Source organism: Tenrec ecaudatus, chromosome 3 (genome assembly GCF_050624435.1).
Source record: "Tenrec ecaudatus isolate mTenEca1 chromosome 3, mTenEca1.hap1, whole genome shotgun sequence".
Taxonomy (NCBI): Eukaryota; Metazoa; Chordata; class Mammalia; order Afrosoricida; family Tenrecidae; genus Tenrec; species Tenrec ecaudatus.
The window spans coordinates 183,062,471-183,350,828 of NC_134532.1; the positions used below are offsets into that span (position 1 = coordinate 183,062,471).

The following is a 288,358-nucleotide window of genomic DNA, read 5'->3' on the forward strand; positions in this document are numbered from 1 at the left end:
ATAGTGACCCTATACAGCAGGATAGAACTGCCCCCCTGGGTTTCCTCTGTCATCACACAGCCTTCTCCCCTGCCTTTCCCTTTCTCTGCATCAGTGTGTCTCAAATCTCCTTCTCCTTTCCTTTGTATTATAAAGTCATTTGCTATTAGATTTGTGGATTAAATTAAATCCACTAAATTGAGGATATTGATCACTAGACCATTAACTCAATTATGTCTGCGAAATGAGGCCACATTCTGAGGTTCCAAGTGGCCAATGTTTTGCATGTCATGATTCAATCTACAATAGCCCCCCTTTAGGGAGAAATCACTAGAATGGGGAGAGGGAAAGGAGAGAGGGCAAGAGCAAGTCTGCCTCCCAGGTCACCAAGTGAGGGGGGTGGAGAGGTGGAGGGCAGATCTAGAAGGCATCCAGAGACATCCATTGCAGGGGGCTCAACCTGTCACATTGGAAACTCGGGAGGTTTCAGGCACAGGTTTGTATTCTCAACTAGCCTGGACTGAATTTGGTGTAATCAGGCTACCGTTGACTCAGAAATCCCAAGGCAGAATCTAATATGATTGTTTCAGTGAAACCTTATTGCATTGTGACATTATGCTTCATAATTCTCATTCTGGTTCTCCTTCCGGAACACTCATGTGAAGAGCCTTCTTTTGTTACTCACCAGGTGGGTTTGGAGCCAGGGCTGTGAGGCAAATATTCCACTACGCACTGCACATGTCACAATGCAGTCAGCGGAGATACCAGATTACGGCTCCGTTCATTTCCGGACATGGTGTCAAGTAACATGATAAAGAGAGGGGGGCTCATCATCTACTTACTACCTGCAAGCACCTTGTCTTCACTCCGATGACATGATGATCATGTAAAAGGCGTGATGCACGTAACTCAATTATATTTGCAAAGAGACCTTAGTCTAAACAAGGGCAAATTCTGAGGTTCTAAGCAGACATATATTGATAGAATGAATAAATCTCAATTATTACACTTCTGCACTAGAATTCAACCATGTAATGGTAGAACCAAAAGAAGCTTTCATCAACCCGTCCATTTTTATTTGACAAAGTTGGAAAAGCAGCCACACCTCTGCTGTAAGTATTTTTAGGGACACACATTGTGATGGGCCCTTCCACAGTGGTTTATGACATCTCATAAGGTATAGTTTGAATAAATGGTTTTTCAATAGTTTTCTATCTATTCTAATTCATGTAATGCTTTTTAAAAATGGCGTGTGGATAATATTTTAATAGTTTCTTTTTTTTAACCATTCAGGTCATCCCTTTAAATTGTTCTGGACAATTTAGATGGAGCAATTTAGACAGATACTCCCAGTTTTATGCTGGTAACGAGTGACTTTTGGCTCTCAGTGAAGATGTACAACCGGGAAGCAGTAGGAATGACGGCTGCCTGATGAAGATGAGCTGAGGAACTTCCACTTGACCTTTGAGAGGAAGAGAATGACACTTTCCAGGAAGCTACTGTGAGCAATGCCAACAAAGCAATGCAGGAAATGAGGAGACCCCTGGAAATAAGAGGGGAAGTCTTCCTCTCCTTATTCAGCAAAGTAGAATTGACCCATGGTTTTAATTTTGAGAAACCAAAACATGGTCAAGGTCGACAATCCTTTCTCTTATGGCCACACGTCACGGCTTCTGATTTTCCTGTACGAATGGATTGTCCATGTAGCAAATGACTTAAGGAGGCCTAAGTTGTTTCTTTATACATTTGTTCAAATCGATAAATTTGGCCTCTTGTTGGCTTTGGTGTTTAGAGAATTCAAAGATACCAAAATAAAATGCTTGAATATTGCAATCTCCTGGCAAAATGTTTCCTGTTTCTTTTGGGTTACTGTTAAAGCCATCGTTGGTGGCCACAGTAATTATAATAACTAGAGTTATTCATTGCAATTAAAGGCACAGACCGATAAGAGTTCAGTGCATAACACTAACAAATATGAAAATACCTTCCTTGAGTAAAGTGGACATCCTTATCTTGGCATTATTATGTGATTAATGAAAAGTTCTGATCTGTGTGGTTTAAAATCAGGAGTGGTGACATCCAAGAAACTGGATTATGTGAAAAGGAATGTGGCTTCAGGATTGGGGGAAGACTCATTAACATTCAGTGATATGCAAATGATATCCTTGCTTGCTGTGAAAGAACAGGACTTGCAGCACTTATTCCTGAGGATCAAAGACTACAGCCTGCAGTATGGATTACATCTCTACATGAAGAAAACGAAAGTCTTCACAACTAGACTAGTAAGCAACATCATGAAAAAAAGAGTGAGGCTGTCAAGGATTTCACTTTACTTGGATTCACCATCAATTCCCATGGAAGTAGCAGTCAAGAAATTAAAATTCTATATTGCATTGGGCAAACCTACTGCAAAAGGCCTCATCAAAGAGTGAAAAACAAAAGATGGCACCTTGAAGACTAAGGCGCCTCCAGCTCAATGCATGATATTTCCAATTGCCTCACATATATATGTGAAAGCTAGACGATGAGTAAGGAAGACTGGAGAAGAACCAATACATTTGAATTATGGTGCAGGTGCAGAATATTGACGATACCACGGACTGCCAGAAGAACAAATTTGTCCTGGAAGAAGCACAGCCAGATGCCCCTTGGAAGCAAACGTGGTGAGGCTTTGTCTCAGGTACTGTTATCAGACGGGACTGGCCTTTGATGAAGGACATTATGCTTGTTGAAGTGGGGTGGGCAGTGAAAAAGATGGAAGCCCTTCCATGAGATACATTGAGAGTGGCTGCCCCAGTGTGCTAAATATAGCAACATCACCTTTGTGAGGATGATGCAGGACCAGGCAGTGTTTCCTTCTGTTGTTCACAGGGTCACTATGGGTCAGGGCTGGACCAGGACCCCACAATAACAACCCCAAAACAGACTCACTGCCATTGAGTCAATACCGACTCAAAGTGACCTTATCGGACCCCGTGGGTTTCTGAGGCGATGAATCTTTTTTTTTTCCCTTGTTCTATAGGCTGTTTTAATAAAATTTGTGTTTTTTCCGTATTGCCATTTTAAAAACTTGACATTTATGTGTAGGCAGCAGAAAATACAAGTACATAGAAATGCTCCCATTCCCTTGAAACCTGGCACTTTAGCGATTGGGATCGGTGCTGTGAGTCTGTAGACTCAGACTGCCCCAACTTTCTCCCGCACAATGCCCGGTGCCTTCAGACCTTTGGCTTAGCAGCGGAGTACTCCTGCCACTGCACCACCAGCCTGAGAGTCATTGGTGCCAGTTCTTTGGAATTTCATGTTTATTGATTGGATGTTGTTGATATAGTGCTTTATTACTTAAAAAATCATTTTATTAGGAGCTCATACAACGCATCACAATCCATACATACATCAATTGTGTAAAGCACATCTGTACATTAATTGCCCTCATCATTCTCAAAACATTTGCTCTCCACTAAAGCCCTTGGTATCAGTCTTCATTTTTTCCCCTCCCTCCCCACTTCTCCCTCCCTCATGAGCCCTTGATAATTAATAAATTATTATTTTGTCATATCTTGCCCTGTCCGATGTCTCCCTTCACCCACTTTTCTGTTGTCCGGCCCCCAGGGAGGAGGTCACATATAGATCCTTGTAATTGGTTCCCTCTTTCCAACCCACTCTTCCTCTACCCTCCCAGTATCGCCACTCTCACCCCTGGTCCTGAAGGGATCATCTGCCCTGGATTCCCTGTGCCTCCAGCTCCTATCTGCACCAGTGTACAACCTCTAGTCTACCAGACTTTCAAGGTAGAATTCAGATCATGGCGCATCAGCCTGTGGGATCACGAGGGGTCAAAGGGATCAGGTATGAGGCTATGAATCTTTACAGGAGTTGAATGTCTCATCTTTCTCTTGAACAATAACCACAGTGCCTAAATTATTGATCTTAATGTGCTGCATTTCTATTTTTCACCACTTCCAATACTATTTGATTCATAGTTTGTGCATTCCATATTCCAATGATTATTGGATATCGGTGGCTGTTTCATATTCAGTGTGTAACACCATGAAGGTCCTGAGAGCTTGAATCCACCCATCTGGTTAAGGTAGACTCTGCCTTGAGAAGGCAGTTCTTTCAAGGGCCTCCCGCACCCCCCCCCCCACTCCTGGGGGCTCATCTTTTGACACTGTTGCGTTCATCAGATTTTTCACAACGAGATCACCAGCTGCTCCTTCTTATCACTTAGTCGGGGAAACCCCACTGAAACAGTCCACCAAGGAATACCCTGGTGGTATTTGAAATGCCAGTGGTGTCAATGTCAACGTCACAGCAACACGGAAGCCACTGCAGTATATCAAACTGACACTCGGTGTGTGTGTGTGTGTGTGTGTGTGTGTGTGTGTGTGTGTGTGTGAATGTGTATGTGTGTTGGGGCCTGCATTGGAAGTATCAAAATGTAAACTCACTGGGTTCAAAATATAAATAACTAGGCGCCATCAGGGCATATTTGATGGCTTGGCAAGCAGATGAAGCTGGAGATCGAATGGAGAAGAACACGGGCGAACCGGTGCAGCGGAATGAGGGCGTTGTTGAAGAATAAGGAGAGGGCCGCGGACTGCTAGAAAAACGAACACATCTGTTTGGGAAGAACTGTGGCCAGGATGCTCCCTACAAGTGCCGGTGATAAAGCACCATCCCACGTACTTTGGACATGTCATCTGGAGTGACCAGTCCCCGGAAAAGGACATCAGTTTGGTGGAGGTTCAGGGAAATGTTTTGGATTGGGGCTGCAGACAGTGGACTCTGGCAGGACAACTGTGAGGGCGGTGAGGAGGGGCAGGGAGTTGGTTGGTTGCACGTAGAGCCGCTGTGGGTCTCAACCGACTTGATGGCACTGAACAAAAAGGAGCTGTTTCCTTTCTTTCCTTTTTAAAAATCATTTTACTGGGAGCTCTTACAGCTCTCATAACATTCCCTGCATCAATTGTGTCAAGCTTATGTGTACATATGTTGCCATCATCATTTTCTAAACATTTACCATACTTTTTATTTGAGCTCTTGGTATCAGCTCCTCTTTCTTCCCCTCATCTGCCCCCACTACAACCATTGTCCCGCTTCACCCCAGTTTCTGTTGTTCATCCCCCTGGGAGGGTGGGCGTCGGTATGCATCCATCATTACAATTGGTTCCTCTCCCTCCTCCCCTTACCTCCCCTTCTGGTATCACTACTCCCATTTCTGTGCCTGAGGGGTTTATTTGACCTGGATTTCAAGTGTTGTGATCTCTTATCCATACCAGCATACATGCTCCGGTCTAGCCAGAACTGAAAGGCAGGACTGGGGTCATGATAGTGGGGGGTGAGGAAGCCTCAAAGAACCAGATGACTATTGTGTGTTTCATCAGTGCTATATTGCGCCCTTCCTTGTGACCCTTCTGTGAGGAGATGTCCCATTGTCTACAAATGGATTTGGGGTCTCTGCTCCAAACCCCCTCATTCTCAACAATCTTTCTGTTTGTTTTGGGTTTCTGGTGCCTGTTACCTGGTTCCATGATCGCACAGGCTGGTGTGGTTTTTCCATGTGGGTTTGTTTCTTCTCTGCTAGATGACTGCTTGTTTAACATCAAGCCTTTAAGACCCCAGACACTATATATTTTGATAGCTGGGCACCATTAGCTTTCTTCACCACATGTGCTTGTGCATCTATTTTATCTTCAGTGATCATGTTCGGAGGGTGAGCATTACAGAATGCCAGGTTAATAGAACAAAGTGTTCTTGCCTTGAGAGATGGCTTGATCAGAGGCCCAAAGTCCGTCCACTTCCTCGATGTATAGTTATATAGGTCAATCCCTCTATTTTTATGAATATATTCACCTGAGTGCACACCTATGTTTATACATTTATCCATAGCTCTGTTTTCTAGATCTTTCCTCTGTTTCCTTTTCACTTCCTTCTGAAGGGGCCATTCTCTAAAGAAGAATCAGTTCTCACTCAAACACTGCACAAGATTATCACAGACAGCCATTCAGGGGTCACCCTCTGATAGAGTCACATGGTACACTTCACACGGAGCCCTGGGGCCTAGTGGTTACATGTAGGGATGCTAAGTGCAGGGTCAGCAGCACCTTGGGAGAAGGATGGGGCTTTCTACTGCTGTACAGAGCTGCAGTCTCTGAAACTCACAGAGGCAGTTCTACCCCATCCTACAGGTTTGCTCTGGACTTGATGGCAGTGAGAGGGTCAGAGCACTCCCTACTGACGCCACTGCATGCAGGACACACCTGGCGTGTGTGTGTGTGTGTGTGTGTGTGTGCTTGGAGTTGTCTGCGCTAGTGTGACAGTCCTAAAACAATAGGAGAGCGTTACCCTCCACGTCTTGCCATCCCTAGCTGTATTCCGCTTTGCTCCTCTAATGTGATGTTTTTGTCCTCCCCAGGCCCCAGCAGGCCACGACCAGACCTCTGACACACAAGCCATCAGGGTCCCTGCACGCCTGTGCCTTGCCCAGAATGGTCCTATGTTCTTCCTGTCCCCTCCTCCACCTCTGGGACCCCCCTCCCCAGTGCTCCAGCACCCTAGGCCCAAGATGCCAGACATTCTGTGTCCCCTCTCAGAAGCTGGGGCAGCAAAGATTAAGGCCTACTAGGGGGAGGGCCTGCTTACTGGGCTGTCTCCTTCCAGCTTCCTGGAGTCCCTGACCCTGAGCAGGTCAGTGAGTGTCCCAGGAGGAGAGAACTACTCCCCAGGCTCTGTGCCCTGCTTGGTCCTCTCACCCCCAGACAGCCGCCTGTCCTCCCAAGCACTGCTGAGCACAGCATGTGGTCACCCTGGGACCAGACGTCCCGTTTTGGGCAGGACAGTCCCGATTTTGAACAATTTTTTCCGCGACCCTCGGCGTTTTAAAAAAGTCCCGACTTTTGGAAAGAATGCTCAACAAGCTAGGATACACGGTTTTCGGCTGCCATGTGGCTATTTCGCCAGGAGATGAGTTTAACATTTACCAATGTTAAAATCTGGTCACCTACATGCGTGTGAGAATGTGAGTGTCTGACTGCATGTGTGCGGGTGTATGAGCGTTTAAACGTGTAAGGATGTGTCTCTGTGTATAAGTGCGCATGTGCACACATTTAAACAGACATCCCCTGGCTCAAGGCTCACCGGGCAGCCAGAGAAGCAGCAGAAGCACCAATGGACAACGTACAGCCAGACTTCCTGGAGCCCTTCTGCCCCATCCTGACTGCAGAGGACAGGAAGGGTGGAGGGGATCCTGGGGGGCCTCCTCCCTTGTGACATCCGTCTCCCCTCTGGTCAGCCCACTTCTGTTCCCCACGGACAATGGTTCTCACCAGACCTGGGCTGGAAAGGAGGGCAGGACAAGTGGAAGGGGCCAGGTGGCCACACCCTTCCGCTGGAGGGAGGGGATATAGCCCCATCACTGGCTGGCGGGCAAATCCGTCCCTAAACTTGTCCCTTAGCGTGGAGGTGCTGGAGGGTGGGGGGGAGCCTGGGTGAAGACCCCACATGAGTGGCCACCCTGGGGAGAAGCCTGTCCCCTAGAGAGAAGTCCAGGACGTCCCAGGGACTTGCCCTTTCAGAAGCGCAGGAGGGGGCATTGGGGACTTGTTCTTCACCCGCTCCGCCCCTCCCCCTCCAAACGGCTCCTTCTCTGAGGGGAGGCACACAGGCCGGTGGTCTCTCTCCGCCACTCTGCGACCTGGCCGCAGCCGGTCCCTGCAGGTCCCACAGGGAAGACTGGGATCTCTGGAGGGCAAGGGGCAAGGGTCGCTGTGTGTTGGGGGGGAGGTGGGAGGCTGTCCCCAGGCCCAGAGCCCTGCCTGCCCTCATGTGCGGATCCCAAACCGCAGCCGAGGTCTCTGGCCTCAGGTTGCTGGTGACCCTGCTGTGCTGGGGGTGCTGTGAGTGGCCAGGGTGGGGTGTGAGTGTGGGTGGGGTGGGGGCGGGACAGGGGGAGGGTGTGGCTAGGGCAAGGGGGTGAGAACCTCTAGGGAATGAGGGGAGCACCCCCCCTCCCGGGAAGACCCCCCCACCGGTCTGTGGGCCAGAGGCCTTTACAGTGAGAGGAGGGAGGGACCCTCAGGGGGCTGGGAGCACTGCCTACACCTGGCCTGCTCTTCACTCTGCAGCCCTGGGCCTGGCCTGCAAGGATTGTTTGTACTTCCTGGGGGAACCAGTGGACTGCAAGACTAAAGGCTGCCTCGTGGAGGCTCACAGCTGCATTTCCTTTGCCATCAGTGGGATTATCAATGGTGAGCTGGCCTGGGCCCAGAGTCCCTAAGCATAGAGAGGGGGCTAGGGGGCAGGTGTACCAGGGCCCTGTCCCCCACCCCCTCACGGCCTGGTGACAGCCCTGGGGACAGAGCTTAGGGACGCTGGTGTGACACCCTACCCCCACCCCACTCCTGTGCTGCTTCGGTGCCCCCAGACCGCCTGGGGAGGACTCCTGAGGCCTGGAGAGAAGGCTGTCTGTGGGCGGGAGGGACCTCTGCAGGGCTGAGCAGCTGCCCTCCTCTCACCACAGGGAAGAACGCCACGTACTTGGGCAAGGGCTGTGAGCTGACCTGCGCCAAGTTCCTGCAGGAAATCCAGAGGCATGTGGTCGTGGGGTCTGTGCTCACGATCGAAAAGGACGATCATGCGTTGGGCTTGAAGGTCCACCATGTGGACACCCACTGCTGTAACAAGAGCCTGTGTAATGGGGTGCCCCGCCCTCGGGCCCTGCCCGGGGGGCTTTGGCTCAGCTTGGGGCCTGCCCTCCTCCAGGCCCTGCCATGACTTCTTACCGCTGTGCTTCCAGTTCCCAACTCCCAGGGCCTTCCTGACATGGGCGGGGGCAGGTGGTGGCGATCCCGGCTCTCCTGGGCACCCACCGCTGTACTCCAGCCGTAGCCGCCACCTGCCTCGGCCCCACTTGTTCCTGTCCCTCCCTTTATTAAATGTTTCCCCAAAGGACTTGGTTGTTCTCTTTTATGTTATTTCCACCAGAGGCTTGGCCCAAGTACTGCCCTTCCAACAGGCTCTACCAGGTAAGGTCAGTCCTCACCAAGGCGTTCACAGCCTCATGGGGCCCAGCAGACTAGAGTGGGCCTCCGGGGAAGGGGCCCGGTGGCAGCCCCAGCCGTGGACTTAGTCCCCGTTTCCCTGGGTCTCTTAATGCAGTCCTGAAGGTATATACATGGCCGCCCCACCTCTCCCCCAATCCCTGAAACATGGCCCCACCGCCAGTCAAGGGTCTGGTACCATTTTGAGTGCTGGAAACTTGGTCCCTCCTCTTTTGTCACCCTTTCCCAGGGTTCCCAAGGGCCCCAGTGACTCATAGACACAGTCACTTACCACGTGCCCTTGTTAAGCGCAGTGCAATTGGTCCTGACTCAGAGGGACCCCGTAGACAGAACACTGCTGAGCCCTGCGCCATCCTCCCAATCGTTGCTGCGTTTGAGCCCATTGTCACTTATGTCAGTCCATCACATAGCGACTCTTCCTCATTGGGCTACCCTCTGCTTTACAAAGCATGCTGGCCTTCGCCAGGGACTGGTCCCTCTGGCTAAGATGCCCAAAGAACATGAGACGGAGTGTCGACACCCTTGCTCTAAGAAGCATTCTGGCTACACGTCTTCCCAGACAGACCTGTCTGCTTTCCTGACAAGCCATGGGTACGCGACGACGATATCATCATCTTCTTCGCCAACGCTACCATCCAAGCACAACGAGTCTCCTCCAGTCCGCCTTTGTCCTTGTCCGGGTCCCACAGGCACATGAGCTGATGAGACATCGTCACTGGTCAGGCGCACCTTAGCCCTCAAAGGAACATCTTTGCTTTTCAACATTTTAAATAGGTCTTTGCAGCAGATTTGTCCAAGGCGGCTTCCATGGGCAGGGATGGTGGATCCAAGTACATGAAACCTTGACCTCTTTAGTCTCTCTGTTTATCCTGAGGCTACTTGTTGGCGTCATTGTGAAGAATCTTGCTTTCTTTCTATTCAGGGGGCATCCATAGGAGGCTGGAGTCTTGGCTCTGCATGATGAAGGCCTCTTAGCTTTCAGCAGCCACAGTTGTGTCATCCACAGGCCATGGCTCTGGGTATCCAAGAGTCATCTTGGAAGCAGGAAGGAGAAACCCTAGGACCATTGAGAAAGATGAGCCTGGGGAGGAGAGAGCAAGACCCCTGCCTGAGGGACAGAGCCATCAGAGTCTCATGAGATCACGAGACCGGCTGGAGGAGCCATGCTGAGACCAGAAGGTACAGCAGAGGCCAAGCGTGAAGCACAGCAGTGGGTGAGCTTCCAGGCCCAGGGAGGCAGAGGCCAGGGGACCAGGTGCCTGGGAGGGCCAGAGACAGACATGCCTGCCAGCAAGGTTGAGAAGAGGCTTTGCAGACAAAAGCACCAAATCCGTACCATTCTGTAACCTGTTAGCTTCCCTAATGCTACCCCCCCAAAAAATATTGTGAGTACTGTCTATGAGTTCAGCGTGGGCACTGCATTCAATTATCGAACTAGCAGAGAAGTCAGGGACTGAAGGTTGGTGTCAGAGCAGATAAAGAAAGGTGGAAGGTGGAGGTAGACCTGACCTGTACCTTGTACAAAACGGCCTCGGGCTGGTGTGGAGATGGATTCTCCTCCTGGCGCCGGAGGAGTCCGACATGGCTCTGCCCGGAGTCCATTACCCACTGCTGTTGAGTTAATCCAACTCACAGCGACTCTAGAGGATGGAGTTGAGCTACGCTGTAGTTTCTGAGACTAAATCTCGATGGGTGGCAGGCATGTCAAAGGTCCAAAAAGGAAATTAGCATAGAGCTTCAGCCTTGTAGGATATTGATATGTACAAGCGAGGTCGCTGCCATGAGTCGGAACCAACCTGATGGCATCTAACAATGATGGCAAGCTGGCTTCACAGAGACATGCTTTTGTTGTCACTTCAGAGGTATTTTTGTTAAAAACAATAATTTCTGCTGAAACACCACACGGAAAGGTGGCGATCATTTGCGTCACCCCCCGTGGCAGTGTTATGCTGTCTCCCTGCCACTGACTTCTGCGACTTGAAGGAAAAGACAGGAGAAGAGCAGGCCATTTGGGGGGAAGGAATGTAGCACAAAATTGCCCAGACGAGCTCCTTCTTCTCCGAGGGTGAGCGCTATCCCCAGAGATAAAGATGACATCGCATTGCGACTGACTGGAAAGAAAACACTTTGTGGAGCATCAGCATGTTTTCATCTGTGAGTGACCGCAGGCCCAAGTCCAAAGGAGTGAAATGACCAGAAGAATTACTGTCCTTCCTGACAGGACATTCTTCAGAGAGTGTTTTCAGGGCTGGTTAATGCAAGGACTCGAACCATCAGGGGCCGGGCTCTTTCCCCTACCGCTCTGTCATTTTCAGCTTGCTGGCGCTTGTCTTCTGGCTTTACCCCTCCTGGATCCAAGATGTGATGGTAATGCATGATGGTGCCATAGCAGCAGCAATCCCCACATCCCTACCTCACACCGTCTTTACTTGCCTTCTTTTATTTTTCAGTACAATAATTCATACACATTTTATTTTGTGCCATTAATTGCAATTTCCATAATGTGATATTGCTTATCCCAACCTGTATTTCCTGTTTCTGTTCCTTCTTTTCTTAACTTTTTGTCTGGGTAAATGCTGGCCCTCTGATCTCAAGTGGTTGGTTTTTCTAAGGTGTGTGCCCTTCACTACTGTTATTGTCCCCAGAACAGATAAACCCCTCAGGACCAATAATGACAGTAGTGATACCAGGAGGGGAAGGAGAAGGTGGGAGAACAAAGTGGGGAACCAATCACAAGGATCTGCATATAACTCCCTCCCGGGGGGCTAGACAACAGAAAAGTGGATGAAGGGAGACATTGGTTAGTGTAAGACATGACAAAATAATAATTTATAAACTATCAAGGTTTCATGAGAGATGGAGGGAGGGGGAAAATGAGGAGCTGATACCAAGGGCTCAAGTAGAAACAAAATGTTTTGAAAATGCTGATGGCAACAAATGTACAAATGTTCTTGACACAATGGATGGATGTTGAGTTGTATGAGCCCGCAATAAAATGATTAAAAAAATAAAAAAGAATTGAAGACACTTGGAAACTGTGTGGAACATCAGTCTCCACCAGACCCCGAGAGCAGGAGAACTAGCTGGTATCCAAATACCACTGCCAACTGTTCTGAAAGGGATCCCATTAGAAGGAAGGTCCTGGATAGAGCACGAGAAAAAAACTGTGGAATAAAACTTTAAAACATCAACAACATCAAAAAAGACACCGTCTTTCCTTAAGAGTTATGAAGGCTTTTCTAGAACCCCTCCACCCCAAGAGGGTTCTCAGCATCTTAGACTGGGTCACAAAACCCACCTTCAGCCAACCAATGGATGAAGACTGAGACCATTGCGACAAGTTCGGACCAATCAGGAAGGGGACATCTGTGGCTTAGTGGTAGAATTCACACCTCTGTGTAGGAGGAGGGGATCCAATTCCTTGCTGCTGCTGCACCTCATGTATAACCACCAACCATCTGTCAGGGGAGGCTTATGTACCTACCACCAGGAGGTTAACCCAAAAGAACTAGTCGACCTTCCACCAGATCAAGAATTAGCCTATAAACAACAACCAATGGCGCTGAAGGAAGATGTTCAAGTGTCTTCGAAGGCATTCGCCAAAAGGCTCCGGGGATTGTTGGAATGCCCATTGAAATGTTTCAACAAGCCGGTGATGCACCGGCAGCGCTCATCCATGCCAAGAAATTGGGAAGACAGGCAGTGGACAACTGACTGAAAGGGTCCATATGTTGTCCTGGAGAAGACTGTAGCACGAACCATGGACTGAGACAAGGGCAAACCCATCTGTCTTGGAGAAATATGGCCAGAGTGTTCCCTGGCAGCAAGGATGGCAAGACTTTGTCTCACATACGTTGGACATGTCGTCGGGAGCGACCTGTCCAGGGGAAGGACGACATGCGTGGTAAAGTGGAGGGGCAACAAAAAGAGGAGGGCCTTCAATGAGATGGATCGACACCGGGGCTGCACCAATGGTCTTGGGCATGGGAGCCGTTGTGCGGATGGCGCAGGACCGTGCGGCGTTCTGTTATGCGTGGGGTCATTACGGGTCGGAACAGACCTGGTGGCACCTAACAACAGCAACATGAGGCTAACGAGGTCGCAGCGGAGTTTCCAGATGAAGGCAAGCTAGCAAGGCCTGCCATTCTGCTTACAAGCTCAGTCAGTGGACCCCTAAGGAGCACCACAGCCCTAAGGCTGTCAGGAGCTATCTAATCCGTTCGGCGTCATCGTAACTCCACACATGGCACACTGAAACGCTGCCCGTTCTCGCCATTGCTCTTGGGTTTGAGCTCATTGTTGCAGCCACTGTGTCAATCCGTCTTGTCGAGGACAGACACGATGTCCTTTTCCAGGGCCTGGGTGTGGGGCCTCTGGGTCCACTGTGCATGGGCCCATGGGGGCAGGGGTGGAGGGTCGGGGCTCAACTCCCCAGCATCAGAAAACAGCGACTCAGTAGGGGAAAGACGTTGACCATCAGCTCCAAGGTGGAGTGGTAAAAACATGGAAGAAGGAGCAGATAGCTGTGGATGCCTCTGGGAATGGGTCGCCTCCACTTGCAAGAAGACGTCCAGAAGGAGAAGCTGCTTCACGACCAAACTCGGACTTGCTTCCCCCCACCCCCCACCTGCAATACCATCTCAAGGCAAGCGAACTTTGTGGCACAAACACACCTTGATGCCCAGCTTTTCTTGACAGGTGTCACATCGAGGTGTGGGGCCAATGCAGCCACAGGGCCATTCTGTCCCCCCACAGTTCATCTATTTCTAGATGGACTTTGAGCTGAGTGTGGGTACCCTGGTGTCAGGCACAGCATTTGTAGTGACCAGTTGGCTGGTGCCAATATGCTGCCATGAGGGCTTATTTTGTGTATCAGCTTGGCTACACTATGAACCAGGTATCCAGCCGTGGGCTGTCACGCCAGTGTTGAGTCATGGTGACTGTATGCAGGTCATTGCACTCTGAGACAGGTTGCTCGGCTCTTCTTCTCAGGTGAAGCTCACCCCACCAATCTGTCACTTAGTAGCTGAGTTTGTGCCAGCCAAGGACTCCCGAGGCTAAACTATCCTACCCAGGTATGCAAACACTAATCTCATCTAGGTGTTACTGTGAAGGTGTTTTGTAGACCTGGCTATAATCTAAAGCAGTGGTTCTCAACCTTCCTAATGCTGCGACCCTTTAATACAGTCCCTCATGTTTTGGTGAGCCCCTGACCAGAAAATTATTTTCATTGCTACTTCATAACTGTCATTTTGCTACTGTTATGAATCGTCATGTAAATATCTGATATGCAGGATGTATTTTTATTGTTACAAATTGAACATAAAGTATAGTGATTAATCACAAAACAGTATGCAAATATATATTGTGAAATATTTATTTATTTATTAAAACATTTTATTAGGGGCTCATACAACTCTTATTACAATCCATACATATACATACATCAATTGTAAAAAGCACATCTGTACATTCTTTGTCCTAATCATTTTCAAAGCATTTGCTTTCCACTTAAGCCCTTTGCATCAGGTCCTCTTTTTTGACCTCCCTTGCCGCTGCCCCCTCCCTCATGAGCCCTTGATAATTTATAAATTATTTTGTCATATCTTGCCCTATCCAGCGTCTCCCTTCACCCCTTTTCTTTATCCATCCCCAAGGGAGGAGGTCACATGTAGATCCTTGTAATCGGTTCCCCCTTTCCAACCCACTTACCCTCTACTCTCCCAGTATCGCCCCTCACACCCCTGGTCCTGAAGGTATCTTCCACCCTGGATTCCCTGTACCTCCAGCTCTTATATGCACCAATGTACAACCTCTGCTCTATCCATATTTGCAAGGTAGAATTCGGATCATGGTAGTTGGGAGGAGGAAGCATTTAGGAACTGGGGGAAAGCTGTATTCTTTATCGGTGCTACATCACACCCTCACTGACTCATCTCTCCTAGACCCCTCTGTGAGTGGATCTCCAGTGACCGACAAATGGGCTTTGGGTCTCTACTCTGCACTCCCCCCTTCATTCACTGTGGTAGGTTTTTAAAAATTTTTTATGATGATGCCTTATACCTGATCCCTTTGACACCTCGTGATCGCACAGAATGGTGTGCTTCTTTCATGTGGGCTTTGTTGCTTCTGAACTAAATGGCCGCTTGTTTACCTTCAAGCCTTTAAGACTCCAGACGCTATCTCTTTTGATAGCCAGGCACCACCAGCTTTCTTCGCCACATTTGCTTATGTACCTGTTTGTCCTCGGCAATTGTATCATGGAGGTGTGCAGCCAATATGATTTTTTGTTCTTTGATGCCTGATAACTGATCCCTTCGGAACCATGTGATCACATAGGTTGGGGTGTTCTTCCATGTGGGCTTTGTTGCTTCTGAGCTAGATGGCTGCTTGTTTCTCTTCAAGCCTTTAAGACCCTAGATGCTATCTCTTTTGATAGTCGGGCACCATCAGCTTTCTTCACCACATTTACTTGTTCACCTGCTTTGGCTTCACCAGTTGTGTCGGGAGGGTGAGCATCATAGAATGCCAATTTAATAGAAGAAAGTATTCATGCATTGAGGGAGTGCTTGAGTAGAGGCCTAAGGTCCTTCCACCACCTTCATAATAAACCTATAAATATAGACACATAGATCTATTTCCCCATCCTCATATATATATATTTGCATGTACATGTCTTTGTCTAGACCTCTATAAATGCCCTTTGCCTCCTAGCTCTTTCCTCTATTTCCCTTGACTTTCCTCCTTCCCCACCACATGCTCCGTCCCCACCTGGGTTACAGCTATACCTCTTGTTTACGTTACCTTACCCTTGATCATTCCCTACCAGGCCTGCCACTCCCCCACTCACCACCAATTTGGATCCCATGTTGTTCCCTTGTCCCTGTGTTTGTTAACACCACTTCCTTACCCCTTACTTCCCCCTATCCCAAGTCCCCCCGGAACTGTCAGTCCCATTGTTTTTCCTCCAGATAGTTCATCCAGCCTGTCTTTAAATATTTATTTTGAATGACAAATAAATGAAATTTTTTCTTGAAGCATGGTATAGCATGGGTCACAGTCTTCACATTCTTCATAGTCTTCATATGCGGGTGTATCTGCATGTGGACGGACCCACCTGGAGACGCATAGAGGAGCCGTGCCTCAATTTCTAGGACCACCGGAAATATGTGTTTTCCGATGGTCTTAGACTACCTCTGTGAAAGGATCGCTCGACCCACCCCAAAGGAATCGTGACCCACAGGTTGAGAACCGCTGATATAAAAAAACCTATTATAAATTGATATATGTATATGTATGGATTGTGATAAGAGTTGTATGAGTCCCTAATAAAATGTAAAAAAAGAAAAGGGAAAAGGAAGAAAAGAAAATGATTAGGGCAAAGAATGTATACATGTGCTTTATACAATTGATGTATGTATATGTATGGACTGTGATGAGAGTTGTATGAGCCCCTAATAAAATGTTTAAAACAAAACAAAACCAAAAAAAGAAACCTGGTGGTGCTGTGGGTTAAGCATTGGGCTGCTCACCATCAGGGATGTGGTTCAATCCATCAGCTGGGCTGAGGGGGAAAGCTGCCTCCTCTGATCAAGATGTCAAGGTTAAAGCCCTGTAGAGAGTTGCTATGAGCAGGGAGTTGCTTTCTTGGAAGGTTGGCAAGATTTCATCTTACATACTTCAGACATGTTGTTAGGAGAGACCAGGCCGTGGAGAAGGACACCGTGCTTGGTAAAATAGCAGGGCAGCAGAAAAGAGGAAGACCTTCGCCCAGATGGGCTGATACGGTGGGATCACACATAAGAGTAGTGGGGAGGAAGGCACAGGACTGAGCCATGTCTGTTCTGTTGTGCAGGGGCTGCTAGGAGCCTGAGCTTACTCTATGGCACCAAACAACTACAGGGAGCTGGAATGGGCTCGATGGCAGTGGGTGTGATTTGGTGTGAGGATCTGGAATGGGCTTGGTGGCGGTGGGTTTGATTTGGTGTGAGGAGTTGGAGTGGGCTCGATGCCAGTGGGTCGTGTCTTTGGCTGACACCCACATCTTGAGTTGAAGTCAAGATCTCCCGGAGTCCTGTAGGTGGGACTGATTCAGTCAACTGAGACCCTTGCCAGCAGAAGGCATCCCCAGTTCCTGCCCAAGAGTTTCCAGATGGCCAGCTGGCCCTGCACACTTTGTGTTTGTACAGCCACACACACACATATGACTATTCCTGGAAATAACTCTCTTTTGTGTGTGTGTGTGTATGTGTGTGTGTGTACCCTTATACATCCTATTGGTTCTGTTTCTCTGGATTGATGGCTGTCACATCTATTAGGACCTTGACTGGTAACGCCATGTTTCCACAAACCCACTTGGATTCCCTCAGAGTGCATTAGCTCTCCTCTGTTGAATGACATCTTTGTGGGACTGTAAATCCAGGTTTCTTGTCTATCAGCCACAGGGGGAGGGGTAGGACATACGCACAGGAAGAGACATGGGACCCAAGCTGTGCCCCCTTGAACTTTTATCTCAGGACCTTGACTTAGGGGTGCAGTGGCGACCCAAGGCCCCTGCTGAGTTCTGAGTTGATTCCATAAGCCTCCAGTGAGATCTTTGAAAAAAGATTCTTTTTTCCTTTTTGAGCTTCCAGAACTGGCTTCCGTTGCTTGCTGACTAAAGCAGCTAACATCTCTTTTATTTCATGAAGCCGTCAGCTACCTGAGCTGGAAAACATCGTACAGACCATATCGCTCATTGCTCTCATGTGACAGCTGAGACGCTGACGACCCCAGAGGCTGCGTTTCACTCCAGGTCTCACCACAGGGCCCATTGGTGGCAGGACTGGGAATACGGAAAGGCATGTACGGTCTCATTGTCCAGCGTATTGCAGGCTGCCTTCAGGGTGTTGATTTTAATGACTCCTGAGTATAAGCCACAACCTGCCCTCTCCTTTTTCTGAAACTACAGTGCTTTTGAGAAGATAACAGTAAGAACAGCCACAAATACCCCTCCCCACCAAAAACCCAAACCCCACTACCACCACAACAAACCCTCCACCGCTGTCAATTGATGCTGACTTCCAGCGACTCTGTAGGAGAGTTCAGCTGCCCCACAAGGCTGTGTTCTCTCTCTCTCTCTCTCTCTCTCTCTCTCTCTCTCTCTCTCTCTCTCTCTCTCTCTCTCTCTCTCTCTCTCTCTCTCTCTCTCTCTCTCTCTCTCTCTCTCTCTCTCTCTCTCTCTCTCTCTCTCTCTCTCTCTCTCTCTCTCTCTCTCTCTCTCTCTCTCTCTCTCTCTCTCTCTCTCTCTCTCTCTCTCTCTCTCTCTCTCTCTCTCTCTCTCTCTCTCTCTCTCTCTCTCTCTCTCTTCTCTCTCTCTCTCTCTCTCTCTCTCTCTCTCTCTCTCTCTCTCTCTCTCTCTCTCTCTCTCTTTATCCTCGAGGTGCCAGAGGGTTCAAAACACTTTAACTACCAGGACTCCACTGTTTTAAAAACTCAAAATTCCATATCATGTTTCTGGGACTGTTAACTCTTTAGGGGAGTAGAAAGTCCCATCTTTCTCCCAAAGAGTGGTTGGTGGTTTCGAACCACTGACCTCAGGGACCGCAGCCCAACACATAACCACTATGGCTCCATGGCTGCTGTTTACCTGTGATAGCCCTAAGAAACTGCTAGCCTCAATTCACAGAGGAGAGAACGGAGCCTGCCAAGAAGGCATTCACTAGCCACAGTTGACGATGTAGGAGACCCTTCCATGTGAGCACAGTAAGCATTCTACCACACACTCACATCGCCATTCTTTATGCAGAGTGAAAAAGTCAATAGAAAGTAAGGGATTAAAATACTTTGGGGGATCTGTTTTGTCCGAGCTGTCTAAATAACAGATTGATACTAGAAAGAATTCTCTGGGGCTCCCTCCTTGTTCCTTTCACGACATCAGTGTGAGTGGAAATGAGCTGTTTCCATGTTGTGTTTGAGAGCCAGACCTCTCCTCAGAGACAGAAACCATAGAGCATCGGTTCTCAACCTGTGGGTCGCGACCCCTTTGGAGGTTGAATGACCTTTTTCACAGGGGTCACATATTTCCGATGGTCTTAGGAACTGAGACACCGCTCCTCTATCCTTCTCCCAGTGGGTCCGCCCACATGCAAATATGCTCAGCATGAGTACCTGGCATGATGACAACATTGCACCAACCCCATCACATACACCCCGTACAAATACAGGTCTATGTGACAAGGTTGGCACCATAATGTACTTATGCGAACCAGTCACACACGTGTAGAGAGCAGCTGCTTTGTTGAAAGCAGCAGTATTGGAGGCAAAAAGACATGGATTATAATTACTGGGTAAATGTAAAATCATGTACTGTAAAATCATCAACTACTATATATATATATATATATATATATACCATGAGAACTTAATCTGGATGCCGGTCAGATATTCTGCTGTGGTTACGTTCACTTTGTAACAATGAAAATACATCCTAACATCAGATATTTACATTACAATTCATAACAGTAGCAAAATTACAGTTATGAATTAGCAACTAAAATAATTTTATGGTTGTGTGTGTGTGGGTTACCACAACATGAGGAACTGTATTAAAGGGACGAGGCATTAGGAAGGTTGAGAACCGCTGTCATAGAGGCTGGAATGTAGACAATCTCTGCTGATTGGGGAGGGTTGGCTGGAGTTGGAGACTGGGGGTGGGCTGGGGAGGAGACAATAAGAATGGTGTTGCTAAGGGTGTGCAACAGAACAGCAAGGGGAACAGAGCAACGAAGTCCCCAGGGAATACCAAAAGTAGACTTTGGGGCCAGGGCTTGGCGTCCCACTAGACTGGACTGGAAAACACTCCTAAAGGCCAACAAACTTGAACTAATTACAAGCCTTTCTTTCTTGTTTATGTTTTTGTTTCATTTTTTTGTCATTGGTTTGTTGTTTTATATTCTTTTGTTGCTTGGTTTTTCTCTGTCTTGTTTTTGTGCATGTTATTATCTCCGCAGGTCTGTCTCAATAAGAGAGGCTGAATGAACAATCTGGAGGAGACAACAATGGGGCCAACAGTTCCGGGGGACATGGGAAAGGGGAAGGTGGGGGGAAAGGAAGTGATGTTAGCAAACCCAGGGACAAACGAATAACAAGTGATCCAAATCGGTGGTGAGGAGGGTGTAGGAGACCCGGTAGGGTGTGACCAAGGGCAATGTAACCCAGTGGAATTACTGAAATCCAAATGAAGGGTGAACATGATAGTGAGACAAGAGGAAAGTCAAAGGAAATAGAGGAAAGAGCTAGGAGGCAAAGGGCACAGATAGAGGTCTAAATAAAGGCATGTACATATATAAACATTTATATATGAGGATATGGAAATAGATCTAAGTGCATATATTTATAGGTTTAATATTAATGTAGCAGATGGACATTGGGCCTCCACTCAAGTACTCCCTCAATGCAAGAATACTTTGTTCTATTAAACTAGCATTCCATGATGCTCACCTTCCCAACACAATTGCTGAAGACACAGTGGGTGCATAAGCAGATGTGGTGAAGAAAGTTGAGGGAGCCTGGCTATCAAAAGATATAGTCTCTGGGGTCTTAAGCTTGGAGGTAAACAAGCGGCCATTTAGCTCAGAAGAAACAAAACCCACATGGAAGAAGCACACCAGCCTGCATGATCACGAGGTGCCGAAAGGATCAGTTATCAGGCATCAAAGAACAAAAAATCTATCATTGTGTGCTCACCTCCCTAATATGATCACTGAAGAAAAATGGGTACATATGCAAATGTGAAGAAAGGTGATGGTGCCTGGCTATCAAAAGAGATAGCGTCTGGGGTCTTAAAGGCTTGAAGGTAAACAAGTGGCCATCTAGCTCAGAAGCAACAAAGCCCACATGGAAGAAGCACACCAGCCTATGCGATCATGAAGTGTTGAAGGGATCAGGGATCAAAGAACAAAAAATCATATCATTGTGAATGAGGGGTAGTGTGGAGTGGAGACCCAAAGCCCATCTGTAGGCAATTGGACATCCCCTTACAGAAGGGTCACGAGGAGGAGAGAAGCCAGTCAGTGCAGTGTAGCAATGATGAAACATACAACTTTCCTCTAGTTCCTAAATGCTTCCTCCCCCACCACTATCATGATCCCATTCTACCTTACAAATCTGGCTAGACCAGAGGATGTACACTGGGACAGATAGGAACTGGAAACACAGGGAATCCAGAGCAGATGATCCCTTCAGGACCAGTGGTGAGAGTGGCGATACCGAGAGGGTAGGGTGGAAAGGGGAAACCGATTACAAGGATCTACATATAACCTCTTTCCTGGGGGACGGACAACAGAAAAGTGGGTGAAGGGAGATGTCGGACATATAAGATATGACAAAATAATAATTTATAAATTATCAAGGGTTCATGAGGGAGGGGGTAGTAGGGAGGGTGGGAGAAAAATGAGGAGCTGATGCCAAGGGCTTAAGTGGGGAGCAAATGGGTTCTACTGTGCCCCAAGCCAGCCAGGCCCTGAGACCTCTAGTTTTCTTCCTGATAAATGCACTTCATCACAACAGGGAAGCCCTCTGGGGCCTCCCCCACTATTTCAACACCCCCCAAAACCCACACCCAACCAGCTGTCATCCCATTGATTCCAACTCATCGCGACCCCATGTGTGACCTACTGCATCGGGTTTTCTAGGCTATCCTCTTTACCAGAGCAGATCGCCAGGGCTGAGTGAGCTTGAACTGCCAACCCTTCGGTGGTGGTTGTGAGAGGCCTTGGGTTCTTACGCACGGTGAACCTGTGGACAACAGAACCAAATACTGCTTCGTCCTGCACCATCCTTGCAACTGTTGTCATGTGGAAGCCCGTTGTTGGAACTGCTGCGTCCATCCACCGCCTGTCTTCTTTTTTTGCTGACCCTCATGGTGTCCTTGTCTGGGAACTGGTCTCTCCTGATAACATGTCCAACGTATGTGCAATGGAGTCTCGCATTCTCCTTTCTAAGGAGCATTCTGTCTGTATCTCCTCCTAGATAGAATGGCTTGTTCTTCTGGCAGTAGCTGATGGCAAACCACCTGTCCCACCAACGGTCCCCTCTCTGAGCACCCACCAAAGAAACACACAAACAAACAAAGCAGGCAGCCAAATTGATCCATCTTATCGTGTCCCCTAGGACTGCCCCACAGGGCTTGAAAGGCTGCCAATCTTCATGGGAGGAGGGAGCTTCCCCTTCCTCCTGTATAGCAGCTGGTGACTTTGAACCAACCATCCAGCCAGTAACCACTATGCCCCCAGGGAGCTTTCTGAGCACCTAGTTTACCAGAATGTTTTTGAAGCCCTGGGTGGGCACCATTTTGGTTATCAGTGGCTGAGGTGAAGGTCTTTTGTCGTTCTACCCATTTGTTAATCTGACAGCTACCATCTGTTGGGCTCAGTTGGCGAGCAGAGACAGGTACCCCAAACAATGCAAGCCGGGCAGGACTAGCCTGGGCCTTAACTCCGAAGGACTGTTTTCTTTTCATCCCTTTCTGAAGTCCCAGTACCAGACCAGGTCTGATTTAAAGAGAGCATAAAAATTACCCAGTGGGCGTCTGTGGACTAAGTGAATGGACTGCTGTGTAGCCCAGCTACAGTGATCCACTCACTGCTGCCACGTGGATCCTGGCTCCTAGCGACTCTATCAGACAGGGTCGAACAGCCTCTGTGGGTCTCTGAGACTGTGGGTGACTCTCTGTGGGAGTAGAAGGCCCCGTCTTTCTCCTGGAACCCAGCTGAGGACACCTAAGTCAAGAGAGGAGACAGGAGTGCGGACTACTTCTTGGAGGAAGTGTCAGAAACCGAAGCTTGAAGGACAAGCTGGCGGGGTAGAGGGAGTTGTATAAAGATGCTTGTACAGTAGAGTAAAGAAACTCAAACCCGGGCCCACTGCCACCCAGTTGCTCGGACTCACATTGATCCTATGGGCTTCTGAGCCTGTCAATCTTGATAGAAGCAGATAACCCCATCTTTCTCCCACAGACGACTGGTGGGTTTGAACCACTGACCTTACAGTTAGCAGCCCAATGCTTTGATGTACAGAAAAGAGGTTCCCTAATCCAAGTCTCATGTGTTCCTCTAGCACCATGCTTGCACATGAATGCGTGTACACACACATACACACACACACACACACGAGCTGACCAGCCATGAAGACGGAGTTATGCATTCTTTGCAAATCACGATGATGATGTATTCTCTAGCCCAAGGGCATTGAGGTCATTAATGTGAGGTGGAAATTGAGCACGCTGGTGTTCCGTGAGAGAAAATGACAATGCTATGATCGATGGTGGTAGTTTTCACGTTGTGTCATTTGAACCTGTAACGACTTAGGGAATTAAGGACTAAGCAGTTAGGCCTTACGTGCTACTGTACAGTGAAAAGAATGATTTATTCTCCAGCGCTTCTTGGAATCCAGGGGAGGTGGAATGCACCGCTGGGGTGGTTGCTAGCCAGTGCTCCAGAACCAGGCTTCCCTGCCCAGCCCGGACCAGACGATCCTCTTACCTCCAGCACCTGGAGAGTTCCCACGCACAGGAGCAAATGAAAGGACATCAGAAGGAAGGTTCATTCATGGTTCAGCAAACACACTTGCCAAGAAATTCCACCTGCCCCAGCCCCCACCCCGCAAACATTTGGACATTGACTAAGGAAGAGCAAAGAAGAAATGATGTGTTTGAATTCTGGTGCTGACGAAGAATATTGACGTTACCACGGCCTTTGGTGGCAAGGATGGAGAGACTGCCTCTCATGGACTTGGGGCATGTTATCGGGAAAGAACAGTCCCTGGAGAAGGACGCCATGCTTGGTAAAGTTCAGGGACAGGGGAAAAAGAGGAAGGCCGTTGGCAAGACGGATTGTGACACGGTGGCTGCAACAATGGGCTCAGCATAAGAACAATGGCAAGGACAGCGCAGGACAGGGCAGCGTCTCATTCTGTTGTGCATAGTGTGGCTATGAGTCAGAACAGACGTGCTGGCTCCTGACAGCAATAATATCTGTCCTAGAATCCCTGTTCTTGTGTTATCAGAGAGACTGTTGAGCCACTGCAGGATATACAGAATGCCCTCCACTCTCTCCAGATGGATGTCTACATCAACTTAAAACACACAGGCCTCTGAGTGGCACCAGTGGTTTGTGTTCGGCCACTAGCTGGAAGGTTGTTGGTTTGAATCCACGCAGCAGTGCCGCGGAAGAAAGACCTGGCAAGCCACATCGGTATTAGAAATGCCATGGGATCCAATTCCACTAGGACACTTGGGAATTATCAGGAGTTGGAATTATTATCAGTGGCAACTGGTTGGGGTTTTGGATTTGGGTTTGTTAGAACGATTCTACTAAAGTCATATTGAAAAAAAAAATCCAGCCCATGAAGAGTTTTATTAAAGCACACTTACATTTGCCTGCCTTACTGATTTTAGGAGTGCCTCGTTCTATGGCTCCACCGGTACTATTGAGTCCTTCAATTCATAAAGGTTCCTCGTGGTACTAATCAATACATAGCAGCTGCTACAGGAGTTTCACCGCTACTGCTTACAAGTGTGGGGGCAGGGTGCCAAGGGTGCCTGCTAGGAGCTAAGTGGACTTGACCGCTGAGGCCTGTGGGAGGAATTGGTGAAGGTGCCTGAAAAGGTGCGACCCAGCTGGTCGTAGGCTCTGGGCATTTTCTTTGATGCTAATCTGAGCCAAAGAGGGTGATGGGCATGATGATCCCAATCCCCATCCCCGGGCGCTAATGGACTGTTGAGGAATCGAGTTTTCTCTGTTAGGTGAATGAGACTATTTCACTGTAGGCTATTGCCTGAGGCGGATCACCTTTGAGCCATGCAAAGGGCAGACTGGACCCAAAACAAGTGCCCACAGGGGAAAGATAGAGCCCGCGTGGGGATTGGCAGAGGAGCGCTGGGGCTAGAAGCTGAGAGTGTCGGGTCTGCCCTCCGGGTCACGAGAGCAAGCGCCTTCCACGCGTGCCAGTCTCCTCCATTTGAACGTCTAACTTCCTCAACAGGAGCCCCATAGGGCTGCTAACCCCGAGGCCAGCAGTTCGAAGCTACCAACCCCTCCTCAGGAGAACGATGAGACTCTGTACTCTGATAAAGAGTTACCGTTTCAGAAACCCAAACCCTGTCCTGTAGGGCTGCCTTGTGTCTGAATCGACGTGATGACAGCGAGTCAGCGAGCCTCCGAGGCTGTGAGAAAATCCCTCTCTCCTCTTTAAAGTCAGCCGCTGGTGGTATTCGTGCTGACACAGCACTACGGAAGCAGCGCAGAAGTTTGACCTTGTTCTTTAATGTGGAACATCAGCACTTCTGTGCCATGGCTGAACGCAGCTGCTAAGGCTGGCACTTCAAACCCTACCCAGTGGTTCAGCGGAAGAAAGAGCTGGCTGTCGGCTTCCATAAAGATGGAAAGCCAGGAAAGCCCCTCGGGGCAGTTCTACTCCATCGCAATGAGTCAGAGGAGACTCTGTAGCACCATTACCTCCACCACCAACACCAGCAACCATCACCACCTCATGATGACGTTGTGATCCTGAGTGAGTTGGAAAGTGCATGAGATGGGGCGGTGGCTGAGAGTGGAGGGAGACAGGGCAAAGGATGGAGTGAGAGATGAAGAAGGAGTGAGTAGGTGCTGGAACTTGGAAAGCAGGTGGGTATTGAGGGTGAGGGCAAGCAACTTTGCCTGGGGTAGCAGCCAGATTTCCGGCAGAGCTAACACTGTGCATCCAATGATGACATGAATGTAGAAGCTGGGAAGGACAGCGAGTCCAATTTCGGAAGGACATCTCCATACTGACGGGGCCCATGGTAGCGCTGGAGTTCAGACGTGAAGTCTTGGCTGCACGTGGCGATGTAGACAACATAAACACACTGAGGTGCGTTGCTGCAGAAGCTGTGGGTATGCAGGGAGGCTTTGTCTGCTCAAACGGAATGATATCATTTCAGATTAAAAAACAAACAAAGGCACAACGAGAGCTCCCTTTTACTTGCTAGTCCTTGGGTGATAGAAAAGGTAAATGCACTTGGTTGCTAACTGAAAAGGGTGGAGAGTTGAGTCTACCCGAGGCATCTACTGGCCAAGCTACTTCCATGGAAAAACTGGGTGGAGGGCAGCACTGCTCCAGCACATGTGAGGTACTGGAGGCAGAACAAACTCGTCAGAAACCAGCTGGGTAGTGGTAGAGTGCACAATAGGTACAGCAACTGTCTGTGGGTGGACTGGATGGATAAATGGGTCGGTGGGTGGTTAAATAAATATATGAAGAATACGAACCCACCCACTGCTATCCCTGTAATGGGATCCTATAGTGACCCTAGGAGACCTGATGGTAAGTGGTGGCCTGCTAACCACAAGGGTTGAAGGTTCAAACGCACTAGCCTCTCCAAGGGAGAAAGAGGAGGCCATCTACTCTGTTCAGGACTCACAGCCTCAGAAACCTTATACAGCAGGGTCACTATGAGTTGGAATCAATTCAATAACAGTGTCCTCAGGGTCTTAAAAATTGTGATTCTGTAGGAAAGAGCAGAGCTGTTCCTTAGGGTTCCCAAGATGATAAATCTTTATGGGAGCAGACAACTTCATCTTTCTGCCACAGATGGGGTGGTGGGATTGAACTACTGGCCTTGTGGTTATCCAGTTTATGCTTACCCCACAGTGTCACCAGGACTCCCTCATGAATTCAGGACTCCCTCATGAACGTTGTTAGGTGCTCTTGACTCGGTTCTGGTTCATAAGGCTCCTAGGTACAACAGAATGCAACACTGCCCGGTCCCATGTCATCCTCACAACTCGTTGCAGCCACTGTGTCAGTCTATCTTCTTGCTGGTCTTCCTCATGTTCATTGACCTTCCATTTCACCAAGGATGATGTCCTTTTCCAGGGACTGGTCTCTCGTGATAACATGTCCAAAGTTTGTGAGATAAAGTCTCATCACCCTTGCTTTTCCGGAACATTCTGGCTGCACTTCTCCCAGACAGATTTGTTTGTTCTGGCAGTCCATGGTACTTCCCATAGTTTTTGCTGACCCCATAACTCATGCTCATCAATTAATGATGCACCCTGTTTACCTTGGGTGACTCTACTCATATTTGAAAACAAGCGACAACAACATTCAGGACACCACAGTATGACAAACTGACAGACAAGTGATGGACTGAATAGCATACATTCATGAAAATCAATGGATAGTCTCCTCTTTTACTTTATCTAGTGATTTGTTCTAATTTCAGTGCTGACATAAAAATATGACTACTTATCCTGGATGGAATTGTATTCCCTCATAATATGTATCAACTCGGTTGGGCTATGATTCTCAGTGCTTTGGCAGATATGCAATGATTTGGCAAATCTGTCGTGATGTAATCATCCTCCACGGTGTGATCTGATGTGAGCAGTCAGTCATTTGTAAGAGGAGTAGGACGGGGTGCAGCACCTTTCCTCAGGTCACAGCCTGGTCCACTGCAAGGAGGGTGTTCCTGGGATGTAGCTTGCATCGCCTTTTTTGGGCGATAGATGAAACGGGAATGAAGTGAACAGAGAGGGCGTAACCTCAGTAGCATAGAACCCAGAGCAGAGGAGGCGTGTCTTTTGGTCTTCGGGTCCCTGTGCTAAGACCTTCCTAAAACCAGGAAGATTTAGGCCAAGGCACGAATAGGTCACCAGAGAACACCAAGTCTAACCACAGATATTGAGAAACAAGGGCCTTCCCTCAGAGCTGACACAGCGAAAACCTTCTCCTAGCACCGATGATCTGAATGAACTTCAAGTCTCCTAGACTGGGAGAGAATACATTTCTGTTTGTGAAAGCCATTCACTTGTGATCATTTTTTATTAGAGCAATACTAGATAATGAAGACATGACCCCTAGCAGAGCTGATGAACTGCTGCCTTTGTAGCAAACCCAATGGAGAAGACCAGCCGGCGACAGACCGGGAGCCATCCAGCAAGCACACGTGTCATTTTGCACAGGACTTCCCTTGAGGAAATGCGAATCTTCACGCTGCAGTTCTTGCCAGAGCCAGTGTGTTTAAAAAGCAGAGAAGTGTGGACCACCAGGCTTTGGGTGGCCATACTCGTATGCTAAGCCAAGAGTCATCTTGTGCTCCCAAAGGCTGCCAAGCAGGTCGATTTGCCCGCCCCATCACACCACCATCACACCATTGACCAGGACAGATGGGAGACAAGCTGATCACCCTCTGCTTGGATGGTCTTCACCTTCTCAGGGAAAATTAAGGCACTCCTGATCCTGAATTACTGAGGAAATGCTGAAAGACACACTCCAGACCTCATACTGCCAAATGCTTTTGATAACTGACTTAGGGGCCCTACTGGCCTGGGCGATGCTGCGTACATAATAAACCTGCTCTGTTCGGGACAGTCAATCACATTCCTCGTCGGCTGTCGCTTTCCAGTGCCTCCTACTGATGGCCCTCCTTTGAGTGGAACTGAGCGCAGAGCAGATGCCACCACTCACACAGCCCTGCGGCATCATCTGGGCCATCAATTTCACCATCAATTTGGAGACAGAGAGGCAGAAATTGCCAGTGCAGACATTCACATCCCCCCCCCACCCACCGCCACCCAGCCTCCCACACTACATTCATCGCAACGAGCAGATTGCAAACTGCTTTTTGCAAATATGATGTGCGTTTGGTCTTTGGACGGGTAGCTCTAAACTGCTCGTTCATCTGTGTGGCGTTTCCCTCCACATGTTTCTGAACTTGCCTCCAGCGTCAAGGCCGATCCCAGGGCTGTTCCGGTTTAGGAGGAAAATTAGTGCCACTGTAAGGCTGAGACAGCTGGAGGTCCCTTTTATTCACCACGCCCCTGCCCCCTACCCCCCGCGCCCTGCCAACGAGACAGCAATAAACCTATCTGAACAAATCTTCCTGTTTGAATCGCCATCTCCACCAGCTGTGTGTCTGGGACACTTGGTTTGGGGTTTTTCTAAAGAAAGCGAAGAACAGTTGGAGTCACCAAAATGTCTAGGGACTTGATGACGGAGAAATGCAAATCATTTCGACGCTCCCAATTCTGGCTCTTCTATTGAAAATCTATCTATCTATCTATCTATCATCTTTTTTGAAGCGCAAACTCTGAAGACTTGCCTCTGCTCTGCTTCACAGGTGAGGAACCCAGGGACTGGCCCAATATACAGATGAGGACATTGAACACAGCCCCAAGGCACACCCAACCTCTGCTGTCTTTTTTCCTTTCAACTTTGTATTTGGATTAGCTGGGGAATTGCATGTCAGATCATTACTTTTGCATTTCAACAACTTAAATAGCTCATCAACCCTCCCCATAGCCTGTCCTGTGTCCTCGGCCCATCTTCCTCTTGTAGGATATCACCTTCCCCTTCAGGTGAAGGTGAACACCTGTCTACCTTCTAGTCTATTACTTCCCCTCTCACCCTGGGTAATTCAAAATTTAATTCTTGTTGGCATAAAAACCTTGATCTTGATTTTATTTTTTAACCATCAAAATTCACTGCCACGGAATGGATTCCAATTCATAGGGATCCTCTGGGACAGTCTCAAGCTGCCCCTGTGGACTTCCAAGACTAGAACTCATTACAAGAGCAGGAAGCCTCATCTTTCTCCCACAGAGGGCCTGAGGGTTTCAAATAGCTGACCTTGTGGTTGGCAGCGCAACTTGTAACCCATGACACCACCAGGGCTCCTTTTTATTAATGGTAGTCCCATACACTATTAATCCTTATGTGACCGGCGCACCTCACTCAGCCTCCTTCACTCCAAGTCCACCCATGTCATGAGGAACTTCACAGTTACATCCTTCTCTACCAGAGCCCAGCCCTCCATCCCTTGTGTGCATGTACCAAAGATTATCTATCTGTTCTCTCCTTTTGACCATACACTGGAAAGCATCTGGCAGGGCCATTCCCTTGACCCACCTGAGCAGAAGCAATGGTCATTTGCTTCCTGTTTCAAATATTTGAAGTTCAGTTGCATATGCCATCTGTGAATAAGTTTTCATTATAAAATTCAGATGTTACCAAATAACACAGAGTTTCCATACCATGTCAGAGTCTGATGTTCTCGTGGCCTACCACACTTTCTTCCATCGCTCATCACAAACAGCGCTGAGATGTTTCTGTTTGTCCTTCCTTACAGCTCTGCTCCATGGTGTGTGTGTGTGTGTATGTGTCTCCACTTGACATGAGTGAGCAGTTAAAACTGTCAGTTGGGCCTGATATGGTGTCCAGGGTTTTATGTTTGTTTGTTTTTGTTAATCTTTTCTTCATATTGGGGTTTAGCTTTGATGCATTTTGTCATTTGGGATTGCCCTCTTGAATTTTTGCTCTATGATTTTCTGTTCTTTGGTATATGAAATCCAGGATTGATAGATCGGTAGAGACAGCAAGTAGAATAGGGTTCTTGGTGGGTAAGAGGGGGGTAAAGGGATGACGAAATCAAGGAGTTGAAGAAGAGGATGTTTGGAAACATTGTGGTAGCAATTGAACAATGCTGCTTGATGGGACTGAACTATGGAAGGATATCTGTATTACCTCCCAATACAAAAAGGTTTGGGGGTGAAAAAAGAAAAATAAATCCACAGCATGTTAGTGATTCTAAGGCTTTAAACTTGGAAGCTTCAGCAGTTCCGTGTAGCTAGGTGCCGGAAGCTAGGCCAACTGGTATTTTCAATACCAGCAGGGTTACATCTCCCATGATGGAGAGGTATCATGAGGACTTCCAGACGAAATCAGACTAGGAAGAAAGGCCTGGAGATCTGCTCCTGAAAATTAGCCCATAAAAACCTCCACATTGTCTGAGACTTTGACTTGCTTACTGCAGGCACGTTGTTAGGAGAGACGGCTCAATGGAGAAGGACCTTATTCGATCATGTGGGGAATCACAGAAGATGAGGTAAACCCTCAAGGAGATGGGTGCACAGTGGACTCACACACACCAACCATCGTGAAGAGGAGGCGGGACCAGGCATTGCTTCCTTCTGTCACTCATTTGGTCAGCGGGAGTGAGAGCTCATTCCATAGCAACTAACAAGCCCTGCATCGATATGGATACTTTTCACTACAGACCATCCTGCCTGATGAGAAGGTTTCCCACACTTCTTCTAGGGAGCGTTCTTCCGAGTAGAGAATAGGTGCGTTCCATTCATTTGAATGGGGAAAAGTGTATGCGCATTTCTAAGTCCCCAAATCACACCTGTGATAGGTAGGTTTATTGGCCAACAGGAACATGTGAGATTAATAAGGTTGAAGGTTGATTGTAGGGCAACGAGATAAATAGCTGAGTCAGCCCCGCCTGTCGCTCTCTTGCTCTCCGGTGATCAGACCAGTGTGCAGCTGCCTTTACTAGTTCCCTGCCTCAACTTGTGAGCTACACTACCTGTGGGACACCCAACCCGTGGACCATGTTGCTGGAGCTTGAGGCTCTTTGGAGACCTGCTTCACCACACTGCTGGTGTGTGTGTATATATATCACTTGAGCTGGGGATTGTCCCATCTCGTCATCTGGCTGACTGTTGGTGACTCATCCTGCTGTTTGCTGCCTGTGGCCAGATTGCCTGCATTGCCCTGAGGAAAACTCAGCTGTCTGCTTCCTTGACCTTGAACCCAGAGGCCTCGTGAGTTCAAGGATTTCCAGTATATTAACTGTTTCATGGAAGTGAGTTGAACTGAGCCCTCTGTACTCCTGTGTGGACTAATTAGCTGTTATATTCTTTTGTTATCTATCTATCTATCTATCTATCTATCTATCTATCTATATCTATCATCATAAGGGTCTTGGTTTTGTTTCTCTAGAGAACCCTGTCTAACACAATTGGTTCTAGAGAAACAAGACCATAAATATGGGCTTTTCAAATTGGCTCTTCAGCCTGATTAGGCTCAACAGCACTGATTGTGCTCTCTCTACCCCTAAAAGGCATGGATAAGTCTGCCACTCTTACTAGAGGGGGTGGTGTCAATCCATGGTGTGAAGTACCAAAGCTGATATCCACCGTATCACCACCAGTAGATGAAGTGCTGGTTAGAGAGAGGCTCCTGGGAGAGCATGTGTTTGATATTTTCCAGCAGTTTTTTTCAGGATGAGAAGTATAGGGAAGCTGGCTGGCTGATCCTCCTTACAATAGAAAATGTGACCAAGGAGAGGGATACTCTCAACCTCAGAAGCATGTCTCAAGGGTTGAGTAACAGACCTAAATGCTTCTGCATGTGCTACAAAGGAGAGTCTTCTTTTCTAGTAATAAAGCTGACATTGCCAAAATCCAAATCCAGAGTCTCATCATATGAGTAAGCTGCTCTAGAGGCAATCGATCTACCCCTCCCAGCTGAGGGGATTAATCCACTATCACTAAAACAACCCACACCTGAGCAGATTAACCAACCTGTTCAAGCTGAAATGCCAGGTAGGGCTGCATCTGTAGCATTGCCGGGGGAGATGCCTTACAAGATATTGCTGAGAGCCCCCAGACACCAACCTCACCACCCATTATTTCCTCTAGACCCTTAACTAGAACTGAATCTCAGAGAGTTCCTAAAGGTGAGATTCAGATGAAGATTCAGGAAGAAGTGTGCTATACTAAAAAATCTGCTCAAGTTTCTAATACATCCAAGCCTGGGGAATATCCCTGGGAATGGTTACTGAGGGCGTGGGATCCTGGTACAAAGAATGCAACATTAGACCAGTCTGAGTTTCTTGATAGGGGGCCCCTAAGCACCGATTCTTCTTTCAATATCTCAGCAAGAGAGGTTCAGAGAGGATCTAATTGCCTATTTGGTTGGTTCACTGAAGCATGGGCTGCCAGATGGCCTAGATTAGAACAACTTGAGGGACCTGACCTACCTTGGTACACTGTAGATCAATGGTTCTCAACCTTCCACATGCCGCGACTCTTTAATACAGTCCCTCATGGTGTGGTGCCCCCAACCATAAAATTATTTTTGTTGCTACTTCAGAACTATAATTTTGCTACTGTTATGAATCATCATGTAAATATCTGATATCCAGGATGTATTTTCTTTTAAAAAATCATTTTATTAGGGGTCCATACAACTCTTATCACCATACATACATCAATTGTGTAAAGCATATTTGTACATTCATTGCCCTCATCATTCTCAAAACATTTGCTCTCCACTTAAGCCCCTGGCTTCAGCTCCTCATTCCCCCCTCCCCCCTGCTCCCTTCTCTCTCATGAACCCTTGATAATTTATAAATTATAATTTTGTCAAATCTTGCACTGTCCAGTGTCTCCCTTTACCCACTTTTCTGTTGTCCGTCCCCCAGGGAGGATTTCACATGTAGATCCTTATAATCGGTTCCCCCTTTCCAACCCACCCTCCCAGTAACGCCACTCACACCACTGGTCCTGAAGGGATCATCCATCCTGGATTCCCTGTATTTCCGGTTCCTATCTGTACCAGTGTCCATTCTCTGGTCTAGCCAGATTTGTAAAGTAGAATTGGGATCATGATGTGGGGAGAGGGGAAGCATTTAGGAACTAGAGGAAAGTTGTATGTTTCATCATTGCTACGCTGTACTCTGATTGGCTCATCTCCTCCCCGAGACCCTTCAGTAAGGGGATGTCCAATTGCCTACAGATGGGCTTTGGGTCTCCGCTCTGCACTCCCCGTCATTCACAATGATATGATTTTTTGTTCTTTGATTCCTGATACCTGATCCCTTTGACACCTTATGATCGCACAGGCTGGTGTGCTTCTTGCATGTGGGCTTTGTTGCTTTTGAGCTAGATGGCTGCTTGTTTACCTTCAAGCCTTTAAAACCCCAGACACTATATCTTTTGCTAGCTGGGCACCATCAGCTTTCTTCACCACATTTGTTTATGTACCCATTTGTTTTCAGCGATCGTATCAGGGAGGTGAGCTCACAATGATATGATTTTTTTTCATGTTTGATAACTTATCCCTTTAGCACCTCGTGATCACACAGGCTGGTGTGCTTCTTCTATGTGGGCTTGGTGCTTCTGAGCTGGATGGCCGCTTGTTTACCTTCAAGCCTTTAAGACCCCAGTCAGTATCTCTTCTGATAGCCGGGCACAGGATGTATTTTCATTGTTACAAATTGATCATAATTTAGCATAGTGATTAATCACAAAAATAATATGTAATTTTATATTGTGAAATATTTATTTCTAATCACAAATAATGAGATTATGGCTTGAAGCATGCTGTAGCATGGGTAACAGTCTTCATGCTGGCTACTTGTATGTGGGCATATCTGCATGTGTGCGGACTTGCCTGGAGACAGAGTGGTGTCTTGGTTCCTAAGATCATCGGAAATATGTGTTTTCTGATGGTCCTAGGTAACCCCTGTGAAAGGGTCATTTGACACCCAAAGGGGTCGTGACCCACAGGTTGAGAACCGCTGCAAAGGCATCCAAAAGCTTAGGGAAATTGGTATATTGGAATGGATTTATCAGAATAATCCCATAGACCCAAAAAGGGAGTGCGCCGAGGACATACCTTTCACCACAACCATCAGGAACAAGTTTGTGAAGTGGCCCCAGCATCTCTGAAAACTCCTGTGATTGCTATTTTATGTACATGAGGGTATTAGCAGTGGGGACTGCCCGCAGCGTCATAAAGTTGGATGTACACAGTAACACTCCATCATTAAATGAAAGTGGTATACACGAGATCGGGCTAGAGCAGGCCCTGAAGGTCCAGGTAATCTGCATGAAGAAGTGGCCCAAATGCTCACAGTCTCCACTCATGTCACTGTCCCTTCCTTTTCCCAGTCTGCACCTACGGCCTCCTGGGGAGTTCCTTATGATAATTTAACTGACGAACAGAAAGGTCATGCTTGCTTTACAGATGGCTTTGCATGATATGCAGGTGCCACTTGTAAGTGGACAGCAGCAGCACTACAGCCCCTTCTGGGATCTCTCTAAAGGACAGTGGTGAAGGGAAATCCTCACAATGGGCAGGACTTCAAGCAGTGCACCTGGCCAGTTTGTCTGGAAGGAGAAATGACTAAATGTGAGACTCTATACTATTCATGGGCTGTGGTTAATGACTTGGCTGGATAGTCAGGGAATTGGAAGGAACATGATTGGAAAATTGGTGACAAGGAGGTGTGGGGAAGAGGTATGTGGATAGACCTCTCTGAATGGGTCAAGAAAGTAAATATAATTGTGTCTCATGTGAACACTCACCAGCCACCCCTGTCATCGCCCAATGGGCACATGAACAAAGTGGACATGGTGGCAGGGATGGAGGTTATGCATGGGCACAGCAACATGGACTTCCACTCACCAAGGCTGTCTTGGCCACTGACAGTGCTGAGTGTCCCATTTGTCAGCAGCAAAAACCGACATTAAGTCCAAGATATGGGACCATTCCTCGGGGAGATCAAACAGCAACCTGGTGGCAGGTCGATTACATAGGACCACTTCCATCATGGAGGGGACAGTGTTTTGTTCTTACTGGAATAGCTACCTACTCTGGATATGGATCTGCCTTCCCTGCACGTGATGCTTCTGCCAAAACTACTATTCGTGGACTTACAGAATGCCTCGTCCACCAGCTTGGCATCCCACATAGCACTGCTTCAGATCAAGGAACTCATTTCACAGCAAATGCAGTGTGGCAATGGGCCCATTCCCATGGAATCCACTGATTGTATCATGCTCCTCATCATCCTGAAGCTGCTGGCTTGATAGAAAGATCAGATGGCTTTCTAAAGACACAATTTAAGCGCCAGCCAGCTAGATGGCAACAACTTGTGGGGTCGAGGCAATGTTCTCCAGAACTAGGAGAGCCTGTAGGCCATCTCTTAGTACTGCCATGCCCTGTGATTAAAGTAAATGATAAACTACAGCAACCCAAACCTGACAGGGTGTCTAAGTCTGGGTCACCCCACCAGGCAAACAACCACGGCCATCTGAGGTGATGTCTGAGGGCAAGAGTAATACAGACTGGGTAGTAGAATGTAGTTCTACCTCTCAGTTATGACCACATGATCAATTGCAAAAGAGAGGTTTTGATTGTCAGTTTATCTCCTTTATATGTGTTTATTAAATATCTTCCCTTTGTTCGTGTATGAATGTACTAGATACAATTAGATTCAGTGTGTTTTCATTTATATGTTTGATGTTAGGTGTAAGTGTGATTTCAGTAATGTCTAGAAATTAGATATGGCTAAAGAATTACATACAGGTGCCAAGTTGGCAAGAGGTAGACTCTAATAGGTAGACTTATTGTGCTAACCTGGCCAATAGGAACATGTTGGATTATTAAGGTTGAAGTTTGATTAGAGGGCAAAGAGATAAATGGCTCGGCAAACTCTGCCTCTCTCTTGCTCTCCGGTGATCAGACCAGTGTGCAGATGTCTTAGCAAGTTCTCTACCTCAACTTGCAAGCTACACTACCTGTGGGACACCCAGCCCATGGACTGTGTTGCTAGAGTTTGAGGTTCCTTGGAGACCTGCTTCGCCTCACTGCTGGTAAATACATCGCTTGAGCTCGGACTGTCGCATCCTGTCATCTGGCTGACTGTTGGTGACCCACCCTGCTGTTTGCTGCCTGTGGCTGGACTGCCTGCATTACTCTAAGGAAAACTCAGCTGTCTGCTTCCTTGGCCTTGGACCCAGCAGCCCTCGTGAGTTGATGGACATCCAGTATATTAACTATTTCGTGGAAGTGAGTTAAACTGAGCCCTCTGTACTGCCGTGTGGACTAATTAGCTATTGTAGTCCTTTGTGCTGTATATATCTATCCATATATATATATATATATAAAATCATAAGTGTCATGGTTTTGTTTCTCTAGAGAACCCTGTCTAACACAACACCCATTTATGTTACTCCAGGAATACGATTAAAATGGACACACTTACTTGCATAGATAACATTTCATCACTAGCCGCTTTCTCGTGGGTAATTAAGCTAGTACCTGGCTATACCCATGCTCTCATTCACCCTCTGCTGGTTGTGCCCTTAAGGCTTTGAAGTGTCTCTTGAGTCAATGTGTCATTGCTGATCCGCTGTGACATGCCAAGCACCACTTGGGTCCTGAGGGAAACTGATAAAACTCCCTGCTCTCAGGGAACATACATGGAACCCTGGTGGTACAACAGTTAAGCACTCCGAGGATAACTGAACATGCATTGGTTCAAACACACTCAGCCACTCCATGGGCAAAGAGACCTAGTAACCTGCTCTGGAAGGATTGAAAAACCCATAGCCATCGAGTCAATGCTGACTCATCCGACTTCATCTTTCTCCCACAGGAGCAGAGAGCCTCACTTTTCTCCAGCAGAATGGCCAGGGGGTTAGAACTGCTGACAGGGTGGTTAGGAGCCGAGCGACTAACTCAGAGACCTGCCTATGGTGCAGGTCTACCCTGTCACCTGGGTTGTTATCTGACACCTAACCCAACAACATGGAACTTAGATGATAACCCACTTTCTTCAAGTCTATTCTGATTCATAGCAACCTTATATGGGGTTTCTAAGGCTTTGTAAATGTCCATGGATGCAGATCACCTCATCTTTCCCCCTTGTTGCTGCTGGTGAGTTTGAACCACCAACCGTGTGGCTAGCAGTCTAATGCTTATCTGAAAGCTCTCCCAGAGCTTCCATAGACAGATTGTGTCATTATTAGATTGCTGTTGAGTTGTTTCAGAATCATGGCAGCCATGTACACCAGAACAAATACTGCCTAGTCCTGTGTCAGTCTCACAATTGTTATGGGGCTTTTGACAGATAGTAGACAAGTACAATATAAAGGATGTTAATGGTGCTTTGTACTAAGGGAGGAAAAAAAGGAAAAGGATTAAGATTTGACCTCAAAAGACTTCACTGAGGAGGTGTTTCTGAATAAAGACTCAAGGTCGGATGACCTAAAGAGCCTGGTAAGCACGAATTATTGGTGTATTAGCAAGTAACATAAGTAAGTCCCTGCTTGCCTTACTTATTGGGCTTTGGACACTGTAAGGATAGAGAGGAGGGAGGGAGGAAGGGAGGGGCTGCAAAGCTCTTGGGTGAAAGCATCTCCCAGCTCTCTAGTATGCGCTCCAGGACCAAAAGGGTTCTTTCAGGCTGAGAAATGGCCCCTCCTCTCCTGTCCTGCCCTTTATTCCTTGGTTTCTTGTCTTTTATCACACCTCCCAGAAGCGGAATTTCCCCCTCAAATAGGGTGCCCGGCAATCAAAAGATACAGCATCCAGGATCTGAAAGGCTTAAAGTTAAACAAGCAGCCATCTAGCAGAGATGCAACAAGCCTATGTGGAAGAAACACACCAGCCTGTGTGATCATGAGGTGTTGTTGGGACTGGGTACCAGGCATCAGAAGACCACAAACAAACAAACAAACAAACAAACAAACCATATTGTTGAGAATGAGGAGGGTGGTCAGAGCTAGACCCAAAGGCCATCTGTAGACAATGGGACATTCTTTCACAGAGGGATCACAGGGAAGGGATGAGTCAATCAGGGCACAGTAAAGCACTGAGGAAACACACAACACTCCTCTGGTTCCTGGAGGCTTCCTTACCCCCCACTATCATGACCCCAGTGCTGCCTTTCTCTGCGGGCTAGAACATGTGCACAGGTACAGCTAAGAGACAAGGGCCCACTTCACACGGAATCCAGGAACAGGAATGGGAGTAGCGATAGGAGCAGGGCCGGGGGCATGTGAGTAGAAGAATGGAGGAAGGGGGAGCTGATCACGATGATCAACACATTACCACCACCCCCCTTCCAGGGGGATGAGCAACAGAAACCGCGGGGGAAGGGAGACAGAGGTCAGTGTAAGGTATGAAAACAATAACAATTTATAATTTATCAAGGGGTCACGAGGGTGGGGGTGGGATGGAGGGGGAAAAAGAGGAGCTGATACCAAGGGCTCAATAGAAAGTAAATGTCTAGAAAACAATGATTGCAACCTAGGTACAAATATGCTCGATACAACTGACGTATGGATTGTTATAAGAGCTGTAAGAGCCCCCAATGAAATGATCTTTAAATTTTAAAATGTTTAAAAAGAGAACAGCCTAGAGCTTTCCCGAACAAGTGTCAAATGGCATCTTTAGTTTCCAGTGGGAAACGGACCACCCAACACAGAAGGTTGTAGCGCCAGGGAGCCCGGAGCGTATATGCTCCCTGCTTCCCCCTGGGACCCAGGAACAGACACGAGGATGTTTGTGGAGCAATTTGTCTCTGCCTCAGGCCACATGATCATCGAGAGGAGAGCCCAGGCATTAGATGGAAGAGAACTCAGCACCAGGGAAAATGAGCTCCCTCCCTCTTCAGAACTGGGCATCTACTTGTCTAGAGGAACTGGGGGGCATAGTGGTTAGGAGTCCGGCTGCCAACCATAAGGTCAGCAGTTCAAAATCACCAGCCGCCCTAAGGGAGAAAGTTGAGGCTTTCTATTCCTATGGAATTTTCCAGTCTTGGAAGCCCACAGGGGTAGTTGGGTCACTGATGTCAATGAGTTTGTTCTTGTCTGTGGTTTCTGTCAAGAGTTTTACATACCACCTGGTTATAAATCCTGGCTCTTCTAATGGTTACTTGGTGCTGTGCAGTGAAAACTTAATATGGTTCTTCCAACCATAGGCTTTGTAACTCCCTCTAAGTGACTTTTTCCTGGTGGGTCTGAGTTAAGATAAGAGGTGGTGGGAGGATGCTGGTAGGAGGATGTGATTCAGTTGTAATTGTTAGCAGGGCTAATTGTGATGGTAAAAATATGAACCTCTAATGTGGTGATTGGTCACTTTTGCCATCCTGCTGGGGATGAATCCTGGTGGTACTGTTGGATAAGCACTGAACTGCTAACTGCAAGGCTGGTGGTTCAAGCCCACCAGCTGCTCCAGGTGAAAAAGATGAGACCGTCTGCTTCTATAAAGATGTTCAGCCTCAGGAGTCCTATAGACTGTCACTTTGAGTCTGAATTGACTCCCTGGCATGGGGCTTGGTTTTGGACTTGTCTGGCTATCTAACGAACCATCTCAGAAGCAGGAAAGGGGGGACTCTGACTACCATCAAGAAAGCAGAAGCAGGAGTAGCTCATGTCATTTGGAGCCTGCACATTGGCCCTCCCTGGTCCAGGCACCAAGCAGCAGCAGAGGAGTCGCAGCGGCAGCAGAGCCAGTGACACTAGGACTCCCAAGCCCACCGAGTGGGTAAAGCTGAGTGCCTTCGGACAGGAGGCTTGCTTGGAGTGGGATGTCTCCAGCCACTTCATTAGGAGACCTAGGCTTGCTTACCCACTGAGCTAGAGGCCAGGGGCGTTGGCCTGAGGCTTGTAGTGGAGTGGAGTGCCCTTTAGGCATTTATTGGCAGCACTAAAGGAGTGATGCAATAATGCCTGGACGTTATTCAGGGAAGGGGACAAGAGGCCTGTCTTCGGGCACAGCTGAGAAGAGGCTGTCCTGACTGGAAGAACTGTATCCGGAGTACTTCTGAGTGTGAATTACAACCTGTTCACTTCCCTAATAAACCCCACACTTGCAAGTATAGTTTGTGAGCTCTGAGTGACCATTGTCATGAATTTTCAAACTCAGAAGAGACTTAGAGTGTGCTGTCAAAAACTCACTGCCATCCAACTGACCAGACTCCCAGGGACCCGAGAGGGCAGTGTCCAAGGTTTCCAAGAGTCGAACTCTTTCTGGGAGTAAAAAACTTGGTCTTTCAACCAAGGATTGGCTGGTGGTTTCAAACTGCTGGCCTTGTAGTTGTCAAGCCATGTCCTACCCACTATGCCACTAGGACCCCTCCTCCGAGGGAACGATGGTATTGAAATGGCTCAGGACAGTTGGAGGGTGGAGGCCTGTCTGAACTCAGCCTCATGGGCATTAACCTAGGGGTGAAGACAGAGTCTCCTTTTCCCTGGTGATGTCCCAGGACCTCAGCCATTTCTTCTGCACTCCCGCCTTTGTTGGGTATACCCTTGGACAACTTCCTCGGGCGTCATCTCTGAGTTTCCTTTGTTCTGTAAAAGGGGTAAGAAAGTTGACATTAGGGATTACATCAGCGCATGGGGGCGAACATGTCCTACGACATGCCTTGCACAGAGGACATGGAAAATAGAAACCCAAAGCTAATGCACGGAGTCAATTCCCACTTGACCTGTACAAGGTTTCTGAGGCTGCCAATGCTTCTGGGAGCAGAAAGGCTCGACTTTCTCCTGCAGAGCTGCTGGTGGGTTTGAACCACTGACCTGCCGGCCAGCAGGCCAATGCTTATCTGCCAGTCCCACCAGGACTCCGCATATAGTTGTTGTTAGGGACTGCCACCAAGTCAGTTTTGACTCACAATGTCCCCACGTACGACACAATGACACACTGCCTGGTCCTGTGCCCCCCCATCCCCCATTGTGCTGTGAACACTGTGCGGCAGCCACTGTGCATCCATCTCGTCGAGGGTCCTCCTTGTTTCAGCTGCCCAGATGCGTGGCCAAGCAGGACGTCCTCCTCCAGGGTCTGATGTCTTCTGACAACAGGTGCAAAGTCTGTGAGACGAAGGACTCCACACAGCGATAAAGAAACGGGCCACCGCCACCGTCCCCACTGCCGTCCCCTATTTTGTGGGCTTTATGGATGCAGCTAAGGACGTCTAGAGGGCAAATGGTTGCCAGTGACTCCACGGGAGGAAGACTTAGCAATCCCCCCCTGAAAAAATCACAGCCGAGCAACACGGCTCTGGGAAAATCTACTCCATCACACGGGGTCCCTCTGGGTTGAAAATGTAGCCACCGGGGAGCAACAGCATCATGCAAAACAGCCATCAATCTCTCACAGTGTGTGGGACAGACAGCTGAACGGCTGTCTTTCCAGACAGGGGCATTCTAAGTGCGTGTGTACCAGCAAGGTGTGTGTGTGTGTGTGTGTGTGTGTGTGTGTGACACAGATTCTCAGGAAGAGGGGTGATCGATTCCTAGGGCTTGGGATCCTCAGGCCCCAGAGGAAGGGGAGGAGGAGATGGAGCTGTTTAGTCAGGGCATCAAAGGCACCTGCCAGACAGGAGGTTGTGCAGGGGCCTGGGCTGGCTGCTTCTGTCCCTGCCTGAGAGGTAATGAAGAGGCCCTGGTTGAAAATGGTCGAGGCATCCACTAAGCCCACGGGACAATGTGCGGCGTCTCTTGATACCCAGTTTATTCTCAGTTGCCTGGAAACAAGTCAAGGCTGACGACCAAATCTTTCTACAAATCTCCTAGCTTAAAAGAGCTCAGCAGCTCTTCCGGGGATGCTATGTAGAGGCATTCACAGTGGTTCAGCATGAAGAACCGGTGTAGACCGTCCCACAAAACAACCTCTAACAACACCAGGCTGGTCTGTCCCCCTGGTCATGGAAATGTTTACCTTTACAGGACAAAGAAAGCTGGGAATGCGCCCAAATCTGCATGTGGCGTGGGTCCAGGTGGACTTCGAGGAGTCCGTGCTGGGACATTCATGAGGTTGTTCCAAACCAAAAGACATGCCAGCCGGGCTTATGGGGGGTTCATGTGTGCTCAACGTGTCCGGGACAGGATCAAGCATGCTTTCCTTGTGGCGGAGCAGAACATCGTTGTGAACGTATGGAACGCACAAACACAGAGCCAGAAAGCTACATAAATACAAACGAAGCATTTTTGAATACTAAACAAATCAAATGACTTGTTCTGAAAAACCAACCAACCAACCACAAAACAAACCCCAAAAAACTCAGCACATACCCTGAGTGTTCAGAACGCTCTGAAAGCATCACATGGTTGTGTCCCGTTTGGTTGTGGGTGGAAGGCGTGTGTCAAAAACTGGCGTGCTGGCGCCGGGCAGACTGGGTCTGAATTCTGGCCCTACCCTGGCTGTCAATTGTTGGCCGAGTGAAGGCAAGCCGTGTAATGAGTCTGGGACTCAGTGTGCTCGTTTGTGCAGCAGGGGATGGAAGAGAATCTGCCTCAGAATGAACTCCAACTCCACAGCGGTGAGAGGGTTTGGGGTTGAAAACCCAGCAGTAGCTACGCCCCAAGGTGGTTACGGAAATGAGCGAGGGCTGTGGGTCTCACGCCCTTTGGCAGGAGTCAGTGCAGTGTGAAGTCTCCCTGAACCTTGGGGATACCATTGTTTCAAGCGAAGCAAGTCGAAGGCAGCCGATGGGAATAGAAAGGAGAAAAAAATATATATATATGGAAAAGAGAGGCAGGGCGTTAAAAGCTGCTCTTGGAAAAGCTTCACGATTGTCCCAAAAGAAACCCCAGCAAACATCCTGAGCTGTCAAGGTTTCCTCCATCTGGCCGGCAGCTCGGTGGGCTTTCCCACCAAGTGTGATGCTCTAAGCCTCGTGGTGACATTCAGGGCAGGGAGACGGCCCCCACCCCGACTCGCCGGGCGCTGCACTCCGTGGAGGCGCGGAAGAACCACACGAGCTCTTCCTTCGCCACGGAGAGCTCCTTGGAGACTCAAAGATGAGACAGGCCTGTCACCGGAATCCGCAGTGGCCACGGGCAGCCTGGCAGACTCCAATTGCCTTGTGGCTGACGGCTCACGCAGAGACGTCTGCTCTGATCCAGATGGAGGTAAACCGGGCCTAAATCCTACGGGAACGCTTCCTTCTTCCATCATTAGCCCCTATGCCCAGGATCGACGTAATGGCCCCCACCGTGGGCTCAGCCCCATAGCAGGGACTGGGGTGGGGTGGGGTGGCGTGGCCGTGGCATGCGTAGGACTGGACAGTGTTTTGTTCTGTTGTGTGTGGGGGTGGCTATGGGTCTGAAACGAGTCAATGGTACCCAGGCTAGGAATAACCCAAGACACCGGAAACAGCAGAGACTCCACAAATACGTTTACACTGTTTAGGGAGCATCATGGTGCATCTGAACTGCAGCGCTGGAGAGGAATGTCCCACGCCTCACAGACAGCTAAACAGACAACTCAATCTGTCTCAGAAGAAGCAAGGCCACAGTGATCTGTAGAGGCAAGGGGGGCAAGATTTTGTCATATATTTTGGACATGTTGTCAGGAGAGGCCAGGCCTGGTGAAGAGTATCAAGCCTGGAAAAGTGGAGGGACAGTGGCACAGAGGCAGGCGCTCAGGGAGCTGGAGGCACCGAGCGGCTGCATCAGTGGGCTTGAGCACAGGAACCACCGTAAAGACAGCGCAGGGCCAGGCAGGGTTTGGTTCTGTTGCGCATGAAGTCATTTTGGGTCAGAACCGACTCCATGGCACCTAACACAACCACCAAGTATTTGAGATGTAAGAACTTAAATGTTAAGAACAAAAAAACCTTGTTTATAAATGTAAAATGCCCAAATGGTAGAACACTGAGCCTTAACCAAACTCACTACCATCAAGTCAATTCAGACTCACAGTGACCCTGTAGCACAGGGTAAAACTGCCCCAATGAGTGACTGACATTGCCCCTCTATACCAGAGGAGTGGCTGGTAGTTTTGAACCATTGACTTTGTGATTTGCAGAATGTGGCAGTTATATAAACTCCTGTCAACTTGAGGAAAGAGGTGGAGTCTAGCCTGCCAATCAGGTCACAGGGTGGCGACCTCATTTAGAGGTGCGACAGAGATAAACAGCTCACTGGAGGCCAGAACTAGTGTCTCTGCATTCTCCTTCCTGCTGTTGAGATGCTTCCACTGCCACTGGATCCACAGGACCTTCTACCCACTGGCCCGTGATCTTCCTGCATTAGGCATCATTGCATGTGCTGTGTGAGCCTAAAGAGAAATTTATGGACTAGTATCGGACATATGGGCTGATATCAGACTTTATGGACTTGATCTGGACTGGGCTGGGATATTTTCTCAATATACAATTGTTCTTTTATATAAAGCTCTTTCTTATACCCAAGTGTCTTTGGATTTGCTTCTTTAGTCCACCCAGACTCACACACAGCCTGACACGTAACCCACACCACCACAGAGTCTCCAAGGGTGGACCGGCTTAGATTATGTCCGTGGCTCAGAAAGATAAGCAACCAGAGTGGCCTGTCCTCAGACCTGTTTAATAGCAGTGTCATACGGCACTGAAGAGGCGGGCATATGAGACAAGCACATCAACCCAAGACACCCAGGCAAACAAGGGGTTACACCATGTGTTCCCCTCCCGCCCCCCACCTTCACCCCACTGCAGACAAGATGACTAGCTGCGCTGAATCCATTCCTGCAGTGTTTTTTATTCTAATCCCCCACAAAACCCGAGCAAAATTGCAGCTCTCCATGGAGAAGGACATTTTCAATAGGATGGCCTTTCACAAACATCCATTTAAGAAACCAACGTGAAGCCTGAGCCAGAAGCTGGGCGAGCCACCCCCACCGACCAGAGCGATCCAAGGGCGGATCTTACGGAATGTGAAAAGGTCGCTCGGCTCCAGGGAAAATTCGCTTTTGTAAAGTGCAGGATCATTTCATGGCACGCATGTCAGCTCTTCAGCACACTCGCCGAAATTACACACACACACACACACACACACACACACACACACTGCTGATATCAGAACGTGTCATATCAGGTTTTGCTGGCTTATTTTCCTGAGATGGTAGGTAGGGCCTTGCCCTCTGGGGTGGCTGCGATCTGATTCCGTGTGCTTGGTTTCTAACACAAGGCCAACGTGACCAGCCTGTGTGGCCAACATGGCATCGTAAGGGCACAGGGCTGCTGGTTTGTACAGGAAGGAGAAAATATGCATGTTGAGGTCTAGGCCTCTACCCGCTACACTTTCCTTTAGCTAGCCTGCCCGTGCTAGAGCATCTCCCATCCTGAAGCCCATGGTCCTCTAGTTGGCACTGATGAGGCGGTGTGATAGTTACATAATCTGTTGTCAATTTGAGACTTAAGAGTGAAGGGGTGGAGTTGAGCCTGTCCATCAGGTCGCAACATGATGACCTCATCTGGAGCCACAAGGAGATAAATAGTTCGCTGGAGGCCAGACACTCACTCACTCCTTGTGAGACATTCCTGCCGAGACACATGGAACTATGCTAGAGCCCTGAGCTGGAGGAGCCATGCGCGAGTCTGAAGAGGAATTTATAGACTAGTATGGGAAATACAGGCTAATATCGGACGTATGGACTTGATCTGGACTGGGCTGAGATGTTTTCTCAATATTCTATTGCTCTTGTATATAAAGTTCTTTCTTATACACTTATCAGTGTCCATGAATTGGTTTCTCTAGTGCACCTGGACTAACACAGGCAGCTACAGTATCCAGTGTATTTCTGCTCAGGCCTCCGCTCTTCACTGTCCATCCCGGCCAAGTGTGCTGAGCAGCTGGTGTGAGACCCGGAGCCCCAGAGACGCCATCTGTTCTTGTTGGGAGAGAATCTCCGCGCTCCCCATCAGAGACTCCATTCAGTCGGCTGGCATCCAAACCAAAGAGCAATTTTTCTTGAATGCATTTTTATTCTGAATTGGAAATAGCCTTTTGATTTAATAAGACACAGGCTGTGTTCATTATTTAGACCAGACCTTATTTTTCACTTGAGGGAAGCAGGGCGGGGTGGGCTAGCCGCCCCAAGATGGATACGCTTATTCAATGTGATTGCATAGAGTGAAATGAACCCAATTTCTGAGCTCCCCAGGCCAGCCCGTGAAGTCATTCATTCAGGAGCCCCATCGACATTCACCCAGATCCGGATCTGTGCTCAGTCGGGTCTACAAGCAGATCAACGGCGCAGTGATTTCAGAGCGATGGTGAAGAACAGTGTCGTGTAAGACCCGGGAAGGTGTGTGTCAGGATTGTATGCTCTCACCGTGCGTATTCAGCATGTATGCCGAGCACATCGGCAGAGAAGCTGCCTGAGATGCAGAACGTGGCATCAGGGTTGGAGGAGGGCTTGCTAACCACCTGTGGAAGGCAGGTGACACAGGCTGGCTGGCTGAAAGTGAGGACTTGAAGATCAAGGACTGCAGCCTTCAGGATGGATGGCAACTCAGTGTACAGAAAACAAATCCTCACAGCTGGACCACTGGGTAACATGACACTTGGAGAAAGACTGAAGATGTCAAGGGCTATGTCTTGCTTGGCTCCACAATCAATGCAGTCAAGAGATCAAAGGAGGCTTTCTACTGGGTGAATCTGCTGCGCAAGAAGACCTCTTTAGAGTGTTGGAAAAAAAGAATGTTACTTGAGGACTAAGGTGTGGCTGACCCAAACTCAGGTATTTTCAGTGGCCTCCTATGCATGGGGAAGTTGGACACTGAATAGGGAAGACAAGAGCAGATTTGTTGCGTTTGGATGGAGGTGCTGTCAGAGTCCTGGAAGTACCATGGACGGCCAAAAGGACAAACTTCTCCTGTAAGAAGTACAGCCAGAATGTTCCTTAGACGCAAAGATGGAGAGACTTTGAACATGTTATCAGGGAAGACCAGGCCCCTGGAAAACGACATCGTGCTTGGTAAAGTGCAGGGTCAGGGTAAAAAAAGAGGCCCTCGGTAAGATGGATTGATGGTGGCTGTAACTATGGGCTCAAACACAACAATTTTGAGGGTGACCCAGGATCGGGTGGCGTTTTGTTCCATTTCAAGGGACTGACCTGATGAGACCTAGCAACAGTAATTGTTCTAGCTATGTCTCCACCAGCCTACCTTGAGAGTCTCTCATTCAAGAGGTTAAAGGTTATGTCAAAAATGCCAGGCACATTTTTAGAATAAGTATCTTTTAAAAAATGTCTTCCAGATGATTTCACTTTAAAACAAAAAACTGCAATGTAGCAAATGAGTGAAGTTATTAAGTCTGGAAGTCCAATCAAGCTCTGTTGAAAATCATCTCTGTCTCTAACTGCAGGTGCATCTGGTGCTAAGAACTGGGATGCGAAGAAAGTGGAACGCTAAGCCCTGCCCTGTGCTCTAAACCAGGGTCCTCAAACTTTTTAAACAGGGAGGCAGTTCACTGCTCTCAGACCCGTTGGAGGGCTGGACTATAGTTTAAAAAAAAAACTATGAATAAATTCCTATGCACACTGCACATATCTTATTTTGAAGTAAAAAAAACAAACGGGGCAAAAACACCCGGCGGGCCGGATAAATGTCCTCGGCGGGCCGCATGTGGCCGTGGGCGTAGTTTGAGGACACCTGCTCTAAACCTAAGAGCTTGGCCTGTGCGGTGGTGAGGTAAGGGCGGCAGCAACCAATCCTCCTCCTGGCTCGAGGGCAGAAGCATTTCAGGGCATCAAAAGACAAGGAAGGACAAAGCACATCTTTAATGGAATTCCTCGGAAAATTTCCCTACCCACCTCTCTCCAGATTGTAAATGCACTGTTCGCTTGTTTTCGATCGAGCTGTTTCAGGACAGACACATTTGACAAAGGACACGAGAGGAAGACACCAGAGGGCCTTCAAACACCCTCCTTTGCTGGTATGGAACAAGGGCAGTCTGCTCCACCAGGCAGCCAAGTGTGAGGAAGAGATTCCCCACCGGGCAAAGCTACAGACATTGTCCCGGTGCCTGCAGGGCGGGCGAGGGCGCTGGGGGCTAGAAACAGCACACGCAACTCCCACTTGGCGTGAACTGTGGTGCTGGGAGCGCAAGCAGCAGGGACAATGGCCCTCCTGGCCCCAGGCTCCTGGGCAGCCTGCCCTGGATCAATGCGCCACTTAGCCCACACACTGGCTGTTTTTCTGTCCCGGCGGAGCAGTGATAACCGTTGCCACTGGCAGGCGATTTGTGTGTAGTAATGGGACTCTCGGGGTCAGCAGTGCCTGTGAGTTGATTTTTGAATCCAGCCCTAGGATTCTGCGGTGTGGAAGCAGCTGACACGTCTCTCTGTGTACTCACAAGTGTTGCCATTCTGAGCTCATGTGTTCACGCCCCTGGCAGGTCAAAATGACCCTCCTTTATGTCTGTCAGTGTGCAGGCAGTTTCCCCCTTTCTATAAATTGGGATGAAGAGACAATTCAAGGAATACAGGAGACACAATCAAGTGAGGGACGCAGCCCCGCTTTCCCCCACCGCTGCTATCCAGTCAATTCTGACGCACGGGGACCCTAGAGGGCAGAGGAGAATCACCCCTGTGAGTTTCCGAGACGGTAACTCTACTGGAGTAGAGAGCCTCCGCTTTCTCCTAGGGATCAGTTGGTGGGTTTGAACCTCTGACCTTTCGGTTAGCAGCCCAATGTGTAACCCACAATGCCCACCAGGGCTCCTTAAAGTGAAAGGTAAGACTACTCAAAACCACTCATTTACCTTGGTTCAGATTTTTCCAGGTTTAGAAAACTGATTGCTTTGGGGGTGAGGGGGATCATTGAAGGATTACTCGTGTCCCCTTTTTCAGAATGGCTGGCTCTACTAGAGTGAGCTCGCGTTCCTCTGTTGTGAGCACACAGTAGGTGTTCAGTAACTGCTCTCTGGGAGAACACGCGACTACGCAGAGTCCATGACTACAAAGTCTCTGTTCTCCTTTTGCCTCTAGAATAGGTGGCATCTCCAAGTCGTGGTGTGGTGTCTTTGAACTGACATCTAGGTAACAAACTAAGCTCAGTACAAGAACTGATCTGCAAGAGTAAGAATGGGAAATGTAAAGATTAGAAGGAGAAAAAAAATCCAAGATCTGACCAGGGAATTCTCAACATGCCAAGCTTACTGTGCTAGAAATAGGGAAATTAACATTTGCCCGTGGATTTCAGATGAAAGAAAAAGACTCCATACAAGCCACGTATGTTTAAATTAACATCAAGAAATACAATTACAGGTGAAAACCGTGTACATTAAGAGGCACGACAACGCTCTTTCCACCTGCTTTCAATACCATTGTGCAAAACTGCCTGTAGTGTCTTCAGATGGGCCTCTGGCCTGAAGCTCCCCAAAGCTCCCCTCTCAAATGACGGTCATGGACGTGGCTGGGGCCTCCATTTCCTTTAGCCAGGTGGCGTCAGGTGCGGTCACGGTTGTGGCTTCAAACAACTGGCCTGGATATGGGAGACCTGCAGGATGGGCAGCAGCAGCTGGAAGGCGTCCTGGATGTACGTGGTGCTGTTTGAACCCTGCAGAGAGAAGCACGTGGTTGAGCGGATCAATCTCGACAGCCCTTCACAAGTCATCGTGTTCTTGTTTCCCAAACCCCACCATGGCTTCTATGCTCCTGGCCAGGTGTGCGCTTAAAGCACGTGCCCTGGGGTGGAACGCTCGTGACCAGGCGGGGAATGTCCGGTTCGCTGGCCATGTAAGGTCTGAAAAATCAGTGCCAGTGAACATCACACACGTCACCAAAAGAGAAGCGGTTCCAGCCATCACATTAAAGGCGAGTTAAATAAATTTAACATAATAATGACAAGAATTTTAAAAATGTAAATTTAAAAGCAAAAATGAAATCATAAAGACGAGTTATTGAAATGAAAACGAGTTACTGAAATTGAAAACGGTGGCCTGTGTGAGGTCATAAATATCCAAATGGCCCTTGGTAGAACGAAGGGTCCCCGGCCCTGATCTACACACAGGGACAGAAGAATGCACTCCAGATGTAGCAAGTCCTTCCGATGGATGTTTCGGGTCCATGGCTCTCTTTACACCTGTGGCCGGAGATGCCCCGTATCAACCCCACTGCTTTGATGTGACACACAGGCAAAGTGTAATGGAGGCTCTAGTTCATTCTGACTCACATACCAATGAAAACCAGTCTTAGGGGGAGCGGGGAGGGAGGGGAAAAAGAGGACTTGATGCAAAGGGCTTAACTGGAGAGCAAATGCTTTGAAAATGATGAGGGTAAAGAATGTACAGATGTGCTTTATACAGTTGATGTATGTATGGATTGTGATAAGAGTTGTATGAGTCCCTAGTAAAATGTTTAAAAAAACCCATAATGCATCTGATAGTTGGGATAGACAGAAAGAAGAAAATATCGAGTCTTTTACACTCAAACTATTCAACGCATAGGACAATAAAATATGAATGATACCAGTTTAAAAAAAAACCAGAAAAGAAAACCAGTCTCCATCAGGCCCATGGGGGCAGCAGTGGTTCACTGGGAGAATTCCAGTTTCCACGTGGGAGAGCCAGATTCCATTTCCAGCGCCTGCACCTCACGTACAGCCCCCACTAGCTGTCAGTGGAGGCGCGTGTTACCCCGATACTGAGCAGGTTTCAGCAGAGCTTCCGGACACACCTGGACTAGGAGGGAAGGCCTGGCGATCGAATGCTGAAAACCACCCTATGAATGACAAGGATCTGACCTGAAACCCATCTTGGAGATGATGGGGGTCTGGGCAGTGTTTTGTCCCATTGTCCTTGGGGATGTCGAGTTGGGGATGGATGCAAAGGAAGCTAACAACAGCAGCAACCACAACAACACATTAAAGCTAACTGGAGAAGTGATTGGGAAGTAATCCCTGGCAAATCCTTGAACACTGTCGGCCTCCTTGTGCCCTTGGTTGGGATAGCTGATATTACGACTTGTGTTCTGGGGTGATTTAACAGGCAGTGTTAGAGAGGCCATGGAACGTGTACGGTTAATGAAACATGCAGAAACTTCCATCAGAGAAGGGAATACACATTTGACTTCACATTCTTCCTGACATTTGCTAATGCCCCCTGGAGGGGGTCGGGGGAAGGCTGGGGAGAGATTTTCTTGCACGCATTCTGTCTTACTGCCGCTGTGCCCGTCCTCCCGGAGCCTGGCCCGAGAGGAGCGCCGTGTCACTCGTGGCTTGCTCCAGTCCCCTACAGGGCTATGCCCTGAGCAGTAAGTAACACTCCGAGACACCATCTGGTTATTTCTGTATCTTGATTATTTTCCTTAACAGGGAGGCGTGATCCCAAAGTCATGACTAATGAATACATAGATTTGGGGAAATTAAAAACAACAACAATCAGTTCATAGCGACCCCATGTGTGTCCGAGTAGAACTGTGTTCCCACAGGGGTTTCAATAGCTGACTTTTCAGATATAGATCACCAGGTCTTGCTTCCGAGGTGCCTTGGGGAAGATTCAAACTTCTAACCATTCAGCTTAACTCTTTGCACTACCAAGGAGTCCCAAACCAAACCGGTTGCCACTGCGTCCATTCCGACTCGGAGTGGCCTCATTGTGCCAGAGTAGAGCCATGCTGCCACAGGGTTTGTGAAGGCGATGACTCATCAGGAGATCACCAGGCCTTTCTTCAAAGGCACCCATGGGTACATTTGGCCCAACCTCGTGGTTACTAGCCAGGTGCTTAACCATTTGGGGCACAGGTAGCCCTCCAGATTTGAAGCTGTCGAATGTCTAGTTTTTGCAATTCACAGCTACTTTAGACAAGGGAGGAGCCCGAGTGGCATGGTGTGACGTGTTGGGCTGTGATCTGCAAGGTCGGCAGTTCAAAACTACCAGTGCACCATGGGAGAAAGACAGGTAGGGCTTGCCACTCCTATAAAGGGTTGCAGTCTCAGCCACACACAGGGCCAGTTGTACCCTGTCCAACAGGGTTTCTCTGCGTTGTCATTGGCTTGGTGGCAGTGAGGTTCTTGTTTGTTTGTTTGTTTGTTTAGACAAGTTGAACTTGGCTGGTCAACATCTCGTGGCTGCAGCCTTGGGCTGACTGTGGTGCCCGTTTCTCATGGTTGGGCCCTCAATGGAAGCTTTTCCTCCACCTCCCACCCCAAGAACAACTCGTGCCTCTGGCTCGAGGCTGGGAGCTCCGGGCTCTCCTCTCCTGCCATGCATCGCCTCTGCGGCCTGAGGAGTTTCACCCCCCATGCAACTGGAGCTACAGCCAGGGCACGTGTGGTCAGATGGTGCCTCTCTCTCGTCACTTAGCAAGGTGCAGCAGTTACATAATCTGTTGTCATTTTGAGACCTAAGAGTGAAGGGGTGAAGTTTAGCCTGTCAATCAGGTTGCCGCTTGGTGACCTCATCTGGAGGCACTAAGAAAATGAATAGCTCACTGCAGGTGGGACACAAGCTCACGCCCTGTGAGACATTTCTGCAGACAAGACACATGGAGTTATGCTAGAGCCCTGGTGCTGCAGAAGCCACGTGGAGACCCCTGCCAACGCTGAGATACTTACCCTGCCACTGGATCCACAAGACTTTCCACCCCACTGCCTGTGATCCTCCTGCATTTGGTGTCATTGCATGTGTTTTGTGAGTCTGAAGAAGACTTTACAGATTGGTATCAGACATATAGGCTATCAGACTTATGGACTTGAGCTGGACAGGGCTGGGATGTTTTCTCAATATTCAGTTGCTCTTGTATCTAAAGCTCTTTCTTATACACACGAGTCTCCCTGGATTTGTTTCTCTAGTCCACCCGGAGTCGCACACAAGGGAAGGCTAGTTGTCCTCATTTTTGCTGGTCGAATGGCTACAATGGGCTCAAACCTAACAACCCTCTGAGGATGGTGCAGACCTGGCAGTTGCACACAGAAGTTTGTTTGAGTCGGACCGACTCGGAGGCGCCTAACACGGGCTATGTTGTGGCTGTAGTTAGATGCAGTTGAGTCTGAACCTCCTAGCAATTACTTTGACAGGGGAGAGCTGCCCCATGGGGCTTTCTAAGCGGCAACCTTTATAGAAGCAGATTGCCCACTCTTTCTCCCGAGGAGCCGCTGGGTGGATTTGAACCGCCAACCTTTGGGTTAGCAGCTGAGGGTGCAAGCATTGCACCACCAGGGGACCTTGACAGGTGCTTCCAGAAAATAAAAGCCACACCCACTGCCATCCAGCCATTCGGGCTCATAGAACGCCCAAAGGACACCCTAGAACTGCTTCCTGGCTTGCGGGGGCTGTGACTCTCTCTGGGAGGAGACGGTCTCACTCTAATCTCAGGGTGACACGGCTGACCTGACAGTCAGCAGCCCGACATACAACCACCACGCCACCGGGACTCCTCTGTGGTTGTGGTTTGCTGTGATTAGGTGCCACCGAGCCAGTTCCGATTCACAGCGACCCTCGGGACCACAGGAGGAAGCGCCACCCGGTGCTGCGCCATCCTTGAGACGGTTCATATGGCTGAGCCCACTGTGCCAACCCATCTAGCAGAGGACCTCCTTCTACTTCTTCAGGTCTGGTGTCCTTCTCCAGGGACCGGTCTTTCCTGATCACACGTCCAAAGTCTGGGCGGCACTCACTGCCAAGAGCCAATTCTGATGCATGGTGACCCTATAGAAAAGGGAAGAGGGGCCCCTGGAGATGTCCGGAGACTGTTTAACTCTTGATGGGAGTAGAAAGCCCCTTCTTTCTTCCGTGGAGAGGCTGGTGGCTTTGAACTGCTGACCTTGCAGTTAGCAGCCCAACATACAACCCACTACACCACTGAAGTTGATTGTCAATAGAGCGGAGTGGCATGTTCCCCAAACAAACCACTGCTGAGCAATAAATAACCCCTTGGCCCAGCCGCTACACATAGTGTTAAATTGGGCGCCAGAGTCGGCAGCGAAAATCTGTCTCTGCCCGAGAAGACGGCGACAGAAATAACGAGCAAGCTTCGCGTTTCGCTTTATAATTAGTGCTGGAAAGTGAGGTACTGTTGCTTCACCGGAGGGTTTGCAGCTGCACAAACCCGCTCGCTGATAAGACTGGGCTGCCTGGGAGCGGCGACGAGGGGAGGACGTAACTCTGGCAGTTGCCGTGGCCGAGGCGCACTTACCTCTAACAGCACGCTATTGATCATGGGGTTAAGGACCTCCGCCTTCTGGGTGCTCTGTGGAATCAAAAATGGGAAATCGATAGATTAAGTGCTGCTGAGTCACGGGTTGCCATGTGGACCGCGAGAGGCTTGCGCCATGCGGGAGGAACACGGCTCCGCACAGGACACCACGCTTCCATTGTGGTGCTTCAGGCACACGGTCACATCTGCTTTCCACAGAATCCTCCCATTTCGGCTGGAGAAAGTCAGCCCCAGTAGAAGCCCCGGTTGAAAGAGGGTAACAGGAATCAGAATGGCCGAGCAGCCGGTTTAAGGGAAGACAACTGGGAATGGGGGCCAGCCTTGGAAAGCTTCCCGGACAACAGCTGTTCTGCTGTCAGCGGTATCAAAGGGTGGGCTCCTGTCTTGATTTACAGTTTGGGGGTTTTGTCCATTGGAGGGCGTTTTCGCTAACGTCGTTCACTTCGTTTTTGTTTTGAAATATGACAATAAATATCATCTCTCCTGATAGTTCAACTTGTCACATGCGAGACCAGTCCCTCAGCTGCCTAACCTGAGGCCCCGGTCCTGCTTTGGAATCTTTTTTCTCTTAAATGCAAATATGGATTCTTGGTGATAAGACGTCAAGTATAGTAGTCAACATGACATTCTATAGATCTGAAGTTGCAAAACAAACAAACAAACCCCCAAACACAGATGTATGTAAAAATACTTGGGACCTGGTATGAAGGAAGGGCTCAAAAAGTAGGGGCGGAATGAGGAGCCCTGGCAGCCTATGCAATGGTTCCAGCCTGGGGGTTGAGCGACCCTCTCACAGGGGTTGCCCGAGTCGTAACAGTAGCAAAGTCACAGGGATGAAGTAGCAACAAAAGTAATTTTATGGCTGGGGGGTGGGGTGGTGACCACCACATGAGGAACTGTATCAAAGGGTGGTGGCATTAGGAAGGTTGAGAACCACTGGCGGAATGGTTACCCATTTGGTTGCTTACTGCAAGATCAGCAGTTCGAAACCCCCAGCCGCTCCTGGGCAGGGAGCTCGGTTCGCTTGCTCCTGAGTGACAGCTCTGCTATGATCACAGCAAACCTGGGAGCGCTGGGACTCGGCCCGGCACAGCCTCTCGCTGCTTTTTCATCGCATGTCTTCCTGGGAAACAGTGGCAGTTCCTTTCCTCTGATAGGCGTCCGCCTCACCAGGGTTCCGGAGTCTATAGGCTTTATTTCTTGCTGTCGGCCTATCCATCAACAGTCTTCACTATCTAAAATGTCCAATCTGCTCTCAGCCCATCAGTCATGAAAAAGACCGAAGGGAAAAAAAAAAACCCAAACAAACGGAGAGCGATCATAACAGACTGCTTTCCCTTCCTGGGCCTGGAAGAACTGAAGGTAAATGCACGTATATAAATCAAACATTTCTTCACAGAGCAGTCTGCTCTCGGGGACTCAGCTCTCGTCGAGGGTGGAGCAGGGGCTTGGGGCAACAACCACAACGGAGACTTGGGAAGCAGACTCTTTAAAAACCCAGGCAGCTCAGTACGTGACCAGAAAGAAAATCCATTCTGGTATTTGCTTTTATGTTTATTTGATTATCAATAAGCCTCTAAAATATAATCAAATGAGGGTCATAAAATGACATTGGTTTTCGGAATCAATGAGATGTGCACGCGATTCAAATGGCCTCTGGAGAGCAAGCTGCAGTCGTTAGCGTCCAGTGATGAATAATGGCCGTTGTACAGAGCTGACTGATGCAAACCATCCATCACCGCCCAGGCTCCAGGGCATTGTGGTGAGATGGCATTTCCTAATAAGCTCTATTCGAGGCTTAGATTTTTCTTTCTCCAGACAACAGCTCGCCTGATTCCAGTGGGTTTGAACTGCTGTGGTTGTGGTTGACAGGTCAGCACGTACCCTACAGAGACTGGGAGCTAATGCTCAGAGGCTGGTTGGCTTGCTGGTAATGAACTAGGCTGCGGTCAACCCTGTCCAGGGAGTCACTATGAATCAGCCTCGATTAGTCCATGGCACTGAGTTGTTTTGTTTTTAGTGAATTTGGGTCATTTAGAGATGAGTAGGAGACAGCCATCTCTTGGGGTGACAGCCAGGTTGACAGTCATGTCCTACTTCATTGAGAGCAACCCTAGGCCCTGGGGAGAGGTGCACTCTGGCAGCCAGGTCTCTATCTTGTGTGGGTGTGTGACCCCACTGAGGAGCCACGCATGCTTTCTTACCCAGGGACCTAGACCTCTCAGTGTGTGTGTGTGTGTGTGAGAGAGAGAGAGGGGGGGGGGACCTAGGGTCTGGGACAGAAGCAGTGGAGTCACACTGGTGGCAGCACTTGAGAGAGGGTTCTTGAACCCAGGGGCTGGGGCCCCAAACTGCTCTCATTCCTGCCTTCTGAGGCCTATGAGGTCAGCGTGCTCTGCCTTCCTCTCCTTTCTCTCCTAAAGTCCCTTCTGTCTCAATCATTCAGCACTTGTTTGTTACTTGCAGTCAAACTCAAACGAAAAATACCACCTAACTAAAACTGGCAGCATGGTGATGCACTGGACTAACGGCAAGGTCAGCAGCTCAAAACCACCAGCAGCTCCACAGGAGAAAGACGAGGCCCTTGGAAACCCACAGGGGGCGCTCCACCCTGCCTGACAGGATCACTCCGACTGGGTCTAGACTCGATGGCATTGAGTTTGGCTTTGGTAATTACAACAAGAAATGCATGCTGCCTTTTCATGGAAAAAGATGCCAACCTTTGCACCCCAGGACTTGAAAGAAAAGTACATAGATTCAAAGGAATAGTTTCCATGTGTCTTCTCTTTGGCCCACCCAGAGGGGGGTGATGGAATGTGACTGATGTTGACAGAAAAATAACCAGAAGCCACACTTCCAAATGAATGCTGAACCTTTCAAAGTTGCTAGCCTGTGAAAAGAAACACTTATGCCAATTGGCAGAGTGTTCTCTGTTGGTTAACACTGAGGTGTGACAATAAGCAAAGAAACTTGTTATCTTGTGTGGCTTTAAAAAAGGGCACTCAGGACCATGGCAATTGAGAATATTCAAAATTAATTATTCTTAAACAGATAATTAAATTATATCTCACAGATATTAAAAAATAGAAGGAATCTGTACTTGGCCCTTAAAAAGAAAACAAATAAGAAAAATGAGGCCCAGAGAGGCTTGAAAACTCACTCAATGTCTGGTGTCTCTAAGAGTCTGGGGCAGATCTCAACCTAAGGGAGCGGTCAGCAGCCTGTCATCAGAGAGGGTACCCTTCTGGCCTCTTGTTAGTAAACATCACGGTCAAGCTTCTGCCTTATAAAGCTATGAAAGGAGGTGTTGCTTCCCTTTCTATGAAAGGAGGGGTTCTTTCCTCACACCATCTCAAAGACCTTGTGGTAGTTACATAATCTGGTGTCAACTTGCGGAGGGGTGGAGTCTAACCTGTTAATCAGGTCGCAGCTTGATGATCTCATTGGAGGTGCTAAGGAGATAAATAGCTCATTGGAGGCGGGACACATACTCACTCCCTGCGAGACATTCCTGTTGACAAGACACATGGAGCTACACTGATGGAGCCAGAGCCCTGGAGCTGGAGGAGCCATGTGGAGACCCATGCCAGTGCTGAGATGCTTCCACTGCCACTGGATCCACAAGACTTTCCACCCATTGGCCTGTGAGCTTCCTACATTCAGGGTCATTGAGTAATGTACAAGTGTAATGTACAATTACTTTTTGATATAAAACTCTTACATACATGAGTGTCTATGAATTTGTTTCTCTAGTCAACCCAGACCTCAAATTAAAAAAAAAACAACAACCCAACTCACTGCCATTGAGTTGATTGTGACTCACAGCAACCCTGTAGGACAGAGCAAAATTGCCCCTTTTGGTTTCCAAGACTTTACATCTCTACAGGAGCAAACAGCCTCATCTTTCCATCTCCCTTGGAGCAGCTGGTGGGGTTGAACCGCTGACCTTGTGGTTAGCCACTCAATGCATTACCCAGCATGCCACCAGAGCTCATTCCTCAAAGGCCTATATCACCTAAAACGAGGGGGGAAAAGAATCAGTAGTCTTACCCCAATAGTGGTTAAAGAATCTGTAAACTTCTTTGATAAAGAGGCCACTTCATTGCACATGGCGGTAGTTAATCTGAAATCGGAAACAAAAACAGGTAGTTGGGAGTTTTCAGCAAAGTAAAATAAGTTAACTGGCATGGTAAATACTGATCTCGAATAGGATCCTTAAAAGAATGGTACTGGGGTTGGAAGATGTTCTACAGGCATGTGTAATGGACCATTTTCAATCATCCTTCATGATTCGCCATCACAGCTGGGTAGTGTTCTGGTTCTTCCCGCAGGCTTCTACGGCCTTGGTCTCTTGTGTTGGAATCAAGAGTGTAAGGAGGGTAAATACGAGGTTTGAGCTCACTTGTGTAGGTGAATGAACTCTCTTCTCCAACTCTGCCATTAAAAACTAAAATAAATAAAGTAACCAAAACAGCGAACGTTCCTCGAGGCACTACAATAAGTATATGGCAGCGTCTTGTCTCAAATCTATCTTCAAATAATCCCAACTATGTGAACTCTTTTTCTTCTTCTTGCTAACATAGCATGTATTAAGACAGTCCTGATTTCTTAAGATGCCCAGAGTGAAAGAAGTGGCTGACTTGAAATCTGAATCTTTTAGTGTGTGTGTGTGTGTGTGTATGTGTGTGTGTGTGTGTCTGCTTGTGCTCACAGGAGCATGCACATACCAGGAGACTGAGAAAAGTTGGTGGGAAAAATGGAGTAAATGAGATTTTTCCAGCAAAGTTTTTGAAGTCCATATGTTTTAATATATAATATATACTATACAGCATATATTATATATGTATGTGTGTCTATATATGTGTGGGTGTGTATATAAGTAAAGTCAGAAGGAAAGTCCCACTTACTTGATCAGAACTTTCGCTTGGTATTGAGCTGGCTTTTCCTCTTCTTGTCCATGAAGAATTAACTCAGCTACTTTATGAAGCTGCTCGATGCAGCGTGCCGTTACTTCTGCCAGACTCTGGATGCAAAGCATGTACACGTCCTGAAACGAATAAGCACCAGGAGGAAAAGGGCCTGCTGAGGAGACGCTTTAAAAATGACAACAAGAACCCTGTCATTAAACAAATGAGATCATTCTTGAAACAAAACAATAAATGTGACATAAAACTTTACTCGAAGATTATCGGAATATCTAAGGTGTTCTCAGTGGAAGTGGAGCCACGAATGGAAGGCCTAGCAGGGAGGGAGGGCCCCAGGGAGGTCAGAAGCCCCATGCGCAGCTGCCTCTCCCAGAACTCGGAGTGGTGCTGGTGCTGACAAATGCAAGCGGGAAAGATGCTGAACAAGCAGGCCTCGATGGGAAGGCTTCCTTAGACTGGTCTAATTTATTTATTAAAAGGTCATTTTAGTGGGGCTCTTATAACTCTTATGAAAAGCCATACATCGATTGTATCAGGAATATTTGTACATATGTTGCCATCATTCTTTTCTAGACATTTACTTTCTAATTGAGCCCTTGGTATCTTCTCTTTTTTCCCTCCCTCCCTCTCCCCCACCCTCGTGACCCCTTGATAAATTATAAATTATGATTATTTTCATATCTCACACTGACCACTGTCTCCCTCCCCCCATGGTTTCTGTTGTGCTTCCCCCTGGAGGGGGGTGTGTGGTTATGCGTCGATCATTATGATCAGGTCTCCCTTCCTTTCCTCCTTGCCACCCCCCCTTCCCCCTACCCTTCTGGAATCACTAGTCCCATTCCTGTTCCTGGATTCTGTGTGTCGTGAGCTCTTTTATCTCTACCTGTGTACCTGCTCCGGTCTAGTCTGAAGTGAGAAGCAGCACTGGGGGCCTGAAGGAGCCAGAGGAAGCCTCAAGGAGCCAGAGGTGTATTGTGGATTTCACCAGTGCTCTGCTGCACCCTGGTTGATCCCTTCCCTGTGATCCCTGGTTGATCCCTTCCCTGTGATCCCTCTGTGATCCCTTCCCTGTGATCCCTCTGAGGGGGGATGTCCATTGTCTACAGAAGGGCTTTGGGTCTCTGCTCCGACCCCCCTCATTCTCAACTGTATGTTTTTTCAAGAGTGCTCTAATTTAAAAGGGGACCCTGTGTCACATGAAAATTCGATGCACGAGGAAGTTATTGCAAACCCCCTTTCTGAACAGAGGCAGGACACACGTGTATAAAGCACGTATAAAACCACGAGACGACAGAATGAAAGCGCGGCAATGAGAAAAGGTGTTTTTTAAAAGCTTCAATTATCTTATTAGTTATAAGGCTTAACGACGTTTTATATTAGCCAATTTGCATAGAAGGTGGAATTTTATCCTAAAGATAAATCAACTATGTTCTTAAACATCCTTTCCCCCCTTCTCCTTTCAATCGTCATGGTAAAGCTGAGGAGCGAGCTAGCGTCCACGCTAGTCTACGGACTGTCTTGATGGCGGCACTTTGCTGCTTGCTGCATCCTCACGTCTACTTCTAAGGGGCACAATGAAGTAAAAATGAAAGCGAAATGGCCTCTGTTCACGGAAGATTACCCTGCTGGCAACAGGGACAGTCCCAGTGCCCAGTCGGGGGCCATCTACCATTAATTTACCTCTACGCCCTTCCTCTTCCTTTCTCCCTTCACGTCCGCGTCAGGGTTCTCCGCCTTCTCCTCCTCTTCCTCTCTGCTTTCTTCCTCTGGCTCTTGGGCCACATCGACCAACACCACACTTTGATCTTCTTCCACCCAGTCGTGCGCTTTCTTCATGGCCTGCAAACCCCACCCAATCAGAGCAATGCATTCATCGGGAAAACATGGAGATGAAGCGACTTCAAAGGACCGAGCGGGTTATTCTAGGGTTGCTAACCACAGGTTGGCAGTTCAAACCCACCAGCGGCTCCTTGGGAGGCACACAGGGCTTTCCAACTCCTGTTCGGAGGTATCGTCTTGGCAACTCACAGGGCAGTTCTACTCTGTCCTAGAGGGGTGCCATGAGTTGCCATCGACTCGGTGACTGAGTTTGGAGCTTTCTGGGGAGGTCGTGGGTTATGTGTTGGGCTGGTGGATCACACCTGCCAGCTGCTCCTTGGGAGAGAGATGAAGCTTTCTGCTCCCGTAAAGATATTGCGACGTGGAAACCCACAGGGGCAGTTCTACTCTGCCCTACAGGGTTACTCTGAACCAGGATGAACCCCATGGCAGTGAAGGAAGATTTCAACTCCAAGACTAGGACTAAACTGCTCCAAATCTGCCAAGGTGGTTCTCTGTACGCGTCCCACGTGGTGGAGTCAATTTCTCAACATCCGCACATGAAAAGCCCTGTGAGGACCCAAGGGGGTGCAAATCTGGTCCTCAACTACTAACTTAAAAGGTTGGTGGTTCAAACCCACCCCACGGTGCCACGGAAGCAAGGCCTGATGATCTGCTTCCATAATGACAAACCCAACCCAACTCACTGCCATCAAGTTGTTGCTGACTCACAGGGACCCTAGAGGGAACGGGAAAACTGCCCCAGGGGGTTGCAGAGACTGTAAGTCTTTACAGGAGAAGAAAGCTCTGCCTTTCTCCCTCAGAGCCATTGCTGGTTTCGAACTGCTGACCTTCTGGTTAGCAGCCCAATGTGCAACCACTGTGCCGCCAGGGCTCCTCCAGAAAGGCAGTAACCAAGAAGACCCTATGAACTTGTGCTACTCTGTAACGCATGGGGGCTCCAAGCATCAGAATCAACTCGATGAAAATCAAAGAAGAAAGAAAGGGGCATGAAATATAAAGAGTATGGAGGAAGCACCACAGGGCCTGAGGATTTTTTAAAAACGTATTAAAGCAAGATTCTGTTAAGAATAAAAGTGACGGCCACATTGGTAGAAAGATCTATCATGTATTTTTTTCATGTTTCATGACCAACCATAAAAGAATAAGAGTGGCTTTTTTTAATGTCGTCTAGAAATTTAGCCTCAGCCATTGTTAAAGCAAATTTCCTCATCTGCCACGTCTCATGAAGCTCTTAATGTTTCACGGACCACGGGAGGCATCTTGCTGGGCGGATGAAGGATGGCGTGCTGTTCTCGGATTCAAGGCAAGTCTTCTGTCTCCAAGCCCAGGAGGGAGAAGCCGCTGGGAAGAGGCCGGCCTGCTCTGGGACCAGTTCATTTCACAGGCGTCCAGAAGCCCAGCCAAAACAACCTTAAAAAGTGTGGCTCTTTGTACTAGGGGAAGCCTGTCCCCACGTCCCCCTGTTAGTCCCTGAATTGAAACAGTGCAGACTCGCCCATGACAGCTGAGGCTCTTTGCTTAAAGCGGGACGGCGTCTGAGTAGACGCTCCCCTCCTCACTTACTTGAAAGCTCAGACATCAAGCCTCAAGAGGTCCAGAGTGCGACTGGCGAATGAACAGGTAGAGGAGAAAACCCAACAAACTCCCCACCGATGCCCACAGGGAGGCCCTAGAGGGGCCCGCGTTCAGAGACAAGGGTTTAGCCTCACTCGGTAAATACAGCAGCAAGCACCTCGCAGACCCTCCAAGCGGTAGCAGGCCCGGCCTGAGATGGATGAGGCAATTTCCCTCCGTGTTCACTGTCACCGACCTGCCAGAATTGGTGACCCCACACGGGGATAAAGACATCACTCATCTCTCCCCCTCATGACCCGGAGCTGCCATCTCCTCGCCCACCTGGGTGAGTGCGGGGCCCGTGTAATCGAACCCAAACCATGTAGGAAAAACAAGACACTTTTAAGCAATTGGGGCGAAGTGTTCTCGTTGAAGCCACTCTCCAGCAAGACCCCGTGCTACTGGCCAGGCAGACGGCAGCCATCACTAGAGAAACCCAGGCTGAGAGGCTGCAGCATTTCCAGAGCGCTGTACCAGCGTCTCAGGGGCCCGGAGACACTCGGTTTCCCTGGCTGGCATGCCGCTTCTCCTCTGGAATTCTGCCATGCCATTTAAAACAAGGCACATGTCAACGCTAGACAGGACTTCCAGGGCTGTAAACCTTTACAGGCGCAGAAAGCCCCGCCTTTCTCCCTCTGAGCAGCAGATTTGAACCCCCAACCTTGAGGGTGGCAGCTCAATGCTTACTGGACAGGGCCTCCATCATTTTAAAGGGGGTAAAAGATTGGAAAGGTTTTTGGGTTACCCTGACTCCCCTTTTCCTCTCCCTCATCCTGAATACAATAACCCCTGGTCCAATTCGGGAGAGAGATGGGGCTTTCTACTCCCGTCAAGAGTGACAGTCTCAGAAACGCAAGGCGCAGTTCTAGTCTCTCTTACACAGTCATTGTGGGTTGGCACTGACTCGATGGCGGTGAGTGTGGTGTTTTGTTGGGGCTTTTTGGCCAATAATGGGCTCAATGACAGTGGAGTTTGCCTTTTTTTTTTTGGTCCGGAGAAGGCAACGGATTTGTTCAAGGTCACAATGTAATCAGTTAGTAAATGTGGCAACTAAAATGCAGACCTCATGACACAACCTTCTCCCTGACCACAGCCTGTTAGGCCGCTTCACCTCTTGCTTGCTAACCCAAACTCCCGTGGTTACAACTGGGGTTCTGGGGGTTTTCATGTCAAATGGATCTCTGGGCTTCTCGGGCTGTAAAAAAAAAAACAATTAACAGAAGACAGCATAACCTTGGAATGAGACGGTCCTAACCTTATTGAGCTTGTCAGGCGTGGCGGCGACATGGATTTCAAAGAGAAGGTCTGTGAGCATGCGAGCAAATTCTTCTCCCCTTTCTTCTAAGCCTGGAAACAGAGAGAGACAGAGCGTGAGGCCCGGTTCACACTCCCGCCCTGCAGCAGGTGGCCCTGGGTTGATAGGCAAGGATGTTGCACCAACTCCGGCAACCAGTTGTCTGCTGGGTGAGGGGCTGTGGATGCCTGGCTGCTCTCACGAAGCCCCTGCCTAAAGGCGGCCTGGGAGCAGGGAGCTCCTCGTCTTGCTCATAGCGGAAGGTGGTCACTGCCGTTTTGTTGAATTTATGGTTTAGAGGAGAGGCTGGTCAAGTTTGGAAACTCACAACGATTTAAAAATGATTCATGAGTTGGAAATACATTTTCACAAACAAATGAAATAGCCATTATCCCAAGAATGTACTTTAAAGTTTTTCTTTAAATCATTTTATTGGGGGCTCTTACAACTCTTAGCACAATCCATGCATAAGTCCATCGTGTCAAGCACATTTGTACATAGGTTGCCATCATCATTCTCAAAACATTTTCTTTCTACTTGAGCCCTTGGTATCAGCTCCTCATTCCCCCCCCCCCCCATGAACCTTTGATCATTTATCTTTTTTTTTTCATGTCTTACACCGACTGCTGTCTCCTTTCATCCACTTCTCTGTTGTCCATCCCCCTGGGAGGGGGTCATATGGAGATCAATCTTATTCAGAGCCACATGTGTACATCCAAAGAGCCACAGTTTGCCGACCCTGGATTACATGGCTTACCACCCACTTTCCAAAAAAGAAAGAAATTACTCAGCTCCCCCGGACAATGCAAACCTTTTGTGCTACAGCCCCCAATCCAAGATAAAGCGCAGTAACTGCTCCTGCAGACCCCTCCACCACCTCATCATCCAGGAGCCCTGGGGGCGTAGTGGTTAGGCGTTGAGTGGCAAACCGCAAGGTCACTGGTTCAAAACCACGGGCTGCTCTGCAGGAAAATGATGAGACTTTCTACTCCTGCAGAGTTTCAGTCTCAGAGAGCCACAGGGACAGTTCGACCCTGGGGATGGCAGTGAGTTGGCTTTGGGACTCCATCCTACGAGCACCCCGGGGGGCAGGATTGCGCACCTTGATTGGAGGAGTGCTGTGCTGGGCACTGCAACTTGAATGATGCCAGGACGCCCTCTTCTCGCCCCAGGGCCGAGTACACCCGGAATTTCCCCGGCTGTTTTACTCTACCTGATGTAATGGACCTGCTATCTCTGCGGGGTTTCTCAGGGTTTCCGAGGATACCACGCTGAGTGATCTGTCTTCCTCCGACGGGAGCTACTCAGGAGAGCCCGTCTTTGCTTTGCTTGTTGCTGAATTGACGGCAGTGGACACAGTCCTTGGGACATAAAATCCCATTACAATCAAGTCGTTTTGGACTCATGATCCTACCGAATAGGGTAGAACTGCCCCGTCGGGTTTCCAAGGACACTTCCAATGTTTCTGAGAATAAGATGCTGAGTTTACTGTTTGGGGAGAATGGAGGGGCTGCCAATCCAGCTTGCTGATGTGATCTGAAAATGGTCAGCTTCCAGAGGGCAGTTGAATCTGCGCTCTAGGGTTGCTTATTGCAAATCAGAATTGACGCTCTCAGCAAGGCAGGCCTTGGCCGCTGCACAAGTAGATTAGCCACATCTCTCTCCTGCAGGGCAGTTGGTGGGGTTGAACTACAGAATTTGCAGTTAGCAGTCCCACGCTTACTTACAGGGAGTGCCACCTGGAACCTAGCAGGTGAAATGAATATTCATTGAGTAACAAAATTGATATCATGAATGGGTAAGCGAGAGATCTTGGAAAGCTATTATCTCATTTTCCCCCATTAATATTTAAAAGACAGTGCTATTTTAAAAGTTTCTGATAAAAAGCGCTCAGGAACTGAATTCCACAGTGGATTTATAGCTTGGGAGGGAAAGGCGTTCTTTTTTGAGGGAAGCAGCCCTGGCTAAGTCTCTGGCTGGTGCATACCTTCCTGGGAGGCTAAGCCACCTGAGAAACGATGATGTAGCACCTGTTGGGCGTGTTCTCTGTTGCATGGACCACATGGTTAACCATCAGTGTGTGAAGAGAGCCAGAGTCACTTGTGGATCTTTGTTTAAAAAAGAAAACACTTGGCTTTGATATCAGTTTATGGTCCTGAAGAATTCCTTTGTCCCTGGGGAGTGCAAATAGTGAAGGAGGTTCGAGTCTTTCCAGAGGGGTCTTGGAAAAAGGCCTGGGATTTACTTCTGAAAAAGCCATCCCGAAAGCCTCTGGGCCCAGCGCTTGCCTGGCATACATGGGGGCTCCGAGGATGCAGAGACCCCGGCAACTGGTGACTGTCGAGTTCACTGGTCTCCCGAAGGACACGGAGGCATGAGTGAAGAGAAAGTGGAGCATGTAAAGTGGGGAGGGTGACGGGGAGCTATAACACAAGGACCTCTTTCTTTATTTTATATTTACAAAGGAAAGGATGTAGGGGGTTGGGGACTTGAAATAGGTGGGTAGCTAGGAAGGTGACCCCTGAGTCCAGAGCTGGAGGGCACAGGGGACCTGGAGTCAAGTTTTCTAGACAGTGGCACCGCGAGTATGTGCACAGCCAGCGAGGGAGTGTCTGGCTGGCCCAGGGAACAGCAAGGGGTCTTCTGGGCTGGAGCCCTGGGAGTGGGTGTGAACCCTGAGAGAAGAGAATGGGAGGGGAGAATAAGAGACGAGGGGGGGTGGGGGGAGACAAAAAGGGGGAGGCACAGGGAAAAAGGAGGAGCAGAGAAAAAGAGGGAAATGAGGGAAGGAGAGAGCGAAAGAGGAGGGAGAGAAAGAGGAGGAAGGGAGGGAGATGGATGAGAGAGGGAGAGAGAGAAAGGACAGTCTTTGCTTACAATGGAGTGGTTGCAAAAGCAAATTGTTTAACTCTAAGGAGGAAAGTGCCGTGTCTGGGGCATGCCGGCACCTAGCCATTCTTCCGAGACTTCCCAGAGGAGCTGCGTCCAGAGCAGAGCCGTCCCTGGTACCTAGTACCTCCAGCTGTAGCAGAAAGGGACTTCAAAGAACAGAAGCTTACTTTCTCACTGAGAAAGGGGCAATGAGATTGGAGGCCTGGCTGTCGGCTCTCTGTCCACTAGGTGAGACAATCCTTGCTCCAGCTTTCCTCAGTTCCCTGGTGACCTGGTGACACCGCATCGACCGCCCCCTCTCCCATCTGTGCTTGCTTGCTCATCTTTGTGTCTCATCTTGTAAACAATCAAAGGTTCGAGACAACATGCTACACTGATCAACCTAACAGAGACAACTCTGTCCCTCACTGAGATTACATCCACAGGGATTAGGATTCCAACCCATGTGAACCCAACCTCCATGGCCAGCGAGTGGAATGGATGCCAACTCACAGGGACCCACAGGACAGAGAGGGCTGCTCCGTACGGTTTCAGAGGCTGCAAATCCATACAGCTTCATCTTTCTCCAGCAGAGCGTCTGGGGGGTTTGAACTATAGACCTGGCTGTTTCCAGGCCAACCCCTAGCCCACCATGCCACCAGGGCTCCTGTCATACATCTGGGTTAGGGAGGGGTCTTCAAAAAGTTCATGGGAGAAAATGGAATTAAAAGAGAATAGGAGGTCTCTCTGAACTTTCTGAAGCCCCCCTCATGTTTTGGAGGGGCATGTAATTTCTAATGAGAAGGTATGAATATCTCTCTCTCTCTCTCTCTCACACACACACACACACACACACACACACACACACACACACACCCCACCCCCACCCCACCCTGTGAAGAATCTCTGTGAGCAAAACACACAACGGGAGCTTTCAAGAATGAGAAGATACGAATCTCTCTCTCTCTTTCTCACTCACACACACATACACACACACACACAACCCACAATAATGAGAAGGTATGAATCAATCACACACACACACACACACACAGAGACATGGAGAGAAAGAGAAGTAGATAAATAGAGGGTAAAATGGTGCAACAAAAATACCTATGACGACAACTTCTGGTCTGTATGGACAGCCAGACAGAGATTCACCAAGGTAAAACATCAGAAAGGAGACAGCAGTCAGGTAAGACATGGGGAAAAATTAATAAATTATTAAGGTTTCACGAGGGAGGGGGGGTAACAATGAGGGGCTGATACCAAGGGCCCAAGTAGAAGGAAAATGTTTTGAAAATGATGGTGGCAACATATGTACAAACATGCTTGACACAATGGATGAATATATGGATTGTGATAAGAGCTATATAAGATCCCCAATAAAAAGATTAAAAAAATAAAAGAAAAATAGAAAGGAATCTTTTAAACTCTCTTCACAACAATGGTAAGCCACATTAAGGACCCATAACAGAATGCGAAAATTATAAGCCACTAGGAAAACAAACATGCAAATCACTAGGTAACCTTATTTTAAACATCGAGGAGTCTGATATTAAGTTTATCACAAATGACAGTTTATTACATTTTTCTGAGACTACCAAATACATTATTTAGATGTTAGTGGGCTTTTAGGAGCGTAAGTGCTTACAAGTAAAAGAAATGGACGAGAATGCCGTTTTCTTCCAGGATTTTTGCTTTGGGGTCGTCTCCTTAGCCCGCAATAAAGAACCCTTCCTGTAGGACCACTTGGGCATTAATCCTTCCACCTCGCTGGAGCTGTAGCACTGGACCATAGCTCACCGTCTTCAATGTCGACCTGCCTGTTCCTCTCGGCCACTTCTGCATTTAGTGCCTGGATGATCCTCATTCAACCATGTTAATTACAGCGAGCAGTTGTTGGGGACCATTCATGGACTTGGTTCCAACTAATCATGACCCCGACGCACAGCAGCATGAAACACTGCCCTGAACCATCCTACGAGCCGGGCTACGTTTGAGCTCGTGGTGGAAGCTGCTGTGCCCATTCATCTCTTCGAAGAGTCTTCCACTCGTGCTCTGATGAGGTGTTATCCAGTCCTTCCAGAAAACACGAGACAAAGTCTTGCCTTCTTCGCTTCCCAGATGCATTCGGGTGGTGCTTCTTCGAACACAGATTTGCTTCTTCCTTTGACAGCCCGTGGTATATTCAATATTCTCCACTGTCACCACAATCCAACAGCATCCTCTTCCTTATTTATTGCCCAGGTTTTGCATGCTGTGGTAGCTATATAATTGTCAATTTGAATATTAAGTATGTAGAGGTAGAGTCTAAGCTGTTAATCAAGATATGGCCAATGGGATCTCTGTGTGTGGGCATGGCCTTACCCTAAGGATTCTGGGAATTGCTGAAATTTCCTCCTTGGAGGTGGGAGACGCTCTGCTCATACCATGGGAGACATAGCAGCTGACAAGACACATGGACCCACCCTGATGCAGCCCTGGGTGCTGGAGAAGCCTTGCAGAGACCCTGCCAGCGCTGAGATGTTTCCAATGCCACTGGATCCAAAGACTGTCTACCCACTCGCCCGTGATCTTCTACGTGTTTTGTGAGTCTGAAGAGGTCTTTATAGACTGGTATTGGACATATGGGCTAAAATCGGACTTATGGACTTGATCTGGACTGGGCTGAGATGTTTTCTCAATATTCAATTGTCCTTGAATATAAAACTATTTTTATACACACATGAATCTCCCTGGATTTGTTTCTCTAGTCCACCCGGACTAACACACATGCAGAGAAAGTGACTGACAACACCGTGGTGTGGGTCACACACATCTTAGTCCTCAAAGAGACACCTGTGCTTTGCTGTACTTTACAAAAGTCTTCTGAGGCAGATTTGCCCAAAGCCATAGGTCCTTTGATTTCTTTCTCTCTCTTATTTTTTTTGCATATCAGAAATGCAGTTTTATTTTTATTTGAAAACTTAAAACCCTGGATGAATGATTTTAGTTTGTAAATTTGATTTTGTTCTTTATACAGAATGGAACGATGTCCCTCATGAATCTTCCACGGGGAGGGTTTTGCGAGCCTGAGGGAAGACGTGGTTTGCACCCATGGGTGTCTCCTCTGTGGGCGAGAGTGGGAGCCAGCGGTGGTGTGTCCTACACAGGAATCAGGACAAGTGACATCGTGGAGTGAAAGAGTGGCCAAGGGTGCACTCTCCGTAGTCAGATTCAAGAAGCAGACACGACCCATAGTCTGCAGAGCAGACCCAGGCAGTCACTTCAGTGAGGACCTGCAGGTGACACCGGGGTGACAGGTTGGGGAGGCCGTCAGGCAGCGAGCACCACGTGAGAACGCGAGGGAGAGCTATGGACGGAGAGGCTGGCACGAGGGATTTTCGCTAGAGCAAATTATCTTCATGTCAACGCCATCATGAGTGTCAGCACACGGAGAGCATGCCAGACCAGATTGTGTGCGGCACGCTACGGGTTCGGGAGAACTTCTTCACTGGCACGTATGAATCATGAATCGTCATGGAAAGTTGGCGTGGTTTATTTTCCCTCCTTCTTGCCATAGTTCAGGCCTGTCTTATTTTGGATGGAGTACAGCATGTATCTACAACTGCATCCTGTAAAAACACGTGAAGACAACGCTCATTCGCTGCCAGACGACGCCCGCGACCTTGTCTACAAACCGCTCCAGCCCTTGTGTCTTTCCTCCTTAAAACGGTCATCAGAGAGCCCAGCATCTCCTCCCAAAGGAAGCGGACGTCAGTGTGCTTTTCCAGGGAGTGGGGCACTCCAACCCTGCCTCCTCTCTCCACTTCGCAGCCATTGGGCCACTGTATCTTCTTCAGCTTGAGAACAGGAAGACTTGTCTTCTCCAACTGCCTCTGTCCCAGTGCTGGGATCCCTACGCAGCCCCACACAAACCTCGCAAAAGTGAGGCCCTGGCCCACTATGTGGCCCGCAGGGCACTGCCGGGCTCCAGGCCTGGGCCATGTGACCGCCTGGGGGGAGCCGTTTCTGGATCGGTGGAGGGTGATTCCGGTGGGTGAGAGGGGGCTTTCAGGGGAGCTGTCCTTTGCTTTCTTGTCTGCTGCTTCCAAGAGGGTCGATTGCAGATCCCATTTTATCATGATGTTGGTTAGTGATCCCATTGTTAGGATTCCGGTTTTCTTTATGTTGCTCTATAATTCAAACTGAAGACTGCCACCTGCATCAGTAAGTCCTTTAAGGCCCCTTCCATTTCAGCGAGCAAAGTTATGTCATCTGCATATTGCCCATGGGTTCTAATGCAGTGGTTCTCAACCTGTGGGTTGGGACCCCATTGAGGGGTTGAAGGACCCTTTCACAGGGGTCACCCGATTCATAACAATGCAAAATGACAGTGATGAAGTAGCAGCTAAAATAATCTTATGGTTGGGGGGGTCACCATAACATGAGGGACTGTGTTAAAGGGTCGAGGCAGCAGGAAGGTTGAGAACCACTGCTCGAAGGGGTCTTCCTCCAGTCTGATGGCTGCATTTTTCTTCACAAAGACCAGCTTTTCAGATTATTTGCTCAGAATGCAGATTGAAAGGCTACAACGCTGACACATACCTTTCCTGATTTTAAATCCCTTGTACGGCTTGGATGACCATCCCTTGGTCTACGTACAGGTTTTTCAGAAGCCCGATATAGTATTCTGGTACTCCCAATCTGATACCCATGTATGTTATGCTGGCTTCTCTGAAGAGGTCAACAACAGCAACATTCATATCTACAACAGGAGAAATTTATATGAAGAAAATGGTTTCACATAGTTGTAGAAGCAGACAAGTCCAGCCTAGATCTAAGACAGAGAGTCAGATGTTAAGTTGGAGGCTTTTCCTGACTTGTGTAGCTTCAGAGGATGATGAACCCGAGCTTGGCAGGAACACCACAGGCTGATGGTTCCAGAGGCATATGAAGCCAAGGTCAACAGGTAAGGCTTGTGACTGCAGAGGTGAATAAATCAAGTCATCACGTAAGAAGGCAGGTCAGAATGCAGGCTGCTAATGGCTCCCAGGATCAGCAGGTAATATGGCAGGATGTTGCCTCAAGTCCAAAGAACCAGTGGTTGTGGTAGTTACATAATCTATTGTCAGCTCGAGACTTTCGAGTAAAGGGGTGGAGTTTGGCCTATGAATCAGGTCGCAGCTTGATGACCTCATTTGGAGGTGCTAAGGAGATAAACAGCTGGTTGGAGGCAGGATACACGCTCAGCTCAGTCCCTGCGAGGCATTCTTGTTGACATGCCACATGGGGATAGGCTGATGGCAGACAGTGCCTCGGAGGTGGCGAAGCCACATGGAGACCCCTGCCAGCACTGAGAAGCTTACAACGCCACTGGCTCCACAAGACTTTTCACTCACTGGCCTGTGATCCTCCTGCATTCAGCGTCATTGCATGTGTTTCCTGAGTCTGAAGAGGACCTTATAGATTGGTATCGGACATATGGGCTAATATCGGATGTACGGACTTGATCTGGACTGGGCTGGGGTGTTTTTCTTAATGTACACTTACTCTATATAAAGCTTTCTTACACACGAGTGTCTATGAATTTGTCTCTCTCGTCTACCCAGACTAACACAGTGGTCGACAAATCAGATGGAAGACTCAGACACTGCAATAAACCTCGCCAGCGTTCCCACAGGAAGTAGGCTTATGCAGGAAGTAGGAAGTAAGTCACTCCCAAGAGAAAACTCCCCTCCAATCGCATCAGGGATGTGACCCTGTAAGGGGGCTGTGCGCCACCCTAGTCTTGTAAGTGCATGGCTGCGCATCATTTCTTCCTTTCACTTCAGTACTGTGCATTCACAGCAAGTTTCTGAGTCTCTTCTGTCATCCATTTGGATTTTTTTTTCTTTTTCGTTTTCTTAATGACCTTTGCTTTCTTCATGGATGATGTTCTTGACGCCATCCCACAACTCATCTGGTCTTCAATCATTAGTACTCAATGTGCCAGATCTATTGCTGAGAGACCTCTAAAATCAGGTGACTCAAGGCCCTACTTTGGCACTTGCAGACTTGTTTTAAGTTTTTTTTTTCACCTTTAACTTGGACTTGCACAAGACCAACTGTCGGTTTTGCGAGTGGCTTTATTTTGACCAGTGACACTTCTCCGTTTTTTCTTCTCCCAGACACCGTTTGACTTCCGTGTAGTATATCGGGTGAGGTCCACGTGTACAGTCACTATCGATGTCATTTCCAATGAAGAGGTCCTTGATAGCGCTGAATTGTGTCATATGGTCCCAGCAGTGTTTCTATCCACCAAAGCCCTAGGTTTCGACTAGTGATCCTTCTTCGTTTCCAACTTTTGCATTCTATCCCATGCATCTTGATCACAAGCATATTCACTATCAGATGGCAGTGGCTGGTAAAAGTCTTGATTTCTTCACCTATGACACGAGTGTCTGTTGCACATAGACACTATGAGTGAAAGTTGTATTAACTATTTTTTATAGGCATAAAGGTATCATCCTCGCACTGACATCATTGTACTTCAGGATAGTTCTTGAAATATTCATTTTGGCCATGAATGTGACGTCATTCCTCTTCAATTTATTATTCCCAGCATAGTAGACCATGTGACCATGAGATTCAAAATGACCAAACCAGGCCAATGCCTAGGATACCGACCTTCAAGCATCCCACTTGATTTTTGACAACTTCCCATTTTCCTAGAGTCATGCTTTGCACATCCTATGTTCGGATTAACGATGGGTGTTCCCAGTGAAGTCTTCTCATTTTGAGTCATGCCACATCAGTACATGAATGTCCCCAAAGCTTTACTCTAACCCACAGGTCCCCAAACTTAGTGTGCCTACCACACCCTTGTCAGAAAAAAAAAATCACTCAGCGTCGGAAGGGATTCGAGGGCAACTAACAATCGGCCAGGCAGCTTAGACTTGGCTTAGAAGAATCCTAAAACCCCACTTGTTGCCACTGAGTCCATGTGACTCAAAGCGACCCTGATGTGCCAAAGAGGAACTGCCGCAAAGGATTTGTTGGCTGCAATCTTGAAAGCATTTCCGGGCCTTTCTTCTGAGGCACTGCTGGGCGGTCTGATGTGCTAACCTTTGGAACTTAGCACAGAACTTAAAGTCCTGAGCAGCATGCTTTGTAACAGGTAGCTTTGTCTCTCTTACATGATAACACCCTGGTATACTCCACAATATATTCGTTTTCCCAACGAGTATCTCCAGATTACTAAGCGCTTGTAATTCCCACCACTCATCTGTCCGTCTGTCGCTCTCTGGGGGCTTACATGTTGCTGCCTGGGAGCTATGCCACTGCGGTTCAAATACCCTTCCGACTCATAGTGACCCAGTGTAAACAGCAGGGAACAGTGCTTGCGCCTGCACCACCCCCACAATTGAGGACGGTGCAGGCCCAGCTGGTGTTTCTTTCTGTTGGACAAAGGGTGGCGACGAGTCAGGACTGACCTGATGGTCCCTCACAATAATAGCTCTGCCCTCAGGGGTCACTATGAGTCGAGTTGGCAGCCGCTTCAATGGCAGTGGGCTAACCCAACTCGGGAACACATCACACAAGCAACATTTTCTATCTAGCCTGATGAAATCAAGCTCCCTAAGAAATTGCACTTGTCCCTGATGCAATATTGCTTTAACTTGCACTGGCAATGACGTCTCTTTGATGTTGGGGGGATCTGGAGTTTTTCTGAATGATATCCCCAACAGGACCAGTCCAACATTGGAGATGGCACAAATTGAGGAGAAGCCATTTGACTCTTTCGGGGATGGCTCCTCTCACAGAGAGACATCTCTCTCAGTTCCTCTTGGGGCCACTCTGCTCATGGCACAGCACCAGCTGCTTCTGTTTTAGTTTCTTCCTTTAAACACAAAGACAAGCCTATGACCTTTGTGACCCTGAAAAAACACAAATGCTCAAAATCATCATTCTCTCAATATCTCTATGATGTGCACCTTTTTCCGATTCAGTATCCTGCGATTGATTCTTCTATTTGGAGGCAAAGACATAGAGCTCATCAATCTGAAGGCACAGATGGGCAGCAGAGGGGCAAAAGAGGGAATGCGGTGCCTAAGTGACAGCTACAAATGCTTTCAGTCATTTTGATTTGAGCATAGAGGCTGACGTTTTTGAGTCCTTGTGCTCAGGGTTTGATTAAACATGTCTGGGAAGTGTTTTATGATCAAACATTACAAATGCATTAACATGATAACCCTGCCTAGTGGGCAATAACAAGTCCAGTAATAAGTAAGAGCTATAGTACATTGCACATTTACTACATCATACATTTCAGGCATCGTGCTAACACTTTGAACAATGGTAACTTTTTTGGGGAAGCAGTTCTGTGTGCTAGGCCCTGTAATGAATATTTTTGCATACATAAACTAATTTGATCTTTACAACAGCTCTTGGAAATACACACTATTGTTTCCACCTCACAGATGAAGGTGCTAATTAAAGATAGGGTGCCGTTCTAATGACCCTATCATAAGGTGATTCTTCCCCCGCCCCCCGAATAATAAATTCTGATGTAAGTTGAACACCTCTTTTTCGGAGTGTCCATTATTATTGTCTTTTATTAGTCTTTTTTTTAACCAAGCCCATCTCTCTATGTCTCCAGGGGTTGGAAACATTACGAACAAACATCTGCCATCCATCATCTGAGAGTGGGAACCTCAGCCAATTCTGCAAATCCACGGTGTACAAGGAGGCAGTGAAACAAAAGAAAACAAGAAAACCAACAGATGGTCTCAGGTGAGCTTCCTCAGGGAATACCTGGCTTGAACTAGCCCAAGACCAAACAGCAATCACGTGTGGAAAGAGGTCAACCTTGTCCACGGCAGGGCAAGCTCTCCACATGATGCGTCTGAAATGCCCGCGGTTGTAGGTGTGGTTTTGACAGCAGTAAGGACTCGCTTTGTGTGTCCACACTGTTGTTGGTAGGGGCCGAGAGCTGGTTTCGATGCGCGCTGAGCCCACGTGAAAGAGCAGGACCGCCCCATAGCGTTTGCTAGCCTGGCAGCAAATCGCCAAGCCTTTCTCCCTCAGATCCACTGGACAGGTTCGAACCACCAACCTTTTGGATCGTAGTTGAAAGATTAAGGGTTGGGCTGCCAGGGTGGTAAATGTTTTACGATATCCTGCTCCCACACGAACACTGTCAAGGACTCCGAAGCATCCCCACCATTGATAACAGTATCTCCTTCTCAAGGCAGGCAGGCAGGCAGGCTTCTCACCAATAGGTTCTAGTCTCCGCAGAGTGGAGTCATCGCAGGGATGCGCGATTCGTGAGGAGGTGCCCATGGGCCACTTTCGTGACTGCCAGGCTGATGCATCGCTGCCTGGTGCACTGTGGGAAACACGAGGCTCCTCTGTCTGAGCAGGGTGCTTGAGGTACAGAGTTAGGGCTCTGGGGGTGTAGGGGTTATGCGCCGGGTTGCTAATGATATGGTCAGCAGTTAGAAACCACTAGCAGCTCCATGGGAGAAAGATGGAGCTGTCTACTCCCATAAAGAGTAACCGTATCCGAAGCCCACAGGGGCGGTTCCACACTGTCCTGTAGGGCGACTATGGGGTGGCATCAATTCACGGCAGGGAGTAGGATACGATGGGGGCCACCATGGCTCAGCGGTAGAATTCTCACGTTGCAGAAGGGAAACTTCGGTTTGATTCCCAACCCAGGCTCGTCACCCACAGCCATCGCCCCTCTGCCAGACTTCTAAGTAGCCATGATGCTGAACCGTGCTCCGCGGGGCACCCAAGCTAAGAGGCACTTGGCGGAAGGGGCCTGGCGCTAGAGTTCCTAACCCGTCAACGAAAACCCTCCGGTCTCGCCAAGCCATTCTGTATTCAGGGTGGCTTTTTCACGGTGTATGGCGTTCCCTCGAGTCAGCAGCCAGCTTGGTGGCCGACCACACCAACCATAAGGCACAGAAACACACTGTCACTCTTACACAAGGAACTCGGGTGGGGCCACAGTGAAACGCTTGATTAGCCAAAATGTAACCTGCTCCAACCCGGCCGCTCCCCTGTAGCATGCCGCGGCCACCTGCTTCTGTAAAGAACCCCGCGGGGGAGTTCTACTCTGTCTGTAGGGTGGCTCGAGCTGGGATGGACGCAGTGACACAGCAAGAGCAGCAGCAACCTTGACCCCTCTGCACGGAAAGGAATGAGAAAAATACCAGAGGAAATCCGCTCACAGAGTTGTTCAGCCACATTCAATCACCTTTCACAACTTCCACGTGCAGAGGACAATGAGCACTGGGCTGCAGCCTGTTCTTTGTTCCTTCTACCCCAAGCAGGTGTTCTTTGTTCCTCTACGCCTGGGAACCAGCGCCATCAAGGGGCCAAGACAGGCAGGCCCGCCCAGGGACAGAACTGTGGCCCCATGTGACCAGCGCCTCGCACAAGCACCCAGGCCTGGGGTCACCTGGAAGCCTGGAGAGGGGCAGGCGAATGAAGCCCCCCACCTCACGGATTGGGCTGTGTCCCTGAGCCGCAGTCTCATCGGGTGTATGCCAACAGCCTATCGGGCAATGCCACGTGTTTTCCTTTACCTTGTTCAGGAGCCTCTTCGTTCTCTAATTCTTTGGCTGCAAAGATGTCTTTAATGAAAATCAGGTCACTTTTCAAGGTTTCCAGCTTCTCTCCGTCAAGTGATTCTAAAAACGACCGAACCTGAAAGCAGAAAGAGGCCAGCAAAGCTGTCATCTTTTCTTCTCATCAGGGATGCTGCCGCCCAGCTGCCCCTGCAGTCCTGGGACCAGAGTGAGTGACTCGTGGTGGGGAAGTGGTAGTGGCCTCAAAGGCTGATTTCGAACCCACCCACTGCCGTCGAGTCAGGGACCCGCAAACTCAACTCAACCCAAACCAAACCCAATGCCATCAGGTAGATTTCAGTTCATTTCAATCCTCCAGGTCTGGGGAGAATGGCCCGTGTGGGTTTCTGAGGGTATAAATCTTTATGGGAGCAGAAACCCTCATCTGGCTGGTGGATCTGAACTGCTGACCTTGCAGTTAACAGCTCGACTTGTCTCCTCTATTTGATCTCCAAGACTGTGCATCTTTGTCAGAGCAGACAGCCTGGCCTTGGATAGTGACCTCACTACCTCTTAACTGTGCAATGCTGGGCAAGTTACCTGGGTCTCGGGTTTCTTAGTTTAAAATGAGATTCACACCTGAGAGAGTGAATCTTGAAGAAGGGCAAAGTCAACTGATCATGGCCATGGCCATGGCAGCCAATGTCAGTGGAGGGCATGAGTGGGTCATTGAATCGAGGAAGATGCTGCCCTTCCCCCTCATCCCACTGTCTCTGCTCATGACCTTCAGGCCGAGCCGCCCTCTCTCTCAGTCTGAAGATGGATTCGAGTTTCCAATATGGTCAAAGGGCACAGAGAACCACAAGGAAATGTCAAACGTGACTTTGTGTGGGACAATGTGTTTTTTATTTTCCATTGAATACGATGCTTAATGAGACCGTACCCACAGAAGGGGGATGTTTTGATTTCTCTGCGTCTTCTGGAGTGTCCTGGGTGGAGCAAACGGTTAATGTGCTCAGATGCTGATGGAAAAATGATCATCTGGGGTCTTAAAGGCTTGAAGATACACAAGTGGTCATCTAGCTGAGAAGCAACAAAGCCCACATGGAAGCAGCACACCAGCCTGTGTGATCATGAGGTGTCGATGGGATCAGGCATCAGGCATCAATGACCCAGAACAAAATATCATATCGATATGAATGAGGGGTATGCGGAATGGAGACCCAAAGACCATCTGTAGACAATTGGACATGTGAACTCACAGAAGGGTCACAAGGAAGAGATAAGCCAGTAAGGTGCAGTGTAGCATTGATGAAACATACATCTTTCCTATAGTTCTTAATGCTTCTCCCCCAACTATCATGACCCCAATTCTACCTTACAAATCCAGCTAGACCAGAGGATGTACACTGGTAAGAGCTGGAAACACAGGGAATCCAGGACAGATAAACCCCTCAGGACCAATAATGAGAGCAGGGATACCAGGAGGAGGAGGAGAAGGTAGCGGGGAGAAAGGCAGAACCGATCACAATGATTGACATAGAACCCCCTCCCAGGGAGACGACAACAGAGAAGTGGGTGAAGGGAGACAGTGGTTGGTGTAAGACATGAAAAAAAAAAGATAAATTATCAAGGGTTCATGAGGGAGGGAGGGAGGGGGAAATGAGCAGATACCAAGGGCTCAAGTAGAAAGAAAATGATGGCAACATATGTACAAATGTGCTTGCCACAATGGATGGATTGTGATAAGAGCTGTAAGAGCCCCTGATAAAATAACATTAAAAACAAACAAAGTTTGTCTGATGATGGACTTCTGAAGGTCAGTTGCTGCAAAGCCCCGGAGCGCAGCTCCCCTCGGACACGCACGGGGTCTCCGGGAGTTGGAATTGACTGGGGGCAACTAGATTGGGCTGCCCATCAGCACGGGCTTCTTCCCCAAACTTCACTCTTTACAGTAGGGTCAATGAGGTGAGCAGAAGAGTTGCATGCTGAGAGTGTGGCTGGGGCATGGCTGTGGGGATGACGGTGTCCTCACATGGCCCCGTGTGGTGGGAGGCACAGCTGGAGTTAGGGACCTGAGTGAGAATGGGAACCTGGTAAGCGTAGTGGTTATGGGTTAGGCTGTGACCTGCAAGGTCAGTAGTTCAAAACCACCAGCCACTCCACAGGAGAAAGACGGGGATTTGCATTTAACAGTTAGTCTCAGAAAGTCCCAGGTGCAGTTCTACTCCGTCCTATGGGGTCACTGTGAGTCAGCACTGCCTCTGAGGCAGTTGAGTTTGGTTTAGTTTTTTACACCAAGAGGTGGGGTCTCGGTGGCTCTCACTGGGCTGGGCCCTCGAAGGCAGAGGAGGGATAAAAGCTTTGGCAAAGGACCGAAAGGAAAAAATATGGAGCATCAGGCTGTAGGACATTGGAGATCTTAGCCTAACAAGAAGCAGGCTCTAGAACTGAGATCAGTGAGTGGCGTGATATTCAGTTCCTCCCATGTTTAAGAGCACAGTCATGAACATGCTGTTTGAAATGACTGATGCAGGTATACCTGGCTTTCGCTTTCATTGGACAGAATTTCTAAGGCTTCCAGGTGTGACAAGCCTTGATATTCATCAAACAGCATCCCGTAGTGGACCGTCCTCTCCACCGTGAGCTGCTGGGCCAGTCTCTGCTTCTCTTTCTCTTTGGCTTCCCTCAACATCTGCAGAAACAGACAACGTATACATGATGAACATATTCTACAATGCTTTCCAGGCCATTTCTTGCATAAGATATACAGGGAGATGGGGAAGTGTGCCTGGATGGATAAGGGTAAGGTTTTAGTTACCCTGGAATTTGCAAACAATGTTTTTAAAAACTGATGTTATATTAATAACCCACCTGAAGTTTTATATAACATCCATGCCACTTTCATGTAATATTTCACCTGGAACTTCATTTGCTTATTAAGTACAGAAGGAGCCCTGGTGGCACAGTGGATCATGCACTGAACTCCTAACCACAAGGTCAGAGGTTCGAACCCACCAGCTGCTCTGTAAGAGGAAAATGAGGCCTTTGGCTCCTGTAAAGATTTACAGCTTTGGAAACCTAAAAGGGGAGTTTTACCCTGTCCTCCAGAGTCTCTATAAATCAAAATCAACTCGATAGCAGTAATTTCCTATTACATACCAAGAAGCCTGGTGGTACAGTAAATTAAGCATCTGGCTGCCAACCAAAAGGCCTGCAGTTCAAGCTAACCAGCAGCTGTGCAGGAGAAAGAGGAAGCCATCTGCTTCCGTACGAACGACAGCCTCAGAAACCCTAGAGAGCGGCTCGACTCTGACCCATCAGGGTTGCTAGGGGTTGGAACTGACTTGATGCATTCTTGGGTTTGGTTGTGGATTTCTCAAGTATCAGAAAAAAAGAAACAGAGCAAAATTGACATGCACAGAAACAAGGTTGGAAAGAAACATACCAGGAGCTGAAGAGTACTTTCTTCGGTGGGTGGGATTCATTACCTTAATTCCCACTTTTTCTATGTCTAAGGTTGATGTACATCAGGCGTGCTTAATCTAGTGTGATGGGATTGATGACAACTTCTTCACCAAGGCAGGCTTCAAAGAGGCAGGAAGCTGGCCTGATTAGGTCAGAGATACATTATTCATAGAAGTGTGTGTGGGGGTGGTGGTTATAAAATGCCTTCAATAAAATTAATAAAACATAAACTCGTAAGGTATTCACCAGCAGAGAGTTAATATAAATAAGAACGTTAGCTCAGATTCTTAGACTGCTCTTGAGAAGTCTAACAGTGAATCAAATTCCTGTCCATGTTGATAATTTTCCTACAATTATTTTTTTTGCTGATGGAGTAAAGAGACAATGAAATAAGTGCAAGCTCATAAGTCCTTTCCAATGTTCTGCACTTGCTGTCTTTTATTTTAAGCCTCATTGATTTGACTCCTATGATAGGAGGGTTTATTGTGTCAACCTGGCCAATAAGAACATGTGGGATTAATAAGGTCCCAGTTTGACTGGAGGGCAAAGAGATAAATGGCTCAGCAAGGCCCTCCTCTCTCTCTCGCTTGCTCTCTGGTGATCAGACCAGTGTAGGGCTGCCTGAACTTACGACCTACATTACCTTTGGGACACCCAACCTGTGGACTGTGTGGCTAAAGCTTGAGGTTCCTTCAAGACCTGCTTCGCCACACTGCTGGTATGTACATCGCTTGAGCTGGGGAGTGTTACACCTGTCATCTGGTTGACTGTTGGTGACCAGGCTTGCTGTTTACTGCCTGTGGCCGGACTACCCACATTGCCCTTTGGAAGTCTCAGCTGTCTGCTTCCTTGACCTTGGACCCAGCAGCCTTGGTGACTTGAAGGACTTCCTGTATATTAACTGTTTCATGGAAGTGAGTTGAACTGAGCCCTCCGTACTGCTGTATGGACTAATTAGCTGATATATTCCTTCATGATGTATATATCTATCCATATGTATATGTATATATATCTATCCATATGTGTATATGTGTATATATATATATATATATAACCATAAGTGTCCTGGCTTTGTTTCTCTAGAGAACCCTGTCTAACACAATCCCTCATCCAGTTTACTGGGAGTTGAGTTTGTAGGGTTCTTTTATATCTGTGGGAAGCACCAGGAATTCACTGTCCACCACAAGGAAGATCACCAAGGAGAGATGCTGCTTTTCATCCTTAGCCAATAAAACGGTCAGTCTCTTCCTCATCTTGGGTTCTGGATTGCCGAGAGCTCTCCAGCCACAGAGAGAATGAGCTCTCCTGTCTATATTAAGTTAGGACAGGTTCTGAACTCAAAAGTTTCCATAACAACTCAAGGAAACGATCACTGAGCATTCTTTTACCCCCCACTACCCCCCATGACCTCAGAGACTGTGTGGTGGTGAAACAGAGTAACAGAGTGAGCCAAAGGGCGTTCTTTCTCTACAGGACTTCCATCTCCTTATGGGAGCCTTGCAGAACAGCAGGATGAAAGGGGAGATACAGGGAGAATGTCACTCAGGTGACTTGTGTTCACCCCGACACATGGTGTGAAATTAAAGTTACCCAAAGAAGAATTGGCGGATGAAGGACACTGCCTCGTCCTTTGTCCCCCCTGAGGGGGAAGGACAATTATTCTCAGGAGGAGAAAAGCAGACAAGTTGCCCCGTCTGCAAGACTTCTTGTCAGAGGGGAAGCTGGGAGTCTTACGTTCAAGGCATCGGAGGACTTGGGGACCACCCAGTGCCCACAGTGCCCAGAAGAAGTACAGGCAGAATGCTCCTTAGAAGCAAGGATGGTGAGACTTCATCGTCCGTACTTTGGACATGTTATTAGAAGAGACCAGTCCCTGGAGAAGGACAATAAGTTTGCTAAAGTTCCCAAAAACCTCGAACTCACTGCCATTGAGTGAGTGCCAACTCGTAGTGACCCTATAAGCAGGGTAGAATAGCCTCTATCTATCTACAGAGTAGAACTTCCCCATCTCTCTCCCGAGGAGCAGCTGGGGGTTCCAAACTTTGGACCCTGTGGTTCGCAGCCCAGCGCTTAACCATTATGCCACCATAATGCTTAACCATTACGCGTAACCATTATGCCACAGTCGAGGGGCAACAAAAAGGAGAAAGGCCCTCAACAAGGTGGGCTGACACAGGGCTGCAGCAATGGGCTCAGACATAACAACAATGGTGAGGAAGGCTGCAGCCTGTGGCTTGGCGTCTCATACACAGGGCCGCTATGAGCTGGAACCGACTCCGGGCACCCGCCAACCACTTCATCCACAGCAACCCCTGTGTGCCACACAAATCAGACTTTGAAGTTCGTCCTCAAAAAGATTTGGAAGAAAAGCAACAAAAACCTCAGCATGTGCTTGAAAGGAAAGATTGGACTCCGACCTGAGACAAAGAGACAGTTCTCTCCATGAGGGTCTTTGTCCGCTTGAAGCCGGGGTCGTTTTCGGCCAGCACGTTCATCGTCTTCTTGCCAATAAATTCCAGAGCATCAAGACCCCCGGTCAGGACGCTCTTACCCTGCGGATGAGAGCCTCGCGTGAGATCAGATCATTATGTCTGGCAGTTTCCTGACAGTCAGAAACTCCCAGGTCACACACTCTCCAATATGAAAATCAATATCAAGCCACAGTTTTTGCGTGTGTGACATCATGAGATTTATCACCCGTTGAATCAGATTCTGGTTTTCTGGGGAAATCTATGTTATAGACTTTGTAGGACATATGAGGTTATTAAAAACTGGTGCTCAGAGGGAGGGAAAAAACCCCGCTTACATTAGGGATTAATTGTACTTTGCGGGTGTGAATAGATATGTATCTAAGACGTAAATTAATAGGTGACCCAATTCCTGTTTTCCTTTGAAAATGTCTTAGCCCAAGTATAACAGAATTATCTGGAGCGGCCTATTAAAATGTCAAATACTCCTGCGGATTGTGGGAATTCTTTAATCTCAGACCTTGGAGTAGAAGACCCTCGGGCTGTTTCCGATGTTCCTGCATATTTTCCAGAAACTAGAGAGAGACGCCTGTAATTGGTGTATTGATGAAATAAGACAGGTTGGTTTCCCTGGACTGCAGGCTTGAGAAAACGTGTTGTACAGTTATCCCTGTAAACCCCATTGTCTTCCTTAAAAAACAAGATTAAAACAATCAAAATGGACTCACACAAACACAGCTGCTTACATGCAACTCTATGATAGCAATTCCAATATGCGTCTCTCTGCATCTCCCCCTCTCTTTACTCGGATAAAATTTCCATTACGTTTAAATTGGAGTACACACTGCAGAAGCCCGGACGGCACAGCAGCTACACGCTCCATCGGTAACAGAAAGGTGGGTGGCTTGACCGCACAAGTTGCTCAACAGAAGAAAGGGGTGGCAGTCTGCTTCCCGAAAGTCATTGTTCTTCGGGGGCTGCTGAGGGGGCTCTGACTCATAGAAACCCTGTGCCTGGTCCTGTGCCATCCCCACGAAAGCTTATCTCTGCAGCTATGGTGGCAATCCATCTTGTTGAAAGGCTTCCTCTTTATTTTGTGCTGGGCTGATAACCTTGAGGTCAGCAGTTTGAAACCAGCAACCACTCTCCGGGAGAAAGAAGAGGCTTTTTACTCCCATAAAGCCTTGGAAACCCACCCGGGCAGTTCCACCCCGCCATGGCAGTGAGTTTTGGTTTTAACAGGGTTGTGACAGTGTTGGAAATCCTCTAGGGAAGTTCTGCTCTGTCCTGTAAGGTCACTATGTGTCAGAACCGGCTCGATGGCAATGAAATGTATACCTTTCACGATCGTGATGAGAAGCAGTAAAGAAACAATATTAAATCTCACTGAAGCCATAAGCTTGATTAGTGAGTCCCTGCCTTCTTATACATTTAGGTTGTTTTAAGTGGAGAAAATCAGTAACTGGGCCATACACAGACTTTTAGGACGTAGGTCCTTTGGAAGGATGGTGGGATGTCAGGAATCCACACTTTTGCGTGATCTGATTAAGTTTCCCTTAAGGCATTATGAGGCATTAATTAGTTCAGTAGGGAATAACATGGGTGAAGAAGACACATGGGGGCTTGCAGGTAGGGCAGACCGGTGGTGGAGTCCAGCGTTGAGGGCAGAGGGGCCATCAGAGTTGGAGACACACAGGAAGGCATGTGAGCATGGAAAAAGGCAACACCAGGGCCTGTGTTGTATGTAGTTCGGAGAAGTAGGTCTTGGTTTCTTCTGTCAGAGATGCTGGACGCGTTCCCTCCAACCCCCAACCTGACAAACGCCCTCATGGTGTCACGGACTTGCATTGTAACAACTCTAGAGGTCCTCAAGTAGCAAACTCACTCACCGCCGTCGAGTCAATGCCAAGTCCTAGGACACAGGACAGGTCAGCGTAGAACTGCCCCGGGGAGTTCCTGAGACTGTAACTCTATGGGAGCAGAAAGCCTCATCTTTCTAGTAGCAAAGAGAGGGCCAAAATCATTGTCTATATTTCTGACATGCTCTGACCCCCAAAGTATGGGCGAGGCGCCCTCAGGTGTGCGGCCCAAGGCCCCTGTTCACCCTGTGTTGCATGAGAGGTGCCTGCTGTCTCTGCATGACAGAATCTTGTGCCCGCTTGCTGACCCGTGTGGGCTCCTGATACACACGTGCTAGTCAGCATTTCACAAAGGGAACAAATGGGACATGAGTTGTCTTCCTGGAGAGACTCATTACTTGGCTCTGCAGAGATGAGTTGCACAATTGACGAATGCGGTGGATAAAATGTTGAACAACCCAGGCATCCATCAAAGGAGGTGCGAGGAACACGAGAGAAAAGACAGTAACGAAGAGGCTCGGTTGAAACTCAACCACGTCAAGTGGCTGCAAGCATATGATCGAGAACCAGTGGTACTGAAGGCACAAGTCCAAGCTGCACGATGGGCACCATCAAAAGCCAGAGTCCAGGAATGGGGGGAATGCCACGTGAAATCCTTCAACAAGCTGATAAAACATTCTCCCCCCAAAAGGGGACCCAACAGAATATGGCAATGATTGGGCAGTATCATGAACATCACGTGCAAGGACAATTTGACTGAATACGACTTAGAAAACAGTTGCATCAGAACTTAGACAAAGGGCTGTCAAAAAACCCAAGCCAGATTCCGAAGAGGGTACGAGCTGAAATCAACTGGATTGTTTTTTGTGTGCTGTGGCTGATGAGAACAAACCAGCTCTCTTCCCGAGGCAGGCAGGGACCGGAAAGGAGAAATCTATGGAGTGATGGGAGGAGTGGGGGAGGGAGCACAGGCCGGGGAGAACATTGATCTTCCCCTCCCGTGTGCACTTCCATACCATCCCTAGGCTGTAGTCCTTCTGACTCCCAGTGGGCACGTTTCATCCAAATAATGTTGAGCGTTTTTCAAATTCAGGGTTAGGAGACACAGCTCATGGAAGCTGAGAGAGAGCCCTCCCTGCCCCCCAGCCCGAGGCAGCCCTGCAGTTGTTGGGAAGGACACTGTGCAATCAGGCTGGGAAGTGTTCCTTTTCAAAAGGTGCCTTCTTTCCCACCTAAAATGTGCCGCGTTTTGCCCTTCCTCTTTTGGTTTCAAGGTCAGACCTGCTCTGTCGTGGAAAGCATAATAAAACCATAATCCTAAATTATGAGCAAGGCATCTTGGCGCTGGCTCTGACGGATCTAGGTCTCCAGTAAGTAGACGTCGGGAGGGGAGGCCCTGCAGGTGCACTCACTGTGTTTTGCACGGCGCTGGTGATGGCTGACAGCATGCCCCGAGACCCCGACGATGGAGAGGTGGGCGGACTGTCCATGGGGCTCTGGTCGGTGACAGCGCCAGCTACTAAACAGGGGAAAATCCTTTTAGCATTAATTTTGCTGCTCTGAACGCGAGACCCTTCCAACTGCACATGTCATGTCACCAAGCCCAAGTACAAGAAACCACCCCCCAAAAAACATATCGCTCACTTGGAGAGGCTTCATTTTCAGTCTCAGGCTGGCCCCCGTCTGCTGATCCGGAATGGGCTCCGTGAATCCGGAGGGTGGCCCCTGCTTTTTCCTTGACTGCCGTCAACCCCTGGCCTGTCAGGAAATACACGCAGGGCTCCTGGATACGGCAAAAGCAACCCCATCGCTGACCTTACAAAGCTTTGACAAAAGTTACCTGTGGACATACTGCCATCATGGTGGCCTAGTGGTTACGAGTTGGGGTGCTAACCACCAGGTCAACAGTTCAAAACCACCAGCCGCTCCAAGGAAGATGAGGCTTTCTACTCCTGTAAAAAGCTGAAGTCTCAGAAACCCCCAGGAGCAGTTCTACTCCACCAGTTCTACCCTGCCATGCGTCAGCGTTGACTCGGTGACAGTCTTTTTGATGCACATTCAGTTATATGTGTACCTCCTAGTGGTAAGAAAAGCAGTCACAAACAGCCTAAGCATTGGGAAGAGACTGTATTTGAAGGGGTCAGCCCTGCTACTGCCTAGCTGAGTGGACTTGGGGAAGTTACCTTGAGGCTCAGTTTCCTCCTGAGTATCTATACCTCATTGTTGAGAGGAAAAAATGCGATCAATGGGGGTTAGTTAAGTGTTTTCAAAACAAACCCCAAACTATAGGGCAGGGCAGAACTGCCCCTGTGGACTTGTGAGGCTGACTCCTTACGGGAGTAGAAAGCTTGGTTTTTCTCCCGCGGGGTAGCTGGTGGTTTCGACTGTGCAGCCCATGACCACCCGGCAGCCTGGGCTCGCCACACACCTGCTGCCATTGAGCCCACTTGAACCATTGGAGACGTACAACTTTTTCCTTTTATACCTTTGACTGTGAATTAGCTGAAGGCTTTTGGAGCAAATCATGATTTAACACCCAAAAGTTCATGCATGTTGTGATTCACCTCACCCACTGCGATCTCCACAATGTGCCCTCACTTATGCCACTTCCTGTGTTTCTTGCTGCCATGTGTCCATCTGGCCTCGCCCTCTGAAGTTTGTCCCTGTAGGACAAACGTTGCCCTTTTGATCTTAAATGGTGGATTGTTCTAGCACAGAGGCGGCTCCAGGCCATCGTCTTGGGGCTCGAGCCAGACTCTCTACAACCAGGAAGCCTGGTCACTTTTACGATTTTGTGTTTTATTCACTATTTTTCTCCCACTCTATCTAGGACCTTCTGACACGATCCTTTTCAGAGCAGTTGGTAGTGGTAGTTGGGCACCATCTAGGTCTTCTGGTCTCAGGGTTGGGGAGACAGGTATGGAAGCAGCCCAACAGTCCACGGGTCTCACGATTTCCACGCGTCCCTGGGTTTTCATCACTCTTCTCTCCTCTGGACGAGGAGAAACCAACAGTTGCAGCTGAGACGGCTGCTCGTGAGCTGTAAGACGCCAGCTGCCGCTCACCGAAGAAGGCTGCAGCACGCTGTCTTTGTGAACTAAGTTATGCCAGTTGACTGGTGTTGCCCCAAGACTACATGGTCCTTGTCCCCAGGCCCAATGACCCTTTCCTTCCAAGGTGTTTGATTGTGACTAAGAAGTTTTCACAACGTTGCCCGCTTGTAGGCTCCACGGCAGCAAAAGTAAATACACATCTAGGAATATCCTGAACCACTCACAGGTGGATATGCTTGTGGGCATGCCCTCCCTCTCCCTCTCCCGCCGGCTCATGCTGTGTGTCTATCCAGGCATCTTCTCATGGATCCTCACGCTGGCAGGGGTGTGTATACCGCAGCACTGGCCTCTGTCGCCTTTCACGCTCACACACCTCCCGGCCTCCATCGTGCCTTTCCTGCCCTCCCTCGTATGGGCGTATCACCTTCCCCGCCACCCACATGAACATTCGCCTACCCTCTAACCCAGTGGTTCTCAACCTGTGGGTCGTAACCCCTGTGGGGGTGTCAAATGACCTTTTCACAGGGGTTGCTTAAGACCATTGGAAAATACATATTTTGGATGGTCTTAGCAACTGAGACACCGCCCCTCTGTTGGTCTCTAGGCAGGTCACCTCACAGGCAGATATGCTGATCTGGTGAGAAAGAAGCTATCTTAACCTTTGCACTGTCCGTTGACTTTGGCTTTTTATGCATACTGTCATAAAATGTAGCAATGTATTTTACTGTTGGTATATTAACTCTGTTACCCATGCTACACCATACTTCAAGACAAAATTTCACTTATTTGTATTTAGAAATAAATATTTCACAATATAGTTACTTATTTCTTATAACTATGTTTTAGTTATGTTCAATTTGTAACAATGAAACTACATCCTGCATATCAGATATTTACATGACGATTCATAACAGTAGCAAAATTACAGTTAGGAAGTAGCAATGAAAATAATGTTATGGTTGGGGGTCACCACAACATAAGGAACTGTATGAAAGGGTCGCAACATGAGGAAGGTTGAGAACCACTGTTGTAATCCATGACTTCCCCTCCCTCTGTCCCTTCCCCTCCCACCCCTGGCAGCCATCAAAGAACGTTTCTTTTTGTGGGAAAAACCTATTGTTAACTTTCTGTGATAGCGGTCTCATATAATATTTGTCCTGCAGGGCTCTACTAACTTCACTTGGCACAATATCCTCCAGATTCATCAGGTTGTGAGATGTTGCACAGGTCTGTCGTTACTCTCTAGTAGCCTATTCCACTGTGTGTGTGTGTGTGTGTGTGTGTGTGTGTGTGTGTGTGTGTGTATACCAGAGTTCCGTTATCCACGCTCCCACAGCTGCGCTGGTCGGCCGTTCCCATCAGTGTGCTGCAATCAGCAGGCTGTGCACATCCTGCATCTATGCGCACCGTGGCTCTCATTTCTCTAGGATGTATACCAAGTAGAGGATCGCTGGGTCATGGAGTGCGGCCTGGGAAAGCTGTACATGAGAAAACAGCCTCATCTTTCTCCCACAGAGGAGCTGGTGGGTTTGAACCACTGGAAGTCCAGCCAAAGCCCAAACCAAGCTCACTGTCATCAAGCCAGCACTGACTCACAGCGACCCTATGGGGCAGGGTAGAATAGCCCCTGTGAGTTTCCGAGGCTGCAACTCTTCATGGGAGTGGAAAGCCATGTCTTTCTCTTGAGGAGCGACTGGTGGTTTCGAACTGCTGACCTTGAGATTAGCAGCCCAAGTCCATACTGATGCTTATTATTCCTTTCTGTTTCACAGTCTTGTTACCAACCCAGGATTCAAAACCCACAATTTCATATTTGAGTACTGCACCTGAGCTAGATGCTCTTTATGCTCTGTAAGAATCACAAGGCAGGTATGTCACACCCATTTTTAAATTCCTTTCAGGTCTAGCAAATTATAGGCACTCAATATTTGTGAAACAGGGGTCAAGTGCACCTTTCCAAGGGACAGTCCTTTAGCATGGAACGTTTGAGAGTTCAGGGTGCAGAGTAACTGAGCCCCAAATCAAAAGGCAACCTGTAGGCAAACCTCCAAACACACCTCAGCTAGGAACGCTGGTGGCGTTGTGGGCTATACATCAGGCTGCGAGGGGCAAAGGGAGAAGTTCAAAACCTCCAGCCGCTCTCTGTGAGAAAGAGGAGGCTTTCTACTCCCAGAATGAGCTGCAGTCTGGGAAATCTACCTGGTCCTGTGGGGTCGCTGTGAGTCGGGAGGAACTTTATGGCCATGATTGCTGTTGCATTGAGCTCGAAGAGCCTAGTGGTCTTAAGTCACACCAGCAACCGCGACCCAACTGATGTGGAGCCTATTTAGACGCACGGAGACCCAGTTGGGCGGCCGCGGAGGACCGTGCTCCTTTGGGTTCCACTGGAAGGCTTTTCTTTGATGAGCAGCCGAGCACGTGACCACAGGCACCACCAGATTTCTGCAGGAGGGACCGACCACACGCAAACGGCAACCGTATGGGGCAGGATGCCACCTGGCCAGGGGCGGCTGGTTTCTCGATGGCCCCACAGCCCAGGACAGGCGCACTGACTATGTGGTCCAGATCCGACCTTCCCACGCACACTGGAAAAAGAAAATCAACGTTGGCTTGATGGGGAAGAGTCCTGTTACATTTTATTCTCGAGAGATCCCCACCCCTGCCTTCAAAAACCCTCCCACCTGCCCCCCTCACAACACCCCCGCAAGAAGACAAAGCTTTGCTCAGCGTTTCCAAACCAGAGGAAGGCACTATTAGCCCGTCACTCACAAATCACCGCCCCGTGAGTCCTTGCCTGTGAACTCAGCACAGCGCCCTCTTGGCTTTCCATCTCCGTGAGAAAGGAGAGGCCTGTGAACTCAGCATAGCGCGCCCCCTCGGCTCTCCCTGAGAAAGGAGCGCTTTCCCTAGGGACTGGGGAAACCCCACCATGCTAGAACCAGAGGCAGCGGCAATGGTGAGTCACAGGGAGAGGGCCCCAAGTCACAGCAGAATCCGAGAGCTAAATAGACCCTTGTCTTCCAAGGCATTGCTACAATTACCACACGTCCACCTCCCCAGTGAGAGCATGATGGGGATGAATCACGCACGCAGATAATAGTGTTTTATCGGCTTCCTCCTTATTCATAGCCCCCTGGGTGGTGCGAGCTAAGACATCTCTGCTACTAACTGGATCGGAAGGAAGGCCTGCTGACCTATTTCTGAAAGGTCATTGATAACCTCACGGAGTACAGCTCTACTCTGAACACATGGGGTCGCTATGAGTCAGAATTGACTCCTGGTTACTGTTTTTCCCCATTCCTATTTATAATCATTTTTCTAAAAACTAGGCTTGTTGGCATACATATACTTCACTTATTATACAATTTAATCATCCAATCATAAGATTTGTGCAGTCATCATGACAATCAATTTCAGAATTTTTTTTTAATAAGAAGATTTAGTATGGCTTAAATAAGACAAAGACACACCATCCGGATAAGGGAGGCCCATAGCAGGAGGTCCAAATGACGTCCAAGAATTTGTGGTCAGGCCACTAGTTATCTAAGGAGGGGACAAAGAAACCTGTCCCCAAATCACTATTAATAGAGATCAATATATCACTGTTACAGATGGAACAATAGAAGTGGGGAAAAGGACCATGACTGGACACGTAGATTATGTTAGACTGAAGAATTTATAATAGTTCTGGGCCTTCCAATCACGGTAGTCGGGCACAACTGATAGGGCCTCTTGAATCTTACTATAGAACCAGAGTCCTGATATTTAGCAAACACACATGGTATTAACTACAGCCAATGGAAATGGCTTGTCATACGCTACGTAGAAAACCAGAAATGTGCATCTAAAAGGGTGTCCCTAGTCATTACGTTAAGCCTTACCTTGTAATTTTTTGCTTTTCATTTTGACACCTCTTTGGCTTAGCCATAGAAGGATGTATGGTTTTTATCCATTGTCGTCAAAATACTCTGTAATGCAGGGAGTACCGTTATCTCCACTCATATAGGAGCCCGGCCGTGGCTCCCTGACTTCCAAGGCAATCTCACTTAGTTGAGTCGCATCTGAACAGTTTTGAGTGTTGGCTCTGGTAGCACGGTGGTTACTCAATGGGCTGCCACCCGCAAGGTTGGCGGTGCAAAACCACCAGGCGCTCCTCAGGAGAGAGACACAGGCTTTCTACTCCCCTAACAGTTAGTCTTGGAAACTCACAGGGGCAGTTCTGCCCTGTCCTGTAGGGTCGCTTTGCGTCGGCACCGACTGGATGGGAGTATGGTTTTGTTTTGTTTGGGTGCTATGCCCACGCTAGAGTGCTGTGTGGGGCGGCTCAACACACGTAGCAATGCATGTTTTGTGAATGAGAGTTGGCGTGTCAAACGCATCCTCTGGAAAACAGTGTAATAGTTGTAAGATCTGTTTTCTAAGGTTGATACTATGGGCTATCTTTGTGGATTGCCTGATGTTTAGGGACTTTTTTCCCCTCTCAAAATAAACAAGTCCTAGAAGAGCTGTAAGAGCCCTCAGTAAAATGATTTTTTTTAAAGTAAAAACAAAGGAAAATAAAGCCCAAGTCCTTATTAAACCAGGAATTCGGAGGGAAAAAAACGGTTTTTAGAAATTAAATAAATAAAACAAAGTTATAAACAGATCATTATACACAATTAAATTCATTATTGAGCCTTTAAAGTAAAATCAAGGTAAGCATTTCGCTGCTACAACTCAGACTTGGATTCTTTCTACTGGCGGCAGAAGAGGCTATCCACATGTCAGACTGCTGACGCAAGACTGAGGGTTCAAGCCCACCAGCTGCTCCTGGGACGGGGTGGGGAAAAGAGCTTTTCTTCCCCCATCAAGATGTCCAGGCTCAGAACGCCACCGCAGCAGAGCTACACCGTCCCATAGCATCGCTGTGAGTCAGTGCCCAGTTGAGGGCACTCAGTTGTTCAGTACGATGTTCTCAAGAATTCCAAACACTTCAATGAACACTTAGGGCATTTCAGGAAAAGATTTCAGCTGTGGGATATAACCATCTAACTCACTGACACCCCGAGTTCCTATTCCTTGCCATCTTTTTTGTTAGCCATGTATATTTTCTCAAAAGGAAGACATGAACAAGGAAATCTCAAGCCAAAAGTTTCACCTCAAACTCTGGAAAGCTGAAAACCCAGGACTACATGAGTCTGGCCAATCTGTCCTGCAGGGCCGCGGTGAGTCGGCACTGAGTCGACGGCAGTGGGTAAGACACAGATCCAGAAAGGCTGGGAGGTCCCACTTGCTCCATGCTCTCCACAGAAAGCCATGGCTCTCATCTCTTCCTCCATGATCTGTCCTTCCTTGAGTGACCCCAGGGTCATGATCCCCTCCTCCACCTTTGCCATCCGTGGCTGAGTAAGCCTTTTCTGATTCTTTGCTTAGAGAGCAGTCTCTCCCTCTCGCTGAACAAGAATAACCGTCTGTATGCATAGGCTGTCTCTAGAAAAATCACTATTTCTAGAGGGAAATACTATTCTCTTTGTGCAAATGAACAGCTGGTTGGGGTTTGGGATCTGTCTGCTTACGGACATAATGAAAGGCTGTTCTCAATGCATTTTCTGATTAGTATTTCCTTATTTTTTTTGCTTTGAAGAACACCCCCTGAACTTTATTTTTCCTAGTGCGAGCACGCCTTTACTGCATTCTTTTAAGCTATAAGGTTATGATTTTTCATAGCGATGGTTTAGACCAGACTGCACCAGATTTGGATGAGTTCCATCTAAAACTTTACTTAGTGTGACATCTAGTGTCCAGAAGGTGGAAGTCAAACTAGGGAGACACTGCAGCCTTTGCCAGGAGTTAGAATCAACTTGAAGGCTGTGTGTGTGTGTGTGTGTGTGTGTGTGTTATTTTTTAACTGCCTAGTTCTGCTAATAACTTCGATGGCAATTATTATCATATCAGCAGCAGAAAACAGTGACCACTGTGAATGCTACCATTGGATGAGCTCCTTTATGTGCCATCAGGAACCCAAGGTGTCCTCCAGGAAATAAAGCCCCTCTAACCCCCAAGGCTCTGAGGATGGACTATTCTTTGGCCCTGAGCAGTTGCAGGAAAAACCAAGATAAATCGCTACTCTCATTATTGGTCCTGAGGGGGTTATCTGTCCTGGATTCCCTGTGTTTCCAGCTCTTATCTGTACCAGGGTACATCCTCTGGTCTAGCTGGATTTGTAAGGTACAATGGGGATCAGGATAGTGGAGGGGGGAGGGAGCATTAACGAACTAGAGGAAAGTTGCATGTTTCACTGTTGCTACCCTGCCCCGATTGGCTCATCTCCTCCCTGCGATCCTTCGGTAAGGGGGTGTCCAGTTGCCTACAGATGGGCTTTGGGTTTCTACTCTGCACTCCCCCTCATTCACAATGATATGATTTTTTGTTCTTTGATGCCTGATACCTCATCCTATCTACACCTCGTGATCACACAGGACCAGAATAGCAATCCAGGAGGGGAAGGGGAAGGTGGGGGAGAAAGAGGGAACTGATCGCATTGATCTACATATAACCCCCTCCCTAGGTGACAAACAACAGAAAAGTGGGTGAAGGGAGACATTGGTCAGTGTAAGATATGACAAAATAATAATAATTTATAAATTTTCAAGGGTTCGTGAGGGAGGGAGAAGAAAAATGAGAAAGCTGATACCAAGGGCTCAAGTAGAAAGAAAAAGTTTTGAGAATGATGATGGTAACAAATGTACAAATGTGCTTGACACAATGGATGGATGGATGGATTTTGATAAGAGCTATATGCACCCCCAATAAAACGATTAACACCCCCCCTAAAAAAACAAACCAAGATAAAACCAAAAGACCAAATTCCCTGCCCTCAGGCCAATCCCAGTGACTGGAAGGAAAGATGACTTTCTTGAGACATTTTATTGCAGTTTGAGTGAAAGTTTACAGAGCACAGTTGGGTTTCTGCTCAACCATTTCCTGACGTTGATTACAACTCCCCATCAAGCACTGCTCCCCTGTGTTTATCACCATTTCTGTTTGTCTTTCTTTCCTACACCCGCCTGTGTCTGAGCTTCATCCGTGGGCCAACGCCTCCCTCCCGGCCTCCCCTGGGTGACTGCTCCGGAGGGCATCCTCCCTGCTGGTGGCTCCACTCTTCTCCACTGGACCCTAAGTCTGGTCTTTTAAAAAAATGACTGAGTTTCACTCCCTTAGGAAAGCGTTATTTTTCTCCCCGAAGAAAGGATTATTATTATATGTGTTGGTTGGTAACCAAGCGGTTAGCTGTTCTAAACCAGCAGCAGTTCTGCGGGCAAAAGACGGGCTTTCTACTCCCATAAAGAGTTACCATCTCAGAAACCTGCAGGGGCAGCTCTGTCCTATCCCACAAAGTCACTGCGAGTTAGAACTGACTCCATTGAAGTGAGTTTGGAGTTGGCTTTCACATTTGAGAAAACAAGAGAGCTGGCAGGGGGCAACCCTTTGCCCAAGGTCATACCACCAGTAAGCAGCCAAGGCAAGAGGTGACCCAAGTCCTGGCTCTAGAACCCACACACTTAATCGCTATGTTACACTTAGAAAAACCTTCCATGTGATTATGCTACAGTGATCTTGGAAATCGGAACCAGCTCTCTAACCTTATCCTTCCCGAAGTGCCCTGGGCAAAGGAGCCCTGGTGGGGTGCCAGTCAGGCATTGGACTGCGACCACAAGGTCAATGCAAACCCACCAGCAGTTCCTTGGGGACAACGAGCAGGCTATCTGCTCCCAAGAAGATGTACAAGACTTGGGAACACTATCATTGGGTCACTGTGAGTGACAACGGTTTGGTTTTATTGTGTTTGGAGCATTGGGTATTAGCATCACTTGGAAGTTTTTAGACCACCCTATGCTGAGATCCCAACACACTTCATGGTGCTTAGACTTTTCTTCTCAAGGTCACCCTGAGACCAGCTCCCCCCTGGCCCCCACCTCAATACAATACCACAATCACTGGACAGTGGGAAGTATCCTCGGTACTCGTGTATAAGCCAAGTTTTCCAGCATATTTTAAATGCAGTTTTTGTGGTAAAATTAGGTGCCTGGGCTGGTATTTGGGTTGGCTTATACTCAAGTATATACGGTAGATGAGACAAAGGCCTGACCCTGAACTTGGAGGGCACCCTGGAAGACACATGCCAAGTCCCAAGTTCCCTGCTGGTTAGGCTGAGCTAGCACACCACAACTGCCCTCCTCTCACAATTGCCCCTGTACGGCCTCCCCCCGCCCCTTCCCTCTTTCACAAGCTTGTCTCTGAGAAGCCTGGCAGAACACCTCCAGCATACAAAACCCTGCCTCCTTCCCCCGCTCGGGCACCTGGCCCAGGACACGGCTCTGCCTCATTCGTGTGCATGGCTGTATAGCATCGAGCTGCACGGAGGCTTCACTCTATTTGTTTTCTAGGGACGGACCCAAGGTTCCAAGTTTTTCCTATCTGTGTGGTGAGCTCTCTCATCTCCCTCAGGATATTTGCTCAAATATTACCTTCTCACCACCCTCTTGAAAACTTTACTCTGCTCTCCTGACTGTGTCACCGCCGCTCCGTGAGTTTTTAATTTTGGACAGACGCATCCCTCTGACACTCCGTACAGTGCTCTGGTTCTTCATGTGCGTTGTTCATTACCTGGCTCTTCCACTACCACGCCGGCTCGGACAGGGCAGGGACCCTTCTCTCTTTTGCTCACCGCTCTACTGGGAGAACCTGGAAGCGGGCCTGGCATACTGTATCTAGGATTTACTGAGCAAACTTTATATCGACAGCTTTGTTCGCGGATCTTAACGACCTTTTGTACAGGATGGAGGGGACTGTTGGGTTGGAAGGTACGTGCATTTGAATGTTAGACTGGCGGGTGTTACGCTGGCCCCAACCCACAGTGAGAGAAAGAGAGAAACACTGCCCCGTCTTGCACTGTCATCAGGATCATCCGTGGACTCACACCCATTGTTAGCGTCCTTGGGTTCTCATTGGCCCATTTTTGGAACCCGATCACCAGGGCTTCTTCTTAGTCTGCCTTAGGCGTGCAGTGCAGGGTTCTCAGAAATAATGGGTGTCCCTGCTGATCTTTTCAGTCCTGGTGGCTCGGCTGCCAGCATCACAGCCACCAAAGTCTGGCATTGACAGATGGGAGCAGAACACTTTCACAGATATTGCTACTCATTCTTGGAAAGGCTGTGCCAATTGACACCTTCCTGGTGGCAGAGTGGTGACATGCTGGGCTGCTTACTGCCAGGTCAGCAGTTCGAAAGCCCTAGCTGCTCCTCTGGAGAAAGATGGGGCTTTCTACTCCCTTATAAGAGTCACAGTCTTGGAAACTCACAGGAGCAGTTCTACCCCATCCTGCTGAGTCAATATTAACTCAATGGTGGTGAGTAGGTGATTTTCAAGGTGCCCTGGTGGTGCCAGCCTCAAGGTTGGTAGTTCAAATCCACCAGCTGCTTCCAGGGAGAAAGATGAGGCCGTCTTCTCCTGTAACGATTAACAGCCTTGGAAATTCACAGAGCCATTTCTACTATGTCCTATGGAGTCGCTACGAGTTGGGATTGACTCAATAGCGTGAGTTTAGGGGAATTGTAGAGAATGAGAATAATTCTCAGGGGTTGGCTGCACCCCAGACTTTCCTATCACTGGACTCAAGATATTATAAAGAACAATGAGCATCCGGTGTTTAAAAAAACACACTGTAACTAGCAAGCAAGCAAACGAAAAGCAAGGAAGGAGTCGTATAAGAGTCTAACTTGAAGGAATCTGGTTTGCAGAAGGCTATGGATGACAGTGGGAGGCCAAGATATATTTGTGAGGTTTACACAGGAAATAAGACTGGGAACTGGTTACCAATCAGAGGTACATTGGAAAGATGACTATAGATCAAAATGACCATCCTGACTTGAATGGTTAAAACCTTGTCAGTTTATCCCTCCTCTGATGTACGGTAGGCCTGATCTGGTTTTCAACATTTTCTATATTTTATTTTGTGTTTTGTTTGTTCATATTGGGGCTTATTTCAGATGTGTTCTGTCTTCGGGGTGACCCTCCTGAAATTGTGTTGTATGTTTTTCAGATTATGTAACCCAGGATTTATGTACCTATAAGGAAGGACAAGCGGAACATAGGTTTCTTTGGGGTACAGTGGTAGGAGGGGGGGTGGTAAAAGGGAGCTGATGTCAAGGAACTCAACAAGGAAAAGAATGTTGTAAACTGATTGTGGGAGCAACTGTACAATAATGTTTGGTGTGATTTCCATGGAATGCCATTTCTATATTAAAACCCAATTAAATGGCTTTGATAAGAAAAAGGAAAGAAAACCACACAGTAATGATGATCTGTTCATTGCACCGCAGCAAAAAGCAAAGGGTCCATCAAAGTTCCTCACAGAAAGATGCTTGCTCTCCTTAGTGGTGGGTGCTGCCAATCTGCAATCAGACACTCACTTGCTTTTAGGGCTCCAGGTTGACCAGAAGTGTTGCCAAACTGAGCGTGTTTGCTGCGCAGTGAAGGGAAACTCGTGACTCTCTGTGCCTTCTTCAGGGCTTGTACGGGATTGTGGACAAGCTCAATGCATTAATCCTATTATCTTCTGTACCGACGATCCTTGGGGATTCTCACATCACCAGCAATGCCACCTTCAGAAGGAAAGCCCTGTGCGGTTGGTGGTGCTTTCGCAGCGTGGAGCTCTCCATGAAGTGCCGTTTCTGGCCAGCTTGCCATTCTCTGTAATGAACTGTCATGATTTCTGACAGTGCTGGTGGGGGTTTCTGGAAAACGTGGGGAAGGACGAGCAGCTTGGGGGGCAAAGGGAAAGAGGTGATATGGTGATTCAGAAGCGGTGGACACCTACACACAGCAGACCAGGTGTAACATGTGCTCCATCGCTCTTGCGGAAGGGGCGGACGCTCGTAAACTGTCGGTGGGAGGATTTCAAATATGCACTTGGATCTCTGGGAGAAAGCTAGAAGTAAACGACCCCTTCTACATGGAGCTTCTACTGCAATGCGCTTGTGTATTGTTGGCCTTCGGCTTGACTCTTGGGGCTATTGCTCTTGGCTAAGCAATACACTTCAGGGATATTCCAGAGCTAGAAGAGGCTTGTGGCAAATCACTCTGAAATTATCAAGAAAACCTAGTTTTACTGTTGTTAAACGAGTTCCTTTCCCACTCTGATTGCTGCCTGGGTCGTCAGTAGTAACGGTGTGCCTGGCACTGTGTGAGCTCATCCGGAGGCACGGGTGGCAGGAGATCAAGCCATCTCAGAGCATGATGACAGGCAACTGTGGGTGAACCCAATGTCAGACTGATGGCCTCACCAGAAATGAGCTGTTTGCAGAGAAGTGGTTGGGCTCACACAAGCACTGAAAATGCTGCCTTTTCTCATTGCTCCTTGGTCTTAGGGTTGTAGAGCAAAAGGCAACAATTTAAAAATATGGTGCAGCCAATCAAATTTCTATATTTTCCTTCTGAGCCCCATGGTTATAAATATCTTTCCTTTTCTGTCACTAATAGAATATGGACTCATCATAATCGGAGAATTCGGAAGAACCTTAAATTTATCTAGTTTTATCACTGACTTTTTTCCCCTTCAAATAAGAAAGCTCAGTCTCAGAGAAGCCAAGTCTTCTGTGTAGCTATGTAGAGACTGTACTGGTGAATGCCCTAGTGGCACTGTGACTTAAGCGCTGGACTGCCAACTGCAAGATTGGAGGTTCAAAACCATCAGCTGCTCTGCAGAGGAAATATGAGGCTGTCTGCTCCCAAAGAGATTTACAGTCACAGAAATCCTATAGAGAATCACTGAGTCAGAATGTAGGAGCCCTGGTGGTGTAGTGGCTACGCACTGGGCTGCTAACCACAAAGTCAGCAGTGTGAAAGCATCAGCCACCTCCTGGGGAGAAGGGAGAGGCTTTCTACTCCTGTAAAGAGTTACAGTCTCAGACACCCCCAGGGCAGTTCTAGTGTGCCCTACAGAGTCACTATGAATCAGCATTGGCTCATTGGCCGTCAGTGTGCTGTTTGGATCATGAGACAGAATCGACGGATGGCATTGCGTTTGGGTTTTTCATGAGGGTTGAACGTTCCCCCTGCCTAAAGAAAATCATTCAAGCCTATCCAGAACCTCAGAATAAGACCTTACTACGAAACAGAGTCTTTACAGATATAATTAAAGGAGACCACATTGAGTGATAAAACTCAAAAAGACCACTATACTTGAGTAGATTCTGACTCATAATGGCTCAATGGAACCCCAAAAGGACAGAAGAGAACTGCCTCTTGGGGTTCCTGAGGCTGTAAACCAGTATTGGAGCAGACAGCCTCAGCTTTCTCTAGGGGATCAGCTGGTGAGTTCGAACTGATGACCTTATGGTTAGCAGCCCATCCTGTAAACCACGACACCACCCTACAGGTACCCTCATGGATTACAATGCTCCCTAAACCTAGTAACTGACGTCTGTATAAGAAGAGAAGACACAGAGGAGGGGAACAGGTGAAGACAGACGCAGAGTGGCGTGGTGCGGCTATAAACCAAGGTATAAATGCCACAAGTGGCTGGGGACCAGGAGAAACTAGCAGCAGCAAGGAAGGATTCTTCTCTAGGCTCTTCAGAAGACGCTTGACCCTGCTGACCTGCTGACGTCAGCCTGCTAACCCCACAACTCTGAGCGAAGAGAATTTCGCCATTTCAAGCTCTCCGAGTGTGCAAAGTTGTCAGAGCAGCTCCGGGGATCCGACACGGAGCTGGTTTCGGGTGATCACGGCATAGCAGCAGGGCCAGGGTTCAGGTCGTGGCTCTCCTGCTACAGCGCGCCTTCCCGGAGCGCCACTCACTGTTGTGGAGTGGATTCTGATTCACAGCAGCAATCCTGTGGGACAGGGTTTTGAGATTAACTCTTTACAGGAGAAGAAAGCCTCATCTTTCTCCCTCCGATGGCTGGTGGTTTCAAACTACTGACCTTGTGGTTAACAGCCCATCTCATACCCACGATGCCACCAGGGCTCACCCAACAAATCAATTCTCTGGTCAGTCCCCCGCCACCCATAAGCTGTCCTAACGACAGTGACTGCAGGTTCCCAACGAGCTGATGGAGCCCTGGCTTCTATGTCCAGCTCTGAGTTCCCTGATGGGCTCTGTGTTTCGCTCTCCTGCTGGCAACTGGAATTGCCTGTGGGGGTGAGGTTTCCCAATGGGAATCAATCAGTTGAATGGAGGTTATTTTCTTCCTTGACTCTCCACAGGCAATCTATAAACCTTCAAGAGCTGTCCGCTGCTGTGAGCGCTCTGTTTTCCAAACCGTTTCTTTGCCCTCTGACAAAATCTTCAGGCTGAGACCACGACTCTCTATTACGGAGGTTGTGCCTACTCTGCCTCTCTCTCGTGGCTAATGGGACATGGTGTCAGAGGCTCAAGCCAACCATCACAAGGTAAAAAAGAACCAACACAAGAAAAAACTGCCCTGGTGTTGATCCCAACTCCTAGCGGCCCTATGAGAGACAGGAGAACTGCTCCCTAGGATTTCGGAGGCTGTCCATCTATCCTGGAGCAGACAGCCTCACTTTTCTCCCTTGGGAGAGGTTAGGGGGTTTGAACCACATGACCGTTATAGGTGGAAATGTTCACTGGGCTAACACGTGCCCTTTGCAAATATTCTGAAGAATTTCTCCGAATCCTTGATGTTCTTCTGCTTCCAGTCGTGCAGTAGGTCACTCCTCCACCACGCCCTGTTACAGTTTCTCCCTCCGTGGGGGCGGGCGACTAGTTCCAAATGGTGCATTGCTACTAGCAGACACACAGCGTCCTTGGCCTTGTTCGCTGGTGCTTCTGCTACTGAAGCAGGGAGGGGTTGACAGTGAGGTCCGCTGTCCCCTTTTCCTGGGTTCCAGAATAAATACATATGAAGCAAACCAAGCCTGAGCCCTGTGAGCTGATCCAAGAGAAGTGCTATCTAGTTGTTTGCCATTAAGGGTTTATGGTCGCTCGTGGGAGAGCCACAAGGCTAAACTTGGACATGATCACTAGGAACTGACGGCAGCTTTTCAACCAACCACAAGGAAATGAGCACATCCTTCCTACAACTGCACAGAACTAGCAGTGCCTGAAGGATTCTGCCAGGATTCAAAGATCCTGCCTACATGACCCTAGAAGCTGACCTTGAATCTCCGATGAGCAAGCGGCCGTGGTTTTAGCCTGGTGAGACCCTGAACAGGCTTCCAGCTAACCAGCACCCGGACTCCTGATCCATGGAAACAGAGAGAATAGCGCATGCTGGTTGAAGGCACTGTGTGTGTGGAAGGGCCCCTGGGTGGGGCCAAAAGTTAACAGGCCCCTCTGCTCACGGGAAGGTTGGACATTTGCATGCATCCAGAGGAGACCCAGTGACGTGGTGGTGGGTGACGCGCTGGGTGGCTAACTAACCATCACAGCAGCAGTTCGAACCCACCGGCTACTCCAAGAGAGAAAGATGAGGCTGTCTGTTCCTATAAGGATTTATAGCTTCAGAAACCCCAGGGGTTCTACCCTGTGCTGTCAGGTCACTGGGTTGGAATGGACTTGGGGATGGTGGGTTTTGGTTTAGAGGTATCTTGAAAGAAAGACCTGGCAGTCTACTTCCCAAACATTAGCCAATGAAAACCTCAAGGAGCAAGGTGTCTAACTCAGACACCTTTGGGGTTTCCATGCAATTTTGTAGTGACTTGAAATACAGTAATACAAACCACTGCCAGAGGGTCTATGACCTTGGTTCTCAAGGGACCATGTGCAAAGGTCCTACAATCTCAGAGACCACACCTACAGGGACCAGAGTTGGACAAGGGCTAAAGGTGACAGGTACCAAGATCATGGTGATCTGTGGGGGGTAGGGGGATACCTATAGGCATATCTGGATCTACAGAGCCGCACGAAAACCACTAATGAAATTGTGGAATGGTTGCATACTCATGAGACACAGTGTTGATAATCTTCCTGGTGCCTCAGACACAGAGCAAGGTCAAGGGCAACAATAAACAAGCACCTGGTGCAGGTTAGAGACCCGGTTTCTGATCAAGCCAAGCACTGAATGCCTTTGTGGCAGGTTCCATCATTTCATGTCAACTTGAAGATACATAACGGTGTAGGGTGGTGAGCAACCTGTCTATCAGGTAATGTCTAGCAGTAATGTCTCGCAGGGAGTGAGCTGTGTCTTGCCTCCAGTGAGCTCTTTGTCTCCTTAGCACCAACTAAGGTCATCAAGCTGCGACCTGGTTGACAGGCTAAACTCCACTCCTTCACTCATAATAGTCTCAAATTGACAACAGATTATGTAACTACCACATGGATGCCACTGGATTTGTTTCTCTAGTCAACCCAGTCTAACACACCTATCCCCCTGGGGTGTGATTTGCCCCTGAAAACACATCTGCTTGTCAGGAGTAAAGTCAGCGTCATCCAGTGGTTATGTGTGACCCGGGGAATAAAACCCAAAGGCCTCAGTGTGCAGCCGAGCCCCAGAACCAGTTTGCACTGAGCTGCCCCCGAGCAATGTCAGATTACAGGCAGGATGTTTGTCAAGCAAGCTGGGAGATGGAACATCCTGTCAGGGCCCCAAAAGGCCCAAAGTCAAATGATCAAGTGTAAGCTACTCGCTGATGAGAAACGAGAGCGAACACACCAACAGGGGTGAGTAGTCACGCACAGGTGGGCTTTCTGCAGGAGCAGCTTCTATAGAAGGAACGCAGAAGGCACAAGGAGAACACTCCCAGGTCCAAAAACGCTCCAGTGAGTTCTGTGTTTACTGTGAAAAGAACTTACCATGAAAGTTTAATAAGAAAGCCAATCCTCTGTCCATGATAGACCCGCTGGATCTAGTACAAACTGAAGCGGGCGCTTGTTGCATGCCACTGTAACTGGAAAAGGGGCATCACGCTCAGTAGAGGGCCCGAGAAGCAGGGGAAGAAGCTCCAGGTGGATCGGCATGGTGGCTGCCACATTTGTGAGGATGGCACAGGACAGGGCAGTGTTTCGTTCTGCTGTACATAGACAGGGTGACCTAACAAGCCCCTAACAATGGCGTTACTGGAAGCACCCAGAACATCTGCCCGTGTTGACACAATTATGGCAAGCACATCATTTGCTTTTCCACAACCTATGCCAGTTTTGAAGTGCTTTAGACGGCAGAGGGTTAGTTTTTTATTTTTTTTATTTTTTTTAGGAAGCAAGCCAGATCTCAAGTGCTGAAGTAGTACTATAGAGTGTAGGTATTTCCCAATGGTCAGAGAGAGACATAGGCCTTGGTGTGAGGTCGCCTGGGCTCAGGTCCCGGCTCCCTTATGGTCAGAGGTGTAATTTAGGGCCTGTTCTGCATGCCGCCCTCTGTGAAAAATGGGGATCATAAGTATAGACTACACTGACCCAAAAGGAGCCCTGGTAGCAGAGTGGTTAGAAGTTGGCCTGCTAACTGCACGGTCAGCAGTTTGAAACCACAGGCTGCTCTGCAGAAGGAAAGGTCTTTTTATTCTCGTAAAGAGTTACAATCTTCTCAGAAACTCACAGGGAAGTTCCACCCTGTTCTACAGGGGTCACTATGAGTCAGCATCGACTCAGTGACTGTGAGTATGGTTTGGTTATACTGGCCCAAGGGGATAGTGGTAGCCCAGTGGTTGTGGGTTACGTATTGAGCTGTTAATGGCAAGATCAGCAGTTCAAAACCACCAGCTGCTCCATGGGTGGAAGATGAGGCTTTCTACTCCCACCAAGAGTTACCATCTCTGAAACCTACAGGGGCAGTTCTTCCCTGTCTTATGGGAACACCAGGAGTTGCAATCAACTCCACGGCAGTGAGTTTGGTTTGGGTTTGGCACCTCCTGCCCAGCCAGCACCCTGTCCGTCTGCCAGTGAGGTATGAGTCTTGCTGTGATGCTGGGCAGGGTTCAGCAGTGCTCCCAGATGGAGAGGGACAGTGGGAAAGGCCTGGGGACAGTCTATGATGACACCACGGATTGGCCTGGTCTGACCCAGTGTTTCCAAAGTGGGCGGTACCACCCCCTGGGGGCACTGGAATGATCCAGGGGGTCTGCAAAAGCAGATGCCTCCATTTTACCCTGCATTATGGGCTATCGTACAGACGGTTTTCATTGACAGGAAAGCACTGATTAAATTTTTTTCTGAAAGGGGTCAGTTGGTCAACTAAATTTGGGAGCCTATGGTCTGATCTGTAAGGGATCATGCGAGTGAGGCTGGTTCTGGACCAGGCAGCTTTTGTTCGGCTGTTCTTGATGTCACCAAATGTCAGGGCTAACTCAATGGTCCTTAACAACGCAGCACACTTACTCAATACAGTCCTTGGGCGGTACAGAGAGGTCACGCACTTGGCTGCTCGCTTTAAAAAGATTCAAATCCAGCCAGAGGTGCCTGGCAGAAAGGCCTGGTGATCTACTCCCAGAAACAGTCCCTGGAAACCCTGAGGGATGCACTGGGCAGTCTTCACGTTGGAAGGGACTCCGTGGCAACGGATGGTGCTGGTGATGGACGTAGATCTACAGCCAGCAGATCTCCTGTGGAGCAGCTGGTGGGTTCAAACTGCCGAATGAGCAGCTGAGCGCTTCCTCACCGTGCCGGCAGGGCTCCTTAATGCTTAATGAGGTGGCAGTGAGTCTGGCCCTACCCACAGGGGCCCTCTGCACACAGAATGAAACCCTGTGCAGTCCCGTGGCACCCTCATGCCTGAGCCCGCTGTGGAAGCCGCGTGTCACTCCATCTTGTTGAGGGCCTTCTTCTTGTTCGTTGCCCCTGTACTTTACCCAGCATGCTGTCCTTCTCCACGCAGGGCTGGTCTCTCCTGACAACGTGTCCAAAGGACCTAAGGCGAGGTCTCACCATCCTGGCCTCTAAGGAGCACTCTGGCTGTCCTTCTTCCAAGGCATTTGTTTGTCCTTTTGGCCGTCCGTGGCACTTTCCATGCTCTTCTCTCCAGCACCACAACTCAAAAGCATCGATTACTCTTCACTATTTCCTAGTCAATGTCTAACGTTCACATACATATGAAGCAACTGAAAATACTCTGGCTTGGGTCAGGCTCGCCTTAGTCCTCAAAGTAATGCGTCGTAAACCAAAAACCAAACTCACTGCCATTGAGTCAATTCTGACTCACAATAATCCCTCCTACAGGACAGGGTAGAACTGCCCCTGTGAGTTTCTGAGACTGTAATTCTTGATGGAAATAGGACGCTTCCTCTGTCTCCTGTGGAGCAGCAGGTGGTTTTGAACTGTTGACCTTTCTGTTAGCAGCCCAGTAAGTAACCATTATGCCACCAGGGCTCTTTTTGGTAAGGGCCCAATAATTGGAAAAAATATGGAGGCTGAGGCCTGGACAGGAACACAACCGGGCAGGAATGCCCCTGACTTAGCATTCCACCCAGAGCACTTGTTTGCCATTTAAAGGTATCAGATGCATTTTTGGCCACAGGAAATGGAATATGCATGAAGTTAGTGTCAGGGTATAAATGGTTTTGAGGACTTTACATAAATTCAAGCAGCCCTGGTGGTGCAGTGGTTAAGTGCTTGGATGCCAATCAGAAGGTGAGCAGTTCAAGCCTTTAGCTGCTACGTGAGGGAGATGTGGTCATCTGTTGGCATGAAGCCTCTGAAACCCTATGGCCACATCTACTCTGCCCACAGGGCTGTGATGAGGCTCCTAGGTGTTAATCTGGTTAATGTTGGCATCTGCATACGTGGTACACTAGGCATACCTGGTCCCTTCCATCAGCCATAGAGAAAATCTAGTTTCCCAGCCTGGGTGGTAGAAGCGGTTATGTTAGGAACTCAAATCCACTAGCCTGTCAGAGGGAGAAAGACGAAGCAAGCTTTCTACTCCCCTAAATATTTACAGCCTCAGAAAGCCACAGGGGCAGTTTTATTCTGTCCTACTGAGTCACTAAGAGTCAGAATTGACTCTCTGGCAGCCAGCATGGTTTTAGAACCTGCACTCAGCAAAGAGGTCAACAATGATTGGACCACTCTCTGGCTCCTACCAGAGCCCTCCTGAGAAGATTGATAGTCGATATTTGTTGTTAGCCATCACTGAGTGGGCCCTTGAATCACGGCGACCCCATGCACAGGCTACCTGCTCTTGGGCCATCCCAACAGTCGGTGGCAGATGAGACCACAGAGACCCGTAGGTTGATTTACTAACACACAAGGTTGATTTACTAACACACATAGGTTGATTTACTAACACACAGCCTTGATTGACAGTCAGAGGGTGACCACTCATGAGAAGCACTGGTCGGCTCAACGCTCACTCTCACGCATGGAGGGTGAGAATTCTACCATGCCTGGAGTAGACTGAATGAGGGGAACGCAATTTTCCCATGCTTCCAGGGAGTCCAAGCTCTACCAAGGGGAACAGCTGGCCCTTTGTTGGCTGTCCTATTCCCCCAGGTTTGGGGAATAGCAATGAGTTGGACCACTTTGTGGTCCATCACAGGATCTTTGGGGCCATGAGATACGGATGAGACCTTGTGAAGACTTGAGTTAGAGTACCTGAAAGCCAACTTACCTGTCACTGCTTTCTCCCTTCTCCCTACTCCCTTCTACAGAATGAAGTACATTGGCTAACTTATCTTTGGTATTTGGGTGTTATGTCCTCATCTTTCAAAAAGAAGAGGTGTAAGAAATGGTTACAGAAAGAACATTTTGACAAAACTACACTGATGAACACATTGTCAACTGTACTGTCTCAGAATGGTTAAGAGTGGCAGTAAATTTATCTAAAATTTTAATATCAGTGAAAAAATTATCACAATAATCAAAGCGTTATCCATGAATGAGAACTAGATCATCCTCTAGTGGCAGGCAAGAAGCTCAGCATGAAGCTCTGTGCTCAATTCCAATACTTGTGCTAGACTTGGCCTTCTGACCAGCATCTTCTTATTTTACTTCCTTTCACTGCTCGGTTGATAAAATGCCTTTCATTGAAATCTTCTAGAATCCTGTTAGTGAGCATAGGTGAGTTGCACATTAAAAAAAAATCTAGTGGGATGATAAACGCATCATTAGCAATACACTCTAAAAGCCTAAATCATATATTTTAAGAGGCAGGATAATATTTTGGTTGAAGTCCTAACTTCTTTCTTTTAAACCAGTTACCCTTGGGTCAGTCGACTCATGGGAACCCCATGTGTGTCAGCGCAGACCTGTGCTCCGTGGGGTTACCCATGACTGACTCTCCTGAAGCAGACTGCTCACACTTTCTTCTGAGGCATCTCTGGGTGGATTCAATCCGGCAACCTTGCGGTAAGTAGACCAGTGGTAACCATTGGCACCACCCGGGGCCTTGAAACAAAACTACTTGGTTTCAATTCCAAACCAGCCCCTGCTGACTTCGGGCTAGGTCATCAAGCTCTGTGACTCAGCTACCTCACTTAAACATTAAGAAATGACTCCTTCCTTTACAGCAGTGGTTCTCAACCTTCCTAATGCCGAGACCCTTTAATACAGTTCCTCATGTGGTGGTGACCCCCAAACATAAAATTGTTTTTATTGCTACTTCATCACTGTAATTTTGCTACTGTTATGAATCATCATGTAAATATCTGATATGCAGGATATATTTTCATTGTTACAAATTGAACATAATTAAAGCATAGTGATTAATCACAAAAACAGTATGTAATTGTAGATTGTAAAATATTTATTTCTAATGACAAATCAATGACATTTTGTCTTGAAGCATGGTATAGCATAGGTAACAGTCTTAATATAACAACAATAAACTACATTGCTACATGTTGCCACAGTATGCATAAAAATAAGCCAAAGGTCAGTGAGAAGGCTGAGATAGCTTCTTTCTCACCAGCTCAGCATATCTGCATGTGGGTGGACCTGCCTGGAGACAGATAGAGGGGCGGCGTCTCGTTGCTAAGACCATCAGAAGTATGTGTTTTCCCATGGTCTCAGACGACCCCTGTGAAAGGGTCGTTTGACCCCCAAAGGGCTCTGCTGCTTCGAAGGGTTATTCTTTCAATCAGGACCTCCCATCGTCATTCGAGGCACTGAAAAGGGGTTTGCCCTTATGACCTCATCAGTTAATATTCACCTCTGTTAGTACAATGGAATATCCTACTAGGGTTCTGGACCTTATCAATTTATAAATAAAACGATGAATGCTTACCTACTGTGGCAGATGCCGACGAGAGCAGAGATTTGCCCCAGGTCCCCCATCCTGCCCACCTTCCTCCACTCAGAGAGGACTCCGCAGCCTGCGCAAGAAACGGGAGTCACAAGGTCAGCCTCAAGGTTCATCCTTGAATGGGAAAGCACCCCGTGTTTGCAAAGAAAGGATTTAAAAAGAGAAAAAGGCCCGACTAAAGTTTCATCAGCATTACAGTTTATTACGGCCATAAAGGAGCCAACTACCCTTCCCTTCACTGCGAACTGCACTTTGGAACCTAACTACTCAGGGGTGGCTTGGGTTGAAGTGACTACAGGAGATTTCAATCAATCGAGCCCCTTCTCTCGCCGTCTGGGAGTGGCGTACAAAAACACCATGACGGGGCTGTGCGGAGGAGAAGAAATCCTGGTTTGATGGTGGTGGGGTGTGGGCGGTGTGTGTACTAGAGGGAGAATTCACAACGCCTTCATAGCCACGTTCTGGGACAGAGGAGACCTCCCCGTAGTTTCCTGGATTGTAATCTTTACAGGATCAGGTTGTTTCATGGAGCTACCGGTGGATTTGAACCATGGTTCGCTGCGGAGTGTTAACCTTTGTGTCCACGGGCTCCCGACCATAGGTTAGGCTGCAGGAATGTTTGAGAAAGTTCCCGATAACCTCTACCCAAGTGATTGAGTTTTCATAGGCCAACAAATGTGCTCTTCAAGGGAGTGTGAACTTTCAAACCTCAGCTGGGGCCAGGGGAGCTTTGGCAGAGGTAGGCGAGGTGTCTGGGAAAGCATCCATTCACTTGGAGACAGGAAATCGCAGCAGGAAGTCTTACGAAGTTAGCAGTTTTCTGAGGGCCCCTGTACTTACAATGACTCCTGTTAGTATGTGGCCCACAGGTCAGACAGTTCCCGGGCTCAGATCACTTATGTTCTTTTGCCTAGGAATTTGGAAGCAGACCTCCAAGATTCTGGTTCCATTTGGGCCGGTTGTTAAATAGATGCCCCAAACTCGGGCAATGTGGAGTGGCCATATTCTCCCCACCCTGCAGGCTAATCATGGAAGGAGACGGGCTGAGAGCAGCTGCTTGGATTCCTGACAGCATCTCAACCCTTGTTGCGGTCCTGCCTACCACGGAGTTCCCCGACATTCCCACACAGCCTCGCATCTACTTTTGGACTGCTTTGTTCACGGGATGGATCCCCAGAGCCTGCCAGGCTGTCCCGCATAGAATAAGTACTCTGTGAAAGTTACTATGATTATTAAAATGACTGAGCTTCCCTTCTTTTCTTAGGCGTGCCTTCGTTGCTGTTAGTTACAACCAGCGAGTCCTGCATGGATGACTGGACCACCGCTTCCCTTTACTAGCTGGGAACAGCACACTCCAGAAAACAAGGCAAGAACACACCAGGGCGTGGCTACTTCGAGAATTGCAGCTCTTGAGAGGGAGAGAGAGAGACTGGGCGAGACAGAGAGAGAGAGAGAGAGAGAGAGAGAGAGAGAGAGAGAGAGAGAGAGAGAGAGAGAGAGAGAGAGAGAGAGAGAGAGAGAAGTTGTTGGGGAGAAAGTGAAAGACCCCCACTGTGGGCTGTAGCTGCTCTCACACTGGACCCACCAGGCTGGCCCACCAGTCACCAACAACAACTCTCACCCACCATCTCCCACCCTTGCAGATGCGGATGAGGTTCAACAGATAAGCTTTTACTTTCAGGATAAAAGATACCATTATGGCTGGGGCCAGCTCTTCCCCCTACCTCCTACTTGCCTTGAGTATAGGCCTGGAGCCTGACACTAAGCAGCCGTGTTTCTGAACCAGTGTGACCATCTGCCTGCTCCACCCTTTTTGGTAAGTAAAAAAAAGGAAATTAACATGGTGTTTTATAAGTTATTGTATCTGTCACTAAGTAAACATCAGCTGCCCCCCATCAGTGCCGTCTACTGGTTCAGGCCAAAGGTTTCCGGACTCAACTACTTGTGTTTCACCGCCGACTCTGTCGTGCGGCGTGACCAGTGTCTCAAGCTCTTTGGAAGCCTTCATTTGCGCATTACAAAATACCAGGGCTGTTAGGAAGCTTGGAAAATAATTCACATGAAGCTGTGAGCAGAGTGTCTGGCACAGGATAAGCACACCATAAATATCAGCTAGTAATAATGAAAAAAGTACTTTTTTTCAGACTAAGAAGCAAAAAAAAAAAAAAAGCTTTGAAAGTTGGCTGACATTTCTGTCTTGAAACACTGTTAAAATGAATGGACCTACTCAGGGCTGCGTGCTTTCGTTGTCTGGCGTTTGCTTGGATTTATGAACTTCAGCAATGGCGGCCAGTGGCCATTTTACACCTGCAGGAAGGCAGATGTAGCTCAGTAATTACCACCAGTCTTGCAGGGCACAAATCACTACCTATGTGATTAGGTAAAGGTTCAGACACTTAGAGGTGACAGCTTCTGACTCAAATTTGCCATGCTTAATATGCCCTGACAGCTGGTAATTGAATAGCAAATGGAAACAAATGTTAAATGAGTCTAGAACTTCTTTGCGATGTAATCAATGACTACTTCAATGGCCTTATGAATAAAGTTCCTTTGACATTGAGATGTGCCTTCTTGATCAGCTACAAAGCATATTTGTCACCAATGACAAATGCTGACGGGACTAAAAATACACAAATGTCACATAAATACCACATTAGCTGAATGTTAAATATGTATTATAAATCTGCTTCTTCATGAACAGGGTCTCTGCGTTAAGCGGTTTTAATGTCACACATTTAGAGATTGTAGAGTTGGCAGCATGGGCCTACTCAGATCTTCAATTATGAAAACTTAAAAAACCAAGCTTGCTGGCTGTCAAGTCCATCTGATGCAGAGAGAGCCCACATGGCAAAGTGGACCTGCCCCAGAGGGTCTCCTAGGCGGAAATCTCCAGGGGAGTACACTGCCACCTCTTTCTCCCAGGGAGCAGTTGGTGCGTTCAAACTACCAGTTGGCCACACTGCACGGCCAGGGCTCCCTTCTATCACTAAAGGCAATCATCCTAAAGCTTCTCCCCCACCACCTTCCTGTGAAATCCTCACACCTTAACAGTAATTCCACAGCAGAAAACAAGCCATCAGTTCAGAACTCTATGAACGTCCTGCCCACCCAGGGACTCTCAGAAAGAAGGACCCCGCATGGTAACAGCCGATCAGACTCTGACGTGATTAAAATGGATTTCCAAACTCCTCTGGAGAGCATTCATTTAAACAACTGTAACCACTGTGTGGTCCTAAAAATATGGAAGAACGCTGGATTCAATCAGGTTCGACAAGCTTTAAAATTAAAGAGAAAAAGATTTTAGAAAATATACATATCTTAGGCTACTGTCAAATTTAAAGATATCATCATATAGAAAAACAAACGCCACCAAAACATTTCTAAATCTTAGAATTCCACAGAACACACGGTACTAAACACTTCGATGGAAGATAATGTACCTATCGTGAGATAAAAGATCAACCTACTTGGCTTAGTCCTTGAATTGATGGGGAATCAATTATTTGCATAACTTGCATTCAGGGATGTGAAACATGTGAGCTCTGAGACCCAATCCTTCTTGCTTTTCATACGGGAGACCTGGCTCTGATTCCCAACCTGGGTGTGATTCCCAAGCAAAGCAAAGCTTCAACTGCTGTTACTACCTATGGGTCTGTGGAGACCTGCTTGTTGCTATGATGCTATGTTTCAGCGGAGCGTCCAGATTAGGGTGGAGTAGGAAGAAAGGACTATGATCGCTTCCAAAACCCTGTCAGCGAAAACCCTTTGGGTCGCAGCAGAACCCTGTCTGAGGAGCAGACAGTTTTGTTATGCGGTGCACTGCACCATAACTCCATGAGCTGGAGCCAACAAGGACAAGAGCAACTCATGACACAGGGACTCAAGAGGGGGACTTAGTATGACAACTGGGAGGATGCTAATTGCTTTGAGTGCCTGGAGCTCTGGTGTCCATGCTCTGTCAAATTATCTGGGTGAATATGACATCAATTATCTTCTGGTATGGCTCTTTCCTCTGGGGTGTGCACCATCCAACTCTGGGAAGACTGGACATTAAGCAGAGAATGGCTTACAGCAGCAAAGTCATGCAATTATGATCCCTCATCCCTCCGACACCACAGCAAGACTTCAGGAGTCACCGTCCCAGGAAACCAGCCTCGCCAAGGGCATCAGTGGCTTCCCTTGTGCAAAGCCCCTGGACTCACGGCAGTCCTCTTGTCGCTTGACCTCTCAGTGGCATCTAACGTCCAACAGTTTCGCATCCTTAAAGCACGCTATTCCTAGGACCTCTGTGCCCTCTCCGAGTTTTCCTGCTTCTTTAGCCTCATCAAGGGTCTCTGGTGACACAGTGGGCCATACATTTGCTTGCTCACCACCAAGCCGCAGCTCGGACCCCGAGTCCCCCTTCTGGAGGCTTTCTGCTCCCATCAAGATTTACCAGAAAGAAAAGCCACAGGGACAGTTCTACTCTGCCCTGTAGGGTCACTATGAGGTAGAACTGACTCGATGGCAATACACAGTTAGCATCATAATTTCACTTACTAATGTTAGAATGCGTCTTCACACCTACTGCCATGTTATGTGTCCTCCTTAGGTGAAGTCAAATCCAAATGTTGCCAATAAAATGCACATACGTTGGGGGTGGTCAGCTGGCATTCTATCTAGTCACAGTTCAGAGGCAGGTATTTCTACCATCTGTTTGTATCTCCACCCACGCCTGACGCTTTGCAATTAGTGTTCTGAGGGCGCAGAGAGAGGTTTTAATTGGTAAACATAGCGGGCTGTTAGTAAGCATTGTGAATGTCTGAAAAGGTTCTCGATGGTGAAATTAAAGGTGGTCAAAATTTGTTGTCAAACTACTATACTCTTTCTACTATGACATGCACAGAGTATCAGAAAGGATCTTATCCTGTCCTAAATAAAGAGGATGCTAAGTTGGAATTAGGAACTAGGCTGTCATAGTGGTTATGAGTTAAGCTACTAACCACAAGGTCAGCAGTTCAAAACCACCAGCCAGACTGCAAGAGAAAGAGGATGCTTTCTACTCCCATTAAGAGTTGTTGTTAGAAAAATCATGTCATTGCTAATGAGGGGGGAGTATGGAGTGGAGACCCAAATCCCATCTGTAGGCAATGGGACATCCCCCTTCAGAAGGGTCATGGGGAGGAGATGAGCCAGTCAGGGTGCAGTATAGCACTGATAAAACATACAATTTTCCTCTAGTTCTTTAATGCTTCCTCCAGACCCCTCAATATCATGACCTCAATTCTACCTAACAAATATGGGTACACCAGAGGATGTGCACTGGTATATATCAGAGCTGGAAACACAGGGAATCCAGGACAAATAAACTTCTCAGGACCAATAATGAGTAGCGATACCAGGAGGGGAAGGGGAAGGTGGGGGAGAATGGGGAACCGATCACAATGATCTACCTAGAACCCTCTCCCTGGGGGGGGGCATACAACAGAAAGTGGGTGAAGGGAGACATCGGACAGTGTAAGACATGAGAAAAAAAAAGATAAATCATCAGTGGTTCATGAGGGAGGGAGGGAGGGCGGGAGAGGGAGGGGAAAATGAGGTGCTGATACCAAGAGCTCAAGTAGAAAGAAAGTGTTTTGAGAATGATGAGGGCAACAAAGGTACAAATGTGCTTGACACCATGGAAGGATGTGTGGATTGTGATAAGAGTTGTACGAGCCCCCAATAAAATGATCTGGGAAAAAAAAGTTGTTGTTAGGTGCCATTAAGTCAGTTCTGGCCCATAGCACAACACAACGAAGCACTGCCCGGTCCTGCCCATCCTCACAAATCGTTCCTGTGCCTGAGCCCACTGTTACAGCCACTGTGTCCGTCCATCTCCCCGAGGGCCTTCTTTTTCACCGCTCCTCCACTTTACCAAACGCGACGTCCTTCTCCTGACAATGTGTCCAAAGTGCAGAAGAAGTCTCACATCCCTGCCTCTAGGGAGCGCTCTGGGCTGTCTTCCTCCAATATAGATGTCAGCCGTGCCCCACCAGCAAACGGAGACCTCAGCGACTCCGCTCTCCCAGGTTTTACCGGACTCGAGCCACCACCATGGTAGACTCCCGCCAAGAAACCCTCTCAGTCACACTTGGAATGCTCTCAGACTTGAGGGGGCCACCTGCTGGCTGTTATCTTGGACAATGTTCTGTTCCCTTTGTTCAGGCTTTCAGTCTTTGAAAATGCTTCCAGAGCTCTGCATAAGGTGCTCGGCGGCTTCTTCCTCCGAGGCAGGGAGTTCCCGAGTAATTGTCATGCATCCCGATCTCACGCTTGATCTAGATTGGACTGAAAAAGCTGGGAAAACTCAATTTCTTCATCGCTGGCTTTCGCGGTTTGTGTGTAGAGCTGAAGCAGCAGATGTATTAGCTGGGCCTCTTTGCGGGGTATAGATAGCCTCCTACCACTGACACCACGGTAATCGGGACTGGATCTTGACAGGTTCTTTCAGATGACGAATGTGTCACCACCGCTCTGGAATTTGTCACTACAGGCATAATAAACCAGATAACGGTTTGACTCAAAATGGCCCATCCCAGTCCGTTCCAGTTTGCCAACGCCTCAGATATTGCTCTTTATGTGTTCTATTTCATTTTGGCTGACTTCCAATTTTCCTAGATTCACACTTTGGTGTGTTCAATGTGCAGATCAGTAATGGGTACCTGCAGCTGTTTCTTCTCATGTTGCGACATACGCCATCAGCAAATGACAGTCCTGAAAGCCTGGCCCGCGCGTGTCACTCAGAAGGTGGCAGCTCTGTCTTCCCCAGCCATGTTTTGAGTGCCTGTCCCCCGAGGGTTCACTTTCCAGCACTGTCTCTGACTAAAGGTTGTCAGTGGTGAATCCATCAGGACTGGACCGCCTGTTTCTTCTTTCTTGCCTTTCGTGGACTGGAAGCTCTGCTGACACCTGGTCACCATGGATGACCCTGCAGGTTTTGGAAACCCCAGTGGCATACATAGCTTGCAGCATGCCAGCAACACAACGCCATCACACACCAACAAATGGGCAGGTCCGGGAAGGCGTAGAAGGGGGAAGTACACAGAACTGGAGGGAACACTCGACAGTGGGCAGGAGGAAGAAAATCTGCCCCCAGTGTGAACTGCCTGCTGTCCCTTCCTCTTTGGCTCCCCGGAGAGTCATTTTATGTCGCATAAATAGTCTACTCTTCCCTTTCTGATGGAGCCAGGTGGCACAGCGGTAATGGAGTTGGGCGGTGCTATCTGCAAGACCAGCACTTTGAAACCACCAGCCACTCTGCAGGAGAAAGACAAGACTTTCTACTCCTATGAAGAGGCAGAGCTGGGAATTCACCGGGGCAGTTGGACCTTATCCTGTAGGGTTGTTATGAGTCAGCATCAACTCATTGACAGTGCATGTAGAGCTGTTCTGTGGGGAAGGACAAGAATCAACAAGTGACAGTCTACATTTTCCATTGAGAAAAGTTTTCGTGATGATTCAGTGAGCATTTGGGGATTTCCCCTTCTCCGTAATTGGCTTTATCGATGTTGGACACCGTTGTCTTGTCAGCTGCCATCCAGTGGCCTCTGACTCATGGCGACCCATCTACAGCAGAACATAACACTGGCTAGTCCTGTGCTGTCTTCATGCCCACTGTCTTTGCTGTTATCCATCTCACTGGGGTTTCCCTTACTTTGACTGGCCCTCCACTTTACCAAACACGTCAGGAGAACCCAGCTTAGACGGTCGTATTGCTGTGACCCAGGCTACTAATCAGGGGATGGAAGCCTGTCTTATCCCCCAGAGAGAATAGGGTAAAAAGATGGGGGGGGGAGGGGGAGAGGGGGAGGAGGAGGAGGAGGAGGAGGAGGAGGGGGAGGAGTGGGAGGAAGAGTGGGAGCGGATTCTGCTTGTGGCTCCAGAAGGGTATGCGAGGATAAAACCGCAATCTGAATGTCTGTCTGCCATCTGCTTCACTAACGATGACCCAAACCCACCGCTGACACGTCGATTCTGACTCACGGGGACCCTAGTGGACGGAGCAGAGCTGACCTATAGGGTTTCTTAGGCTGTAAGCCTTTGCACAAGCAGACTGCCATATCCTTCTCCTATGGAATGGCTGGTGGGTTCAAACTGTCTACCTTTCCATTAGCAACATGGCACTTCACCACCACATCAGTCTTAGAAAGCCTGGCCGGAGGGGGTGGGGGGGGTGGGCGGCAGTTCTACTCTGTTCTGTAGGGTTTCTAGAGTAGGAATCAACTAGGCAGCAACAAGTTCGGTTTTGATGCTACTACATGTGGACGTTAAACAGAAAAAAGGAAGACGGGAAGAGCATTAATGCCTTTGATCTATCGTGCTGGGGAAGAACAATGGCTACGCTGGGCAGTGCCAGAAGGGCAGACAGACGAGCCGTAGAAGACAGACAGCCGGCATGTTCTTTAGGACTCCATGACTTCAACTTGCTTACTTTGGACACATCACCAGGAAAGTCCCATCCTTAGCAAGGACAGCATGGTTGGGAAAGTAGTCGTCGTCGTTAGGTACCATCAAGCTGGTTCCGACTCATAACGACCCTCTACACAACAGAACACAACACCTCTAGTCCTGCGCCATCCTCACAACTGTATGTTTCAGCCCCTCGTGACAGCCGCCAGGTCAGTCCATCTCATCAAGGGTCTTGCTCATAAAGCACAGGGTCCCCAAATAGGAGGGAAACCGTCAGTGGCATGGATTGACACCTGAGCTGCAACAATGTGTGCAAACATGGCAAAGCTCCTGAAGAAGGCACAACTGAGTCAAGTTTCCCCGTGTCACCCCTAAGGTCATGAGCTGGAGCTGACTTGATGGCCACTCACAACAAAAACAGGATTACGAACAATAAGAACACAAGGACACAAATGTCACTGTCCTAAGTAAGTGCTCTCGTCTGTGTCTTCTCTCACCCCCACACACATTTTTGTGCTGACGGGGATGAGGATATACTATATTTTGAGCCAGTAAGCCCCATCGGCAAGACTTTAGCACAAAGCTCTGCATGTGGTACCTATAGGTAAGAATTCAGGATGAAGTGGATGGAAGGAACCGCTCCTACCAGAAGATTCTGTTCCTTCAGGGGAATTTCGGATCCAGGTTCTGCCTCAAGGCTGACAGAGTCGACGCACTCGGCAAGTGTGTCTTCAGTCACTTCTCCGTGGAAGGGGCACTCTCCGGGCTGCTCAGGGTGACTGGTGTCAGCTGTCTCTGCACTCTCCACAGCTGCATGTTCACACACATCTGCTCTGGGGTCAGCTGGCGTTGGCTCCTTCAAAATCGTAGCTGACTCACAGTGCCCTTCAGCATCAGCGGGTAAGGAATCATTGCTGGGCGTCTCTGTAATTTCGGCTTGGCCTCCAGGGGCTAAGGTGTCACTGCCATGATCAGACATTTTAATATCTGTGCAACACAAGGAGAAACACACACGTTAGGTTTTCATTTGAATTGCTAAACTGTAATCCCAAATGATAAATAATTAGATTAAGCGGAGGGGGAACTGTGAGGACTAAGGTGTGGCCCAGCTAAGCCAAGGCATTTTCAATCACCTCACATGCAAGTGAGAGTTGGACACTGAGTGAGGAAGAATGGATGCATTTGACTTAGGGTGCTGGTGAAGAATGCTGAAAGCACCACATCTGTCTTGGAAGAAGTAAGCACAGCCAGAATGCTCCGTAGAAGCAAGGCTAGTGAGACTTTGGTCAGGTTGTGAGGCAAGAGCTGCCCTGGAGAAGGACCACGCTTGGTAAGGTGGAGGGACAGTGAAAAAGAGGAAGGCCCTCAGCAAGACGGGCTGACACCGGGGCTGCAACAATGGGCTCAGACACAACAACCGTGCGATGGTGCAGGGCCGGGCAGTGCTTCATTCTGCTGTACCCAGGATCACTAGGATTTGGGAGGGACTCAATGCTACGTAACAGCAGCAGGGGTAAACGTTCTTCTGTAAATAAAACACTTAGAACAACAATGGCGTCGAATCCCCGGTGACTGTGAATGTTTACCTCAGACAGCAAGAGCGATATGGCAACGTGGATGCAGTGAAGGGTTTTGAGATAAGAGGAAATTTGGGATAATCCAGATGGGCCCTAATTGTAATCACAGGTGTCTTTATGCGAGGAAGGTAGAGGGAGATTTGATGATGACGAGAGAAGGGTAATATGATAGTATATGCAGAGATTGAGTAATGTGAAAATAATGGGGCTACAAGCCCAGGAAGACAGGTAGCTATTAGGAGGTGAGAACAAGCAAAGCATTCTTCCCTTAAATTCTGTAGAAGGAGCCAGGGCCGTCAACACCTTGACTTGAGCCCAGCCAAACCCATGGCCATCGAGTTGTTTCAGACTCGTAGTGGTCCTGTACAGGGTTTCTGAGTCTCTAACTCTTTTCATGGAGCAGACGGCCTCAGCTTTCTCACCTGGAGTGGCAAGCAGGTTTGGACCACTGACCTTGCAGTTAACTAATGCACAGCATGGTGAAACTAATTTTGGACTCTGACTTTCAGAACTGTCAAGAGAATAAATTTAGGTGTTTCAAGTTTCCAGCTTTGTGGCAATTTGTTATAAGAGCAATAGGAAATAAAGACAAACATATAGTCCTAGCTTTAAAGTTTTGTGGATTGCTTACTGGACATGATTAAACAAAACACACACACACAACACCTCACTGCCATTGAGTACATTTTGACTCATAGTGATCCTATAGGACAGAGTAGAATGGTCCTGTGGGTTTCCGAGACTATAAATCTTTAAGAGAATAGAAAGCCTCAGCTTTCTCAATAGTCAAGAAGGGATGTGTGCAAGGGAGTTGAGAACATTGTCGATGCAATTACCTGCTCTCACTTTATTAATTATATTTTCAGCATTACGATAAGTCTCCGGGTGGTCTAAGAGGTTACACCCCGGCTACTGGGTGGAAGGATGGAGATTTGAAAGGTCACAGCCTTGGAAAACTCAGGGAGTTCTACTCTGCACACACTGGGTCACCGTGAGTTGAAACGGATTTGATGGAAGCTAACAAGAAAACTAGCATGAGTCTAAGCATAGGAGGGACTTGAGAGCTAACAACAACAAAACCAGTTTAGCTTAGCGATGGTGTCAGAGTCCCACAAAGATAGACAGACAGACATGTGCCATGCTGGATCAACAGCAATCCCTTGGTGAAGGCCTGGCTCTGGCTGAGCAATAGGAGAGATAAGAAAACACAAGAATAAAATGAAAGTAAAATAAATTAGCTATGTCGCCATTTCCAAGTAACCTTCAGGACAGTATACTTTTCTTGAAACCTTCAAGTTACTGATAGCATCCAGAACATTGTTGCTCAACCTGACCTTCTGTGAAGGCAAGGAAGCTCTATCTCTGCACTGCCCAATGTAGCAGCCACTAGCCAATGTGGCGATTTAGCTCCGGAAATGTGGCGAGTGTAATGGAGGAGCTGAATTTCATTTTGTGTTTTATTTTAAATAACTTAAATTTTTACATAGCTACCCGTGGCAAAAGGCTCCTTTCTAAATGGGTTAGTTCAAGAAAATTAGGTTGATTAGGCTAAAATGAAGATACAGTGTTTTCAGTGTACACTAAGTCAAGTTTCAGACAAATCAGTGGGTACTTTCGTTTACCAACTGGTCAAATCCCAGGTTGCTCCTAAAACCACAGTACATGAAGTCATTTATCATTCTGGCCACATGGGGCCAAGCTGGGAACTCACGTGTCTCATGCTAACCACTGGTCCATTCAGAAAGTTCTTCTCCAACGCTATTTTTCTTTGCTCATATTAGTCTCATCCTGGGTAAATCCCATTCCTGCATCAGGTTCATACATGACTTCTCTCAAACATAGACTTCGAATCCATCAGAGAAGCTGGATTATATGAAGTGTGGCACCAGGTTTGGAGGAAGGCTTATTAACAACCTGCGGTATGCAGATGAGACAACCTGGCTTGCTGAAAGTGAGGAGGACGTGAAGCACTTGCTGGTGAAGCCAGAGGATTATAACGTGCAGTATGGGTTACAAGTCAATGTAAGCAAGACCAAAATCCTCACAACTGAACCAATATAACATCATGATAAATGGAGAAAGGGTGAAGTTGTCAAGGATCTTGTCTTGCTTGGATCCACAAGCAATGCTATGGAAGCAGCAGTCAAGAGCTCAAAAGACATACTGAATTAGGTAAATATGCTGCCCGAGACCTCTATTTAGAGTAATGAAGATCATGGATGTTTTGTTGCGGACTAAGATGAGCCTGACCCAAGCCATGATAGTCTCCACTGCAACATATGCATGTGAAAGTTGGACACTGAAGAACGTAGAGGGAAGAATGGATGCATTTGAATTGTGGTTGCTGGAGATGATTGAAAGTACCGTGACTGCTGAAAGGACAAAACCCATTCTGTCTCAGAAGATATAAGGCCAGAGTGCTCCTTAGATGCATGGATGGCAAGATTTTGTTTCACATAATTTGGACATGTTGTCAGGAGACCAGTCCCTGGAGAAGGACATCATGTTTGGTAACGTGGAGGGGATGTGAAAGAGGCATGCCCTCGAGGAGATGGACTGACACGGTGGCTGCATCAATGCACTCAGGCACAAGAACAACTGTGAGGATCGGGCAGGACTGTACACGGTTTTAATCTCACTGCTGTGTACGGCCACTATGGGTCGGAGCCGTCTTGATGACACCTAACTACAATCCATGGAGACGGATGGCTTCCTGGGCTAAAGGGAGGGGAATGGGATGCGACCACTGGTGGCATGGGGCTTCTTCAGAAGCTGAGGTTCTAGACGGTGATAATGGCGGCCTTAAGCCAACTATGCCCGTACAAACTGAATGCATACTTGAATATACGAAAGTCCACTGAACTTTCAAAAGGTGAACTTCACATGTGAGCTATATCCCGAAACATCTAAAAAAAAAAAAGAGCCAAACTCTAAATCTGTACTTTCAATGGACAGTTGGACATCTCTTTCTGTCTAAAAGGAAATATTTTGTCTTACTGTTAATACTAGGTCTTCCTCTTGCCTTTTGTTCCTTTTACCAAACAAAAAGTCACCAAACTCACTGCCATGGAGTTGATTCTGATTCATAGTGACCCTGTAGGGCAAACTCTAGAACTACCCTTTTGGGTTTCTGAGACTGTAAATCTTTAGGGGATCGGACAACCTCATGCTTCTCCCTCGGAGCAGACTGATGGGTTCAATCCACTGACCTGGTGGTTGGCAGCTTGAGGTGTAGTCGACTACACTGTCAGGAAGGCCTCCCGATTTCCCAATCACTGAGGCTTAAAGCGTCAGTGCTGGCAATGACTAAACCTCCACTCGGTCTGTATTTTAGAACACGAAGAGCTCATTTAGTGTCTGCAGGGTCCAAACTCTTTTAATGTACTCTCTTGGCCGAGTTAGAGATTATGAACTTCACTTTACAGGTGACGAAATTGAGGCTTGAAGATCCCACTTCAAGTGTGCTGCAGAATGGAGATTTGTCCCCATGTCTGACTTCAGAGCACTACCTACAAAGCCCCTGGTCTCTCTCACATTCAACCAGCGGCCAATTCTAAAAGTTCCTTTCTCAGACTCTACATCCACCACCTTCGACCAGATCCTCATTAAGATCCATATGGACTGCTTGAGTATGTTCCAGGGTGTTCTGTCTACCCACTCTATTGCTCTTCCAGCTGACTTCTCTGTCCTTTCCCTCACAGCTCCATTCACCTCACGCTCCTACATGCACATCTGGAGTGGCTCTCTCCTTCCTATCGAGGGAGAGCTGAGCCTCTAAGTCCTCTCCAGCCAACCTCCAAGGTCCTTTGTGGTCTGACCCTAACATGATTTTCTAGGCGTATCTCCTGCAATGTCTGTCCCTAAACTTCAACAATACAATGTAAGTGTCCATTCCACGCCTGACACTTCCACTATAGAATCTTGGGTAGTCACTGGTTCAACGTGTGTGGTGTACACAATTAAGGCCCAGCTAAAATAACCTCCTCTCCCATTCGCTTTCTCCCAAGTAGACATAATGCTTTCATCTTCTGAAGTCCCAGAGTGCTTTGCCTCTCTCTCACCTTGGACAGTTCCCATCCACTTTGATTAGTTATGTTTTATGAAGAGTTTCGTTTCTTCCTCGTTTCCTTCTCACATTTTACATAGCATGTCATGGCACGTCTTACATGCAGTAAGTGACTCTACAAGTTTTCAGTCATTTTTGAAACTAAAAGACAAATTGAAATGACAGTAGGGAAAAATACTTATTTCCACACCTCCTATTCAAGAACTGTCTTACTACAGGTGGGTCCAAACCACCCTACACATTCTTTTCATCCTGGTTTACTGAGTTAGATTGTCCTTTTTTTAAAAAAAATTAAGTTGCCCATCAGACCTTCAATTCAGACATAATATTCCTATTAATAAGTCAACAATGAGAAAGGCAAAAATGTATACATCCTTCCTGCTAGTACATGTTTAAGATATTTAAACTTAACAAGGGGCCAACAGGAAGTCTAACCAAAGTCTACAAACTATTAAAGAGTGATACAAGGCCACCATACAGAAATGTCTGAATATAAACATCTTAATTCATAGAGACAGTTTTATAAAGTCACTGTAAGTCTGAATCTACTCAATGACAATATGTTCTTTTTTTTTCTCCTTGCATTTTAGCTCAGTGAGCCTTTCCTCCCTGTCTTGTTCAAAAGCGTAGTCAGGAAGAATGGGCCGAGGTAGAATTTTTTTAGGCTTGGGATTTTAGGATTGGGGTTTTACTAAGTGAGTTTGATGGAGTAGGAGGGTACACATGATCAGGGGTATACACGCAATGACTTTGTTCCCCATCTTCTTAATGTCAGTCTTAATAGAAACAAGTTCTGCCTTAGTCTCTCCTTTCCTGATTCCTGATTGTTCCTCCTATGTAGGTAGGTAGTGGGGTTAATGGGAAGGGATGGAATTGATGGAGGGCGTTTTATTTCTTGAGCAAATAATCAGAGAAACTGGATTATCTGAAGGATGCAGTATCAGGATGAGAGCAAGGTTTATTAACAACCTGTGATAAGCAGATGACACACATTTGCTTGCTGAAAGTGCTGACTTGAAGCCCTTGCTGATGAAGATCAAGGATTGTAGCCTTCCTTCAGGATGGCTTACAACTCAATGGAAGGAAAACCAAAGCCCTCACAACTGGTCCAATAGTTACCATCAAGATAAATGGAGAAAAGGTTGAAGTTGTCAACGATTTTTTCTTGCTTGGATCCACAATTAATTCTCATGGAAGCAGCAGTCAAAAGATCAAAAGACGCACTGTATTACACAAGACCTCTTGAAAGGGTCGGAAAGCAAAGAGGTTACTTTGAGAACCAAAGTATGCTTGACCCAAGCCAGGGTTTTCTCAGTCATCTCACAAACATGAAAATTAGACGCTGAATAAGGAAAACCAAAGAAAAATCGATGCATTCAAGCTATATTAAAACGCTATTATTGGCAAACAATTCTGAAAGTACCACGGGCTGTGAAAACGCAAACAAATCTGTCTTGAAAGAAGTACAACCAGAACAGAGGCAAAGATGGCGAGACTTCATCTCACGTACGTTGGACATGTTGTCAGGAGAGACCAGTCCCTGGGGAAGGGCACTGTGCTTGGTAGAGGGGCATCGGAGAGGAGGAAGGTCCTAGAGGAGATGCAGTACAGTGCCTGCAACAAAGGGCTCACACATAAAACAATGGTGACGATGGAGCAGGACCAGGCAGTGTTTCGTTCTGTCGGACATAGGGTCGCTATGATTCAGAACCGACTCCACTGCACCTGGCTCCACCACCACCACTCTTTCTCTTGGACCTAAGAGGTGCCAGGAGTTGCAACTGGCTGACTGGCACCTAAGCACAACTTGGAACGCTACTGTCCTTGGGAAGTTTATAGAAACGTGGTCAAGACCTCTCTGAGTCAGAATCAGTCCACAACAGGAAGTTGGCAAACTGGGACCCAGAGGCCAAATCTTGTCTGTTTGGACAAGTAAAGTTTTATTGAAACACAGCCATGTTCGCTCATGCGTGTATTCTCTAAGGCTTCCCTAGCACATAAAGAAAGAGTTGACCTTCTGCTAGAACCATGTTCACCCAAACCAACTCACACATTGCCATCGCATCCTTCCCGACTCCTGGCGACCCCAAAGCAAACTCACATCCACTCTGAGTCAGAACAGAACTGCTTCCAAGGGTTCCTGAGGGTGTACATCTGCACTGGAGCAGAAAGTCTCACCTTTTTCTGACAGGTGGGTTTGAACTGCTAGCCTTGGGGTTAGCTGCCCAACTCTGCTACCAGGGCTGAGCCAAAATCTAATCAAGATTCTAAGAACATAACCCACTATGCCATCATGGCTAAGATGTAATCAAGCTTTTAAAAATAAGCAGTTTAACTCAGCCTAACTGTGAATATAGTTGTGAATAAGTAGAGGCTTCCAACGGAAAACTGGGTTTTAGCTCTGGGTTGGAAGGTGACAGAGGAACCTGATAGTCCTCACCCACTTTTGAGGCTGAAAATGCCCTGTGCCAGTTCTCCTCAAGTACAGGGGGAGGGAGCGCAAACCTGCTGTTCCTTTCATCTTTGCAGGCAACCAGAAATCTGAAACCACCCCAAAAAACACACCCTCACTGCCTACTCATAGTGACCCTGTGGGCCAGGGTAGAAGTGCCTTCTTGCGTTTCTGAGTCTGTAACTCTTTATGGGAGTAGAAAGCCCTGTCTTTCTCCTGAGGAGCTGGCTGGTGATTTCTACTGAAAACCCTCTGTAAAAACCAGGCTAAGCTAATCCCACTAAACATATTTCCAGATCGTTCATACATTTTCAAAAGATTAGATTTAAAGTATCTGCTTGAACAAGTAAATCTATCAGAACATTATAAATTATTCTACTAGCCCCTTTTCAACATCAAATTGTTCCTAGTTCTTATACGATAGCTTTCCAACTGTTAACATGTCCATATTATATTCTTTCCATTCGGGGTGTGATGATAACAGGAGAAATGGCATTTTGGGGACTGTTCCCTTTGGCCTCAAATTTTTAGAATAGCGGGCTGTGGGCGAGCAGTGACAAGACTGTGTCTGGCCAGGCCACAGCCCTGGAAGGTGTTGTGTTTCTGGGGCCCCTCGGGTCTGGTCAGACTTCTCGGAGTTTTGGTTGGCAGTGCTCGTTACGGCAGCCCCATCCCCAGGATTTGATGCCGGTACATGCTCAACCCACAGAAAGGGGAGGCTTCCTCAGTAAACATCACAGGCAGGAGAAGGGGGCAGCGGATAAAGCAGTCTTTGTGGGGTTGGGAGCAAGTTAGTTTTTCATAAGTAAACTCATCACCTAAATCGCTCCCAGAAATATGCTCAGTAGTAAAGCGGCAGCATCACAGCTCCAAAAAGAAGTCTGAAAACCAAAACGTGGTCCTCAGCCTTCAGAAGAGGAAAAGGCGGTTTAAGGAGCTAACGTGAGACCGTTAAATAATGATGCGACAGAGCCTCGCAAAGGAGCACGTGCAAAGAAGGCCCGGCACACTCGATATTCTGATGACATGTGTGTGAAGGAACTGACAGGAGGGAGGGCTGGGATTCTGAGGTGCAAAGAGTCCAGGCTTGTAGGCCAACAGCTGTGGCCTCTGGTCCCACCACCCCTTGGTGAGCATACAACCCATCCATTCCCACTGGGCTTCCCTGTGTCATCCTGTGGAAAGCAAGGCTATGGGATGGAATGACCGAAAGTTCTGGTTCCCGAACACCAGTCCAGTCCATGGTGGCAGAGAACAAGGACAGGATAGCCAGTTTTTCATAAATCTGCATTTATTCCATGCAAAGGACTGCCTGCACCTTGAAGAGAGCCTCTGTGCTTTGCTGGATCTTAAAATGTCATTTATGAAATAGTGGGGGAACTGGATGGATTCTTTTAATGGGCTTCCTTGGGGGAGCAAAACTTGGGTAGTACCATGCCCTGTGCGGAATCATCTTCCTGGATTAAAAAGGGGGCTGCCTGCGAAGGGGCAGGACAGCCGAGCTGCAGTAGGTTGTCTGCATGCATAGCAAGGCTTCCCAAGTGCAGACACCCAGCCCCAGGCACTTTTGCCTCCTGCCAGGAATTCTCCTCTCCAACCTAGGTGGGACCTCTTTGCTCCCTTGTTTGGGCTTCATATTCCAATCCCAACCTCTGTGCCCATCCTGCAATGCAGGCTACCCTCTTGTCTGACGCAGCTTTTCCTCACTTCCGCACCCAAACCAGTTGTCCGGTCAAGTTCCATTCATGGTGGCTTCACATGCTTTTGAAAGTAGATTGCAAAAAACCCAACCCAACACTGCCATCAAGCCAAGGCCAGCTCACAACCACCATATGGGACAGGGTAGAACTGCCCCTGTAGGTTTCTGAAATTGCTGTTCTTTACTGGAGTAGAAAAAGCCCGTCTGGCCCGCACAAAGCAGCTAGGGGTTTCAAACTGGTAGCAGCTGAATGCGTCAGCACAGTGCCACCAGGGCTCCCCTTGAGAGCGGATAGCTTTTCTTCCAAGACGCTTCCCAGGGGTTTGCACGGCCAACCTTCCGGGTAGTGATTGAGTACTTGATCAACTGCCCCATTCAGGGACTCCGCATCACCTTTTTCCTTGAAGACCCTCACACCTCAGCTTTGCTTCCGCTGCTGTTTCTGCCTGGCTGCTCAAGCCTCCAAATGCCTGGCCAGCTTCCCTTCCTTTCTTGGTGTCCAATCACCTTTGATTCTGAAATTCCCCAGTCTGCCCTGCTCCTTCCGAAGAATTCATGGCTCCCTCTTTATGTGGCTTGTGATGCTTTGCCTGGATCTCCACCATGGCTTTTCTTCTTTTTTAAAAAGAAGAAAATATATACAGAGCAAAAGGCTCCCTCTCAACCATTTCCATATGTACAGCCACACCGGTTCCACTCCTCACAATGGAGTTGCCATTATCGCCATCTACTTCCCTGGTCTCACCACCACGGGCTGAGCCTCTCCACCCCTAAACTTCTCACCTGGGCTCTGGGCTTAACAGTTGACTGTTCACTCTCCTATGGTGCTTCTCAGGAGGATTTAAAAGCTCACACCAGACACACTTAACTCATTTAGCTCAACCCTTGTTGAGTTCAGAGATGACTTCAGGGGCAACATCTATTCATGCTCAAACGCGTTCTCAGACTGATAGTTTCGGGGGCTCCCCTCGTCTTCAGGGTCCCAGTGAAGTCTGGATTCTATAAAAATTTGGAATTCTGTTCCGTATTTTATCCCATTGCTCAGGATTGATTCACAGGTTCCTTGATCAGAGCCTTCAGGGCGCCATTCTGGTCTCATGGAGAAGGCGGCAGTAGTTCATCGTGGCCTGCAGTCTTTGCAGTGCAGTTCCTTCTCCGTTTCCTGGGCTTACCTCATCCACTGCTCCAACAGACTAGGGATCTGGGGTTGTCTCTTGGATGGCCACTAGCAAGCTTTTAGGATGCCAAAGACTACTCACTGAACTTGGGAGTGGAAAATAATCCAAAAATACAGTCTGTGCCAACTGACTGGACAATCCCACAAAGCCATGCCCTGTCTATACCTTCAAAATAACAGAACTCATCTCATGTTTAAATGTATTTTAGTAACAACACCCCCCCAACACACACACACACACACACAAACACTTTTTCTTTTTGGTGGTTGCGACTGGTATACAAGTACTACTGCATTTATAAGAAGCACTTCCTTTCTTTCCTCTAAGGCTGAGACCAGCTAATACCTGCCTGGTCTCCGGCTCTCAAATATTTGCTGAACTGAAATACAATGTTTTATATTGATTGAAGAGAAGCCATTTTTGATAAAAAGCTCCGTGTTGAAAACTAATTGTTACACCTATGGTCTGAATCCTTAAGTTTCTTTAAGACCCCCTCCTACCCTCAAATTCCTTCTAGACTAGCTCACTTGTGCCTCAAATTTCAGCAGTTGGGTTTCATTCCTGTGCTTAAAGCCTCCAATGTTAGAAGTTTATCAGATTTGTTCTGAGCTGGGGTTTTGATGGGCCGGAGAAGGGGGAACAGAAAAAGGGGAAAAGCAAGGGGTGGCTTAGAAATGGGGCGGAAAGAACTCTTTGAAGAGAAACCTGTCTCCTGAGTTACCTCAGGTTGGTGGGGGTCTTGGGGTCCAAGACAGCATTCAATATTTCAAAAGCCACTGATTCGGAGATACTTTGGATGGGGATTTCAGTGAGCTCACTGGGGATCAGTACACCCCCAAATACCTAACCTGGTGCCGGTTGTTACAGTGGAGGGCTCCCTCTGGGTGGGTCTGAACTGCCAACCTTTATTTAGGTCAGGAAACCCACTCAAACATAGGGCCATCTAGTGGACTGTGACACTCCGTAGCGTGTCCGGAACTGTAACTGTACAGGAGCAAACAACCTCATCTATCTCCCATGGATGGGCTGGTGGGTGAACGATCAACCTTGCAGCTCAATGGCTAACCTATCAAGTTTCGGTGAAAATCGTTTGGCTCACACTGGGCCCATTGGGCTCAGTAGGAAGGACAGCGCCCTCCTTGCCTCTAAGGAGATGGCCTCCTATCCTAGGACGCTGGAGCTCCTGAGAGGAGATGGCTGGAAATACTCACCAGATCCGGGGATGAAGCGGGGGATGAGGGGGTGGTTGGAAAGGTGGGCTTGGGAGGAAGGACCAGAGAGAGGGGTGTGGGATAACCTGAGACTGCGGTGGTACCAGGTGTTAGGGGGTTAGCTGGGCTGGGCAGGGCCGGCAGGGCGTGGGCCTGCGCGGGGTGGGGTGGGGTGGCGTGGAGGGTGGCAAGCTTGGGTGGGAGGTCCAGGCCCGGGCTCCGAGTCCTCAGCCGGAGGGGGCAGGCACTCCCGGGATGGAGGATCCGCTCCATCCGGGCCTGGGCCGCGGGCACTCTGCTGCAGCCTGTCCCTGCCTTGGACCGCGGGCCCCGAGGAAACTTTTTTAGACTTGCTTGGCGCCGAGACGGGCTACAGTTGCAGGCAGGCTCCGCGGCGAGCCGGGTGCGGACTTGCGCGGGCCGAGGGGGCAGACCCGGAGCGCGGGCGTGTGGGTGTGTGCATGAGCGTGGACCCGGAGCGACACACACTCACACACACACACTCACACGCCCGCACCCACGCAGGGCCCTCGGCCGCGCCTCTCCGGACCTTCACCCCGCGCCGGGTCCTCCCGGGCCCCGCCGAGGGCTTCTCCCGGTTCTCACGACCGACGCGGGCCGGGTCCGCGGGCCCGGGACAAGGGGCGACGTCGAGGTCTGGCCCCCACTCATCCCGCCGCCCGCCCGGGGGAGAGAACGGGGAGGGGTGCGGGGCTCTTACCGCTCTGGCCGCCGAGTGCGCGCGGGAGCGCCCTGCGGGTCCCGCCCCGCCACGTCTGCAGGGCCGGCGGGGACGCGGCCGGAGGGCGGGGCGGGGCCGGGGGGGGTCGGCCCTCGAAACCACGCCCCTTCGAAAAGCCCCGCCCCTTATGCGCCCCGCCCCCGCCGAGGGGCGCCGCCGAGGCGCCGTCGGCCGCGGGCGAGCTGAGGTGAGCCTGCCCTGCCCTCGCCCCTTCCCGACCCTCTTGGAAACCCTTGCCAGTTCCGTGCCCCGGGCTCGGGAGGTTCGGGGTTCCCTGCAGCCCCTTCCTGGTTTAGAAGCACCGGCTGAACCCCGCCGGCCGTTCTCCCGGGCCAGGTCGCGCCAGGGCCGCGAGTTTGCGGCCGGGCGTGCGGCTCTGGACTTGGCTCCCCCTCGCTCCGTGCCCGTCGAGTCGGATCTTTAAAACGAAACCACACCGATGTTCACGAGGACACTTTCTGGAAGGCCAGCCTGGAGGTGCGGCTCGGCCCTGAAGCGCGTGGGCGCTGCCCAGGAATTCCACGACAGCCGGGCTCCTAGGGCGTCGTGCGTGCGCATAGGTGGGTGCGGAGCCGCTTGGTGTCGTTGCTCAGCCAGGGGACGCCGGAAACAGTGCAAAGTCACAATAAAGTTAGACGCAGCCCGTCGGGTATGCTCGTGAGCATTTACAATGGTACCTGTGCATCCGGATTTGCTGGCATGCAGGTAGTTCAGAGGAGGGACCTGTAAGCTTATAAAACATGGAAGTAATTCTGAGTGTCTGTGTATATAGATATGTTCCTATATTTTTTGCAGAAATACTTCTTGACATATGAGACATACGTATTTATATAAAAGTTAGTGGAAATAGCATTAATTAAAACGTTTGGGTTTTTTTCCTGAGTACTGAGGTCAATTTCCCCGCTTCTCCCCTCCACACCCTCTTCTCTTTAGAATAGTCTAAATGCAGCACATGCCGATTGCAATACTTGAAAATTAAAGAAAAAATGGAAAGGAAATATAATGGTCTTACTCTTTCCTCTTCAATATCATCCAGATAGTCAATAGTGTATGATTCCTACCACAAACCAAAAAACTTGCACTCACCGTGTCAATTCCAATTCATAAAAACTCACTGCCACCAAGTCCATTTCAACTCACAGTCATGCTATAGGGATTTCTATAGGGAAAGGAACCAAGGGCCTCCTTTTTCTCCCAAGGAACAGCAGTGAGTTTGAACCAATAACCTTGCCGTTAGCAGCCCCGGGACTATCCGGCAGCACAATTTTTTCCTTAAATCTCATATTCATATAAATTCATATGCACACATACCATTCTTTTGGTTTGCATTTTATGCAAACAAGACTTTGACATATTTTGTCATTTGCTTTGCCATACTTATTATATGCTAGAATCATCTTCCTTGATGAGTAACATATCAATCAAAATCCTTCTAAGAAACCCCAAACTTAACCAATTGCCCTTGAGATGTTTCTAACTCACAGTGACCATATGTGTTACAGAATAGATTGGTTCTGTCGCGTTTTCTTGGCTGTCATGTTTGTGAAAACAGATGACTGGGCTTTCTCTTCCTGTTGTGTGGGTTTGTCCACGTTAAGGGTAGTCTAGTCGTTGAGCAGACACTGTTTTCTTTACCCAGAGACCTATTCATCGCCTGTTACTGTTATTGGTAGATACTGCTGAGTCCATCTGGACTCAAAGCCGATAACAGAATGAAACACTGTCTGGGCCTGCCCCATCCTCACAATCTTTGCTGTGCTTGAGCCCATTGTTGCAGCCACTGCGCCGATCCATCTCCTTGTGGTCTTCCTCTGTATTCTTCTAATACTTACACTCACCTTCATAATGTGCTTGTACCACAGTACATTCAGTCATCCCCTCATGGATGGACATCCGGCCATTCCCAGTACATGTTCCCTAATTTCCATACCGTATAAAAATATTTAAACAAATAAACATTTATTACGTTGATAGCGGAAACCTAGAAAATTATTTTAATGGGAGGGTAGAGAAGGGGTGAATGGAAATTGCTTTTATTTGAGATCTACCCTTTTGATTTAAACCTGACAGAGTTCCCAGCACTCAAATGAATACTTTTGTCTCTCTACCTCGGTTTTTTCAACTTCTAAAATAAGAGAGCATCGCCTTGCTCCATTCCTTCCAGTGCTGAAATTCTGCTATCACCTTGTGTTTTAGGTGTTGCAGGTGTGTTTGGTTTATTATTAAGAGAGAAAGAAATTCCTTGCTTGTAACCTCTATGCCTGAGAGCTCACAGCCTAGTAGGCTCTGGACAGAATCAACCCCTCCTTTCTATGCTGTGGGTGGTGATAGACCAGCCAGACATTCTTTTCTGAAGGGCTGCTTTCCTTTTTTTCCTTGACCCAAACCACATCTATCTCATTAAAGAAAAACACACCCATATTCCACCAAGTGATCCTGGCGACATGCTTGGTTTTCTTTCCCCTAATTAAAATGAAGCACTGATACCCAAATGCAGCTGTTTCAGTCGGTTGTGGGAAGCCGCAGCTCTCGCCGCCATTACAAGATGGCGCCGGGCAGTCAGGACGGTGGCCCAGTTAAGTGGTAAACAACCACTTAGAGCATGCGCACTGCTTAGATGATGTAGTCATAACTCCACCCTGGAGTATGCTAATAAGGGTTCTGGCAAACGCACCAATCAATGCACAGCACGTCCCCATAGAGCGCATATAAGCAGCAGTAGTTTGGGGCTTTGGGGTCTTTTTCCGCATCTGCAAATCGAACCCGCATTAAACGCCTGTGGAAGAATCCTGTTGTGGCGCGTCCTTCTTGCTGGCGAGACTGAGCGTGCGACAGTCGGTTTTAATTTATTTATTAAATTAGTTTTTTAGATTCAGGAGTATTTCGAACATTTGTGAAAGTTGAGACTGCTGTAGCCAATAGTCATTAGTGTAAAAAGGGGTAGAAGAGGCTATGACAGTTCACGCCTTTGAAATAGTTTGTGCTGTTTTGCATTTATTTTAGAATTTTCTTCTTGTTTACGCTTTTGTGATAAGTTGGGCGAAGGTTGACAGAGAAGATCTTCCGTCCTACATGCTGTAATTAAGTCACGGTTTGTTTCACCTCCTTGATTTGCAGTGCCTAATGAATATGACATAATTTCTCCTAGTACCTTTCTGTGTTTCCTGATTCTACCCTTCCTTTACTAACCCTTCTGAACTGTGTCCTTGGGCAAGTACTGCCCCCTTCATCTCAACTGGTTGGTTATTCTAAGGTGCGTGTACCTCACTAGTGTTACTGTTCCCCTGATAAACCTGTCTAGTTTGGCTGAAAATTGAGCCTGGGAATGAGTTCAGTTCTAGAACTGAAAGTCACCAAGGCCATAGTTTAGAGAGGTCTACCTATGTCTTCCCAACCAGTAAGCCTGGTATTTATCATTCTGTTCCATATTTTTCTCCCACTCTATCCACCACCTTCTGATGTCATACCTTTCAGAACAGTGTTTGAATTCTGGCTGTATGGTGGTGTAGTGGTTACTTGTTGAACTGCTACCATATGGTCGGCAGTTGGAAACCACCAGCACCTCAGTGGGAGAAAAGCCGGGCTTCTTAACAGTTACGCTCTCAGAAACCCACAAGGAGGTGCTATGAGTCAACACTGACTCAATAGTAGTGAGTTCTGTTGTGTTTCATTTTGGGCTTGGGTTGTGGAAACTGGTGTGTGTGTAGTCCATTAGTCCCCTGGACGATGTGTCCATGGGTCTTTTGATTTTCATTACCCTTTTCCTCCACTTTATATGGTTGCGCATGAGCTTTTAAGACACCCAGTAATACTTTCATTAATTTGTTTGTTTATTAGTTCCCATCCTTCTACCCACCCAGTCACCATCAATGTATACTTCCTTTGATGTGAAAACCTTTTTTTTCCTCTTGTAATTGTGGTCTCATACAGTATGTGTCATTATGAGATTGACTAATTTTGTGGAGCATAATGTCTTCCAAATTCATCCATGATGTTAGATGTGTGACCGTTTCATAGTTGCTTTTCATAGCTATACAGTGTTCCACACAATGTACGGCGTTAACGCACTTTACAGTATGCCCATTCCTCCACAGGTGGGGACTTTTGGTGATTTCCATCTTTTTGCTGTTGGGGATGTACTATGATAAGCATTATTGTGCATATATCTGTTTGCATTTTTGTGCTTTACTTCTTTGGTGTATATACTGAGTAGACAGATTGCTGGGCCTTTTGCTGTTTCTCCACCACAATGGGGTAGTTGCATATTGCTGTCATGCCAGGGACTATGCCACTTGTATTTCAAATACCAGCGGGGTCACCCAAAATGATCAGGTTTCAGCAGCTTCCAGGCTAAGAACAGACTACAAGGAATGAATAGGCTGTCCACTTCAGAGGAATTCGCCAATGAAAACCTTTTCGATAGCATTGAAACATTGTCATTGCTGAAACTTCATAAAAAGAAGCAGAATATTATCTGAGATTGTGCCCAAAGATGAGCCCCTTAGATTGGAAGACACTCAGTATATGACTAAGGAAGAACTACCTTAAAAAAAAGAAAAGAAAGCCCTCCTTTTTCAAAGTACAGTTGACAATAGTAACATGGATGGAGTAAAACCTGGGAGTAAAGCCTTTGGGACCTTCATGTGTTAATGGGTCACAACTCAAAATGAGAAGAAATAGCTACAAACATCGATTAAGGATTGGAGCTTGGAATATAAGAAGTATGAATCAAAGAAAGTTGGAACTCCTCAAAAATGAAAATGAAACACATAATGATTGATATCCTCAACATTAGTGAGTTGAAATGGATGGCTACTGGCCATTTTGAATCAGAAAATCCTATGGTTTACTGTGCCAGGAATGGCAGATTCGAGAGAAATGATGTTGCATTCATCATCAAAATGGACTTTTCAAGATATGTGTTGAAGTGTAGTGCTGTCTATGATAACGGCTTCAAGGAAATCCAATCACTACTACAATTATTCATATTTATGCACCAACCACTGAAGCTAGTGATTTAGGAAGTGAAGAATTGTACCAACATCTTTAGTCTGAAATTGATCCAACATGTCAATCAAAATACATTGATAATTATTGGCAATTCTAATGCAAAAGCTGGAGGGGGAGGAAAGAATAGTAGTTGGAAAATAAGTTCTTGAATGATACAAATAAAGCTAGAGATTGCATGATAGAATTTTGAAAGACCAGTCCTTAGTCATCTCAAATGCCTTTTTCCAACCACACAAATAGTGACAGTATACATAAGAATCTCCAGATGGAATACACAGAAATCAAATGGACAACAGAGAAACTCAATACAAGCAACTAAAACCAGGACAGGAACCAACTGTGGAACAGACCAGCAACTGCTCATCTGTAAGTTCAAGTTGAAGCTGAAAAAAATTCAAACAAGTTGATGAGAACCAAAACATAACCTTGAGTCCATCCCACTTGAATTTTAAGAACATCTCAAGAACACATTTGCTGTATTGAACACTAATGGCAGAAGACCCAATGAGCTGTGGAATGACATCATTCATGATGAAAGCAATAAGTCATTAAAAAGGCAAAAAAGAAAAGATCAAAGTAGTCAGAAGAGACACTAAAAGAACTCAAAGAGCTGAACAGAAAATTTCAAAAGTTAGCTCAAGAAAGCCAAGTAAAAATGTTATAGCGAAATATGCAAAGACCTAGAGTTAGAAAACCAAAGGAAACCAAGCGGAAAGCGAATTTTGAGAATGACGAGGGCAACGAATGTATAAGTGTGCTTTACACAATTGATGTATGTATAGATTGTGCTAAGAGTTGTATGGGCCCCAATCAAATGGTTTTTTAAAATAAATAAACTGAAAGAATCTTGAGTTGCAATATTGAAAGATGCTATCAGGAAATATTGAATTATGCAGGAAGTATAAGCAAAATGGAAAGAATACCGAGAAGCACTGCAGCAAAAAGAATTGGTCGATGTGTAGCAATTTCAAGAGGTAGCGTTATGATCAAGAAGCAGGGGTACTGACGGATGAATTCTAAGCAACACTGAAGGCATTGGCCAAAAATAAGGCTCCAGGAATGGATGAAATAACCAATGGAAATGTTTCAACAAGTTGATGAAACCCTGGAAACACTCACTTGTCTACCCCAAGAAATTTGGAAGACAGTTATCTGGCCAACTAATTGGAGGAGATTCATGCATCAATACATTAACGGAACTGTCAGAGATTCAGGTGGGATTCAGAAGAAGATATGGAACAAAGGATATCATTGCTGATGTCGATGGATCTCAAGTGAAAGCAGAGAATACTAGAAAGAAGTTTACTTGTGTTTTATTTATTATACAAAGGTATTTGACTCTGTAGATCATAACAAACAATGGATAACCTTGAGAAGAGGAATTCTTGAACACTTCACTGTGCTCTTAATGAAATTTGCACATGGATCAAGAGGCAGTTGTGCAAACAGAACAATGGAATACTGATTGGTTTCAAATTAGCAAATATTTGGGTCAGTGTTGTGTCCTCATCATTCGTATTCATTCTGTATACAGAACAGATCATTAGGGAAGCCGGTTTATGTGAAGAAGAATGTGACATCAGGATTGGAGGAGGACTTATTAACCATTCTGGCTTGCTGAAAGCAAGAAGACTTAAAGTACTTGCTGATAAAGATCAAGGATTGCAGCCTTCAGTATGAATTACAATTCAATATAAAGAAGACCAAAATCTTCACAACTGACCAAATGGTAAATGGAGAAATGATCAAAGTCAATGATTTCCTCTTGCTTGGATCCACAATCATTGCTCGTGAAGCAGCAGTCAGGAGTTCAAAGGATGTGTTGCATGATGTTGCACAAGACCTCTTTAAAGGGTTAGAAAGCTAAGATGTTACTTTGAGGACAAATGTGCCTAACCCAAGCCAATGAATGTGAAAGCTGGACAATGATTCAGGCAGACTGAAGAATTGTGATCGGGAAGAGGGTTGACAATACCACGGAGGACCAAAAGCACCAGCAGATCTGCCGTGGAGGATGTACATCCACGGTGCTCCTCAGAGGCAAGGATGGTGAGACCTCATCTTGCCTACTTTGGGCATATTCTCAGGAGAGAGCAGTCCCTGGAGAAGGGCATTGTGCTTGATAGAGGGTAGTGAAAGAGTAAGACCCAATTTGGATAGGGTGATGCAGTGCTACAACAATGGGTGCAGAAAACAGTTGTGAGGATGTCAAAGCACCAGCCAGTGTTTCCTTGTGTTGTACATAGGGTCCAATGGCTCGGAACTGACTAGAGGGCACCTAACAACCACAGCATCTCCAGTCATATTTGCTTAAGGATGTGCCATACTGCTTTCTATAGTGTCTGTACAAGTCTGCAGTTCCACCAACAATGTATGAATGTTCCAGCCTTCCAGGTCCGCTTCACAACCTCTTCAGTATTTGTTACTTTTTGTTGTTTTGAATTTTGCTGTCAATACCTGTGGGGAGTGGTATCTTATCGTTGTTTTAATTTTCATTAGAACCTTTGTTTTTTTAAGACCAAATAATATAGATTTGGTTGAAACCTCTTTTAGTCCATTCTCTACCTTTCTGAGAGATGATATTCAAAAAATTTGTGGAAAATTCACATTCTCTAAAAAGTATGCAGGAATTTTTTGGAAATTGCACCAAAATAAATTCATAATAACTTGTTATAACATATATGAACAGGATCTAATTTGAGCTACTAAAAAGGATAGGACATCATTTTGAAAAGTGCCCCTAAATTCTGCAACATGAGCAACATGAATTCTGCTAAAATTGAAGCAAGAGTAAACATCAAAATTCAAGTGATGCTTGGATGGAGAATGGTGAATTAATCTGTTTGAGAAAGTTTATGAGGACAATACCTCAAGGAAATCAGAAAGGATGAAACAGTGTAGAAGATGAACCCAGTAATAGCAGATCATACACATAATTTTTTGTAGAAAGTCAATCTTATTTGTGACCTCACTGAAGAGGACCAATAATTAACATCACATACAATAAATAGCCAGTAAATACCTTACACCTCTCAATTGGTTCAACTTAATGGGATTCTGACTGAAAAATTAAAGTTGGACCAACTTTCTGCTCCATGGGGTCTAAAACTATTGTGCCCAGATCAATTGCAAACAAGAGCAGTTATTGGGATCAAAATCCTGAAACATTTCTTAGAGAAATGTAACAGGAGGTGAAATATGGTTTATCAGTGCCATCCTGAAGAAAGGACAATCAAAACAATGGCTACCAAGAGGTGGGGGTGGTTTATTCAAAGCAAAAGTTAAGAGCTAACATCCTGACAGTAGTTTTAGGGGGATGCTCAAGATGAGGCTTTCTGCTTCCGTAAAGATTCACAGTGTCAGAAATGCACAAAAGCAATTTTATTCTGTCCCATAGTATCAAGTCATGGTGGTGACGTGTTGGGTTGCTAGCTTCAAAGTCAGCAGTTCAAAACCACCAGCCTCCTTGTAGAGATGAGGCTCTCTACATCCATAAAGAGTTGTAGTCTCAGAAACTAACAGGGGAAGTTCTATGAGGCAGAATTGGCTTGGTGACTGAGTTTTTTTGGGTTTGAGTTTTATACATAACCTCATTCATAAACACAATGGTTACTTTTTAAGGTTGTAGAATGTTTTAAGTAACATCTTGCACACTTATTTATTCTAAAGTATATATTTGAGAGTCATTTGTGTTTATACATGTACCTCTAGTACATTTCTTTCCAAGTCTGTATAGGATTCAAAGAAAGGTGATCCACAAGAATGTGGAAATTATCAAGCAATATCATTTGCAAAGGAAATTTTGCTGATCATAATTTTTAATTAAAAATCATTTTATTGGAGGCTCTTACAACTCTTATACAATCCACAAATCAATTGTATCAAGCATATTTGTACATAGGTTGACATCATTATTTTCTAGATATTTACTTAAAAATCATTTTATTGGGGGCTCGTACAATTCTTATCACAATCCATACATACATCCATTGTGTCAAGCACATATGTACATTTGTTGCCATCATCATTCTCAAACATTTGCTTTCTACTTGAGACCTTAATATCGGCTGCTCATTTTCCCCCTCCCTTCCCACTCCCCCTACCTCATGAACCCTTCATAATTCATAAATTATTATTATTTTGTCATATGTTACACTGTCCAACATCTCCCCCGCCCTCTTCTCTGCTGTCCATCCCCCAAGGAGGAGGCTATACGTAGATTCTTGTAATCAGTTCCCCCTTCTACCCCACATTCCCTCTACCCTCCAGGCATCGCCACTCTTACCACTGGTCCTGAAGGAGTCATCTGTCCTGTGTTCCCTGTGTTTCCAGTTGCTATCTGTACCAGTGTACATCCTCTGGTCTAGCCAGATTTATAAGGTTGAATTGGGATAATGCTATTGGGGGGGGGAAGCACCCTGCACCCTGACTGGCTCATTTCCTCCCCACAACCCTTCAGTAAGGGGGTGTCCAGTTGGCTACCACATTTACAATTATATGATTTTTTGTTCCTTGATGCTTGATACCTCCTCCCTTTGACAGCTCGTGGTCACACAGGCTGATGTGTTCCTTCCATGTGGGCTTTGTTGCTTCTGAACTAGATGGCTACTTGTTTATCTTCAAACCTTTAAGACCCCAGACGCTATATCTTTTGATAGCCTGGCACCATCAGCTTTCTTCACCACATTTGCTTATGCACATGTTTGTCTTCATTGATTGTATCAGGAAGGTGGGCACCCACTGATATGATTTTTAGTTCTTTGATGCCTGATAACTGGTCCCTTTTACACCTCATGGTCAGGCAGGCCAGTGTGCTTCCTCCTTGTGGGCTTTGATGCTTCTCAGCTAAATGGCCTCTTGTTTATCTTCAAGCCTTTAAGACCCCATATGCTATATCTTTTGATAGCTGGGCACCATTAGCTTTCTTCACATTTGCTTATGCACGCATTTGTCTTCAGTGATTGATATTTACTTTCTATTGAACCCTTGGTAACAGCTCCTCTTTTCTCTCCCTCCCAACCCTTTTGATTCCTTGATAAATTATAAATTATTATTATGTTCATATCTTACACCAACTGCTGTCTTCCTCCCCCCATGTTTCTGTTGTTATTCTCCCTAGAGGGTGTGTGTGGTTAAGTACCGATTATTGTGATTAATTCCCTCTTCCTCCCCTCCTCTCCCCATCTTCCCCCTACCCTTCTGGGATCACTACTCCCATTCCTGTTCTTGGATTCAATGTGTTATGAGGTCTTATCTCTTATATGTACCTGTGCACATGTTGGTCTATCCCACAGTGAAAGGCAGTCCTGGGGTCATGATAGTGAGGGGTGAGGAAGTCTCAAGGAATGAGAGGAATATTATGTGTTTCATCAGGTTTTTACTGCATCCTAGTTTACTCATCCCTTCCCTGTTACCTATTGTCTATAGATGGGCTTTGAGTCTCTGCTCCAACTCCCCATGTTCTCAACAATTTGGTTTTTATTTTGTTGTTTGTTTGTTTGTTTGTTATGGGTCTTCTGATGCCTGTTACTCAGTCCCATTGATACCTCATGATCGCACAGGCTGGTATGCTTCTTTCATGTGGGATTGTTGCTTCTCTGCTAGATGACTGCTTGTTTAACTTCAAGCCTTTAAGACCCAGACCCATATCTTTTGAGAACCAGGCACCATCCACGTTCTTTACCACATTTGCTTATGCACTCATTTGTCTTCAGCAATTGTGCCGGGAAGGTGAGCATAGCAGAATGCCAGGTTGTTAGAACAAAGTGTTCTTGTGTTGAGTCGGGGTATGAGCCAAGGCCTAAAGTCCATACATTACCTCAGTGTATTGCCGTATGTGTTGGTGTGGGTAGACTAGAGAAACAAATTCATAGAGATACTCATATGTGTATAAGAGAGAACTTTATATCAAAGAGTAATTGTACAGGTCAGGTCCATAAATCTAATATTAGCCCATATGCCCATTAGCAGTCTATAAATTCTTCTTCAGATTCACTCAGCACATGCGAAGACACCAAATGCAGGAAGAAAGATCACAGGCCAGTGGGTGGAAAGTCTTGTAGATCTATTGGTAGTAGAAGCTTCTCAGCACTGGTGTGGCTCCTCCAGCTCCCAGGGCTCTGACTCCATCAGCATAGCTCCATGTGGCTTTCAACAGGAATGTCTCCCAGGGAGTGAATGTGTACCGCTCCTCCAGCAAGCTATTTATCTCCTTCGTGCCTCCAAATGAGCTCAGTAAGCTGCAACTTGATTGACAGGCTAAACCCCACCCCTTCACTCTTAATAGTCTCAAATTGACAACTGATTATGTAACTACCACACCATATAAATATATATACATAGGCCAATACCTCTATTTTTATGAATTAATGTATTTACATATGTACACACTTAGGCTTATACTTCTATCCATAGCTTTGCTTCCTAGAGCTTTCCTCTGTTTCCTTTTACTTTCCTTCTGCCCCACCATCCCACTCACCCTTTTTCTGCGTCTTAGTAATTCCTCTCTGCTAGATTGCTGTTACTCTAACACCCCCAGAATCTCTATGTCCTACTTGTTGTTGATTTTAATTGCCTGGTTGTTCTCCTTTCTGTGACATTGTTTTCTCACTGCACCCTTCCCTTGCCTCCTTCTCCCCCAAGTCCCTCCGGGACCATTGGTCCTGTTGCTTTCTCCTTGAGCTTGCTTCCCATGCCTATCTTATATAAGTAGGCAAACCAAAAATAACAGACCAAACAAAAGATTGAGAAGAAAAAGGGAAAAAAGACATACATAATTACAGCTCTGTCTGCTGACCTTTATGACTGTCTCCCCACTGATCATAACTTTTAAAGGGTCACAGCAGTAGAGGTAGGCAAGAACATGTGAGACTTTCAAACCAGGTTCAAAAGAGGACGCAGAATAGGGATCCCATTGCTGATGTCAGGTGGATCTTGGTTTAAAGCAGGGAAAACCAGAAAGATGTCACCTCTGTGTTACTGACTGTGCAGCAACAGTGGGATGTGTGGATCATAACAAATGATGGGTGCTGTTGCAGTGGGTGAGAATTCCAGAACACGTGATTGCTCTATGTGGGAGCTAACCAGGATGCAGTCCAGTTGAGCAGACACTGTGTGGTTTCAGATCAAGAAGGCTGTGTATCAGAGTTGGGCCCTTTCATCAGATTTATTCCATCCACACGCTGAGCACATGATCAGAGAATCTGGATTATCTGAGGAAGAAATGGCATCAGGATTGGAGGGAGATTCACCAACAACCGTTAATACGCAGATGACACCAGCTTGCTTGCTGAAAGCACGGAGGACTTGAAGCACTGACTGGTGACGGCTGTGGTTTTCAGTGTGGGTCACACATCAACAAAGAAGACCTAATTCCTCAGAGCTGGGCCAATAAGCAACATCACGATAAACAAGGAAAATATCGAAGTTGTCATGGAGTCCAGTTTACTTGAATCCACAAGCGGTAAGAAGTGAAAAGACATATTACACTGGGAAAATCTGCTTCAAAAGACTTTTTCTCTTTTTCTTTGAAACCAACTTGTATGTCACAAAAGAATCCCAGTACTATTCCTGCTTGTATGGCCACTCGGCCGATGTTTAGGTCCGCTGGGTAGGCAATCTGGAGGGGTGGGAAGGCTGTGACCCTTTTCTCTCCTTCAAAAGTTCTTAACTTTATTTATCGATTGTTTAGTATATTTCCCCTTCTGCTTGTGGAATATAATACTTACAAAGAAAACATACTCTATAGAGTTGCATCGCCCAACTTAACAAGTCGATCTGTAACCGTGTCCCATTAACCCCCTGCAGAGGTGGTTCCTTTGTGCTTTTCTTCATTTCCCTCCCTCCCTCCCTATTTCCCTGCTTCTTCGCTCTCACGCTCCCCTCCCGACTCTCACCTCATAGTCATCTTTAAAGTCTTATGCTTTGGCGTGAAAATCATTTCTCTTCTCCTTTATAAGAGTGGTGTCACTAAGATATTTATCTTGATGAGATTGCCTCGCTTTGCTGAGCATAAAGCTCTCTACTTGCATCCAGGTCTTAAGGTGCTTGACATATTCATCATTGTTTTTTAAGGATGCATAATAATCCATTGTTTGAATGTATCAGGGTTTGTTTATCCATTCCTCTATAGTCAGCCCTTTGAATGGTTTCCATCTTTTTGCCATTATAGAAATTGTCACAATAAGCCTAGGTGTGCGCTGAAGGAAACTTTAATGTGCTAAAAGGCAAAGATGTAGCATTGAAGTCTATGATGCATCTGACCTAAGACTTGATGTTTTCAACCCCTCAGACACATGTGGAAGCTGGGCACTGAATAAGGACGCTCTAAGTACTGCTGAGAACTTGTCAGCCACCGTCTACAGATTGCAGACCCAGGTGTAAGCATGTTTTGTTTAGAGAAACCTGTGTATACCTGCATTGGAGTCCTAGGAGCAAGGCTTTCTGACTTACCCTTGTATCTTTGGTGGTCTGCGAAAGCTTCTCGCCCAGAGTGACTATGTCCTTCAGCCATCATTTAAGCCTGGCACTCACCTCCGTGGTTTAGCTTTCAAGTATAACCCGTAGACAGTACTCTAAGGTAAACAGTAGCACCAGGTGAGCACGCACTCCTGGAACAAGCAACCCCGGAGATGGAGGGGCAGCACTTGCCCAGAGATCAAGCTTCAAAGGCAAGGAGGGTTGGACAGAAGGACCATGGAAACAGAAAACACAGGGAGTTGCTGCGAAGAGTCCTGTCATATTGTGGGTGCTGCAACCCCTCAGAACCATGAATCTGAATGTGTAGGAATTGTTGAAGGGAAAACCGATTTGCTCTGTAAACTTTTACCCAAATCACAATTTAAGTGTGTTTGTTTTTAATTGTGACATGTCTGAGTAGTCTTTAAAGACATAAGGGAGTACATGCAAGATTGAGGTGTAGACCATTCCAGGCAGAGAGAATTACAAGAACAAGTGGGGGTGGTTGGGGGTGGGCAGAGGGGCAGGTAGAGAGGGTCATGCTTGTGACACAGAACAGCAAGGATTCTAGTATGTCTGGAGTGAGGAGAAGATGGGGGACCAATGAGGCCAGAGTCTGAGAGGTGGACAGATTATACATTGCCTTCTGAACCACAGTTAAGATATTGGTGTTTAGTGTGAGGAGAAGGGAATTCTGAGCACGTAAGTGGCATGATCTGATTCTAGTTAGTGTTGGGATGGAGCAGAGGGCCTGCACACAGAGGGAAGAGAGTGTTTCCTGGGTGCTTTGTTTATTTTTAAAATAAATGAATACTCAAGTTTATCATGCACAAGCTCATTTCGCTCATGGCAAGGTAATCATGGCAAGGGACACAGGTAAGCCCTTAAGACGTTCCTTTAGAACTGGAGAACAGGAATTAATGATGACCATGTTAATTCCATGACTCAAGTCCAAAGCTTTAGACTTCAGGTGTTTCCTTTCACTGGTGCTCATGGGAGGAAGGCTTGCTCACAGCTCCAACTTGGAAGAAGTAGTTAGGGTCTGAGGTTGGTGTGTTGGGCAGGAGCCCAGTTTTCATCTTCAGCTTTCTTCAGTAGGGTTGGAGACCAGAATGAGAGAGACTTTGCCACAGCCTTCTCTCAGCGAGTGAGCAGAAGCCCAGTGTTTCCATATGATCTTCTCCCTCGGACTCCACAGGTCAGGGCCAGGTGCTATCACACTGAACCAAGACCAGTGTGTTGCATTTCTTCTTCAAGGTTAGAAACGGATGACATACTGTACACTTAATCTTCATATTTGAGACATGTTTATGTCTCCAAGCCAATTAAGGGTTGCTGTCAGACATATTTATGTCCCAAGGCCAATTTATAGAAATCTGATTAATTAAAAATTTAAGGAGGTTGTTTTGTGGCATATTTATGTCTCAAAGCCAATGTATAGAGAATTTATTAATGGTACATGTCTTTCTCACAGTGTGCAGCGGCACAGCTCAATTTAGGGAAGTTATTTACAATATACTTCCCACAGTTCCATTATCTACTTCTAAAGTTAGAATAATTTCCAGTGACTTGTAGTCCCCCGCCCCATGTTTTATAAAATTTATTTTTTTCCACTTGCCACTCCAGATATGACAGGTATTGATGCTCTATGAAAAGGTGAGGATTTGTTACCATTTTGCTGATGAGGAAAATAGGGCATCAGGGATGAACATCTCTCATATCCAGTCTTCATCTTCCATACCTTGACGCACCTGCTGATAGACACACACACACACACACACACACACACACACACACACACACCAGCAGGATTGTATATTGCATCCCGGGAGTTTCCCATTTGCTTAACAGCCAGCATACTCAGTCTCACAAACACACTGGGGTCTCTTTAACCCACCTCTGTGCGCAGGCTAAAGCTCCAACACTACTGCCTTCTTAGAAGATAGCCGATTCTTCCTCCTCAGCACCCAGTGCATCCCACGGGGCACCGACTCCAGACCACATTCCAGTGGAGAAAGACCAAAGAAAGCCCTATGTCCTTATACCTGAACTGGGGCAACTGGAAGGAGGGCTAAAATTCATAGGACTGGTTTGTTGGGTCACTTGCTGGGAGTCCAGAGACTGAGAGGTGGCACGGCCCTTGCCAGCCATTGTGACATGTCAGAGCCAAATTTTTTTCTGATCGATAGTTTTTAAGTATTCATGAATTTCAGTTATGAATGATTTGACAGTTAATAATTAGAGCGCATCATAGAAGTATATGTGTGTCTACTGCTAAATTCAGAATACTTCTCTTTCTAACTTTACTAAATAGCTAATCCTCACTTTCTCAATGAGCTCATTATCCTATACATCACATTTACAATCGTAAAAATTCATCTATCCAACTATTCTACACGTTAATGGTGTACAGCTACAAATAAAGAACATGCAGGTGTGAGGTGAAAGGTGAGACCCTGGTTGTGATGGTTAAGATTATGTGTCGACTTGGCTGGTCCATGATTGTCAATGGCTTGGCAGTTATATAATGACATAATTTGTCAGTTAAATAATTATATAATTTAGTAGTTAAGCAGTGTAGTGGATTGGCAGTTATGCTATGATGTAGTCACTTTCTAGTACAGTCTAGTATAGTCATCCTACATATTTATATAACACCACTTTTCACATAACAACCCAGTCTTTGGAATGTGATCATCTTGATAGGTTAGGATTGGGTTTATAAGTGACTCGTGAGGTTTGAAAATATTATAAAAGCACACATATTTGTAACTTATACATAGCTAATTTGAGAGCACTACTTTGTCTTACATACTTTGGACATGTCAGGAGAGACCAGTCCCTGGAGAAGGAGATCATGCTTGGCAAAGGAGAGGGGTAGTGAAAAGGAGGAAGGCCCTTAAGGAGATGCATTGACACAGTGACTGCAACAACAGGCTCAAGCATAGGAACAACTGTGAGGATGGAGAAGGACTGGGTAGAAAGTGTCTCTTCCTGTTGTACACAGGGTAGCTACAGGCCCAAACCCATCCAATAGCACCTAACAACAACAACTAAAAGCATACATAGCAGTAAGTCACGAGTTAACCAGAAAGAGAAGGGATGACTTTGGCTACCATGAAAGCTTTGAAGCGCATAAGAGGTGTTTGTCCTATGGATATATTTAAAACAAAAACCCAGTAATATTTGCCCATGAATTGGATGTAGAGTTTGAGTGAAAGTGAGGCCTCAAAATTATTGCACAGGGCTTCTGGCAAGATGGCTAACTGGGCAGCCACACTATACAGACCAGAGAAGTGCTGAGAGAGACAGATGATAATCCTGGAATCCTGGGATTTGGAGGAAATGCTAAAGAAGTGGATTCTGTATTGACTAGGAGAATTGATAACCCAGATGCAAATCTATCAAACCATAGACAGCTGATCTTTGATAAAGGATGAACACACATTAAATGGGGATGATACAGTATCATTAGCAAATAGTGCTGGCAAAACTGCATATCCATTTGCAGAAGAATGAAATAGGACTCATATCTCACACCAGCTGCAAAAATGAACTCAAGATGGACCAAAGACCTACATGTTACCTATAACTATAAAGATCATCAGTGAAAATAAAGGCAAACTTAAGCCAACAGCAAATTCACTGCTATTGAGTTGATGGGTACATCCACAGAAACTCATATGAATAAGAGAGAGTTTTATATAAAGGGTAAGTGCACATCAAGAAAACATGCCAATCCAGTGCTGCCCAAGCCCACAAGTCCAAGATTAGCCCATATGTCCAACACCAATCCACAAAGTCCTCCTCTATCTCATAAAACACAGGGAATGATGTCAACTGCAGGAGGAAAGCCGAATCAGTGACTGTGTAAGCGTTTCAGCACAGGCAGGGGTCTCCACATGGCTGCTCCACCACCCAGGGCTGCATCGGGGTAGGTTCATGTGGCTTCTCCTTGGGGATGTCTTGCAGGAAGTGAGCCTTGCCGGCTAAAGCAGGGAACTGGCTAAGGCAGCTGCACCCTGGTCCGACCATCAGAAAGCAAGATACCCGAGAACTCAAAAGGCAAGGCTCACCTAGCCATTTATCTCTCTGCCTTTCAATTAACCCCACATGTGTTTATTGGGCAGGTTGGCACAATAAACTTTTACTATCTCAGTGAGTCATAGCGATCCTATGGGACAGAGTAGAACTGCCCCTGTGGGTTTCAGAGACTGACTCTTTATGGAGGTAGAAATCTTCATTTTTCTCCCACAGAGTGATTGGTAGTTTCAAACCACTGGCCACTAGGTCAGCCCAACATATAACCTACTATTCCAGTGGACACATTTAGGAGCACTAATACAATGCATAAGTACACTGTCAAACATAATGGAAAACCCACCAACAGCAGGAGGCAAAGTAGATGAGTGGGATCTCATAAAATGAAACACTTTGCGCATCAAGAGACTTCACCAAGAGAGTGAAAAGAGGACCCACATCCTGGGAAACATTCTGTAGCAATGACATATTGGATAATGGACTAATCTCAATAATGTGTAGATTCTTTAAAACCTCAACAAGAAAAAGACAAGCAATCCGATTTAAGGCAGGTAGAGGCCCGTGAACAGACATGTCACTCAAGAATGCCTTTAGGCTGCCCAGTAATGAAGAAATGCACATGATCATTAACAATTTGAGAGACGTGAACCGAAGCAAGATCCCATGACACCCGGGCATTAATAGCAAGTTACAATAAAAATAAAAAGACAACAAGGGCTGGCAAGGGCGCAGTGAGCCTGAACCCTCACGTACTGCTGGTGCAACCACTATGGAAAGTGGTACGATGGTTCATCAAAACGTTGGCAGTAGAAACACCATATGACCCAGTGTCTTAAAGCCACCCAAGGTTTCAAGTCTTCCTTCTCTTGGTTCTTGCCCTGCTTGCAAGAATGTATTCAACTGAGAGACAGCTGTTAGCCGAGAATCAGAGAAAAAGTTTAAATGAAGCAAGTGAGTTTTCTAAGGTGGTACTTTGGTGTGAAACACCCCAGGGCTGCAGCTAATCTTGGTGCGTTACAGCATGAAGAGCCAGGTTTTTAATCTGCTGATGGCAAGCTTTCCAGGATTGGCTGGTTTTCTGGTGGGTCTCCTGCGATTGGCTGGCTTTCTGTTGTGTACCTCCCCTTTCCAGGTGCAGGTACTCTTCTGCCCCAGAGTTCATGAAGTGTCTTTGTTACCAGGCCCTTGAAACCGAGGGTCAATTCAGCCATTCTTGTGTGAACATCTTGTCTTTCTTTGACCACATCCTTTCACTTGCTCTGCCTCTTCTATCGATAAAACGTGTCTTAACTGCCGCACCTTTCATTGTCCTGGGGAGGCAAGTGTATCTGCACCTCCCTTTTGTGTTAGAATTTCTTCCATTGTGGCCCTCTTTCCCCTTTGCCTTGTCTGTCTAGTTTATATCAGCACTTCAAGTTGGTACATATCCTAGAGAATGAAGAGCCGTGACGTGAATGTATTGTAGCATACATGCATTGTAGGAGAATTCACAGTAGCAAAAAAGATGGAAATAACCTAGATGTCATCTGTGGAAAATGTATTAATAAACCCTAGTACATATACACAACGAAGTACTACTAAACGTTAAGGAATAATGGTGAATCGTTGAAATAAAATGGAACTGGGAGGATATTATGCTGAGTGAAATGGTTTAGTTGTTAGGTACCACTGATTTGATTCCGACCCATAGCAACCCTATTTACACAGAATGAAACGCTGCCTAGTCTTATACCATTCTCACAATGGTTCCTCCTTTTGAGCCCATCGTTGAAGCCACAGTGGCATTCCATCTCCTTGAGGCCCTTCATCTTTTTTACTGTCCCTCCACTTTACCATGGACTGGTCTCTCCTGACAACATGTCCAAGTATTCAGGACTGAGTGTCCCCATCCTTGCCTCCAGGGAGCACGCTGGCCATACTTCTTCCATGACATGGCTGGTACTTTCAGTATTCTCCAGCACCACAATTCACATGTTTCCATTCTTCTTCTGTCTGCCTTTTTTTTTTAAACTAGTGTCACTTTTTAAAAAATCATTTTTGGGGGGCTCATACAGCTCTTATCACAATCCATACATCTATCCATTGTGTCAAACACATTTGTACATATGTTGCCATCATCATTTTCAAAATAATTTCTTTCTTCATGAGCCCTTGGAATCAGTTCTTCATTTTTTCCCTCCTTCACCCACCCTCCCTCACAAACCCTTGATAATTTATAAATTACTATCATTTTGTCAAGTCTTACACTGTCCGATGTCTCCCCTCACCACACTTTTCTGTTGTCCATCCCCCAGGCAGGAGGTTATATGTAGAACCTTGTAATCGATCCCCCCATTATCCCCCTACCTTCCCCTTACCCTCCTGGTATCACCACTCTCAGTATTGGTCCTGAGGGGTTTATCTGTCCTGGATTCCCTGCATTTCCAGCTCTTATCTGTACCCGCTTACATCCTCTGGTCTAGCCTGATTTGTAAGGTAGAACTGAGGTCATGATAGTGGCGGGGAGGGATGGGGGAGGAAGCATTAAAGAACTAGAGGAAAGTTGTATGTTTCATCATTGCTATCTGCACCCTGACTGGCTTATTTCTTCCTGTGGCCCTTCTGTCAGGGGATGTCCAATTGTCTACAGATGGGCTTTGCGTCTCCACTCTGTAGTCCCCCTCATTCACATTGATGTGATATTTTGTTCTGGGTCTTTGGTGCCTGATACCTGAATCGATCGACACCTCAAGATCACACAGGCAGACGGTCTTCTTTCTCTTATTCAGTGTCCAACTTCCACATGCATAGGAGGCAATTGAAAATTAGGCACACACAAAAGGACAAATATTTTATGAAACCACTATTAGAAAAAGTCAACAATAGTTTTTTACACTAAAAGAAACATTATTTGATGGTTGTCAGTAGTGGGGTGGGGTGTGCAAGGGAGGGAGAGAAGGGAAGTCACATGCTGGAAGGTGAAAGAGGAAGCTTAGGGGAAATGATGGCAGCAGGGGAAGACGCAGGTAGGATTGTAAAAGTGAAAGGTAATGGAGGCAAATACTGTTAGGTACATAATTCTGTAGCAGTCAGGCTCTGTGAATAGATAGCTGGATAGACACACAAGCTAAATATGCAGGAGAGGGAGAGTGGGTAGGTCTTCACAAATATAGATAGGTATGGTAGAGAATATTTGTGTATGCATGTTTATTTTTGCTGCAAATATATCCATGAATGTGGCAAAGCATACAGGGGTCAACATTATGAAAACTTCTTAACCAAACACCTTGAAGAAAGTCGTTGCTGGGTCTGGGGGATCAGGACCATAGTCTCAGGGGACATCAAGGTTAATTGGCAGAATATAGTTAACAAAAACAATGTTCTACATCTTACTTTGGTGATTAACAGTTGGGGTATTAAAAGATACTGTGGGTTTCTCCCTGTGCAGAAGAAAGAGAAATGATGACAATCAAAACACGTGCGGAAGCCATTAGTCTAGTGGACTAACGGGCCATGCAAGAATCTGCTTCCAGAATCCTGAGACCAGAAGAACTAGATGGTGCTCGGCTACCACCACCAATTTCTCTGAACAGAATCGCATTACAAGTTCTCTTGGATGGAACGGGAGAAAACTGGAACAGAACTCAAATTCATAAAGGACACCAAGCTTACTAGACTCGTGGGACCTTCAAGACTGTGGTCCTCAGTCACCCTCCAGCTCTGGAACCGAACCATTTATTAGAATCAACCACTTACTTTCAAAAGGGCAGCATTTGCTTACGGACAAAGTTCAGAGGGTTAATAAAGAAGGAGGAATGGAAACCGGAAACGCAGGGAGGGAGTGGAGCGGGTGATAGTACGTGGAGGGGATTGTCATGGATGGGTGGAATCAGAATGTGCATGAATCATTAAATGCAAGCTACCTGTTGTGTAATCCTATGCCTCATTCATAATAAAAAATTAAGAAAAAAATTAAAGTACGTTAAGAACTTTACCTGAGCAACTAGAAGAATAAACTCACTGCCGTCAAGTCAATAATGCCAACTCATAGCAACCCTATATGACAGAATCAAACTGTCCCCGTGGATCTCTGAGACTCTGACTCTTTATGGGAGTAGAAAGCCTCATCTCTCTCCCGCAGAGCAATTGGTAGTTCTGAATAGCTGGCCTTTCGGTTAGCAGCCCACCCCTCAGCCCATCATGCCAGCAGAGCTTCTATGAGAAGAATGGAAGTATAATTTATTTATGAAGATGAGAATGAGTGCTGAAGTGACGGGTTCTTGGTTTTCAGGAATGAGAATTGAAGTGTTTGCTTTTCAACAAGAAATGTCTCTTAGAAACCCAAGTGGAGAAGTGTAGCAGGCAGTTGGATATACGCATCTGAAGTTATAACAGCGTTGATACCCATGGTCTCCTTGTTCTCAATCCCCAGTGCTGTTATGCAATGTCTTTCTGTGGCCTTAGGAACAGTCCCTGTGCAGTGTGAAAAGATCAGCAGCGTGTGTGTGTGTGTGTGTGTGTGTGTGTGTGTTTTCTGAAGCCTTCTGTTAAGTGTTGGAATTTTTTTCTACCAATTCCCTCCATCTCGTTTCCAGTGCCACAGAAAACCGACCACTCTGTGTCTCCTTTTGCTGAGTAAGCCTTGTTTCCTCCCCTGGGGAGGCTTCCCGTTAGGTTTGTTGTGTAAGAGTGAACCGTCACAAGCTGACCTTTCCCCTTTTCCAGAAGGCAGAAAGCAGAACTGATTCTTACTCTGATGTCCAACTTTGTCATTGCCAAACTGCAGGGCCTTGCTTTCTGTAAAGATGAGATAGGGTCATTAATTATGGGATGGTCATCTATAGAACCTCAATCAAGACCATGTTATGAAACATGCAGGGGACAACATTATGGAAACTTCATAGACATAACCAAATACCTTGAAGGAAGGAATTGCTGAGTCTTAGGAATTAGGTATCCTGGCTAACTGAAAACCCAAATCAAACTCACTGCCCCTGAATCAATACCAACTCACAGTGACCCTGTAGCACAGAGAACTGCCCCTGTGAGTTTCTGAGACTGTCTTTATGGGAATAGACTGTCTTTCTCCTGCAGAGTAGCTAGTGGTTTTGAACCACTGACCTGGCAGTTAGTAGCCCAATGAACACTATGCAACAAGGGCCCCTTAGGCCAACTGAAGTCTCTGGTTAAACTGGGCACCCTCTTCTGTTGCTGTGGAGTTGATTCCAATTCATGTCCCCCTGTATGTGTCAGTAGATGAAGACTCATTCAGCTTTCACTGGCTCAGGTTTTGAAACTCGATCATCAAGCTTTTCTCCCCCAATGTGCCTTCGAGTGGACCGCCAACCTTTTGGTTAGCAGCTGAGCATGTTAACTGCTTGCACTTCCCAGAACTCTGGCTAGAACTATGTTGTGAGCTTGCAGTGAGTTGTCTCTTGACTCCCGGAAGCCCCATGCAGAAGGATTTTCAGAAGTAGATCACCAGACCTTTCTTCCTAGTCTGTGTTTGTCTGGAAACCCCTCTGACACCTGTTCAAGCCTCTGTTGATGACAAGTGGTGGCTGCCCTTGAGGTGCATTTGCTGGGAATCGAGCCCACAATGCCATCAGAGGTTGGCTCAGGTGTACATTTGGTCTTTAATTGTCTTTAGGAGCTAGGAATATCCAAACAAACTTAGAGACATATTTGAATACATCACACATGAAAAGTATGTGAATCATAAAATTTGTTCTGATGACGGAGAAATACTGAATGGCCCTGGCATTTTGTCATTTGCAGTAATAACTGATGGAAGCTTTTACTTCTGGATCACCTGGATGATTCTTGAGAATGGGCATGATGTTTCTCATAGAAAATTCATGAGAGTTGGCTGTGTGGTCTGCTTTTTCTTTCTATAATTACATTTCATAGTTACATCACACTGCTTATTGAATCGGCCTATTGGCACTAGCAAAGTGATCAGCACCTGGATCCATGTTGTCCAGCAACCAAAGCCCCTGATTTAGTCCATCCACTGACTCACTGCAGTTGAGCTGCTTCTGCTCATAGTGAGCTTATGAAAGAGAACCGCTCTGTAGGGTAGGGGTGTCAAACTGGCAGCCCACAGGCCGTGTGCTCTGAAATAAAGTGTAATGAGAGAATTGTGTGTACAGTATTGCGTCAACTCCCCTAAGCACTATTCTCTTCAAAACTTTTTTTTCTACTTTCATTTTATTTTTAGAGCATCGTGGGCCACAAAAAATTACCTGGGGTGCCACATGTGGCCTGCGGGCTGCCAGTTTGACACCCCTGCTCTAAGGGTTCCTAGGCTTGGATCGATGGGAAAGCAGACGCCCTGTCTTTCTCCTGCAGAGAGGCTGGCAGCGCGTAACCACTAACCTGTTAGTAGTCCGATGCTTCACCTGCGGCAGTCGTTTGAATGGTATGTCATAAAACTGACCATCTCTGGGCAGTGTAAGATAAGATAAAATATTTATAAACTATTAAGGGTGCAGGGGGAAGGGGAGAGTGGGGAGGGAGAGGGAGGGAATAAAAGGAAACCGAGATGATTCCAGGAACCCAAGTGGAAGGCGAATTTTGAGAATGACGGGGGCAGCGAATGTATAAGGGTGCTTTACTCAATTGATGTATTATGGATTGTGATAAGAGTTGTATGAGCCCCAATAAAAAGATTTATTAAAAAAACTGACCGTCTATAAGGGACCATCTGAGAATAGTGTCATCTGCAAATTACATGCTGCGTCAGGTTCCTTGGATTACACCTTACTAACGATAAGATGTGGAAAGAGAAGAACAGGACCCGATGGTCGTTGGGTCGGTTTAATGAGAACATGTTGTAATTCGGGACTCCCTGTACCTATCAGCCACTACGCTTGCCAGGACGGCCTGAGGAACAGGTCTGTCTGAGAGAAGGACAATCAGAGGGCTCCTTAGCAGCGAGGAGGACAAGACTTTGTCTCACCTACTTCAGACATGCTCCCAGGAGAGGCCAGTCCCTGGAGAAGGAGGTGGCAGGAAAGGGGAAGGCACCCCAATGGACTCAAACAGAAGGAGAATTGCGAGGGTGGCACACGGCTGTGCTGTGTTGTTGGAACTGAGTCAGCGTCACCTCACAACAACAAATTTCCCTGGGAAGTTGATTTTTAAAGGGACATCAATCTTGGCCCTAAGCATAGATTATATGAAACTCTTTCAGACAGCTAAAAGAAGGCTCCAAAATTCTTGGATCGTTGCAATTATTTTGGAAATGTTTTGGATATGGCGATAGCAGAAAAATAGGGGAAGGCTGGCCAATAATTTTTCCCTCTGATGACAATTTTACCTGCAGGTGTAGACTCTTAACGATACATACTGGGAAAGCTTATTCTTCACACTGTAATGGCATCAGCCGTGTGCTCACAAGAATTTGCCGTGCAGGAAAACCCAGGGACTCCGAACGTGTTTTTGAAAGGGAAGCGAAGATGAAGGTGTAGTTCCTGGAAGGCCCAATAGATGGCACACAATTGTATGTAAGGCAGTGCTTTGGTCAAACAGAAACCTGGGCGTTGGCATTTACCAAGCGCCTACCCACTCGTATACTTGGGAGTCGTTTTCTCTTCTGAGAAAGAAGTCTTGGTAAGTCAACCGGCTTTTGTGGCTTCTTTTTTTCCTTCAGATTACAGCATGATTGCTTTAGATAGGTAAGAACGCCTATCCCTTCTATGGGAAATAGCGAACGTCTCTTTGCCATCTTTGCAACCTGATTTCGTGTTAGGTTTTCTCCGTGGTATGATCGCCATTGGCACACAGGACACCATCAAGGTATGGAATATCGGTAGCTATCTGGCAAAGATATAAAAGTAACCAGCATTTGACTGTGGCGGGAGAGGGGGTGCGGATCCACTTACGTGATTTGCTTCGTCAGCTTTCGTCTGCTGGTTTGCTCTCTTCATCTTTCTCTAGTTCCTTGTTTTCGGGAAAGTTTAGCTCAGACCCAAAATAAATAAATAAAAGAGAGGAACTCCTAATCATTGTGTTTGTTCGAAGTTTATACCAACATTAAAAAAAATTTTTAAAAAGCTCACCGCCAAGTCCATTCCAACTCATGGAGACCCTAGCCATGCGTTTTTATGGTAGACATATGTGTCCGCTCTCTGGCAGACTGAGATCACTGTCTCGCTGTATGTGTTACTCATTTATAAATGCTTACACCTGTGGTTCTGTTGGTCCTAATCCTATGCATATCATTAACATCTAGCCCAGGGCGGTGGGCACAGAGTCAACTCTGAATAAACATGTATTAAAGGGACAAAGTGAAATGAAGCAGCTTGTTCATAACATTTAAGGCCACCCAGGTGCCTAGAACTTGCCCGGTGCCCAGAAATCTCCCAACTAAAGTTTGATGAATAAAACCCTGTTTTTCCTGTATATTTGTTGAGTTGATGGTGGAAGTCATTTCTACACTTGGCACCTTTTTGCTCTCTGGACTTTGCTCTGGATTTTCTTCTCATAGAACCTATTCGCCTTCTTAAAAATTTTCAAAAGAAAAAAACCTGTCATTGAAATGAAGTTTCTTGTGCTCTGTCGTCTCCCTCCTTTTAACATCTGACACAGACCTCTTATCTCTTTATGCTTTTTTATATTCTTTCAAATAAACATTATAAGCGTCCTAATTTCCACTCTTAACTCTGTTTTCCCACCTCTCATATTTTTTATAAATGTGAATTGCCTCCAGAAAGATTTGTGTTTTTTCATATTCTAGTACTCACTACCATCAAGTCGATCCCAACTCCTGGGGGTCCCGTGTACAACCTACTGAAGCATCGCCTAGCCCTGCACCACCCTCTCAAATGTTATGTTTGAGCCCATTGTTGGAGCCACTGTTTCGGTCCATCTTGTTATCATGCCCTTTTCCTGGACTCTCCTGATAACACGCCCACAGTATGTGAGACAAAGTCTCACCACTCTTGCTTCTAAAGAGCATTCTGATTGTAGATCTTGACAGTTGATGGTGTTTGCAGCATTCTTCATTGTTTGCTTTCCATATTCATTGTCAAACTTTCACATACATTTGAAGACTTTGAAAGGACCCTAGCTTGGGTCAGTCGCACTTTGTCCTCCAAATGACACCCTTACCAGTGGTGAGAGTGGCGATACTGGGAGGGTGGAAGGAAGGTGGGGTGGAAAGGGGAAACTATTTACAAGGATCTACATATAACCTCCTCTCTAGGTGATGGACAACAGAAAACTGGGGGAAGGGAGCTATCAGACAGTGTAAGATATAACAAAATAATGATTTTTAAATTATCAGTGGTTCAAGAGGGAAGGGGGAGCAGGGTGGGTGGGGGAAAATGAGGAGGTGATACCAAGGGCTCAAGAAGGAAGCAAATGTTTTGAGGAAGATGAGGGCAACAAATGTACAAATGTGCTTGACACACAATGGATGGATGGATGGATTGTGATAAGAGTTGTACAAGCACCCAATAAAATGATTTAAAAAAAGAAGAAGAATAACATCCTTGCTTGTCAACACTTTCAAGAGGTCTTGTGGAGCAAATTTACTCAATAAAAAGCAGCCTTTGATCTCTTGGCTTGCTTCCATGAGCATTGATTGTGGATTCAAACAAAACAAAATTCTTGACCAACTTCAATCTTTTTCCTTTATCATGATGCTACCTATTTATCGGTCCAGTTGTGAGGACTTCTTTTTACATTGTGTTGTAATCCATTCTGAAAGTTGCAATCCTTGATCTTCATCAAGTCTTCCTCACCTTCGGCAAGCAAAGTTATATCATCTGCATATTACAAGTTGTTAATAAACCTTTCTTCAATATTGATATGCTTTATTCTTCATACTATCCAGCTTCCAATGATTTTCTCTGCATAAAGATTGAGTAGGTATGATGAGAGGATACAACTCTGATGCACATTTTTCCTGAATCTAAACCATGCAGGATCCCCCTATTCTGTTACAACAACTGCTTGTTGATCCATGTACAAGTTCCACGTGAGCCCAGTCAGGCATTCTGGAATTCTCGTAGTTTATTATAATCTACACCGTCAGATGCCTTTGCATAGTCAATAAAACAAAGGTAAACATTTTTCTATTGTCCTCTGCTTTGAGCCAAAATCCATCTGTCACCAGCAGTGATTCCCCTTGTTTCACATCCTCTTCTGACTCCACCCTGAACCTCTTGAGTAGCTCCCTGTCAAGGTACTGCTGCAACCTTTTTTGGATGAGTTTCGGCAAAATTTTCCTTGCATGAGCTATCAATGATATTGTGCAGTGATAATGAATGCATTAGGCTGGGTCACCTTTCTTTGGAATGGGTACACGTTAATTTTTTTCCCAAGTCAGTTGGCCAAATAGCTCTCTTCCAGCTTTCTTGACATAGATGAGCAAGTGCATCATCAGCTTTTTGAAACAATTTTATTGGGTTCCTGGAGCTTCGTTTTTGGTTAATTCCTTCAGTGCAGCTGGGATATGCTACCTCCTAAAAAGGTGGAATGTCGACGAGTTCTTCTTGGTACGGTAAGTCTGTATTCTTTCTATCTTCTTTGATGCTTCCTGCATCATTAATTATTTTGCCCATATATTATTTCAGGATTCAATTCAAGACTTGAGTTTTTTGCTTGAGTTCTTTCAGTTTAAGATATGCGAAGTGTGTTCTTCCTTTTTGGTTTTCTAACTCTAGGTCTTTGCACATTATAATTTTCATTATATTTGACTTTACCTTCTCAAGTTGATTTTTGAAATTTTCTGTTCAGTTCTTTGACTTCATCATTTCTTCAATGTGTTTGAGTTATTCTATAATCAAGAGAAAATTTCAGAGTTCTCTTCTGATATTTAGGTTTATCTTTTCTTTCCTGTCTATTTAATGACCTTTTGCTTTCTTCAGATATTGTGTTTCTGATATCATCTTATAATTTATTAGGTCTTCTGTAATTATTTAATGCATTAAATCTATTCTTGAGATGTTCTCAAAATTCAAGTGGGATATGCTCAGTTTTATTTTATTTTTTTTGGCTCTCTTGGATATCTTTCAATTTTTTTCAGCTTCAACATGATGGTCTATTCCCTAGTTGGCCCCAGCCTCAATTTAGCTGCTGATATTGAGCTTCTCTGTGGCCTCTTACTATACATGTAGTCAGTTTGATTTCTGTGTATTCCATCTGGGGAAGTCCGTGTGTATAACCACCTTTTTTATTGTTGCTAAAGGATTTATGCTGAAGAAGTGACTGGTCTTACAAAATACTATCATTTGATTTCCATCTTGGCTTCTATTACCAAGGCCACATTTTCCAACTACTGTTCCTTCTTCTTCATTCCAGCTTTTGCATTCCAATCTCCAATAGTTATTGATACATCTTGATTGCATGTTTGATCAATTTCAGCCTGAGTATGTGGTAAAATCTATCCATTTCTGCATCACTAGCTGTAACGGTTAGTGCATAAATGTGAATGGTAGTTGGTTTTCTAACTCTAAGCATTTGCACATTTTGTTTCGTATTTTCCTTTCTCTTCCCCGAACAGCCCTGCTGTATCTATTCAGCCCCTTTACTCATCATTTCTTCCATTTACTTTAGTTATCTTGAGTTCAAGAGCAGGTCTTTCTGACATCCATTTTGGTCTTTTCCCCCCCTCTCTTTCCTGTATCTTCCATGGACTTTTAACTTCTTATGTGATGCCTGTGATGTCATACTATGACCCATCTAATCTTCTGCCATTAGTGTCTAACCCATCAAATATTTCTTGAGATGCTCTCTAAATTAAGATGGGATATGCTCCAGTTTTCACTTTGGCCTTCATGGACTTGTTTTAATTTTCTTCAGCTTCAACTTGAACTTGTAGTTAAGCAATTAATGATCTGTTCAACAGTCAGCTTGAGGATATTGACTGGGATATTGAACTTCTCTGATCACCTTTCTCCACAGATAATAGCCTAATTGATTGCTGTGTATTCCTTCTGCTGGGATTCCTGCTTGTGTTGTTTGGAAAAGGTATTTGTAATTACCAAGTTGTTTGTCATGCAAAATTCTATCAGGATATTGCTGGTGTCATTTCTATCACTAAGACCATATTCTTTTTTGTTTTTTTGATGTTCACATTCCACCCACCAGTAATTATCTCTGCACCTTGATTGTATGTCTGATCAACTTTAAACTACAGAAGTTGTTAAAATTTTCCAACTTTTTCATCTTTGGGATTCGTAGTTGGTGCATAAGTTTGAATAATAATCGTATTAACTGATCTTTGTTTTAGGCATATGAATCTTATTCTATCGCTGACATTGTATTCAGGATAGTTCTTGAATTATTTTTCCTTTAATAATGATAATGATGCTATTCCTCTGCAAAATTCTTTTCTGAAATAGGAAAGCATATGCTGTAAGCTCAAAATGGCCAATACCAGGCACTTTCAGCTCAGCATAGGGTGTCAGTCTTTATGCAATCTAATTCATTCTTTATGATATCTAATTTTCCTAGACTGATAGTTCCACATTCCATGTTCTGATTCTTAGTGGGTGATTGCAGTTGTTCCTTCTTATGTTAAGTTGTGCCACAGGAACAAAGGGAGGACCTGAGTGCTTTCCCCCATGCATAGCACTGAGCTTGATTCTACTTTGAAGAAGCAATCCTTCCCCCAGGGCCTTCCAGTTGAGTTCATCTTGTGGCTCTATCTCAGACAAAGTTGTGCTGCTTATTCACAAGGTTGTCACTGGCCAGTATTCTAGAAGTTGTGCTGCCAGGCCTTTTCCCCTTTGCTTTCTTTGCTTGGATCCTCTGCTGAAACTGGGTGACCCTGTGGGAACTGGAAATTTTGCTGATGCAGCTTCTAATATCACAACAGCACTCAAGTAATCACAATATGAATCACTGACGGAAAAAAAAAACGATTCAGTAGTGTTTTATTGACTGTGCAAAGGCATTTGGCTTGTTGCATACACATTCTGGATAACAGTGAACAGAAGGGGAATTCCAGAATACTTAATGTTCCTCATGCAGGAACTACATTGGTCATGGTTAATGTAGTTTAAATCAGGAAAGGAGTGCATCACAGTTGCAGCCATTCACCACACTAATTCAATCTAGATGCTAAGCAAATAAGCCAAGGAGTGGGAGTATATAAATGAGAACATAGCAGCAGGATTGAAGGAAGACACACGGACAACCTGTGATGTGCACATGACAATTCTTGCTTGCTGAAGATGAAAATGGGAAGCACTTACTGATGAAGATCCAAACCTTCAGCATGGATTAGACCTTAACATAAATAAAACAAAATTCTCAAAACTAGATCATTGGGCAACACCTTGATAAATGGGGGTGGGGGGCAGAGATAGAAGTTGTCAGGGATTTAATTTTACTTGGAGCCATAATTAATACCCACAGAAGCAGCAGTCATGAATTAAATGCTGGAGCGTATTGGGTAAATCTGCGCAGAAGATCTCTTAAGAGTGTTGAAGAGCAAGGATGCCACTTGGACAATTAAGGTGTATCACACTCAAGCCATGATATTTTCAATTGAGTCATATGCATGTGAAAGCTGGACAGTTAATGGGAAGACTGAAGTAGAATTGATGCATCACAATTAGGGTGAATGATGTTCATGTCTTGGAAGAAATACAGCCAGAATATTCCTTGGAAACAAGGGTGGTGAGACTTGGTTTGACATACTTTAGCCATACTAGAGGCGGGTCCAGTCCCTAGAGAAGGACCCCATGTGTAGTAAAGTGGAGAGGCAGGGAAAAAGAAGACTTTTAAAGAGATGGATTGACACAGTGACTTCAACAATGGGCTTAAACATAACAATTGTGAGGGTGGTGAAAGACCAGGGAGGTTTTTTGTTCTGCTGTACATAGGATTGCTTTAAGTTGTGTGGTAGTTACATAATCTGTCAACTTGCAAAGGGGTGGAGTCTAGCCTGTCAATCAGGTCATAACCAATGAGGCCTCTGTGTGGCATGGCCTTCTCCTGAGGATTCTGGGAGCTCCTGTCTTCTTCCATTTAGGTGGGAGACAGACTCTCTTAGTCTGCTTTGTCTCCCTGTGAGATATTCCTAATGGCAAGCCACATGTAGCTACCCTGATGAAGCCAGACCCAAGGAGCTGGAGAAGCCACGTGGAGACCCATGCCAGTGTTGAGATGCTTACATCACCACTGGATCCACAGGACTTTTCACCCACTGGCCTGTGATCTTCCTGCATTCAGCAACTTTGCATGTGTTTTGTGAGTCTGAAGAGGAATTCATAAATTGGTATCAGACAGTTGGAGTAATATTGGATTTATGGACTTGATCTAGACTGAGCTAGATGTTTTCTCAACATTCACTTGCTGTTGTATATAAAGCTCTCTCTTAAACACATGTGAGTGTCTACATGAATTATGTTTCTCTAGTCAACGCAGACTAACACAAGTTGGAACTAACATGACAGTGTCTAAGAACACCAATAACCTCTATGAAATTAGATCACCAGATCTTCTCCTGAAGTATCATCGATGAGTTTGAACTCCCAGCCTTTCAGGTAGCAGCCAAGCACTGAACCATTGCTCCTCTAGGACTGTGCAGCTGGTTCATTTGTCTTCAAGCACTTTTGACAAATGCCATTCAGAGGGCCCTTCCCAGTCCTGAGAAAGCTTGCAATGGGCTAAGCCAGTGGTTCTCAACCTTCCTAATGCCGCGACACTGTAATACAGTTCCTCATGTTGTGGTGACCCCAACCATAAAATTATTTTTGTTGCTACTTCGTAACTGTAATTTTGCTAGTGTTATGAATTGTAATGTAAAGATCTGATATGCAGAATGTATTTTAATTGTTACAAACTGGACATAATTAAAGCATAGTGATTAATCACAAAATAATATGTAACTATATTGTGAAATACTTATTTTTAATTACAAATAAGTGAACTTTTGACTTGAAGCATGATGTAGCATGGATAGCAGTCTTAATATAACAACAGTAAACTGCATTGCTACATTTTGCGGCAGGATGTGTAAAAAGCCAACATCAGTGTGAACATTGAAATAGCATCTTTCTCACCAGATCAGCATAGCTGCATGTGGGCAGACCTGCCTGGAGACAGATAGAGGAGCGGTGTCTCGGTTCCTAAGATCATCGGAAATGTTTTCCAATGGTCTTAGGTGACCCCTGTGAAAGGGTCATTCGACCCCCCAAAGGGGTTGAGACCCACAGTTTGAGAACCACTGGATTAAGCAAAGACAAGCTCCAGACCCCGTCCTTCATTGCGGCACCAGAGAGGTCAAAACATACAGCCATCATTGTTGTTTGGTTAAGAACAGGGTCTATATTGCCCCCTGTGGTAGCAGCAAACCCCACAACTAGGAAAAACCACGCGTTAGATTAAAGGGATAGGAATGACACTAGTGGGGAGTGAAATAATTATAGTGCTTTGTGTTTAGTCAGTGGAGGCTTGAGAGAAATCATTTCATAGCGTCTTCTATGCTTATTTCTAGAATTTGAATCTCTATGCATCCAGAGATGCTCTGAAGAATGACAGGAAGTCCGTAGGATAGCTACTGCAACATGACTGCTGAAGACAAGAAGCCTATTGTTAGAAACTTTCCTGTTGGTGTTACCACCTTACTTGTAACTATCAGTCAGTTCTCGGCTGAGAGTGTGTTTAGCGTAGACTGCTCTGGAAAAAGGCTCACTCGGCTTCCGGAGGATCTATCACCCCAAACCAAAGTCTTAAATGTGTCTCACAACAACATATCTGACCTTCAGTTCTCTGCCATCAGCTTCCTGTCAGAGCTGGAAATTTTGATACTTTCCCATAATGGAATCCAACAACTTGATCTGAGTGTTTTCCGGTTCAATCAAGATTTAGAATACTTGGATTTATCTCACAATCAGTTGTGGAAGATATCCTGCCACCCTGTTGTGAGTCTCAAGCATTTAGACCTCTCGTACAATGACTTTGGCGCTCCGCCCATCTGTAAGGAATTTGGCAGCTTGAGGCAGCTGACATTAAGCGCTACAAAGTTAGGACAATTAGATCTGCTGCCCATTGCCGACGTACATCTTAGCTCCCTTCTTGTGTATGTAGAGGGGTACTATGCGAAAAGAAATGAAACAGAAAGTCTCCAAATTCTGAATACAAAGAAACTCCATTTTATTTTTCATCCAGATAGTTTATTCTCTATCCGAATGAATATATCAGTTAACACTTTAGAGGTCTTAGAACTGACTAACATTAAATTAAATGATGAGAACTGCCACGTGCTAATGAACTTTTTATCAGAACTCACCAGGGGTCCACACTTACTAAATTTGACCTTGAACCACCTAGAAACAACTTGGAAATGCTTGGTGATACTGTTTCAATTCCTTTGGCCCAAACCTGTAGAATATCTAAATATTTACAGTTTAATAATAATTAAAACCATTAAGGAGGAATATTTTAAGTATTCTAAAACTACTTTGAAAGCATTGACAATAGAACATTTTAGATATAGAGAATTTCTTTTTTCACAGAATGCATTATATTTCGTGTTTTCGGAGATGAACATTATGATGTTAACCATAACAGATACAACTTTTATACACATGCTTTGTCCTCAGAAACCCAGCACGTTTAAGTTCTTGAATTTCACCCAGAATGTCTTCACAGACAGTATTTTTGAAAATTGTTCCACGTTGTCTAGATTGGAGACACTTATCTTACAAAAGAATGGATTAAAAGACCTATTCAAAATCGGTCTCATGACTCAGCATATGCTATCTCTGGAAGTATTGGATGTGAGCCACAATACTTTGGAGTTGAATAGACACGAGGGAAATTGCGCTTGGGCTGAGAGCATAGTAGTGCTAGATTTGTCTTCAAATATGCTTACTGATTCTGTTTTCAGATGCCTACCTCCGAAGGTCACAGTACTTGACCTTCACAATAACAGAATAAAGAGCATTCCTAAAGATGTCACCAGCCTGGAAGCTTTGGAAGAACTGAATGTTGCTTTCAATTCCTTTACTGACCTTCCTGGCTGTGGCACACTTGGCAGCCTTTCCGTGCTGCTCATTGCCCACAATGCCATTTCCCAGCCATCAGAGAAGTTCTTCTCCACTTGCCAGAGGATGAGGTCGATGAAAGCAGGCAACAATCCATTCCAATGTTCGTGTGAGCTAAGAGACTTTATAAAAAATATCAGTCACGTACCAAGCGATGTGGTTGAGGACTGGCCTGAGGCTTATAACTGTGCCTACCCAGAAAGCTATAAGGACACCGCCCTAAAGGACTTCCACGTGTCTGAGTTAGCCTGCAACACAACTCTGCTGATTGGCACCGTTGGCATCATCATGCTGGTGCTGACCGCTACCGTGACCTTCATGTGCATCTGCTTGGATCTGCCCTGGTACCTCCGGATGGTGTGTCAGTGGACCCAGACCCGGTACAGGGCTCGGAACATCCCTTTAGAAGAACTCCAGAGAAATGTCCAGTTCCACGCTTTTATTTCATACAGTGAGCATGATTCGGCCTGGGTGAAGAATGAACTACTGCCAAACCTAGAAAGAGAAGGCATCCGGATCTGCCTCCATGAGAGAAACTTTGTGGCTGGCAAAAGCATCGTGGAAAATATCATAAACTGCACTGAGCAGAGCTACAAGTCCATTTTCGTTTTGTCTCCCAACTTTGTCCAGAGTGAGTGGTGCCATTATGAGCTCTACTTCGCCCACCACAAACTCTTCCATGAAGGAGCTGATAACCTAATCCTGATCTTGCTCGAATCCATCCCACAGAACACCATTCCAAGCAAATATCACAAGTTGAAGGCTCTCATGGCAAAGAGGACATACTTGGAATGGCCCAAGGAGAAGAGCAAACATGGGCTTTTCTGGGCTAACATTAGAGCCGCTTTTAATACAAAATTAGCACTCCAAATCCCAGATGAAACTCAAGGCCATTGAGTTGATGCTGACTCACAGCAACTCGACTGGACGAAGTAGAACTGTCCTTGTGACTTTCCAAGACTGTGAATCTTTACAGGAGAAAATCTCATCTTTCTCCCACTGAGTGGCTGGTGATTTTGAACTGCTGACCTTGTGGTGTGCGGCACAATATGTAACCCACTTCATCACCAGGGCTCCATAAACCGGTCACCAAAAATAAGGAAGTGAAAACTTAACAGATAAAACTCAGAAATGCAACTTAAGAAACTATCATTAATTTAATTCTGATGAACACTCTAGTTCTAAGTTGCCATCTAGGCGATGTTTCTATTACTTCTGTGCCTTGAATGAAACTTGGGCAGCTTGAATGAAACTCTGTCTCAAAGGAGAGAAAGAATCAGGCAGTGGCCGAGTGCGGATGGACATGAGGTGGTACTCACACTTGCCTCTCAGTGACGGCTCCATCTCTTTTCTTTCACATTGGAACAATCTCTTTTGAATAGATTCTGTTATCCAAGTAGCTTTCCCTTTCATTCTCCTTTTCCAAGTGGATTGAGTGAGAATGTAGGAATCGATGTAACTTTTCAGTACTGAATAAAGAATTAACCTCAGATTTATATGCGCAGAAACTTGTAATGTCCTATGTGTCTCCACTGTTTATTCTGTTCAACTTTGAGATAAGAGGGGGGGGAGTTAGATCTGTTTGAGAAAATAATTTTTTTCACAGATCATAGTAAAAGTTTATTAAATTATGAACCCTGTTTCCTATATGGGTGAGTGTGAATCATAGCATAATACTTTGTATTTACAATGATAAATTTAACCTTAGCTTATAGTCATAGGTCATGGGGGTGAAAGACTTAAGATTTACCCAATTCCCAAGGGAATTTAGGGGCAAATTTACCTGTAACCAGATACTGAATGGGACCCCTCAATTTGTCTTAGAATTTTGGCTAAAACCTCAAGGCTAACTAAAAATGAGGTAGCTGCCCCACATTTTAAGTTGACCATGTTAGACGTACTCACTCAAAGATAGTTGAAAAGGTCCTACACCTCCAAAATCATTATTCATCCCTAGCCCATATGTGGGAAGATGATTGATTGTCAAGAGTGGTGAGAGTCAACTCAGCCAATGAAGGGAGGAGGAGATTGCCCTGGGTTCCTCCAGAGGCCAGTGTCAGGGCTCTAAGCTAGGGGTAAGAACAGTGATCTGCTGTCCCACTACAGAGAGGAAGCTTGTAGAGTAACAGTGCGACAGATTAGGGGTGATGAACAATCCCTTGGAACAACGATAGATGGGCTCTAGAGTTTGAGAAATTGTGGACATAAAACCCACTGCTGTCAAATTGATGACAACTGACAATGTCCCTGATAAATAGTGATGGGAAATGACAGTATCTGGTAAATCTTTGTTGAACAAATGGCTGTGAACTTCTCCATCTGGAGAAACCAGAAGGTAAGAGGTTGACTTGGACTGTCCAGAAAGTCAGAATGAGGACAGAAGGAAAAGAGCACATAGCCTGCACTGCCACCATGTGATGTGGTCAAAGTATAAGAAGTTCCTGTGGAACAACTTGACCATGAGAGGGTAGCTGGGCTTGGGTTGTCATTATAGAACCTATCCAATGGGACATCCTGTAGTACATAGATATGGTAGCAGTGAGAGGCCATAAGGTCCAGAAAAAGGTGTTTGCATGTGGGGTGGGGCTGCAAAAGATCAACCAGAGAGCATTCCACCTGCATCCAACAAGTGTGTAATGTGGAGGTCCGTTTGAGGCCTCCAAAGATCTCATAAATATGCCCCACGGAAGAGTCAACATTGGGCTCTCCAATAACAATGGTGAGGGTTATGACGGCCAATCTATTTTATCTAAAGATTAACTGCAAGGGGATTTACTCCTCTATAATATTCCACCCCTTAATGTGCCTGGAAAACAAAAACAATGGAATCAACAAGACAAAAAATTGATTCTTTGAAAAAAATTAAACTTGACAAACCATTGGCGACATTAACAAATGAAAAGAAAGAAGATACAAATATCTAGAATTAGAGATGAAAAGGGTGACATCAAGACAGATCCAAATGAAATAAAAATAGCACATTAGTACATAACATCGTACTCCAATAAGTTTGGTAATTCAGAAAAAAATGGACTATTACCTAGAATTACACCACCTACCCAAATCAACACAAACAGATGTAGAAAACCTGAACAGACCCAGAACAAAAGAAGAAATAGAGAAGATCATCAAGGAGCTGCCACCCAAGAAAAGCCCAGGAATAGATGGCTACACAGGATAATTTTACCAAGTATTCAGGGAGGAGCTGTCACCAATTCTACCCAGATGAATCCAGAATATAGAAAGGGACAGCAAACTTTCCAACTCATTCTATGACACAAACATAACCCTGATACCAAAACCAGGCAAAGACTCCAGAAAGACACAAAAGTACGGACCAAAATCCCTCAAGTACAGAGATGCAAAATTCTTAACAAAATCCTGTCCAATAGAACCCAATGGCATGTCAGAAAAAAAATAATTCATCATGACAAAGTGGGATTCATACCAGTGATGGAAGGATGGTTTAAAAGCAATCAATGTAACTCACAAGATAAACAAGACAAAGAATTAGGACTACATAATTATATCAATAGATGTAGAAAAAGCATTTGACTTTATCCAACACCCATTTCTGATAAAAATAATAAAATAAGGATAGATGGGATATTCCTCAACATAACAAAGGCCATATACTATCAGAAGACCCAAAACAAACAATCATATCAATGCAAACGAGGGAGGTCAGTGTGGAGCCCAAAGTCCTTCAGTAGACAATTGGAAGTCCCCTCACAGAAGGGTCACAAGGAAGAGACGAGCCAGTCAGGGTGCAGTATAGCACTGATGAAACATGCAACATTCCTCTAGTTCTTTAATGCTTCCTCCCCCCACTATCATGACCCCAATTCTCCCTTACAAAACGGGCTAGACCAGAGTGTGTACACTAGTACAGATAGAGCTCGCAACCCATGGAATCCAGGAGAGAGAAACTGCTAAGGACCAGTGGTGATATGAGGGTAGGTGGAAGATGGAGGGAGAAAGGGGGAACCAATCACAATGATTGGTGTATAACACAGACACACACACCCCCGAGGGGGACAAACAACAGAACGTAGATGAAGGGAGATAGTGGATGGTGTAAGATATGAAGATAATAATTTAAAACTTATCAGGGATCACAAGGGTGGCAAGGAGGAGGGGAAAAAGGAGCTGATGCCAAGGGTTCAAGTAGAGAAAGAAAATGCTTTGAAAATGATGGCAATGTATATACAGATGTGCTTGATACAGTTGGTGTATGGATTGTTAAAAGAGCTGTAGGAGCCCCCAATAAAATGACTTATTAAAATAAAGGCCACAGCAGGTCTGTCTAGATAAGATAAGCTGGATGAATAATTGGAGGAGAAAACAATGGGACTGATAGTTCCGTGGGGACATGGGAGATGGGGAGGTGGGGGGAAAGGTAGTGGTGCTAATAAACACAGGGACAAGGGAACAACAAGTGATCCAAATTGGTGGTGAGAAGGGTGTGGGAGGCCTGGATGGGCATGATCAAAGGCAACGTAACTAAGAGGAATTGCTGAAACCCTGGTGGGGACTGAACATGATAGTGGGACAGGAGGGAAGTCAAAGGAAATAGAGGAAAGAGAGAGGAGGCAGAGGGCATTTATAGAGGTCTAGATAAAGACATATACATATATATTTATACATGAGGATGGGGAAATAGCTCTATGTGCATATATTTTAAGGGTAGTATTAAGGCAGCAGAGGAACATCGGACCTCCACTCAAGTACTCCCTCAATGCAAGAATACTTTCTTCTATTAAATTGGCATTCTATGATGCTCACCTTCCCAACACAACTGCTGAAAACAAAGTGGGTGAACAACTAAATGTGGTGAAGAAAGCTGATGGTGCCCGGCTATCAAAAGATACAGTGTCTGGGGTCTTAAAGGTTTGAAGGTAAGCAAGCGGCCATCTAGCTCAGAAGCAACAAAGCCCACATGGAAGAAGCACACCAGCCTGTGCGATCACGAGATGTCGAAGGGATCAAGTATAAGGCATCATCAAAAAAAAAAATCTTACCATAGTGAATGAGCAGGGGAGTGCAGAGTGGAGACCCAAAACCCATTTGTAGGCCACTGAACATCCCCCTACAGAAGGGACTTGGGGAGGAGACGAGACAGGGTGCAACGTAGCAACGATCAAAAATACAACTTTCCTCTAGTTCCTAAATGCTTCCTCCCCGCCCTCCCCCCTCTCACTGTCATGATCCGAATCCTACCTTGAAAGACTGCCTAGACCAGAGGAGGTACACTGGTATAGATGAGAACCAGAAACACAGGGAAGCCAGGGCAGATGATTCCCTCAGGACCAGTGGAGTGAGTGGCGATACTGGGAGGGCATAGGGAGGGTGGGTTGGAAAGGGGGAGCCTATTTCAAGGACCTGCATTTGACCTCCTCCCTGGGGAACATACAACAGAAAAGTGGGGGGAAGAGAGACATGGGACAGAGCCAGATATGACAAAATAATAATTTATAAATTATCAGGGGTTTATGAGGGAGGGGGCAGTGGGCAGGGAGGGGAAAAATAAGGACCTGATTCCAGGGACTTGGGTGGAGAGCAAAAGTGTTGAGAATGATGAGGGCGATGAATGTACAAATGTGCTTTACACAATTGATGTATTGTATGTATGTATCGAGATGGGTGGTGTATGAGTCCCTAATAAAATGATTTTTTAAAAAAAAGAAGAAGTTGAGGAAAGTGGAAAGATGCCATTATATTTTACTTCATTTTCCTATATTTAAAAAATATCCCCTCACATTATACTTAACCTTAAATAATACATTGTTTAATAGTATTTTTTAAAATATTATATGCCATCTATGTTAAAAAAAATAGAAAAAGAAAATGCTTGAAACCTACTGTGGTAGCAATTGTACAATACTGTTTTATGTGATTGATGGAATGTTATGATATATGTAAGAGCTCCCAATAAAATATTTTTAAACAATAAAGTAAAGGCCACATACAAAAAGCCAAGGAGGGGAAACTAAAAAACATTTCTCCTAAAAATGGGAACTAGATGAGGGTGTCCCCTATCATGTCTCATTTGCCACAATGCTAGAAGTCTCAGCCAGAACATCAGACAACAAATTTCTTTTCAGAAAGAAATCAAGGCAATACAATTGGGCAAAGTGAAATACTTGCTATTTGCCGATGATAGAGATAACCCAAAGGACTCCACAAAAGGCTTCTGGAAATATTGAGAGATTTCATAAAGTAGCAGGATATAAGATAAACAAAGAGAGCTCCGAAAAAGATATCAAGGAAGCAATACCATTTACAATAGTTATAAAATAAAAAATAAATACCTAGGAATAAACCTAACCAAAGAAACAAAATACCCGTACAAAGAAAACTACAGAACATTATTATAAGAAACCAAAAGATGCCTACACAAATGTGTTCATGGGTTGGAAGGCTCAATATTGTAAAAAATGTCAATACTTAAATGTACACATGTGCTTGACACAATGGATAGATGGAAGGTGATAAGAGTTTTACGAGCCCCCAATAAAATGATTTTAAAAAAAAGAAAGAATATGTCAATACTGGGTAACGCAATCTACAAATACAATGCAATTCCAATTCAGATCTAAACCAAATTCTCTAAAGAAATAGAAAAACTAATTACCAACTTCATATAGAGACGGAAGAGACCCAGGATAAGCAAACAACTTCTCAGAAAGAACAAACTCAAAGTAACCAAACTCAAAACCTGCTACATAACCACAGTATTCAAAACAGCCTGGTTCTGGGACAATGATAGATACATAGACCAATAGAACAGGATAGAAAACTCAGACATGAAATCAGCAACCTATAGGCAATTGATTTTTGACAAATGACAAAAAAGCATTAAACGGGACAGGGACATCCTCTTTACAAATGGTGCTGGAAAAATGGCATCTCTGTATGCAGAAGAATGAAACAGGACCCATACCTCACCCCATGAACTAAAATGAACTCAAGATGAATTAGGGACCTAAATATAAACTCTAGAACTATAAGGATCATCAATGAGAAAATAGGGAGAAACTTGAGGGCTTTATTGCAGGACATACACAGACTACCAAATATACTAAAGGAAGCTCACACCGTAAAAGACAAAATAGAAGACTGGGACCTATTACAAATGAAACACTTGTGCACATCAAAAGAGTGAAATAAGAGCCCATGGATTGGGGGGGAAATCGTCATCAATGACACAATAGATGAGGGACTAATTACTAAAGTCTAGAGAAGTCTGCTCTGCAACAATGTACTCCAACAGAAGAACAGTTGTGAGGATGATACAGCCTTGGGTGCAGTTCTGTTCTGTTATACAGAGGGCCGCTATGAGTTGGTGGAACCAGCTCGATGGCACCTAACAACAACAACATAGAAATCTAGAACACCTCCATAAGAAAAAAAAATCCCATTGAAAGGTGAGCCAAGGACATGAATAGACAATTCACAAAGGATGACGCTCAAATAGCTAACCAACACACAAGGAAATGCTCAGTCTCACTAGCAGTGTCCTGGTGACGCGAATAAAAATAATGATCTGTCGCCTCACACCCACACCAATTGTTGTCATTAGGTGCCATTGACTCAATTCTGACCCACAGTGATCCTATACACAACAGAATGAAACACTACCTAGTCCTGAGTCATCCTGACAATTCTTCCTTGGCTTGAGCCCATTATTGCAGCCACTGTGTCTATCCATTTTGTTAAGGGCCTTCCTCTGCTTTACCAAGCACTGGTGTCTCCTGACAACGTGTCCAAAGTCTGTGAGATGAAGTCTTGCCATCCTTGCTTCCAAGGAGCACTCTAGCCATTCTTCTAAGACAGATTTGTTTGTCTTGTTATCAGTCCTTGGCACTTTCAATATTCTTGGTCAGTGCCACAATGCAAATGCACTGATTCTTCTTCAGTCTTCCTTATCAATATTCACCTTTCACATGTATGGGAAGCAATTGAAAATACCACGACTTGGGTCGGCACACCTAAGCCCTCAAAGTAACACTCTTGCTTTTCAACAGCCCCAAAAGATCTCGTGCAACAGACTCAACCCACTGCACTGCTTTGTTTGATCTCTTGACTGCTGCTTCTGGGAGCACTGATTGTGGGTCCAAGCAAGACAAAATTCTTGACAACTTCGATCTTTTCTCCTTTTTCATGATATCACCTATTGGTCCAGCTGTGAGGATTTTGGTCTTCTTTACATTGAGTTATCATCCATATTGAAGCTACCATCCTGGATCTTCCGCAGCAAGTGCATGTAGTCCTCCTCACTTTCAGTAAGCAAGGTTGTGTCATCTGCTGATAGAAGGTTGTTAATAAGTCTTCCTCCAATCCTGGTGCCACATTCTTCTTCATATAGTCCACCTTCTCTGATGATTTGCTCAGCATACAGATTGAATAAGTATGGTGAGAGGATACAACCCTGCCATCCACCTTTCCCAATTGTAAACCATGCAGTATTCCCATGTTCTCTTTCAACAACTGCCTCGTGGTCCATGCAGAAGTTCTACATGAGCACAGTGAAGTGTTCTGGAATTCCCCTTCTTATCTCATAGATGGTTATGATCCACAAAGTTGAATTCTTTGTCATAGTCCAATAAAACAGAAAGTAAACATCGTTCTGGTCTTCTGTGCTTTTAACCCAGATACATTTGACATCAGCTAGGATAATCCTGATTCCATATCCTCTTTTGAATCCAGCCTGTACCTCTGGCAGCTCCCTCTCAATGTACTACTGTAACTATTGTTGGATGATCTTCAGCAAAATTTTATTTCCATGTGATATCATTGACATTGTTCTATAATATGTGCATCCCGTTGGGTCACCTTTCTTTGAAATTTGGTACAAATATAGTTCACTTCCAGTCAGTTGGCCAATTAGCTGTCTTCCAAATTTCCTGAACCTGTTTGAAAAAAATAGAACAAAAAGTGCTGAGGAGGGTGTGGAGTTATTGGAACTCTTGTACACTGCTGGTGGTCCTGTAAATATGTACAACCATTGTGGAAAGTGGTAAGTGCTACCTAAATCAACTGGGAATAGAAATACCTTATGACCTAGCAATACTTTTGCTATGTACACACAATGGTTTACTATACATCCCTTAAAAAACAATGATGAAATCATGAAACACCTCGTGACGTGGATGTACCTGGAAAACATTATGCTGAGTGTAGTTGGTCAATCATAAAGGGACAAATATTGTATGAGTCCACTACCATCCGAAAAGACACCACGATCAAGGCACACTTTTTTCCTCAGGTCATGTAATCGAATCCGGTCTCCCAAGCAATGAGGTAGAGAGCCAGCCTGGTGCCATTGAACCATATAGCAGCTCTTTATATGTACATATTACACATCTCTTGGACATCTCTTTGACAGAGGAGACCTCGGTTTAGCTGGGGTCAGTTTCTCAAAATGCGGGGAGGGTGAGAAGACCACCTAGCTGCTGCCATACAACATTGTACTAAAGTCAGAGGACCATTTTAACCTTGAACATGAACATTTCAGAGCTAGTACAAAGGCTATCTCAGAGAATTTCCAATAAAGCTGCTCTAAGGGGAAAGAAAAACATGACAGTGAATGGTGGTAGCTATAGCAGTTACATAATCTGGTGTCATTTTGAGACTTGAGAGTGAAGGGGTGGAGTCTAACCCGTCTATCAGGTCACAGCTTGATGACCTCATTTGGAGGGACTGTGGAGATAAATAGCTCCTCGAAGGCAGGACACAGGCTCACTTCCTGCAGACAAGACACATGGAGCTACACGAGAGCCCTGGTGCTGAAGGACCCACATGGAGACCCCTGCCAGTGCTGAAATGCTTGAAACACCACTGGATCCACAGATTTCCCACCCCCTGGCCTGTGATCTCTCTGCACTCGGCATAATTGCATGTGTTGTGTGAGTCAGCAAGGACTTTATAGATTGCTATCAGATATATGGGCTAATATCAGAATTATGGACTTGATCTGGGCTGGGATATTTTCTCAATATTCTCTTGTATATAAAGCTCTTTCTTATACACATATGAACATCTCCCTGGGTTTGTTTCACTAGTCTACCCCGACTGACACAGTGACAGAAAAGAGCCTACAGTCTTCATGGGGCCAGTCTGACTGCTCCCCCTTGGGGTCAGTGCATTTGCTTTTGTAGTGGGATTTTTTTTTAAACCCTGTTTATTAGCTTTTGCTGTGATTTCAAACAGAAATCTTGTTCACGTGTTCCCTCCAATGAAGTGCTCTGCTGGGTGGAGTGCTGAGACACTGAGGTGATCAAAGGGAGTATTTTTTAAAATTAATCATTTTATTGGGGGGGCGCTTACAAATCTTATAACAATCCATCATTCAATATTATTAAGCACATTTCTACATATGTTGCCATCAACACTTCCAAAACAATTTCCTTCTACTTGAGCGCTTGGTATCAGCTTCTCTTTTTACCCCCTCCTTCCCCCCTCACCCTCTCACACTTGTGAATCTGTGATCAACTATATATTATTATTGTTATTTCGTGTCTTACACTGTTTCTTGTCTTCCTTCACCCACCTTTCGGTTATTCATCCCCCAGTGGGGGGCAGGGGGCCTATATGTCCAGTCTTGTGGTGGGTTCCCCCTTTGGCCCGAGAGTAAGTATTTTGACAAAATCTGAAGGGACAACTTCAGACTAAAATTGCCACCAGGCAAATCTTTCACAAGGTGAATTTCTCTCAAATACAGTAAAGGAGACAGACGGTGGTGGTCTGTGTTTCCCCAGCACTTGCTCCCTGCACCCATACTTCCTCCCCCATCAGGCAGTTCCTCCATCTCTGACCACCCCCAGATGCTAACACAGCATGTGCTTTTCTTCTGGAAGCTTCTTTTTAATATATCATCGTATTGAGGGCTCTTACAGCTCTCATCACAATCCATCCATACATCCATTGTGTCAAGCACCTTTGTACATATGTTGCCATCATCATTCTCGAAACATTTGCTTTCTACATGAGTCCTTGGTATCAACTCATTTCCCCTCTCCCCCTTCCCTCCCCCATGAGCCCTTGATAATTTATAAATTATTATTATTTTCATCTTACACCAACTGCTATCTCCCTTCATCCACTTTTCTGTTGCCTGTACCCCTGGGAAGGGGTTATATATCAATCATTGAGATCGGCTCCCCCTTTCTTCCCCCACCTTCCCCTCACCTTCCTAATATCACTATTCTCATTATTGGTCCTGAGGGGTTTATCTGTGCTGGATTTCCTGTGTTTCCAGCCAGCTCTTATCTGTACCCATGTATGTGCTCTGATCTAGCCAGATTTGTAAGGTAGAATTGTGGTTATAACAGTGGGGGTGGGGGGGAGCATTAAAGAACCAGAGGAAAATTGTACGTTTCATCAATGCTATACTTTACCCTGACTGGCTTGTCGCTTCCTTGTGACCCTTCTGTTCCTTGTGACCCTTCTGTTCCTTGTGACCCTTCTGTTCCTTGTGACCCTTCTGTTCCTTGTGACCCTTCTGTAAGGGCATATTCAATTGTCTACAGATGGTATTTGAGTCTCCACTCCATCCTCCCCCTCATTCACATCGATATTCTTTTGGTTTGTTCTGGGTCTTTGATGCCTGATTCCTGATTCCCTCGATACCTCATGATCACACAGGCTCGTGTGCTTCCATATGGACTTTGTTGCTTCTCAGCTAGACGGCTACTTGTTTATCGTCAAGCCTTTAAGACCCCAGGAAGGTGAGCATCACAGAATGCCTGGTTATTAGAACAAAGTGTTATTGCATTGAAGGAGTACTTGAGTAGAGGTCCAATGTCTACCTGCTGCCTTAATACTTGACATATAAATATATTTACATAGATCTATTTCCATATCATTATATATAAATATATTTACATACATACATGCCTGCATTTAGATCTCTATACATGTCCTTCGTCTCCTAGTTCTTTCCTCTATTTCCTTTTACTTTCCTCTTGTCTCCTGGAAGCTTCTTAATGAGCAATCAGCCTCCTTGTTTTATTGACTCTTTCTGATCATACTTTAGAATGCATTTTTGCAGATGCCACCAGTCTATTGGGTGGCCTCCTTACTACTCCACACTAATTAAGTGCTTTGCTTAGTTCACTAGCTCATGTGTGGCCACCTGGCTGTTGCTAAAATACCAGTGGCCTCCTTTCACTCAACATCTTTTCTAATGTCACTGTCTTGCCAAATCACCAACATGGTAACTCGAAACTTCACTAATGCTACCCTCCCTTATCTCACCCGTGTGGACATGTCACTTCCTATTGTTGCTTCTCTTTGGGGTCTCTGAGGCTCTGTAAGCTCAGAGCTAACCCTATTCTGTGCACACTGGCGAGAGCACAACTTTGAACCTTTCAACCTCTAGAACAAACATTTTTTAATTGAGCGTAGCTGAATTGTGGAGGGTTTTTACATTGATCATCTGTTAATGCAGTTAGCACTGTTTTGCATGTATGACCTAATAAATTCTTGAATATTGAAAATATCATGACTTGGGTCAAGTGCACCTTAGTCCTCAAAGTGTCATCCTTGCTTTTCAACACTTTTAAGAATTTGTGCAGTGGATTTATGCAATGAAATGCATAGTTTGAGCTTTTGACTGCTGCTTCCATGAGCATTGATTATGAATTCAAGCAAGACAAAATCTTTTACAAGTTCAGTCTTTTCCCATTTATCATGATGTTATCTATTTGTCCAGTTATAAGGATTTGGGTCTTCTTTTCATCAAGTTATAATCCATGTTGAAGGCTACAATCCTTGATATTTGTCAGCAAGTGCTTCAAGTCCTCTGTGTAGGACCGGGTTGAGTAGAGCAACAACTCCAGAGACATTCATATGTGTGTAAGAGAGAGCTTTAGATCCAAGGACACATCCTCATCACCTTCAGCATATCACAGATTGTTATATGCCTTCCTCCAATCCTCATGCCACCTTCTTCGTGATTCCGATTCTCTGATGATTTGTTCAACATCCAAATTGAATAGGTATGGTGAGCGACTACAACCCTGCCACACTGCTTTCCCGATTTAAAGCTATGCCGTATTCCCTTGTTCTGTTCGCAGGACTGCCTCTTGATCCGTGTTCAAGATCTGCACGAGCACAGTGACGCGTGCTGGCCTTCTCATCCTTGTACAATGAGAGAGTGAAAATGTAGCCCCGCTTGTATAAACGGGCAAATGACACGACCCGTTCACTCGTTCGACAGATGCAGGTTGCTTATAAGCTTGAAAGTTGTTCAATCGTATTTATGATTTTTAAAAAAGAAAGCAAAGCTAAAACATAAGGAGCTATCACTTCACGACCGACTTGACAGCTCTCTAAAATGTTGCCGGGTGGAGTGTGTGTAGAGCGCGCTCTCTGATACACACCCTCGGTGGGCAGGTCCCGGCGACAAGCTTGGTGGACAGTCATTTTGCTGTGGATGGCAGGACCCTGATACGTTCCAACCTCGGCACACAGTTAGTCTCCTTCCAGAAGTGTGTCACTGAGCTCGACAGGCCAGTTGAGTCTCTGGGTGGTACAGCCAGTGCATTTAGCTGGCAACCAAAGGGCTAGATGCGTGATCTGCCACAGGTATCTCGAAGAAAAGCCTGGTGACGTGCTTTTGGGAAACCAGCCGTTGACAACGCCGTGGGCACAGTTCTCTGGCACCCACACAGTTGCCATCAGTCAAGATGGACAGATGACTCATTTACTGCTTTATTTGGGTCTGGGACCCGAGTGGCAAGTTTTAAAAATTGGTGGGGCACCCTGAGTAGTCAGGGGAGAATTCAGTAAGAGGTATGTTTCTCAGCAATCCCATTTCTCACTGCCACAAGCTCTCAGGGGTAGAGTTCGGAGCTCTAGGGCTGTGGGGGTTGGGGTGGCTGGGTTGGGGGGATGGACTGTGGCCTTGGCCACCGTGAATGGAAGGGAAATGAGCGCAAAGAAGAACCGCTACTCTGCGCATGAGCACGTGCTCTAACAGCATTTGGTTTCTTCCTTGTTGATTAAGAAACCACACTGTGCAAACTGAAGTTCTTCCTTAGGAGACGTGTGGCTGTCCTGGTGTGTACCTGGTTGTGTGAGTGAGTGTGTGCGTGCGCGCCCACGTGCATGCCTGTGTGTGTTCACTGGCTGATCGGGAGAGTAGGAGAAGAGGCAGGATGCCAACTCCGAGTGCTGCGGACGAGCTCGAAGGGAAACACGACGTGGTGCGCCTCCCATCACCACCCTGCTGCCTTCCCTGCCCTGGCATGACTCTAGATGTGGGCTCACAAAATCAAATGACTTTGGGAACCAGAAATAAACTCTTAGATCACCCTCATCTCCCAGAATGAACTAAGGGGAGGGAAAGAGGACGTTCCCTCTTTCGGTTTCAGAAGTATTTCTCTATTTGAATATGTTGTTTTTTTTTAAACAAAACCTTGACTCATTAGATTCATCTCATGAACCCCCAATGGGCTGCAGAGTCCCTGAGTGGTGCAAACAGTTAAGGGTTTGGTTATCAAGAGATCTGTTGGTGACTAAAATCTCCCCACAGACACTCTGAAAAAAGTTCTGGCAACTTTCTTTCGAGAGATCACAGCCCTGAGAAGCGTCAGGACAGCAGTTTCTGCTTTGAAAGGCGTGGGGCCACCATGCGTCCGAGTTCACTCCACGGCACAGGGTTCGTGGGTTATAACCGACAGTGTGGAAAACACTCCTTTGTAGGCAGCCCCTTTCAATGCTTTGGAAGCGCCATACAGACCAAAACCAGCCTTTCTGCAGACTCACTTCGGCCCAGGGCCATATCTGCGCCACGGCAGCGTGGCATGTGCCCTAGCACCACCTGAAGGGAGGTGCCACTGAGAAGTTTCTGTTCGCCACCACTGCGCCCACTCCCAACGGTGGAGGATCATGCAGTGAGCAGGTGATCACTAACACTTTCGTATTTGAAGGAGCTCCATGTGCCAAGGCAGACCATGCGATCTCGCTCTGCTGAGTGTAGAAAGAGAAGAAATCAAACGAAAATTACTCGGAGCACACCGTAGCCCAACACTCACCAGGAAAGCAGAGACCGTGCAGCGCAGCGGCCCCGGACGCTAAGTAGAAGGTTAAGGAGCCTGGTGTGTGTTCTTGAGCTTAGATACGTGTGATGTGTTGACAGGGGCACAACTTCGGTACTTGTCATTGGCCCCATTTCCCGGGGATGAACCTCTGCCCGCGACCTCTTTCTGAGTCACGGGGGAAAGAAAGGTTCCTGGCGTAGAACCATTCTTGGGAGTCCCCAGGCAAGCAGGGTGCAGGGTCCCGGGACAAAGGCTACAAGAAGGAAGCAAGGAGAAAGTGGAAAGAGTGACGGTACCTGGAGGAGATGGCAACCTACGTCATAAAACAAATGCACTTGAATTGTGGAGTGGAAAAAGAATTTTGCTCTGTCAGGTTTCACCTCACCCCCCAAACAAATCCTCTGCCGGTGCGTTGGCTCCAGCTCGTAGTAACCCACGAGGACAGAACATGGAGCTGTCAAGACTGTCATCCTCACTGAATCAGACTGCCACAACGGTCTCCCATGGAGTGACTGGTGGCTTTGAACCACCCGCCTTGCACCTAGTTGCTCAATACTTAACCCACTGCACCACAAGGGTTCGTTCCTTTTTACCCAAAATGCAGTCAATGCGGACTCATAGTGATCCAACGGGGACAGGGTTGAACTGCCCCTATGGGTTTCTGAAACTGTAACTCTTTTTTATTTTTGACATCACTTTATTGGGGGCTCGTACAACTGTTATCACAATCCAAACGTCCATTCATTGTGTCAAGCACATTTGTACATTTGTTGCCATCATAATTTCAAAACATTGTCTTTCTACTTGAGCCCTTGGTATCAGCTTCTCATTTTTTTACCCTCCCTCCCCTCCCCTCCCTCCCTCCCGAACTCTTGGTAATTATCAATTGTTATTATTTTTCACGTCTTACACTGACCAATGTCTCCCTTCATCCACTTTTCTGTTGTTCATCCCTCTGGGAGGGGGTTATATGTGATCAGTTTCCTCTTTCTCCCACACCTTTCCCTTACCTTCCTGGTATTTCTACTGTCAATATGGTCCTGAAGAGTTGTCCTGGATTCGCTGTTTCAAGCTCCTATCTGTACATATGTACATATTCTGATCTAGTCGGATTTGGAAAGTAGAATTGGGGTCATGATTTTGGACCGGGGGGAGCATTAAAGAACTAGAGGAAAGTTCTATGTTTCAACAGTGCTCTACTGCACCCTGACTGGCTCATCTCTTCCTTGTGACACTTCTGTAAGGGGCTGTCCAATTGTCTACAGATGTTTGGGTCTCCACTCCACACTCCTTCTCATTCACAATGATATGATTTTTTTTGTTCTGGGTCTCTGATGCCTCACACCTGACCCTATCATGATCACACAGGTTGGTGTGCTTCTTCCATGTGGGCTTTGTTGCTTCTCAGCTAGATAGCCGCTTATTTATCTTCAAGCCTTTAAGATCCCAGAAGCTATATCTTTTGATAGCCTGGCTCCATCAGCTTTCTTCACCACATTTGCTTATGCACCTGCTTTGTCTTCAGTGATTGTGTTGGCAAGGTGAGCATCATAGAATGCCAAGTTAATAGAACAAAGCGTTCTTGCATTGAGAGAGTACTTGAGTAGAGACCCAATGTCCATGTGCTACCTTAATACTAAATTAAACCTATACATGTATGTACAGAGATCTATTTCCCTATCATTATATAAAAATATTTTTACATATGTACATGTCTGTATTTACTGTAACTCTTTACAGGAGCAGAAAGCCCTGTTTTTCTCAGAGGGGCTGGTGGTTTCCAATTGCTGACCTTGCAGATTACAACCCAATGCGTAACCACTATACCACAAAAGAAATAAAGTAAGGAAAATTGAAGAAGGAGAATGATTCAGAGCTAAAGGCAAGGTGGCAAAAAGGGACCGAGCATGGTCCCAAGGACTCCCAAGGGAAAAGTCAGACTCAGCTCATTGTTATCCAGTTTTCTTTCCTGAAACATAGCTCTTTCCAGTCATTCCTGCCTTTCGATGAAACGTGCTTTCCTTGGGCTGCCTTGTGTGATGCTGGATTGGAAAATGAAGAGAAAGGGAACCCAGAAGAGTCTGGCCCGTCCCACTCCCACGTGGTCGGAAGGAGAGAAGGGAAAGAGCAGCGTCCTCCAGAGAGGCGCTTGTGAGAAGATGCAGCCTCCTCAGAGTGGGCAGTGGTCCATGGAGGAGCACCCAGCCCAGCGGGAGCTGCACAGCAGGATGCTCAGGGGACAGGAGAAGTCGCTTCTCCCTGTGTGCTAGTCAAGGGAGACTTGAAAATGGAAAAAGGTCAGGCTTAGCCAACATTTATCCTCATAAAAGAATATAGACCACCTTCCAAACAAGAGAAAAAGGTCTTAAAAAGTTAGACCCCAACTGTAGAACGGCCTGTTATGCAGCTGAGATGTTTGATTGGTGATTTGGTGTAGTTTCAATGATGTAGCCTGGACATGAATGGCTGAATGTCTAGAATAGACACACATGGTAACAGGGGCAGCTTCTGGGTGGTGAGGTGATTCAAAATGTTCCTTTTCCTCTTTTTCATTTGACTTTATTTTCCAAGTAACAGCACACTTTACTTTTAAAATCAGAAAAACACCCTCCCCACTCTGCATAAAGGTTGTTTTTCAATGTACTTCTTGGTTGTGACTAATCTGTCAGGAAGATTAGATGTCATGATAACACTTGACTTAGTAGAAATGCCATGACTGAACTCCACCAGTAAGTAGGGAGAAGGAGACTCCAACTCCACACCAGCCCGAACAAAGCCAATCGCCACAAGGCAGCCGTGTCTCCACCCCCATCTTGATTCTTTGTCCTATTCTGGCACCAAGTGTTCCTAATGGCCACACACACCTCACAGACAACTCTCGTGGCTCTAGGGATATATTAAGAACCTTAACAGGTTACCACAACCCCGGGTAAGAAAACATTAAAGATACAGTCTTTGGTCCTCAGTGGTATCTCCTCTCAACCGGCAGCTGCATCTATCTGGTCCTCAGCTTCTCAGCTACATGATTCCTTGGCCTCTGCTTTGTTCCTTGGGCCAGGAAGCAAACCCCTCTGCCATGCAGCCGCATTGCTTCACAGTCTCAGGTCCACCCCTCTGCTCTGTCTCTTAGGCTCAGGCCGCCTCTGGCAACTTAGGCAGAGGTCTCACTCGCACGGGGCTAGACGTTGTTGGACAACCTCAAGCAAAATTTTACTTGTGTGCGATGTCATTGATACTCTTATTGTTTGAGCATTCTGTTGAGTCACCTTTCTGTGGAATGGGTACAAATATGGATCTCTTCCAGTCAGTTGGCCAGGTAGCTGTCTTCCAAATTTCCTGGCATAGATGAATGAGTGCTTCCAGAAAATAAATAAATGGAATGAAATGAGTGTTTCCAGTGTTTCTTCAGCTTTCAGAAACATTTCAATCGGGTAGTCTGTCCATTCCTGGAGCCTTGTTTTGGCTAATGTCTTCAGTGATATTTGAATTTATTTTTTCAGTGCCATTAATTCTTGCTTATTTGCTACCTTCTGAAATGGTGAACTGTCAACTACTTCTTTTTGGTACAGTGACTGTTTATTCGTTCCATCTTCTACTTATGCTTCCTGCATCATTCAATATTTTTCCTATAGAAACTTTCAAAATATAGTATTCACCATAATTGTTGACTACTGTTAAGTCATAGGGACCTTATATATAATAGCAAAACACTTCTTCCTACTTAAGTGACCCTCAAAATTGCCCACATGTTTGAATCCATCAATGTATTTACCATGACAATTCATTCTCCAAAGGTCTCCAACACCCACATTGGCCCCAGTTTCACAAAACATAATGTCTTTTTCTAGTGATATATCCAAAGCAAGAGAGAGAGAGTCAAACAACTCTGTTGTGATCCATAAAGTTTTCCTTTCTTTCTTTCTTTCTTTCTTTCTTTCTTTCTTTCTTTCTTTCTTTCTTTCTTTCATAGGGGAGAGCGTGAACACATTGGCTGAATTTTGTAACTAGATCACTAGGCCATTTTTCCTAATCTGTCTTAGTCTGGAAGCTACACAAAAACCTGTCTACTATGGGTGACTCTGCTGGTATTTAAAATTTTTTATTAATAATGTTATTGGGAGCTCTTATAAATATTATAACAAACCATAATTCAATTAGATCAAGTATAATTGTACAATTGATGCCACCATCAGTTTTAAAATGTTGTCTTTTTCTTGAACTCTTTGATTTCAAATCCCCTTTAGCCCCTCCCTCTCCCATCCTACTCCCCAGGAACCCTTACTATAGTATTCTTTTGTTGTTGTGCCATAACTTACATCGTCCAATGTATCCGTTCACCTACAATTCTGTTATTTGTTCACCTCGAGTGGGGTTATACAGTCATCATTGCTATCAGCTCTCCCACCCGCCCTCTTCCCATACCCTCAGGGAATCATTACTCCCATTACTATTTCAGAAGGGTTATCTACCTTAGTTTCCATGCATCAAACAATCTTAACCACACAAATGAGCATACATAAGTCTAACAAGATTAATGAAATAAAACTAAGACCATAATAGTAAGGGGAGGAAATAGTAAAGAACTAGAGCAGTGGTTCTCCACCTGTGGGGCACGACCCCTTTGGGGGTTGAATGAACCTTTCACAGGGGTCACACAATTCATAATAGTAGCAAAATTACAGTTATGAAGTAGCAAACAAAAGTAATTTTATGGTTGAGGGGGGTCACCACAACATGAGGAACTGTATTAAAGGGTCGCAGAATTAGGAAGGTTGAGAACCACTGAACTAGAGGATAGTTATGTTTTTCATCATTGCTATACCACACCCTGGATATATCATCCCTTCCATGTGGCCCTTCTGTGAAGGACTTGTTCAATTATCTGACAGGTGGGTTGGGGTCCTGCACTTTGTTCATGTTCCTTCACATCAATTTGATTGCTTGCTTTTGAATTCTGATACCTATTCTCATCGACACCTCATGATCACACAGGCTGGTGTGCTTTTTCCATGTGAACTTTGTTGCTTCCCTGCTAGATAGTCACTTGTTTAACTTCAAGCCATTAAGACCGCAGATGCTATATCTTTTAATAGTCAGGCACCATCAGCTTTCTTCACTACATTTGCTTATGCACCCAGTTTGTCTTCAGCAATTGTGTCAGAAAGGTGAGTATCGTATAGTGCCACATTATTAGAACAAGCAGTTCTTGTACTGAGGTAAGACTTTAGTACAGCCCAAAGTCCATCAGATTCCTTGTTGTATTTACATATACATATATATACACATAGATAAATACACCTTTATATATTTACATATATATATATATTTATTCCTATATATATATATAATTTTTACTTTCTTCTTTTTACTTTTTGTCTTTCCTTCTGCCCTACTATCACATTTACCCATCGTTCACCTCTCAGTAATTCCTCTCGTATACATTTCGTATACACCCTTCTCATCGTGAATTTTATACCCCTTGTTTTTCCCTTGTCCCTGTCATTATTGGCTCACAGCTCCCCTCCCCCACTTCCTCCTTTCCTATGTGGTAGGGAGTGAGGGACGAGGGGGGCGGAGAGGCCTACCCCGAACCGTCAATCCTGTTTCTGTGTCCTTGGAATTGCTTATGCTGCCTGTCTTATACAGATAGATACCAAAAGAGGGGGTGGGGAGGGGGCGAAAAAAAGAAAAGCCATACAAATAGTTCCGAGTCTAACTGCTTTAGTTTGGCCCAGAGTAGATGAGTGTCTCTCTGTTAAAGAGCGAGCAGGCCCTGGTGGCATCCACCAGCCCAACCTCCTTTTCTTTCAGTGTTCCAAATCCGGGACCCACCTACCTAACAGCACTTACACCCTTTCAGTCCTTAGCATTCGTGACTGAGAGGCAGGCCTCCTATGAACCCACATTGCTCTACCTACAGTCAGGGATGCGGTGGTCTAGTGCCCTGCCACCCTGTTATACCTTTAGACTTTCAGTTTGGGCCCCTGGTGAATAACCCAACCAGTTCAGGTGAGGTGCCATGCGCTGCCCCTGAGTAAGTTTACAATCGGGATTCCTCAGAAACTTCGAAGCTTTGCTCCCATTGCCGGTCTGTTGTACTCCACTCATGGTTTGCCCCCATGCGAGACGGTCAGGTCGGCTGCACGCCTGAATCATATCTTCAGTGCTGTCATCTAGGGAGGGGACGCCATGTTATTTTAAATACCAGTGACATCATTTTCAGGATTTTTTGTTTGTTTTTATTATTGTTGTTAGGTACCACAGAGTTGATTTTGACTCGTAGTGCCCCCATATGTCAAAGTAGAACCACACCCGCATCACAGCATGGAAACCCCCATAATATGCCAAACTTAGAGATGGGTCGTGGTTATACTCACCTCCTAGTGGCATTTTAATAAAATTCAGCAGATGCTTGTGAAAATGGTGATGCAGTGGAGGCAGCTGAGTTCCTCCTCTAACTTTACAAGGGTGGAGAATAATCAAGATCAAGAGTCAAAAGCAGATTCTTGTAAGATAGCGGTCAGACATACCTCCTTTCTCCAATCTCTTAACTAATTCTGACACCTGTTCTCACGCTGACAAATGACATTCTCGGCTTCTCTGCTGGGTCTCATAATTCATTGAAATGGCTACAGAGAAATCACAGACAATTCTCATAATTGCGATATTTATTAAGGAAGTCACAGGCTACAACCTAGGATCAGAAATGATAGTTCTTTAATCAGGGAATTTCCTTAGATATGCAGCAGGTAGGCTGCAATTCAGCCTCTTAGCCTCTTGGCCTAGCCTCCCCGTCAAGCTCATGCAAGTGTTATAAAGTCCTTTCGCTAACTCCAGTAAGCGCCAGAGGCAATCCACTCTGTGAGCCAGCCTCTCCCCAGAGGTGCTCAGTGCTATTGCTTTATGGTGCTATCCTAGGGCCATCTTGCACGGGTCTCCTGGTTTTACTGCCACCACTTCTCTGCCACCATTTCTCTCCATCTTGTGCTGTTCCCGATGTTGTCGCTCTACCTCTATCGCCTGAGTTTAGGAGGTTCTCAGCCTAGAGGCTCTTGGTTCAGAGGACACAGTCTACTCTTATCCCTTCTTTATAGCAATAAGTCCATCCAACCTCCCTTCTTTTGGCTTCTGGAGACCATTTTAAGCCTAGTGGGATGACTAAACCAACCAATCCCTCATTTGGATCTATAGACCTTATTTGCACTGTCCCACCCCACAGGTCCACCACGTGTCTGTCAGTTTGTCCTATTGTGGTGGCCTGCATGTTGCTGTGATGCTGGAAGCTGTGTTACTGGTATTTCAAATACCAGCAAAGTCACTCAAAGTGAACAGGTTTCAGCAGAGCTTCCAGACTAAGAACAGATAATGAATAAGGAATCAGTTGGCCGCTTCTGAGGAATTGACCACTGAAAACCTTGTCAACAGCAGTGAAACATGAACAGAAAACCTTATGAATAACATCAATACATTGTGAAATATAGTTCAGAAGATGTACCCCTCAAATCAGAAGACCCTCAAAATGCTATGGAGGAAGAGCCGCCCTCTCAGAGTAGAGATGATCATAATAACATGGATGGAGTGAAGCCTTTGAGACTTTCATCTGCTGATAGGGCATGACTCAAAATCAGAGGAAGCAACGGCAAGCATCTGTTAACAATTGGAATTTTTAATGTACAGAGTATACATTTAGGAAAACTTGAAGTCATTAAAAATGAAATGGGACCAATAGAGATCAATATCCTAGATGCCACTGAGCTGAAAGGGACTGGTATTGGTCATTTTGAATCAGAAAATCATACGGTTCAAGAGGATTGGCATCATACATGTCATCACAAAGGCCATTACAAAATTGATCTTGGGGTACAATGCTATCTGTGATAGGTTAATATCTATTCAAATACAAGGAACGTCAATCAGTATAATTATTATTCAGATTTATACACCAACCACTAAAGCTAATGAGGAAGAAACTGAAGAACTTGACCAACTTTAGGTGGGAGGGGGAGGTAACACCGGGACTGATCTAGATTGAATTGCTCGCTTTGGGGAAAATCATCCATAGGGGGAGGGAGAGCCGTAGGATGGTGATTGCTATTCAATTCTATGATGTGTAAATTATGTGCCAATAAAACTGTTGAAATAATTTTAATTGATCAAACATGTGATCAAGATGCATTGACAATTATTGGCGATTGGAATGCAAACATTGGAAACAAAGAAAAAGTAGTTGGAAAATATAGCCTTGGTGGTAGAAATGAAGCTAGAGATCATTTGATAGAATTTTGCTAGACCAATGACTTATTCATCTGAAATATCTTTTTTCAACAAAGCAAATGGCAAGTATACAAGGACACCTCCAGATGGAATCCAAAGAAATCAGATCGACTGCTTTGTGGGAAGAGATGATGGAGAAGCTCAATATCAGCAGCTGAAATGAGCCCTGAGGCTGACTGTGGAATATACCATCAATTGCTCATATGTAAGTTCATGTGGAAGGGCCCTTCGTGGCATACTAGTAGTTACCCATTGGGCTGATAAACACACAGTCAGCAGTTTGAAGCCACCAGCCACTCCATGGGAGAAAGAAGAGACTTTCTAATCCCATAAAGAATTACAACCTCTGAAACCCACAGGGGCAGTTCTAGCCTGTCCTGTAGGGTCACTGTAGTTGAAATCAACTTTATGACAGTCCGTTTTGGGGGGATTTTAGGTTGAGCTAAAGAAAATTCAAACAACTCCACAAGAGTCCAAATATGACCTTGCGTGTATCCTACCTGAATTATGAGACTGTCTCAAGGACAGATTTGATGCATTGAACATTAATGACAGAAGACATTAGTGACAGAAGATGAGCTGAGGTTACATCAAAAACATCATATACGAAATCAGAGAAATATCATTAAAAAGACAGGAAGGAAAGAAAGAAAAGATCAAAATGGATGTTAGAAGGCACTCTGAACGTTGCTCTTAATCCTAGAGTCGGTAAGCCAAATGGAAGAAATGATGAAGCAAAAGAGTTGAATAGAAAATTTCCAAGGGCATCTGAAGAAGACAAAGTCAAATAGTCTAATGAAATATACAAAGACTGAGAGTTAGAAAACCAAAAGGGAAAAACACATTCAGCATCTGAAAGAACTCAAGAAAACACTCAAGGTTAGAGTTGCAATCTTGAAAGATCCTCTGGGTATAATATTGAATGGTGCAGGAAGCATCAAAGAAGATAGAAAACAAGAACCCACAACACAGGGAATCCAGGATAGATAAACCCCTCGGGGCCAACAAGGAGAGTAGCGATACCAGGAGGATTGGGGGAGGATGTGGGGGGGGGGGATCGATCACAAGGATCAATCTGTAACCCCCTCCCAGGGGGAGGAATAACAGAAAAGTGTGTGAGGGGTGACAGAGGACTATGTACAATATGAAAATAATAATCTATAACTTATCAAGGGTTCATGAGGGAGGGAGGGTGGGGAGGGAAGGGGAAGAAATGGGAAGCTGATATCAGGGGTTCAAGTGGAAAGAGAATGCTTTGAAAATGATGATGGCGGCCTATGTGCAAATGTGCTTGACACATTGGATGAATGTGTGGATTGTGATAAGAGATGTAAGAGCGCCAATAAAAGTATTTTTTTTAAAAAGGAGAAGAAGAAAAAGAAAGAAAGAAAGATTACACAGTCACTATACCAAAAGGAACTTTGTGAAACATTGAACAACAGATATCCCCTTAAAGACTAAGATGCACCTGACCCAACCCATGGTATTTTCAATCACCTCATAGCATATGAACACCGTATAATGACTAATTAAGACCACAAAAGGATTGATGCATTTGAATGCAATATGGTATCGGGAGATAATATTGCAAGTAGCATGGAATATTGAGAACATTGTGGACTTCCAGGAAAACAAACAAACCCGTCTCGAAAGAAGTAACAGAATTCTCCTTAAAAGCTAAGATAGCAAGACATTGTCTCGTGTACTTTGGACATATCATCAGGAAAGACCAGTCCTTGGAAAGGGACATCGTACTAATAAAGTAGAGAATCAGTAGATGAGAGGAAGGTCCTCTGATCAGGCGGATTGATCCAATGGCTGCAACAGTTGACTCAACATACAACAAATGTAAGGACGGCAGGAGGCTGGGCAGTACTTTCTGTTGTAGATGGGGTCTCTAGGAGGTGAAATCAACTTTCATGCGCCTTATTTATATTAGCAGCAAGCTATTGAATCCTCTTGGTGGATCACAAGCTCCCTATTTTCATAGCCCCACCCAGTCATTGTATGGGAGCCACTGAGCTGGGACTAGGGAAGCCATGGCCCTACATAAAAGACACACTCCACCCCCACCCCCACCCCGCCTAACACTCAGTACGTTTGAGGAAGTGCTCGAGCTTCCTTCAGACTGCAAGCGGGGCAGACAGGCAAACTATCTTGGTAAGAAATCTTCTTTATGATTCTCTAAAAGAAAGTTATGATGCAGCTAGTTATTGGCTACAAAAAATCTCAAAGTTCTCCCAGCCTGCGTCCTGGGTGTTTTTCCCAGTGGGTGATCTTTCTGATTATTTGAGTGAGCTATTGTTCATCAGCCACTCTTCCTGAGTCAGAACCTGTTTTGCTGTTCTCCCCCTTCCTGAATAGAATCTCATGCATGATTTACTTTAAAGAGATATTTTTTGACTCAGAGGGAAATGATTCGAGTCATAAATGGTTTCCTATGGTTGTTTTACCAAGCTCTTAGTCTATTCCTAGTGCACTTTTCTTTACCCTCCCTCCCCGCCACCCGCTTCCTCATGCACCCTTGATAATTTATAAATTTTTTGGTTTATCATACACTGTCCAACATCTCCCTTCACCCACTTTTCTGTTGTCCATGCCCCCAGGGAGGAAGTTATATGTAGATTCTTGTAATCAGTTCCCCCTTGCTACTCCACATTCCCTCCACCCTCCTGGTATCGCCACTTTCACCACTGGTTCTGAAGGGATCATCTGTCCTGGATTCCCTGTGTTTCCACTTCCTATCTGTACCAGTGTGCATCCTCTGGTCCAGCCAGATTTGTAAGGTAGAATTGGGATCATGATAGTGGTGGGGAGGAAGCATTAAAGAACTACAGGAATGCTGTATGTTTCATCGTTGCTACACTGCACCCTGACTTGCTCATCTCCTCCCCAAGACCATTCTGTAAGGGGATGTTCAGTTGCCTACAGATGGATGGGCTTTGGGTCCCCACTCTGCACTCACCCTCATTCATATCATTTTTTTGTTTTTTTATGCCTGATACCGTATGCCTTCAACACCTCGTGATCACACAGGCTGGTGTGCTTCTTCCATTTGGGCTTTGTTGCTTCTGAGCTAGATGGCTGCTTGTTTACCTTTAAGCCTTTAAGACTCCAGACGCTACATCTTTTTATAGCCAGGCACCACCAGCTTTCTTCGCCACATTTGCTTATGCACCCTCTTTGTCTTCAGCGATCATGTTGGGAAGGTGAGCATCATGGAATGCCAATTTAATAGAACAAAGTATTCTTTCATTGGCTCCTCTGCTCTTAAGAACAGGTTTGATTTCCTCTTTTCCTCTGGGCTGTTCCCACGACCTACTCTTTTCTGTTTTGTTTTTTTTTTCCTTCCGGCTACTAGAACTCTTTTGGGGATTGAAGATTTTAGAAACATTTCCCAGGCTTTACCCCATGTGGTGAAAAGATTTGAATGTGAATGAGTCTTTACATTAAAAAAAAATCCCCCAAACCATAGGCAACAAAGCAGACACAAACACTTGTCCTATCTGATCTTGTCATTCTGTGGTTACTAGATAAATTGTTCCAGAGCTGGAACAGAGAAAACAGTCAATAAATAGTGTGGGACTGAATTGACTCAGTGATAATGGGTTTTTTTGTTCTTAATTTAACCAATTTAGCAAAAAATAATTTTATTTCATAGTTTTGAAATTCTAATACAGATGAGATTTAGTGGTAGTCATTAGGGATTTTATTAATGTTTTAACTGCTTGTATGATTTGGCCTAGGGGGACATACTCCATTGACTTTCATTGATTTGACAAGCGTGGCATATAAAATTTCAAGGTCCTTTAGGTACCTGTAAATTAGTTTCTTGTATGTGCCATACTTGGATTTATCAATTATAGGAATGCGAATGGTTTCATAAACTGAGTCCTTCAAATGAACGACTTTAAATAAAAGTCGGGCAAAGAGAAGACAGTTGAATGCACAAATGAATTTATCAAGATATAAAGCTGAAACCATGCCTTCAGTAGAGGTGTGGGAACACTTAAAGGGAGGTTGGCACCTAGCAGTGTGCTGTGGTGACGTGTCTTTTAAGGGGATGAGGGTCCCTGTGCGCTCCACACTCAGGCTCAGGCCTGAGGTCCAGTCTCTATCCCTGGGTCTCTGGGTCATTTTCTACACACCGTGCCTGACCAAACTAATCACTGCCTCAGCCCTTGATCTTTGGGGTTGGTCAGAGGCAGAAAGGCCCCCAGATTAGGATTCAAATTTAGAATTAGCTACGAAACCCCACTTGAGTCTTCAAGCCCAAGCCACTAGAATCTACCCAGCTTGTGTGACATGTATGTTGAGCGGCAGTAGTGCAATGGATACCCACCAAGAGGGGAAGGCAAGGGGCAGGAAAGGTCTCTGGAAGGGTGTGACAGTTGAGGACAGATCAGAAGGGGGTGATGGAACGCATCATGTGGAATTGTCAGAGAATGGGCCCTGGTAGCATAGAGGCTACATATTGGGCTACTAACCACAAGGTCAGCAGTTCACAACCAGCAGCCACTGCCTGGGAGAATGAGGAGGCTTTTCACTCCCTCCTGAAAAGGTTTACAGTTTCAGAAACCCCTCAGCAGTAGTTCTACTGTGTCCTGTACAGTCACTATGAGGCCGATGGCAGTGAATTTGGTTTGGGGTTTTTTAGTAGATCGTTATGTTTTGAGATGGTAGGCCCTGGCCCAGGCCATCCTTGAGAACTACTTGGACTGTAATTTTAGATTTTTTGTTTTGTGAGCAGATTTCTCCCCGCCCCCCTCTCCCTTTTTTTCCCCCAGGAAGCTGGAGAGGATGAATTGGGAAATCCCTGGGTCCCAGCCAAATACAGTCAATGTAATAAAAACAAAAGGCTCTTTTGTTTACTTTTCATATGCTCTTCAGTGTGGGTGTCTCTTTTCTAAGAGACTTTGCCAGGACTCATGGGGACACCAACCCTTCTTCTTGTGTCTTAAATGAAATCAAGACACCCAAGGCATCCTTTGGGAGCTCTGCAGAAGGCTAAGTCCAAGGGGAACTCCGAGGACCAGCCACCATTGCATAGTCAGCTTGGGGAATTATTGCAAGAAGGTTTTTTCAGGGACATGAAAGGCTCAGGCCCTTCTATGACCCTTGAGATGGGTTAAGGAGACAGCCTCACACAAACATGCCTCTTGGTGTGAAAGGCGTGTTCCTCTCCAAGACTCACTCCAACACAAGTCCCTGTGGCCATACTCACCGCAGAAATAGTGGTGCCAAAAGAACACCTGAACCGTGTTGTTGTTAATTGCTCACAGCATCTCCATGCTTCAGCTCATTGTTGACGTCACTGAGTCAGTCCATCTAGGAAGGTCGTCTTTTGGACTGGCCCCCGCTTCCCCAAGCATGATGTCCTTCTCCAAGGATGAGTCCCTCCTGATGATACGTCCAGAATGCCTGAAATGAAGTGTCCTCTTACTTGCTGTAGGCAGCGTTCACGTTGTACTTCTTCCAAGAGAGATCTCTTCATTCTTCTGGCAATTCATGAGATTCAATATTCTTCTTCAACACCATAATTCAAAAACATCAATGGCCCTTTGACCTTTCATATGTGTTGTCTGGTTTTGCGTGCCTATGAGATGATACTATATGGTATAGGTGTGTATATTAAAAATATCATAGCTTGCATCAGGAGCACTTTAGTCCTCAAAGGACACCTTTGCTTTTTGACACTTTGTAAAGTGTTAAATAATTTTCTGCAGCAGCAGATTTGTCCAGTGCAGTATGTTGTTTGACTTCTTGGCTGCTGTTTCCATGGGTATTGATTATGGATTCAAGTATAAGAAATTGCCAGAGTCTTGGTAGATGAAAACAACAGGTGTTTAGTCTCAGATAGCTCCAGAGACTCGAAGTCCAAAAATCAGGTGGTAACATATTCCCTCATTCTCCCAGCTCGTTCATTCTCATCCAGCTGCTGCTGGCTGTCGGCTTGCCTTGGTTTGTGTCTACAGCACTCCAATCCCCACTTCTCTCTTCATACGGCTTTTTCCTCTGTTTCCTTGACTGTGGTAGTTGGATATTACGTCAACTAGACACTCCTGGCTAGGGACAGAGTTCAGTCCATCAAGCACGTGGTAGGGTGATGCCACCTCCTTGGAACTGTGGCCTTTATGTAAAAGCACGATAGAACGGAAACAATTCCTCTCTGCCACTTAGCCTTCCTCCTTGGCGACTCAGTGTCTGCTTCCAGGGATGCCTCCTGTGGGCCTCCAGACCCCGGGAGCTGTTGGAGCCCTGCCATGCTTCCGCTGACCTTGGATCCACATGACTCCGCTCTCACTGACCTGTGATCTCCCAGCTTCGCCTTTCATTGACCTGCCGCTTGGTGAGACTGACGAGGACCCTTGCTAGCATTGAATGCATGAATTCGAACTAGACTATGCTGGGGCTTCTTACTTCTTGATGGAAGGCTGTTTCTTGATACGAAATTCTTTGTTGTACACCAATGAAGGGCCCTGGTTTGTTTCTCTAGACAACCCAGCCCAGCACACTGGCATGTCTGTCTGTTTTGAATCTCCCTACCTTTCTCTTCCAAGGGCACCTGTTATGGCATTTAGATGATCCAAGGTAATCTCACGATCCTCATCTTAAAACCCTTAATTACATTAGCAGAGCCCGCCCCTCTTTCCCATCCACCCAATAAGGTAATAATCACAGGCTTTTAGGGGCTACCGCTTTCACCAGAATACCCTCAGCATGGAAAGGTCTTTGACTGTAAGTACAATGCTTATTTGGAGTCCTGGTAGTGTAATGAGTTATATATTTGATTGCTAACCTCAATTTTCAAATCACCAGTCACTCCAAGGGAGAAAGATGAGGCTTTCTGCTCCTATGAAGATTCGCAATCTCAGAAACCCTAGGGAATTCTACTCTACCCTGTCGGGTTGTTATGGGTCAGAATCTAGTCAATGGATAGGCAGTAAGTTTGGTTTTTTAATTGCAGAAGCCTTGTTCATTGACATGTATATTTTTCTGGGTTCATGTTGGGTAGCCCCAAAGAAGAAAGCATTAATTTTAGTAGGCTCTACTGAAAAATAATTGTCAGCCCTATCTGACCTAATAGAATCATTTAATGTGGACCTTTCTCTCCCCCCTAGGTTCCCTATCTGCAGGAAGATGTTCTGAACAACCACCACAGTGAGGAAATCCTAGAGTCACGAAATGACTGAAAGGAATTCTAGCATCTTCCACTTGGCCATCTTCTTGGTGTTAATACTTAAGCTCAGAAGCCAGTTGCCTGATGGAAATGAGGTCTTCACTGACAAGTCAAAAGGCAATTACACTGATATTCCCAAAGACGTCTTGCTGGAAACAACAATCCTAGATGTGTCACAAAATTCTATCTCTAAACTGCAGACTTCCGACTTCTCTTCCCTATCAAAGCTGAGGGTTTTAATCCTTTCTCATAATAAAATCCAGTCTCTTAATACCAGTATTTTCAAATTCAACCTGGAATTGGAATACTTGGATCTGTCCCACAATCAACTGTGGACACTTTTTTGTGCCCCTACTGTAAACTTCAGGCACTTGGACCTCTCATTCAATGACTTTGATGTCCTTCCCATCTGCAGCGAGTTTGGCAACATGACTGAACTGTCTTTCCTGGGATTGAGCGCCACACGGTTGCAAAAATCTCCTGTACAGTTAATTGCTCATCTGAATATCAGCAAAGTTGTGCTAGTCTTAGGAGAACTTTATGGGCAACGTGAAGACTCCAAGAGCCTCCAGGACTTAAACACCAAGAGTCTACACATTGTTTTCCCCCAACGCACGGCCTTCCATTTTGTTTTGGATGTAGCAGCCAGCAGTGCTGTCAGTTTGGAACTGTCTAATATCAATTGTGTGCAAAATGAGGACGAGCAGTATTTCCTCAATGCCCTGTTAAAGGTTCAAAAGAATCCAAGGTTATTAAACCTGACCATCAACCACATCAACACCACCTGGAATTCTTTCATTAGGATTCTCCAGTTGGTTTGGCACACCTCCATCGAGTATTTCTCCATAGCAAACGTGGAACTGAATGGTCAACTTCACCAGACAGAGTTTCGCTACTCTGACACTTCACTGAAGGCCTTGTCTATTCACCAAGTGCTCAGCAACGCCTTCTATCTGCAACAGGATTATATTTACAGCATCTTTTCAAATATGAACATCCAAAGCCTCAGAGTAACTGCCACACGCATGGTGCACATGTTTTGCCCCCTCCAAATTAGCCCGTTTGTGTATTTGGATTTCTCCAATAATCTCTTGACAGATGCGGCTTTTGAGAATTGTGGAACCTTGACTAAGTTGGAGATACTTATCTTAGAACTGAATCAATTAAAAGAGCTGGCCAAGATAGTTCATATGACCAAGGACATGAAGTCTCTACAAAAACTGGATATTAGCCAGAATTCTCTCAGGTATGAAACTGAAATAAATTGCCCTTGGACTAGAAGCTTATTAATTTTGAATATGTCTTCAAACATACTGACAGACTCTGTTTTCAGATGCTTACCTCCGAAGGTCACAGTACTTGACCTTCACAATAACAGAATAAAGAGCATTCCTAAAGATGTCACCAGCCTGGAAGCTTTGGAAGAACTGAATGTTGCTTTCAATTCCTTTACTGACCTTCCTGGCTGTGGCACACTTGGCAGCCTTTCCGTGCTGCTCATTGCCCACAATGCCATTTCCCAGCCATCAGAGAAGTTCTTCTCCACTTGCCAGAGGATGAGGTCGATGAAAGCAGGCAACAATCCATTCCAATGTTCGTGTGAGCTAAGAGACTTTATCAAAAATATCAGCCACATATCAAGTGATGTGGTTGAGGACTGGCCTGAGGCTTATAACTGTGCCTACCCAGAAAGCTATAAGGACACCGCCCTAAAGGACTTCCATGTGTCTGAGTTAGCCTGCAACACAACTCTGCTGATTGGCACCATTGGCATCATCATGCTGGTGCTGACCGCTACCGTGACCTTCATGTGCATCTGCTTGGATCTGCCCTGGTACCTCCGGATGGTGTGTCAGTGGACCCAGGCCCGGCACAGGGCTCGGAACATCCCTTTAGAAGAACTCCAGAGAAATGTCCAGTTCCACGCTTTTATTTCATACAGTGGGCATGATTCGGCCTGGGTGAAGAATGAACTACTGCCAAACCTAGAAAGAGAAGGCATCCGGATCTGCCTCCATGAGAGAAACTTTGTGGCTGGCAAAAGCATCGTGGAAAATATCATAAACTTCATTGAGCAGAGCTACAAGTCCATTTTCGTTTTGTCTCCCAACTTTGTCCAGAGTGAGTGGTGTCATTATGAGCTCTACTTCGCCCACCACAAACTCTTCCATGAAGGAGCTGATAACCTAATCCTGATCTTGCTCGAATCCATCCCCCAGTACACCATTCCGAGCAACTATCACAAGCTCAAAACTCTCATGGCAAGGAAGACTTATTTGGAATGGCCCAAGGAGAAGAGCAAACATGGACTTTTCTGGGCTAACCTAAGAGCTGCCATTAGTATTAAGTTGATGGAACAAAAGAAAGACATCGTGTAAACTTTTCAATGTTGCTGCCTTGCGCCTTTCCAACAAGTACTTTATTTTGTCTTAATAGGAATCTGACCGAATTTCAAATATGTGATGTAAATAAAATGTACCCTTTAGTGGTCCCCAGCTAGCCAGGTATAGGAAGCAATAAGAAGCAGGGTCTGGCCTGTCTTGGCAGAGAGGGGGTATCTGCCTAAGATCGCACAGACAGCAAGTAGCATAGTCTCTTAAGTGCTCTCTTTCAGCCCCTCTCTGTCTTTTTCTTGGGTCGCTAGGATTTGAGCTTTCACTTGGGATAGGCAAGAGTCACCAGCACATCAGACAATAATCATGAGGTCACAGGTATTTCAGGACCACTGCTCTGCCTGCCTCTCCAAGGGGTCTGAGGGTCCCTGCCCTTCCCTCATAGACCAAGCCACTGGCTGCAACTGCGTCCCTGTTTGCAATGTTCCAGGTATGAGGCACCCGTCCCCTGCCTGGTGATGTTCACCAGATCAGACCGTCACCTATTCACAGCCTCTCCACAAGCTGCCCTTGGCCAGTAGGAACGTTAGCACACAGAGTCACTTTCTTGACTGGGAAGCCATCCCCACTCCAGGGACTATGTGAGCTCTACCTGGATCTCAGCTCTATTTTCCTAATGCCTCTCAGGACGCTGTGAGAGGCAGTCACCTTGGGAGAGTGGACAGGTCACAGTGCCAGGAGGTTGACTGTTCACCACCAGCTGCTCCACAGGAGAAAGCTAAGGCTTTCTACTCCCGTAAAGCGTTAAGGTCTCTGAGATGCACAGGGGCAGTTCTACCTTGTCCTGTGACAAGGTTGCCATGAGTCAGAATCAACTGGATGGCAGCGAGTGCTTGGTTGTGAGGACATACTGCTACACATTTTATGCAAACTGGATGGTGATATAGTTAAAGTTTATTGTGCCAACCTGGCTGATAAACACATGGGGTTAATTGAAGGGTGGAGAGATAAATGGCTCGGTAAGCCTTGCCTTTCAAGTTCTCGGGCCTCTTGTTTGTGATGGTCAGACCAGGGTGCCTGTTTCCGCTGGCAAGGCGCACTTCCTGCAAGACGTCCCTGAGACGAAGCCACATGGACCTACCCCAATGCAGCCCTGGGTTCTGGAGCAGCCGTGTGGAGACCCCTGCCAGCGCTGAGATGCTTACACGTTCACTGCTTCAGCTTTCCTCCTGCAGTCAGCGTCATTGCATTTTGTGGATTGGTGTTGGACATATGGGCTAATGTTGGACTTGTGGGCTTGGGCAGCACTGGGTTGGGATGTTTTCTTGATGTGCACTTAACCTTTATATAAAACTCTTTCTTATACATGAGTTTTAGTGGATTTGTTTCTCTAAAGTACCCAAACACAGATGGCATGGCTTGACCCAAGAGGAGCCCTCACTGAACACAAGAAACACACAAAAATTCAATCATTGGTATTGATTCTGACACAGGGTGCCTCGATATATGCAGAGTAAAACTGTGGTCCATCAAGTTTTTTTTAAAGAAAAAAAACATGTTATTATTGTTGATAATATGTTGTTGTTGTTGTTCGGTACTAACAAGTCAACTCCAACCCATAACAACCCTCTGCACAACAGAGCGAACCACTGCAGGGTCAACCACACAGTTGTTCCTGTGCCTGAGCCCATTGATGCAGCCACTGTGTCAATCCATCTGCTTGGGGTCTTTTCTCTTTTTCACTGCCCCTCCCCTTTACCAAACATGATGGCCTTCTCCAGCGACTGATCTCTCCTGGCAATACGTCCAAAGTGTGTAAAAAGAAGTCTTGCCATCCTTGCTTCTAAGGATCACTCTAGCTTTGCTTTTTCCAACACCAATCTGTCCTTTTAGCAGTCTATGGTACTTTCAATATTGTTCTCTAGCTCCATAGTTCAAATGCATCGATTCTTCTACGGTCTTCCTTATTCAACGTCCAACTTTCACATGTACATGATGCAACAGACAATACCATGGCTTGGGTCAGGCACACTTGCTTAATCCTCAAAGAAACATCCTATCTATTCAATACTTTAAAGAGATATGCCTAATGCAATAGGACTTTTGATCTCTTGACTGCTGCTTCCATGAACATTAAGTGTGGATGCAAGCAAGACAAAATCCTTGACAACTTCAACCTTTTCTCCATTTATCATGATCTTACGTAGGGTTCAGTTGGGAGGATTTTGGTCTTCCTTACAGTGAGTTGTAGTCCATACTGAAAGCTATGATCCTCCACCTTCACCAGCAAGCGCTTCCAGTCCTATCACTTTCAGCAAGCAAGGTGTGTCATCTGCACACTGCAGGTTGTTAATAAGCCTCCCTCCAATCCTGGAGCCACACTCTCCTGCGTGTAATTCAGCTTCTCTGATGATTTGTTCAGCATACAAATGAAACAAGTATAGTGAGAGGATACAACCCTAAAGCACACCTCTCCTGATTTTAACCCATGCAGTATTCCCTTGTGTACACAACTGCCTCTTGATCCGTGTACATGTTCCTCATAAGCACCATCAAGTGTTCCAGAATTCCCATTCTTCTCAAGGTTATCCACGGTTTATTATGGTCCACATAGTCGAATATCCTTGCATAGGCAATGAAGCACAAGTAAACATCTTCCTGGTATTCTCTGCTTTGAGCCAAGATCCATCTGACATCAGTAATTATCTCCCTTTTTCCACGCCCTCTTCTGAATCCAGCCTGAACCTCAGGAAGCTTCCTGTCAATGTACTGCTGCAATATAACAAGAATATGAGCAGGGTTTAAAAAGTTCACAGAACATTTGAATGAAAAGATAATGGATTTTTCCCCATGAGATTTTTAAAGCTTCCTCAATTGTGCCAACAAGTCAATTCTGACTCAGCGCAACCCTGCACACAACAGAAGGAAACACTGCCAGGCCCTGCACCCTGCTCACAGTTGTTCCCAGGCTTGAGTCAGTGGTGGGATTCAGCCAGTTCACATTGGTTGGGCAGAACCAATTTCTACTTTTTTTGTTGAGTTCGGTTAAATTGACACTTGTAGTCTGGGTTTTCTCTAAGGTGGGTGGCTGGGCTCAATGGGGAGATCACAAATTTACATTCCTTGTGCTGTTTAAACATTCATCTATGCAACAGCATATCCTAAGCACCCAGAGTAATGTTCATTCTGTCCACAGGTATAAAAAATGTGATGAAATGATGCTTGTAGTATTTATTTATTCATTTCATAACATTTCTTATACTTTTGATGAAATAATATGTTTTTATTCCCTTGTGTTTGTTACTTCAGTAAACAAACATATAACATAAAGAGAAGTGCCAAGCAACCAGAGGGTGACAGGCTGATGGCATTTGCTTCAGCTTTGTGTTACACCCTAAATTCTCACGGGATATTACAAGTGAAAGTGTGAAAAGAGCTAAAAATATTGCCAGAACAATTGCTATAAATTCAGAATTGGAAAGTGGTTTCCCAAAGATGAACATGAGATGTTCATACATCAAATAAAATGCCTGTGGTCTAATTGGCCTGCCGTTAAAGGAATGGGCTCCTACTCCTACAGTAAAGAGATGGTTTAAGGAACAATCACACAGCTTCTAATGCCTGGTTAAAAGAGAAGAATAGTACAAGTGAGAACATTAATCAAACAGCAATGTAGAAATATCTTAAGTAGCAGGTATATTGTTTTGTCAGGTCTTATTTAATATTGTTTCATTGATATTTTAAAACTCTTAACATAATCTAATTTTGTGTACCTCTTTTATTGTTCTTCTTTAAGTATTAACTTTATAGAATAATAAACTACCTTTCAGCATATCTTTTTTTATACTTAAAACAGTTATTAGGGTAGTGGACAGGTTCTTAAATTATTTGAATCCCATAACTAGCTTGAGCCCATTGTTGTAGCCACGGTGTCATTCCATCACCTTGAGAGCCTGTCTCTTCTTCACCACCCCTCTACCTTACCAAACATGATGTCCTTCACCCGGGACTGGTCTCCCCTGATAATATGTTCAAAGTATGTAAGACAGAGTCTTACCATCCTTGCCTCTAGGGAGCACTCTGGCATACTTCTTCCAACACAGATCGGCTTGTCCTTTCAGTGGTCCGTGGTATTTTGCATGTTCTTCTCCAGCACCACTCTTCTTCCCTCTTCCCTATTTAATATCCAACTTTGACACACATAGGAGACAATCAAAAATACCATGACGTGGGTCAGGTTCACCTTCATCCTCAAAGTAACAACGTTTGTTCTTCAGTACTCTAAAGAGGGCTCATACAGGAGATGTACCCAATGAGACTCTTTTATGTCTTGACTGCTGCTTTGATGAGCATCGATTGTGAATGAAGCAAGACAAAATGCTTGACACGTTCAACCTTCTCTCCATCCATTGCGACATCACCTCTTGGTCCAGTTATAAGGATTCTGGTTTTCTTTCCACTGATTTGTAATCCGTACTGACGGCTGAAATCCTAGAGCTTCATCAGCAAGTTCCTCAAGTCCTCCTCACTTGCAGTAAGCAAGGATCTGCACGTCATTCAATTCACATCTACCCTGATGCTGCATTCTTCTTCATAGTCACAGCTTGGTCATACACACAGCAACACACACAGCATTTAAAGTATTTGTACATGTCAAATTCAATGTCGATGATTATGGTTTTTGAGTTGGACAACCAGTATCACTTTCCTTTTCGGAATTGTTTCTTCCCATTTCCATAAGCCTACTCTGGTTCGCATCTCAGCTTCCCAGTTGACTATTCATCTGATCCCAGACAGATAGTTCTTAAAAGAGCATAAGCAGTAGGCTGACATTATTTATTAGCCAAGCTAAACGAAGAAATCAGCTGCCCACTTCGGAGAAAGGAGCCGCTGAAATACCTTTTGCATAGCTTTGAAACATTGTCAGATAGTGAAGGCCTAATGAACGGAGCAGAATATTGTCAGAGATCGTGCAGACGGTGGGCCCTTTGGTCTGACGGCACTGGAAATGTGCTCAGTATCAGCTGCTACAAGGAAGCCAGGAGCTGCTCTCTCAGAGTGGAGTCCACCACGGTGATCTGAGTGGAGGAAAGCCTGTGGAGTGGAGTCTTCACTTGCTGATGGAGCATGACTTGAGGTGAAGAGAAACATCTACAGAAATCTGCTAATGATGGGAATTTGGAATGTGTGAAGTATGAATATAGGAAAATTGGAAGTGGTCAGAAATGAAGTGGAACACATAAAGATAGATATCCTAGGCATTAGTGAGCAGAAATGGACTGTTATTGGCCATTTTGAATCAGAAAATCATACAATTTACTATGCCAGGAATGACCCAGACGAGAGGAATGGTGTGGCATTCGTTGTCACGAACGCATTGCACAATCAGTTGTTAAGTACAATGCTGTCCGTGATAGGATTATGTCTATCTGCCTGCAAGGAAATCGAATCAACACGACTATTATTCAGATTTATGCACCAACCACAAAAGCTAGTGGTTCAAATATTAAAGAATTCTACCAATATCTTCAGTCAGAAATTGATCAAGCATGCAATCAGGATGCATTGATAGTTATCGGTGATTGGAATGCAAAAGTTGGAAACAAGGAGAAAGGAATGGTCTTGTAACATGAAGAGTATTATCATAATACATGTAGAAGTTGTTGAATTGGTGAATGTTTTGTTGTGAATATTATTGCCAAAATTAAAATGAGTAATTACATGAATAAAAATAAGTACATGCAAGAAGAAAATGTTCTAAAATTGATTGTGGTAATGGTTGCATAATTTTTCTTCATATGACTGAACTATTGAATTACATGATATCTGGATTAAGTGCCAGTAAAACTTTAAAAAAAGAAAATATGGTTTTGGTGATAAAAATGAAGCTGAAGATGGCTTGATTTAATTTCGCAATGCCAACAACTTGTTCATAGAAAATCCCTCTTTCAACAACACCAAAGAAGACTATACATATGGACTTCTCCAGATGAAATACAAGGAAATCAAATTGACTATATCTGTGGGAAGAGACAGAAGCTCAGTGTCAGCAGCTAAAACCAGCCCAGGGGCTCCCTGTGGAACAGACCATCAATTGCTCCTATGGAAGTTCAGGTTAAAGTTAAAGAAAATTAAAACAAGTCCATGAGAGCCAAAATACAACACTGACTCTAAATGAATATGAATTTTAAGAGAACCTCAAGACATATTGAGCATTAACGGTGAAAGATGCTATGGACTATGAGAGAACATCAAGAACATTCATAAAGAAAGCAGAAGGTCACTAAAAAGACAGGGAAGAAATAAAAGATAAATCGGAATCTCATAAAACACTGAAACTAGCTAACGTAAGTGAAAGAAATGATGAAGTCAAATTGCTCAACAGAAAATTTCAAAGGGCAGCTTGGGAAAACAAAGCCAAATATTACAATGAAATGTTCGAATATCTAGACTTAGAAAACAAAAAAAGGAAGAACAGGCTCAACCCATCTTACACTGATAAAACTCAAAAAAAATTTAAGCTTTGAGTTGCAATATTGAAGTATTCAATGGGCAAAATAATGAATGATTCAAGAAGCATCAGAAGAATATGGAAAGAATACACACAGTCACTGTACCACACAGAGCGAGTCAACATCCTATATTTTCAGGAGGTAGCAGATGAGCAAGAACTAGTGGTGCTGAAAGAAAAACTACAAGCTTACCTAAAAACATTAACCAGAAACAAGACTCCAGGAATTGGTGGAAAACCAATTGAAATCTTTCACCAAGCTGATGAAGCACTAGAAGCACTTACTTGTGTATGCCAGGAGATTTGGAAGACAGCTACTTGGCCAACTAACTGGAAGAGATCCATATTTTATCTCTGGTGGTTACATAATTTCATGTCAACTTGAAGATATATAAAAGTGTAGGGCTGGTCTGGTAGGGTTTGGTCAAGGGCAATGTAACTGAGAGGAATTACTAAAACCCTAATGCAGGCTGAACATGATAGTGGAACAAGAGGAGAGTAAAAGGAAATAGAGGAAAGAACTAGGAGGCAAAGGGAATTTATAGAGGTCTAAATACAGGCATGTACATATGTAAATATATTTATATATGGTGATAGGGAAATAAATTTATGTGCATATATTTATAGGTTTAATATTAAGGCAGCAGATGCACAGTGGTCCTCTCTCTACTCAAGTACTCCCTCAATGCAAGAACACTTTGTTCTATAAAACTGGCATTCCATGATGATCACCTTCCCGATACAATCACTGAAGATAAAGCAGGTGCATAAGCAAATGTGGTGAAGACAGCTGATGGCGACCAGCTATCAAAAGATATAGTGTCTGGGATCTTAAAGGCTTGAAGATAAACAAGCGGCCATGTAGCTGAGAAGCAACACAGTCCATATGGAAGAAGCACACCAGCCTGTCTGACCACGAGGTGTCGATGGGATCAGGTATCAGGCATCAAAGAACAAAAAAATCATATCATTGTGAATGAGAGGGAGTGCGAAGTGGGGACCCAAAGCCCATCTGTAGGCAACTGGACATCCCCTTACAGAAGGGTCTCAGGAAGGAGACAAGCCAGACAAGTGTAGGGCTGGTATTCAACCTGTCAGCCAGGCTACAGTCTGATGTTGCCTCCTTGTGGGGGTGGCCTTCTCATAAGAGGGCTCTGGGAACCTCCCCTCTCTCTCTGCCTTCACTTTCCTGCTGGCTGACCCTGGTTGCTGTGAGCCCTGTGAGGCGGTCATCACTATTGGATGCACAGGACTTCGCCCCCAGTGGCCTGTGAGCTTCCTGCATTCTGCATCATTGCTTATGACTGTGTAAGTCTGAAGAAGGACTTATGGACTTGATCTGTACTGGGCTGGAATAGAAGGTATGCATCATGGTTGCATCCTCTTACCATACTTATTCAGTCTGTATGCTGAGCAAATAACCAGAGAAGGTGGATGATATGAAAAAGAATGTGGTTGTTTATTTTCAGGCCTTTAAGACTTCAGATGCTATATCTTTTGGTAGCTGGGCACCATCAGCTTTCTTCACCACATTTGCCTGTGCACCCATTGTCTTCAGTGATTGTGCCAGGAAAACGAGCATCTAAGACTGCTGAATTGTTAGAACAAAGTGTTCTTGTAATGAGGGAGTACTTGAGCAGGGACCCACTGTCCATTTGTTTCCTTAATACTAAACCTATAAATATATGTACCTAGATCTATTTCTCTCTTATTGTATATAAATATATTTACATCTACATATGCCTGTATTTAAATCTCTATGACTACCCTTTGCCCCCTAGTTCTTTCCTCTATCTCTTTGTGCTTTCCTCTTGTCCCACTATCATGTTCAGCCTTCATTTGGGTTTTAGGAATTCCTCTTGGTTACATTGTCCTTGATCCAGCCCTGCCAGACCTCTTACACCCTCCTTACCACTGATTTTGGATCGCTTGTTGTTCCCTTGTCCCTGGAAACAACAAAGCCCACATGGAAGAAGCTCACCAGCCTGTGAGATCACAAGGTGTCGAATGAATCAGGCATCAAAGACCAAAAAAAAAAAAAAAAAACCATAGCATTGTGAATGAGGAGGAGTTTGGAGTGGGCATCCAGGGCCCATTTATGGGAAATTGGACATCCCCTTGCTGCGGGGAGGAGACAAGTTAGTCAGGGTGCAGTGTAGCAATGATGAAATATACAATTTCCCTCTAGTTCTCGAATGCTTCCTCCCCCCCACTATCATGATCCCAATTCTACCTTACAAATCCGGCTGGACTGGAGGATGTACACTGGCACAGATAGGAACTGGAAACACAGGGAATCCAGGACAGATGAACTCCTCAGGACCAGTGGTAAGAGTGGCGATACCAGGAGGGTGGAGGGAAGGTGAGGGAGAATGGGGGAACAGATTACAAGGAGCTACATATAACCTCCTCCCTGGGGGACGGACAACAGAAAAGTGGGTGAAGGGAGATGTCAGACAGTGCAAGATATGACAAAAAAATAATTTATAAATTATCAAGGGTTCATGAGGGAGGGGAAAGCAGGGAGGGAGGGGAAAAATGAGGAGCTGATACCAAGGGCTCAAGTAGAAAGCAAATGTTTTGAGAATGATGATGGTAACATATGTACATATGTGCTTGACACAATGGGTGGATGGATGGATGGATTGTGATAAGAGTTGTAGGATCCCCCAATAAAATGATTTTAAAAAAAGAAAAAGAATGTGGTATCAGGATTGGAGGATGCTGATGACACAACCTTGCTTCTTGAAAATAATGAGGACTTAAGGCGCTTGCTGATGAAGAGCAAGGATTTTAGTTTCAACATGGATTTCAACAGCCTGGTCCTGTGCAGTCCTCATGATTGTTCATATGCTTGAGCCCATTGTGTGATCTATTGCACTCTGGTTGACTCATCCCTTCCTTGTGACCCTTCTGTGAGGGAATGTCCCATTGTCTACAGATTTGTTTTGGGTCTCTGCTCTGACCTCCCTCATTCTCAACAATATGGTTTAGAGTTTTTTGTTTGTTTGTTTTGGGCCTTCTGGTGCCTGTTACCTGCTCCCAGTGACACCTCATAATCGCACAGGCTGGTGTGCTTCTTCCATATGGGCTTGTTGCTTTTCTGCTAGTTGGCTGCTTTTTAAACTTCAAGACTCTCCGACTGCAGGCACTATAGCTTTTGATAGCTGGGCACCATCTTTACCATATTTGCTTATGCACCCATTTTGTCTTCAGTGATTGTGCTGGGAGGGTGAGCATCACAGAATGCCAGGTTGTTAGAATGGAGTTTTCTTGCACTGAGGCAGGGCCTGAGCAAAGGCCCAAAGTCTGTCCACTTCCTTAGTGTATTTCCATATAAATATATATACATAGGTCGATACCTCTATTTCTATATGATGTATGTACGAATGTACACACCTACTATGTTTATACCTCTATCCATAACAAGAAGAAACAAAAGATTGAATAAAAAGAGAGAAAATAATAACTAGCAAAAAAAAGCATAGATAATTGTAGGTCTGTCTGCTGACCTTTATGATTGTCCCCCCACTGGTCCTGGAGTACTTTTAATATTCTTCACCTGCACCACAATGCAAACATATCAATTTTCCTTCAGTGTCAAACTTTCAGCTACATAGGAGGCATTTGAAAATACCATGGCTTGGGTTGGGCAATCTTAGTCCTCAAAGTAGCATCCCTGCTTTTCCATGCCCTACAGAGGTCGTGTGCAGTAGTTGCACCCAAGGCAATGCAAACGTACTAGTAGGCTGATTAAATGGATATCCCATGAAATCACCACCCTAAACCTCCAAACCAAGAAACCACATTCCACGAGCTTTTTGGTTATACACAAGCACCCTCAGCAGATATTCTCTCTCTCTGGTCTTATCTGTCACATAAACTTTATAGTTTTATTTTTCATAAGTGTACAACCTACTAACAGCGACCACAGTAATTGGCTGCCCAAATCTATCCTTAATCAATAAGATGTTTTTTCATCACCATTAATTTCCCTTCTTTCTGTTTTCTCTTGTTCCTGGTAATCACTAATGTTTGATTTCTGTACATTTGATTTGTTTTCTATACATTAGTTTTTGGGGTCTTTTGGTATACAAGAGGTCGTACAACATTTGAATTTTGTGATTAATTTTACTCATCGTAATTTCATCAAGCACCATGCATGTTGTAACATGCACCAAGACTGCGGGATGTGATTGAGGAGGGAGGGAGGTGGGGATGGGCAAAGAAAGAGAATCTCATTTCTGGAGAGTTTAACATGATCTTGTTGCTGATTCTATTTGTTGGGTGGGCTTTGTAACTATATACAGTGAGTGTCTTTAAAGACACACAAAATCATTCCCTCAGACCTAAACATTGGTCTGAGAGGCTGAAAAAAAAAAAGGAAGAAAAGTAAAACTGAGATGGGCTTGGAGTCTTTAGTGACAAACAAGTTCATTTCAAACATAAGAACAAGAAAAAAAGGAAAAGCCTGCGTTTCTTTTACTGGCTGAGTAGTATTCCATCGTACACAGGAATCACATTTTCCTTACCCATTTAGACAGTCCCCACCTCTTGACTACGGTGCATCGTGCTGCTAAGAACATGGGCAACACATTTCTGTTTGCGCCTCTCTTTGGGAGTCTTTGACGTCTACTCCGAGGAGTGGAATCACTGGATACTACCGTAGTTCCAGCTGTGTTTGGTTTGGTTGATTTGGGGAAACACCACACTCTTCCTCCACACGCTATCATTTTACATTCCCACCAGCAACTGAAAACTATTCCAATTTTCCCACCTCTTCACAACTATTTGTTATTTTCTGTTTACTTTTTTTCTTCTTAACCGTCCTCATGGGAGTGACATGGGATCTCATCATGATTTTGATTTGTGTCTGTTTGGTGGCTGATTGGGAATACTCTGTTCACATGGTTAGTGTCCATTTGAATTTCCCCTTTGATGAAACTCCCCAGAGCTTTAAATGATTGCTTTGTTTTTTTAATGTAGATCACCAGATCTTTCTTCTGAGGCACCTCAGGGACTGGAGACTGGAACCTGTCGACTTGGTGTTTAGCAGCCCAGCACATTCACTGCTTGCACCTCTGAGGACTCATTATTATTAGAAAATTAGAGCCAACATCTTCCTTGACCTTTATATGCAGGGAGCTGGCAAACATGAAACTGTCTGATCTAATTAATAAAAACAGAATAGATATAAATTTATTTTTGAATTTTTTTCAGTCTCTTTGCTTTAAAACTCAAGCTTCAAGCTCAGGAAACGGAGAAGGAAGTAGAGGAAAGAAGTAGGAGGCAAAGGACATTTATAGAGGTCTAAATACAGGCATGTACATATGTAAACATAGTTATATATGAGGATGGGGAAATAGAACTATTTATAGGTTTAGTATTAAGGTGGCAGATGGACATTGGGTCTCCACTCAATTACTTGCTCAATGCAAGAACTTTTTGTTCTATTAAATTGTCATTCCATGATGCACACCTTCCCGACATGATTGCTGAAGACAAAGCAGGTGCATAAGCAAATGTGGTGAAGAAAGCTGATGGTACCTGGCTATCCAAAGATAGAGCATCTCAGGTCTTAAAGACTTGAAGGTAAGCAAGCAGCCATCTAGCTGAGAAGCAACAAAGCCCACGTGGAAGAAGCACACCAGCCTGTGTGATCAAGAGGTGTGGAAGGGATCAGGTATCAGGCATCAAAGAACAAAAAAATCATATCATTGTAAATGAGGGGGAGTGCAGATTGAGGACTCAAAGCCCATCTGTAGGCAACTGGACATCCCATTACAGAACGGTCGCAGGGAGGAGATGAGTCAGTCAGAGGGCAGTGTAGCAACGATGAACCATACAACCTTCCTCTAGTTCCTAAATGCTTCCTTACCCCCCTCACCCCCGCTATCATGATACCAATTCTACCTTACAAATCTGGCTAGACTAGAGGATGTACACTGGTAGAGATAGGAAGTGGAAACACAGGGAATCCAGGACAGATGGTTCCTGCAGGACCAGTGCTCAGAGTGGTGATACCAGGAGGGTGAAGGGGAAGATGGGGTAGAAAGGGGAAACCAATTATAAGGATCTACATATAACCTCCTCCCTGGGGGATGGACAACAGAAAAGCAGGTGAAGGGAGACAACCGACCATGTAAGATATGACAAAATAATAGTAATTTATAAATTATCAAGGGCTCACGAGAGAGAGGGGAGCAGGGAGGGAGGGGAAAATGAAGAGCTGATACCAAAGACTCAAGTAGAAAGCAAATGTTTTAAGAATGATGAGGGCAACAAATGTAAAAATGTGCTTGACATACAATCGATGTATGGATGGATTATAATAAGAGTTGTATGAACCCCCAATAAAATATTTTTTAAAGGAAGGAAAAAAAACATATAGGAGGATTATGAAAAAGGGAAATAACCATCCTGCCCCCTCTCACACACCAACCCAAACTCACTGTTGATGCTGATTCATAACAACCCTCTAGGACAGAATAGAACTGCCCCCGTGGGTTTCCAAGCCGATAACTCTTTACGGAAATAGGAAGCCTCGGGTTTCTTCCCGGGGAGCAGCTGGTAGTTTCAAACTGCTGACCTCACTGTTAGCAGCCCAATGTGTAACCACGACACCACCAGCACTCCTCTCCCACCCTCAGACACGGAAGGTGAAGGGAAACAAGGAAGCACAGCAGGACTGCCCTACTGCCAAGTCCAATTGTGTTAGAGACCAATCTCCATAAGGCAAGGACCTGCAAAAGGTCAAAGCCGAACGCTGGGGCTGGAAGCAGTTTGACTGCGTTGGTTACTCCAAGAAGCTCCTTCTGCTTTAGAAAGGAGAAGTTTGAGATACGAAAATAGATCCTGAGGGTGCATGCAAGAATAACATCACTAGCCAAGCATTTCTTCCTGTTATTCTAGTTCTTCAAGTCTCAGCTTGGTTCTTTGTGGACTCTTCCAGAAACCCTGAGTTGGCTCTTGGGGGTTGGAATGGGTAACGACGGCGACGGTGACACTGTCTGTTGCTTTGGAAAAGAGAGAATGTGTATGATAGAATATTTACTGAGACGTTTGTCCTCTTAGTCTTTGTAAACTCTGGGGTAGACTCTTTGTAAACTCTGAGCTCTTGAGCCAGAGGAGGTAAAAGAAAGATCGAGTCTGATCCAGCTGTGTTCTCCACAGCTCCCAGTGACCTAGGCTGCACCCCCACACCCCCCACCCCCACGCAGTCAGCCTTCAGAGAGCAGCAATGCAGGAGATTTGGGAGGCTGCAGGGCCAGCCAGGGTGCAGGGTAGCACCAATGAGACATATAACTTTCCTCTAGTTCTTAAATGCTTCCTCCCCACCACTATCATGATCTCAATTCTACCTTACAAATCCAGCTAGACGAGAGGATGTACACAGGTACAGATCAGAGATGGAAATCCAGGGAATCCAGGACAGATAAACCTCTCAGGACCAATAATGAGAGTAGAGATACCGGGAGGGGAAGGGGAAGGTGGAGGAGAAAGGATCTATATATAACCCCCTCCCTTGGGGACAGACCGTAGAAGAGTGGGTGAAGGGAAACATCGGACAGTGTAAGACATGGAAAAATAATAATAATTTATAAATTATCAAGAATTTGTGAGGGAGGAAGGAAAAAATGAGGAGCTGATACCAAGGGCTCATGTAGAAAGTAAATGTTTTGAGACTGATGAGGACAACAAATATACAAATGTGCTTGACACCATGGATGGATGTATGGATTGTGATGAGTTGTATGAGCCCCCAATAAAATGATTTATATAAAAAACAACAAATAAACAACAAAAAAGAAAGCCCCTCTGAGAGTTTGGGGTTTCAGTTTTGATTTTTGTTTCTTTTTCTTCTTCCTCTGTACTACCTCCTGAAAGAATAGAATGGGGCTGTTTTTCATGTTCACTCCGGTGCAGAATCAATAACTGTAGCGAATCGCTGAAAGAGATACTCTAGCTGGATGCCTGAGGTGATGTGCATGGCTGCCGACTAAAAGGTTGGAGGTTTGGCTGCACCCAGAGGTGCCCCAAAAGAAATGTCTGCTGGTCGACTCCTGACAACTCTGTGGAGCAGTTGTACGGTGACACACATGGTGACGTATAACTTTCCTCTAGTTCTTTTATGCTTCCCCCCCCCCCATTATCATGACCCCAATTCTACCCTACAAATCCAGCTAGACCAGAGGATATACACTGGTACTGGTCAGAGATGGGAACACAAGCTGTCACCAGGCATTAGAACAGGCTAAGGCAACTGGGTATCTGATTTCCCCGTTTTTCTAATGTTATTTCCCGTTTTGAACATTTTGTTGTGATTTACGGAGCCCATTTGTTTCCCATTCAACAATTTATACACCTTTTGGGGGTGAGGGTGGGGACAAAAAAGTTGTAGCTTCCTCAATCCAACAGCACGCTTCCTATTCCTTGCTGGAGCGCCCTGTTTTCATTCCTCCTCCATTTCTGCCCCTTTCTGCATTCTGAACTTGTCTTCTGGGCTGCCCTTAGGAAATGAATGGTTGATCCAAGCAGTATGTTCTTCGTAGGTGCTATTGCTCCCTTTAAAGACCTGAATAGTTCAGCTGGAAAGTGCCACCTGGGAGGGATTCAGTTAAAAAGTTTGAAGGCTGCCTGTGGGCCATAGTCTTGTGTGTCCAGCAGTTTCTCTGAGACCTGTAAGTCTGCTCTTTCTTATGATTTCAAAATTTGCACTACATTTTTCTCCTATTTTGCTCAGGATCTTCCTCTGTGATCCCGATCAGAGTGATCAGTAGGGGTAAACAAAGGCCCCTTGGTTCTTCTGGCCTCAGGTTAGAGGAGCCTGTGGCTCTCCTGGTCTAGTACTTATTTGAACTAATTGATCCCAGGCATCTTTGATTTTCCTCAGTCTCCTTTGCTATAGAAAGTGAGAGACCGATAGTTACATCTTGGATGGCCACTCTCAAGCTATTAAAACCTGAGTTGTTATTCCCCCAAGTAGGATATGATGTTGTTGTCGTCAGGTGCCATTGAGTCCGTTCCAACCCATAGCAACCTTATACACAACAGAATACAACCCAGCACAGTCCTGCGCCATCCTCACAATTGTTCCTACGCCTGAGCCCACTGATGCCAGTACTGTGTCAATCCTTCTGGCTGAGGACCTTCCTCTCTTCACTGCCCTTCCCCTTTACCAAGTCTCGCCTGACAATATGTCCATAGTCTGTAAGACAAAGTCTCCCCAGCCTTGTTTCTAAAGAGCCCTCTGGCCATGCTTCTTCCAACACAGACCAGTCTGTCCTTTTAGCAGTCTGTGAACTCTGAACGGTCTTCTCCAGCAACACAATTCAAACGTATCCATTCTTCTTCCATCTACTTTATGCAGTGTCCAACTTTCATATGCACAGGTAGCAATGCCATGACTTGGGTCAGGCACACCTTAGTCCTCAAAGTAACAACCTTGCTCTTCAATACTCTAAAGAGATCTTGTGCAGCAGGTTTATCTCATGCCATATGGCTTTTGATCTCTTGACTGCTGCTTCCGTGAGCTTTGATTGTGGGTCCAAGCAACACAAAATCCTTGACAACTTCAAAGTTTTCTCCGTTTATCATGATGTTACATGTTGGTCAAGTTGTGAGGATTTGGGTCTTGCTTACATTGAGTCCCATCACACTGAAGGCTGCAGTCCATGATCTTCCTCAGCAAGTGCTTCAAGTCCTCCTCACTTTCAGCAAGCAAGCTGTGTCATCTGCTTATCACAGGTTGTTAATAAGCCTCCCTCCAATCCTGATGCCACATTCTTCTTCATATAACCTAGCTTCTCTGATGAGGCGAGGTGAGATAATACAGCCCTGACACACGCCTTTCCTGATTTTGAACGTGGTATTCCTTTGTTCTGTTCACACAACTGCCCCTGATCCATGTACAAATTTTCCCAAACACAATGAAAAGTTCTGAAATTTCCATTCTTCATTTTAGGGTGACCCTGCTGGCATTTGAAATACCAGTGACATAGCTTCCAACACACAAACCACCACGGTGTGACAAATTGACAGACACGTGGTGGAAGTCGGATATAGAACAATATTTTTGTGGGCGACATTGTGCCAGTTAACTTAGATGTCCCCCAAAAACTCTAGTCCTGAGACCCCAAGTGCAATGACGGAAAGCATTTGCTTATGACCAAGAGGTTCTCCTAGCCTGGCCTCTGTACAGGGATCTATCTGCAGCAAATAATATGAGAGTCCAAATGTCCTCTGCCAAAGCAAGCGGCTTCAAAAAGTCCATTAAAAATGAATTTTTCAAATAACGAACTTTTAAAATTCCTTCATGTTTACTCTGAGTATAGTCCCAGACGCAGGCCACATCTGTTAATGTTGCATAACTACCTATGTTTTTTGTTATTAGGTACCATTAAGTCAGCTCTGACCCATTGTGACCGTGTTCAATGCAAGGAAACACAGCCTGGCCCTACACTGTTCTCACATATATTGTCGTGGGTCAGTCCATTATTGCGGCCAACCTAATAGTGTTCAAATAGACACTTTTCTGCTGCTGTTCAATAGGTTTTCAGTGGCTGCTTTTCCAGAAACGGACGGCCTCTTCCTTCGTCCTAGTCTGTTCTAAGTCTGAAAGCGCCTTTGCAGCTCGTTCACCGTGGGTGATCCTGCGGCAGTCGACAGACTGGCGGCATCGCTTCCAGTGTTGTCGCACTAGAAAAGCCACTACAGCATGACAAACTTATAGCTGAACGGGGGTCTGCTTTAGGATCCACTTGTACGTTATTATTATTACTGTTCCTGCGTATAGGTTGTGTGTGCATTAGCATGTGCCATGGTTGTCTCTTACTCTTGTTTGCCTCCTCTTGCTGGGCTGTGTGGTGCTGAGCTCCCTGTGGCTGATTGCCTCTGCCTTCGCCCAAGTTATGATGTGTCTCTCCTCCAGGCCGTGATTTCCCTGCCCTCCCGTCACGGACTAGTTCTGTGTCTAAACCTGTTTATCCTGTGCTCTCATCGCAATCTTTATTCTTTTCTTGTTGCCTAGCTTCATTTAACATGATGTCCTTCAGATTAATCTTTTATGGGATGTTTGGTGGATTCCAGTTATTCCTTAGTAATGTGTAGTGTGCCATTGGGCGTATGTACCAGAGTTTGTTCATCCATTCGTCCTCGTTCGATGGTCGGCACTGATAGTTCTTTCCAACTTTTTTTGCTCTCGATAATAGTGCTAAGGTGAATATGGGTGTGCATATGCTTCTGTAAATAGTAATGAGATTCTAGATCATATGATATCCCTATTTCTAACTTCTTAAAGAAACACCACATGGCTGCAATTTCCCACATGGTGGTGATTGTGCCATTTCACAATCCTACCAGAATATCAGAGTTCTAATCCCTTTACACCAGTGATTCTCACTCTTCCTAATGCCTTGACCCTTCAATACAGTCCTCATCTTATAGTGACCCCTAATCATAAAATTATTTTCATTGCTACTTTGTAACTGTCATTTTGCTACTGTTATGAATCATATTATAAATATCTGATGTGCAGGATGTATTTTCATCCTTACAAGTTGAACATAATTAAAGCATACTGATTAATCACAAAAGAATACGTAATTATATATTGTGAAATATTTATTTCTGACAAATAAATATTTGTCTTGAAGCATGGTGTATCATGGGTATCAGTCTTCACGCTGGATATGCTTATGTGGGTTTATCTGCATGAGGGTGGACCCACCTGGAGATGGATAGGGGAGCGGTGTCTAGTTTCCTAAGACCATCAGAAACATGTGTTTTCCGATGGTCTTTGGCGACCCCTGTGAAAGGGACATTCCAATCCAAAAGGGGTCGCGACTCACAGGTTGAGAACTACTGCTCTAGACCCTTACTTGCATTTGTAGTTTTTTGTTTTTGTTTTTTAAAGTGTTACAGGTCTCATTGTCACCACTGCAATTAATCCACAGTGATGGAAGCAAAACTTGTCATCCTTTCAGCCCCAACTGTCCGTCTCGACACCATGATCAGCTGTGCCCACTTTCACAGACTGAGGCTGCAGTTTGTTTGTTTTTAATCATTGCTCTAATTGCCAACGTGGGGTAGTAGTTCATTGTTAGTTGATTGGCATCTCTCTAAGGGTTAATGATCTTGAGCATTTCCACATGTAGTTGTTGACTCCCTGAATGCCCTCTTGGTTGAGGGGCTGTTCGTGTCCTTTATGCATTTTTAAACGGGATTGCGTCCCTTTTTGTTGTTGAGGTGCCAGCGTTTCCCATACATCTTAGACTTACTCCTTGTCAGATATGTGATTGCTGTGTCCTCCCCAGACTGCAGGTTCTTGTTCTCCTTTCGATGAAGTCTTTTGATGAGCATAAGTTTAACTTTTAGCAAGTCCCATGTATTTAATTCATCTTCTGCTGTTTGTGCAACTTTAGTTATGTTTGATAGTCTATGCTGTATACCAGGATCCTGATATAGATTAAGTTCATTGTGCCAACCTGGCTGATAAACACATGTGGGGTTAATTGAAGGGCGGAGAGATAAATGGCTTGGTGAGCCTCACCTTTCTAGTTCTCTGGTCTCTTGCTTTCTGATGGTCGGACCAGGGGGCAGCTGCCTTAGCCATTCCCTACTTCAGCTGTAAGGCTGACTTCCTGCAAGACATTCCTGAGGAGAAGCCGCATGGACCTACCCCGATGCAGCCCTGGGTGCTGGAGCAGCCACGTGGAGACCCCTGACAGCGCTGAGATGCTTACACATTCACTGACTTGGCTTTCCACCTGCAGTCAGCGGTCATTGCATCTGTTTTGTGAGTAAGAGGAGGATTCTGTGGATTGGTGTTGGACATATGGGTTAATGGGTTAATGTTGGACTTGTGGGCTTGGGCAGCACTGGGTAGGGATGTTTTCTTGATGTGCACTTAACCTTTATATAAACTCTCTCTGACTTATACATGAGTTTCTGTGGATTTGTTTCTCTAAGGTACCCAGACTAACACAGACCCCTAGTGTTGATCCAGTATTTCTACCATGATCTTTATTAGTTTAGGTTTTTCATTTAAGTCTATGATCCATTTTCAGTTTGTTTTAGTGTATGGTGTGAGGTAAGGGTCTGGAATTATTTTTCTGCGACTGCATATCCAGTTCTGCCAGTGCTAGTTGTTAAAGCGCTTGCTTCTGCCCCCATTTAATAAGCATCGACTCTTCCTCAGAGATCAGCTTTCTATGTTGTTCTTAGGTACCATTCAGTAGACTCCAATTCATAATGACCATAGATACAACAGAATGAAACACTGCCCAGTCCTAGCAATTGTTGCTAGCTTTGAGCCTATTGTTGTAGATACAGATTCAGACCATGCCATGAGGATATGCCTCTGTTTCTCTGCCCCTCTACTTTAACATGCATAATATCATTTTCCAGAGAATCATCTCTTTTGAAAACAAGTTCAAAGCACATAAGACACAGTCTCACTACCTTTGCTTCAAGAGGTGTCCTGGCTGTACTTCTTCCAAAACCTCTTTGCTTGTCCCTCTGGCAGCCCATGGTTTCAGTGCTTTCAATACTACTCACCAACACCATAAGTCAAATATATCAATTCTTCAGCAACCTTCTTAATTAATTGTCCAACTTTCACGTGCATATGAATGAGGCCATTGAAAATACCATGGCTGGGATCAGGATCAGCTTAAACCTCAAACTGACATCTGAGCTCTTTAACACTTCGAAGAAGTCATGTGGGGCAGAATCACCCAGTGCAATACATCCTTTGATTTCCTACTGTTTCATGAGCACTGACAATGGATCCAAGGGAAATGAAATCCTTGACAACTTCAAGTTCTACTCCATTTACCATAATGTTTTCAATTGGTCCTGTGTGAGGATTTTGGTTTGTAACACTAACTTGTGTGGTAGTTATGTAATCTCATGTCAACTTGATAAATAAGTGTAGGGGTGGAGTCTAGCCTGTCAATCAGGTCACAGACTGATGACGTCTTCTTGTGGACATGGCCTTCTCATGAGGATATTCTGAGAACTTCCTCTCTTTCTCCCAGGAGGTGGGACGAGGTGGGACACACTCTCTGCTTCACTGTTCTGTTGACAAGTCATGTGGAGCCACCCTAATGAGGCATGCAGCAGAGACCCGCGTCAGTCCTATGGTGCTTCCACTGCCATTGGATCCACAAGACTCTTCTTTTATTTATTTATTTTGGTGTGTGTGGGGGGGCTATTTATTATTATTATTATTTGTAATCATTTTATTGGGGACCCTTCCAGCTCTTATAAGAGTCCATTCATCCACTGCATCAAGCACATGTGAACATAAGTTGCCATCATCATTTTCACAACATTTTCCTTCTACTTGAGCCCTTGGTATCAGCTCTTTTTTCCCTCCCTTCTCCATCCTTCCACCCTCATGAATCCTTGATAAATTATAAATTATTATTTTCATATCTTACACTGTCCACTGTAACCCTTCACCCATGTTTCTGTTGTTTGTCAGCCTTGGGGCTTAGGGGTAATATGTTGATCATCACAATCGGTTCCTCCTTTCTCCCCATACCTTCCCCCTACTGTTTATGGTATTACTACTCCTAATATTGTTCCTGAAGGGATTATCTGTCCTGGATTCCATGTGTTAAGAGTTCTTAAGTGTGCCAGTGCACATGCTCTGGTCTAGTCGGATGTGTAAGGTAGAACTGGGGTCATGATAGTGGGGGAAAGGAAGCAATAAGGAAGTAGAGGAATGTTGTGTTTCATTGGTGCTATTCTGCACCCTGGCTGACTCATCCCTTCCAGTGATCCTTCTGTGAGGGGATGTCCAGTTGTCTACAGATGCCTTTGAGTCTCCATTCTGACCCCCTCATTGGCATCAATATGATTGTTTGCTTTGGGTCTTCTGATGTCTGTCAATACCTTATGATCACACAGGCTGGTGTGCTTCTCCATCTATGTGGGCTTTCTTGCTTCCAAGATAGACGGCTGCTTGTTTACCTTCAAGCCTTTAAGAACTACACCTGCTATAACTTTTAATAGCCAGGTACCATCAGCTTTCTTCACTACATTTGCTTATGCACCCATTTTTGTCTTCAACTATCAGAACGTGTTCTTGTGTTGAGGGAGTACTTGAGTAGAGGCCAGATGTCTGCCTGATACCTTAATACTTAACACATACATATATATACATAGATCTATGTCCCTATTGTTATATATTAATATATTTACATGTGCATGTGCCTATATTTATACCTCTATAAATGTCCTTTGCCTCCTACATCTTTTCTCGATTTCCTTTTATTTTCCTCTTTTCCCACTGTCATGTTCAACCTTCATTTGGTTTTCAATAATTCCTCTAGCTACATTGCACCTGATCAACCCCCACCAGGCATTCTACATCATCCTTGCCATCAATTTTCTTTGGAATGGGCACAAATATGGATCTCTTCTAAATGATTGACCCAATCTTCTGGCACAGACCAGTGAGTGTTTCCAGTGCTATATCAGTTTTTGAAACATCAGTTGGTAACTCTTCAATTCCTGGAGTCTTATTTTTCACCAGTGTCTTCAGTGCAACTTGGATTTCTTCCTGAATGACCTAACTTATGGTCTATTCTGCAGAATGTACCCTGTGTGCTGGAAAAGAATGTATATTGTTCTGTTGTAGAATGGAGTGCTTTATGTAAGTCTATGAAGGCAAGTTGGTGGATTGTGTTTTTTGATCTGTGTCTTTTCTTTCTAGTTGTTCTGTCCTTCATCACAGGTGGTATGTTAAATTCTCCTGCTATTATTTTAGAGTTATGTTTTTTTCTTTGATTCTGTGAGAGTTTTATTTGTTTTTTTAAACTATTTCACTGTGTGCATAGATATTATTATGTTGATTTCCTCTTGTTCAAGTGAACCTTTATTCATTAATAATGTCCTTCTTTTTCTGCGATGGTCACTTTCTAAAATCTATTTTATCAGAAACTAATATTCTCAATCCTGGTCTTTTTGATAATCATTAATGCAATATATATATTATTTCATCCTTTGGTTTTCAGTCTATTTTTATATTTGTGTTTGAATTGTTTCTCAGAATATTGGTGTGTCTTGTTTTCTCATGCATGATAATACTCCCTGTCTCTTGACTGGTGCATTTAATTGCATTTGGTATAACAATTGATAGGTCTGAATTTATTTCTGTTATTTTGCTGTGTCTGTGTTTTATAGGTGTGTTTGCTGGTTTCTCTGTTACTCATATTTTTCTGTGCTGAGTTCATTTTGTTTTTTTATTTTCTTGTCATATTCTTCATTCCTATTTTAATGTTTACCAAATCTTTATGGTTTCCCTCTTTTTATTTTGATGAAGGCAGCTGGGCACAGGGCAGCTGATTCTGGAAGGAGCTTCTGCCTGCCCAAAGATGGTCTGGCCCTGCACAATCTGCTGATCTGAGGAGCAGGAGTGGACATGCTTCCAGACACATGTTGGTCACTGGCTACCATGTGGGTGAAGGGGAGGACTAGCTAGGCTTCTGGTCACCAGGAGAGTGTGGGAACAAGGGGAGGATTACACCTTGTGGTCACCAGCCAGGTGTGGATGCTGGTGCTGTCCTAGGCAAGTGGAATTGATCTATTTGGAAGAGATACTGGTTGCAAAGGTTCAAGATGGCTACAATGTGTCACCAGCTAATTTTCACTGCTCTCCAGCTGGTCCCCTGGAGTGGGTTCAGGGAATGTTCTCATTGGTGGCTGGATTGAGTGGTGTGTGTGTGTGTGTGTGTGTGTGTGTGTGTGTGTGTGTGTGACCAGTTATCAAATGGGCAGGGCAGGGCAGGGGTGCCTAGGACATGGATCGCCAGGTGGCTAGTAGGGAAACTCTCAAGAACACTTCTGGGTGAATAGGGCCACTCAGGGGTGCTCAGAGCAGGCATAAGCCTCCAGTTTCAAGGTGGGGCCAGTGCAGATGGGGAGGTGGAAAGGATGTCACCAGTCCCCGGGGTGCTGCTAGGAGAGCGTGCTCCCATCCTCTAGAGTACAATGCAGGGCTGCTGTGCTGCCAGGACACCATTAGTCTGCTGCCCTGATGCAGCAGGCTGAGTTTGCAAGTGGGCACGCCCCATTCCTGGTTCCTGGCAGCAGTACTTGGGAGGGAGTAAACGCACACTCAGTGCTTTGGCCTCCAGAGTGGGCAGCTGGGCCTAGGGGGTGGGAGTCACTGGTCCTCAGGGCCCCGATCCAGTTGGCTGGGTGGAAGAGAGAAGCCTTGACCAAGTGGAGAAAAAGGTGCCTTCCATCTGCATGCTCGGGTGTGTGTAGCTGGACTTAAAATCTGGTGATGCTGGTCTGCTGGCCTCCAGCCTGGGTACATGGGCTGAAGAGAGGGTGCCACTAGACCATGCCTCAGTCAGTGTGGACACGAGAGAGGACTCTGCTTGTCCACTAATCTCCAGCATGCGTGGCTGGACGGAGAAGATACTGCTAGATCCTGGCCTGGTGTGATTGGATGGATCCTGGCAGGAGAGAGAGGGCCAGGATTCCCTGGGCCCTGATGCCGATGGCTAAGCAGTGGAGTGGGCACTGCTGTTCTATGGGACCCTGGTGGCAGTGGCTGGGTGGAGAGGCTGGTGCCACCAGTCCGTGGACCCTGTCATGGGTGGCTGACCTAAGGAGCAGGTACTGGCCTGTGGACTGCTGCCTTTCAGGGCACGGTAGTGGTGAGTGCTGTTGGACTTCTGTTGGACTTCAATCATGTGTCTGAGGGATGGTAGAGGGGAGTAGAGGCACCATAGAACCATAGGCCTAGCTTGGGTTGGGTAGGGTGGAGGAGGCTTGAAGGGGTGCAGAGGATGAGGTGGCAGTGCTACCTGACCCTGGACATGGGGAAGCAGTCACTAACCAGATGTTGAGACCTTCCTTTGGGGATGCTGCGAGCAGGTTGTCCCTGCAGGGGACTGACGATCCCTATGCCCACTGTTTTTACACAGCCCCTCCCTCCACTGGGCACTCGCTCTGAGTCTCCAGTCTTGCCTTTAATGCTCAGGGCTCTGATACGGCCATCTATATCCGACTCCCTCATTTTCTAGGGTTTTGTTGTAACAGGGACCTTATGGGAGGATTGACCATGTCACCAGCTTAGACTGCCTCTTATACCTGGAGGGAAATATACAAAGGCCTGGTGGTGTCACCTTTACAAGTTGGGTGTCACCTTTACAAGTCCACAAGGTCAACAGTTCAAAGCCACCAGCCACTCCTTGGGAGAAAGACAAGGCTTTCTACTCCCATAAAGCATTACATTCTCGGAAGCTCACAGGGACATTTATACCCTGTCCTATAGGGTTGCTATGGGTCAGCATTGAGTCGATGTCAGTGAGTGATATATATATATATATATATATATATATATATATATATATATATATATATATATATATATATCCTATATATGTGTGTGTTTACACACACACACTCACACATATTCTAGATAAAACCTTGCATCTAGGAACTTGTTAGAATTTCAGAACTCATCCCAGATCTACTGAGCCAAATTCTCCATTTTCACAAGATTCAGTCACATTAAATAAATTTGAGAAGGGATGGAGAGTGAGGGGAACACATCCTGGCCCACCAAGTCCCAAGGACCACATCCCTCCTCAAAGCAGACAATGCACAGAGAGAACCATAGGGCTGGCCCCACGAGACAAGACGTCCCTCACTGAACCATAGCGCTATGGGGGACAGCACTGGAGACAGAGTGCTGGAATTGTGCCCGTGATGATCCCATCACACTGGGGCAAAATACTAGGGCATTCCACAGGGCAGCAAGGGGAGCAAAGCGATGAAATCCTCGGGGAATACCAAAAATAGACTTTGGGGACAGAGTGTGGCACCCCATCAGACTCAACTGGAAAGTGCTCCTGACGGTCATTTTTTTGCCGTTGACTTTCTTTTTGTTGTTGTTATTTTGTTTTTGTTTTGTTGGTTTTGTTTCTTTTGTTGTTTTGTTTGGCTTTACCTGGGTTTTTCACTTATTAATGTCTCTCCATGTCTATCTAGATAAGATAGGCAGGATAAACAATTTGGAGATGAAAACAATGGGACCAATGATTCCAGGGGGTCATGGGAGAAGGGGAGGTGGGAATAGGAAGGGGGGTGGCGTCAACCAACTCAGGGACACGGGATCAACAAGTGAACTAAAATCGATGGAGAGAAGGGCGTAGGATGCCTAGTGCGGCTTAATCAAGGGCAATATAACAGCGAGGAATTACTAAACCCAAATGAAGGCTGAACATGATGGTGGGACAGGAGGAAAGTAAAAGGGAATAGAGGAAAGAACTAGGAGGCAAAGGGCATTTATAGAGGTCTAAATACAGGTGTGTACATATGTAAATATATTTATATTTAATAATAGGGAAATAGATCTATGAGTACATATTTATAGATTTAGTATTAAGGTAGCAGATGGACAGTAGGTCTCTACTCAAGTATACCCTCAATGCAAGAACACTTTGTTCTGTTAAACTGGCATTCCAAGGTGCTCACCTTCCTGACATGATTTCTGAAGACAAAACGGGTGCATAAGCAAATGTGGTGAAGAAAGCTGATGGTGCCTGGTTATCAAAAGATATAGCATCTGGGGTCTTAAAGGCTTAAGATAAACAAGTGGCCATGTAGCTGAGAAGCAACAAAGACCACATGGAAGAGCACACCAGCCTGTGTGATCATGAGGTGTCGATGGGACCGGGTATCAGGCATCTAAGACCCAGAACAAAATCATATAAATGTGAAGGGGAGGGGGCATGGAGTGGGAGCCCATCTGTAGACAATTGGACAGTCCCTTACAGAAGGGCCACAGGAAGAGACAAACCAGTCAGGGTGCAGTATAGCACCAATGAAACATACAACTTTCCTCTAGTTCTTTAATGCTCTCCACCCCCCCCCCCAACTATCATGACCTCAGTTCTACCTTACATATTGGATCAGACCAGAACATGCACACTGCTACAGATAAGAGCCCACAGTACAGGGAATCCAGGATAGATAAACCCCTCGGGGCCAACAATGAGAGTAGAGATACCAGGAGGATAAGGGGAGGGTGGAGGAAGAAAGGGGGAATCAATCACAAGGATCGATTTATAACCCCTACCAGGGGGACAAACAACAGAAACGTGGGTGAAGGGTGACAGAGGGTGATGGTAGATATGAAAATAATAATCTATAACTTACCAGGGGTTCATGATGGAAGGAGGTAGGGGAGGGAAGGGGGAAATGATGAGCTGATATAAGGGGTTCAAATAGACAAAAAATGCTTTGAAAATGATGATGGCAGCATATGTGCAAATGTGCTTGACACAATGGATGAATGTATGGATTGTGATAGAAATGTAAAAGCCCCCAATAAAAATTATTTAATAAAAAAAGGAAAAAAAACAGAAATAGTAAACCATATCAGCATTCTATTCAAAAGCCAGTTTGTGATGTGCTCATGTTACACTCATGTAACAAAGTGGTTTTTATTGCTGATATTTATAAACATTCCATTTCTAATGTACTGTTTGAACATCGAAAGCTAATTGTGAATTCTTTAAGGTAAAATATATTTAAGTGGATAATAATTTTGAGATATATTAGTCTCTGAGGCAAAAAAAAAGAGTTTGTATAAACAGTAAAATGAGGATAAATCCCCAAATGATCTGTCACTTTACTAATCTTGAATGTTTTTATTATGTAACATGAGAGTCTTCTAATGATAAGCTTGCATTGTTTTACCCAGAAATTTAATTCTTCATAAAAAAATTAAGTTCGTCTTGAGACAAAATAAATTAAGTAATTAAATAAATTTGAGAAACCTGGGAAAGAAGGCTTTAAAAACGGAGGTCTTGCTGTGTAGTTTTTACATCACAGAGCCACCTGGTGGTCGCTTTAGTAGTTGCTGTTGAGATTTCCGGTGAGAACGCTGTCTGGGGCCCCAGGCGTGTGTCCACTAGAAGCGACAGATGATTGCCACACAAGGGCTGAAGACCTCCGAGCCCGGCCACACTGTCCACTGAGGAGATACGAACCTTTTCTAGAGCTTTCTTCTGCCCAAACTTAGAAGAACAGCTCCTGGGCTTCGGCCGTGGACAAAGCAGGATAAAAAAAAATCCCCAAGACTTTCTTTCTCCTTCACAAGACATTTTATAAAATGTATACAGCCATCCGAACTTGGAGGCACAGAGTGTGCTTTTAGAGCTCAGCCAGGTGAGTGGCTCCCACCGTCAAGGTCAAGGATTGCAGGTACGGAGCATCCGCTGTGCGTTCTGGGCATTGTTCTAAGAACCTGTGTGCACTTAGCCTTTCAAACGCCACATCGATTCATTGAGGGAGGTGCTATGGCAACTCCAGTTTGTAGGACAGTAATTTTGTTTGTAGTATTTGTTGGCTGAGGAAAACCTTTGTTTGTCAGAAGATTAGTAGTCAGAAGCCCTTCGCACCAGAGAACTCTCTGTGTGGAGCAAATAGTCAGTGCACGAGACTGCTATTGGAAAGGTAGAAAGTCACCCGGAGAAACAATGGAGGAAAATCCCACTTTTTAAAAATCAGCCGTTGAAATCCCATGGATCGTAGTTAGATTCTGACACACATGAATCGTCATGATTCGGAATTGTCCCAGTAGCAACTGGTTTCTGAGTCACTCTTGAAAATGAATTTGCACCTAGTTGAGTCCCAAAACTTATAACTGTGGTTTTGTTGTTGTCAAGCGCCGAGTCAGTTCCAGCCCATAGTGACCCTCTTCGCAACAGAAGGAAACCCTGCCCGTTGTGCGTCACCCGCTCCATTGTTCCCATGCCTGAGCCCACTGCTGGAGCCGCGGGAACAATCCATCTCACGGAGGGCTGCCTCTTTCCCACTGTCCCTCTCCTTCATCAAACACAATGTCTTTTTCCAGGGACTAGTCTCTCCTGCCAACACGTCCAAAGCATGTAACACAAAGTCTCTTCAGCCTTGCCACTAGAGCACCCCAGCCGTGCATCTTCCAAGACAGACTTGTTTGTCCTTTAGGAAATCCACGGGACTTCGCTGGCACCACAATGCAAATTCATCCGTTCCTCTTCAGTCTTCTATATACAATGTCCAACGTCTACGTGCATAGGAGGCGATTGAGAATACCAGAGCTTGGGTCAGGCGCATCTCAGCCCCCACAGTAACGTCCTTGCTTTTCAACACTCTTGTGTGCAGATTTACCCAATGTAATATATATAATCGTGTATATATGAATATGTGGGGCAGATGTATAAGACTTGTTCTCTATTTCACCTCAGACCGTTGTATGGGCATATAGAGATGTTAGGGACCTCTTGCTAAAGCTCCGACACTCACAAGGGATCACCACCCCAGGCTGGTAATCCCCCCCCCCCCCCAGTGTGAAATATCACCCAAGTCTTCACCGATGACACCCCTACTGTTCTGAACACCCAGGCTTACGCCTGGTCTCTAAAAATGAATAGAATCAGACCTCCCATGCTTTGTAGCAGATGGAAAACCTGACTTCAGAGAAGTAAGGTGACCTGTCCCTGGTTCCACTCGCTGCTGGCATAGAAAGCTACTCTGGAGAGACAAACATAGCCATAGCCAGCCTCCCGCTTCTGTTTTCTATGTAGGAAGGTGACGTCTCCTAAAGCACATCTGCTTGGTTTATTCCCCAATTAAAACTGCCTCCAGTGATGCCCATCTGGTTTTCTGGAATAAAAAGGCCTTTCTGCTTATCTTGGTTTTTGAAGTGAAATCTAACTTCAACCAACCTGCTTGCTGCCACCCAGTTCTCATCCCCCGAGGTTTAGTCGGACGATTTCTCTTCTCTTCAGTGCTGCCAGCGGAGAATGACGGCTTAGAGAGGAGACCCGCCGGGAGGCCGGCTAGTGGCGAAGGAGGCCCCTCCCTGGGAAACATGACTTTGGTGAAGTCAGTGGAATGCAGAGTAAAGTCCTACACACTGGGAAATAACTGAGTTCTCTCAAACCAAGCAAGATGTTACTGCAGGAATCAAAATGACCGAGTTGGCTAAATAAGCACACACTGGTGGCTAGTCTTCCTTTTAAAAAAATTTTTTTTTTATTGGGGGCCTGTACAACTCTTATCACAATCCTTACATACATCCATTGTCAAGCACATTTTTACATTTGTTGCCATCATAATTTTCAAAATATTTTCTATCTACTTGAGCCCTTGGTATCAGTTCCTCATTTTCTCCTCCTTCCCTCCTTCCCTCATGAAACTGATAATTTATAAATTATTACTATTTTGTTATGTCTTACACTGACCAATGTCTCCCTTCACCCACTTTTCTGTTGTCTGTCCCCCAGGGAGGGGGTTATATGGAGATAATTGTGATCAATTCTCCCTTCCTCCCCCATCTTCCCTTTACCCTCCTAGTATCCCTACTCTCATTATTGGTCTTGAAGGGTTTATCTTTCCTGGATTCCCTGTGTTACCAGCTCTTATCTTTCCCAGTGTACATCCTCTGATCTAGCCAGATCTATAGGGTAGAATTGGGATCATGATAATGGTGGGGAGGTAGCATTAAAGAACTAGAGGAAACTTATATGTTTCATCAGTGCTATACTGCACATTGACTGGCTCATCTCCTCCCCAAGACCCTTCTGTAAGGGGGTGTCCAGTTGTCTACAGATGGGCTTTGCGTCTCCATTCCGTGCTGCCCCTCATTCACAATGACATGATTTTTTTTTGTTCTGGGTCTTTGATGCCTGATAGCTCATCCCATCGACACCTCCTGAGCACACAGGTTGGTGTGCTTCTTCCATGTGGGCTTTGTTGCTTCTCAGCTAGATAGCCACTTGTTTATCTTCAAGCTTTTAAAACCTCAACACTATTTCTTTTGATAGCCGGGCACCATCAGCTTTCTTCACCACATTTGCTTATGCACCCGCTTTGTTTTCAGCAATCATGTCAGGAAGGTGAGCATCATGGAATGCCAGGTTAATATAATAAAGTGTTCTTGCATTGAGGGAGTACTTGAGTAGAGGCCCACTGTCCATCTGCTACCTTAATACTAAACCTATAAATATATGCACATAGATCAATTTCCCCATCATCATATATAAATACATTTACGTATGTACATGCCTGTATTTATACCTCTATAAATGCGCTTTGACTCCTACCTCTTTCCTCTATTTCCTTTTACTTTCCGTTTGTCCTACTATCATGCTCAGCCTTCATTCGGGTTTCAGTAATTCCTCTCGGTTACATTGCCCTTGATCAAGCCCTACCAGGCCTCCTAAACCTTCGTCCACCATCAATTTTAGATCACTTGTTGTTCCCTTGTCCCTCGGTTTGTTAACACCCAGTACCTTTCTCCTGCCTCCCCCTCTCCTGTGTTCCCCAATTTCCCCCGCCCCCCAGGAACTATGTGTCCTATTGTTTTCACCTCTGGATAGTTTATCCTGCCTATCTTATCTAGATAGATATGCAGAGACAATAATAAGCACCCCCAAAAGACAGAGCAAACCAAAACAAGATAAAAAAAAGATGACAAAAAAAGAAAGAAAAGCCTGTAAATAGTTCAAGGTCTGTTTGTTTACCTTTAGAAGTGTTTTCCAGTTGAGTCTGATGGGGTGCCACACTCTGGCCCCAAAGTCTATTTTTGGTATTCCCCGGGGACTTCATTACTTTGCTCCCCTTGCTGTTGTGTTGCACTCCCTTAGTGTTTCGCCCTGGGTGGTGGGTCTGATCGGGCATAATTCCCCCACGGTGCCTCCAGTGTTGTCCCTAGAAGCACTATGGGTCAGTGAGGATGGTCTTGTCTGGTGGTGGGGCCGGCCCTATGGTCCTCTCTGTGCATTGGCTGCTCTGAGCAGGAATGTCCTTGGGAATTAGGGGGCCAGGATGTGTTCCAAACTGTATCCTTCCCTCTTTGTTTGCTCCCGTGTGCTCTGATCAGAGTGCTCCTCTCCCTGAGCTTCAGCTTCAGTATTATCCTCTGATGTGTATTCTTCTGGGAGGAGGGGAGATTTCCACCTAGTTGGTATGGGGGCCGGCCCCACAGACCTCTCTATTGGTTCCCTGCTTCATTGCATTCATGTCTTGGCACACTGGGTTGAAATCTTGTTCCTCCCTCCCTCTCCTTTAGTGTCCTATTCTTCTGCTACCCATGCCTTTTTTTTTTCTTTCCCCCTCCTTTCTAGTTAGCTACCATATGTATCCCTGGATTGGGTCTTGCCCCTGCCATACCACCTGGACCTCACCCCAGGAATGTTTGTATACAGTAGTTTTTTCCCTATGTCCCTTTTGCATTTTTAAGCTTACGTCAGCGGACTCATGTTGTACTTGTCCTTCTGTGCTTGGCTTATATCGCTTAGCATGATTTCCTCCAGTTCTTCCCATGAGACAATGTGCTTCGTGCATTCATCACTGCTTTTAGTATATATGTACCACAGTTTTTTAATCCATTCATCCATTGATGGAAATTTGGGTTGTTTCCAACTCCTTGCGACTGTGAACTGTGCCGCAATGAACATTGGAGCACAGATGTCTGGCCGTGGTTTGTTTCCTGCCTCTTATGGGTATATGCTCAGTAGGGGGGTTGCTGGGTCATATGGTAGTTTGATTTCCATCTTTTTTAGATATCACCAAATCAATTTCCATAATGGCTGTACATACCTACAGATCCACCAGCAGTGGATGAGAGTTCCTATCTCACCACAGCCCCTCCAACACTTGGTACTTTCTGACTTTTTTAGTTGGGCTATCTTTGAGGGTATTAAATGGTATTTCATAGTTGTTTTCATTTGCATTTCTCTTATGGCTAATGATCAGGAACATTTTCTCACATGTTTATTGGCTATTCAGATTTCTGCCTTTGTGAAACTTCTGTTCAGGTCCTTTGCCCACCTCCTCAGTGGGCAATTCATTTTATTTTTTTCTTTTCTTTTTGGAAGCTAGCATAGTACTGTAGATTTTAGTAATAAGGCCTTTGTCTGGTGTGTCATTGCTGAAGATGTGTTCCCAGCCTGTGGGCTCTCTTTTTACTCTCTGTTAGTGAATTTTTTTAATGTACATGGGTGTTTTATCTTCAGTATATCCCACTTGTCAATTTGTGCCTCATCTGGGTTTGTGTCCTTCCCTCTTTCTGATAGCCTATGTATTCCCTGCGCCCATGTTCTCAGGCTTGTCACAATTCCTTCATTGATGGTCCTAATAGTTTGGGGATGGTAACTCTTTATGGGAAAGCCCCGTTTTTCTTCCAACACTGCAAAATCCAGTGAAAAGGGCATACACCGACTATTCCGTTCTGTGGAGTGGATGCAAACTTGGGAACAGTACTCCAACCCTACCTTGATTCACCAGAGAGCAATAAAGTCCTCCAAACACCCAGCCATCGAGCTGATTCTGGCTCACTGGGGCCCTGTAAATATGATTTTCAAGATTGGTGTTCTTTAGGGCAGTGGACAGCCCCAGCTTTCCCCTGCACAGTAGGAGAGTTTGAATTACTGACCTTAAAGGTCAGCCACCCAGTGCTTGCCCTGCAGCCAATCTCAACATAGTCAAACGTATTGGGGTTTTCTTTACTGCTTGGTACTTCGGGAGTTTTGTTGATGAGACACATTTCTGTCTTAGGATCATCAAAAATATCTCTTGATTTATTTTTCTTGTCAAACTGCAGTCTTTACTCCAGAGTATGAGTGAGGCAAGAATCCAATTTTGAGTGTTTGAAAATGGATGACCAGCTGTTGCCGGCGTCATTGACTGATTCATTTTCAGAGTCTCAGTGAGCCGCAGGGACATCTTTGCCATGTGTCAACTTTCTGTAAATGCAGGTATCTTTCTGGACTTCATTCTCTTTGTTGTACTCATCAGCCTGCGTGCCGACACCCTACTTTCTCAATGACTTTATCTTTAATATATATTTTTATATCAGATACAGAAAGCCTTTCACCTGATTCTTCAAAATGGTCTGAGTTATTGTTCACTCTTTGAACTCTGGTCAGAATAGTCTTTCAAGTCCCACACAGACACACTAAAAATCAATCAGTATTTTGTTCGGAATTTCTTTGAATTAAAGATTACTATGTGAGAATCCGTCTGTCGGTTTTCAGAAGCCACGCTGTCGGTATTTCCAGTACCAGAAAGGCCATCTGGGGTGAAGAGATTTCAGAGCTGAAATAAAAGAGTAGAACAGAACATTTCAAAGGACTGTTTGAGAAAATAAAATAAAGGATTAGAAAGCCAAGAGGTACAAAGGTTAGAAAGCCAAGAGGAAGAACGTGTTCAGCCTTTCCGAAACAGAAAGAAATGCGGAGAAAATTCAAGCTTTGAGTGGTCGTTTGGGAGGATTCTCTGGGCAAACTCTTGAGCAGTGCGGGAGGTATCAAAATGAGATGCAAGGATAGACAGAGTCACTGTACTAAAGATAACAGGTGACACGGAACCACTTCAACAGGTAGCATGTGCTCACAAGCCTAGGGTGGGTTCTCAAGGAAGAAGTCCACTCAGGGCCTTCACTAAGGGGTTAGAGGAAAGAAGGCTCCAGGAATTGACATGTGCCACCTGCAAGGTCCCGCCACCAAAAAAAAGGTCCCGCACTGGAGGCATTCACTCACCTATACCAAGAAATTTGGAATATTTGGCCAACTAGAAATGATCCATATCTCAGTCCATTCCAAAGAAAGGCAACTCAACAGAATGCAGATATTATTTAACACTAGCATTATAATCACGTACAAGTAAAATTTAGCTGATGATGGTTCAAATAATATTACAGCAGTAAACTGACAGGGAGCTGCCAGCAATTCAAAACAAGGGATATCAGTGTTGACATTAGTAGATTTTGACTGAAAACCGAGAATACCAGAGGATGTTTACATGTTTCATTGACTGTGCAAAGGTGCAGTGTGGGAGTCATAAAAAGTTATCGATAACATTGAGAGGAATGGGAATCTCGGAACACTTAACTCTGCTCATGCAGAACCTGAACATAGACCAAGAGGCAGTCTTTCGAGTAGAACAGGCGGGTACTGCATAGTTTAAAATCAGGACGAGTGTGTGTCAGGGTTGACCATACTTATTCCATCTGCCTGCTGAGCAACTGTTCTGAGGAACTGAGCTCGATGAAAAGCACAGCATCAGGACTAGAGGAAGGTTCCTTAGCAACCCCCCACATGTGGAGGACACAAGTCTACTTGTTGAGAGATAGACGCAGTCGGAGCACTTGCAGACGAAAATCAATGGCTACAGCCTTCAGTACGTGACTTTATAGAGCAAGTCAATGTTAAAAAAAACACATCCCAACATTGGGCCCATAGACATGATGAAGGAACAAAGATTGAAAATTCAAGATTTTAATTTTACCTCAGCACACTTTCACAATTAACAGTCATGGAAGTAGCTGGTGGCTGTCAACAAATGAAATGATAGGATTGGGTTGGGCAATCTGCTGCCCAAGTGCTCTTTAAAGTATTAAAAAGTAAATTGTTAAAAAATTAATTTGTCACTTTGGGACTGAGGAGTGCCTGATCTCAACTGTGGTATTGTCCATCATATCATATGCATAGGACACCTGGACAGTGAATAAGGAAATGTGCAGAAGAATTGGATCCCTCTATGATGCTGGCAGAGAATACAGATGGCTCCAAAGACTGCCAGAGGAATGAGCAATTCTGTCCTGGAAGACGTACAGCCATAGCGCTCCTTGGATGCACAGATGTTGACACTTTTCTCATGTACTTTGAGCACGTTGTCTGGAGAGATCAGTCCCTGGAGAAGATTATGCTTGGTAAAATTGAGGGTCAATGAAAAAGAGGAAGACCCTCAGTGGGATGGATTGACACAATGGCTGCAACCATGGGCTTGAACATGACCATGGAGAGCATGGTGCAGGACTGAACAGTGTTTTGTTCTGCTGTACAGAGGGTCACTAAGGGTAGAAACTGACTTCCTGGCATCTAACAGCAACCTGTTGAGAATAAAGATCTTCAAGATAATGAAACTTCTTCATGAACCTGGAATAGTTCATTGTTTGAATCATCTTTAATTACATTCAGTCAAATTTTACCAATTTTTTCTTAAAGATCACCCATGCCTTTTGTTGGATTTATTCTTGAATACTATATTTTTAGGCTATTCTGAATGATGTCCACCTGCTGTTGGTTTGTCATTCTGCAATTACTTGCATGTTGCTTGGATGATGGTGACCATGCTGCTGGAATTTCACATACCATTGGGGTTACAGCTGGTTCAGTGTAGATTCCAGACAAAGACAGAATAAGAGGAAACCATGGTGAGCTACTTCTGAAAATTAGCCAATGAAAACTATACAGATCACAACAGAACGTTATTTGACTCGGTTGCTTTTGGCATGCTATCGGAAGAACCAGACATCATGTCTGGTGAAGTAGAAGACCATCAACAGTGAAGGAGATCCTCAGGTAGACTGATTGGTACAGGAACTGCAACTATGTACTTGAACATGCTGGTGATCGTGAGGATGATGCATGAAGAATAATGCTTTGCTTCGTTGTCCTTCGGGTTGGTGTGTTAAGCTGGATTCTCCAGAGAAGCAAAACCAGTGACGCTTGCACGTGCTTGGATATAGAAAGAGACTTAGATCAGGAAATGGTTCGCATGGTTGTAGAAGTGGCTAAGTTCAAGTTAGTGGCTCAGATGTGAGTTGGAGGCTTCTTCTGACTTTCCAGCTGCAGGGGCTGATGCACAGGAAGCAGGCAGATGAAGCAGGAAGTCCACAGCCTGGTGGATGAGGAGCTGAATGAATCAGAGATCACCTGAATGAATCCATAATTGACAATTAGCTGATGGCTCCTGGGATGGGCAGGCAGTACGTCAGGTGGTCGAAGAAGATCCAGATCCAGCCCCAGATGTGAGTTCCTTCAACACTGTGTACAGTGTTGAGAAACAAATTCCCAGACAATCATATGTGGATAAGAAAGAGCTTTATATACAAGAGCAATTGAATATTGAGAAAACATCCCAGCCCAGACCAGATCAAGTCTATAAGTCTGATATTAGCCCATATGTTTGATATCAATCTATAAATTCCTCTTCAGACTCACGAAACACATACAATGACGCCAAATGCAGGGAGATCACAGGTCAGTGGATGGAAAGTCTTATGGATCCAGTGGCGGTGTAAGCATCTCAGTGCTGGCGTGGGTCTCCATGTGACTCCTCCAGCTCCAGGGCTCTAGCATAGCTCTATGTGTCTTGTCATCAGGAACACCAAACAGAAAGTGTATCTGGACTACAGTCAGCTATTTATCTCCTTCGGCCTCCAAATGAGGTCATCAAGCTGCAACCTGATTGACAGGCTAGACTCCACCCCTTCACAAGTTGACAGAAGAATATGTAACAGCCACAAACACACTGTCAACCTACACTAGGAATAGGCCACATCCTGAATGAAACTGTTAGGTTTCTCGGGTGGGAAATACCTCCGTCCTTGGCTTCCCATGAGAAAGAATTCACGTTGAAGCCTGGTTTGTGATCCAAGTGGGTTTTTATAAGGACAGAAGCTGCTTCTGAACACAGCACCCTCATGACACTGCACACCTACACGAGGTGGCCCAAGGCCACAGAGAGAGATCGCAGGCCCGGCAGGCAGAGCGAGCAGACCAAGTAGCAGCTGGAAAAGAGGGTGGGGGCCTCCAGGTTCCAGCCATTTGGGGTCTTCTGCTGGGAGGTGTGGTCCATGGGACTGGTCGACTCCGTTGGCTGAATTAAAGCCACCTGGCCTCATTGGGCCCACCCAGGAGCACCGCCCACCTGGCTCAAGGGCCTGAATTGGCACATGCACTTTATCCTTCATCGGCTTCCAACTTCCAGTAGGGGGCCCTAGGCATGGAAAGGAAGGACCCCTTATTTTGCTACCTAACAAAACCTCCCTCAATTGTATCAAGACTGGCTAGATCAGTGGTTCTCAACCTTCCTAATAACTCGACCCTTTCATACAGTTCCTCATATTGTGGTGACCCCTAATCATAAAATCATTTTCATTGCTACTTCATAACTGTCATGTTGCTGCTGTTATGAATCATCATATAAATATCTGATGTGCAGGATGTATTTTCATTGTTACAAGCTGAACATAAAGCATAATGATTAATCACAAAACAATATGTAATTATACATGGTGAAATATTTATTTCTAGTAAGAAATAAATGAAATTTTGTCTTGAAGCGTGGTGTAGCATGGGCAAGTCTCCATGCCGGGTACTTGTATATAGACATATCTGCATGTGGGTGGACCTGCCTGGAGACAGATGGAGGAGCAGTGTCTGGGTTTCTAAGACTGTCAGAAATATGGGTTTTCCGATGGTCTTAGGCGACCCCTGTGAAAGGGTTGTGGGACCCCCAAAGAGGTCACGACCCACAGGACGAGAGCCGCTGGGCTAGATGAAGAGGTGGTACTCTTCCTTACTCTTGCCACAGCTGCTGGCTGCTTCACAGAAGATGCGTCCTGGAGCTGATGACAGTACGCTACATCGTACTATGGGGGAATGCTGGCCCAGGCAAGTTGACAGGAAACCCCACTATCATCGCTGGCATGAGTTACACTCAATTGGCAGTAACTAGCTATCTACTACGTACATTTATCTGTCAGCCTAGCGGTCTACCTACTGACCTACCTGCTTACACTACACACTTTATCTATTTTTAAATGATAAAGTTAAAATTTTATAAGCCCTATCTTTCAACTATTTGTGAGACTTTCTAGAGTATGATCCATCTTTATACACTGATCTCAGAGCCAGTAGTCTTCATAGTAACAGCTAATGCTTCCAGAGTCCTCCCCTCGTGCCAGGAACTGCTCTGAGCACTCTATTTGAACACGGTCTCCCGCCACCACGCGGTGAAGCAGGTCCTATTGGGACACTTTTTTTTTTTTTAACAGATAAAGGATCTGAAGTCCAGAGAGATTACGTCAAGGGTCCAAGATCATCCGTGGTGCGGTCGGGATGAGACTTCGTTGTTCAACCTCCAGGTCCATAACCCCTACAAGATGTTTGCCTCTTAGTCTTGGTAAATTCCTTTAATACTTGAAATAATTTGTCTGACTGTTGGGTTTCCCACACCCGCAACAATACCAGTAAATACGGAACAAATCAGCCAGCAAACTCGCGTTTGATGGTCAGTGTGTGTGTGTGTGTGTGTGTGTGTGTGTGTGTGTGTGTGTGTGTGTGTATGCGCGTGTGTGCACGTGTGTATTGAGAGAGGGACATTTATGAACAGCAGCATTCTAAAAGCACAGGGAGCTCACTAAGCCGGCTAGTTTACTTCCCTGGGAGCAGAGAACTTCACGCACAGTTGGAGGGTCTTCAGAGAAGGCCCGGCCCTGGGAGGCCTGAATAGAGAGGGAGGCCCAGGGCCAAGCCCAAGAGAAAGTGTCAAGTAACAGGCCTTCCCCACCCTCCACCCCTGATTCAGGCCGAAACAAAGGGCCATTGAGACCCCACCCTTTCACAGGCCCCAGCCATTGGGGCTGTCCCCTGAGGCTGGGCTGCCAGTCCTCCCACAGGCTTCAGCTCCAGACTCCTGTTGAAAACGACGAGCTACTTGGCTCCAGTTTTCCACACATTTCTTGCCTGGTGCTACAGGCAAAAAGAAGTTAGAAGAATGAAAGTGAGAGGGGTCTTGAAGGACAGGGAATTCTTTTCCAATCCGGTGAATGAAGTTAATAAGTGGAAAACTAAAACTCTCTGTGAGGCTCTTTGGAAGGGTTACCAGGCCACAATCGTGAAAAGCAAATTAAAAGCCTACAGCATCTATTCAGCCTCAACTGCCTCTCAGCAATGGGAGATGAGCACCCTCAGGGCGGCAGAGGGGGATGAGGGATGGGGGGAGGGAAAGAGGGTGTCCTGGGGGTGGGGAGGACCAGGAATGGGACCTGGGCTCTCTGAGATGAGGCGGAGGGGGAGAGCATGGGCTCTCAGACAGCATGGGGATAACTGGTAAGCCGGAGTTGGGTGCCCAGCACAGTTGTTCTCTGTTGCATTCCAAATGTTAATTGAGGGTGCATGTTGGTGGGGGTACAGGGGAGGTCTGCCTGGATAACCATCCCCCAAGCCCCCATTTCAAATGAGACATCTGCTCACATACTTCAGAGGAATGTTTTCTGGGACTTTGCACCTCGTGAAGCACCAAACACCTGGGTTTGGGTTCGTTTCTTTGAGCAAATCACTTGGCTGTAATGAAGTAGTGCAATAGTGGGAGTAGAGGTTGGAAGGATCATTGGACTAATCAGAATGCTCTTTCGAAGCAAAGAGGCTGAGAGTGTATCTCCAGTACATTGGGCACGTCCTCAGGAGGGACCAGATCGTGGGGAACAGCATCCTGGGCCAAGTCCAGGGTCAGGGGAAAAGAAAGAGACCCGGATAGTGCAGGCCCAGGCAGTGTCTCGCTCTGCTGTGCGCTGGGCCAATACAAGTCAAAACCAACCCAGAGACGCCATGGCCCCCAGGTAGCTAGAGCCAACAATGCTTCTAGCATCTTCTGACCCTTTCCGAGACAACCTACCTGAGCCAAGAGTTCTGACACTCCTGGTTCTGAGACACTCCAGTTCTCTCAACAATTTCCAGGTGGTCTCAGCAGGGGTTCGGCCCAGATAGCCACCCTGGAAGAGGTGTAGAAGGCTCCTGTTTGAATATCTCTTTCTCAAGCAGACTAGGGAGATGTGTGACCACCCAAGTGTGTAGAGACCTGCAGGTTCTGTTCTGGTGGGTGCTGAAACAGGGTCCCACAGCACTACACCTGTATTTGCCCAAATGCAGATAGGCTTTTGCTGAAAAACCTCCCTGAATTCCAAAGCTGGGTCCTGATGGTTCCTTTGCGTGTTTTCTAAAGCATCCAGGGAGCTCTCTGGAGTCGGGGCTGTGTTGTCAACCCTGGTGCACAATGAGGCCCCAAGACAGGGAACAGTGCTTTCTAGGCTGTCATTGCGGGAACAAGTCACCACGTCTGATGGGTTTATGCCCCCAGTCTGTGGGTTAGCAGCCAAGTGCTAAAGCACTGGGCCACCAGGCCCTTTGATTCCTTACCCTAGAGCTTCAAACGGCTAGTGCTGTTGCTGTTGCTGTCTGTTCAGGAGCCTTGGTGGTCTAGTGGGTTACGAGTTGAGCTGTTAACCACAAGGTCGGCAGTTTGAAACCACCAACCTCTCCGAGGGGAGAAGATGAGGCTTTCTACTCCCTTGAAGAGTCGCAGCCTCAGAAAGTCACAGGGGCAGTTCTACCCTGTCCTATCATGTCCCTCTGAGTGGGCATCGACTCTGCAAGGGCAGTGGGTTGGAGTTGAGTCGCCTCTTCACTTACCTTGTGTGTATCCTTCCCTCTTACCCCACCCCCACCCCACACTGCCACCCCAGCCACCGGGTCAGAAATGAAGACTCTTCACTCTGCAAGCCCCTCCTGCCATGCAGAGTGGTTGTATGTCCCCAAACTGGCCACAGCAGTATGTCCCATCTCGCTTGTTTCTCCAGTACGCAGGGCAGAGTCTCTCTCCTCCCCTGGCACCTGAGGGTTTGAGACTGCCTTCACAGATAGAGGATGACAGGACTGCAGTGTGTCTGCCAGGCCAGCTAATACCCAGCACTCTTCCTTCCGCCTGGCACTCTCTGCCTTGGGACCTTCACCTGGAAAACCCAGTCACTATGAGGAAGTCCCGGTGGCTCTGTCAGGTTAAGAGGTGGTTTCACAAGGTCGGTCATTCAAATCCACTAGCTTCTCTTTGGAGGAAAAACGAGGCTGTCTGCTCCTGGAAGGACATATAAGCCTCAAAAACCTGACAGTAGCTATGAATGGGGAGGGACTTCATGGCAGGGAAACCTGACGGTAGCTATGAATGGGGAGGGACTTGACGGCAGGGAGTAGAGAGCAAATAGCATCCTTCCAAAAGAACCACTGCCACCGAGTTGATTCCAACTCACTGTGACTACAGGACAGGGCAGACCAACTCTGTGGATTTCCACGACTGGCACTCTCTATGGGCGTGGAAAGCCTCTGCTTTCTCCCACGAAGCAGCGGGTGGTTTCAAACTGCTGCTGCGGTTAGCGGGCACAGGTGTGGCTGCCATGCCACCAGGGCTCATGGGAGTCCATAGGAGGCACGCACGGTTATTGACCGAGACAGGCCTGGGGATCTGCTTCGATAAACTCACGGTCTTGGGAACCCTCTGGAGCAGATCTCTCTGGCTCATGTTGTGTTGTCGTTGGCTGGCCATCAAGGCAAGGATGGCAAGACCTCGTCTTACATACTTGAGACATGCTGTCAGGAGAGAGAAGTCCCCCAAGAAGTACCTCATGCTTGGCAAAGGGGAGGAGAGGTAGAAAAGAGAAAGACCCCCTGTGAAATGGATTGACCCAGAGGCTGCATCTAACCGCGGCCCACGAGCACAGGGAGAGACGGGGTATCCTGCTGGGCCGGGTGCAGACTCTGACACACACAATCTAGGCAGTTGCCATCAAGCCAGTGCTGATGTATTGCTGTGATCTACTGTGTTGATCTACTAATCTCTTCGTTAGCAACCCAGTGCTTAGTCCACTGCACCACCAAGGCAAGGATGCTGCTGGGTGCCTTGGAGTGGGTTTGAACTCACAGTGGTCCTCTGGGCATTAGAAGAAAACCCTGCCTGGCCCTCCACCCGCCTCCCCAGGGCTGTCATGTTTAAACCCTCGTTCCCTTATGTTGTCAATGCATTTCCGGAAGGGCTTTCCTCTTGTTGGGCAGCCCTGCTGTTTTCCCAAGCACGGGGTCCCTTTCCCGGAACTGGATTCCCTCAACGTGCCCAATATGCATGCGACAAAGCCTGGCCATGCTTGCTTCTCAGCCTCATTCTGGCTGTCCTTCTTCCAAAGGCAGGTGAATATGTTCTTCCGGCAGTGTACGGTGCTTTCTAAAAAAATCATTTTAGGGGAGGGAGGGGAAAAAAAAGAGGACCTGATGCAAAGGGCTTAAGTGGAGAGCAAATGCTTTGAGAATGATTGGGGCAGGGAATGTATGGATGTGCTTTATACAATTGATGTATGTATATGTATGGATTGTGATAAGAGTTGTATGAGCCCCTAATAAAATGTAAAAAAAGAAAAGAGGAGAAAAAAAATGATTAGGGCAAAGATTGTACAGATGTGCTTTATACAATTGATGTATGTATATGTATGAACTGTGATAAGAGTTGTAAGAGCCCCTAATAAATTGTTTTTAAATTTTTAAATAAATAAAATAAAACAACACCCATTCACCAAAATAAATCATTTTATTGGGGACTTAAACAGTTCTTATCATAATCCATACACCCACTCACGGTGGCAAGAGCCTTTGTCCATAGGTTTCCATCATCATTTTCAAAACATTTTCTTTCTACTTGAGCCCTTGGTATCAGCTCATGTCCCCCCTCCACCACCCACCTTCCCTCATGAGCCCTTGATAATTTATAATTTTTTTTCATGTCTTATACCAACTGCTATCTCCCTTCACCCACTTTTCTGTTGTCTGTCCCCCTGGGAGGGGGTTATAGGTAGATCATTGTGATCGGTTCCCCCTCCCCGCCACACACATCTTCCCCTTCCCCTCCTGGTATTGCTACTCTCATTATTGGTCCTGAGGGGTTTATCTGTCCGGGATTCACTGTGTTTTTAGTTCTTATCTGTACCAGTGTATATGTTCTGGTCTAGCCAGAGTTGTAAGGTAGAATTGGGATCATGACAGTGGCAGAGGGGGGAGAGGGGGAAGAAGCCTTAAAGAACTAGAGGAAAGTTGTATGTTTCATGAGTTCTTTCAATATTGTTTACCAGCACCGTAATTCAAATGGTGTCCCTGGATAGGAATTGCTGGGTCCTGCAACAGGCTAATGAGCTGGGCCACAAATTAAAACATGTAGGGTTGAGTCTACCCAGAAAACCAAAGACCAGCCTGTGGTAGTTACATAATCTGTTGTCAGTTTGAGCAGTTAAGAGTGAAGGGGTGGAGTCTAACCTGTTAATCAGGTTGCAGCTTGGTGACCTCATTTGGACGTGCTAAGGAGATCAATAGCTCGCTGGAGGCAAGAGACAGGCTCACCCCTGGGAGACATTTCCTTGACATGACACATGGAGCCATGTGGAGACTGCTGCCAGTGCTGAGATGCTTACACAAGAGTTTCCATCCACTGGCCTGTGATCTCCCTGCATTTGGCGTCATTGTATGTGTTTCATGAGTCTGAAGAATTTATAGATTGGCATCAGACATATGGGCTAACATCCGGACTTATGGACTTGATCTGGACTGGGCTGGGATGTTGCTCTCAATATTCAACTGCTCTTGTATATAAAGCTTTTTCTTACACACATGAGCGTCAATGAACTTGTTTCTCTAGTCAACCCAGACCAGGACACAGACTCACTGCCATCGAGTCCTTGCTGGTGATGCACAAGTGAACCTATAAACCAGGGTGGAACTGACCCTGTGAGTTTCCAAGACTGCAACTCTTTACAGGAGTAGAAAGCCCCATCTTCTGAGGAGTGACTAGGGGTTTTGAACTGCTGACCTTGCAGATCACAGCCCAACTCATAAACACTGCGCCACCAGTGCTCCTGAGTCTACGCAGAGGCACCGTGAAAGAAAAGACTGGCTATGTACTTTTGTAAACTCAGCCATTGGAAACCTCACGGGGTACATACAGTTCTGCTCTGACATCGAATTGCCGTGAGTTGGGGCTACTAGAAGACAGCCGGCTAAGGTTGTGGTTAAGGTTACGGGATGATTCTATTTCTCTAAGGGCCGAGGCTATTCTGCACTCAGGCGTCCCCTCTGCCACAAACAGATTGCACAATCATGGGTGGAATCTCCAGTGCTGATATCAATGGCCCGGAGCCTGAGGAGAACGTCTACGCTAGCACATCCAGGGTTAATTTGTCTTCAGCCTGCCCTGGAGAGAGTGCTCGTTAACTGGAAGCGGATTAGCTCCTAACATAATATCAGAAGACTTGGGTGGGGCCTTGAGTGACAGTGTAAAACATCAACCTTAAAAGGCACAGGGCTACAGGAATGGGCTTAGGGGGAGATTAAAACAAGGGCCCCAGGGTGTTCTGAATAATGAATTAAGTCTGCATTATTCTTAGATGCTCTCACTAGCATTTATTAATTAATAACTGCTTCCCCCCAAAATATCAGTGGAGGCCTCATTGTTACAACTGACTAAAGTAAGCATCAAGCTTCATTGTGAATTTTGTTCGACACGAGGTGTCATCCTTGGCTTGGCTGGTGTGCCTGTTGAAGAGATGTTTCTCCTTGGGAATAGAGCCGGCGCAGGTGCTGTTCCCGGGATGGCTCTGGGAATGGGAACGAATGCGCAGGTTTTCACATTGAACAACGACGCACTGTACTGATTGATAGCTATTCATGATTTGGGGTGGGGTCTCTAGTCTTAGATCGCGGTCATGTGCGCACTTGTGAAACATCTTGGAAGAAGATTGCCATATGGTCACACTACAGGACTTCTCTGGTCTCCATGCTCCGGGGAGGGTGGGCGAGTGGGGGTGAGTGGGGGGCTGGGAGGAATGAGGGCCGTGGAAGATGGTGGCTCATGGCAATCTGGGGCTGGGAATCTGCAGGACCAGGGAAATGCGTCTATAGATTTCAGACGGACAAGGCCCTGTCTAAGATCTCCTCCCTGTGAGTTTTTCCTCCAGAATGCTTTGCTGTGTTTGTTGGGTACCATGAAGTGGATGGATGCACAGCAGGCCTGTGTGGTGGCATAGAGCTGCCCAGGGAGGTTTCTAGGCTAGAATCTTTATGGAACCAGACCAGCAGGTCTTTCTCTGGGTGGAACTGAACTGGCAACTGCAACTGAGCCCTTTACCATGGTGCCTCCGGGACTCCTCAGAGAAACGAGCAGCGATACCAGGAGCGTAGGGGGAAGGAGGGGTGGGGGGAGGGAGGAGGAACCGATCACATAACCAGACCCCACCCCACCAGGGGGAGGAAGAACAGAAACCGTGGGGGGAAGGGAGACGGCGGTCGGTGTAAGATATGAAAATAATAATTTATAATTTATCAAGAGGTCACGAGGTGGGGGAGGGGGGAAAAAAGGAGCTGATACCAAGGGTTGAAATAGAAAGTAAATGTTTAGAAAAGAATGATGGCAACATCTGTACAAATCTGCTGGATGCAACTGATGTCTGGATTGTTATAACAGCTGTAAGAGCCCTCAATAAGATGATCTTTTAATTAAAAAGAAGAAATGATCACAATAGCTATATCCTTTGTTTATTAATTGGCTTTTAAAAAAAGTTCTATCACAATGTTATACGTACCAAATTTAAGAACTCACAGCATTTGATACAACTTCCATTGGAGACAGCACCCCAGCTTGCCTTTCTGCCCTTGGACCCCACCTCCACAGAGGCCACCACAGCCACCTTGCTGAGCTCTTTCCTTGGCGCGTTCCTCCACACTCAGAAGGATGTGCTGCCTTCGCTGTCAGTTCTGCTGTGAAAGAAGTGCTTCAGGACACAGAAATGGAATTTCTTGCCATTTAGAAGGCTAGAAGTCTAAATCTAGGGAGCGGGGGTTTTACAGAAAGGTTGTCTCCCTGTGGCGTGCTGCTGGTACGGGGATCATGCACGGGGCTTCTAACTGCAAGGTCAGCCATCTGAAACCACCAGCCACTCTGCGGGAGCAGGAAGAGGTTTGTGACCTTTTTCTACAGTGACAGTCTCAGAGTCCCAAAGAGGCAGTTCCACCCTGTCCTCTAGGGGAGCTGTGGGTCAGAGTGGACTTGATAGCAGTGAGCTGAGTTTCTCTGTGGATTCTCTTGCCGGTTCTGTAGCCCTGATATGCCTCAGTCTCTCCGCAGGCTCCCCTTTGGCATCTATTTCCCCCCATTTGTGTTTGCTTCTCTGTCTCCTCTTGCTCTTGACATAGCACCGAAGTGTTTAGGTTTAGGACAACTCTACACCAACCTGTTCTCATTAACATACTCCAGGTGCGGTTGGGATCAGAATTCCAACACATGTTTTGGATAAATATGAAATATTGGAAGTACCGTGGAGTGCCAGAAAAAAATGAACAAATCTGTCTTAGAAGAAGTACAACTAGAATGCTCCTTAGAAAGGAAGAAGGCAAGAGTTTGTCTGATGTATTTGGGACGAGTATCAAGAGAATCCAGAGTCTGGCACGGGCCATCGTGTTCAGGAGGTCAAAGGGCAGCAGCAAAGAGGAAGCCCCTGAGGGGGAGGCCCTGGCACAGTTACTGCCGCACCGGACACAAACATAACCCGGAGGAGGATGGCCGGACGAGGCCGGAACGAGCCCGCCGGAACGAGCCTAGCAATCGCCTGGCCGTGGTGGTGTGATGGGCTAAGCATTGGGTTGCTAACCCACAGTCAGCAGGGTAAACCCACCCGCTGCCCTGGAGCTACAGGCCAGAAATGGACCGGGTGGCACCCAGCCACCACACACAGATTCTGTGGGTCGAGAATTTGACTTTACAGCAATAGCAGCCACCTTCTGCCACTTAGTGTCCCCTCTGAGATCCCAGGTGACAGCTCGCCACGTCCAAGGTGGCGATGGAGTCCACGTCCCACCTGCTCTCACCCTGCGGCAGCAAGTCCCCCCCCTGTCCCTGCAGATTTGTAGTCGTGTCTCCCTGCTGCACTGTTCTGGTCAGACAGACCAGCCTTTGGGCATGACCATGCCTCTGATCTAACACCTGTTTTTCACTGTGTCCTACCTTGGTGGCTGGTGCATTGCTCTGCTGCCCAGTGGTGTTCCAAATACCATCAGAGTGACAGGTGTCAACAGAGCTTCCAGCCTGAACTAGACCACCAACTTGCCTACAGAAACAAATCCAGAGAACCTCATATCGGTGTGAGAAAGAGCTTTATATCCAGATGTAACTATGTATGGTGCAAACATCCCAGCCCAGTCCGGTTCAAGTCCCTAAGTCTCAGACTAGTCCTACATCCCTCTTCAGACAGACTCTCACAGTCACGTGCAATGATGCAGAATGCAGGAAGGTCGCAGGTTGGGGGTTGTGCAAAGTCGGTGGATTCAATGGCAGTGGAAGCATGTCCAGGCCTCTGACAGATCCCAGCGTGGCTCACCAGCAAGAAGGTGAAGGCAGAGAGAGAAGAGGGAGGTTTCCAGGGCCCTCCTGATGAGAAGGCCACGCCTGCGACCAAGGCTGTGACCTGAGTGACAGGTTGAATTCTACCCCTACACTTCCATACAGCTTCAAGTTGACATGAAATTATGAAACTGCCACTGTGACTAAATGAAACCAATTAGGGCTTCATTAGGGTACTACAACTGGTCTCCAGGTTCCACTGCCTTGGCTCTACAGAACCCACAGACCAAACCCATGACTCAAGGGTTTCTTTAGGAAGTTAACATGGAGAAATGGCAGTAAACCATGCTCAGGGCTGAGTTGCTGACAGGACTTGTTACAGAGTTCGGTCGAGTCTGCTGACAAATGCTCAAAGGGCCCACCGCTCTGCTGCAAGACTCAGTCCAAAGGTATCCAGCTTCAGCTCTGTGGGACAGAAAACCCAGCTCCCGGAATTAAGTGCCTGGAGGCAGCCCCTCCTGTAAGCCCTCAGCCGACAGGCACTCAGCTCTACTGCGAGTTAGCAATTGAACTTCCTCAACTAAGAGTCCAGGGGCACCCCACTCCGTAAGCCGGCCTCCTGTGGGAAAGCACTCGGCTTGGCTCGCTCCTTAGACTGGGGACTCCATCACTGGGTTCCATGCTCTGGCTCCTGGTTCTGTGGCTGCATCTCTGATGTTGAGGCTGTCTCCGGGGTGCAGGAGTTGCCCTCCACGGGGATCTCAGGTCCAGAGGACGTGCTCCACTCTTGGCTCGTCCTGGTGCTCTCTGTCTGAAAACGAACCGTGGGACACTCCATGGACCCTAACAGGCCATTGTTCAGTGTGGCACTTGAAGGTGAGCTCCCTAGGTTGGGTGGCACTCAGAAAACACAGCGGCCCAAACAAGGGACTCAAGGGTACCAAAAGTCGTGAGATGGCATGGGACTGGGCAGCGTTTTCCTCTGCTGTATGTGGGGTGACCTTGAGTTGGAACAAACTTGGTGACAACTAACAAGAACAATAGCTGCCAAGCACAGTGTTGGGGACCCATGCACGTTGATCTAAAGTGAACTGATCCAATTCGAAGTAAAGAAGTCTGTCCACAGTCTAGGCCTGCCCAGCTCTTTGGGGATGGGGTGGAGGAGGGTGGGCAAACTGGGAGGATGGAGACCTGGCCACACCGTGAAGAAGCACAGACTCTGGAAGGGCAGGGGGGATGAGCTGTGGTATTTCGCAAGCAAGGCCCACAATAGGAAACCAATTTACCTCCTTCCAACAAATCTAAGCTTTCCTGAAGAGACTATGGGTATTGGTTTTCAAAATCTGTCACCATTTCCCCCAAATTCGACCCTTCGTAACAAATACCTACTCCAACTTCTTTTTGGTAACATCTCAACTAGATTTAACCTAATTCCATTTATTCCAGAGTCAAGATGACCTCTGACATATTAACCCTAACAAGTGAATGCTGCTAGGGGCTGGTAGGGAAGTCCAATAGTTGGCCAATCTTTTCTTCTCCTGGAGCATGCAGTGATTTCTGAGAAAGATCAATATATGGGGTGTTGACTCCATTGTAAGCCAGTTAAACATTATTTTGGAGAACATTGAGTTATGCCATTTAGTTATGTCAAAAGTTAAAACATTGATTTTTTTTTAAAGCAGCATAATTCTTGCTCTAGATAGTGGTTAGGAGTGTTACTTCTGGAGTCAGGCTAACAGTTCTGGGTCCTGAATCAGTTTGTCCAGATACAACGTGTGGAGTCTTTGACGAGGCAGAATAGGTTGGAAGCAAGTGACTATCATTCTCATAAACTCCCTTGTTATTGTTGCTGTGCACTCTTGAGTTGATTCAAACTCATAGTGACCATAAATGACAGGGTAGAACTGCCCCATAGCGTTTCTGATACTGCAGTCTTAGGGGAACTTGTGTTAGTTCGGGTAGACTAGAGAAACAAATCCACAAAAACTCATATGTATATAAGAGAGAGTTTTATATGAAAGGTAAGTGTACATTAAGAAAACATTCCAGCCCAGTCCAGTCCATGCCCATAAGTCCAACATTAGCCCATATGTCTGACACTGATCTGCAAGGTCCTCCTCAAACTCACAAGACACACACAATGATGCCCACTGCAGGAGGAAAGCCAGATCAGTGAGCGTGTAAGCATCTCAGTGCTGGCAAGGGTCTCCACATGCTGCTCCAGCACCCAGGGCTGCATCGGGGTAGGTTCATGTGGCTTCTCCTTGGGGTTGTCTTGCAGGAAGTGAGCCTTGGCAGCTGAGGCAGAGAACTCACTAAGGCAGCCTCACACTGGTCTGACCATCAGAGAACAAGAGACCAGAGAATAAGAAAGGCGGGGCTCACCAAGCCATTTATCTCTCCGCCCTTCAATTAATCCCACATGTGTTTATTGGCCAGTAGACACACTAAACCTTAACTATCACAGAACATATCTTAGGCTGGATTCACTAGAGAAGCAAAACCAGTATATATATATATATATATATATATATATATATATATATATATATATATATATATATATATATATATATATATTGCTGGATTCATTAGAGAAGCAAAACCAGTGATATATATATATTTTCACACACTTGTAGAAATGGGGGTAAGCCCAAGTCATAGGCTGTTCCAAGTTTGTGGGTCAAATGTTAGGCTGATGGTTTCGCTTGATACATATAGCTACAGAGATTGATGAACCCAAGATGGTCAGGAAGGCCACAGACTGATTACTGCACAGTCAAATAAGTCCAAGGTCAGCCCATGAGGTTTTTGGCTATAGAGATAAATAAATCTAAGGTCACGGGTCAGATGGCAAGTCTTTGATGGTTTCTAGGATCATCAGGTAATGTGGCAGGGGCATTGGCTGAAGTCCAAAGAAGCAGAGCTCGGTGAGCCAGATTCAGGAGCCAGACCCAGCAAAAGAGCAAAGCAAGGCTTTCCATGGCATCCACTTATATTGGAAGCAGGCCACAGCCCTGAGGAAGTGTCCTTTCCACTGCATCAGGGTTTTGACCTTAGTAATGATATTGGATCCTACCTTTCTTTCAACTGATTGGTTGCTCATAGAAGAGCCCGTTATGGAGTTGATTATATTGTGTTAGGTCACATCATGAGTGGTTATTAGGACTTACTGTCAAACAGTGAGAATCCTGGCCCAGCCAAAACACGACTTTCACAAGCAGTATATCCCGTCTTCTCCTGTGGAACCGCTGATGAGTTCAGACTGTCAACTTTTGGGTTATTAGCCAAGCAATTACCGACTGTGCCGCACAACTTCTACAAATTTGCTATCAGGTTTTAACTCTGCCACATATACAGACAGTAAATCAGCTTTGATTAGCAAGCAAATACAGAACCATTTATATAACCTGTTCTCTGCATCTACCACCTTGAATGAGAAGAAAGCAAACAACATGTTGGGCAAGTCAGCTGCATAAGGCCTCTTTAAAATGTTAAAGAACAAGCAGATCACTTTGAGGACTAAGGTGTAGGTGACCCGAGCCCTGGTATTTTCTATTGCATCAAATACATGTGAAAGTTAGTCAATTAATAAGGAAAAACGTGGGGAAATGGGTGCATTTGAATTACGGTGCTGGTGAGGAATATTGAAAGTACTGGGACCTGCCAGGAGAACAAAGAAATCTGTCTTGGAAGAAGTACAGTCAGAATGCTCCTTGGAGGCAAGGATGGAGAGACTGCCTCGCACATACTTTGGGCATGGGATCAGGAGAGAGCAGTCCCTGGGGAAGGGGCGTCATGCTTGGTAAAGTGGAAGCGCAGAGAGAAAAAGAGGAAGCCCCCCCAAGGAGATGGATTGACGCGGGGCCTACAACAGTGAGCTCCAACCGAACACCGGTTGTGCAGCTGGCGGGCACCAGGCGGCGTTAGCTTCTTTGTTCTCTCCTGTTGTACACACGGTTACGATGCGTGGGAACAGGCTAGATGGCACCAATGACAGCAACAGCTTGCTTAATAAATTAATTCAAGGAGACGTACCAAAATTCTAGGAACTCGTTTGCTCCCCTTGCAGCTGGCGTTGGCTAGACAGGGTGGGAATCCTCTGCTCGCTTGTCATGCAGAAACAAGGGACTTAACAGACAGCATCAGCCCTCAGGGTGAAGCACCGAGGAGCCGTGGGCTCTAGTCTTTCACTTGTACCATCCGGGGAGTATCTCTAAAGTAGGTTAGCTGGCCACACCTTTTAATACCTTTCCTTGCTCCAATTAGAGCCCATTTCCAAAATCCATCAGGTGACTTAACAGTGAGTTACTCACCAGGGGGCTGCTAACCGCAAGGTCAGCAGTTCAAACCCACCAGCTGCTCTGCAGGAGACAGATGGGACGTGCTGCTCCCGTCGACTGACAGTCTCAGCAGCCCACAGGGCTAGTTCCACCCTGGCCCGTAGAGTCGCCATGGGTGGACATCCCCTCGATGGCAATGAGGTCGCATTTTTGAGTGAGGATGACCACACTGTAAAAAGGCATTCGCACCATGCGCTGTGTTAACTGGTGATCTGGACGCTGTTGATGGATTCACAGCATAAATAAGGCAATCCAAAAAATTAAACAAAACCCCACAAAGCATGTGTAGTAGCTACCTCTGAAACGTGACTTTGCTGATTAGATTGCCTCCCTGGCTGTGCATGTTGTTAGAATCAGATCGAAACATCACACTACGCATAGCGACGTGTTTAAGAGTAAAGTGTGCACAACATAACAATCATTGCTGCCACTTACTGATGCATGACTGGGATCAATCACTGAGCAGTTTCTGCCTTTGTTTCCCCTGTCGTGTAGGACAGTTAGGTCAGTAAAATGGAATCGTTTGTAAAGGGCTGGACTGTGCTGCTGACACACGAAACACACCTAACAAACAGTGTTTTACATTCCCCTGAATGCAAGCAAATATCACCTGTCCGTCTTCCATTTGCCTGTCAGGAAGCCGTGGGTCTCTGCCCAAACTGTGGTAGAAACGGACAGAAGTATCATCCAGGCATGCTGGGTGCCATCACGTACCCAGGACCGAGTCACCACAGTTCAGGGGCAGGCCCTCAGCTTATAATTCAGGGACACTGACTTTCCTTGGCCGAGCCCGAGGTGACTCATGATAGCCAAACTCGTTAAAGACTGATGTATAAGCCAACCTTTCAACTTATAAATCTCCGTGAGAAATAGAACACTGAATATTGGCATTTGGGGGAGGGGAGTGGGTAACTGGCATGCAACACATGCATTTCTGAAGGCTTTACATGACTCGGAACTCGTGCAAAGTGTCCCACATGAGTGGGGCCAGATATTCCCAGAGCACACAAGTGTCCATCCGTTGGCACGTGGTTTCCTTTCGATGCTGCTCTCATTTCTTCAGCTTGATCTCTGACATTTGGAAATTCATCTGCTAAATCGCAAGCTAACTACAAGGCCGGCTGTTCAAGCCCACCATGCTCCGAGGGAGAAACATCTGGCTCTCGGTTGCCATCAAGATTTACAGTCTCAGAAACCCCAAGGGGATGCTCTGCTCTGTCCTCTGGGGCCACTCTGAGTTGGCATCGACTTGATGGCAGAGAGTTTGTTTGGTTTGGCTCTGTTTCAGCTTGGGCACCGAATGATTGATGGGCGGCTCAAACACAAGCAGCACGGCCTTGGAAGAAAGACCTGGTCATCCACTTCCATAAAGACTGCAGCCAAGGAAACGCTGTGGAGATCAGCTCTCCTCTGTAACCCACAAGGACGCTGTGAGTTGGAACTTTAAAGGAAAAAAAATGTTTATCATAAATGTTTGGCTTTGGCTGCTCTTTCTACTCCCCCCCACCCCGCCCCAGGGAGACAAAACTTCTCCGGTGGGAATACCTGCTGCTACTTCAGCAACCAAACTTGAGCATAACATTTCCCCAAAAGCAAGATGTAAAGGGCGGCTCAGGGCTTTTTTGTTTTTGCTTTTGTTACCATAGAGAAATTCAGCGGACCCCAGGGACTTGGCAGGGTCTCCCTGACATGGGAGGTCTTCCACCACTTTTCTTTGAAAGAGCTTTATTATTAGACTTGTACCCGTGATTCTGTCCCTCCCCTTGTGCCTGGAATAATAACGGTTCTGTGACAGACACATCCCTGTCTGGGGTCTCCTTGGGAATACCAATGATTTCCAAATTGTTAAGTGTTCCTGATGGCCATGAGCATGACCTTTAGAACTGAAGGAAGGAGAGAGACTTCCTGTTAGCAATGACTTAGCTTTCTGTGAATAATTACAGCAGGAAGGAGGGTGGCAATATTAATAACAGCAATAATCAACCCATCTATAATTAGATATAATTAATACTTATAACTCCTTTTTGCCATCGAGTTGACCGACTCATAGTGACTGTAGGGCAGCGGTTCTCAACCTGCCTCCTGCTGCGACCCCTTCACACAGTTCCTCATGTTGTGGGGCCCCCCAACCATAACATCAGTTTCATTGCTACTTCATCACTGTCATTTTTCCTCTGTGATCAATCGGGCGGCCCCTGTGAAAAGGTTGCTCGACCCCCAAAGGAGTCACGACCCCGGGTTGAGAACTGCTGCTCTGTGGGATTGAGCAGAACTGTCCCCATAGGATTCCCAAGGCAGTCAGGAACCTCTGTGGAAGCAGACTGCCTCCTCGGTCTCCCGCAGAAACACAGGGACACATTTTTTTCTCTCCTGGTGCAGTTGATACAGTTGAACCTGTGACAGTCTTGTTAACCGAGCGCGTTAACTACCAGACCACCAAACAAAAAAATCATCCAAACCATTGTTATCAAGTTAATCCGGACTCGTGGCGACCTTATATAGGGTCTCCGAGGCTATAAGTCTTCACCGGAGCTGAAGACTGGCCTCGTCTGGCTCCTCAGGGCTGCTGGTGGGTTTGTGCCCCCAGAAAGCTCACTGCCATGGGGTTGATTCCAACTCGCAGCGACCTAGCGGATCAGTGTAGAACTGCTCCTCTGGGTTTCTGACACTGTAAATCTTTCCGGTATTAGAAAGCCTGTCTTTCTCCCTGAGAGTGGCTGGTGGTTTCGAACTGCTGACATTGAGGCTAGCAGCCCAATCTATGCCACCAAAATGTACCAGATTTATACTTGAATGCTAAGAAAATGAAAATTCTTACATGTGGACTAAGAAATAGCAACATAAGTTTAAAAAAGTTGTCAATTATTTTATTTTACTTGAATCAACAATCAATGTTCATGGAATCAGCAGTCAAGAAATCAAAGGCATAGTTAGAAACTGATTGTGGTAGCGATTGTACAATTCTGCTTGACGTGACTGAAACATGGAATGATATGTTACATGTTACATGTGTTAAATCCCAACTAATAAAAAGAAAGAAAGAAATCAAAAGAACTATTGCTCTGGGCAGATCTGTTGCCAAAGACGTCTTTAACTTTTTAATAAGCAGTGATTATTTAGATGGCCAAGGTGTCCACCCCTCCCCCATGGGTTTTCTCTCACCCGATGTGATTCCTGAACAATATCCGTGTGAAATACCTGGGAAAGGCGAACAATGAAAACGGACGGCTCAAGAAGAACGGGTGCACTTGAATCATGGTGCTGGCAGAGAAGCTGGACTCTACTGTGGATCGCCAAAGACTGAACGGATCTCATCTTAGAAGAAACATACTCAGAAGGTGAATGGCAAGGTTTCGCTTCCCTTCCCTTTCATAGCACCGCTGTGTGTCAGTGTGTCGTACCGCGGTGGCTGGGCTGTGGCTGTGGTGCTGGAAGCACTGTCACGGGTATTTCAAGTGCCAGCACAGTCACCCAACGCGAACAGGCTTCAGTGGACTCCTGGCAACCGTATGTATGACACTGTACCCAAAAGAAGTAGTCGACAGTCCCCCATTTCAGGGGTTAGCATGCGATCAAGAACGCATGGTGCTGAAGGAAGAAGTTCCAAATGTGCTGACCAGGCTTCCAGGAAACCCATGGAAATGTCTCAGATAGCTGAAGAAGCACTGGAAACACTCATGCCATCTATGCCAAGAAATTTGGAAGACAGTTACTTGACCAACTGACTGGAAGGGATCCATCTTTGTGCCCATTCCAAAGAAGAATGAGCCAGCATACGGCTCAAACGGCATAATGATCCATTGATACTACACGCAAGTAAAACTTTGCTTTGCTTCAGCTCATCCAACAACGGTTGCAGCAGTGCATTGACAGGGAACTGCCAGACGTTGGCGCCAGAGTCAGAAGAGGACGTGGAACAGGGATATCATGGCTGATGATAAATAGATCTTGGGTAAAAGCAGAGAATGTCAGAAAGGTGTTTACATGTGTTTCATTGGCTATAACAAAGCATTCAACTGTGTGGATCATAATAAACTTTGGATAACCTTGAAGAAATGGGTATTCCAGAACATGTCATTGTGCTCACGAGGAACGTGGACATCGAGCAAGAGGCAGTTGGGCAAACAGCACAAGGGAATGCTGGATGGGATAAAACCAGGTAAGGTTTGAGTTGGGATTGTGTCCTCTCACCATACTTGCTCAATTTATGTGCTGAGCAAATCACCAGAGAAGCTAGATTATATGAAGAAGAGTGTGGCTGGCACCAGGTTTGGAGGAAGGCTTATTAACCTGTGATAAACAGATGACACACCTTGCTTGCCGAAAGTGAGGAGGACTTGAAGCACTTGCTGATGGAGATCGAGGAGGGTAGCCTTCTGTATGGATGACAGCTCAAGGTCAGGAAGACCAAAATCCTCACACGTGGACCATCACACAACACTGTGATAAATGGAGAAAAGATGGACGTTGTCAGGATTTTGTCTACTTGGACCCGCCAGCAGTGCTCATGGAAGCAGCGGTCAAGAGAACAAACGACGAGCTGCAGGAGGTCCATCTGCTGTACAGAGCCAGCTCTTTAGAGGATCGAAGCCCTAGGAGGTCTCTTTGAGGACTAAGCTGTGCCTGACCCAAGCCATGGCATTCTCTGTTGCATCAAACACACTACAACGTCAGACATTGAATACGGAGACTGTAGCAAAACCCGATACATCCGAATTGTGGTGCTGGAGAAGAATATTGAATATACCATGGACTGCTAAAAGGACAAGCCTATTGAAATGGAGGAAGGAAGGCCAGAGTGCTCCTTAGAGGCCAGGATGGCAAGACTTCATCATCTATACTTTGGACATGTTGTCCCTGGAGAAGGACATCATATCTGACAAAGCACAGGGGCAGTGAAAGAGAGACAGGTCGTCAGGCGAGTGGACTGACATGGCGGCTGCATCAACGGGCTCCGGCACAGGAACAATTGAGGATGGGGTAGGACCACGCGGTGTTTCGTTCAGGTGTGCACAGTGTTGCTATGGAAATCATTTCACAGGGAAGAGCAGTCCCTGGAGAAAAGACAACCTGTTTGGTTAAGCAAAAATGAAGGAAACCCTCAGTGAGGTGGACTGACCTAACAGCTAAAAGATGCACCCAAACAGCATTGGATTATCCGGTGGATAAGGTAAACTGGGCTAGTTTACTAAACGGTAGTGAATATTTAATATTTTTTCACCACACTGAAGAGTCTGTCTCTCTCCCAACCTTGCCGCACCTCTCTACAGAACAAACCTCTTTTCAAACTTAGGTTCCCTGGTGCTGTAGCGGCTACGTGGAGGGCTGCTAACTGCAAAGTCAGCTGTTTGAAACCACCAGCTGCTCCTCAGAAGAAAGATGGGGCTTTCTACTCCCGGAAAGATTGACAGTCTGGGAAACTCACCGAAGAAGCTCTCCTCTCCCCTGGAGGCTCTCTGTGAGCTGGCCTGGCCTCGGTGGGAGTGAGCTTGGGTTTGTCAGGGATGGAGGAGCTCTGGTGGGGTGGGGGCTGAGCACCAACAAGGTCAACCACTGGAACCCACCCACCACCTCGTGGAGGAGAGAGGAGGCTTTCTGCTCCCCCCAGAAGTCCTCAGGGGCCATTCCACTCTGTGCTGTGGGGTCCTTAGGAGTCAGAAGCCCCTCAAAGGCAGGGAGTCTGAAGTACCCAAGAAGCAAAGTCAACACCGCCCTACTTGTGCCTCTGGACTCACTTGTGCTAGCTCTCTCATCTTCAGTGACCAGAATGGAAGAACAAGGGAGCACAGGGACGCCGTGCTTACCATGCGTGTTAGGCAAGCCACCCCTGGGTCACTCAAACACAGCGAAGGGCTTTGTCTGAGTCCAAGCCTGCTCTACACAGCAAACCAAACAGCCACCAACCAGCACAGCTGCGCCCCACGCCGTCCCTGGTGCCTGGCCCCTCGCTCGTGCTTGTTTCATGGCAGGCCTGTGAGGCAGGTTCTAAGGTCATCATCCCGATTTTGCAGAGGAGGAAGGGGAGGAACAGAGAAGTTCAAGACCTGCACAAAGTCACACAGCAAGGTCAGAGGCAGCATCTGCAGGCATTTCACCCTCTCCCGGCCTGAGAGAATGTGCTTTGAAGGGGATGTTCTAAGAATCCTCTGAAGACCGCCCTTTGCCCAGTCCCCCCACCACCCACCTTTCACCGCAGGTCCTTAGGATATGGGGCTGCCTCTCCAGCAGGGGGCGCCCGTCGCCCACGTGTTGCTGGGCTCCCTCTTCTACAAGGGGCCTTCGGTCTTGGCCTTGTGTGAGGAAAGCCCTGATCTTAGGCCTCTGTATCTCCTTTGGAATCCACTGAAGGAAATAACGAAGGGGCTGACCCAGTTCCTTTCTTGGAGGGCCTGCAATGGCCACCAATCACCGTGAACCCAATATACCTACAGCCCTCTCCCCTCCCCGCCACCACACCTCGTGCTTTCAGAGAGCTGCGGCTCCAACTAGTCCCAGCTCAGGGGTCGAAGTCCCCACCAGAGCTTGCAAGGTGGCGGGGCCCTGGCTGTCCTGCCTGCCCTGTGGCACTTGGGCTGAGGTGGCCTCCCCCTGGTGACCGTTGTCCCTCTTACAGGGGAGCAGCAACCAGAGCCTACTCAGCAGGACTTCCCCAAAGAGGCTGGCAATGGAGGGGTCTCTCAGGCACAACCCGCCCCCTCCCAGTATCTTCTACACCAGTGGTTCTCAGCCTTCCTAGTGCCGTGACCCTTTCATACAGTTCCTCATGTTGTGGTGACCCCCCAACCAGAAAATTATTTTCATTGCTATTTCATCACTGTCATTTTGCTACTGTGATGAACCAGGTGATCCCTGTGAAAAGGCCGTTCAACCCGCAAAGGGGTCGCGACCCACAGGTTGAGAACCACTGGTCTACACTAAGGAGTGGGCCAGCAGGCCAGCTCTTGGAACTTGCTTCAGGCTAAGTGAGTGTGCAAAGTGACTGCCCACCAATGTGAGTTGCTCCAACTTTCTAACGCCCCCAGTAGCTCTGGGGAGCCCTAGAGCAGGCTGCTGGGGACCCTCTTTAGTCCTTCACCTCAGTCCAAACGCTTGATTCAGACTCAAAGTATAACCCTATAGGGCTGCTCCTGTGGGTTTCTGAGACCAGAACTCTTAAGGGGAGAAGGGAGCCTCATCTTTCTCCTGCAGAGCGGCTGGTGGTTTTGAACTGCTAACCTTGAAGTTAGCAGCCCAACTCGTAACCACTACACCACTAGGCACTTGGGAAGCATTTGATACGTCTTAGCTGCTGTGATTTAAAGCCCATGTGTACAGGCTACACAGGAAGGGGGAACCATTTCTGTTGCCCATGGTGGTGACCTTCCCTGCCACCACCATTGGGTTCTCTGCTCTAGGAAAACTTCCTGCCACCCAGCGGGGAACACGACAACCCCCCTCCCCTGCGCCCCCACGCACCCTCCCCCCCTCCTTCAAGGCAGCGAGTAGATGCCAGGCGGAAGTTTTCTCTCCTGGAACTGGCCCCTGGGCATTTGTCCTCGTGATTAACTGGCTGGGAGTTGAGGTCAGTTGCAGTTCAAGAGGCTTCGCTATTCTGACTTGAACTGTTTATTGATTTGTGGCATTTCGAAGCCAAAGTGCTCCTTCCCCGGCCGCCAGGGCCCTAACCGCAGGTGCAACAATGCGTCCCTTCTCCGGTGGCCCTGTTTACCTTCCGGGAGCAGTCGGGTGGGGCCTTCTGGGATTGCAAGGCTCCAGGGTGTGGTGAGAACGCAGGGTGTGGCTGCCCAGGACTGTCCTTGGAGAAAGCCAGCCCTGGGAACATGCCAGGGAGCCTGGGGCCTCAGACCTGGGCCCCAGGCCCTGCGGTTCCGGTTCTGCTGTGGAGCAGCTGTGGGAACAGTCCGGTTCTCTGTGCCTCCCTTTCTCTGCTGTTCAACAGTAGTGGTAGCAGTGACACGTCATTCATCAGCGCCTTACCAGCCACGTGGGGGCATGCCGAAGCTCTTCCTTAATGGCTAAGGCTACGGCCACGTGGGGGCTTGCCGAAGCTCTCAATGGCTCCGGCTACTGGCTGCGGGTGGGCCTTGACAACATCACTCTCTAACCCCTCTGGCCCTCAGTTTCCTTGTCTGCAATAAGTGGAGCTGAAAGGACTCCTTCCCCTTCAGGCTGTGGGGGGAGGTTAGATGAGAAGGCCCTTGAGCCCTTTCTGGCCCAACGTCATGGTCAGTAAATATTTGAACTTGTCAGAGTCCCTGTTTGGAGGAAAGGGAGCCCTGGTGGCATTGGGGGCTGTGTGATGGACTGCCAACTACCTGGTCAGCAGTTCAAACCCACGGAAGACTCCCAGGGAGAAAGAAGAGGCTTTCTGCTCCCCATATGGTTGGCAGCCTCAGAAACCCAGTGAGTCAGAATCGAGTTGAGAATGTTTTGAGAGCAGGGTAACTAGTCCACGTGTCTGCTAACAGAACGGTGGACAGTTTTGGGCCATCCAGGGGCAACTTGGAAGAAAGTCCTGGCAACCTACTTCCCCCACATCAGGCACTGAAACCTTACGGAGAACGCCTCTCCTCTGACACACATGGATCGCCATGCATGGTACAGTCTTGATGGTCACGGTTCCCCATCATGTTCCATCAACAGCCGTGGGAATCAGGCCCTTCCATTAGGGACAGGCATAAGACACAGAGAGAAGCAAGCAACACCAGGTTTGATTCCAGTATGACCTGATGCCAATCTCAAATTCAAATTCCCAAATCCCCGGGAGCTACTGACTTTTATTTAATTTACCAAGTTCACATGAGCAAACGCGGTGACTGTGCTGTGAGCCTGTCTGTCGTAACCTGTTTCCACCCCCTGATGGTTCCAGGTTAACTCGGCTCATGGGCGTTTCTAGAGGTCCTTCTGATGGGCTACTAGACTGGGTCCTTGACCACAGCCAGGACTGAAATTCAGAGTTGTCCCCAAGGAGCTCGCTCAGCTGTTGTTGTGGCTGAGAAGTGCGATCAAGTCGGTTCTGATGCCCAGCAGCCCTGTGGACAGCAAAGGAAACGTGGCTCGGTCGAGTGCCGGCCTCACAACTTCTTTTGTTCGAGCCCATTGCTGCAGCCCCTGTGTCCAGCCGTCTCCTCAGGGCCTTCCTCTTGTTCGTTGCCCACCTCCTTTACTGAGCATGCTATCCTGAGCATCCAGGGTCTGGTTTCTCCTGGCAACATGTCCAGAGAACATGAGGCAGCCTCTCGCCATTCGTGCCTCTACGGAGCATCCTGGTTGTCCTTCTTGCAAGACAGAATCGCTTGTTCTTTTAGCAGTCGGTGAGACGTTAACCGTTCTTCATCAGCACCACCACAATTCAAATGTGGGTATTCTTCAGCCTTCCTTACTCAATGGCCAAGTTTCACAGGCACACGAGGCAATTGAAAATCCCATGGCTTGGGTCAGGCACACCTTAGTCCTCAAACATCCTGGCTTTTCAACACTTTAACGAGGTCTTGTACAGCAGATTTGCCCAAAGGGATGTGTCATTTGCTTTCTTGACAGCTGCTTCTAGGACCCTTAATTGTGGATCCAAGCAAGATGAAATCCTTGACAACTTCAATCTTTTCTCCTTTTACCATGACATTACCTATTGGTCCGGTGTAAGGATTTTTATTTATTCATTTACATTGAGTAGTAATCCATACTGAGAACTACAATCCTTGATTGTCATTAGCAAGTGCTTCAAGTGCTCCTCTCTTTCATCGAGCAAGTTTGTGTCATCGACAAATCGCAGGTGGTTAATAAGCCTTCCTCCAACCCTAATGCCACACTCTTCTTCATATAATCCAGCTTCTCCCATCATTTGCTCAGCAGACAGACTGAACAAATATCGTGAGCGCCTACAACCCTGGCGCACACCTTTCCGGATTTTAAGCCGTCCAGTAGTCCCTCCTTCTGTTTAAGGTATCCGACAGTCCCTCTTAATCCGGGCTAACACGGGCCAATCAGAAAGCAAATGCAAGTCCCTGGGGGAGAACAAACGGTGAGGGCCTGAACTATGAGCCACAAAGTGGCTGGAGAAACCCACCCAAAGGCACCTTGGAAGATAAGATTGAAAGCCTGCTTCTAAAACCTCACAGCCTTATAAACTGTATAGAGCCATCCCACTCTGCACACACCTTGTGGCCAAAGTGCGTTCACGTTGATTCTCCGGCACCTTGACAGCAACACCAGCTGAGCTCGAGCACCTACAAGAGTCTCAATAAATCTGTCTGCTGGCAACCCGATTCGAAAACAAACAAACAAGCAAACAAACAAACAAGCAAACAAATAAACAACGTACTGAGCATGCTGACTTCTTTTGAGGATCCAAGGAAGTAGCTTTAAATAAAAAACTCTACCCCAAGCTGCTCCAGCACGTGTCTGTCAGTCAGCTGTCCTGTGCTGGCTTGGTGTGGCTGTGATGTTACCGGCACGACAACACCGTCAGGGCGACACTAGGTAAATGGATTTCATCAGTTTCTTAACTAAGAACAGACTATGGGGAAGGAAGAAGCCGTCCGCTTCGGAGGAATTCGCCACTGCAAATCTTACGGGTGATAACAGAACAGTGTCCGAGCAAGTGCTGGGAGAACGTGACTGGGGAAGAGCCACCTCTCAAAGCAGAGTCAACTACAGCGAGGGGATTCCAATAATGCCCTAGTGGCCATTTTTAAGTATGTAAAAAAAAATGATAGACCTAAAGGTAGATTATTACCTCATACAGTTCAAACTTAAATAAGAATAATAAAAGGAGTTCACAAACTAGAGTATGTTATAAAAAAGAGTTAAATTCTTAATGGAAAAAATACACAATAACACCCGACCACCCCACCCCCCCAAAAAAGTTCAGATATTTCCGTATTGCTTCTCAAGTGTCACCCTCACTTGCAATACCCTTCCTTTATTCAGGTATTATCAGCTGTGTGGTTTGTCCTGAACCGTCTTGTCACTGCAGGAGCAGGATCCCATTTCTTTAGAAGCAGGCCAATTAACTAATAGTCCTTGTGGTCGATATTTTAGAAACAGGCGACTTCTCTTCTCTGAACGTATTCTGTTCATCTTTGAAAAACCCCTTTCTGCTTCTGCTGAACGTATGGCCATTGTTCTGGCGATAATGCTAGGTCTCTGAGCGCGTCCAGGAATGGCATCCTTCACTCCTAACACCTCGTGGGAACGTTGGGTATAACACAAAGCTGAAACAAATGGCAGCGTGTCACCCTCTGGGGGTTGGTTCTGCTCTTTATGCTGCAGGCTTGCTTACTCAAGTAATGGAATAAGCATGTAGTATTTCATCAAAAGTATAGGAGTTTGGTGATGAATAAGTATTTTAAGCATAGTTCCAACTAATTTTTGAGTAGCGGTGGACAGAATGAATCTTACTGGAGGCGTTTGGAATACGCTGTGCCCAGATGAATCTTGAAGAGGCGTCAGGAGTGTAAATGTGGGGTTTCCACATTGGGCGGCTGCCCGGCTGCCCGCCTTAGAAAGGACCCTGGGGACAAGTACCATCTTAACAACTGGTTCAATGAACTTGATGAAAAACTAGATACAGTTTCTGCTGGACCATGTGAACCTGCTCAGTTCCACACCTGATGGACTATTACGACGTGGGTGGAGCTAAGCTTTCGGGACCTTCATTTGCTGGTGGGTCATGACTCAAAAGCAGAAGAAACAGCTGCAAACATCTATCAATAATCAGAACTTGGAATGCATGAAGTATGAATCTAAGAAAATGGAAAGGCCTTGAAAATAAAATGGAATGCATAGAGATTGATCTCCTAAGCATCAGCGAGCTGAAATGGACTGGTATCGGTCATTTTGAGTCAGAAAATCCTATGGTTTCTTCTACTGGGAATGACAAATGACAAGAGGAATGGGGTCATATTCATTGTCATAAAGGACATTTCAAAATCAATCTTGATATACAATACTGTCTGTGGTAGGATACCATCTATAAGCACATAGGGAATTCAAGTTAATACAACTCCAATTCAAATTTACATATCCACCATTAAAGCGCCTGATGAAGAAATTGAAGAATTTTACCAACTTCTCTAATCTAAAATTGATCATATATGCGATCAAGATGCATTAATAATTAATAGCACTTGTGATGAGAATAGCGAAAACAAAGAGGAAGGAGCGGTAGTTGGAAAATATGACCTTGGTGATAGAAATTAAGCTGGAGATCATATGACAGGATTTTGCAAGGAAATGTCTTCTCCATCACAAATACCTTGCTTTAACAACATCAGTGGCAACTGTGCACATAGACTTCACGTCAGACGGAATTCAAGGAATCAAATCGACTACATCTGTGGAAAGAGATGATATCAGCAGCCAAAACGAGGCCAAGGGCTAAGTAAGTGCTCATAGAGAGGTTCAGGTTGAAGTTGAGGAAAATGAAAACAAGTCCAAAACAGGATCTTGAATCTATTCCACTTGAATTGTGGAAACAGCTCGAGAATAGATTTGGATCATTGAACATTAATGACAGAAGACCTGATGAACTTAACACACGATGAACGCAAAGGGTCATTAATGAGACAGGAAATATTTAAAAACAGGCTGTCAGAAGACATTGTCTGAAACTTGCTCTTGACCATAGAATGGCACAAACGAGTGGAAGCAATGATGACGTGAAAGATCTAAACAGAAAATTTCAAGGGGCAGCTTGAGAAGACAAATGAAAGTAAGATGAGAAACAGGCAAAGACCTGGAGTTTGAAAACACACTCACCATATCTCAGTGAAAAAACGGAGCGCAATCTTGAAATAATCTGAGTAAATGTTGAATAGTGCAGAAACATCAAAAGAAGATGGAATAAATACACAGAGCCACTGGACCGAAGAACAATTGGTCAACATTCAGCCATTTCAACAAGCAGAATGACCAGCAACCAATGGTACTGAATGAAGATGTCTGCGCTGCACTGAAGGTATTAAAACAACAACAGCAGCAAAAAGAATGGACAGAATACCAGTTAAAATGTTTCAACAAGGTGATGAAGGAAGTACTGAAATCACTCACGCACCTATGCCAAGAAACTTGGAAGTCAGCTTTAGGTCGACTGACGCAGAAGAGATCTACATTCGCATTCATTCCAAAGAAAAGAGGCCCAACAGATTGCAGCTGTTATTGAACAATGTCCTTAACACACGTGCAAACAAAATGTTGCTGAAGATGACTCAACAATGGGGGCTGCCAGAAATGCAGACCGGATTCAGAAGAGGACATGGAAGGGGAGATACAATTGCTGACCTCAGGTGGATAGTGACAGAAAATAAAGAATACCAGAAAGATGTTTACTTGTGTTTTATTGACTCTGCAAAGGCACTCGGCTGTGTGGATCATAACACATCATGGGTAGCATTCAGAAGAACAGAAATTCTAGAACACGTATAATTTGGCATCCACGCGATAGCAGGGAGGTTGGCGTTCACTGTGCTCATGTGGAAACTGTACATGGACCATGAGGCGGTCATTCAACCACACAAGGGAATATTGAGTGGTTTAATACCAGGACCTATGCGTTTCAAGGTTGTATCTTTCACCATAGTTGTTCAATATGAATGCTGATCAAATAATCTGAGAAACTAGACTAGATGAAAAAGATTGTGGCATCAGGATTGGAAGAAGGCTTATTAACAACCTACTGTAGTGACCAACCTTATATGATGAAAATGAGGAGGACTTGAAATATTTGTTGATGAAAATCAGTGTCTACAGCCTTCAGTGTGGATTGCAACTCATTGTAAAGAAATCCAAATCCTCATAACTGGACCAATGATAAATAACATTATGATAAACAAAGAGAAGCTTGAAGTCGTTAAGGATTTCATCTTACCTGGATCCCCAATCGATGTTCAAGGAAACAGCAGCCGAGAAATCAAAGGATGCATTGCATTGGGCAACTCTACCACACAAGACCTCGTTAAAGTGTTGAAGAGGAGGGAGATCTTTTTAAGGACTATGGTGGGGCTGACCCAAGCCATGGTATTTTCCATGGTCTCATATGCATGTGAAAGCTGGACATTGAATAAGGAAGACCAAAATTAGAACCAATGCACTTGAATTAGGTACTGATGAAGAATATTAAAAGTACTCTGGACTGCCAGAAGAACAGGCAGGTCAATCTTGAAGGAAGTACAGCCAAATGTTCCTTATAAGCGACGATCACGAGACTTTGTCTCACAGACTTTGGCCATGTTATCAGGAGAGACCAGTCTCTGGAGAAGGAAATCATGCTTGGTAAAGTAGGAGGAGCCCTGGTGGCGTGGTGGTTACCCATTGGGCTGCGATCCTCCTGGTTGGCAGTTTGAAACCACCAGCAGTTCTGTGGGAGAAAGCCCAGTCTTTCTCCTCCTGGAAACAGGTACAGGTTTGGAAACCCACAGTGTGTGGCTCTGAGTCAGCATTGACTTGATGGCGGTGAGTTCGGTTCTGAGTTTGGGCAGTAGAAGGTAGTGAAAAAAATAAATAAAAAGGAAGCCCCTGATAACATGCATGAACCCAGTGGCTGCAGCAATGGGCTCAGCCCTAAGTTCGATTGTGAGGATGGCACAGGACCGGTTGGTGGTTCGTTCTGCTGTACCTACGGTCACTAGGTGTCAGAAATGACTTGGCACCTAAGAACATAAGAACCCCCTTAAGTCTGACATTCTCATTGTTTTTTAGATTGAGCTTGAAAGTAACTATTGGAAGAATATGAAACAAACGGGGAGTGATCCTTATTTGGGGAGCAGCCCAGTGCCCAAGCCACAGCGCCACTAAGGCTCCGTCCTCTGTTGGGCTTGGGAAAATTGCTTCCAGACTCTGGAAAAATGGTCAGGAAAATGTCACTCAGCAAGAAAACAGGAAGGAAATCGTTGCTGAATCATCGGCAGTGGACTCCACACCGCAGGTAGGTTACAGGTTTTGCCTTAATGGAACTTAAAATATCCAAACCAAATCTGCATGTTCATTCAACCCAGTGTGGGCAGTTCCAGACTAACCTAGAGGCGCTGTGCCGAAGAGCAGCGATTCAGAGATACAAGAAAGTCCACCTCCCAGCCCCAGGATCCTCAGGGTATAGACAAAGGCAGACACGACTGAACTGCTCTGCGTGCTTGGAGCCCTCGCGAGACAATTGAAGTGTGTGGATGCCGTGGAGTTCTGGGAAGGGCACCTTCACTTCCAGCCTCACAGGGGACCCAGCACTCCGTGGGGAGAGATGGAGCGGCAGCCAGGTCCGAGAAGACTCTTCCGGCCTGTCTGTTTCTGGAGCAACAGGTGGAAAGAAACCAAATGAGCAAAGATGATTTAAAAATCATTGTCATAAATATTTAAACCATCATAAGTTCTTAAGTAAGTGCTTGGCTGCTAACCTACCAATATCACTGTGATAGGTTTTCTGTCACTTTGTCTGGGTTTGGCACTTCTTCTCCACAGCCCATGGTGCGATCTAACGTTATGACAGGCTCCATTGTGAGTAGCCAGGCAGTTCTGGGGAGATTAGGGGGAAGTGTGATCCCTCCTGGCTGCGGGGAGGGGTTGCTGTGGGCCACTTTCTCTCGACCTACACCCCCCCACACACACACATACATACATATCTCAATCTGTAGCTAGATAGCAGTCAATAGTGGTGCTTCTCGAGAGAACCTAGCTCAACACAATCTCCATCTCCATGGGAAAAGCATCCTGTGGATCTGTTCCCATAGAAACTACAGCCCAGGTTAATCTTGCTTATCCTGGATCAAACTCCATACTTGGCCAGTTGCCCTCCCTGTAGACAAGACCTGAACTTGTTTGGGTGCAAGTATCTCCTAGTGGCTCCATGACAGAAGTTTCTTCTCTGACTTTTTCAATGCTGAGGGGGCCTTCTCCCTCTTCTGCATGATTTGTGTTTTTGTCTTTATACTTATATGAACTTATCCTTACCACCTTAAAAGAAAAATATCGCAGCCCTTCTTCTCTGTCCCTTTGGGTTTCTGTGAGTGAGCACTGACTTGATGACACAACCACACTGCCCCTCGTTGGACCCATGTGGTTGTGGGGAGGCTGGTCCCCCACATAGAAGGCCCCATCTTTCTCCTGCAGAACTGCTGGTGGTTTCGAACTACAGACCATGAGGATCACAGGTCAAGGCATAACCACTATGCCACCAGGGCTCCTGTAACTTGAGATAAGGAGAGACTGTGAGACAGAGCAGTGGGTGGGATTTTGGACCCACCAAGACTGAAGCCAAGGGGCCACATGGCTGAGAGTCTGAGGGCTAGATCAGTGGTTCTCAACCTTCCTCATACCATGACCCTTTAATACAGTTCCTCATGTGGTGGTGACCCCCAACCAGTTTTCGTTGCTACTTCATAACTGTCAATTTGCTACTGTTTTTAATCGTAATGTAAATATCTGATGTGCAGGATGGCTTTTCATTGGTATAAACTGAACATAATTAAAGCATAGTGATTAATCACAAAACAATATGTAATTATATATTGTGAAGCATTTATTCCTAATGACAAATAAATGAAATTTTGTCGTGTAGCATGGGTAGCAGTCTTCATGCCAGGTACTCGTGTGTGGGCATATCTGCATGTGGGCAGACCCGTCTGGAGTCAGATAGAGGAGCCGTATCTCAGTTGCTAAGACTATTGGAAATAAGTGCTTTCAACCTGTGGGTCGAGAACTGGGGGGCTAGAGAAAGACTTGGTTGCTGGCGGAGGAGAGATGTTGCTGGGGACCAAGGATTGTATCCCTAATGTTTTGTGATCCTGGCTTGTAATAAACTGTTAGCATCCCCGATAAGGCCCTTAATCGTGAGCATTGTCTATGGCATCTGTATGGCCTTTGCAATAGGTTAACAACCCCAGACGAAAAGTTAGAGTGCCCTGGGAGGGATGGTTGGGGTCACACTAGGGTGTCCCAAAAAGGATGGAGGTGGAAACACGCCTGGCCTGGCCCACAGGAATCGGCCCTGGGCTGGTGAGGAGTTGGGTTCTCCCTCTCCGTTGTATAGCCTGAAGAGGTGACGTGTGGTGTCCGTGTCATTTTCTCACCAACTCAACACTTCTTACCTGTACAATTCAGTGACATTGATGGCATTCTTCATGCTGTGTGACCATTGTCACTATCCTGTACTGATGGATAGGTTGTCCCTGATTTACAGTGGGGTCCCAACCATCATAATGTAAGTGGAACACCTCACCTTACTTTATTTTTCTTTATTATTGCCTCGTATTATCAGTATCTTTATACAGGTCCAATCTCTCTGTTTGTCGGGGGAGGGAAATATTACATCAGAAAATCATGAGCTGCAACATGGCTCATACTATAGATAACTAACAATCAGGTGTACACAAAGCAACCACTGATGGTTGTTTAGCGCATCTCATCATAACTGGAGTAGGTTGTCACTGGGGATGATTTGTAATCTACCACCCTTATAAGCAATAGCTCCCCCTTCCCCTCGCCGTCCTGCTCCCAGTAACTAACTGTGGCTTTGGTTAACTAAATAGACTTGCTAATTTCCTTGCCGTGGTGGCATGCATATGGTACTTGTCCCTTGGGGCTGCCATCGCTCACTCAGGATGCTTCATCCATGGTGTAGCATGACTCTCTCTTTGGGACAGGAAGCATTCCTTTGTGTGGCTAGGCTGTGTTTCATTGACCTGTTCATTGGCTGATAGATGCTTCGAGCTAGAACTGCCCTTGTGGGTTTCCAAGGCTGTAACTCTTTCCGGCAATAGAAAGCCTCGTCTTTCTCCTGGGAGCGGCAGACAGTTTCAAATTGCTAACCTTGAGGGTTCGAAGCCCAGCCCTTAACCACTACACCCCAGCGCTCCTCCAGGAGGAGAAGGGGCCTCTCAATTCTGACCTCAGGAAAACCAGAGCGCAGTCACTGAGTCGATTTGATTCCACCCGATCTGACTCAACCAACTCAGCCAAGATTTAGGAAGCATTTACTGCTTGCCAAGCCTGGTGCTGGAAGGAGGACTGCAGCAGAGAACAAGGCAGCCAGATGCCACATGGACGTCACAGTCTAAGTGAAGACAGCTGAAAAGGCCATCAAATGGGCATTTAAATACAAATGGCCAGTGCCTTGAGGCAGGGGTGATGGGGAACAAAGGGGAGCTGGCCTGACCAGTTCTCAGAAGGAGTGGTTTCCCTCCGTGCTCATTGAACAGAGGCTCCACAGGGAAGAGGGCGCCTCTGCCAGCTCCCTCCTTGTCTAGCCCTTTGATCCTTCTAAAGCATTTGTGTCCTAAAGGGCTATTGTTGTCGAGCATGTAGACAGCAAAGCAGGCACCAATGTAACCGCTCCTACTCGTGCAATTGACGATCCCTTGTTTTTTTCAAGTGGTGCAACTGTCCACACCACCCTTGTGAGTTGTTTCGCCCCCATCAACACAAACACACTGCTCGCTGGTGCAGCATCAGGATCAACCACCTGCCATGTGCAGACGACATAACCTGGCGGGCTGAGATTGAGGGGGAATGGGGACACTTGCTGATGAAGATCAAGGATGGCAGCCTTCAGGACAGAGGATAACTCAGTATAAAGAAGAGACCCAAATCCTCACAACTGGACCAGTAAGTAGCATCGTGATAAAGGTTGAAGTTGTCAAGAATTTTGCGTTGCTTGGACCCACAATCAATGCTCATAGAAGCAGTCAAGAGATTAAAAATTGAGTTGCGTTGGATACATCTGCTGCACAAGACCCCTATAGAAAGCAGAAAACAAGGATGTTATGTTGAGGATGAAGGTGTGTCTCACCCAAGACAGGGCATTTTTGATTGCCCATTTACATGTGAACATTGGTCATTTGAATAACAAAGAGGGAAGAATGGAGCAATTCGGAGGGTGGTGCTGGTGAAGAATATTGAAAGTACCATGAACTGCCAAAAGGACAAACAAGTCTCTGTTCCAAAAGTAAGTCTAGAGTACACCTTAGAGGCCAGGAGGGGAGTCAGTCTAGAGTACACCTTAGAGGCCAGGAGGGGAGTAAGTCTAGAGTAAGCCTAGAGTACACCTTAGAGGCCAGGATGGGAGTAAGTCTAGAGTACACCTTAGAGGCCAGGAGGGGATTAGTCTAGAGTACACCTTAGAGGCCAGGAGGGGAGTAGTCTAGAGTACACCTTATAGGCCAGGAGGGGAGTAAGCCTAGAGTTCACCTTAGAGGCCAGGAGGGGAGTAAGTCTAGAGTACACCTTAGAGGCCAGGAGGGGAGTAGTCTAGAGTACACCTTAGAGTCCAGGAGGGAGTAAGTCTAGAGTTCACCTTATAGGCCAGGAGGGGAGTAAGCCTAGAGTACACCTTAGAGGCCAGGAGGGGAGTAAGTCTAGAGTACACCTTAGAGGCCAGGAGGGGAGTAAGTCTAGAGTACACCTTAGAGGCCAGGAGGGGAGTAAGCCTAGAGTACACTTTAGAGGCCAGGAGGGGAGTAAGTCTAGAGTACACCTTAGAGGCCAGGAGGGGAGTAAGCCTAGAGTACACCTTAGAGGCCAGGAGGGGAGTAGTCTAGAGTACACCTTAGAGGCCAGGAGGGGAGTAAGCCTAGAGTAAGTCTAGAGTAAGTCTAGAGTACACCTTAGAGGCCAGGAGGGGAGTAAGCCTAGAGTACACCTTAGAGGCCAGGAGGGGAGTAGTCTAGAGTACACCTTAGAGGCCAGGAGGGGAGTAAGCCTAGAGTAAGTCTAGAGTAAGTCTAGAGTACACCTTAGAGGCCAGGAGGGGAGTAAGTCTAGAGTAAGCCTAGAGTACACCTTAGAGGCCAGGAGGGGAGTAAGCCTAGAGTACACCTTAGAGGCCAGGAGGGGAGTAAGTCTAGAGTAAGCCTAGAGTACACCTTAGAGGCCAGGAGGGGAGTAAGCCTAGAGTACACCTTAGAGGCCAGGAGGGGAGTAGTCTAGAGTACACCTTAGAGGCCAGGAGGGGAGTAAGCCTAGAGTAAGTCTAGAGTAAGTCTAGAGTACACCTTAGAGGCCAGGAGGGGAGTAAGCCTAGAGTACACCTTAGAGGCCAGGAGGGGAGTAGTCTAGAGTACACCTTAGAGGCCAGGAGGGGAGTAAGCCTAGAGTAAGTCTAGAGTAAGTCTAGAGTACACCTTAGAGGCCAGGAGGGGAGTAAGTCTAGAGTAAGCCTAGAGTACACCTTAGAGGCCAGGAGGGGAGTAAGCCTAGAGTACACCTTAGAGGCCAGGAGGGGAGTAAGTCTAGAGTACACCTTAGAGGCCAGGAGGGGAGTAAGTCTAGAGTAAGCCTAGAGTACACCTTAGAGGCTAGGAGGGGAGTAAGTCTAGAGTAAGTCTAGAGTATACCTTAGAGGCCAGGCGGGGAGCCTTGGGCTCCCGTGTTTCGGATCTGTCGGCGGGGAAAGGGCATGGTGTTTGGGAAAGTAGAAGGCCCTCAACAAGATGCACTGACACAGTGGCTGCAACAGGGAGCTCAAGCACAGGAACAATTTTAGGACAGCACAAGCCCTGGCAGTGTTTTGTTCTGTTGTGATAGGTCACTAGTGGGTCAAAACCCACTCGGCTGCTCCTAACAACAATATTACTACCCCCTACGTTCATATGTAATCTTTCAAGTTGGTGGTGTCAATTTGATCCGTACAAGTAGTTCTTAAAAGAGCACAGTTAAGCAATTGTTTGGCTTGAAGGAAATTTTAGGGACTATTTTCAGTTTGAAGATTTTCTCCCAGCAATAGTTTCAGGGGTTCAGCCAGACTCAGTGGCTCCACAAAATCTGGAGTCCATGAGATTTTGACATTCTGTTCTTCATTTCCCCCCTTTTGATCAGTATTTTTTGACAGGATTTTTATCTGAGTTTTCAGTAGAGTTATCTGGGCACCATCCAGTTCTTCTGGTCTCTTGGCAAAGGAAACAATGTTTCTGGAATGCAATCAGCCACACACCTCATTTCTTTTTCTTTAAAAACTTTTCAAGGTGAATTAGGTGAAGGTTCACAGAACAGTCCATCAATTTTACATTCAACGGTTCAACCACATTTTGTTTCAGTCCCCTGAAGGTACCATTATTTACCCTACTTCTTCTGTTTCCTGTTTCCATTTCCTCTTTCCTAGGCCGCTGTACTTTGTCCATGGATCAATGGTGCCCTTTTCATCTCCAGTAGTTCAAACACAGTTATTCTACCACGGGGGTGAGTTCAGCCCCAGACCTGAAGGGTTACTAATGACCATGGTCTTTTGGGGGTGGGGGGGCACCAGTCTCTAATCAACCAGTAAGTCTCTTTTATGATTTTGGAGCCTGTTCCATATTTTTCCCTCAGTCTGTCCAAGACCTTCTCCTTAGATCTTTTCAGTACAGTTGATGGTGGCAGCTGGACACTCTCTAGTTCTCCTGATCTCTGGGTTGTAGAGACTGCTGCATACACTACATTTCCTCCTCCTTTTCCTGATTCTCCTTCAGTTTCAGAAATAGACATGTGATACACACAATGGAATGTATCACTAAAAGGCACTGCTGATCCCATGAAGCACATAGACTCATGGGAAGAGTTGGAGGAAATCATGCTGAGCAAAGTTAGCCAATCACAAAAGGACAAGTGCAACATGAGTCCACTGAGATAAGTATAATACACGCTGTAGATATAGAAGAAAAGCGCTTATCTCACACTGTCCAGGCAGTCAGGTGGGGGACAGGCCAAACCCAAGGATGTACATGTCATTCTAACATAAAGAAGGGAAAGGAGGGAAAAAGGGGGGAGAGACTATGGCACTGGAGGAGCAGGGCACTAACCCACCCAGGGGGAGGATAGTGTTTGTCTCCACAGAATTGGGAGTGTGAGTGTAGACCCCACCACCATGCACCAAACCTTGAGGACAACGTAACCACATGGAGCAACGCATGAACACAGAGGTCTACAGGGCCAGCCCCAATCATAGTTTAACTGACTCCCTCCTTACAAGTATGTGCCCTAGAGGACAATCTTAAACCTATAGGCTGGGGAGAGGGGCCAGCCTTCCATGCCCACATGGAAGCAAACCAAGAAGGAAAAAGAGAGAGTGAGGTTCTAGACCCCATATTGGCACACCAAGCCCTAAGGACACATCCCTGCAGGGAGCTGCTAAGGCACGGAGAGGACCTGTAGGGCTGACAACAGCTTGAGGCTTGGTGACCTCTTGCTGGAGCACATCGTGACAGAGGACAATACTGGGACACATGGTGGGTGGTGAGTCCAGTCTGGACCCCCCGCAGTGGGGCAAACCCAGAAGGGAACATAACAGATCAGCAATGGGAGAAAAGCCAAGCCACAAAACCCCAGAGGAGCCCCCAAAATAGACTTCAGGCTAGAAAGGGCAGTTCCAAGAACCCCCAGGACCAGTGGGGAGAGAGTCATAAAGGTCAGCAGACAGACTTGGAATTATCTATGCTTTTTCTTTTTGGGGGGCTAGTTATTATTTTATATACATATATGTCTTTTTTGCTTTGCATTCAATTTTTTGTTTTCTTTTTGTATTGTCTACATTATTGTTGGTTTGCCTACTTACCGTACATACCTGTGTATAAGCTGAGTTTTTCAGCACAGTTTTAATGTAGTTTTGTGGTAAAATTAGGTGCCTCAGCTGGTATTCAGGTCGGCTTATACTAGAACATATACAGTATATAAGATAGGCATGGGAAGCAAGCTGTAGGAAAACCCAACAGGACAGAAGTTTCTGGAAGGACTTAGGGGGGAGGGGTGGGGGGAAAGGGATTGGTGAGCAAACAATGCCATAGACAGGGGAACAACTAGGGAATTAAAATCAACAATGAGGAGGACGTAGAGATCCTGGGATGTAAGAGCAGCAGCAATCTAGCTGAGAGGAATTACTAAGAAACAGAGGAAGGTTGAGCGTGATGTGGGAAAGGAGGAAGGTAAAAGGAAACAGAGGAAAGAACTGGAAAGCAAAGTTATGGACAAAGGTATGAACATAGGTGTTCATTTATATAAATATAAAAATAAAGGAAGGTATCATAAAAATAGAGGTATTGGCAAAGGTACATATATTTATATGGCAACACATTGAGGAAGTAGACAGACTTTGGGTCTCTGCTCAAGTCTTCATTTAATACAAGAACACTTTGTTCTAATAACCTGGCATTCTGTGATGCTCACCCTCCTGGCACGATTATTGAAGACAAAATGGGTGCACAAAGCAAATGTGGTGAAGAAAGCTGATGGTGCCTGGCTATCTAAAGAGATAGCATCTGGGATCTTAAAGACTTGAAGATAAACAAGCAGACATCTAGCAGAGAAACAACAAACCCACATGGAAGAAGCATATCAGCCTGTGCGATCATGAGGATCAGGTAACAGGCATCAGAAGACCCCAAACAAACAAAAAACCATATTGTTGAGAACGAGGGGCATCAAAGCAGAGACCCCAAACCCATCTGTAGACAATGTGACACCCCTCACAGAAAGGTCGCAAGGAAGGATGAGTCAACCAGGGTGAGGTACCGCACCAATGACACACACAATACAATATTCCTCTGGTTCCTGGAGGCTTCCTCACTCCCTTGACCCCAATCTTGCCTTTCACTGCAGGCTAGGCCAGAGCATGTACCCAGGTACAGATAACAGCTCAGAACACATGGAACCCAGGTCAGATAAACCCCCCCAGGAACAGAAATTGGAGTATCGATATCAGGAGGATAGAGGGAAGGTGGGGAGAGGAAGGCAGAAGAAACTGAGAGGGAAGGGAGACAGAAGTCAGTGTGAGATATGAAAAATATAATTTATAATTTATCAAGGGGTCACGAGGGTGGGAGGGGGAAGGGAGGATAAAAAGAGGAGCTTATACCAAGGGCTCAAATAGAATACAAATGTTTAAAAAATAATGATGGCAACATATGTATAAATATGCTTGATATAATTGATGTATGGATTGTTATAAGAGCTGTAAGAGGCACCAATAAATTTATATATATATAAATTATATATATTATATAAATATAAATTATATATATATATATAAACAAACAAGTAATCCAAATTGGTGGTGAGGTAGGTGTGGCAGGCCTGGCAGACCTGGTAGGGCATGATCAAGGGTAATGTAACTAAGAAGTATTGCTGAAACCCAGGTAGGGACAGAGTATGATAGTGGGACAGAAGGAAAGTCAAGGGAAATAGAGGAAAAAGCTGGGAGGCAAAGGTCATTTATAGATGTCTAGACAAAGACATGTACATATGCAGATATATATATGAGGATGGGGAAATAGATCTATGTGCCTATATTTATAGGTTTAGTATTAAGGTGGCAGAAGGACATTGGGCTTCTACTCAAGTACTCCCTCAATGCTTGAATACTTCCTTCTATTAAATTGGTATTCTATGATGCTCACCCTTCTGACAGAACTACTGAAGACAAAGTAGGTGAATAAGTAAATGTGGTGAAGAAAGCTGAAGGTGCCTGGCTACCAAAAGATATAGCATCTGGGGTCTTAACGGCTTGAAGATAAACAAGCGGCCATCTATCTCAGAAGCAACAAAGCCCACATGGAAGAACACAGCAGCCTGTGTGATCACGTGATTCTGAAGGGATCAGTTATCAGGCATCAAAGAACAAAAAATCATATAATTGGGTGCACACCTCCATGATACGATCGCTGAGGACAAATGGGTGCATAAGCAAATGTAGTGAAGAAAGCTGATCGTGCCCGGCTATCAAAAGAGATAGCGTCTGGGGTCTTAAAGGCTTGAAGGTAAACAAGCGGCCATCTAGCTCAGAAGCATCAAAGCCCACATGGAAAAAGCACACCAGTCTGTGTGATCACGAGGTGTCGAAGGGATCAGGTATAAGGCATCATCAGAACAAAACCATCTTACCATAGTGAATGAAGGGGGAAGTGCAGAGTGGAGACGCAAAGCCCATTTGTCAACCACTGGAGATGTCCTTGCAGAGGGGTCTAGGGGAGGAGATGAGTCAGTCAGGGTGCGATGTAGCACCGATGAAGAATACAGTTTTCCTCTAGTTCCTAAATGCTTCTCCCCACCTCCCCCCCACCCCCCACCCCACTATCATGATCTGAATTCTACCTTGCAAGTCTGGATAGAGCAGAGGATGTACACTGGTGCAGCTAGGAGCTGGAGGCATAGGGAATCCAGGGGAGATGATACCTTCGGGACCAGTGGTATGAGTGGCGATACTGGGAGGGTAGAGGGAGAGTGGGTTGGAAAGAGGGAACCGATTACAAGGATCTACATGTGACCTCCTCCCTGGGGGATGGACAACAGAAAAGAGGTGTAGGGAGACATCAGACAGGGAAAGATATGACAAAATAGTAATTTATAAATTATCAAGGGCTCAGGAGGGAGGGGGGAGCGGGGAAGGAGGGGTAAAAAAGAGGACCTGATGGAAAGGGCTTAAGTGGAGAGAAATGATTTGAAAACGATGAGGGAAATGAATGTACAGATGTGTTTTACAGAATTGATGTATGTATGGACTGTGATAAGAGTTGTATGAGCCCCTAATAAAATGTAAATAAAAGAGGAGAAAAAAAAAGAAAATGATTAGGGCAAAGAATGTACAGACGTGCTTTATACAATTGATGTATGTATATGTATGGATTGTGATAAGAGTTGTATGAGCCCCTAATAAAATGTTTAAAAATATATTTTCAATTGTATCTAGATTTCCTAGGGTTTTTCTTGACAGATGCTTTGGTCTGCTGTAGGCTACTGCATCCTACACAGATGTGGGTTGCATGGCTTACTTTCCTACACAGTTTCATTCTTTTTAAGTGCATACGTGTACATGAATTTCACAACATCTTTATAAAATTAATAAAACACCTGGTGTCTTTGGTGCCAGTTCTCCTTGCCCTCTTCAGCAGATGCCTGTCCAGCGGGTACAACTTGATGTCTCCTTGCGGTAGTTACATATCTATTGTCAATTTGAGACTTAAGAGCAAAGGGGTAGGGCTTCCCTGTCAAGCAGGTCATAGTCAATGAGGCCTCTGTGTGGACATTCTCCTGAGGATTCTGGGCACTCTAGTATTTCCTCCTTAGGGCAGGAGACATACTCTCTCTCGGCTCACTCCCTTGGAGACAGACTCTCCTGACAAGGCTCACTCCCTGCGAGACCTTTCTGAGGAGAAGCCACTGAAATTACCCTGAGGCACTGAGTTTCAGAGCTGAAGGAGCCACATGAAGACCCCTGCCAGCGCTGAGATGCTTCCACCATCACTGGATCCACAGACTTCCCACCCACTGACCTGTGATCTTCCTGCATTTGGTGTCATTGCCTGTGTTGCATGAGTCTGAAGAGGACTTTATGGATTGGTATCAGACAGATGGGCTAATATTGGACTTATTGACTTGATCTGGACTGGGCTGGGATGTTTTCTTAATGTACAATTACTCTTTATAAAAAGCTCTTTCTTATACACACATGAGTGTCCATGAATTTGTTTCTCTAGTCCACCCAGACTAACACACTCCTATAGGAGGAGTGTGACACGTTCGTTGACCCCCCCCCCCAGCCCCTCTTACTTCCTGCAGGAGCCAGAGGACACCAATCAAACTCCCGGCCATGGCATTTATTCCAGCTCATGGCAACCAATGGTAGCACTGAACGCTGTATAGTCTCCTTGATTGTAATCTTTACGGAAGCACATAACCAGGACTTTTTTCCCCTCTGGTGACACAGGTGAATTTGACCTGCCAGCATTTGGGGTCAGTCCTTGAGGGTAAACCACCTCAGGTGCCTCTAGGACAGCAATTCTCAACCTGTCAGTTGCGACCCCTTTGGAGGTCAAATGATCCTTTCACAGGGGTCATCCGATTCATAACAGTAACAAAATGACAGTTATGAAGTAACAACGAAAATAATTTCCTGGGGGGGGGGGTGTCACCACAACATGAGGAACTGTATGTATTAAAGGACCGTGGTGTTAGGAAGGCTGGGAACCACTGCTCTGGGAGATGAAGGAAGTGGGTGTAACCTGAACCCCCTGCTGTCAAGTCGCTTCCAACCCATAGCAGCCTGAGAGAACAGAGGAGAACTGGCCCCTTTGGGTTGCCGAGACTCTCAATCTTCGAAAGAATAGCCAGCCTCATCTTTCTACTGAGAAGTAGCTGGTGGATTTGAACTGCTGACCTCGTTGGTGACTTTGGAAGCAATCCCAGGCAAAGTGCCACCAGCATCTTTCCACTTGTTCCAGCCCAGTATGGAAGCCCTTTACCCATCGAGCATTGCCTTGTGTGGGCAGGTAAGTCAGCCTAGTGCTGGGGTCCAGTAAGCAGCGTACCAGGTCCTCACACCAAGCCCAGCACCCTCCAGCCTAGGCTTTCTCAGTAGTGAAGGGGCGATTTGGGTCTCGTTGTGTGTACCTCTTTCATTGTTCTTACTTAAGTATTAACTGTGTGAAATAATAAACTACTTTTGGCTTTTGTTTGTTTTCTAATATTTAAAAATGGTCATTAGGAGAGCAAACTGGTTGTTAAATGATCTGGATCCCCCACTGGTCACAGTCACTGTGAACTGGCATCCACTTGACATACTGATGAAGGGTTGGAAACCCAGGGCCACAGGGTGGCACAGAGTCAGGGGCTTGGTTGCTACCCATAAAGGGCTGGTGATTGAAGCCCACCAGCTCTGTAAGGGAGGGAGGCAGGGAGATGGCCGTCTGTGCCCCTAGGGGGCAGCTCAACTCTCCTATCCGGTCACGATCCGAGGCTTATCTGTGGTATCCTCAGTATGGTGGGCACTATTTGAAAGGAGTGCCCCCGAGCCGTTTCTATTAACCACTGCCATTTCCATTACCAGCTGTAAGAGATCGTTCACCAAATTAAACAGAAATTTTCGGCGCCAAACAAGCTAAGAGCTGTAGCCAGGGTGATGGCACGGGCTAGGGTTACTGGCTCCAGAGCTTTCTTAAACTGCTGTCTCCCTCTCTTCCTACCCGGGTCCCACCCAGGTCCACCTCTGCCTCCCCATTCCAGTGGGCCGCCAGTCAGGGGCCTGTGGCTCCTGCTACCTGCACCATCCCCCACCCAACTGGTCAAGACTCCAGTCCCCTTCCTTCCTGACTTTCCGTGTTTAATAGGCATAGAACAACGGCTGCTGGCACTTTTCCGGAGTCTCGCGAACACAGTGGTTCTCAACGTTCCTAATGCCTCGACCATTTATTTCAGTTCCTCGTGTTGTGGTGACCCCCCAACCATCAAATTATTTTCGTTGCTACTTCACTGTCTTTTTGCTACTGTGATGGATCGGGCGACACCTGCTAAAGGGTTGTACGACTCCCCAAAGGGGTCGCGACCCACAGTTGTGAACCGCTGCTATAAGCGGCTCTTCAGGAGGAGCTGGGCCAGGGTCTCAGTTCCCTCGAGCTGCATCGACACAAGCGGGAGTTTTCAGTAACAGGGATGGATGTTGTCACCCTTTGGGAAGCTGCACACTACTGAAACACACCGCCTTGTGAAATTGCAGCCACAGAGACTGCTCAGTTTCTCCAGTGGTAGCACTTCCGTTCTTGGCTTCACCGACCAAGAATTCACCGGAAGCCTGGTTTGTGATCCAAATGGGATTTTAGAAGGGACGGGAGGAAGTCTCGGGTTTTACAGGCTCAAAAGTGTCCACACTCTCTCAGGTAAGCCTGCCCAACGCGCGGAAGCCACGCTGGGGCCCACCACTGACCGTGGCCAACCCACCTGAGGCCGCGAGCGAGCTGCAGGCCCGAGCCAGGAGCGGGCCAGAAGGACGGGAGAGAATCCTCACGGGCCAGTCAGAGCGTGAGAGGAGAGGCTGTGGGCTCTGAATAGGCCTGGAGCTCCAGCACGTGCACCCTGAGCTGGCCCAGAGCAGGGACTTGGGGGGGCATGGGGGGGGGGGCTGCCCAGGTAGCCAGCAGCAGAGTAAGAGAGCAGCCTTCTGGCTGCCAGGATCTTTAAAGCCTCTGCAGCTGAGGAGGCGTGGTTGATAGTACTGATCAACCCCATTGACTGCATTAAGCACACCTGGGTGGGGTCATGAGCTTGGATCTAGTTTGGGCTGCCCAGATGTGATCCCCGTCTGTGGGAGGGGGGGGGGCGGAGACTGAATTGGAGCATGCCCAGTTAAAGTCTTTATGAGTGGCCAATGATTGCCTGATTCTCTTCTAACCTCCTTTGTGGCTGTGGCGTGGGAGGGACAACCTCTGCCCCTGTCTGACTACCTAGCAAGGTCACACAGACTAGGCCGTCAAAAAAGTAGACCTGCTTTGTAAAGATGGCCAGGGAACTCATTAGAGATGTGAGACTCTCCTAGATCATTAGTTCCCAAACTTACTTGGCCTTCCACTCCCTTTCCAGGAAAAAAAAAAAAAAGTTACTCAACGCCCCTGGGGCAATGAACACCTTCTGTACACTAGCCCAGAATCCAGGGTGAAGTGCAGGTATCTGCTCTCCCAGCCCCGCTGGGTCACTCCAGCACACCCCTGGGGACAATGTCACACACTTTGGGAAACCAAGCTCACTGCCTGCTTCACAGAGCCCCTATAGGAGAGGGCAGAACTGCCCTGTGGGTGTCTGAGACTGTAAATGTAAGGTCTTTCAGAGACAGATTTATTGAGGGAGATGAGGTGTGTAGGGAAGAGGAAATCAAAGGAAATTAGGTGAAGGGGGTTTAGAATAGCCAGATAAAGAAAGGTTAGGGTTGGCCCTTTATCTAAAGCCTGAGAATCAGCGAATTCAAAAGTATAGAGACCACAAGAGCTGCTATTGGGTGGGGGTGGGGGGGGTGGAGAACAGCATTTCAGGGAGCGAGCAGGGGTGAGGAGTGAGAGGGAAGAGGGAGCACAGAGGAAATTCCACGGTATGTATATAGGCGTGGGGGGCCATCTATAAATTCTGTAGAAATGATGAATCTAGAGCATCTGTCTGGTGGGTGCGGATAACTCCCATGGCCGGGCGCCAGCTTCAGCGTACTGACGTCACATAATTGGGCAGAAGATGGGCAGAGCATGCTTTGAAAACAGAAAAAAGCTTCATCTGCTGCTATCCCTGGGCACCCTGTCACTAGACCCTCCTAGAGCAACTAGCCACGGGCGTAGAAAGCCTCGTCTCTCTCCCGAGGAATGACCGGTGATTTTAAACTGCTGACCTTTCGGCTAGCAGCCCCACGCCTAACCACTACGTCACCAGGGCTCCTTCTTTGGGAAACACCCGTGTACGTCTTGTAATGTCTAATGTATCTACCCGGAGCCCTGATGACATAGAGGGTATGCATTGGGCTGCTGATCGCATGTTCAGCAGTTCGAAACCACCCTCCACTCTGAGGCAGAAAGATGAGGCTTCCTGCTCCCATAATCAGTCACAGTCTCGGACACCCAGTGGGGCAGTTCTCCACTGCTCTATCGGACTGCTATGAGTTGGAATCGAATCGACTTGATGGAGAGCATATCTACCAATTCTAAAAATCTATAATTTATTGTGATTCATTTTCTCCTTATAAATAGTCACAATCATAACTGATTTTGTATTCGAATTGTTATATTCTTTTTCTTAAGAGCTCTGGCCACTGAACTGGTAAGCTTTGGGCTCCACAAAACTTAGATCTGCCCTTAGTTAAGACTCCTTTCCCCTGTGGCTCCCTGCCCATCCCTGCCACACACTACCAGAAGACTGGATTTCTCAGTGATTGTTTCCTGTCATTCTCATTTACTTTGATAATCTCCTATTTAATACCAGCCAAATTGTCCGCCCCCCCCCCATGCATTAAATTCTTATAAAATCAGCAGAGGAGATTTGGGGGGTTGTGTGTGTGTGTAGAGCAGAAGACTTATAGGCATATAACATTTGGTCTGATTAAAAGCTAAAATACGCCCCATTGTTTCATTCCATTCTTTAGTAGGGAAGGGAATTCCGCCTTTGAAAGAAACTGGCTCAGTGACTCATTTTAAAGATTCAACTCAGCCTTTAGCTCAGTCATTTTGTTTTTAATAAAAAGGAAGTTTTACTTCTTAGAAAGGTTGGAAGCTTTTCATTGTTGAAAGAAAGAAAGGGGGAAAAAATCCAAGGAACCTGGTCAGAGTTGCATGGGTTTATATGGACTTCCAAGAGAGTAGTGACGGAAGATTGCTAAGATACACTGCCCAGCTAGTAGGTAATAGGGTGTATGAGGTTGGATTTTCTAGAAAAACGAAACCGAAAATCAGGGACACTCATATATATGAAAGAAATTTTTATCAAGAACTAATTTTATATCCAAAAAGCATCCCAGCCCAGTCCAACTCAAGGCCATAGGTCTGACACTAGCTAGAGTCCTCTTCACTAGTGCGAATCGCTAGCTTCACATAGAGGTGGGCTGATGACGCAGAACGGCGGAGCAGGACCCAGGAAGATCACAAGCCAGCGGGTGCAGACTCTTATGAATCCAAGGTCAGTGGGAAGATGGTGGTGTGACAGTTCTCAGGCTTGGGCAGCTCAGATGGGACCACCCTTGAAGGCCAGCACAGAGTCCCAGTGCGGAGGACAGTGAAGGGTGAGAGAGAGAGAGAGAGAGAGAGAGAGAGAGAGAGAGAGATAGTCTCACCACCACACTCCCACGGAGGCATCATCAGGTGGTGACCTGCTTAATAGGTTGGACTCCACCCCTACACTTTCACACAGGTGCAAGTTGACATAACATCTAAGTGTCAAGGGGACATTGGTGGCTCACTGGTAGAATTCTTGCTTTCTGTGTACCTCAAACAAATCCATCTCCCTTCTGTGTCTTGGCTCTGATGCTGAACAAGTTTCAGCAACATGCTGAATCTAAACTAAGGGACTAGGAAGACAAGCTTGGTGGTCTACTTCTAAAAATTAGCCAATGAAAACTATGTAGCTCACAGCAGTGGGACCTGCAAGCCATCATAGGAACAACACAGGACCAGGCAGGGTCTTAGTGTGCGCAGGTTTCCAAGGATTGAGGGGAAATTTGATGACAACTAATAACAAAAACAATAATGCTTTCTGAAAATGGCGAGGCTTGAAGCACTTGCTAATGAAGATCAGGGATTGCAGCCTTCAGTGTGAATTACAACTCAACGTAAAAAAAACCCCAAATCCTCACAATGGGGCCAGTAGGCAACATCACGGTAAATGGAGAAAAGGTTGAAGTTGCTAAGGATTTCATCTTGCTTCGGTCTGTGCTCAGTTTTCACGGAAGCAACAGTCAAGAGATCAAATGACTTGAGTAAAATGCATTGAGTAAATCTGCCACACGAGACCTCTCGAAAGTGTTAACAAGCAAAGGTGTTGCTTTGAAGACGAAGGCACACCTGACTCAAGCTGTAGTCTTTTCAGTGGCCTTGTATGCCTGGGGAAGTTGGACGTTCAATGAGGAAGATCAAAGGTGAATCTAGGCACTTGAGTTTTCCTGCTGGCGAAGAATATTGGAAGTACCACGGAGTGCCAAAAGAATGAACAAAGCTGTCTTGAACAAAGTCGAGTTAGAATGCTCCTTAGAGGCGAGGATGGTGAGAGTTCGGCTCCTGTACTTCATCAGCAGAAGCAGGCCTTGTCATTAGCCCTCGGAGAAGGACATTGTGCTCAGTAAAGCAGATGGTCAACAAGAAAGAGGAAGGCCTGTGATGAGACGGGTGGACATTGTAGCTGCGACAATGGGCACAAACATAATAGCAACGGTGAGGATGTCACATGACCAGGCAGTGTCTTTCGTTCTGTTGCGCAGAACTGAGTCGGAACTGACTCGACAGCATTTAACAAGGACAGTAGCAGTCCGTGATGCTGTGACGGTTCCTGAACCAGACATGTCTACAGATATTTTCTGGTCTGATTATTTTTCTGCAAACTTGAGATACTCTAAACCAGTGTTTCCCAAAGTGGGTGACACTGCTCCCTGGAGGTCAGTGGAGTATTCCAGCGGACAGCAAAGGCAGATCCTTATAACACTTTACCCAGGCTTGTGGGAGATGGTGCAAACATTTTTAATGGCCAGGGGATGCTGAGTAATGTGATTTTATTTTTTTCTGAAATGGGGGTGGTAGGCCAAATAAGTTTGGGAACCTATGATAAAGAGAAAGTAATGATGACCTTACAAGTCGTGGTGATGCTGTCAGGTAAACATTGCTAACAACAAGGTTAGTAGTTCAAACCCACCAGCATCTGCTTGAGCGAAAGCTGAGGCTGTCTACTCCCATAAGGATTTACAGCCTCAGAAGCCCTCTACAGGATCAGCATGAGTCAGAATTGACTCAATGGCAGCGGGTTTTATGACCTTATGCTCTGAGAGGAGGTATGAAGCTCTCATTTGATTTTCCTTCTTTGGTTCAACTCCCACCTCCTCTGACTCCCATGTGCTTGACCTGTGGCTTCAATGCACATGCATCCTACTAACATCCGTAGTGTTGCCTTTTAGGTATATGTGTATCTAACTTATTTTAACATGCTATTCTGATCTGGGTGAAAGTTCACAGAGAAAATGCACACTTCGCATCGTGGCGTTGACTGCAATTCCCTGTTACTATTGGGGATCCTGTCAACTAGACACTCCAGGCTAAGGGCAAGAGTGGAGTCCAATTCACCGATCAGCTTGCAACCTGATGAAACATCCTTGTGGGTGTGACCTTTTGTACAGGAGAGAAATGGAGCAGAGATGATCTTTCTCTTTGGTTCTTCCCCTCCTGCTGGAGCGGGGTCCTGCATCTGGATTGTTGATTTCCTGTCACATGGCCTGTGGATCCCAGGCGTTATCAGCGGACTACTGGTGGTGGATTCATCTGGGAAGCCGTGGATTCATTTATTTCTGCATCCACCAGCCTGTGCCTACGGCCTGCCCCACTGCTTTGCCATCTTGTTTCCTGTCCTTAGGCTTCCACGATCAGGAAAAGCCTGACTTGAATCAGGCTGGACTTACCTACTTCTGTAACTCCCCAAGCCATTTCTTGATATAAATCTCTCTATATACTACCACATACAAGCATCACCGATTTTGCTAACCCTAACACACACACACACACACACACACACACACACACACACACACACACAGAGTAACAGCACCTCTTCCTGCTTACTCCCTGTGTTTGCCATTTCCATTCCTCCTTTTCTGCCTTCTGAGCTTTAGCCCTGGGCAAATGCTGCCCTTTTGATCTTATCTGGTCGAATGTACTAAGGAATGCATACCTCCCTGGTGTTATTGTCACCTACCATATAACTTAGAATCCCTGGTGGTGCTGTCAGGAAATGTTGGCCTGCTAACTGAAAGTCAGCAGTTCAAATCCACCAGCTGGTTTTCAGAAGAAAAGTGAGGCTATCTGCTACTTTAAATATTTACAGCCTCAGAAACCTTATATGGGGTCAACATGAATCCAAATTGACACAGTGGTAGTGGGGGGGAGGTTGCATTTGGCTGAGAGTGGAGACTCGATGGGGATTTCAGTTCTAGGGTATTTCAGAACCATAGTCTCAGGAGCCCCATCAGTCTTTATTTGACCCGTAAGTCCGACTTTTTTCTGATTCTGAGTCTTGCTTCAATTTTTTCTTCCAATCTATCCGGGACTTCCTATTGTGATCCCTTTCAGAAGGTCAGCTGTAGGAGCCAGTACCATCCAGTTCTTCTGGACTTGGGACCATGGAGGCTGAGGTCTCCATGGTCCATTTGTTCTTCGGACTAATTGTTTCTGGGCAGCTGGCTTGTCTTTATTCTTTGTTACAGATGGGAGAGGCCAATCGGTGCGTCTTACATGGCTGCTCACAGGCTTTTAAGACCCAATGGCAACTCATCAAAGCAGGATGCAGAACATTGTCTCTGTGGACTGTTATGCCAATTGAACGTTAATGGTCTCTGAGATTATGACACTGAGCTTTGAGTCCCAGTGACTCATTCCCTCAAGTGTTTGGTTGTGGCCAAGGAGTTTTCATAATTTTGCCCTTGGTCTGCTCCTCTGTACTCATGGCTGTATTTGTATCAATACAAATGTTTGTATAGATATATCTTTTTCCACACCTGTGTATGTTATGCCCTGGTGGTGTAGTGGTCAGAAGCTGGGCTGCGGATCCCCAAAGTCAATAGTTCGAAACCACTGGCTGCCCTGTGGGGAATAAAGGAGGCTCTTTGCTCCCATAAAGAATTACCCTCTCAGAAACTCACAAGGGCAGTTCTTCCCGTCCTATAAGGTTGATATGCATCAGTGTCAACTCGATGGCGGTGATTTTGGTTTCTTGGTTGGGAGTAATCATACTCCCATTCATCTTCCCATTCCTGTTCAGCTGTGTGCCTATCGATAATCCGTGCATCTATTATTGTTATTACTATTATTGTAGAATCGTCTATGTAATAGTGTTTAACTCTTTGTTGCCTTTAATTTTTGTGTTCCTCCCGGTGTCTTCCTTTGCCTTGATCATTGGGGCTGACCTTCCTTTTGTATTTTGCCTTACCTTTTCCCCAAGTTAATATGTGTCTGCCCTCTAGTCAGCATCCTATATCCTACCCCTAGTCATCCTCAAAGAATGGCTCTGTGTAGACATTTTCTTGACTTTTAATAATATTGGCTGTTCTTTTGTCGTGGATTAATTTCACTCAGCGTAATGCCTTCCAAGTTTGTCCATGTTATGAAGTGTTTCACAGATCTAGTTAACGTTGGGTTAGTATTCCATTGCGTGTATCATTTGTTTACACACTTATCCATGGAGGGGCACTGAACGGCTGTTCCAACATTTTACTGTTTTGGGTGATGCTGTGATGTTCACGTCATGGCTCTTATTTCCCTAGGATATTTATCTAGCAGTGTGACTGTGGAAGCTTATGGTATTTCTATTTCCAACATTCACATGTCTGCGGGAAGCACCACTCCGTCCCCTACACTGATTGCACCATTTCATAGCCCCATCGGCAGGACATGCGGGTTTGTCGCTCCACACCCTCGTCAGAAGTTATTTCCTGCTTTTGTGAACTTTGAGATTAATGCGGAGAGATGATATCCTTGTTGTTTTGATTTACATCGCTCTAACGACTGAAGAACATGGCATTTCTTCATGTATCTGTTGGCCCTCTGAATGTCTTTTTTGGTGAAGTGGCGGTTCATGTCCTCTGCTCACTTTCTAATTAGATTGTTTGTCTTTTGGGTTGCTGCGATGTTGAATTTTTCTATAAATCTTAGAGAGCAGTTCCTTGCTGAAATGCCAAACATTTCCCTCTTTTGGTGAAGTCTCCTGGTGTTGTATTTGGCTGGGTTTTCTTTCTTTCTTTGTTTTTAAAAAGTCATTTTGTTGGGGCTCGTACAACTTTTATCACAATCCATCCATCCATCCATGTGTCAAGCACATTTGTACATTTGTTGCCATCATCATTCTCAAAACATTTTCTTTCTACTTGAACCCTTGGTATCAGCTCATTTTTCTCTCTCCCTCCCCCATCATCCCTCACAAACCCTTGATAATTTACAAATTATTATTTTTTCATGTCTTACACTGACCAATGCCTCCACTTTTCTGTGGTCCATCCCCCTGGGAGGGATTATATGTAGATCATTGTGATCAATTTCCCCTTTCTCCCCCCACCTTCCCCTTCCTATCCTGGTATGGCTACTCTCAATATTTGTCCTGAGGGGTTTAACTGTCCTGGATCCCCTGTTTCCAGATCTTATCTGTACCTGTGTACATCCTCTGGTCTAGCAGGATTTGCAAGGCAGAACTGGGGTTGTTATAGTAGGGGATGGTTGTAGAGAGGTATTCAAGAACTAGAGGAAAGTTATATGTTTCATCGGTGCTATACTGCACCCTGGCTGGCTTGTCTCCTCTCCCTGACCCTTCTGTAAGGGAATGTCTAGTTGCCTACAGATGGGCTTTGGGTCTCCACTCCACACTCCTCCTCATTCACAATGCTATATTTTGTTCTTTGATGCCCAATACCTGATCCTATCAACATCTTGTGATTACACAGGTTGGTGTGCTTCTTCCCTGAGGGCTTTGTTGCTTCTGAGCTAGATGGCTGCTTGTTTATCTTCAATCCTTTAAGACCCCAGACATATCTTTTGATAGCTGGGCATCATCACTTTCTTCACCACATTTGCTTATGTACCTGCTTTGTCTTCAGCAATCATGTTGGGAAGGTGAGCATCATGGAATGCCAGGTTAATAGAGCAAAGTGTTCTTGCGTTGAGGGAGTACTTGAGCAGAGGCCCAATGTCCATCTGCTACCTTAATACTAAACCTATAAGTATATGTACATAGATCTATTTCCCCATCGTCATATATATTTACATTTGTACATACTTGCATTTAGACCTCTATAAACACCCTTTGCCACCTAGTTTTTTCCCTCTATTTCCTTTTACTTTCCTCCTGTTCCGCTATCATCTTTAGCCTTCATTTGGGTTTCAGTAATTCCTCTCAGTTACATTGCTCTTGATCATGTCCTACCAGGCCTCCTACACCCTCCTCACCATCTATTTTAGATCACTTGTTGTTCCCTTGTCCCTAGGCTTGTTAACACCACTTCCTTTCCCCTTTGGCTGGGTTTTCTAGAGAAGCAAAATCAGTTGACAAGTTGACATGTATTTCACTACCAAGGAGTTGATTCGGACTCAAAGTGGCCCTGGTAGAACTGCCCCTGTGGGGTTTCCAGCATGTAACTCTTTATAGTAGTAGAAAGCCCCGTCTTTTTTCCCTTGGAGCGTTTGGTGATTGCCAAGTGTGGACTTTGTGGTTAGCAGCCCAACTCCTAACTACGATGCCACCAGGGCTCCTTCATAGATGCTTAAGAAAGGAACTGGTGTCAAGAAAGCACCCCACACAGCTGCAGAGCGAGTAAGCCCAGTCCAAATCAAGTCCACATCAGATGCCCTTCCTCACTCATGCAGCTAGCAGAGCAATGAAATAAGAAGCAGGCTGATGGAGACTAAGTCAAGGGAACCCAAAGTTGACAGACAACTTTCCGGCCTCTGACAGCACCTTGGGTAAACAGGCCACATGGTGGCCACTGTCCCAAGAAGCAAGACACAAGATCCAGGCCATCAGGAATAATTAGGGAATGTCAGTTCTCATATACATATCAGACAGGCAAGTAGACGTCATAAAACTGTGACCTGATTGAGAGGCGAGTTCCACCTATCATAGATGAGCATACATGGTGAATTTTTAAGAGGTCTCCGCTACTTAGTTTGTCTTTACCAGTTCCTATGATTTTAATTATGTTTGACAGT

The 288,358-nt window shown here is 46.2% G+C and overlaps 3 protein-coding genes and 1 non-coding gene across 7 annotated transcripts; 2 read left to right on the top strand and 2 right to left on the bottom strand.

Moving 5' to 3' along the window:
- Positions 1–49,633: 49,633 nt before the first annotated feature.
- On the bottom strand, positions 49,634–131,151 carry FAM114A1 (family with sequence similarity 114 member A1). Of its 2 annotated transcripts, none has more exons than XM_075544438.1 (14): positions 131,012–131,151; positions 118,754–119,094; positions 109,660–109,747; positions 87,096–87,209; positions 86,864–86,967; positions 83,542–83,676; positions 80,199–80,351; positions 77,675–77,795; positions 64,206–64,297; positions 61,175–61,333; positions 59,477–59,616; positions 58,620–58,692; positions 54,549–54,602; positions 49,634–49,971 (listed from the first exon to the last, which is right to left on the bottom strand). In XM_075544438.1, exons 2-14 carry the CDS (start codon positions 119,084–119,086, stop codon positions 49,870–49,872), a joined length of 1,668 nt encoding a protein of 555 aa, XP_075400553.1. In that variant the 5' UTR covers positions 119,087–119,094; positions 131,012–131,151; the 3' UTR covers positions 49,634–49,869. The 2 variants fall into 2 exon arrangements, with proteins under 2 accessions (XP_075400553.1, XP_075400552.1); XM_075544437.1 differs by having other exon boundaries at positions 86,864–86,970.
- On the top strand, positions 131,132–167,025 carry LOC142442938 (toll-like receptor 6). 2 transcript variants are annotated; one of them, XM_075544434.1, is made up of 2 exons: positions 131,132–131,219; positions 163,977–167,025. In XM_075544434.1, the coding sequence occupies exon 2, from the start codon at positions 164,047–164,049 to the stop codon at positions 166,423–166,425; it is 2,379 nt and encodes a 792-aa protein (XP_075400549.1). In that variant the 5' UTR covers positions 131,132–131,219; positions 163,977–164,046; the 3' UTR covers positions 166,426–167,025. The 2 variants fall into 2 exon arrangements, with proteins under 2 accessions (XP_075400549.1, XP_075400548.1); XM_075544433.1 differs by lacking the exon at positions 131,132–131,219 and adding an exon at positions 131,457–131,592.
- LOC142442940 (toll-like receptor 1) lies at positions 131,174–199,763 on the top strand. 2 transcript variants are annotated; one of them, XM_075544436.1, is made up of 2 exons: positions 131,174–131,219; positions 195,971–199,763. In XM_075544436.1, the coding sequence occupies exon 2, from the start codon at positions 196,035–196,037 to the stop codon at positions 198,405–198,407; it is 2,373 nt and encodes a 790-aa protein (XP_075400551.1). In that variant the 5' UTR covers positions 131,174–131,219; positions 195,971–196,034; the 3' UTR covers positions 198,408–199,763. The 2 variants fall into 2 exon arrangements, with proteins under 2 accessions (XP_075400551.1, XP_075400550.1); XM_075544435.1 differs by lacking the exon at positions 131,174–131,219 and adding an exon at positions 131,456–131,592.
- Positions 199,764–216,784: 17,021 nt separating this feature from the next.
- LOC142444156 (small nucleolar RNA SNORA1) lies at positions 216,785–216,915 on the bottom strand. Its single transcript, XR_012783814.1, has one exon. It is a non-coding gene; the product is annotated as a small nucleolar RNA SNORA1 (small nucleolar RNA).
- Positions 216,916–288,358: the final 71,443 nt, after the last annotated feature.

What these genes read in the sequence shown, in the direction of transcription:
- LOC142442940 (XM_075544436.1), top strand. Translation starts at nt 196,035, where the DNA reads ATGACTGAAAGGAATTCTAGCATCTTCCACTTGGCCATCTTCTTGGTG.
- LOC142442938 (XM_075544434.1), top strand. Translation starts at nt 164,047, where the DNA reads ATGACTGCTGAAGACAAGAAGCCTATTGTTAGAAACTTTCCTGTTGGT.
- FAM114A1 (XM_075544437.1), bottom strand. Translation starts at nt 119,086, where the DNA reads ATGTCTGATCATGGCAGTGACACCTTAGCCCCTGGAGGCCAAGCCGAA. An exon ending in GTCGGCATCTGCCACAGTAG is followed by an intron (nt 87,210 to 109,659) that starts GTAAGCATTCAT and finishes ATTTCCTGACAG; the next exon opens with GCCAGGGGTTGACGGCAGTC. An exon ending in CAAGCGAAAGTTCTGATCAA is followed by an intron (nt 58,693 to 59,476) that starts GTAAGTGGGACT and finishes TTCCGATTTCAG; the next exon opens with ATTAACTACCGCCATGTGCA.